A 236,027-nucleotide genomic window follows, 5' to 3' on the forward strand; every position below is an offset into this window, starting at 1 on the left:
CATTTTTAATACATTGCCAATTGACTTAACTATACGTTAACTTAGTTCAACAGAAAAATTAAAAAAAAACTACTACCTACATATTAATTGTAAATGTAAGTACTTAGGTACTTATTTTTAAAATGCAAGCTTAACCACCTTATCATCAGTAATTTGTTAGAAAACAAAACATTTGCTTGCCGTTTAGCTACAGTATGATGCAACGCTAACACTCGCTTGCATTATGGGTGGACTGTCGCTTAGAAAAAAAGAGTAAAGAGTGGGGAGAGTATCGTTTGGGGTGTAAATGTTACCCGTAAAGCTCACTAACACTAGCTTGCTATTGCTATTCAAAGTACCTTTTGAATAGAAAAAAGTTGCCTCTTGCAATATTAACCGTACACTAGTTAATTTAATTAATTGGAGACAGTTTTCGGTTTTTATATGAAATTTACGAATTTGAGGGGAGACCATGTATCGAAGGATTGAGCAAGTTATTAAACAAAAACGATTTCCAGCAAATTATCATAATTAAACACTGATGTAATTAATGTTCAGGAATGAATGTCCCTTTTGTGGGATGCATGTAATAACAAGGTAATAACATAAGTTGATTTCTTTGAATAAAGATAGAATAATCTATTCTATTCTATTCTACATGCACACATTTATAAGAAAATTACAAAAAGTGTCTTCAATTAATGCCACTAGTGCGATACTGTATTCTCGAAAATCGAGAATTAAACCAGGGTCTTACTAAGCAGTAAGCATTTTAGTCAGTGTACTTTCCTGGGCCTTTCACTCATTCGGTAGTCACCATCCTAGGGGTATTTTTAAACCTAACTACGTACCTAGATCATTTCTAGAAATAACGTCAGTCCAGTATGAGAAATAGGCCACAATCCTGATATAATACTTCCTTATCAATACTTGCTGTTATGGACAAACATATTTTACGTCACATGAATGTTTTTGTGATCCAGTTCACGATGGTTTAGTGAACTGTTTACGAAAATTTCCAATGTTTATTCTAGAATAATAAATCTAGATGCAGTACCCTTCTTTTTTAATCTAACAGCCACAAGACAGCTAGATATTATGTGATTCGTGTGTGGCGAAAGCCACCCTTGGTAGATTTAACCTTGGTAGTTTTAATGCAGTTTAGCTTGGCACACTTCGGATTAGGTATCCTAGTATCGGGTACTAGTTATTATTCTGTGATATTGGTAAGGTTAATCATCAGCCAAAATATATCCACAGGCCTGGGCTTAGTCTTCAAATGAGTCCTGCTCTCTAGGAACACCAAACTTATCAGTAGATTGATCGGTCTAGTCTCAAAATACTGTGTTTAAATAAAGATGAACATCAAAAACACTCTTTTTGTCAAATGAGTAACCTAACCAACAAACCTAGGAACAACCAGAACCTTCAGCAAAACTCCAATCCGTATCAGCAGTCTATTGGGTAGAATCATTGTCACCATTATTATTCTGTTTTTCATATTTCTGTTTTTTATTTTTTTGGAGTATTGTTTTTCTTTTTTCTTTTTTGTTTCTGTTTTTATTTTTCAGTGTGTCAAATAAATGTTTCTTTCATTCTTTCTTATTAAAAGTTAATAGGTGGTATTATCTTCATAGATAGTAAAGTAATTATTGTTTCTACTCGTATAATCGTATTTATTTAGAGCGCATCTAATTGGTTTTCACTGGTTATATGTGACTCGCTCATGTTTGGGTTATCAGTGGGCCCTCGAAGACGTACCAGGTTCGATTCCCGTCGTGACCCGATTATTGAGCATGCGCTGTAATTAATCTAGACAAGTGTTTCTGATAACAATTTTATAGCTCCGTTCCGCTTGATTTGATATTACTTAAGGGGATCCCTAAAGCTAAAATGCTAAAGTCGGCTTGATATACTTGATTAGATTGGAAAAACGGTGGCTTCTATCACATTGATAAAAATATATTTTGTAGCAGAGGGTATACTGAACATGTTAGTTGCTTATAAATTGGTGCAGGATTATAATAAGTATGTTAAAAAAAATTGCAAACACACCATGTCTTTTGCCATTTTTTGACTTATTATGAAAAAACCCTCGAAATCAGAGGGCCCATTTTCATGGAATCTTATATGTATGTGTAGGTAATTAAATTCTTAACAAAGTTACCTTAAAGAGTTGGATTTAATGGACCAGAAGTCAACTTTTTTTGCAAAAAACTAATAAATTCCGGTTTAAAAATGATGACACCGTGACAGATTTCAGATTTCTTCAGTCGTCGCCCTGGTGGCGGCCTGTTAGGAGCGATACCCACGCCATTTTATTTTTTATCAAATATTTCACAAAAACTGATTAAATCAACAAATTATGACTACAAGTATTATAATACATATGCATTTGCTATGGAAAATTAATTTTCTAATCATTTTAGATGCAGAAAAGCCGAAAATTCTTAGAAAACATTTCGCCTTTTCGATTTGTTTACATTTTTTACTATAGAGTTACAGATGCATAGATAAAGGTAAACATTGCACATAATGACACTTATTAGATTCTCCGAATAAGAACTATACGGTCAATGCAGTATGCCAAAGCGCGAGCCTGTTTATATTCTGAGGGGTAATTTATTTTATTTTAACGGTTGTGTATGGTAGGTAAGCTACACAATATACAGGGTGTTGAAAAGTAAGTTCATAATTTGTTTTATTTGAAACCAAAAACCGTAGTTAATTAAAGATATATATATATTTTAAGATGTGGTAGTCTGTACACTACAGGTTGTTAAAAATAAGTAAGTATTTTTAAAAATTGAAGATCTAAAATTTACATAATTTTTTAAATCTATTTAACAAGCTTTGCAAAAAAGCGGTTAAGTGCGACTGTATCTCGCCATGAAAAAAATGAAATGTTTACTGCAGCTATGAATTTTATGCGTTACAAGTGGAATAAAATACCGCATAATATTATGTACAACTATGTAAGAGCCTAGTTTTAAAAAAAAAACTCATAAGAAAATATTAAATACACAGGTTTTTTAACCCCTGAAGGAAATAGAGGGGTGTTATAAGTTTAAAGTAAGGGCTGAAATAAGTTCAAAGTTTTTTTCAAATAGATAAATGTTATACCATTTTTAAATTGCCATAAAATTACCTATGTAACGGGGTGGCTTCGGGAGCAATGAAAGACGGTGGATACGGATACTATGAACTATATTCAATTACTGAATGATAAGAGTATTGACAAAGTTATGACGCGGATACCTATTAGAACCGCCCAGAAGGGACCGCCGAGGCGATGCGCTCGTCTGTGCAAGTTAAGTTAGACTGCACTCTTGTATAGGTACCTGGCCCGAAAACGTTCCAACAGAGGAAGCAAATCCGTGCGCAAAATATCTATAGAGGAGTGAGTATCTAAGTGAAGCTCGATACAAACAAAATGTTCTTCGGCCCATATAAGTTAATTCACAAACGAAACCATACCGCGATGTAGAAACGTTACACCAGCGCCATCTAGTTTTCACTATGGGAACTAATCTTTTCGTTACAGGCTCCCCCTCTGTCCGGAAAATCGTCCCGATGCGCGGACAGTTTAGTTGGACGTGTTCTTTCTAGGTCTTCCCCGTCCTCGCTTCTGGGTTACATTTGCAGATGGTTCTGTTTGTTTCCTTGGTCTTCCGCGACTTCTTATGGGTTGGATAGGAGCAGGCAGCGATTCTCTTTCAGGTTCTCCTCTGAATGGTTTCAGTGCTGAGGCGTGATATACGCCAATGACTTTATCCGGGAAGGCTGGGTCTGCAATTTCGTATGAAGCAGGGCCGTGTCTTTTGAAAATTATGTATGGGCCATCTCGGCGTGGAGAAAATTTTGCCGAAATTCCACGAGCCGCTCTGCTGATTGGGTGAATAGTAGCTAGCACCATATCTCCTGGGTTGTAGGCTACACTCTCATCTCTGGTTTTGTCCGCATACTTCTTTCTAGAAATATCTTTGTGAGATCCTGAGAAATGTTTTCTCAACCCCATAGTGTCTGGCTCTTGCATCATCGTGATATGTGGCCAGAACATTGGCCCATTCGTGAGATGGCACGACAAGTAACGCATCATCGGCTTCCAAATATGGACAGTTTCGGTACAGTAACCCATTGTGCATGAGGTATCCTTTATTACTCCAGTACCGTGCGTTTTCATCGTCGTCGTTGGATTCCAGGACAGTTATGTTCTTAGCGACATCGGGGTCCTTTAGTTGCTCTAGTCGGATGTCGGCAGGGCTACGGGTAGGCATATCTACGCTCACCGTGCAAATACCGCATTCTGCAGTTGTATCAGGTGTGCAACAGGGTCGTGACAGCGTGTCAGCCACTACGTTAGTTCTGCCAGGTGTGTATTTTATGGTTATATCGAAAGCCTGTAGTTGTAATGCCCCTCGAGCAAGTCGGCCCGTCGGGGACTTTAAGTTCATCAACCATTTGAGGGCTTGGTGATCGGTTACCACTATAGTCGGTACTCCTTCTATGTAGCCGCGAAATTTGGAGATAGCCCAAATTACTGCCAATGCTTCTCGCTCGGTGGTAGTATAATTCCTTTCAGCAGACGTCAGTAATCGGCTCGCATACTCCACGGGGTGCTCGTCTTCACCCTCCCCCTGTACTAAAACTGCTCCGATGGCATAGGAACTAGCATCAGATTTTATGATGTAGGGTTTAGTTAGGTCGGCCTGCCTCAAAACAGGAGCGGAGGTTAGTCGGCGCTTCAATTCATTGAACGCATCGTTATCGGAGATGTTTTCTGTCTTCTTAAACACCTCGATCGCCGATATGAACGCCTCTACCCTTCCAGAGTCTCTACATCCGTTGAAGTTAGCTCTACATGTGTTGAAAGAGCCGTCTCTCTTCGATGCGAGAGTTGTTAACAGTTTCTCGAACTGCTCCGTGGATAGATTTACTGTGGCCATTTTTGTCGTCGTTCCACCGGTGGTCGCTACCCTTCCAGACTTCGTTACGTATGTTGCTTTTTCAGCCCCACGTTGGGCGCCAGTTTGTAACGGGGTGGCTTCGGGAGCAATGAAAGACGGTGGATACGGATACTATGAACTATATTCAATTACTGAATGATAAGAGTATTGACAAAGTTATGACGCGGATACCTATTAGAACCGCCCAGAAGGGACCGCCGAGGCGATGCGCTCGTCTGTGCAAGTTAGACTGCACTCTTGTATAGGTACCTGGCCCGAAAACGTTCCAACAGAGGAAGCAAATCCGTGCGCAAAATATCTATAGAGGAGTGAGTATCTAAGTGAAGCTCGATACAAACAAAATGTTCTTCGGCCCATATAAGTTAATTCGTAAACGAAACCATACCGCGATGTAGAAACGTTACACCAGCGCCATCTAGTTTTCACTATGGGAACTAATCTTTTCGTTACACCTATAGTTATAGTTATAGAAAAGGGCAGGGCTACCAGTGCCCATTCGCCACTGCAACCTAAAAGATCTATAAATTATCCCCATGCCGAGTCTCACTCTACAGGCCCAGGTCTTTTATAAACCTGATATTACCTATACAGGATGTTGCAAAAAGGGTATACTGTGCCGAAAGGGTTTGACTCAGGGGTTATTCTGAACAACTTTTGTTCTCCAACTTTTGGAAATTCTCGAAAAATAAATTCGGTCTCTATAGTAAAAAGTCACGTGATCGAATAAGTTTCTATGTAAAAGGTTTTGTTACGTGAATTTTCAAAATTGTAGAAGAAAAGTGGATCAGAATGGCACCTAAATCCACTTTTGGCTAAGCTTTATACCCTTTTTTCAATACCTTGTATAAAATATCGTCAGCGTCACCTTAGATCGTAATCATCGTAACTCCTCGTGACCAAATTTTAGAGGAGACAAAAATACTGTTTTATTTGTAGTTCTAGTTGGCATACTACCCACCTAAAGTTTTTTTTAACTAGCCTAAAAATGATTTGTTTAGACAGTCTATCTTCCTGTTCAACCGCAGCCTGAGTGCCTCAATGACTGAAAGGAGGCCATTAGTGCTCCTAAATAAATAAAGCAGGCCTGTAGATTATCTTTCAGTGTACCGACACATCTGATTGCTGTAAGAGCCTGATAAGCTCTTCGAACGAGTCATACCTCTGTGGTGGTACGGTTTCGACCTTTCGGACAGTCAGTTTGGCATCCGAAATGCGGATTCGAATAGTGGGTACAATACTTTGCGTTCGTTCACTGTCGGAGCAGGATAAGAACCACGGGCGAGTTGTTGCGCTGGCTGTTTGCTTAAAAATAGTAACCGCGTTCAACTCTATCCCCTAGAGGGCGAACCTTTAGGGCGGCTCTTGTATACCATCACTTGTCTTCTTATCTGCAGAAAATTGACAGAGGTCATACGTGTCTAACAAGTACATTAAGGATGCGAAAAGAGAGGGTTTGTTTTCACTGAAGAAGTTCAGTTGCGGAGTTCCACAGCGGTAGGTCTTGGACCCCTCTGCTGTGGAACTTGGCATACAACGCGGTCCTGCAAATCAAGCTCGCAAACGGCGTTAGCACAGTGCATTTTTCTAATGTCACACAGGTCGTGAGGTAGGCTGAGAGCCTCCTTCGGGGATGACATCCCAATGATTCATTACGAAAAAATTGCTGCAGCTGTGCTCGCCATGCAGTGCATGGGCTACTTCCGAATCTGGGGGGCTGTTGCAAAGGAGTCCGTTGCCTCTATACGGTACGGGTTCCGTGCGATCTATGATCCTTCCGGGAGCACCTGTCTTGTCAAGTCGAAGAGAATGGCTCGTATTCGACGCAACCTGCAGTACTGGTGGGATTGGTTGGAGGACAGGACAGCAAGAAGCTGCAGCAGCCGTCATGCTGTGATTCGACGCATAGATGCAAAAAAAAGTTGAAAGTAACTTCATGTTAATAAAATATTAGATCTTAATTTAACAACATAACATTGCAAAAAAAAATTAACATTGTTGAGTATGTTATTGTAATTTACTAAAGTAGTAATAAAAACAAAGGCTTATTGCATAGTTTTCGTTCACGTTCGCCTACATCGCACGTTGTATATGAGAATAAAGGGTATAATTACTAAGTTTTCTTGTTTAAAAATCACGGTTTGGGGTTTAGAGGAAAACAAATGGTAAAATGCGGAATACTGTTTTTTTTTTCGAATAAAGAGGAAAACATGTGAATTCAAAAAACGTTTCTATTGACACCAAAGAGTACTTTTCGCCGAGAAAAGTGGAGTTACAATGTTTGCGATCTAAAGTGATGATAGAACTAGAACTTATTTTTTCAGTTCACCTGCTGTTGAGTGAAATCGTAATTAGGTAAATGACTCCTTGACATGAAAATAACTTTTTTTTTATAATCGTTATAACAAAACCGTTTTTTTTAATACAGCAATATTTGTAGGTGTACTTACAGTGAGCAAAAGAGCGCAGCAAGGTGTAAATTTTTTGGTTTTTAAGAAACAAAAATATTATTTCTATCATATCCCATTATACACATAAGTACTTAAAAAAAAAATACACACTCTCGCCTTGTACTAATGTACTCCCTTGCGGGGGTACTTACATGTTATTATTTTTCTGGTGACCTCCCCATATCCCTTTGCCAGCTACGTAACCTTTTGTGACACCCTGTATATGCAGAGTTCTGCAAACTACTGTTCTGCTTTTGAAACACCAAAAAAAAACAGGTCGTCTAACTAAAAGGTCACGTGACCAAAAAAAAATTATATGAAGAAGCGTTTTTTTCATGAATATAAAAAATTACGTAGGATAAAAGTTTTTCAGAGTGACCCCTGAGTAACGCCCTTTCGGCTAACTATACTTTTTTTATTACACGGGGGCAGAGTTTAATACAACACCCTGAACTATTAAACTCTGATAATATTTTCGCGATTTTTTTACATTCTGATTTCATTTCCTGGCTTAGAAATTACATCAATAACATGCTGCACACGTAGGTTTCGGCATAGTATTAAACCCTTTTTGCAACAACCTGTATAAATATCGGCACGGGTACGACTTTATATATAATTAATTATTAAATATTAAAAATACTTTCAAATAAAAATAAATATTTTCGTATCACAAAACAATATTACTTACTTAGTATATTTTTAACAAAGTGGCATGTCTTCACTTTTATGTTTTCGAGTACTATGTTAAAATTTCATGTCATTGTCCGTAGAACGCCCCGCATACCTCAACCCCCCCTCACTAGATTTGACAGATTCTGATTTTCTTCCAGCTTTAGTGACAGCCTTAAGTCTCGAATATGTTACATTGCTATGCTGTAAAATTACTTCGGCGGCTCCAAAAATAAATGTCAGCCGCGCTGGCCCTAAATGAAACAAATTATGACCGATAAATGAGATTTTAGGGCCAGGGGGAGGGCATTCGTGTCATTTTCTTCAGCCATTGGACCTGCCCTCACGCTAATTATATAAAATTCAGTCTAAGTAGTTATTATATATGCATTCTCTCTGCACCTACCTATACAGACTTATAATATGTACTTTGAAATAAGTGCACAGTGATATAATTATAAGTAATCTACAAATAGAGTAGAATGTATACTTAAAGGTGAAAAATATAAATAACTACGTGTTTCGTAACCGAGTGGGTGCCGAGCGACAGACGCAGGCGCCCAGGTAGACCTAGGCGGAGATGGCGGGATGACCTGGGCAGATTTTTGTCGGATTGGCGTCAGGTGGTCGACAACAGAGACGTGTGGAGTAAACATGGGGAGGTCTTGCCCAGCAGTGACACTGAATTGGCTTCTTAAAAAAAATACCTATTTCGTACATAAAAGTTTGGAAATTGGATATGTGATGTTTGTCACATACCTATACTACTTATAGGTACGTAGTATATTTTATCACGAGATACAGATTACAGATAATTAAGTTTATTTATACTAAGTATATTTTATACTAAGTATTGTAGATAATATAGAAGTAGTAGTAGGTTTTGCTTAATTCATTTACAACTCTTGTGCCTTGTGTTTTCTATTCATTTTTAAAAGTAGGTTACATTACACCTCTTACCGTAAGTAAGTACATAATTCATCAAAGGATACAGATTGTTATTCAATTAGATATATATATATATATAAATGTTGGAATTTAATACAACTATTATTTATTTAATTACTGTGGTAAATACAGAGAAAACTCAATTAAACTTTTAATAGGTTATTTATTACGACCATTACTTGACGCAGAGAAAAATCAAGAGTGACAGTAGTGACATTGACGTGACAGCTGACATTGACATGACAGCTCATTGACGTTGACGTTTTGTTGACGTTTCATGATGAGTTGCGTTCCATTTTTCCATCATCCTCTCCTGAACGCAAACCCATGGCTTTACAGCAAAACTCATGCTTGGTTCGGTGAAGTCCTTTTGTGAGGACGTCAGCAGCCATCTCATCAGTACTTTTGTAGTGGACTTCGATCTTCCGACTGGATACCTTCTCTCGGATGAAGTGGTACCTCACGTCAATATGTTTACTGCGGGCATGGTAAACATCACTACCTGAAAGCTTAATTGTACTTTGATTATCACAATACATGATAAATGGCTGGTCCGTTTGTTCAGACCAGAGCTCACGGTGTAACTGGCCGAGCCACAGTGCCTCTTGTACTGCAGAAGTTAGAGACATGTATTCAGCCTCTGTGGACGATAGGGCCACGGTCAACTGCCTTTTAGAAGCCCAACTTATAGCAGCTCCCTGAAACAGAAAAACATGACCGGTGCACGAACGCCGCGCCGATCTTCTATATTCGATGCCCAGTCTGCATCACAGTAACCAACAACATTTTCTTCATTCTTCTTGTATGTTAGTTTCATGTTTGATGTTCCTTTTAGGTATCTGAGCACTCTTTTTAATGCTATCCAGTGTTCTTTAGTGGGCTTGCTATTGAAGCGGCTTTACATATTCACTGCATATGTTATATCTGGTCGTGTACCTTGAGACAGATATAAAAGACATCCAACTGCTTCATGATATGGTATGTCAGTCCTGACTTCATCATCACTCTTGGCCGGTATCAACTTCATGCTGACATCACAAGGTGTGTTGACTGCTTTGCTTTCTGCCATTCCAAAGCGTTGTAATATTTTCTCAATGTACAACGACTGATCTAATGAAATTTCATCTTCTTTTCTTGTTATTTTCAAACCAATACAAAATCTGGCTTCTCCTAGATCTTTCATTTTGAATTTTTGAGTTAATTTTTCTTTTACAGTATTTACAGTTCCTTCTCTGCTGTAAAAGAACAATAAATCATCGACATACAATGTTATGAACAGTATATCATTCTCGTTTATGCAATAATATATGCAGGGATCAACTCTACTCCGTGACAAGCCAATATCTTGAAGTGCAGCATTCAATTTTATATTCCACTGTCGGCTCGCTTGTTTCAGACCATAGATGGATTTCTTAAGGTGGCATACACTCTTGCTGTCCTTCTCATACAAGGGTGGCTGGGTCATGTAAAGTTCCTCCTCTACATCTCCTTGCAAAAATGCTGAAATGGCATCCATTTGATGAATTTTGAGATCATACTTAGCTGCTGTAGCTACTAGACATCTGAGGGAAGTGTAACGGACCACTGGGGCAAATACTTCTTGATAATCTATATCTTTTCTTTGCTTATACCCTTTTATTACTAGCCTGGCTTTATATTTTACAATCTCTCCATTTTCATTTCTCTTAGTTTTATACACCCACTTGCAGGGTATGGCTCTCTTTCCTTTAGGCAAGTCAGTGAGAATCCAAGTATCATTCTCTAACAGTGACTCATATTCTACATCCATGGCATCTCTCCATTGCTGAGCTAGTTCGCTTTTCAATGCTTCTTCAGTACTCTGAGGATCACAGTCCAGCACACTCATTGCGGATTCATTGCTTAAGCACATGTATGACACAGGATCTGATTGATCAGCTTGTTCTCTTAACTGTCTCCGTGTTCTTACTGTGACATTTGTTGATGGTGACAATGGTCTGCTTGGTACATAGTCTGTGTCTTCGAATTCATCTGATGAACTAGAAACTTCTATAGTTGCATCTGCGACTGAAACATTTAATGGGGCTCTATTATCATCATGGGTATGTACAATTTCAACTGCAGCTGGTTTACTCGGTGTACAAGTTGTATTTGACTGATATCTTTCATTAGTGCATGTTTTATCTTTCACGTTGTCTGTTTCTATGGAGATTTTCGTCTGTTGGACCGTATCTTCTAGAAATACAACGTCTCTGCTCATTATGACGCGCTTATTTTTCGGGTCTATGAACCTGTAGCCTTTTGTAGTATCACTGTACCCAACAAAAATTAACTCACGTGATTTGGGGTCCCATTTTTGCCTCCTTTCCTTGGGTACATGTACCATAGCTCGACAGCCAAATACCTTCATGTGACTGATGTTGGGCTTTGATCCGGTCCATACCTCATATGGAGTGGCATCTGACGACAGCCCCCGACAGGGACAGCGATTTACAATGTATGCAGCAGTCGATATGGCTTCTGCCCAGTATTCTTTCTGTAAACATGCATTAAAAATCATACATTTAGCCTTTTCTACAAGTGTACGGTTCATTCTTTCTGCTAGCCCATTCTGCTCCGGAGTGTATGGGTTTGAAGTTTGATGAATAATACCTGCAGATCTCAGAAAATTATGGAAACTGTGGTTAACATATTCTTTACCATTATCGGACCGAAGAATCTTTATCTTTCTGTTTAACTCATTTTCCACCTGATTTTTAAATTCCTTGAACTTTTCTAAGGCTTCACTTTTGTGGGTCAACATGTATACATACACTTTTCTGGAATAATCATCTATAAAGGTGAGAAAATACCTGGAACCTCCAATAGACTTGTTCTCCATCGGTCCACATACGTCTGAGTGGACTAGCTCTAGCAGTTCAGATGCCCGGGAGCCCCCATGGTTGAACGGTTGTCTGGTCTGTTTCCCTTCCAGACAGGAAGTGCATGCTGCGTCTTCTTTCTGCGTGGATAATTTCATACCCTCGGCACAGATCTGTAATTTATCTAGGTCATTGTAATTAATGTGGCCCATTCTTTGGTGCCACAAGAAGTTACTGTCCCCTTTTGTAGTTACTGATGATAGGGCTTGGTGTAGATTGGTGTTAAGTCGATATGTGCCATTTACACGATCAGCTGTTGCTGCAATCTCACCATTGCTATTCCTTATAATACAGCCTTTCTCATTAAACTTGACAGTACAGCCACTTTCAATAATTTTACTGACAGATAGCAAGTTTGTAGCTAAGTCCGGTACATAAAGAACATCTTTTACCTGTATGTTGTTGAGCGAACTGTTTGGGCCCTTCACCCCTATGATAATGTTCCCAGTTGATATAACTTTTAGCACCTTATCATCTGCCACTCGCACATGGGGTACCTTGGGTGCCGTCTCATTTTCCAGCCACACTCGATGTCTAGACATATGTGCAGATGCTCCAGAATCAATATACCAGTTGTTTTCATCGTTAACTGAAACAGCTGAAAAAGCAGCTACAAAACTGGTATTAGTATTTTGATTACCATTCTTTTTGTTCTTATTTCTACAAAACTTGCTATAGTGACCATATTTGTTGCAATTAAAACAGCGGGGACCTTTTGATTTTCCTCTAGAATTTTCTCCATATTTATGTACAATGAGTGCTGAATTCTCAGTCGGCTTAATGTTTACATCCTGTAAAATCTTAGTTTTGACCAAGTCTGCTGTTATGGAAGTGCCCGAGCTTTCTAATGCCATGAGCATAGGTTTATATGACTCCGGCAGCCCAGCTAGTAACAATGTACCCAGCCATTCATCATCCACTTTGAAGTTAATGTTACGGAGCTTGTGTGCAGTGGACATAATTTTATTTACGTAGTCCTCAACACTTGAACTGCTATCTAAAGTGGTTGTTATCAGAGATTTTAGTAAGCCAACCTTTCGTGTAAGACCTGAGTCGCTAAAAGCTTGTTGCAAATTGAGCCATACCTCTTTAGAAGTGGTGCATTCCTCGATGTGAACATAATTTATCGGGTCAACTAGCAGGATTATCTTCGACTTTGCCTTTTTGTCCTTCTTCTGGTCAACGTTGGTTCCTTCAACACACTCCCAGAGCTCTTCATGCTCTAAATATGTTTGTACTGCAAACTTCCAGGTCGAGTAGTTGTCACGGCCAATTAATTTGTCGATGCTGAATGCACTTGCATTTGACGACATGTCTTGATTGTATTACAACAAATAACTTAAATGTCCTGTTTGCTGAAATTTCGGCAATCAAGTTGTGCCGGCCGGCGGACAATAATGTTATCTCGTGATATTTTTGCAATCACGCACTTAATACCTGAAATTTGTTAAGAACCACGCTCTGCTACCATGTTGGAATTTAATACAACTATTATTTATTTAATTACTGTGGTAAATACAGAGAAAACTCAATTAAACTTTTAATAGGTTATTTATTACGACCATTACTTGACGCAGAGAAAAATCAAGAGTGACAGTAGTGACATTGACGTAAAGATGCGCGATTATCACTAACCATAATCGAATAATTCGATTATAGACTTCATTCAAATGATTTGAATAACCTTATCATTCATTCGATTATGAAAGAGTGAGAAGTAAATACAATAATGTAGAGCGTCGTCTCATTCTTCCCTATTCAAATGACTACTTAATATTCGATTATCAGTCTTTTCATCTTAAATAATACTCTATGCCTTATGAACAAAGTTCATTTTTGAGTGTCAAATTGAATAATTCAAACATCAGTTCATTCGATTATCAGTCTTGTCACCTAAAATAAAACTCTATGCCTTATAAACAAAACTCATTTTTGGATGACAACTTGAATCATTCAAACATCATTCGAATTGGAAAGAGCGAGATGTCAATATTGAATGTAGAGCGTCGTCTCATTCCTCCCTATTCAAATGACTACTTAATATTCGATTATCAGTCTTTTCATCTTTAATAATACTCTATGCCTTATGAACAAAGTTCATTTTTGAGTGTCAAATTGAATAATTCAAACATCAGTTCATTCGATTATCAGTCTTGACACCTAAAATATAACTCTATGCCTTATAAACAAAACTCATTTTTGAATGACAACTTGAATCATTCAAACATCATTCGAATTGGAAAGAGCGAGATGTCAATATTGAATGTATTGCGTTGTCTCTTTTCCTCTTATTCGAATAGTGTCATTCGAAGAAAAGTACATCATTCATCATTCATAATTCATTTCATCATTCGATTATGAAAATTAGTGGTTAGTGGTTTGCAAATTCGATTATTGACATTAGTGGTATCAAACCATTCGATTGTTGCTGTCATTCATAATCGCCCATCATTACATTGACGTGACAGCTGACATTGACATGACAGCTCATTGACGTTGACGTTTTGTTGACGTTTCATGATGAGTTGCGTTCCATTTTTCCATCAATAAATAGAATATTGTGGATTTGTTTTCCCGTGGGAATTCCGCGATAAAAAGAAGCCTATGTGTTAATCCAGGGTGTCAGCTAACTCCATATCAAATTTCATTAAAATCTTTCAGCCGTGTAACAAGTATACACGCACACACACACACAGAAACTTTCGCTTTTTATAATATTAGTAGGATAGGCGGGAGTCGATTGAATGACGCGTCACGCGACTCAACGTTGACGTCAAATTTGCGCCATCATCGCCAGTGCGACTATGTACCTAGTACTTATTACGTATAAGTACTTATTACTTCAATGGCATCATTATAATACGTATGGCTATTGTTAGAAGGAATTATTCACAACAGCTTTGTGGCCGCACTCTTATCTCGAGGAATAACACAGAATAGAAGAAAGTTGTCTATGACATGTCTTGTCTATGGACTGAGCGTTGTCGGACGTTTTCCGGCACCTTGTTGGCGAGCATGAATTACGCATGGTTCATTAATTAAAACCTAATCCTATATACTAAACTAATACAATAAATAAAAGTAGTGTGAGTTAATACTTCTATCTTTATTACTATATACAAAAATATTTTTGTAGGTGGCAATTACTGCTTTTTTTAAGATTGGCAACTCAAAATCCAATTGTTGCCAATCTTAATTTATCTGTTATAGTTACCTACTTATTATTTACCAAAGGGCTGATTTTTCAATGGTCAGATAAGTGTTATCTGAAGAAAAAAAATTGTTGCTGTCATTGTCTAATACAAACATTCAGATGTGACTGCAACAATTTTATTCCTCAGTTACCACTTATCTGACTATTGAAAAATCAGCCCTAAGTCAATAATCAGATAAGTTATCTGGGGAATATTTCTGTTGCTGTTCACAAATAATCTCAATTGATAGATAAGTATCTGTATCTATAATGAATAATGACAAATCAGAATTTATTTGAATACCAAGTCAGGTAATTTATCCAGTAATCCTGGCAACACTGGCGCCTGTATTTGAGTCTATGGTCAGGAATCCCCACCCAATCCGCGTCGTCGTCATGTGCGCTTGCGCAGATAATACACCCATAAGCTGTACTTTCATTGATAATTGTTCAGTAAGCAAGATACAACGTTTGCCAACTTCAATTCGGATCCATTGTTTATATTTTGGTGAGTAACGACTACCTTTATATAAATGTTGACTTACTTATTAGCACACAATAATAACTAGTAACTACTATTACCCAATCATAGCAAGTGTAGAGGCATGTATAAATGTCTATTTATAAAATAGAGGAAAGGTACAACTTACCTAAATTGAGTACAACTTGTCTTCATTATAATTTATGTGTCAATGATTTATTAGAAATTAGAATTAGTGCCTTTTGTTTTTGTTTAGCAATGTGGCACACCGTATAACATTAGCAATACGGTACTTTACTCACATGCTACTTACAATAAAAAATCACATACTTACCTTTTATTCCTTACTTACCTTTACGAGTACTTACTCACTTCCACTTACTCATATTCCTATTTCTATTTAAATTAAGAATACACTAATTAATAACTAAGAACCTAACATAAAATTAAAATGCTTTTGGTTTTTGAAAAGATGATTAAGTATGAAATGCAGCATGCATACCTACGAGTAGCATGCGACGCGAGAGGCGACAGCACAGCGAGCTCGACGGAAAACTCTAAAGCTTTGAATCTTTATGCTGTTTTTAGATTCAAAATGGCGGCCGACACAACAGGAATGCCTCAAGGGCTGCAGATGTCCGCGGTGGAGATACAGCAGGAGTTCTACGAAGCAATAGGAGACGCAGATTGGGAACTGTAATTATAATTAGATAATAATATTACTTAAAAAGTTGATTGACTGTTGAACAGGTGTTAATGGAATTTGACACATTAATAATTTACTTACCTGCCACCGTTGCATGGGTTTGGCCTCGAAAGCAAGCGTGACGGATCTTTTTCCACGTCTTGTCTTAGTGTCTAGTATACAGTACTATTTATTATGTTTCAGTTACGAAAGACAGGAGAGAAAATATTTACTTCAGAAAATCGGCATCGCTCTCTTTGGACCACCGAAAATTGAGGGCAACCTTACAGAAGGTGGCGATCAACTCAAACTGAAAGGATATGAAAAACGTGAAGAAGAACTAACCATGACTGTGTTCGAGAAAATATGTGAACAAGGTAAACCTGCCGCCGTCATGGCTTCTTAAGGTAAGCGTCCATCTATCGGTATCGTTCCTGAGTATCGGACCACACGGATTTACATTAATTAAATGTGTGGAGAAACAGCCAATGCCTATGAAGTTTGAATTTCTATACATAGTTCAGAATACTGCATGGGAAGTGTCCGTTGCGTACGACACCGAAAGATGGACGCTTATTATTAATACAGGTACACACACCCGAGTGCGCGTTGTTCTATGAGGTGCACTCCAATAATGTAGGTACTATTTTCTTGGTACTAACAACAATATTGCATAGCATACTCCATCGTCATCCCTTATGCCACGTTCACAATCAAAATTTCGCAACAAAAACAAAATAAAACACTCACGCAAACAGTTTTGTTTCAGCTAAATATTCCCACAACAACGTGAATATCCTCATATCAGTGATACGAGTGGTCTGCGTTTTCCCCAAGGAGGAAGTCCCGTTCTTCAAGCCCGAGCCAGAGGACTACTGGCTGGACCTTCATCAGAAAGCTGGTGATGGTGTTAGCATTTGTGTTTTCCACGTGTTCGCCATCCGCAAATGTGTTGCTTCCAAGGGTAAGTTAGACGAATTTGCTTTTACATTTCGATTTTCAAAGTCTTTCCGTGAGACTTTCGGAGTAATTTTTTTTTCACGTGTCTTTTTTATGTTTGGCGAGTAGGTATATTTATATTTTTTCATGATTTTCCAAGAGTTGTAGAAAAAACATAGGTATAACTTAAAAATATTATTAATTTGATAAACGAACACCTGTAGATCCAATGCATTGTTAACTCCACTACAGTAGGTATATTTATGTTGTTATTCTCAGAATTAATACAACACTAGACTTTCCATCCAAGAATCGCTTAGAACAACGCGGACTCGGGTAAGAAACGTCGCGTAGGCCAAATGGCGTCACATATTAATTCTTTTGATTATATTGTAGGAAAAACGTGTAGAATATTCATCGATCACGAAGGGCGCTTGTACAAGAATTGGGAGGCTTTTCTCACTGAGAACCACTTGCCGAAGAGTGTGATGGTGGTGCCTACTAATGGGGAATACAAAGCAATGATATTGCCGGTATGTATCTTTCATAAAGTTAAGTCAAAAAGTCTCGTCTCGCGCGTGACACAAAATTTTGTCTTAGTTAGCTTGTCATTTGCGCATTGCTATGCTTTAGGCGCGCCACCCACTGCACGAGAGTCGAGGCGGCGACAGCGTCGCGGCGGTGGCAACAAAGAGGAATGTCTTCTCTATTATTTTCTATATGCGAGCCTCGGTCGACGCTTACTGAAGAAGTCAGGGCGGAGTCGGTAGCAGTGAGCGGAGCACCATAGCCTATTACCTATTAGCTATACAATAGAATAACGAGTACGCTATACCTACTTACCTACAAACCTAGATATATATTAAAGAAAGTATATGTGTTAATTATGTGACAGGATGGCTCAATAGCGACAGTGGAAGATGACCCCCAAACGCCGAGAGTGAGCCTAACTGTGCTCGCATCACCCGCTTTGGGGATAAAAGCGCGGATTCTTAGCACAGCCGATACTATCAAGTAAGTACGTATGTTCAGTTTAACCTGTAGTTAAATAATAATAATTATGTGCCTCTGCGTACTTTATCTAGCAGTGTCTACCAGCTTTCATTGAATTTCAGATCGTTCTTGTGAGGTGGGGTAAGACAAACTTATAAAAAACATCGTGGGATGAGAACCTCTTATTCCACAATCATGATCTGTAGCGTATTAACTTGGTATTAACTAACCAATACTGACACTATTGCTCTCGTGCAGCCCTATCTATCTCTGATATTCAAAACGGGTCACTACCTATATTGGTTGTCATCTCTATGTGTGCTGATATTCAAAATGTGACCCACTATTGGTCCGTATGCGTGGTCACTGAACACATGAATTTTCTTACAATTTCTCTGATTGTCTTCTGTTTCCAGTACGGTGGCCAGTGTCAGCGCATTGCTCGGGGTGGGTGTTGGGGTGGCGACGCTGCCTCTGCTGCCGGTGGTGGCGCCAGTGGCCCTCGGGCTGGCAGGCGGCGTGGCGGCTGTCACTGGAGTGTACGGCATCTTCAGGTCTTCCTTGCATCTAGCTGACAGGGGGCAGCATGACCAGGTAAGAGAGAAGACGGCCGACTGGTGTAGTGGTATGAAAGCATCAGTGGCATTGTTTGGGAGAAGCTTGCGTCCAACAGTGGACTGCTATAGGCTGAAAAAGAAGTACCTAAGTTGCTACGGCACTGCCAGTGACCAATGAAAGCTTCAAACGTGTACATAACAGTAGTACATAATCGTAATGTGCCCGTTTTCAGCCAATTGGCCTGGACAACGCGGAGGCGCGAGGCAGCTGGCTGAACTTGACGCTGTCAACGGTGGGCTTGTCGTTCTCCGCAGCCGGCAAACTACTCTCCCTGGCCGCCGCCACCGGGACCGATGTCAAGGTAGCAACAACTAATTAATAATATTTTTAAATAATATTAATAGCAGTGGTCCCAAAATAGAACCTTGCGGGACTCCGGAAGTGGCATTATAATCATAATAATATGTGGATACATCTCACGCACGGCCATCCGACTCCAGCTAGACAGAGCCTGTAATATGAGTATCGGATAGCTGATATATCTACACAGATACATAAATAGATACATATAGGTATTGTAACGAACAGTCAGGTCAAGACCACTAACCATTACATCGACTCCGCTACTGAATTTCGAAGTACGAAATCCCGCTGATTGCGACCACTATTAGAAGTAGTTTTCTCCTAAGGAGTGCAGGTATATATATACTCTATGCTCGGTCTTCTTTATCTAAAATACTACCTCCACCACAAATCCTCATCTCTTCTATTCCTCATCCGAAATGTACTCTGATCAAAATTGTTTTCTGTTGTTCTTGCATTAATATCTGCTTCGATTCTCCTTTAAGTGGTTTATTTTATTTTTGTTTGCAGTTATTGATTAACGCGTTCCAGTTCCTTAAATACACAAACCTGGTGACTGGCTTCATTGGAGTGGCCAACAGTCTCGGCGATATGATTTACAAGGTAATGCTTAATCATATAATTCTGTTCACAATTATTTTCATTACCTACTTCATTATGTAATATATAATATGTAAGTTTATTATAGTTAAAGATATATATATATATATATTGTATTGTGTTGTTTTATTTATTTATATAGTATGTACAGTTTAAGTAGTATACCTTGCACCTCTACTCCCATTAATTATGTTAAAATTGTCTCTTCCATCCAAAGGTTGTCTGGTAGAGATTACTTTAAGCAATAAGGCCGCCTTTTTTGTACTATTTTATGTATATAAGTTGTGAATTGTAATGTGTCTTTAATGGTGCAAAATAAAGAGTATTCTATTCTATTCTATTCTATTCTATTCTATTTGGTTCCTTATACAGGGGTTGTAGATGCATGGTGTTAAAACTTTTTTCACGGCTTTCTGTCTCCCTCTCATTATGCGGCCATGAAAAGTGAGCATCATGTGAGCACTTCATTTTGATTTTGTCACGACTCACGTCTTGTCGTGCGTGCTGTGCCACTCCTAGTCCTAGTCCTATTTGTTTCATATTTAGCACAGGGCGCGAGTCGCACACGCCAAGACGTGACAAAAGTGTTCCGTCGCGCTCGCACTCGAGAACGCTCGATGTGAGCGAGTGCGACACTAAACTTTTACCACGGTTTTCTAGGTAAGTATAACGATATGATTTCAGTTTTACAAGTACGATGAGACTCCGACGAAGCTGGAGTTGTTCCAGTTCACAACGGCGGCGCTGTTCTTCGGGTTGGGCGCCATGTCCAACCAGACGGCGGAGGCCATCGTGCAGGACGCGCAGGCCAGGACCATCAACGAGCATCGCGACGGACTCTCTAGCAATGTCAAGAGGTAATAAAATACGCAGATGAGGTATCTCTTGTGTGTTGTGAAGCCTAGCAAGCGCGGAGATTGTGGCAATCTTTGAAGTCCCTGTCCTGCGGTGGACTATTTATGGGCTGTATTTTAATCTCATCAATAACTACTAATGCAAGTTAGTAAATGTTTTAAAGTAAGAACATACAACCTTATATATAATTATTATTGCAGGAAAATGTTCGACAAAGCAACAGCTGAGACCCGGAGGCTCAAAGGGACTGTGCAAGGCAATGCCGATATTATAAAAGCTTTAAATAAAATAGAAAACAAAGACGACTTCTTCGCCGCTCTCAACCGAGCTAACAAGGACATGAACAAGAATAAAGTGCGCGTTTCCTTGTCTCCCGACGGCAAAGCAATATTCAACAATGCCCACAAACTAGATGTTAACGAAATCGGGAACATGGGAAGGGCAGATCGTCAGCAATTGTTCTCTAAATATGGACCAGCGAAAGTGACCACAAAAAATGCGGCCACAAGGATATATGCATCAACTGTTTCTGGCCCTGGAACATCAAATGCAAGTACTACTGACTTCTCCATTTACATCAGACCGGAGGAAATATTAAAGATTGCTACAATGATGCTGAAACTCACGCAAATTGACCAAGAGTACCTCGCAGAGATACTGTCGCAACTGACTGCCGACGTTCATGAGGCCTTCTTGCTTATTTGTGCTGACCTGTTCCTCAATTTGGTGCCAGACGAACTACTCAAACTGACCGGGCTTGGCCAACACCAAGTGATCAGAGTCATCTATTTCGTGTTCAATCACATACAGTCCAAAATCCCTACAGGACTATACCATCACGAACACGATAATTCTCTGAGGACTATTGTGAATGAGTTCTTCCGTGACGGACGTATTAGTAAAGAGACACTGTTGCAGTTAAAGAAAAAGTTTATGCAATGGATTTCCCTCGGTGAAGTCAGTAATACGGTTATGATGGATGATTTAAGTAAATTTAAAACGTTGTTCGATGTGAAATACAGGGTGTTGGAGGCTGGAAAGGTGATGAAGATCGGTGAGCATGAGGTTCTGATAAAAGAGGCGACAGTGGCGCTGCTTTCGGAGCGGTTTGTCGAGGAATCACAGGAGAAATGTGACATGTTCGTTAACTTCTGCTTGAGTATCATTGCAGAGCTGTCTAAAGGAGAAGTGGCTAAGTTGTCTCTCTTAAACCCTGACGTGGATTTGCTCATGATCGTAGCCAAGTACTTGAAAGCCGAGTGTCCAGTTGTAGATGTTTACATTGGGGATTTTGTGGAGGATGGTGTCGTGAACACCTACGTGGTGAGATGTATGAAGAATGAATTACTGAAGTGGCTGGAGATAGTGAGCAAGAGGTTGAGACAACACAAGGTTTGCAAGCTGTGTCTCGGATTGTGCTATGCTTAGGCAATGGTGAAAAAATGCATGTATCAATTAGCAATACAATAGCAATAATATTAATGTTGTAGTTTAGAATCTGTAACCAGTTTCTATAGTATTTTATGGATATAACTACCTACTTACGTCATAATTAAGTAATTAAATTAGTTTGTTAAGTTTTTTCTACAACTTAATTACTAAGTTACTATTTATTATTATTATTATTAAATTGTGAGCAATATAATCTTAAAGTACCTACTTACTTACAAAACATAAATATTCTATGAAAAGCATGAAGTATTATTATTAATTATAAATATTACTTTTCACTTTAAAATTATCTTAATACTTACTTATGTAGTTCTAGAAGTTTCGTCGTTACTAGGTAGAATGTACAATAGAATACAATACAATATTGGTCACCACAAAAACATACAGACAATAATTATAAACTAGAGACAATGAACAATAGGCGGCCTTATCGCTAAGAGCGATCTCTTACAGGCAACTTTAAACATAAAGAAATAGAAATAAAGAACATTTGAGGGCGGTGTAGGTACCTACTACATAACTACTTATAATATAACTAAATAAACCGTACATACTATAGCTACATAAATACTGACATAATGTATTCGTTTCTCAGCGTTGCATTGTGATGACTTTAATATTATACCGGGTCCAGACATCGTATCCTTTGCCCTATCCTATCACCGTATCCGATCACCGTACCGTATCTGCGTATTGTATCAAGCGCCGTATCAAGCTGTGGACGCCTCCGATTCTCTCTATATTCGTATCTTCATAAAAGTCATAATCCCTTTGATGATCGAACAAAAATCGACACGACATAATGACGGGCCGTATCATGATCGCGTATCATTAACCGTCCACATATGCGATCTATGTGTGTTTCTATAAATTCTCTCACTCTATAGCCGAGTATAGCAGGCTTAAACATTGAGCAGTCTACATGGACGTAATAAGTACTTGTTCTTTATAAGTACTTATTATTTCCATGGCAGGCTACTAAATAATGTACTCTGAGCGAGCTAAAAGAAATATTCTACCTTTAATAAACCTCTGCCTGACCCATGTACTCTGTGCTACTAAAATTCTGTCATCTGCCATTTATAAGCAAGTCAAAAACAGCTGTAACTTAGGTATTATTTATTTTAACAAATAAAATAAAAACACCTGCAGAAAAGATACAAAATGATTCAATTTAAACGAACGCACAGCGAAAATGAAATTACCACTCAGTGAAATCTTTGGCCCTTTTTTAAAACCCCATTTTGGAAAAGCCAGGACTTACTGCAAGCATCCTCTGTTGGCTTATAGCAATATTTATGTTTATTGCTATGGACTGTTAGGACTCGTAAGTTTTTTACTGAATATTTTATCTTATATTCTATTCTATTCTCTGTAGGGGTGTCCCGGCACATGGCTCTCTCGAACAAAAACTTTGTGCATTTCCGCAAGGTCTAAAATGCCTTCCTAAGCTTGAACCATTTTCCACCACGCCGGTCCACTGCGGGTTGGTGGGTTCACATAGTGTTAAAAATGTAGATAGGTAAGTATGCAGGTTTTGTCGCGATGTTTTCCTTCATCGTAAGAGCGTTGGAACATTGTAAATTTCAAAGAACTAATTGCTAGGTACATGTCAGCGCCGGGATTCTAACACGCATCATCAACATCATCATCATAATATATAAAATATTATATTGGGTGTTGCAAAAAGTTGCCGAAACCAGCATGGAAAATGTTTTTTTTTTCATGAATTTTGAAATTTATTTATTTAGATTTCAGTTTCGGGCTTAGATATAACATGCTGCACATGCTTGTTTCGGCTTAGTATACCCTTTTTGCAACACCCTGTATATGGTCCCATTTTTTCAGTTAATAAGCTCATATCACTTGCGCCACACATTTGGCAAGTTTCCTCACAATGTTGGCTACAAGAGAATGGATGACGAACCCCAAGACTTCCACCATCAAGCCATGGTCGCCCACGACCTGAAGATCATAGCTACATCTATGAGCACTGTCCAGTACTTTTGCCTGATAATCGGATGTTTAACTGTAAGATAATTTTAATTCATAGTTTTTTCTAATAACCCCCAATGAAGAAGGGGTGTGTTATATGTTTAACGTAGCTCCCAAACGGCTTGACCGATAATGTTACCCCGAGTGTTTTTGATCATATTTTATCAAAATCGGCTTAGCCGTTCTGGAGTTATACCATGCTAGATTTTTTAAAATACCTCGGACAAAGAGATATGTAGGTTATAAAATACGGCTGCGGTGCCTCTACTAGCCTTAATCCATTACCAAAGGATAAATACTTCGGTTACTCCTGAACCTAAAGAAAGAAAGAAGATAAAAAAACATTATTTGACACACTGACAGCAACAATACAAAATACAGAAAATAATACAATAGAAAACACCAACACAAAATACAGACAACATAACACAAAACATATAATAACACAACAGATTGCTGTCCAGAGCGTCAAAAAGGCACCAGCTCAGCATGTTCTAAATAAGGCTAACCTCTGTTCTTGCAGGAGAACCCTTCACTATTCATCCCTCACCTTTGCGGGCAGCTGGCTGCCATCCTCATAAAACTGGTGAACGTGCTGCTCCTCATCCGAGGGTTGACAAGCATCTACACGCTCGCCCTGATGCTGCAGAAGGTCATAGTCATCGTAGTCATGGGCTTTAACTGGAGCCAAGAGTTCTGTGTCTTCAGACAGTGCCTCTGTATTTGCGATCTTTGAATAAAGCTGGGCATGTGTTGGGTTATGGTTTAAAAGTCTTTTATTATACAACTACAACCAATGGAGAACTTCTGTATGCATCCATATCAGCGTAGGTACTTACATTGTTTGGCAGAACACTAGACTACTCATTCAGCCTATTAGAACTCAGACCAGTATAGTATACAAAAGTCCAGGTGGGGGTCACGAGTGTGATTTGAAAATAAGGAAAATATTAGGTTAAAGAGGTTAAATACTGCCCATAAATAGGAATAAAAAGAAATAATCTGCAGAAAGCCGTCAAAGTTTGGTTGACATCATAAATATCAGTGTCAAAATGTAAATTTTATTGTTGATTGTTATGGTTTGATAAAATATCTCTTTTTATACCTAATTAATCCTCATAAAGTGTCAAATGTTGTGTATTTTCTCTTGCTTCAAGGAACAGCTTATGCATGGCTACTCCCTAAAGTACCTTATGAATACTGACAAGAACATGAATGCTGACAATATTTGGTGCCACCATGGATACTGAGAGCAGCGCGGTTATTGACCAGATTTTGAATAAACATGTAAAAAGTGTAAGTAGTAATCGTGGTATAATTAAATATTAAGGGCCTGTGTCACAATGTTTGGGTAATTGCTGAATACCCAAACATTGTGTAATAACTTTTGGCATGCGTTATTAGAGAGTGACAGCATGTCTTTTATCCAACAGGCGTCTAGCTAGACATTGTGAAACAGCCCCTGAGTAATTACCTAATGCACATTATCCTATAGTCAGCGTATGGGATTCGCTTACTTCTCTTCTCAGCTGCTGCTGATAGGTACATACATGAGGATCACTCTCATAAAAATAGACATATTTAGCGGCGCTCTATCTATATGTATCTAAATGTGCCGATTGAGTGACAAACTCTCACACACGAACTCACGCCTTGTACTAATGTACTCCCTTGCGGGGTAGGCAGAGGTGCATTGCTGCACCCACTTTTCACCAGAGTGTTATGTTAGTCCCAATGTAATAGGGGGCGGGCCTATTGCCATTTTACGGGCACATTCAAGACCCGAGAACGAATATCTGTGTTTAAACAAATATCTGCCCCATCCGGGAATCGAACCCGGGACCATCGGCTCAGTAGTCAGGGTCACTAACCACTACGCCATTCGGTCGTCACAAACTCTCGTTCGTTCGTTTGTCGAGTTAGGCTCCCCACGTCGGCAGACCACCAACGTACTAATATCTGAACGGCCGCGTTGCGTGGTTTGCCCCTAGCTAGTCGCTTAGCGTGTATCAACGCGGTCGTTCACAAAGATACTAGAACGTTAGTTTTACTTTTTACTGAGCTAGTCGCTTGGTGCAGTCTTGATTAGTAGTGTGAAGTATACAAAACAACTCTTGAAACAGATGATCCCCGCAGAAGCGCTCTGAAACTTGGTTTCCCCTGCAGACGCGGCGTCTCGCGTGCTGTACATTCTGCTTCCAATATGTAGCGTTCTAAAACTTGTTTTCCCCTTTAGCCTCGAAGCCGCGACGCGGAGGGCTCCCGCGTGCAATTGCGCGCGCTGCTGGTGGCGCTGCTGGGGGTGTCCATGTCGGCCTGCGCGCTCGCGTCGCAGCCAGTCGAGCTGGAGCTGGATGATGACGACGTGGCGCAGAAACTCGGCAATGTCAGCTTTGCCAGGAGGTAAAGGCGAGCACAGAGAAATTCGGACGTTGACCTTGGCTGCAGAGACAAATATAACAATGCAATGCCCGTTTTTCGCTGTGCTTAGCGACCGTGCTTTTGACGAATTAGATTTTTGGTTGCAACAGAAAATAATACATATACAATACGAAACTAAACTAGTCTAGAACCTAAAAAAGGCACCAGCTCAGCAGGAGCGTGTGGATAAATATATTTCAAATATGTTACTCACCCATACATAACCTACTTTTGCCTTATTATACATGGGTGCCCCATAAGTTAACGTCATCCCGATAGCATAGAATGACGATTTGTATCACCTCCTAACGGGATAATAACTTATGGGACACCCTGTATAAACTCCACCCGATGCCCATAGGTTGACGAAGCCGACGATCCGGTTCATCATGGGCTACGGCAAGCTGAGCGCCTTCGCCACCGCCGCCACGTCGCTGCTGCTGCTAGTCGCCGTCATGTCCAAGGTTGGTACGTACTGCGCTTTACTCAATGCCTCTAAAAACAACATAAATGTGTCTTTACGCGTCTGTCTTCTATTCTATTCTATTATATTCTCTGTGGGGGTGTAAGTACCTGCACCTGGCTCTCTCGAGTGGAACCTTTGTGCATATCCCCAGGGTCTAAACTGCCTTCCTAAGCTTGGACCATTTCCCACCACGCTGGTCCACTGCGGGTTGGTGGCTTCACATATCTAGATGTGCTAAATCTAGATATGCAGGTTTCCTTACGATGTTTTCCTTCACCGTATGAGCGATGGTATACATTGTACATACTTAAGTTAAAAGAACTCATTGGTACATGTCAGCGCCGGGATTCGAACCCGCATCTCTGGCGTGAGAAGCGGGCGCTTACCCGACTGAGCTACCACCACTCGCGCGCTCGCCACGCGTCTGTCTTAGCATGTCATCAAATATTGATGACTTTATTGACGGATATAGGTAATTGGATACAATTTTTTATGATGTTCATAATCTTGATCAGTATTTCATCCCTCTCGGTAAAGTTATAAACTAATAAAACGCATACAAATTCAAAAAAACTGCCTATCGAATTAAAAAGTCGACAATATTCGTGATTTGTTTTTAAAAGTACACAAAGGACTTAATTTTATTATTATTAGATAGAGTTAGAATATCTAGGTAGATTTATATTCACATTTTATCCCGGAATTCCCCCGGGAAAATCCAGTTCCGTCTATTTCATACCAAGAGAACATAAAAAGCCAGCAGCCTAACTTAACCCTCCGCCTGCAGCAGTCGTGGTGCCGCCGCGGGGCGCGGTGGCTGGCGGCGCCTGCGCTCCTGGTGGCTGCCCTGGAGGCGACCTCGGACGCTGGCGATGCGCTGCTGGCTGCCGCCCTGCGAGGCGCCGGCTGCCCCGCGCGCGCCGCGCTCCAGACCGCGGCCGCGGCAGTCATGATCACCGTTGAGATCCTCGTGTGGTTAGTTTTGGGGGCTTTTTGAGGACGCATGATTTTGGTTGTCGGGGCAGATCCTCGACAGCCAAGACTAATCCTTTTGTCACTATTTGTTAATTTTATTTTTTTATTATCAAAAGATTAAGATATACTCTATACTGCACACAGCCAGGATTCACATTACATATAATATAAAATAAATAGCACAATCGGCGCCCTAATTATTAGAAGTAATCTCTCCAGACAACCACATACTTGGATAAATTTGCATGCTTTGAATCGTTTTTGGATGATGGTGTTGATTTTTGTTAGTAATTAACGAAATATATTTTTGTCAACAGGTATTTTATAGCGAAGTTCTTTGAGTACAGCCCTCCGACTGACGGTGATGACTCGGACAAGGAAGACTGCAAGACTCTGCCTCTCGCTGAAAATTAGAAGTGATTTTGATAATTATGACTTCAGTGGTTTCTGGTGAAAGGATATAAAAGCAAGCTCGGATTCTCCTGGTTCCTTCTACAGACAGAAAATCTATAAAATAATAAATTTTAGGCTATACAATGAATTAAATTTAATTGTGGTTTCATCTCCTTGAACTCAATAAAATGCAGAAAATACAATAATGTTGTCTTCATTTCCTCGTTTATCTCGAAAACCGTAAGAGATATCGAAAAACTAATGAAAATTTGGTACCCCCACGAGGATACACCCCCGCAATAGGGGATTCCCTAAACGTTGGACCCATCTAAAAATGGTCAAGTCCGAATCTACACAAAAAGGAGGAAAAGCATGAAAAGTCATGGAGAATAATTGATCTATTTTGAATCGAATGACTTGTCCATATTGCCTCGTTTATATCGAAAACCGTAAGAGACATTGAAAAACTAATGAAAATTTGGTACCCCCTACGAGGACACACCCTCGCAATAGGGGATGCTCTAAACGTTGGACTTGTGTAAAAATGGTCAAGTTCGAATCTAACTAATGAACATGTGGTACCCCTTCAAGATGGATTGTCTAAATGCAACCATGTAATGGATGCATGGATCGATTACGAAAGACAATCGATTAATTTGTAAAAGTAGTTGGTGTTTATTGCGTTCATTTAAAAAAATCATTGGTATGCAGCGGTAATAAGTATTGTTTCCTTTAGATATTAAAATGTTGATAGAAAGCGCCTGGATATTATACAATAGCAATTTTATTCCCCACTATCATTTGCTAGTACAATTTAAATGTAAGATAAACAATCAAACGTTGCCACTGCCTCATAGAAAAGAGAGGATGACCTATTAGCTGGGTGGTTTAGCTACGGCCTTTCGTGTCGTTTGTATTATGTTGAGAGAATTCATACTCATGCAGCCTCTGCCAAGGAGCGACACAACACTCTGTTCCCGGCCTTCCTGATCACGCTAATCGGTACGTGTGAATTGACGCTTACTTAGTCAAAAATGGTGTAGTAAACTTCTTCCATTTCGATTTTTTGTTTTTCTATACTACAAGTAGGTATAATGTCTGGGGACGATAGAGATATAGTTATGTTCCTTTCAAGAAATTGAACACCTAATGGTTATGAAAATAGTTTTATGGATTAGATTAAAATATCAAAATAAAAGGTAGGTAATAAAAACAATGTTTTTGGTGTTTATGTTAAAACAAATTCAATTTTATTAAATACATTTATAAAAGAGCTTACAAAAATATAATTTAAGTATGTAAGAATACATTTTACTACAATCAAATTATATTTAATAATTAAAGAGTTTAATCTAGTCTCAACAACAACAGACGTACATAAACAGTAACATTTCAACAGTAGGTACAAAAACATAAATAACATAAAATATAACAAACGCACGGATAACATTACAAAGTAAACAAAACGTAAACAGTAAAGGGCCAGATAGACGTGCGAGTAAATAGCGTGCTTAAAGCTCGACGAACTTTTTTGTTTGTGAAGTACGCGAATTCGGTGACGAACGGGCGAAAAAAGCTCGTCTATCTGGCCCTTAAAAGCTACTTAAATAATGTGAATGGTTCCGCAAAAATCATCAGCATCGCCATATTGCATAGACCCGGAGCAGTGTTCGTGGATGACGGCTTCGATAGCAAACTTCGGACCCAGGTTGTAGTTGCCTGATAGTAGAACCTGCTCGAGCAAGGGATGGTAGCGGCCAGTAGCCACCACGAACTCGCCATATTGGTCCAGGCTGATGAAATTCTTATCGACGGCTTGGACAACTTGAGGATAGCGTCTGTTGTCGGCTGTATCTTGGACAACTTGAGGATAGCGTCTGTTGTCGTCTGTAGCTTGGACAACTTGAGGATAGCGTCTGTTCTCATCTGTAGCTTGGACAACTTGAGGATAGCGTCTGTTATCGTCTTTAGCTTGGACAACTTGAGGATAGCGTCTGTAGTCAGCTATAGGCGGCGAGTAGAGCCGTTCCTGTCTCGCCATGTCTCCGAAAGGGGATAAGAGGTACGGTGCCAGCTGGTTGGACCAGATCGCCAAGTCCGGGAATTCAGGTAGTCTCGCAGCCTGAAGACGGCACGTCGTTGTGGTGCAAGGTTTAGTGGTTATCGCTTGGATGCTTTTACTATTTTTTTCATCATTTATTTCTGTTATTTTAACAACATTTGTTTCTTTTGCTTTATCAGCATCGTTGGCTTTTGATTGCTTGTTTTCTTTATCCATGTTATCGATATACGAATCATTTACAATCCCTATGGCAATATTCGTTTCAGTGGTAATTATTTCGGTCGTTGAAGCATTTTGGGCGACATCTAAACTTTTCTCCTTGGTATCATTATGCTTACTGTCATTATATGTCTTTCCAGGTTTAATGGGTACTATTGAAAATGGAGAGGCACGCAATATTAGAGGTGCTCGCCTGCTTCTCTGTTTTGGAACTTGAGCATAGTTCGATGTTGGGCCATCAAACAGGAATGCTGGTAAGAAACGTGAATCAAAGAACGATTTGGCCTCATCCATCATGCTCGACAGTAGCACGAACAGCGACGATATGGTTTTATCATCAGCGTTATTCTGCAACGACTGGATCATCATCTCATACTCTTCCAGGGTATACCCGTTGTTATGAGTCTGCAGGATTACCGCTATTTGAGAGTTTATCTTCTGGTGTGTGGCGTACAGGTAATTGAAGGCGGCCAGGTCGAGGCCCGCGCCTCCGTGCAGGTACACAGATAACACCCGGATGTAAAACTCGAGGAAATCACGCGGCATCATGGTGTACTTGCTCTTCAAAGGAGTGCGCATCATGTAGTTGCTTAGCGTCATCACAATAATATTCACGTTGGGGTGGTATTTAATGAACTTCTTGATTCTGAGTTTGAGAGGTAGATCCATGTGATGAACCCACTTGGTGAAGGACATGCTGGTGGTCATTCTGGACCCGCGCTTGTACGATTCCAACGAGTCATCGAGTAAGAAGTAGACGGAGAACTTGAGGTTAGGGAACTCTCTTGACGTGACTGAGAGGAAGTCAGAGTAGATGTCGAAGGGCAGAACTCCTCCTCGTGGCACGATGTGGTGGAAGAACACCTCAGAGCCAACCCTGGACTCATTGTTCCAGGGCGAGCCAAAGAACAGGCTGTCTTTGCTGCCACCCAGATATCCAAGCCGAAGGTACACGTATATGTAAAACGATATAAACGTTATGGTAAAGGCGGCAAATGACATCCACAATGCAGTAAGGAATTCTGAAATTCAGAAAAAAACATGTTAAAATACCTGGCAAAAACTTTCGTGTTTTATATATCCATTGATACAGCTAAATACAAAACCATGATATTTATCGAAAGATGAAGACAAAAGCAAATAGATGAGAAACTTTAGGGGTCTAAACTTTTGCTACACATATACAGTACTATGATATGGACCACACATTTCTGTAGGTACACAAAGACTAACCTGGACAGTGGCTCCTCTTGTGACGTTTGCTGATGATGGTCAGTTGCTCGTCTATATAGTTCATGTCTACACTGTTGTTAGTCTTCACCGTCGGTGGGTCCGGGGGCGGGGGCGGCCTGGGGGGCAGGTCCCCGCCTCCCACCACCCCCTCAGGTCTCTCAGTAACCAATGGCTCGTTCTCAAGACTTGTCTTCAGGCCAACCATGTTTCTTCTCCCCAATTCTATGTTTACGGGTCTGTTTATTTGATTGAAAAAACTCTTGTAATTTTTACTTGTAAAAAATTTGACACGACAGAAGCAATAGGTTGACAAATGGCCAAAATATTCGAATTTTGAAATGTAGCTTGAGGTGGGGAGGTTTGTCTATGGGACAACATGAGTTTAGTTCTGTGGTGCAACCTTTTTACCTAAACTTACATAGACTATAGACTTTCATCTAGGAACTATAGGGTTCCTTTGGCCACTTGAACAAGAACATTTCTATCAACCTACAATACAATATCACAAAAAGAAAATATTACAGAAATGATTCCTAACTGAAATCGGAATGTGAAAATAGCGAAAACATGTACAGTTAATTATACTTGTTAGGTACTTTAACAATGTCTTGTGTGTTTTTCAGTTCACCTCCTAAACAAGTTGTATTCTACATGCATACATCATACACAATGCTCACGACTGTAATCCCCGAAGGCGTAGTCAGAGGTAAATCGCAACCGAGCCACCCAATTTACGCTGTACATTTTCTGAACTCACGTGATAGATCGCGAGCCGTATTGACGAAATATAAAATTATAATATCTCTATAAGAATTATCTCTAAGTATAGTGAATATTTTTAGGAAATCCAGCCACTATTACACTTTAATTCCGATGTTATTGTTATTAAACGTATTGCACCTTGACGCACCGCCACGCTGCGTCATCAGATTCGTCCGCAAACAATCGCGGATTGCTCCGATTATTCTCACGTCCGACGAGACGAAATGTTGAATCAACGGATTATGCGAAATGTACTGTCAGCTAAAGAGCTACATAGGCCTTCCCAGCGCAAACACATTCACACTATAAAAATAACATTATTTATAATGGTAATAATAATATGTGGGGACATCTCACACACGGCTGTCCGACCCCAAGCTAGGCAGAGCCTGTGTTATGTGTTTATTTAAAAACTTGAGACAGTTATAAAGCGTTTTACAATGGGCAGCCAACTGACAGCGTTTTGCATTTGTGTCTATGTTTTGATGGTAATGCATTTCAATTTTATAGTCCACTGAAGGATTATTTATACGTTACGTAGAGCGCTAAGCAGTAGTTCACTTGTAGAGAAATAGAGATTGTTTTTATGTATAGATAAAATATTATTTTATTAATCTATCTTACATCCATGAGTCACAGGATCAAACTGGTTTGCGCGGGGGTGGCATACATATTTCTTTTGTTGACTGTACCTTTTCAGTGACCTTTTCAAAATACCTACTGACAAATCTCACAACGTGCTTGACTTAGGACCTAATTCTTACTACGATATACACCTTCATGGATTGGTAGTTGTGTTCAGTGAAGATATTTATTTGGTTTTAATTGTTATTCTTTAATGGTGATAAGTTTTGGAGCAACTCTTACAAAGTAAGTAAGTATATGGCATACATAGGTATAATGTGTGGTTTATTACATTCACCCTATGCATTTTAAATGCATTTACATGCACCACTACGTACATCTAAAACGCCGTTATCAAGAGCTCTAGTATTGGGTCACCGACAAGCAATAAATAAGAAGTAGGTAGGTAGTTTTTCATTTAAGACATGATTTTACATAACCTATAAACAAAACCTTTCCTTATCTAGTAAGCAGAATTAAATAGGTAAGTATATTTTTTCAATAATAAAGGATTTAAGTAAATAATTCATTATGCGGAACCTGATAATATGTTTTACTCTATACAAAAGCCAAAATGATGACAAATGACAAAATATCGTCAATAACCTACCCAATTGACATTGACACTGATGAAATTTTGATTTGTGTGCGTTTTTAAATCAGTAATTTTATTGAAAATAACAAACAATCTTATAGTGAAAAAGCTTTCATCGTATTATTTTACCTATCTACATTGTTTTGTAACAGTTCAATTATACGTGTAGAAAATAGGTAAGTTTTGTTTAGAAATAATGAATTTCCCACTCACTAGGTATCGGAATAGTTTTACCAGCACTACTATTCTACTGTATGTTTGATTATAGGTACATATATATATATATATATACAACACAGGGTTGTGTATAATCCTCTAGCTAGGGTGTTGCAAAAAGGGTATACTAAGCCAAAAAGGGTCCACGCACCTTATCCCAGAAATAACGTTTTCGATGTAAAAAATTAGGCGCAAGATATTTTTATGATAATTATGTATAATGCCTGCAGGCCTATGGCTGCACCAGCCGGTCATGTAGCAAAAACTTACAATCTTAACAAGATCTTCACCCATTTTCCTCCTGTGTCCCCAGTGTCATGCCACAGTGATGAGTGAGTGCAGGGAGCACAAGCCGCTGCTGCGGGAGACGTGGAGCGACGAGGAGGTGCACGTGCACCCCCGTGACCCACGGAGGCACGCGGGGGCACGCGCCAGGGGCAGGGTCAAAGGGGCCGCAGCCATCATCGCGGGCTGGCCAGGTTAGTCAGTAGAGATAATAGTTGTATAATTCTCTTCAACACAAAAAAATATCAATATAACCAGCTATTAAGTATGGTCTATTGTTTATTTTGATACCCTGTATTAGATAATATGCTCGCGTGTTCACAAAATACCGCAACTTCTTCCGGTTTTGCGCAATACGTGACTTCATATTGGACCTCGCATTCCACACTCTGATACTTAGTTAGTGCCTATCGTCACATGGCAAAATAATAGAATGTACAGAATCTCACATGGCTACACTACTAATATCGCTACAATGGCTAAACTTAACTAAAAAACTAAATAACTTGTTACAGATCACTGGTCAACAATCTCCCACTGTTGGATAGCGCTGGGCGTTCTGTCATTGGTCACGATGCTCCTCTACAACGCCATCATCGCATTCGCTGTGTTCCCAGCCGCCTACTCCAGGATCAAAACCTATGCGAAATTTCAACAGTATGTAAACGCAGACAAACTCCCTGACATCACCATTCCCATCTTTGTCAATGACGATAGAGATCTATACTACCTTAAATACCTGCCATACATTGAAGTGATTGCAGAAAAATATACAGAATTCAAATTCAATGTATTATTAGTAAATGATAACAAGCATAATTCTAATAATAATAGTGAAAAATCTGCAAACGATGAAGCCATGGATGATATTTTAACCCAAAACAGCCATTACGATTATGTTCATGTGCAAAAAGTTTCACTTCATCAGTTGATGGATAATTCTCCATTAAACGAGACGTGGCATCTAATACATCCAAAGTTTTATCCCTTTTTTGTTAGAGCTCTCTCCATCTGGGAAACAGGTGGAATAGCATTTAACCCGATCATATTGACCCCGAACTCTCCCCGCTTAATTTATATAGACAAATTGCAAAACATATTTGAGAGATATTCTAAGAGAAATCATGGGCAAGAAAAGCAGGAAAGGAAAGCTAAATTTATTTCAAAGATGGCCAGCATTGGTATGACTACACCAAGACGACGAGTCAACAATATACGAGATGTTATAGAAGCTTTAGAAGATAATGATTCTATGAAGAGTAATTACTCGCAACATAACCTTACTGGAATGGAAAGTAAACTACTGGAGAAAATTTACAATGGCAGAAAACTTATGGCAGTTGAAGTAGTTAATTCAACTAAATCCATCCTTAGAACTTCAGCAACTGAAATTATGGATAGTGGAAATAATGAAAGAAACTCACCAGAGACAAGAAGTATTTCGACAAAGTCCAAAATATTGGATTCATTTAACCCACTTTTTGATTTATTTCATGAGATGATAAATTCAAACTATGCCAACAATAGTGTTATAGAACAACAAGATATGGATAAAAATGGCGCTGTCCGAAAGCCGATTGCTGACTATGATAGCAAGTTGAGTAAATTCGACTATGCAGTCGTGGATAAGATGTCTACTGAAAAAATCCTTACAATGCAAGATATGAACAGTTTGTTAACTATTGATTTAGAAGGAAACTTGTTGGCCACAAACATCCCATGTCATGCATTTCTCGGAACAATATTCAGTAACGTTAAGAATTATTATAAAGAACCAGTAACTGTTGCTGACTTTGTGGTAGCGGAGCTCTCTATCTTTTGTAAGGGAATTTTCTCCAGTTGTAAGGGACTAGACGTTATGTTTCTGTAATTGATTTTATTTGTTAGGGCAATTATCAATATTTTGTTATTCTATGTTTAGTTTTAAATACATAATAAGTTTTTTTGATAATGGTGCTTTATTTTTAATTGTATCATTCTACGGGAAGAAAATTAAATACGTTCTCATATAAGTTATCTTAATATTTTATTTTTAAGCTCGTAAGTGTCTTATCGTGGTCGAAATATTGTAGATTACAACATTTCGATCACAAGGAAATCTTTAACTTATTGATATAACTTATAGCTAACTTAGCTTAAACATTATCTTTTTACGTTATGGCAGCAATTATAAATTCCTAAGTGATAAGTATCTAAAGGAAATACTAAACACTTGGAACATTAATAATTAAGATGCGTTATCATTTTACTCGAGACTAGAATGTGAAATTCATGAATGCACATACAGATCTAGCATCATTTCACAATAACTTACTTATTGTAGCCAATTTCAACTTAACATAATCGTATAAATTTACTACATATTGCATGAAAAAATATTGCACCTTCAACGTTACTTTTATCGACCCCCTTCTAATACTCCCATACTATAAAAACATAAATTATTATATCAATGTAAGCCCCTGTAAATTTTAATATTCAGAATGCTTGGTCGAATAAAATAATTCCTTGGAATAAGTTTCTTAACGCAGTTGACCTAAATTACTAGAAATAAAACTTATGAAGCAATATTTTTCCTTTCAACTGGTATTTCATATCTTCCAGACCAATCATTGGCTGAATTTTTACAGTGTCTTATTTTATAGTTTTGTTCACATCTCCTGCTCACCGACCAATACATATAGTTATCAGGGCAACGGTAAACAAAACCTCTTAATTTTCCAGATTTAGTTTTGTTGCATTTGAGGAAAGATGGTGAGCATTCATCATCTTTGTCAAATGGGAAATGTCCCACTGCTGGGCAGTTCATCTTCTGTCTACTGCTAACTACCATCTGTAAAAAAAACGGTAATTTATATTCATGCTGAATCTCATATATAGATAAATAGGTTATTTATTTATTGTGACTCTTACCGGCTGTTTCATTTCTGCATCGAGCCTCTTGACTCTTCTTCGTTGTGCGATTTGACCATCACATTTCTCGTCTGCTTTACTCTCTTCTACACACTGAGTTTTACCGTCATCATAAATGGTATTGTTAGGACAGTTGAACGTTGCAATTTTAACTTCGTGGGTATCATCGTCTTCAGTACATTGGTAAAATAAGTTGCAATACTTAGGATGTCTTCTGAAGCTAGTTGGACAAACGTATAAATATTGATCATCCTCCGTTTCTGGACATTGTTTTTCGGATGATGTCTCGTTATTTTGTTGTGTTGTGCTTTCCGAACTTTCTGTGGTAGTGGTTTGATCTTGCTGTGTTGTTGTTTCTTGGTTAGATTCCGTTGTGGATTGCTCTGTTGTAGACTGTTGTGTAGTAGTTTCTTCATTGGATTGTGTTGTGGTTTGTTCAGTGGTAGATTGTTGACTAGTCGTTGATTCTTGTGTTGTAGTTTGTTCCGTAGTTTGTTGGCTTGTGGTCGATTCCTGGGTTGTTGTTTGTTCAGTAGCCTGCTCAGTTGTGGTTTGTTGAGTAGTGGTTGGTTGTTCTGTGGTTGTTTGTTCGCTAGTCGTAGACTGTTGCGTGGTTGTTTGTTCGCTAGTCGTAGACTGTTGTGTGGTCGTTTGTTCGCTAGTGGTTGACTGTTGCGTGGTCGTTTGTTCGCTAGTGGTAGACTGTTGTGTAGTGGTTTGTTCGCTAGTGGTAGACTGTTGTGTAGTTGTTTGTTCGCTAGTAGTTGTCTGTTGCGTTGTAGTTTGTTCGCTAGTTGTTGTTTCCTGTGTGGTGTTTTGTTCACTGGTTGCTGATTGAGTCGTTGATTCGGTAGTTTGCTCAGTTGTAGTTGATTTTTCCGTTGTTGAGGATTCACCTTGAGTGGTTGTTGTACTTTCTGTTGTAGTTGTATTTTCTTTATCCATATTTTCACCCTGACTTTGACCGCTACAATCCCGAGGTGGATAAACAGAATCTTCGTGATTACATGTATCGAGGCTTGGATCCCATATTGTACCCTCACCGCAGTCAAAGTGATAAACTGAGAATCTTTCGCCATTACCATCCCAGTCAACGCATCTATAAAATTTCTTACAGTCATCTGGGTCAGCATAGTATCCTTCTTTAGTGCAGTTCACATTTTTGTTAGCGGGTTTTTTGGTTGTGTTATCTTGTGAGCAATTTGATGAACCTTGATTGCTGCTTTCTGTAGTACTGAAGCCACCTCCTGATGTAGACTCAGTCGAGCTAGGGTCTTTAGACTCAGATGAAGAGCTGCTAGTGGTAGATGAAGATGAGGAACTACTATCTGCGCCGTCTTTACACGATGGGTTATTTACATCACGCGGATGATTGCAAGCCGTTATATCCTGATCCCATATTGTACCTTCACCACAGTCAAAATCATATTTTGTATAGCCTCCATTTCCGTTGTCTACACACCTGTAAAACTTAGTACAATCTTGGCTGTTCCCATAGTATCCTTCCTCTGTACATTTATCGTTATTGGCAGGCTTTGAGGATTGAGTGCTTGATTCCGTGCCTGAAGAAGTGGTTCCTTCCGATGCTTTCGAGCTCTCGGTACTAGACCCTGACGCTTTCGTAGTCGTTCCTTCTGATGTACTCGACATTTCGTCTTGCATAGCTGGCTGAGTTTGACTTTGCCCATTACATCCCTGAACTTCACTGATATGGTTACAGGTTTGAATATTTGAATCCCAAGCGGTTCCCTCTCCGCAGGTAAAGTCATATTTAGTATATCCTCCGTTTCCGTTGTCCACGCAGCGGTAAAACTTTGTGCAGTCACTTTCATTGCCATAAAATCCTTCAGACTGACATTCTCCTCCTGAGCTAGCAGGAGATTCACCTTGGTATTCATCAGCGTCCGGTTGAGCTATTGTTGTTGTAGAAGTGGATATAGTTGATGACTCAGATGTGTGCGGTTGACTTGTTGTACTACTAGAAATTTGGGTCTGGGTGGTAGTGCTCGTAGAGTCAGGCTGTGTAGAAACACTTTGTTCAGAGCAACTATTCACGTCGTTGTCATGGTCACAAGCTTGTATTTCCTGCACCCACATGGTACCTTCACCACATGCAAAGTCATATTTAGTATATCCTCCTTTTCCATCACTTACACAGCGGTAAAACTTCTTACAATCATTAGGGTTTGCGTAAAATCCATCAGATGTGCATGTGCCTCCATTGTTTGAAGTTGCGGAATCAGACTTTTCTGTAGTTGTAGTTGGTTTTCCTGATTCTGTAGTTTTTTCTGTTTCTGTAGTAGAGTCCGGCGTTTTCTGGGTTGTCTGGGTTTCAGTTGTTTCAGCCGGTGAATTTCGTTTGCATGTTTCAGTTTCATGATTACAACCCTGGATTTCTTGATCCCAAGCGGTACCATCACCACAAATAAAATTATATTTTGTATAACCTCCTTTACCATCGTCAACGCAACGGTAAAACTTCTTGCAATCATTGGGGTCTCCATAGAAACCTTCAGACTCACATATTCCACTTGAAGGTTTTGTAGCTGCTGGTTGTGGTTGTTCAGAAGAAGTAGTTTGGCTTGTCGAAGGTGCAGTTGTTGGTTTTAAAGTTGATTCTGTAGGCATTTCATCACTTTCTTTGCTGGGAATGTCTGTAGTTGTGGTAGAACTAACAGCCTGGGTGCTACTACAATTCCGATTTGAGGTTGGATGGTTACACCCTTGTATTTCTTGATCCCAAACAGTACCTTCTCCGCAAGTGAATTCATATTTGGTATATCCCCCATTACCATTATCTACACACCTATAAAACTTTTTACAGTCTGTTTGATCTCCATAGAATCCTTCTTGTTGGCAATCTTTGCTGGGAGATGGTTTCAATGTTGAGGTAGCTTCTTCTGGGGCCATCGTTCCTGAATCAACTTGGGCTGTAGTAGTTTCATGAGAAGTAGATGGATTATGATTTGGATTGTCAGTACTATGTGATGTAGATGTTTGTTGGTCAATTGGGGCTTCCGACGATTGCCCATCAATGTGACCACACGATTTCACCGCCCACGGATGGTTGCAACCCTCTATGCTTTGATCCCAAACAGTTCCTTCACCGCAAGCAAATTCGTAGCGAGTGTAACCACCTTTACCATCATCGACACATCTATAAAACTTTTTGCAATCGTTTTTGTCTCCCATAAATCCACTTGTTTCGCAATTATTACTTGCGTGAGTAGGAGTGTTTGACTGTTCTGTGGTTGTCGTTGTTGTTGTTGTAGTTGGAATTGCAGATGATGCAGTCGGTTCCGGTTGTCCATACCCAGTATCTTCATCATCATTTTGTGGCATGTGAGATTCAGTTCCTGAAGTTTCTTGGGGCACTGCTGTTGTCTGGGCTTTAGTAGTCATTTCGACTTTATTATCCGTAGTTGAAGATCCACCACATTTCTTAACCGCCCATGCATGATTGCATGATTCTATCTCAGGATCCCATACCGTACCTTCTCCACATGAAAATTCATATTTAGTGTATCCACCGTTACCATTATCCACACATCTGTAAAACTTTTTACAGTCTTGTTGATCGCCCATGAATCCATTACTTTGACATTCCGTTTTATCAGAGGTTTGACTATCTGTAGAAACTTGTGAATTCGTCGTTTGCACTTGTGTAGTAGTAGTAGTTGTAGATGGTCTGCTGGATGAAGTTGGCTCTGGGGTTTGATTTCCGTATCCTGTATCAGTATCATCACTATCGTCAGTAGTTTCTTGTTCCGGTGTCGTGTGAGGATGTTGGGTGGTTTGTGCAACTGTCGTTGAAGAGCTTGCAGGTGATGATGAGGGTGGAGCTGTTGCAGTTTCTGACTGTCCGCACTTTTTCACTGCCCAAGCATGGTTGCATCCTTCAATGCTTTGATCCCAAACAGTTCCTTCTCCACACGTAAACTCAAACTTTGTGTACCCGCCTTTACCATTATCGACGCATCTATAAAATTTCCTACAATCGTCAGGATCACTCATGAAACCACTGGATGTGCACTGCTTATTGCTACTGTTGCTTTGCGGTGATTGTGTAACATGCGTTTCTTTTCCATGGTCTTGACCATTACTACTATCATCTTCATCATCAGATCCATAACTTTGAGTTTGTGTCTGACTAACTTGTTTAGTATGATCAATTTGAGTTTGACTTTGTATCACGTTATTGCCATGATTTATTTGTGCTTGTACCTGACTGACTGCAGAACCATTGCTAATTAGTTTTTGACTTTGTTTGTTCCTGGATCCATAATTTTCTTGTTTTTGAGTTTGATTTACTTTGTCACCGTAATTTACTTGTGTTTGATTCTGGACAACACCATTGGTACCATTATTGATTTGTATCTGCAATTGAGATACTTTGGATCCATAAATTACTTGAAGTTGTTCCTGGATTACGGAAGGCTCAGAGGATTCTTTGGTAGATTGTGTTACTGGCATAGTTTCTGAACGTGGTGGTGTGGTAGCATCGTAATTGTCGTTTCCTCCACATCGGCTTCTTTTGACAGACGAAGGGTGATTACAGGTCTGAAGATCATCATCCCATACTGTAGTATCACTGCACGAAAATTCATATCTGATGTATCCCCCACGACCGTTTGCGACACATCGGTAAAATGTACGACAGTTTTGGCTATCACCCATGAATCCATCTGATATGCACGCATCACCACTCTGTGTTGATTTTTGAGTCACGTATTGAGGAGAGTTTGTAGTAGCCTGTGTAAATATCACTTGTGTACTCGACTTGGCAGGAGTCATCCAGGTATTAGCTGATGATGAAGTTGACTGTAGTCTTTGAGATTCGTAAGCAGGTAAATTGATTTTAATAGGTGATGGTAGTTCTTGAGAGTTAATAAATTCTATTTCGTTTTCTTCATTTGGCTTTGGCTCAGAAAGAGCATCTGGGGCACCGAAACATTCCGATCGTTTTGTGTTCTTCGGATGATTGCAAACAGTTGTTTCTGGGTCATAAATGGTTCCAGGTCCACATTGATACTGCAATAAATAAAATATAGTTAGGTAACTTTGTCATCATTATAAAATGTTACCATGCTACTTCATGCCTTATTTACTTCTTAAACTGATGCTGGTGATTTAATTTGCGTGATAAATAAGAATAATCAGAATTTAATAAGAAGGGGATAAGTAGCAGTGAATACAGCAGCTGTTTACCCTAAACACAGTATATTTCCCGTGAGCAGCCCGGACGCAGCGGTAGAAGACGGCGCAGTTGGCCGGGTCGGCTAGGAACCCCTCGTCCGAACAGACCACGGGGTCTGGTCGAGACCCGGAGTACAGCTTCACGATGCGGCCCGTCACGCGGGGGCCGCGGGCCTCCACAGTTCCTGGAAGTAGTGAGAGGATTTGTTAGAGTACTACCTTTTGAGTCTGCAAGGAAGCATTAGCACAATTGATTAGCCCCAAGGAGTCTTGGTGGCGTAACGAACAAGGCTCTCATTCGTGAGGGTTGGGTTCGAATCCTGCCATGTATCAACGAATTCTTTAGAAATAAGGAATTTAAGTACAAAAGTTTACCACATACTCTTACGGTGAAGAAAAACATTGTGAGGAAAATCTGCACGTCTAGATTTTAGATGTGTACCCAAACTTCATCGTATTTATTCAAAAACGGCGATACGGTTCGCGATCTATCAAGTGAGTACTGTATAGCGAAAAGTGGCTTTGACAACCCCTTCGGTGATTACAGTCGTGAACTAATGTAACGTATCTAAAATTGTCTATGTAAAATTAGTAAGTATATTATTGGTAGTCAAATTGCTTACCATTGTCACTGCAGTCGACGGCGACAGTCGTCAGAAGGAGAAGAGAGCACGCTAGCACGAGGAGACGCATGTTGACTGAGCTGCCTGCAGGTCTACCGCATAGCTATTGTGTTCTGGTGTCTGTGGAAGAATATAATTATGTTTTAGTTTGTAGCTTAAACACAAGCTTTAAAGCGATTTACACTTCAATAAGTACAGGAGGACTACTAGAAAGGAAAAGTTGAGAGCTTTCAAACAGTCGGTATGTTACATATTTTCATACAACGAGAGTCGTCAACGATACCCAGAGTCTTCGCTCGTAGTTAGTGCAAGAGCGCTCCGAAACAGCTTTAGCACGTATTAAGCATACTGTTAATGCTATGTTTTTATTTTTATGCTACCCACACAATAAATTATCTTATTTTTTAGGTACATTTGCTTAACCAAACAAATAAACAGGTTGTATCAAAATAATAAGTACTAGGATCACATAAATAACGAGTGTTCCTTGGCTAGGACAAGTCTTCCTAGTTATAAATCTGAGTGGTGGGTATATCTGATAAGGAGGTGGCGTGTTGTCTATTGTCTTGAGCGTGAGACCTCCACTCCTGACGGGAGGCTGTTCCTGTGAGGCCTTGAGAAATGGGCCCTCTCTTTCAGGACTGTGGATAGAATGGGGTTTTTAATATTGACCGGTATCAGCGTATGTTCTGTTAACCATGGTTGTGTAGGTATCATAATTTATCGGTTTTGGTGATAAGTTTGTTTTGAGAATGGCACGTTCTCGAAAGAGGGGCTTAAATTGGAAAATCTAGTTTTTCCGTTCGCTATTAAAATGAATGAAGAAAGTAATAGGTGAATAATTTCAATCTTCCAGAGATAAAAGTGACAATGTCCAATGGGAACATCGCCGTTTCTTTAGACTTCGCCTACTCCTGCTTCCTGGTTCTGCTTCCCTGGTACTTTGCAGAATCACGTCGAAACTCTGACGGCGAGGGGTTTAAATCTATTTAGTAAAGTCAGCAAAGAGACAAGTATCCACTTGTATGTTTTGGAGCTTGGATACATGTACTCGTAACCAGTTTAAAAAATGTAATGTGTGTAATCGTATCGCGATCACAATACGTAATGCCTATTACTTAGTTGTTATAGCAGGCAGTTAGTTTAGTTTATCTACATCCATTCCTAGAGAATTGTTATCAATCAGGTCATGGTTAAACCGTAGATGTTTTCCTACACAGTCAGTTAAGCAAAACCTTGCTAAAATCAAATCATTCTCTACTGAAACAGTAAAAAAAATGGGAATATTTAGGTTTTTTTTCACGCAATTTTAATAAAATTCTCATCCATAAAACATTAATATTTGACCGCAAATGTTCCACCAGGAGTACAATGGAACATAAAAGAGTAGAGAATAATTGAGGGCGTTGCAATCTAAGAAAGTGGCCACACTATTATAGTATAGAAAACGGACAAAAGTATCACGATACTTTAGCAGAAAAAATCAAAACGAGAAATGTTTCAAATATTTACTAATTATAAAATGCGACTTTTTGGGGAGGTTTATGTTAAGAGAAGAAATTAGTAGGGGAGAGGGGGGCAGTCTTGAATGAATTTCATTAAATCAAATCAACTGTAACTTTTATTTCATTGTGTATTTCATAATGTTTTTTTGCACTGAAACATGTGTTGGTTATCCCATTATGTAATTACTATAGGAGAAAAGTGATAGTATCACACATCGATATTTTATTACAGTTTTTTCTTGCTCAGGAAAAAGTTCAAATGTGCCCCGGCAATTCTTCTAAAACTGTGTTTACCGATTTTCCTGCAACAAATTATTTAATTGGTCAGAAAAGCAGTGACTTGCAAATTATTATGTCTGGAGAATTTATACCGACTCTTACACTGAGTTGCAGAAAGGATCTTTAAGTTAATGTCGGCATTAAATGTATTGTTGCCTTGCTTTGACAGTATACGGACAGAAAGAGACAGACATAGATTTAATGTCCACATTAGCTTAAAGTCCCTTGCTGCAACTCGGCATTACATATTCTTACACATATTTTTACAATAGGTACTCTACACGGAGAGACCGACACACATAGACACCTACAGCTGTAAAACTTATCGATACCCTTTTTGAGTCGGGGGTTAGTAAAAAAGTATCTAGACCTGATGTTTTGACAACATTAGCATCCAGACCCTGATGTCATGTAACGTTTGACACTAGTATTTTCTAACCTCTATAAGAATAACAAATACACATTGAAAGGCATTCTATGAGCCGTTTTCCTTGACAGCTGTCAGTTGAGCTTTTGGGTAAGCCGATAGATGGCGTGAAAACGCAGTGTACCAACTGTCAAAAATTACATAGAGAGCAAAGAGTACTAAACTCAGAATAAGAACTCACTAGTTGTGATTAAATGTCGGGTGGTAGCGCGAGCCATCCTTCCGAGGCTCAGACTGCATGTGGCTTGGGATAGTGCTAAGTATTCTGTGAATAGTTCTACCCGCGCCGTCAAGGGACCATGATCCATAGTCCTTAGGCATTATTACAGTATAGCAGTCACTATCACAAGAGTCACTATCTCACAAGAGTCACTATCTCAAAAGAGTCACTATCTCAAGTGCACTAACTCTACAGTATCAAGGGAGGAGGAGCAGATAGCTCAACTACAACTCAATTAATACAGGAGAAACACAAGGAAACTGAGAAAACTTGAAAAGAACGGCTGTACGCACAATCGCACTGAACGCTGAAGCAACAGTGACATCGACATCATAGAGAAAATAATACTACAATTCTACCTACCTACGTCACTTTCACATTTCGTACAGAATAACATATTGTGATCTGAGTGTGTTCTGAGGGTTTGAAAGTTGGTACAACCCCAGACAACGCCATCTATTTCTCCAAAAAGGAACTTTTTTTTTTTTTAACAAACGCCTCATTACATCAAAATAGTACTTTTTTACAAGAAATATAAGCAATGTATGTTAATGGTTAGAAATTAAGTACCTACTCACCAGTATAAAACGCTGCTCTTTCATAAACATCGTATATATTGACTAATACTTCTCCAGCCTCATTCTCCGCCAAACATCGTAGGTAAACGCTGTAAATCATCTGTCTAGCTTCGCTGCGAATGGTTTTATTCATTTTCACTTCGTGAACAAACTCAACAATCCACAAAACTCCAAAATTAAGCAAAATTCGATTTGTTTATACAGGAACAGGGCGAGTTTGACATTCAAACCATAGAAACAGACCACAAATCACAAGTTTTTTTTTTATTGCCAGGTTTAAATCTGTTTAGTTCCAAAAACATTAATCTCTACTCTTTTGTGTTCAGCTGTATAGTGCCACAATCTTATCTGTTCCGGTGGTCAAACTGTGTACTAACGAGACGTCATTGTCAAACGTAATTTCATACTCTGTGCGTTATTTGAGTTGTCAATTTGTTTTGTGATTTTCTGGGTGTAATAATGCCAATAGCGCTGAAAAGTGATGCAAAAAAAGTTATATTAGATATATTGGCTTTTATGCAAGAAGAATAACGTATTCAGGCGCCTTTAATTCCGTTTGAAAAATTGGAAGAATGAGTTGCAGCGGCTACAGGTTAGTGTTGCCAAATGTGACGAATAATTTTACCCATATACTCACATGTAATTTTATTAATATTTTCCCGAGAGTCCCGTACCCCAGCAGTGGGGACGGGATGGGTCGTGATGAAAGTATATAATCTTTATTTTTCTTTGATTACAGGTGTGAGTGAAGCTGCGAACCTATACCTTAGGCAGTATACCAAGAATAATTTCTCGCACCTGCAGTGATTTTAGACGAAATAATGATGATTAATGATCATCATCTTCTTCTTCCACTACGAGTATCAAGGGTTGGCTGGAAGAAATTGATTTTTGGCAATTAGCCTTTGTACGGTGGCCTGCGCCTAAAAGTACACAGTCGGAGTTTTTAAAATAGCGATCTCAAGCTCACATGCTGCTCAAGCACATCCACATAAACAACACTGCTACACACATCACGTCCCCGGATTTATAACAGATTTAGCTGGTCCCTTCATAATCAAGGATCACTATTTTAGGTACATTGTCTGAATTTCTTTTAATTTTATGCTCTTGTTTCTTGTTACTTTAGAAAATGAAAATAATAAAGTGTTCATAAATGAATAAATAATAATTAAGTACTTAATAGTTTCTTTTAAGTCTATCTATCTCGTTATTCCCACTACCCACAGATATTACCTATATCATTGTAAAATCTAGATTTAATGTCTTAAGTATATCAGAACATAATGAGAACTAATTTTGTTTCTGTTCGCCGTGGACAAATTTTTTATACAACAAATGTCGTTTGATATATTATATCCTCTTTCATTTAGAATCGACCCTATATTTTGATTTATCTATACTTATGAATGTACCTAATTATAAAAATAGGTAATAGCAGAAATGCATTGCCGTTTAAACCAGAAATAGGCAAAATTTAATCGATGGCGTCACTGGCTTCGGTCACAGCGACGTCGCCACCGGAACAGATAAGATTGTGGCACTATACCAGGACTCCATCACTCGGAGGAATGTATTTTTATAAACCACAATGAAAAAAAAGTTGATTGCGATGTTTGCGGCCAGTCGTAGATAAGTGGTTGTTTTTTGCCGCATGCATCCTCTTTGCTATTTACTCCTCTAGGAACGCATCTCGCCACTCAATCAGGGTAGCACCGCAGGAATGCTGTCCTCAGGGCATTGCCTCTTTGGTTAGGTTTAATAAAAGATAGTATGAATACATATTATTATAAATAGCTCTGAATCCTGAACCCGACACAAAAATAGTTTAAATAAATATATTTTTTGACGCATTGTATTGTGATGTGCAGCAGCACATAAAAATAAGTTTTTAAACATTAAACTGAGATTGTCGTAATTTTGCACGTGTTTACGATAAAGTCAATGACTCAAGCCATATAATGTTCTATGAATGAATGAATCGACAAACTAACTACGAAACATAAGTATTATTAGGATCGTAAATTCAATCAATAAATCAATCTTAATAGGAAAATATCTGATTCGTTTTAGAGGCTACAGTTACAACTATGCACGCTTATATGAATAATGTATTGTAGCCTGAACTAGTTATGCCAATGCCAGGTGCTGGTGCCAGATAGGCAGAACCCAGTCCAGTGTACTCCAGTCCTGCAGACCACAAGCCGTGGAAAGGGAATCTTCACAAACCAGTTCCACCATCACACTCTCGCTCGATGCAATCCATTTATTTGTGTATCGACGTCGGGGTGGCCAGGTGAAGATATTTCCCGAAATATAGGCAGTCTTCGGAACGCTCGATGAATTTGTTAGCAGCATGGTCTTGTAGTCTTCTACTTGAGGATTCTAGTGCCAAAGGTCCTGGATTGCCATAGTATCGCACAGATGTGGGTTTCTGGGTTCGGTAGGTATATTGGATGATAGAACATTTAGTTTACATCGCATTGTCTATGAAACCGTGTTACTTTACACCGTTTTTTTTATGTAGTCATTTCAGTGTCCCACTGCTGGTAAAAAATAAAAATACCTATTACTTAACTATATCACGGAGAACAAACAGATAAAACGTAGGTATAAATAAATGGCATGGCAACATTGGCAATACCACACTTACACAGGCAAGTCTAGGCGGGCGGGACAGGTTATGCAATTATGAAATAAATAAGTTATGCCTTCTGTATCTATTATTATTTGTGGTCAGATAAGACAGGGGTTGAGTTAAGATTGTAACTTATTTATGATTATTACACTCTGATGTGTTTACTAGTATCCAGTAAATTTTAAAGTTAATTATATGGCCAAATGTGTGTAGAGATATGGTATAAAAGTGAGAAGAATTACAAGGAATGTCTTAAAGATCATACATGCCACATTGGTACGTACACTACCTACTGGTTTTTAAATAAGATAGTTTAACCGACAGCTTCCATCTCATTGTGTAAGTCTTTAAAAAACTGGAATGTCTAGGCGAGATACTGTTGTTTTTTATTTATTTCTGGTGCCATCTTCAGCCATTGACGCCTGGGAAGACCATCACGATGCTATTGGAGTCTTCTGTGATCTGTCGAAGGCGTTTGATTGTGTGGACCATCAGACTTTAATTTCGAAACTGAGATACTATGGAATAGGAGGAAAGGCTTTAGATTTGATAGCTTCATATTTAGACAAGAGGCAACAAAGGGTCGATATTAATAATACTAAATCACAGGGGGCTCATGTAAAGATAGGCGTCCCTCAAGGATCTATTCTAGGACCATTTTTATTCCTCATTTATATTAATGACTTGCCTTTTATGGTTGAAAAATTGACTAATATAGTTTTATTTGCTGACGATACTTCTTTGCTTTTTAAAGTTAAAAGAAGTGAAAATATTTTTTATGAAATTAATTCTATTCTATCTGACATACACGATTGGTTTACCGTAAATAATCTTTTATTGAATTCTAAGAAAACGAAATGTATTAAATTTACACTGCCGAATGTTAGACAATGCGATACTAACATTATTCTAGATGGGAATAAATTGGACCTAGTTAATGATACTGTCTTTCTTGGTATGACTATAGATTCAAAGTTACAATGGGGACCTCACATTGCCAAATTGGCTGGAAGGTTGAGCTCGGCAGCTTTTGCTGTACGGAAAATTAGACAACTGACCGACGTTGAAACCGCCAGATTAGTTTACTTTAGTTATTTCCACAGCTTATTGTCGTATGGAATTTTGCTTTGGGGTAGAGCCGCTGATATTGAGACTATATTTGTATTACAGAAAAGAGCCATCCGCTCTATATACAAACTTGGTTCCAGGGATTCATTGAGAGAACTATTTAAAGAAATTAACATCCTTACAGTTCCATGTCAGTTCATTTTTTCCAATTTAATGTATGTACGAAAGAATATTTCAACTTTTGATACAATTGGCAGTAATCATGACATTAATACTAGGAACAAGCATAAGCTGGCTTTTCCAGCGATGCGTCTGGCGAAAGTTAATAAATCGTTTTTAGGGTACTGTATTAGATTTTATAATAAGCTTCCAGCAGAAGTTGCTCAAATGCCAGAGAATAAGTTTAAGTGTTACATTAAAGAGAAACTCAGTAAAAAAGCTTATTATAGAATTGATGATTACTTAGAGGACGTTAATGCATGGCTGTGATAAGTAGTTAGCTCTGCTCATATTATTATAATAATAATAATTAAGCTTATATGTATTGTATACCAACTAGTTTTAAGTCTTTTTTTGAAAAGATGGCTCAGGAGTTTCTTGCCTCCGTTCTTCTCCTTAGACAGAAAGAGCCCCCCCTTATCCGAACGGAGAGTAATTTGTAAAAATTGACGTTCATCAGAAAATTTTATATTTGTACGATGAATAAAAAATTTTGACTTTGACTTTGACTTTGACATTGCGCTTTTTATAAAAAAATAATATATGCGTTTTTTCTCTCCAGCCTGTAATTATTTGTGACTTGTACTCTGCCTCGCCTGTGGTTATTCACTTGTGACCTTTTAAAAAATGCGCGTGTTATAAAATAAAATAAATGGTTGGTGCATTTTCTGCAGCACGTCCGATAGTGTCTGATGTAATTATTTTTACTATAAAGCCATGGCTGAAACTGATTAATCCTTAAGCTATGTAACTAAGTTTGCTATAAGAATGATTTTAGATTAATAAACTTGATTACACTTTAAACATAATAAGCCAATAGTCATCCACTGCTGGACAAAAACCTTTCTCAAGGAACGCCATAACACGTACCTATGTATGTATTTTGCTTGTTAGCAATATCGGATAACACTCATATTAATTTTATTTTTGATGAATTACCTACATATTATAATTTTGTTCTAGGTTTGTGTCGTGCTTTCTGCTATAATCAGTTTTTTTATTTCATCAATAAAGTTTCATGATAAGCATATCTCTCGTGCATGAGAAAATTACCTTCTCCTTTGATTACCTTGACGACACAGTAGTACGGCCTGAGACTAGAAAATTGATCAGTTACCGTCATTACGTACTTTAGAGACCTTTTATCTGAAATCATCATTTTCAGAATGTAAAAATTTGTATCTTCAATGAAAAACAAGTAGAAAAAATTACCTTCTTTCTACTTCCATCATATCTAAAACTTATAACACCTATGAATTCCCTCAACGTCCTAAACATAAAAGCGCCGGTCGCAATACACGCAATGCACATGCCTAGTTGCCTACCCCGCAAGCGATTACATGGGTGTGATTGTTAATGTCATGTTGCATGCAGTAACCCCTGTTTCGGTTCGTTGGTATTTAGCCGGCTCTGTGCGGTAACATGCGGCCTTGTCCGTGAACTTGGACTACACTGCGCGCGCGCAGCCGGCGCGTGGGGCTATGAGATGTGCGATTTGAAGGTTAAGTTTTGAGAATAAAGACTCTCTAAGTAAACGAAATTAAAAAAAAAAGTAAGTAAAGTTTTTGATAGTTATTTTTTTCATCTAAAGGTCGGCCGGTAGAGATTGCTTTAAGGAAAAAGTTTCTAGAAACGCCAATAAAAACCGGTTTTTCCAAAAGTGACAGTGTAATGTGACGTTCGTCATTATAACTAAAATTTATAGAACCTACCTCTTAATACCTATAGTACCGAGATTATCTAAATGTCTGAAAGTCATTTCCGCCGGAAGCGGCCTTTTTTGAATGATTAGAACTTCCAGATTGTCAATGAATAAATTCCATAATTTTAAATTAAACCGTAATTCCCATTCTGGTATTCATGCCATGATTTTAACCCATAGCTACGGCCTCTTGAGTGAGAGGACAAGACGTTACGCCATTAACACTCAGAAGTTTTATCATGCTGATAATTTCCTGGCCCCAACCTCTAGTCAAGGTAAATACGCTGAACTGACTTTTCGTCAGAATGACTCACATCATAGAGGTAACATGTGATTGGTATGCGATCTAGATGTTTATTGCTAAGTAATAATTTTAAGTTCAAAGTATTTATTTGAAACAATGAAATCATTATGTAACTGCTTACTGCCTACTCGTACAATGATTATAATTTTTTATATTGTTGTTTATTGTTCATTTATTAAACGTACCAAGTAATCTATACGCACTTAATTAAATGCCTGTCCTATGAATCTCATCGGGTCTGGCCAAGAATTATTTTCATTATATCCCCCAATAATTATTAGATCGATCATCCGGATTCACATAATTGCTATATATTTTGAAAATAAAGGCTACTCTACGTTGCAAATGAGGCAATTACTTTTTTATCAAAATAAGTCTCTAATATCCTGAAATTGGCGTGGATGCCCTAACTTTTTTGGTTAATCTTGAATAACGTGACTTTATTATACCCTCCTAATGTTTATTAACTCAATTTTATATGCGCAATTTGTTCCGATGAGTTTTTCTGTATCAAACGTGCTTTATTTTTTTGGATTCTATAATTTTTCATAGAACACGATTTAAGTGAGGAAGCTATGGCTACAAATAAAGTTTTATGCATAAATTAATCATGTAAGGGGAACAATACAACATCTTTTGAAAAAAACATGTAGTTACTTAGGTAGTTAGTTAGGTACACACGGCAACGTTAAATGGTCGGCAGGGCACACTAACGTAGGTAGTGTATGTGTGTGTCGGCGACGTCGACGTAATTATTTAGTTCTGGGCAACCCACACATGGATATTGTAAGCATGTAGTTGTGCCAGTGACAATGATTCATTGTTTTTATGATATGAAGCAAAATTTTGCAAGGCATTGTAATAGATTGAATGGCTCAGTTGGTATGATACAAGACTTACAACTTTCGGTATGGTGGTTCAAATCCCACTGAACTTACAATATTCCTTTTTTGTTTTTTTTATAGATTTAATTAATTTTTTAAGATGGTTAATAATAGTATTGTAGTATATACGAATAAAAGCAACACAGTAAAGTAAATGAAACAAGTTATTAAGTGTTAAAATAACCAAATTTATTCTTGCCGTAACATAAACATTAAGGATGTTACGTTTTTGTTGTTTTTCGTTTTAAAACATAGTTGTAGTTTATATTAATAAGGAAAATTTTCAATTAGCAGTTTTAAATAATAATAAACATCAGAAAAGGATGGACTGGCTGTTTTACTAAAGTAAATAGGCAAGTCATTAGTTATATGAAACAACATGTTAATTAGCTAGAAATAAGATAACTTATTCCAACCTCAGTAACAATAACATCATTAACACATTGGCTTACCCATAATTGTAAATAATAATAAGTATTTAACCAAATAACTAAAGTCTTATACAAATGGAAAAATAAAAATTACTGAGCTAACCCCAATAACTATAATTTTCACCACTTTTTCGCCATAATATCTTACGTCCATCCTTGTCTGATTTAAAGGACTTTTCATCACTAAATATCACCACATTGTTGCACCAATCAAAGTTTAAAATAGTCAGTCGCAAAACGCACTCTGTTTCGACGATGCTGATCGGTTAGAGCAATTTTCTTCGTCGGCCTCCGGCACCGCAACCCAGCAGCACGCAAGTGAACCCGTACGGTTCGTAGGGATAGATTATGTGTTGTGGCCGTAGAACAGGTGCTGCAGAACGGATCAGCGCTATGTGCAGCTACGATTTCTCGATGGCGTGGTGATGCATCCGTATAGACGACTACTGTCTACATGTCCCAAATCTGCGTATCGGTGAACCCATAATTGAACAGTTCTCCTCTGCAAACAAAAAATACAAATACTTAGCATATACAAATACAAATATTCTAACGGTCAAATAAAATTATATTTGCAGTTCTATGTTACTTACCGATATCATTAAACGTCTTGCGATTTCACTAATTGTAATATTTTGTTCATATAATACAATTATCTCCGCCTTTTTGAACATGGTTAAATGACTTTCCATAGTGACTGCGAAGATAAATTAATTATAAATTGACAAATCACAAAGTGAATCACTATGCAGACGCAGAGGTGAATTGTCACTAAAACTAAAAACTTATTTCGTTTATTCATATTGTATGAGGGTAGAATGGTTTTACTTCTCAAATGAAGAACGAATCATATATTTTTTGCGAAGAGAAATAGTCGACAGCTATGCAGCTTGTAGTCATTTGTCAATTTCAAATAAATTTATTCTATACTCAACAGCGTTTAAATTAACGCTAAATTTAAATAAAGTAAAATAAATATACCCCATCAGTGGACTCGAACTCACGACCTATGTTTCATAAGTCTAACATACTACCAATGAGCTACGAAGAGTATAGCTACAAGTGAAATTTTGCTTCAAGTCAATTTTATAACTATTTGACTTACTCGACCGGTTGATATGTTTATGTCACAGCTGGTGTAAGGGCGTTTGCCTACGCGCAAACTCGTTTGTGCTGTTGTGTGTGTGTGTGTGTGGTTTGTTACTGGTGTATTTACCGATTTCTGCTTTATTGCACACATAGACCACGTTAGTGTGCACACATACACTACGTTTGTGTGCCCTGCTAACCATTTGGAGTTGCCGTGTGTACTACAATAGGAATTAATAGTCATGTACAAATTGCTTCAGGAAATTGATACTCTTTTTTTGCTATTGTTATTTATGAACTTTGTTATTTCTTTAGGTATTCTTCCTGCCAAAATATAGAGCATTTTATATCCTACAAGCCTAGTAAGCATGGGGTAAGCCATACAGAGGCTTTGTTCTAAATAGATGTTCGTGTTCATCCATATCCTTGACCTGACGAGTACCAGGATATTATCAGCGCGTGGAGCTCAATTACCCCGGCGATTTCCATGAGATGCCTGACGCCCGCCGTCATTACAACTCCAGGCATGACTTCATGCTGGTCAATCATTCAAATATTCAAACATCTAATTACACGCGAGGCATGCTATCCTAGTACCGGCTGCCTTTAAAAAGCATTGGAGTTATTATGGTTGATTGTAACGATCGATGATCAGTGTGGTTTGGTTTTTAGAAATATTATACCTAACTTAAATAATACCTGTGGTGAGCCTGCTCCTCAGTCTGGAAGCATTTATTTTTCATTTATTTATCCTAGAGGTATAACTCAAAACGATATAACAAGTTTTATAGGTATGTTAAAAAAGTTTAATATTCATATTAGCCCTTACCTAATTAAGGTACCTACTAGGTGCCCCATTTTATACTTATCATTTCGTGTTGTTTTAATCATTACGTTGCTAATTCAATCCATAATAAACAGCATTAATAACGACGTGAATCTTTTATTTCGCAAGAACATACGCCATTATAAATCGGCCTAATAAACGTGACTTAAATTGATCGAAAGTCGTAAAAAGCAAAGGATAAATAAATCTGGCTCCCCGAAATGGCTTTATTTAGCAACAGTGGTTACGGACGATGTACCAGGCCCTGTAGCACGGGGCGCTATTAAGACGTGACAAAAGTTCTCTGTCGCGCTCTCTCTTAAGGATGCGCGATATGAGTGACAGCGATACAAAACTTTTGTCACGTCTTAAATGCGCCCTGTACTAGCCCTTCAGGAGCGCAGAAGAATCAGATGGTATCGCGGTCATCCGGCGATTCTCCTATCGCTTATTGTGCAATGGTTCTATGCGTCTAGATGTTCGCTGCACTTTCTTTATTGTTTAGTCTTAATTATAGTTAGATGTAGTTCAATGCTGAAGGTTTAGTGTTTATTTGGATTTAGGTAAAATAGAAAAAAACTGGTGAGTTACCTGCTTGCGAAGATAAAACCAATGAAAAAGGATTTTTAGCATCAAATATGTTTTTACACGGTTTTGATAAAAATCTGTACTTGGGAGTTTTTTACTCTGTATATAAGTTTATATCTAATGAGCATGATTTCAGAAGTCTCCGTCCGAATATATCAACTTAACGCATCCTAATTTAGTTTTTCTTTGCATAAAATACATTATGATTATTATGAAGTCAGATGAACATCAAACTATCGTACCTAGTAATACTTAAGGGCCCGTACAGGGTGACGTGCCGCGCCAATTTTGGGTTTTCAATGTTCTTCACACAGCACACGCAGTGACACGCACACATGTAAGTTTGCACAGTGGGTCGATAAACTTTTACTCGCCAACTTTATTGACAATTAAGTTCAAGTACATTTTGGGTGATTTTAGGGTAAGTAAGTATAATTCTTACTTACACTGGTAGGCACCAGGAAAGAGTAGAAATTAATAGGGGTGCCACTTTACTCTATACTCGGAACCCGATTAGCTTTCTCAAACAAATGTGGTATTTACTTGTAGAAAGGTAACTAAAAGTATTAAAGTGTAGATAATAAGTTTCGGGCATCCTCCAGCCAACTGAACCCCGACGACAAAGCAAAGTAAATACATAGTGTCGCAAAAGGGCTATACTAAGCCAAAAGGGGATGACTCAAGGGGTCATTCTGAACAACTTTTGTTCTACGAGATTTGCAAATTCGCGAAAAAAAATATTCGTTTTCCATGGTAAAAAGTCACATGTCCAACAAAGTTTCTATGAAAAAGGTTTTTTTTGTTAATTTCCAAAACTCGTAGAGCAAAAGTTCAGAATGACCCCCTGTCTTACTCCTTTTTACCCGACTGCCGAAGGAGGAGGGTAATGTTTTTTGATTGTATGTATGTATATATGTATGTTTGTCTGTTTCTTTGTTGGTGGTGGCTTGATAGATTTTGATGTAAGAGGTATTGTTAGAAGCGTATTGATGGCGCGATGGCTATAGGCTATGTGACGTTCCATTAAAATGTACATAGCGCCCTCTTGAGGACATAACGTGATGATCGAAAAAATAATAATTCAACTTTGCCGTGTAAGGTATCAAATGAAAGGACTTGATTTTCACATTACAAAAATATGCATATTGAAGGTATTTAAATAACAACACCAAAATTATTGAAATAAAAAATGATCATGAACTACCTACCGACGTAAAATTTCATAAAATAAAAACAACTAAAAAGTTATAAATAAAAAAATACAATTATAAAAAACTAAAAACCTGACTGTACGCTAAAAACATGAAAACGAGTCCCAATGTTAATGGAAAGTATCGCAGGCGGGGACCAACTTGACCGCCACTCAAGGCCGTTTTCTAAGTAACATTCAGCTAAATGATGAACCCTCTGCTGGTATAATTTGTTTATATACCGCTTTTTCAATACCTGTAAGTATATTTTTTGGCAGCATAATATTTTTACTTAATTTTAGGGTTTCGAACGTCAAAAGAAAAAAAGCAACCGTTATAGGATCTCTTTGTTGTCCGTCTGTCTGACTGACTGTCTGTCACCGCCCTTTTTCTCAGAAACGGGTAAAGATATCAAGCTTATATTTCGCATAGATGGGGAGTACCCCAAAAAAAATATTATGGTACTCCCTGTCCCACACAAGTAAATTGGGGCTTATATTTTTTCCAGTTATTTTGATGTGTATCCTTTTTTTAGGGTTCCGTAGCCAAAATGGCAAAAACGGAACCCTTATAGTTTCGTCATGTCCGTCTGTCCGTCTGTCCGTCTGTCCGTCTGTCACAGCCGATTTACTCGGAAACTATAAGTACTACAGTGATGAAATTTGATGGGAATATGTGTTGTATGAACCGCTACAAAAATATGACACTAAATAGTAAAAAAAAGAATTGGGGGTGGGGCCCCCCATACATGTAACTGAGGGATGAAATTTTTTTTTTCGATGTACATACCCGTGTGGGGTATCAATGGAAAGGTCTTTTAAAATGATATAAAGTTTTCTAAAAAACATTTTTCTTAAAGTGAACGGTTTTTGAGATATCAGCTCTCAAAGTCGTAAAAAGTATGTCCCCCCCCCCTCTATTTTTATAACTACGGGGTATAAAATTCTAAAAAAAATTGAGGTGATGCATGCTAATTAACTCTTTCAACGATTTTTGGTTTGATCAAAGTATCTCTTATAGTTTTTGAGATAGGTTGATTTAATTTCTGCTACGGAACCCTTTGTGCGCGAGCCCGACTCGCACTTGGCCGGTTTTTTTCTTTGTTGTTTTGTATAAGTATGTGTTTCTTTTCTTTAAATCTGTATTTTTTTTGTTGTTGCTGTCTATGTGTCGAAAAAATGTATCTTTATCTTCAAATCACGCCATCTATCGTTTGTTTTTTTTGTGGCTACTGTCTATAGAAGAAATTTCGTCATTGACAATTTTACGTTACGAATTTATTTTTATTTATTTTATTTTTATTTTTACATTTTCGTGGAGAATCAACAGCATTTTGTTAATAAATAATTATTACTTATGAACACATAACAACTTGATGCCATTAACAGAATGAACTTAGTAAACCCAGTAAACCTAACACATCCAGAGGAAAAACAAAATCTCTTTCTCTCTCTCTGAAAAACATACTTAATAGCCCAAACTCGATGCTTTTAGCTATTAACATCTTTGAAATAAAATTGAACCACCACCGTGTTACTGCCCTCATCAGATCCTCACGAGACCATACCTCAACCAGCACCAAGAGACTGTATTTTTGATCCCTAACCTAATGTTCGTGCGTATTGTCATCACTTAGATCCATTCGCTATATTCCTGCTCCTCATCAGACCTTTACGAGACTGTAATATCACGAGAATATTGCACACTATCTAATTTAATTTAATGTATTGAATATACTGGAAGAATTATGCTTCCTCAATTTCAAATCAAATTATGTTGGTGTCATAAAAGTTGAAAAAGTGCAATGACAACCAATGTGCAGTGATTTTGTATCTGTACACGATAAGATCGCGAGCTGTCAGTGCTGCCTAAACCGACGTGACCCTTCTTTGGAGGCCAGCGGCCAACTGAGTCAAACGTCGCTTGTGTTTATGATTTTATAACACAGAAAGCCGCCATAGATATTTGTATGAAGATTTGAGGGAAAAAAATTGCTCAAGTTTGGGATTAATTTACACAAAATAAGTGTGTGTTTATTAAAAAACAAGGTATTTAGCGCCTAGTCCAAGCCTTTAACTTTATAATATGATAAAAATCATATGAACATTCTTAATAATTACGACACAGTTGTTACAATACGGGAGTGTGATTGACTGTTTTTTCTTGATATTCTGAAATTAATTTACAGTTATCCATAATCATTTACTTAAATTCGAATGATTCAGCACCTAGCTAGACTCTTCAACTACCTGTGTGATTTTTTTCAAGGCTGTAGAGCATCATTTACTACATAATTCTATGACAATGCCAACCCTCGATTCCCTATTGCAGACCCTTAAATCAAATAAAATGTTGTTCCTTATTACTCAAATTAGGAACATTAATAATATAAAAAAGAGTAGATACTTAGTTACATAAAGTTATGCAAGTTGCATGCTGAATGATGAACTCGAGTGTATAGTTTGTACATATCTAAGCGTAGAAACTGAGTATTTTTTCTCTAAACTTGGTTTTACCTAAAGGCGTCACAAAGGATAAATAGCGCCGCCAATATAAAAATAAATCACAGCTTCTGTTTAAAATCGCATTTTCCAACACTGCTAGGTAGGAAACTTTATTTGGCCAAATTTTTTTTTTTAGAACAGTAGAAGTTATAAGTAGTTTAAAAAAAGCCCAAAGGCTTCCGTAAAGGTTTCATCAATCATTACCACGTTGGCAGACTCCAGCTGCCTGATCAGGTGGATCACGCCTCGACCGCTCCTCACAACTGGTCACTGTTCGCAGTAAGCCGATTTCATTAAGATTGTCATCGTGGGAACTGGAGCTTACCATCAACCTCCAAATAGCATTCATCCACTTTGGAATGGATGCTTTGAGCACCCGATCCCAAATGGGTCATCCGAGCTTAGGGTGTTTTGCTTTTTTTACCACACACTCTTCAGTTGCACTTCAGAAAATTTGAGGAATATAGGCGTTCATGTTTAAGTTTTAAAGTCTATAGTCCACATCGACCATCAGTTTTAGTTTAGCAACTTGTCATTAAAGTGATCCCTTTGGCACGATTTCTGCAAAGCTTCATTAGCCGAGGAGCGATGGAACCATTGTATTTTAAACACCTTGTTGTACCGTTCATACAACTGTTACTTTGTTCCTTTGACGATGGATATGACAAGGTTGTTATGGATGTGTCATCGTATTGATTTGATCTATTCGTTTATAATTGGCCATATTTGGTTGATGTTTTTATAAACAGATTATAACTGTTTGCAGTGTTGGGTGTGTTCGTAGTGAGTATTGTTCCATTATTTAGAAGTACAGTTAGAAATACATCTATCATTTTATTTAACATGGCAGTTAGATGCTACGTAGGTACTTACTTACTAATAATCTTAATTAGATAGATTGATGTACCTACTTCTACTAACTTACATAGTTATATTATTAATCATAATTATAATATTAATGCATAAACAATTAAAGTTCGGACCTACGCTCAAACCAAATAATTCATCTCTGAAGCATAACTAATAATTTATATGAGGACAGTAGTACTAACCTTGCTCAGTCATACCGATCGAGGTAAACGAAATGCATTCAGTCCCCCCCGTGATGTGAATAATCCAGTATTTCGCCCATAATTCGTAAAGAAATTGAAATTTCTTGGCATTGGCCATGAAACGGGGAGCCTACTTGGCGCTTCCCCAATCTACAGACATTCCGATCGCACGTTGTCAATACGTACTCGATACGCACTCGATACTGTTAACTGAGTAAATTTGGCCGAATGTGGAAAGTGGTCATATTTGGACTTCAGCCAATGAGGCGTTGCCGATTTGGGTGACATCCTAATCTGGATTGATATTTTTTCCACTTACCCCTCTCTCCCAATATGTTTTATCTATAGTAATATTTAGTCAGAACCCTTTTTAACTTTTGGAGTAATGTGTTGCTATGTTAGTGGAACTTATTATTATTTACATACCTGGTGAAGAACTCGCATGATCTAATTTCCGTTAAAGTTATGGTGTTACAAAAACTCTACATCAATAAAACAATAGTATGAATGGAACAAAAAACGGAGCTATATTTTAATTGCCTTGAAAAAAGACCATTATTACTATCGTATAACAATTGATTGATCATAATAAATGTGTTGGTAGAAGATGGTTCGGTTCAAAATATTTATGTAAGTACTTATGGATATTTTTTTTAATTTTCTTATTATTTTGAGTTAAAATACGAATGAAAATCCCTAAGTAAAATTTAAGTAAAGCTCTAAGACCCTAAACCTCTACTATCTTACTATCCTAATATAGGAGGCATCTGAACAGAAAACCGCAGAAGTTTTATTGAAAATCATCAAAATTGTCCTTACAAAATAGAAAATACAAATATACATTACAACTTGAGGTTTCTTGTAGTGTTTCTAAACATGGATACTCGGCTCTTCTCTGAGCAATTTCATACACTCTTGAGCTCAATTTCCTCGCCGCAATAGCGACTATTACGTACCCAAGGTACAAGTTCATTCGCTATATTACTCATGGCAACAGTGCCATTCTGTATGTAAGTATACCTGTGCACATTTATAATAGTATAATAATAATATGTGGGGATATCTCACACACGGCAATCCGACCCCAAGCTAGGCAGAGCCTGTTATATGGGTATCGGACAGCTGATATATCTACACAAATACATAGATAGATACATATTAAATATAAATATCAACACTCAAGACCCGAATACAAATATTTGTCTTTAAACAAATATCTGCCCCAGCCGGGAATCGAACCCGGGACCTTCGGCATAGCAGTCAGGGCAACTAGCCACTACACCAGACGGCCGAGCCGTCAAACCGATTTATCCCTTCTATGTCGCTAAATTCAACGATGATGAGACGAGTACTAGCGTATCTTTACGAAAACTCTACTGTATAGTGTGTGTAGAGTACCATAAATTTTTATTCAAATTTCAATAAACTCAAAATCGGCTTCCTGTAGTGAGGCACTTCAAAGGTAGAATCACACTCGGCATTTCCTGTGAGATGAGGCTATCATCAACAAACTCACACAAACTAGCCACCCGCCCACTGACAACATGAAAATACATAATGCTTATCTGTACATAGTAATTTAGATCGCAATAGCAAATACTGTGTATCTGTATTTGCATATACTGTGGCAAAAACCGAGACTCGGTCGATCTGATTGTATCGCTAAGGTTTGTATTTGTATAGAAGTTTAGGAGTACAATGAACTTTGTCAGCTGAGTCTTGGCTGACACAAATAAATAAAGACAACATCGATAGTAGATATAATTATGTACTTGTTAATAGACTAGAAAACGAAATAAATTCTGCAAATTTAATTTCGTCACGTTTATTGCCAGCATTTGTAAACAAAGGGTTTTGATGGCGGAACGAAATAAATATCCGAGGCACTATGCTGCATTCGTTCATAAATACGTAAAGACACAATATTTTTTTAATCTTTTATGCCAATTATGAAGAAATGCAGTTTCTAAATTTATAGTTTGGTCCATAAAGCATCGTTTACAAGTATGCTCTGTCCTAGTCCTCTTGAATGTGATTACTTAAATGTATATTGATGATGACTTAAATGTATGTTCCGATTCCGCTGATTGGCTATCGTTGTCTCAACTAGGACATTGCAAGTAGCATCCGAATATAGCACTCGATCCGAGCGTACTTTTATCGTGTTTATAAATGACGTGTATGTGCCTAAAGATATGAAAATGTATTTTGAAAATACAGTCGTCTTAAATCTTTGTCGCACTAAACCCATTTGTTCCATTTTCCTAAGGATCTTTCGCATGGCCCATGACGCTCTGTTAAATCTAGAGCCGTCATTGGAATAATAAAATTAATTGGACCGAACGAAAGCTTAGTGATATTAAATTTATTATTCCTCGATTATCCTGCACTTGTAAGTTCAACGACGCCGCGTGAGTCATGTCGCCATCAGTATTAAAGAGTAATAAATAAATCTGGAAAAGCTAGTTGTAAAAATATCCAATTAAAAGCTATGTGGGAATGTCGTTAATTTGGTTTTACATGGTACAGGGTTTGGCAAAAAAGTTCTGTAGTGGTTAAAAAATCATAATTCGTTAGTAAAAAATATTTGTTTTACAAAATTCGCTTTATGTAGTTACTAAGGTCCAAAGAATCATTTAATTTTCCATATAAGTTGTGCATTAAACGAGAGTAGTTGTTGTGTTGTTATAACAAGTTGTATTCGATTATGCCTATTCTTATTTTAATCGGGCGAGCTCGCAGAATGTTTCAAGCGTGTACTCAGAATAGTGAAGATAACTCTTGAAAACAGGACTCGAGAGCAAAAAGAAACATTACGCATTATTATCGACATACCTGTATTTATGCTAACCTGGTACCGACGGCAAAAATAATTTACATCTTAAATAGAAAATTATACAACAATACATATACAAAAATATATATGGGTCAAAATCAGAGAGGTGTGCATTTTAGGTTTTCAAATATCTGAGAAATTAAGTTTTATTTTGAAGAAAACTAACAAGTGGAGTATCTTGTGGCATTTGTCATGAACCTATCCTGTGATGAGGCACGCACAAAATTATATATTTTAGAAATTATACCTGTTAATAAGAATAATGACAGGGTCAAGAGTCATTTCGGGAACACTTTTAATTATTTTTTAAATAATAATATAACGAACACGTTTAAGAATCCCCTTCATGAAATTGTAATTAACCTTTTCCTAAATCAGAAAATATAATTATTTTGATTTTTTTCATAATGAAAACACTTATTTTTCAAATTACTCTTCATAAATTTCCAATTTGTGCAAATTTCGTTCCATAATTTCAATTTATTGTATACATTTTTGCACTACATTATATATTAATAATATAAATACAAAGGTTTCAAGGTAATTTAATGCTGTATATGTAAGATTTAATTATAGCATTACATAATAGTGACTTATTTGCCGTTTTTGCGATGTTCCCGAAAATGATGGGAGTGTTCCCAAAATGACAACGAAGTTCCCTAAATGACGTTGACCTTCCCTAAAGAACGCAAAGCTAGGTTTTTGGGTACATTTGGTGTATGAAAATAATATAATCATCATCATCATCATCTCAGCCATAGGACGTGCACTGCTGAACATAGGCCTCCCCCAATGATTTACACCTTGTCCGATCGGAGGCGGCCCGCATCCAGTGCTTCCCCGCGGACTTGACTATATCGTCCGTCCATCTCGCGGGGGCCGCCCAACTGTGCACTTGCCAGTACGTGGTCTCCACTCGAGGACTCTTCTTCTCCACCGACCATCAGTCCATCGAGCAATGTGTCCGGCCCACTGCCACTTCAGCTTACTGACTCGATAAGCTATGTCGGTTACTTTGGTTCTTCTACGGATCTCTTCATTTCTGATTCGATCACGTAGAGACACGCCGAGCATAGCCCTTTCCATAGCTCGCTTGGTGACTCCGAGCCTATTCAAGAGGCCTAAAGTTAGAGACCACGTCTCAGCACCGTAGGTCATCACTGGCAATACGCACTGTTCGAACACTTTCTTCTTGAGGCACTGGTGAATTTCGGACGTGAAGACGCTTCGTAACTTCCCAAACGCTGCCCATCCAAGTTGGATTCGCCGAGTGACCTCTTTCTCGAAGTTGGATCTTCCTAGTTGGACTGTTTGTCCAAGGTAGACGTAATTTTCCACCACTTCAAGAATCGAGTTCCCTAGAGATATTGAGGTGGGCGCTATCTGAGAATTGGCCATGACTTTCAACTTGTCCATATTCATCTTGAGGCCTACCTGTTGGGAAACCCGATTGAGGTCAGCATTTTGCTGAGGTCTTCCAACGATTCTGCCATAACCACGATATCGTCGGCAAACCGAAGGTGAGAGATGTATACGCCATTGATTGCCGAGTTCTTCCCAGTCTAGGAGCTTGAAGACATGTTCCATCGCATTAGTGAAGAGCTTCGGAGATACTTATAACATCTCCTTGTCTCACAACTCTCTGCAATGGAATTGCTTCCGTAGTCTGGTCCTGTACTCAAACTGACATGGTGGCGTTTCTACACAATCACTTCAACACTTCAATATACCCGTAGTCAATGTGACACCGTTGTAAGGCCTTGTTGTCTCGGTCGAATCAAAGGCCTTCTGATAGTCCACAAACGCTAAGGTTCTATTATATTCTCTGTGGGGGTGCAAGTACCTGCACCTGGCTCTCTCGAGTGGAACCTTTGCGCATATCTCCAAGGTCTAAACTGCCTTCATAAGCTTGGACCATTTTCCACCGCGCTGGTCCACTGCGGGTTTTTGGGTTCACATATCTAGATGTGCTAAATCTAGATATGCAGGTTTCCTCACGATGTTTTCCTTCACCGTAAGAGCGATGGTATACATTGTACTTAAGTTAAAATAACTCATTGGTACATGTCAGCGCCAAGATTTGAACCCGCATCTCTTGCGCGTGAAGCGGGAGCTTGCCCGACTGAGCTACCAACGCTAAGGTTTTTTCGGATGCCTTTTTTGACTTCCTTTTCTCTTCATTTTCATCGTTCTCCATCTTACTCGTACTAAATGGATACCTAAAACCAACATTTTGCATGTTTATGGTTTTATAAGGATTAAAGCAATGACGCTTGCCCAAATAAATGGCATTTCAGGAACGTAGGCGTCATTTCGGAAACATCTGTCATATACCAGAACGTTCCCGAAATGACCGTTCCCGAAATGATTATTCGTTAAATATTTTCATGTCTCGCTTGACGCCGCCATGTTAAATATTGGTTTTAGAGATTATGAACAAGTGAGCAACAATATTTATAAGAATTTTGCTAAAAGTACGCAAATTTTCGAAAAACTACTTACTAAAGAGCGTTCCCGTAGTGACAGGGAATTAAAGTACGCTTCACACATATTAAATTAAAAGGTACTTACCAACAAAATCTAATATATTTTTTTCGAAAACACAACACACGCCTTTTGCTTTGAATTGTGAACTTTACACTGCTGCTCGCTAACGCCACCTGGCGTGTGTTGTTTTATTTACATCGACCGATATCCACCACGTTCACGGAATGATTTGATAAACGACGGACAGCATTTGAATAGCCAAAATATGAAGAAGTGTTACTTGTAATAATGTAATTTATACGTATATTCTTAATTTAATGATACTAAAAGCTAATATTAAAATATGACAGTTTTAAGTGGTAATATTAAAAATATTTGACTTGTCTGAACTATGAAACATGGTATAAGGACGCATTCCCGGAATGACGATTTAGACCTTTTTTGTTTAAAATCAAATAAAACTTACCATAGCGAAATAAATATGCTGAGTGTGCTGTAATTATATGCACAGAACCTTTATTTTGAAATAAGTATTTTAGTAATATCATGTAATAAAATGAGGAAAAACTTTGTCGGAAGCATAATGCTCACCTCTCTGATTTTGACCCATATACATATATTGTACCTACATTAAACTTATATAGAAAACTTATTAAACCAGATTTTTTGTAACAATACAGTATGTTCTTAGGATTTGTTACTTACCATTTACTAAAATATGGTAGAGTCTATTAAAAAATTACAGGAGTCAACAGTACAGAATTTTTAAGAAATGTAATCATAGCTCTTAATATTGTACAATCTAAAACGAAATTTTGAATAAACAACGCGTGAGCTACCTCCTTTTGCTAGCGCTACCCGTGTACTATGTCATCGACTGCAATTGTTTTTTTCTCTTTAATAGAAGAAGAGTCCAGCCGTGAGATCATCTGATGTGATATTACTTACGTTTTAAAATAGCTATGTCTTTAAATTAAGTTTTTAATAAGGGCTTTGAGTTACAGGTTTTACTTTATATGTACTTATTCACCTTAGGTCGTTGGCTGTTCGGCCTGTATGGTAAACAGAGTAAGCTGTTATTAAGATCTTATTCAATTCTTGTAATGATAAGGTGTTCTTTAACGCAAGAAGTACAAAAGAGGGGTTTAATAAGTTTAGTGATTGTGCCTGAGTGATGTATACCTACAATCTACATATTATCTGGTTTTCAACAGACTTGAAATTGTTCATAAGTATTAGAATGCAGGCATATTGTCGTATTTTATATGAGTAGGTAAAAAAATATCTCCATAGTAAAAAGTCACGTGGCCAACTAAGTTTCTATCGAAAATGATTTTTTTTCACGAATTTTGAAATTCTGATTTCAGTTTCGGGCTTAGATATAACATGCTGCACATGCTGGTTTCGGCTTAGTATAGCCTTTTTGCAACATCCTGTATATTTCAAATTTCAAAACAATGATATCCAATATGATATGGCCATACTGCGATTGTGCAGTTTGGCTTTAGTTCTCCAACTTATTTATATAAAAAAATATTATTAGATTTAATTTAATTACATACAAGAAATCAATAAAGTTCATCACATGATACGCATGAGTTGTTATTTCATTGAAAATATATGATAATCTTAATGCTCATGCTGCAATAATTACTTATTATATTATTGAAAAACCTTGAATTACCTTTGATTGGCGAGTAGAACCTATTTAAGATGAATCTATATTACACACACATGATTAACCCTGTTTAGCACTTATTATTGTCTATATTTTTTTATAATTCCACTGTAAGCATACATTATATTACAATACAAATATTTTTTTATCTACTATGATAGGTAGGTATAGTTTTATAATATTTTTATATTTATGGGTACTATTTTAGTTTAGGTTAATTAGTCGTAGATCACATTTTATTCGAATTACTGTTTTATTTAATAAATAAACTTGGAAATATGTAGGTATAATGTTTTGCAATAAAACAAAATTAGATATTCCCCGATATTTTACTCTTAACAAAACGATGACAACGGCTCACAACCTTTCGCGTAAGTAAAAATTCACGAAAAGTGACCCCCTGACTAATCCTTCGGGGACTATAGTCATCAGCACATATTAATATTATATGTATTATAATTATGCATAATGTTAATGCTCCGATACGATTCCCGGCCTCGGCAAATTTTTTGTGACACCAATGCACAGCTGCCTACCCCGCAAAGACTACACGGCGTTATTGCTTGTATGTTGGTCTTACATAGTACATATACTCTCTGTAAATTGACTGTAATCTTTTTTATTACTATTATTACATTGGGACTAACATAAACACCGGCGAAAAGTGGGTGCAGCAATGCACCTCTGCCTACCCCGCAAGGGAGTATATTAGTTTTTTTTATTTTTTGTAAGTTTTTTTCTTTAATATTTATCGTACAAGGTCTAACAATAGCCACCAACATAGGCGATGCCCTGATAGGACCTAGCTCATGCAAATTTCACCGATAGTGGCGACACTTCGACATTTCGATCAAACGCCGGCCGGGACCTAGTAGGGACTTGCGGGGAATTCTTCTATTAGATCGAATTGTAAATCCATGTTATACTGCAATCTAACAGCCTCGGTAGAGCTGTACGGAATGTATAATAGGGGACCTTACTTAAAGTAAGCAACCTTAGCACCATAGCGCTCCTTAAGTTATACTATAGGGGCATAACTAAAAAACGTTGACAAAATCAACGCTTCTAGAACTTGGAAAATACATTCTAGCGAGTGAGTGAGCATTGAAAAGGTTCCAGAAATATAGCAACAAATTAATCCTAAACGGAAAAAGGCTAGCTTCGTGCCGCTGCTAATGTTGCAATATTTGAAGCACATTTTAATTTAACAGCGGCACCGGCAGCGCATCTGAATATTTCCAAAAAGGTTTTTTTAATTAATAAAGCTAGGTTTTATGTCTTAGGATATAATAAGGTATTTTTTGGCATTTTGTAGGCGGGACTTATTCATTGCTCGCGAGTTTATAAAAGAAAATGCAAATAATAAATGATACTTATCTGCCAAATAGTTTTCCCATACAAAAGACATCAACGGGCGCGCTGAACGTAAGTTCAAAATTGGACGAGGCAGCGATTTTACAAAATATTTAAGAAATACATTCAGGAATCATTTTATTACGTTTGTGATTTGATTAAAATACGTAATGAAAGCAAAGTTTCAAAATGAGTACTAAGTTTTATGAATAATTTTGTTCTAACTATAAATTTACCTGAATAGTCATATAAAGATTATTCAGCGTAAGCTATTTCATATTTTTTTTCAAATAAACATCGTTTTTGTATTTTATTCGTAACCTAAATTATAAAAATTATTATTAAAAAACATAGAAAAACTTACCTATAAATCGGATCGCCCAATTTTCCGGGCACCACCGGTCACTTAAATATTAAAAAAACTACTCCTGGCTGACCTTATTTTAGTCAAACCCTTAACCACTGGCCACCATAGCTGACATAAAATAAAAGAAAAAAGAAAATTTCGTGTTCGATTTTCAAACCGATGTTTCCCGCGCTCGCGTCGGTTGAGAAATGGCGGGCGATTTTAGTGTATAGGGGCGCGCGTCCTTGCGCGGCGGCCAAGGTCCCGAGGAGGCTACTTGTGGACTCGCGCCTAAGCCTCTGTCCCTCTTATACTGCTACTAAGTATTTTAGCAGATGCTCTGACGGACTTCGACCTCTTTGGTACTGGCTGGCTGGAAACATAGACTCGATAGGAAAAGATTAGCTGTAATAGGCGGCGCGAAAATGCCTGAGTAGATTCGTTGGCCGTGTTTTTTCTTCTGCAAATTTTTTGCGTTTGACGTTCGTGTTGTGATGTAACGACTTTGTCTTTTATGACGATGAGATTACGTTGATTTGATAGATAATAATTGACAATTAATAGTGGCGAGTTTGAGTTTTCATAGGTTCATTGAACCTTGGAGATCATAGTTTGGACATGTTATTAACACAATAATTGATACATCCTTTTAAGATCCAGTCAACTTAAAGGTGAAGCCAAAACGTACCTATTCTTTGATAACATGATACAGACAGATCTATGGTAATTTACCGATTTTTTAAATTTTTATAATTAGTACTTAATACCTACATGTGTTAAAGAAATTAATCAGGATATATGTTTTTTGTTATTATTATTATGCATTATCAGGTGACCTAATTCTTTGCAATGTATAAGTAAGTACAAAGAAAAAATTTAATGGGTCACTTAAATATTTTAATGAAATATTACGTTAATATATTGATCCTTGCCAAGAACCGTTATTTTGTTTTTGAAATGCTTTTATTTAAAGCAAGTGATTTGTATGAAACATGATACCTATTGAGCCTTTGGTATCATTGTATCCTTTGATAAAACTGAAGCTTTTATACGTGGTGTTATCTATTAAGGATGATCACTGCTAGCCCCGTGATTTCGGAGTCCTTAGGTTCCCTTTTGTAACTTGGTCGGTTTGTCGGGTAATTGGATTCCCGAATATTGAGTTGGATTCCCGAATACAAAAAAAATTTAAACAACGCAATATTATTTTGATGTGGTCATCCATGGCGAACGCATCACATAGCTTGTGATTAACGCATGTAAACAGGTGGAATTTTATCAGTGACATACCCATTGACCGGTGCATTATACAGGGTGTTGCAAAAAGGGTATACTAAGCCGAAACCTACATGTGCAGCATGGTATATGCCCGAAACTGAAATCAGAATTTGAAAATTCGCGAAAAAAAACATACTCCATAGTAAAAAGTCACGTGACCAACAGGTTTCGGCTTAGTATACCCTTTTTGCAACACCCTTTATAATGCACCGGTCAATGGGAATGTCACTGAAAAAATTCCACCTGTTTACATGCGTTAATCACAAGCTATGTGATGCGTTCGCCATGGATGACCACATCAAAATAATATTGCGTTGTTTTAATTTTTTTGTATTCGGGAATCCAACTCACGACTTCCGACTTGAAAACGTTTGATGATACATTATTATTATAACTTACATTTTATGTGTAAATAGATTAATTAAAATGTACTCACATATTATTATGATGGGTAAGTGTTATGCTCGTGATTCTGATTACTATACTTTATTAACACCGCCGTAAACAAGGAACAAAGTGTCATAAATCAATGCCTGATCGTTAGTGTATTTTTTATGTTTTTGAAGAAAAAATAATTCTACAATTAGAAGCGGCCTACTGGGTGCACTACCTGTCTTGATGATGCTGTTATAAAATAGGTCTCCGTCATTTTAAGACATATTAACCTAGGGCGTCTTGCACAACAAAGTTAATCAAAATTAAATTGTTTATCTCTTGCTCTGACAGTATTATGTCAAAGAAGAAGGTCATAGATTTAATTTTGATTATCTTTGTTGTGCAAGCCAACCCTAATATTTTTTAATAAATAAAAAACAACAACACAAGTCAAATATGCAAACAGGGAAAAATGTTGACAAGTAAACCGAATTACATATTTTATAATTCGAACCTATCGCGAACTTCGTTTTGACTTCGTGGTAGGGCCCCTGTCTGTAATATAGAGATAATGTAGATTTCCAGTCTTTAATTGGACATTTAGCTATTGTATAGATAGAATATTATTTATTTGTATATATACAAACAGAAAGGATATTACAGAACTTATACATATACTAACACATATGTACAAAAATGGCGGTTTTTATCGCTTAAAGCGATTTTTTCAAGACAACCTTTGGGTGGAAGGACATTTAGTTTAATGGATAAAGCGAATGTACCTCTGTAGCTAGCCTCCCAGATATCCAGCCACAGCCGTGTAGTATGCACCAGGATTCCGGTTCTAGCTTCCATTACCTGCACGTCTTCATAAATAATGCACCGGCTTGGACACATTGAAACAAGATTCTTGTACCGACAAAGGATTGTACGTACTTGCAAAGAAACAGTTGCACTTAGAAAATGCTGACACCAAATAATTCATATTTTTTTTAGTATTTTTAAGAATTTGATCAAAGTATTCCAATTCTGATGCGCCATTCAATATTGCAGAAGGTGTAACTAAAATTGATTTTTCCGTTTACTCCTAATGGGTGCTTTCCTAACTGGAACTTTTTCATTGTCTGTGAGTCTAATACACTCACTTAGTACATTTGAGCGATAACGTTTAAATGTGACGTACCGTTCTTAACTTGTGAGTAATAGGAGTCAAATTTAAACCTTACCTCAAACAAATACCTCTTTTTATATCGAATGTACACAAAGATACCTCTAAGAGCGATATTGAAGAGTATTTGTTGGCTAAAACAAAGGAGAAGGTATTCCTACAGAAAATAAAAATGAAAACAGAGAAGAATTATAACGCATATAAACTAATGGTTACCAACCAGAAGTTGAGTGTGTTTCTAAATGACGAACTCTGGCCAGGTGATATAACATGTCGGCGGTTTGTGCGCTACCTAAATCCTGAGCAGAGCAGTGAACAGAACCATACTACCTAGCTATGTATAATACAACTATAGCTACATATAATTGTAAGAACGTGAAACGTTCTGTTACAGAAATTAAGGAATTATGCAATATCTCAGACATAATAACACTTCAGGAGACATGGTTGCTGCCATGCGAGCTGCCCTACCTCGCAACTATCCACGAAGAGTTCGGGAGCACCGGGACGTCGGCGGTGGATACCTCCGCGGGCATTCTAAAGGGAAGGCCTCACGGTGGTGTCGCAATTTTGTGGCGTAAATCGGTGTTTCCGTGTGTGTCTGTGATACAGTGTGCGAATCCGCGAATCGCGGCGATTAGGGTAACCACAAACGATCAACCAGTATTAATTCTAACAGTGTATATGCCTACAGATTGTGCTGAGAATCTGGCAGAGTTTACAGACTGCTTAAGTGCAATAAGTGCTATAATAGAGGAAAGTAATGTTGCAACAGCTTTTGTCCTTGGAGATTTTAATGCACATCCGGGTGAGTGTTTTTATAATGAACTCATAGACTTTTCAGTGGAACAAGACTGGACTTGTGCGGACATAAATAAATTACCACCAGGAACTTATACATATATTAGCGAGGCACACGGTTGCAGGCGGTGGCTGGATCATTGTATCGTAACAGGGGCGGCCTGGCAGTGTGTCACTGATATGTATGTAAAATATGACGTGTACTGGTCTGACCATTACCCGCTAATAACAAAGTGTAACCTAAGTGTAATTAGGCAGAAAGTCCCCGTTAATGATTTTGTGCGTAATAAAATCCATTGGGGGGAAAGGAACTGTAAGCAGACTCACACTTATCACACTTTATGTAATAATAAGTTAAAAGGCATCGATTTCCCGTCAGAATGTCAAAATTGTTGTCAGAATAATTGTAAAAATGAGAGTCATAAAATTATTATAAATAGAATATACTTTGTTGTAGTAACCACACTGTCTGTAGCTGCATGTAAATCATTCGAAGATAAGCATGTTAAGAGCAAGAAATATAAAATGTTAACCGGCTGGAATAGACACGTAAGCGAGGCTCATTTGAATGCTAGGTCTAGTTTTAATACCTGGGTGATGTATGGTAGACCAAATGCAGGCCCTATTTACACGGACATGATTCAGTCACGTAAAGTGTTTAAAAGTAAGCTCAAATGGTGCCAAAATCACCAAGATCAAATTAAAATGGACATGATCGCATCTCATCATGCTAACTCCAATTTCAAGGGTTTCTGGAAGTGTACGAACAGACTTAATGCGAAGCCCAGCGTTCCTGTGAGTGTCGAAGGCGTGTCTAGCCCAGAGGAGATAGCTGAGCTATTTAAGAACCATTTCTCGGTGCAGTCTCCATTAGGGTCCCCTTGTAGGCAGTTCGAGGCTGGGTTCGCTCATGGCAACATTTCAACAGTAATCCTTGCAAAAGATGTTAGACTAGCTATAACAAAAATGACTAGAGGCAAATCGCCGGGCCATGACGGGCTCAGTATCGAGCACCTGCAGCATGCTGGCTACCACCTGCCTCGAGTGCTTGCGATGCTTTTCAACCTATGTTTGAGTCATTCATACCTACCACCTGACTTGGTAAGGACTCTGGTAGTGCCTATAGTAAAAAGTAAAACCGGTGACGTATCAGACAAGTCAAATTACAGGCCTATTTCCCTAGCTACCATAGTAGCTAAAGTGCTTGATAGTGTGCTGAATTCGTATTTGAATAAGAGTATAAAACTGCACGATGCCCAGTTCGGATTCCGGGCTGGGTTATCTACAGAATCTGCTATTCTCAGTGTGAAGCACACTATCAGGTACTACACTGACAGACGGACACCAGTATACGGATGTTTTATGGACCTTTCAAAGGCTTTTGACCTTGTCTCATACGACATCCTATGGCGGAAGCTGGAGGAAGTGGGTCTGCCACCGGAGTTGATATCTCTCTTTAGGTACTGGTACCTCAATCAAGAGAATCGAGTCAGGTGGTTAGGTAAATTTTCAGAGCCGTGTAAGCCTGAGTGTGGGGTGAGACAGGGGGGGTTGAGCTCTCCCATACTTTTTAGTTTATATATAAACGCACTGATAGAGGGGCTCAGCAGCATGCATATTGGCTGCTATATCGATGGTGTGTGTATGAACAACTTCAGCTACGCTGATGATATGGTGCTGCTGGCCCCCTCTGTCAGTGCACTCAACGAGCTGCTTGCAGTGTGTGAGTCCTACGCAAAATCTCATGGACTTAACTACAATACCAAAAAGACGGAATTTATGGTTTTTAAGTCAGGTACCAAGGTCCCAACTTTTGTTCCGCCCATCAGGCTCAACGGTGTTGCTCTTAGAAGAGCTCATTAGTTTAAATATCTTGGGCACGTGTTGACCGAGGACCTGAATGATGACGCGGACATGGAGAGGGAACGCAGAGCATTATCAGTCAGGGCGAATATGCTGGCCCGCAGATTTTCCCGATGTACACCTGCAGTCAAAATTGCGCTTTTTAAAGCATACTGCACTTCTTTGTACTCGGGAAGTTTGTGGGTAAGATATACCCAAAAGGCATATAATGCTCTGCGTATCCAATTCAATAATGCATTTAGGGCACTGTTGCGGCTACCCCGCTTCTGCAGTGCCTCAGCAATGTTCGCCGAGGCACGCACAGACGGCTTCAATGCAATCTGGCGCAAGAAGTCGGCCTCTCTTTTGGGCAGAGTGCGGGGGAGCGGTAACAGTATCCTAAGTGCTATAGCAGAAAGAAATGACAGTCCACTTGTCTGGCAACTAGTCATAAGAACAAAATCTGTTTTAGTTATTAAGTAGTGTTAAGTAGATATTAGAATTTAAGTTTTGTAAATGTGTGTTTTTATATGGACAAATTGTCTGAAATAAATAAATTATTATTATATTAAAAACATAGACAGTATTTAACAGGTGTTTAGCGCTGTCAAACGCCTACAAAATCTGTCAAATTCGGTTTTAAACTCTTGTTAAACAGTGTTTAAAGTTTTTTGTGGTAGTAGAGCTAGTTTTGTATTCCTTTCTGAAACCACTTACATTTAATAATTACTATACATATAGCTACATATTTTGCGTTCGTACGTCAATTCTAGGTTTGTGGTCGGGGCTTATAAAGAGTTGTGTAAAGATCAGCTACACTTCAGATGCAGAGGTCTATTTCGGCTTTCAATTGAGTAATAAAATAATACTAAGTAAAGTACATATTATTACTAAAAATAACATAATAATTACCTACAGATTCAGTTATCCTAAAGGCTTGTTCATATTTCATAAGTCTTTCATACACCCAAAGGTTGCCTGGAAGTGATCGCTTTTAGCGATATAGCCGCCTACTGTGCTTACTCTTACTTTGTAATAATGTAATTTTATGTTATGCGTGTTTCAATAAAGTTATAATATTGTATTGTATTTTATTGTATTGCAAGCCAAGTATTTACAGAAAGTGGTGAATCAAAAGTCGTACTGACGAAACCATACGTCAAATTATAAGGTTAATATGTCTCACAGGCTCACGCTACACATAGTAATCTGTACTTTATCCTTGACTTGATGTTATTACTAAAACTTATCGAGGTGAATGAATCCGTGTTTAGAGACATTAATTGGGAGGATAATGTTTGGGGATGTATTGGTATTTGTTCCAAATCTAAATAGTTTAGGAAATGCCTTGGAAAGGTCTATGACATACGTGTCTGTGGCCTATCGGATAAGACCTCGTCGTGTCATTTTAGAGGCAGTGGGTTCAAATCCTGGTGAGTATGTTGTAATGTTTTTTTTTTCAAATAAGGAATTTAAGTCAATTTTACTATATGCTTAGGTAGGTACTTATATGGTAAATTTTCTTTCTTCATAGTTAGGAAGCCTGCATGGTGAACCAGTGGTGGAAAATGGTCCAAGCAAAGACGTAGTTCTGAGTCACCCACTTATGCTTACCTAGTACCCTTTTTTTAAGACTTACCTAGTATTATTTTTGTACCTTAAATGAACTACAAAAAACTGTTGATTTCGATCCATTCTCCATACCGATGAAATCATACGTCCAGTAGGTAAAGCATGAGGGCGTAGTATTTAATTGACCTACAATTAATATTGTATCACGACTGTATGAAGATATAGGTACCATGCATGACGCAGTACACGGAAATTGATTTTTTTGTAAATATGTAACAGATTTGATGTTTTTTTTTATGAAATTGCCAAGTAACACCAAGTTTCAGGCACGTTTTGGCAAAATCGTAGATGAACAATATACGAACAAGATGATAGATACAAAAACAAATAAAAAAACTGTCCGCATCTTTTTTAATGACAACCATTGTACTTATTAAGGAACAAAGACTCAAATCTAATAACCGAAGTAATTAAAAAGAAGAGCTCAGTCAGTGGTGTGTTATTTGTTTGTAATTCTTTTGGACTGACACTCTATCTTGTTTTCATATTGTGAATCTAAGGGGCAATTAAATAAAGGTTTAGCATGTGGCGCGGTCATACAGGATAAGTGTGATTCATCATCAATCTATTACACTTTATGTTTTAGGTGAGTAAATATTACAGGATATTGGGGTACTTACCAACATGATGTCATGAAGAGTCATGACTCATGATGTTTAAACCGAAGTTCCACCGCCGCTGGCTAATCTCAGTCCGTTTTAGCTTTTCATACATGTCAACCAGGTTTCCATACATCTGAAAATAAAAAAAAACACATTGAAACGTCTACAGTAGTGTTTTTCAACCGTTTTTGTTTTTCAAGTGGTTAATTTAGTTGGAGACCATAAATAATAATACCTTAACATACTCATTCATAGATCATAAAACAACCGAAGGATCAAAGGGGACGCGGAATATTTTTTTATACCAAGGGGGACGCAGCATGAAAAAGGTTGAAAAACACTGGTCTACAGCATTGGTGCAGTGGTCAGTAACTACTGTTGTGCCGAGGGTGCTGGGTTCAATCGCCAGCCGGGGCAGATTTGTTCAAACGCAGATATTTTTTCGCGGGTCTCGCATGTTCAATGTTTGTGTTGTATGATATCACCAACTCACATGCCAAGCGAGGAGATTATGGAAAAAGTGACCGTTTACTAATGGAAGATCCCCATGTCCAGCAATGGAATATTTACGGGTTGTATTGTAGACAAAGGCATAGACTTTCTTCTGTCTTTGGCAAAGAGCTAAGAAGTCGCCCTCCAAGCCGCTGGAGCAACGATCTTGGATGGTAGTGGCAGGGTGAGGAAGGCCGAGGACTGTGTTGTGGCTTTAGAGATTAAAAGACATGGTACTCCATACAGGGTGAGTCTTTCATAGGTGCATATCCGGAAGTATGTTACAGAGCTCTTCATTCTGAACAACTTTTGTTATAATGACCTTGGGATGTTACGAAAAAAGAAGATGCTTCCCCATACAAAAATTGGTTGTTTTCGTGATACTGTGTATGGGGAGTAGGGACTCATTCTGTTTTATTAAGTATCTGATTCAACTACAGAATACTGCCTTAGTTTATTTTTACTCTCTCACGAGTTGATATTTACCGGAGTGGCGGAGGCGAGTGCTTTTAAGGTAGGTACAGTTACAGTTACAGGTAAAATGTCACTTGCGTATCTGTAATAATTTCAGTTACGTAATAACTCATGTTGTATGTTGGACATACGGGATCGTGCGTGATCGTGACCGTTTCTTAATGTAGATACTTACTTTTAAGGTAAGCATAATATAAAAGGTAAGTAAGTGTAGGTATTATCTCTTTATACGGGACCTAGGTACTAGTGTTTTAATTAACCCTTAATGGGTTTCTGCTGCTTGTATCAGGCATATTGTATTTTTTTGTGTAATTTCTTATTTAATAAATAAATTAATGAACGAAATTCTCTAATGTCTCTTCTTTACTGTTGTAAGCATACGTACTCATAATAGTAATAATTTACTCACGAGCAATGAAAAAGTAGTACCTGACATTGCCGTTTCATACTAATATATACTACCTACTATAGGAGTCTTCCGTAAGTGCACATCCGCAATTCTGAACAACTTTTATTCTAATAAACTTGAGATATTCGCGAAAATAAAAACTACTAGGTACCCTTACTTGTGTATGGGTTGGTCCTATGTTCATAACTACACCAGTAGCTGTATCATTCTAAGCTTTATTTTTTGCGTAAATTGTCCTTGCAGTAAACGTATTTAAATACCAAGATTAGAATAATCACATCCTTTTGTCGCTCTCATATTAAATGTAGGTATTTTTATTTTCTCAACCCTGTTTGCATCTTTGCACAGTTTTAAATAATGATTGCAGGTGTAAAGGGACCGCTTTGCAGGGCCGTAGCCAGTATGTAAGTAATACCAGACACATCTATTAACTCTAGCAAGAGCTATCTAGGTATCTTAATCATCAATAACCTAACCTAATCGAACCAACGTTAAAAATCCTCCGAAATTCAACACTAAAAGTCGCATTACTTTTGAACGGCTATGCTGATTTTGATAAAATATGGCTTAGAACACCTATGACCAAAAAACTAATCTAAAATCGGTTCAGCTGTTTGGGAGCTACCATACCACAGACATATACAAACACACGTTAACATTATATTTTTTATCGGTGGTTAATTATTTTTTTCCATCAGGCAGTACAAACCAAACATGTGCAGATAATAGACTTGTCCCAAAGTACATCTCTGTATAAATAAGAAAAATATCTAGTTTATACTAAAGGACCTAAGGGACTGGTCAGTAATAACTTGCAAGAAGCACCTGGTCTATTTATGTCCTAGCTGGCTTCAGACCAGTTCGAGTTGTTATGACTCTCGGTTTTGTTTGCCAAGTAGGTAACTTTAACGTAATTATTATGGGATGTTTTGCTTACGAAGAATTATGTCAAGTGACCACAATTACCTACAGTGCAACTATTAATTCCTGATAATAAAGACTGCGATTTTGCTAAGACTTTTTAACAATTTCAGTTATTTACTTATATATGTAGGTACTAACATTTTAAAAATAAAATATCTACCGATTGATTATGGATTTACGCTTAAATAAATATAAGTAAATTGATCGATTAAATAACCCGTATTTAACCATTAACTAGGATCCACTTCAGTTTTCAGGACTTAGCACTGGAAGTTTGTAAGTACTAAGTCCTGAAAACAAGTACGTACCTAATTAGGTGCTTCAAGCTATTTGGGGCTGTGAAAAAGTTTATACCTTGGTACCTGTCTACACTTTATGGTCAGAGTCTGAGGTATTTACTATAAAAATAAATTTAGGTATGGATAGTTATTCGTGAAGGTACCGAATGCAGCATGCAGCAGGTAGACAAAATGGTTTCGGTAATCAAATCGTTACGGGCAATACTGTACCATTATCTACAGAAAGCAAAAGTGGTAAGTATTTGAGTTAGTAAGCCGAAAGTTAGTAAAAATATAGGTACTTAAGTACTTGCCGCAGTCTTACTAGCGTTCTAGCGCATTGAAAGCGTTTTTCCCATAACTTCCACATTTCAAGGCCTCTTCAAGTCTTCATGCCAAATGCTAATTCAAATTTTTAGAACCTACCTCCCAATACCCAATACCTACTTAGATTGAAAAAGTCTGCTTTAGTCAATTTCAGCCAGAAACCAGAAACGACCATATTTTGCGGGTTTTAGTTGTTAGACTTCTACATTGATAACAGAAAATGACAATAGGTAAGTTTATTCACTCAAGATCTTGTAAATAAATCAATCGAATTCTTTTCTCAACAAATTATGAAAATGGTATTCCAGAAAACTCAACAAACGGTGGGTTATTATTCTAAAGTATCATGGATGACTTCGTCTGTGTAAGACCATAGACTAGTAAACCAGCCGCCATGCCATAATTTTATTCTGTGAATCACATCCGTCGAAAAATCAAAACGTCACGTCAGTTCTAAATTCGTCAATTTTGTTTCTTCCACACCAGCAAATACATTCTTATAATCTTTGTTCGGTGTTATTCTATTAGCGCATAATCGGAATTTACAGATTTTCTCCTTTTACCGTACAGTTCTCCCTATTTCAAGATGCCGCGTGGTAAGTTTGTTCATACAATGATAGTTTTTTTTCAATGTCATACAATGTTATGAAAATGTGCTTTTTTTCGTGGCTTGTTGCCCTGTAACCTTCCCTTGTAAAGCAATTACTTTGTTGCAGGAAAGTACACGAATCACAAGGGCCGTAACCGTAAATTCACGAGTCCTGAAGAATTAGAGGAGCAACGCAAACAGGAGGAATTAAAACAAAAGTAAGAAAGAAATGCTGGGCAAAATTTTACTCTAAATTTTGAATTGTAAAGTGTACCTTGGATATATAGCTAGATCATTGTAGGTAGGTAACTAGATGACGAAAGCAGGAATTTAGTTTTTGATGGTACCAACTCCTACGAAAATACTACAATTCAGTTAGAAATGCTAGCTGATGATAGTTGTATTACTTATTGCATCAACTTTTAAGGTTCTGGACAGACAAATTACATTTCTACTCCAATTTAACTGCAAATTGCAGTACAGATGCTGTTTGAGTGTTGAATGGATTACAATAGAAATGCAAACCCAACACACAGTCCAATTGCATTAAAGCACACTCCATTTGTGCTCAAATGTACAGGTATCTCAAAGACTATGATGGTGATTTACAGATGGAGAAAGGAGCATGGTGATGTCAGTTCGAGTGAAGAGGAAGAGGCAGCGAAGTCCGGCTCTGGAGACAGTAGCGAGGAGAGTGACTCCGATGAAGATGTAAGTTGCTCTTTAGTCAATTTAATATGGCGCATTTTTGATGGATGTCATTATTATTTGTCTCTTACACTGATTCCTGTATGAAATAACATTGTGGGAAATTAGAGGCAATAATTTTTTTTATAGGTAATTATGAAACTATTACTGTAGATGATGTCTCAACACTACAAAATGTTATATGCTGTGTATTTGTGTTTGTTTCCAAACAGAAAAATCTGTAAAACTACTATAATTTTCTGAACTATCCCTTTCAGCACCCTACCAAGGCAAAGGGAGTGTCCGGACTGATAGAAGTAGAAAACCCCAACCGAGTAGTGAAGAAAAATAAGAAATTATCTAGTCTAAATACACTCACGGCCGGCGAGCCCGAGAAGCCACAGCTTTCCAGGTAAAAAAACATAGTAAAATTATTGTACAGTCTAACACAACCAGACCTAACCCATTTCACATAGCATTGTCACACTGTCAGGGGTCAGGTAAAGTCAGATTTCTTTGCCTCTGACTACAAACTTAGGAAAAAGCTGATTCTTCATTAAAAAGCTGATTCTTCATTGTCATAGTTAGGGTTTCTGCTCGAGATTTCTCGAGCTCGAGAAGATTCGAGAAATTCGGCTTGGTTCGAGACGAGAAAAAAATCTGAAGACTCGAGAATCTCTCGAGCCTTGAGATAAAAATTAAGAATATTCAATTCGATTTTTCCTGCGCCGCTTAACAACACACACGCATACCATTCGCGTGTATATTATGTCTCACTCAATTTAAGCTAGTGCTGTACTGATATCAATTAATGATTAAAAGATAACGTAGTAGTTAATAGTTACGTACTGTTTCTTAGTTCAGGTGGACCAAAGAAGTCATCCGATGTTGTTTGGCTCTCATTTTTTTCTAAATGAAAAACTTCGATTATGTTTTTTGATTATGTTTATTTGAAACATAACAATTTTATTGGTAAAGTCGAGAAGATGATATCGGCCAAATGGGCGCCGTCACAATTGATTGCCATACGGGTTTGTTTTATGGCATTTCTCATCACTTCAGCGAAAACTTCGGGCGAGAGATTCTCGCAATCGTGTCGAATGTTGTCCTTAAAGGCTTCCAGAGACACGAGTTTATTCAAATAAACACGGGACTTAAAAAAAACCCCACAAAAACTGTCTGAAACGGTTAAATCGGGCGATATTGCAGGGAAAAATTACAGATAAAACGAAAAAAAGGTGACCCGTAAACTGAATAAACACAATTATTCCGCGTTCTTAGGGAGTAATAGCATTCCACGGCTTCTGAACTTGTATTCTGCATTTGTCTAGTCCACCAATATCAAAACTGACTTGAAATTGGCGGCCATTTTCACAAATGAGAGCAACTTCCAATAGGGTGATTACTTTTGGCCCACCTTGTACTAGTAATAAGTAGTAGCTAGACAGCTAATTATGAGTATTAGTAGAGCATTTTCTTTGTCATTAAGTTGACAAAGTAAAAAAAGGAGATTTTGCGTTTTTTTATTTTAATTAAGCCTTTTTCTAAAGGTCTTTTTAGAAAGGCTCGAGACTCGAGAAGACTCGAGAATTCTCGAAGCTCGAGAACGAAAACAGGTCGAGAAATCAGAAACCCTAGTCATAGTAAACAATGTAAAAATATCCACTGTCAACTAAGCCAGACCGCTGTACTTTAGAAAAGTATCTGATTGTTGCTGAATGAAATGAGAAAGGCAACTAGCCTTGGGAGAAGTACATTCAGCAATGCATAAATAGACTTTCTGACAGCTGTCTATGTTGAGGAGCTCCTAAAAAATATACTAATTCGGAGTTGCAGAAACGAACATTAAATCTATCTCTGTCACTGTCCGTATACTGCCTCAGCAAGGCAGACATCTTAAAATCCCTTTGTGCAGCTCAGTGTATATCACAGACGCTCACAAAGCGTTCAAACCACAGTCACGCCATCTTTTTCCATCCATAACAAACTTCCAAACCTCCTCCACAGACGCGAGCGCGAAGAGATCGAACGCCAGCGCGCGGCGGCGGCCTACCAGAAGGCGCACGCTGAAGGCAAGACAGACCAGGCTCGTGCGGACCTGGCGCGGCTCGCCATCATCCGGCAGCAGCGCGAGGAGGCCGCCAAGCGCAGGGAACAGGAGAAGAAGCAGAAGGAGGAGTCTACCACTAAGAAGAGGTCAGTAGAGTGCTTTTGTTTTCTGGAAAGCTGCGGTGTACAACCAATTCTTAGGCCGCCCGGAGGGATTTGGGATCCATATGGCCGTAAATATAGCTCCAGTATCCAGTATTCCTGGCCTTGCGGCACGATTCAATCGCAGCGCCAAATTTATGGCGAAGCGCGATATGTAGTGATTTTATCTACATCGATAACGGACCCGTGTTGCAGGGAATGTATCTTGGGCTGGTTTTCTTAGACCGGATAGTTTTGGAATCAGTATTCGGCATTCCTGGCCCGGCGGCACGGTTCCGTTATCCCCGTCGTATTTATGGCGAATCGCGATAAAGTAACGTTTCTCTACATCGATAACGGACTCATGTAGCGGGGACTGCATAAGTCTAAAATACAGCAGTTAAAACTGCTCGCTATCATCTTCTAAATACCAGGCGTGGGTATTGGTTACAGTATCAGGTATGTAGATATAGTGTATAAAGCGTTCGCTGAGGGCGCGACGGAGCAGGCGCGCGGGGCTGGCGCGGCTCGCCGTCACCCGGCAGCAGCGCGAGGAGGCCGCCAAGCGCCGCCAGCACGAGGAGAAGAAGCAGAAGGAGTAGTCCACCACCAAGAAGAGGTCAGTAGAGTGCTTTTGTTTTCATGAAAGCTGCGGCATATGAAGCGATTTGGGATTCATATGGCCGTAAATACAGCTCCAGTATTCAGTATTACTGGTTCTGCGGCACGGGTCAGTCACAGGGCTGTATTTATGGTGAATCGCGGTATAGGGACGTTTCTCTATGTCGATAACCGACCCGTGTAGCGGGAACAGTAGGTATCTGTAAGAATATAAGCTGTCAGTTATGATGAATCGCGATATAGCAATGTTTATTTAACGGATCCATGCAGCGGACTGTATGTGTAAGAACAAGAGATATCTAAAATACAGCAGTCAAATCTGCTGCCCATCTACTTTAAAACACCACTGCTTTGAACACACTGGGTACAGGTTACAGTATCTTATAGATAAAGTGTATAAGGCGCACGCTCAGGGCGCGACGGAGCAGGCGCGCGGAGCTGGCGCGGCTCGCCATCATCCGGCGGCAGCGTGAGGAGAAGCAGAAGGAGGAGTCTACCACCAAGAAGAGGTCAGTAGAGTGCTTTTGTTTTCAGGATAGCTGCGGCATCATTTTCAACTAGGCCGAAGGGATATGGGATCCATATAGACGTAAATACAGCTCCAGTATCCAGCATTCGGTATTCCTGACCCTGCAGCACGGGTGAATCACAGCGCTGTATGTATGGCAAATCGAGATAGTGACTTGTTTCTATATCTATAACGGAATCATTTAGCGGGGACTGTATTAGTACTCGGTATTATTGGCTCCGCGGCACGGGTCAATCACAGTGCTGTATTTATGGTGAATCGCGATATAGGGACGTTTCTCTATGTCGATAACCGACCCGTGCTGCGGGATTTGGGTATTTGTAAGAATGGCTCGCCATCATCCGGCAGCAGAAGGATTTGGGATCCATACAGCACAAGTATCCAGTATTCGGTAATCCTGGCCCCGCGCCACGAGTCTGTTATTTACGCAGACCAATAATAGCGCCGTATTTATGATGAATCGCGATATATAGTGTCTTTTTTCTATATTCATAACGGACTGACTCATGTAGCGGGGACTGCATCTGTAAGAAAGTGGACGGCCTCACATACACCTGTTAAATCTGCTGGCAAAATATACTTAAAGATGTCATACACAGTCATGGAAAGATACCACTGCACATCGGGTACCGGTTACAGCATCTTGTAGATGACTGTCAGCCGGTTTCAGAATAGAGCATTCAGTGTCTGGTATAAATGGTTCTGAGGTGTTTATGAAAGATGTATACTGTTTGGAATAGACAATCAGTTTCTGACACTTCTGGTAGGCAATATACAACCAAATGTCAACCTAAATGAGCTTGAACGGCCTGACAAAAAAACCCTGCTGTATTATCCATATTTACGTAAGCAATGAGTTTTTAATCTTAGATCTTAATATTTATATCACTTTTTCTGTTAATTTCAGGTAGACAATGAATGAACGTAAGGCTGCTACGGATTGTTATCTCACCAGTGAAGTTATACCAGCTGGGGGTGTTCAAAATAAACAGGAATTCAACTCGATAATTATGTAACAAAGTGTATATTTTATGTTAGTTGATTGATATCAAAATTGGCCAGAACCATTTTACCGTAGGGTTGATTTTTCAATGGTATAATTTCGACCTGTCGCTGTCGCAATACACGACAGCATCAGAATCATGCCATTGAAAAATGAGCCCTGATTTAAAATGGAGTTGAACGATTTTGATACTAAACAACTTTAATAAGATTCTCAATAAATTGCAATATAAATTCACACTCAAGATATAAAAGCACGATATTTTAAACATTAAAAATCTATGACTCTTGTCTAGCTATATCCGAAAACTCAGTTGGTATAATCTTGGTATACATGGGCTGCTGACGATGATGATAAAACAATCAATTTGTACATCTCACCATAAAGACTTCACTACAGATATACTTACACTTGTCCAAAATTAATAATGCACATGTAGATCTTCACACCCGAATCATTAAATCGTAAGAGCCTTAAAAAAACACTTGCATTTTGCACCTTGTTCGAAAGAAATAGGAGCCAATATCATGTGTCACAGAATAGAAAACAACCGATCTGTGAAAGATATCTATGCGCATTATCAACTTTGGAGCACTGTACCTATTTATATATTATTATTAAATAATATTTACATTTGAATATTTTAACTGAAGCATAATAAAAGTTCTGGTTTTGAATAGCCTTATCTGCTACTTGCTTGTGGGTGCAAATAATTTGTTCTTTGCCAGTGATTATTTGTGTTCTATGTATCAATTAAATTGAGCTTGTTTTTAATAGTCTTTACTCCATGTCCTATGAATTTAAACCAATACTTTATGTTTCAATGTTTTTTTTACAGTAAGTGTGTTAAATCTTGTGTCGACTTATTTTTACTGATGTGTTCATAGTGTAATGATATAATATTATTATTATCATTATTTCGTTCTTTGGGCACAAAATATTAATAACGTGTTATTCAAAAAACATGGTACAAAACGAACACTGGTAAATTATACGATAATCCCAATCATTACATAAATTTAATACCTACCTTTGCAAAATCAAAAGCTTGTGAGCGCTATTTGTGTATTCTTAAATAATTTTGTATTTTTTAATTTTGTCACTGTACAGCGATCCACCGACATAAACTTTAACGACTTTAACTTATAACTTGTGAGTTACATTAAGTATTTGAATGTTTTAATATTGTGTCATTAATAGTTAGTATTTTCAAGGATTGAATATAATTATAATGATTAATTAATCAGTAAAATTTGAGGCAAATTCTTATATCCCTATATTGCAAAATTATTTTGAATGGAATGCATGACTCTCGAGGTTGAAGCTGTGTATAAATTGTTCAAGTTTTGTTAGATAGCCTCACTAGACAATTTTATATACGAATATGTATCATAAAAAATAAATAAATTTAACTACGTATTTGTTTTGTTTTTTATGCCAATTAGTGTTAAGACTAAACAGACTTGCTAGAAAGAAGCTAACGTTTTAGTTGTAGGTAACAGAAAAAATAAGTGTCAACACCCAAAAATGTTTATTATAGATTCTGACCGTATTCTTTCATTTAGGCAAGACTTAAATTAGTAGAAGAAATAGAACTCCCATCTTTGACCCGTAGCAAAGTGGTGAGCATTATTGGACTCTACCTAGGTAGGTACAGTAAGGGGCAGTAAACCTGACCCCCCTCAGAAGCATTGTTAGTGTGAGAGGGGGGTCAGGTTTCTTTGCACCTGACCGTACCTACACTAATCTAATATTAAACACCTATTAAGTTATAATTTTAGGATTTCAAACACTTCTTTATAGTACTTACCAACCTACGATTTTCATCCTTAAAAAGATTTTTAGTTGACGCATCATTAGCTGTAACTGATCTCGCCTGCACTTACATTATGAGGGTAATCTTCCGTCGCACACATTAGATGTTATGCGCATATTTAAGAGCGCATATTTTATGCTAATCCACCCTGATTTCGAGTATGTTTTTTGCGAAGTAAGGTTAAGGGATGGATGGTGCTTGTGAATCTTGGGATAGGACGAAATGTTAAATTACTTATTAACGAAAGTTCATACCTACTCGTACTTCAATGAAATCACACTAACATGAACTATGGAATGGAGCACTGTAGTTTAGGTACGTTTAGTTAAGGCGGTCGAATGGCATAGTGGTTAGTGGCCCTGACTGCTAAGCCGAAGGTCTCGGGTTCGATTCCCGGCTGGGGCAGATATTTTTGTTTAAAGACAGATATTTGTACTCGGATCTTGGGTGTTGATATTTATATTTAATATGTATTTATCTATGTATTTGTGTAGATATATCAGTTGTCCGATATATACCCATAACACAGGCTCACTAGCTTGGGGTCGTATGGCCGTGTGTGAGCTGTCCCCCACATATTTTTTATTATTATTATATTTTAATTTAAAATTCCAACTTTAAAATTATTTAATATTACCTAGGTACAACAACAAAGACAAACTTGTAAAGCTGGAGCTAAATCCTTACATCAGGGCCACAAATCGGCACCCTCGATAGCGAATAGATCGATGTACGTAGATAGTCGCCTAGACGAGGGTACACTTTGTACATACATAGGTTTATAGGTACATAGGTACGTACATACGTCCGTAAACGGTATCCGCAAGTGAGATGTTATCTCCCACTGCCACTTGTACAGGGTATAGTACAATATAGTGGTGACAACGATTATAAGTAATCAAAGCAATTTTCAGTGTGAAATCATAAGTTTTTAATTAAAGTAAGTAGTAATGAAGCTGACCGTAGGTACACTCAAAACAATCAAATGTACCTATTCTAACAAGAATAGCTTTGCCTGTCATAAGTAGGTATATTTTTTTTATTGCCCATATTATATTTTTATATAGTGCCACAAACTTATCTGTTCCGGTGACAGCTCACGTAAATGTGTAATATTTCTTCATTCTATAAGATTTTAAGTTTGCCAGTAGTGATAATTCGCTCTTGTGGTTTTAATTAACCCATCTAATCTATATTAATATATAATTCATTAGTAAATAATAAGATATGGATCAATTTAGTTCGCTCTCACCGGAACAGATAAGTTTGTGGCACTGTAGAGACGGTGGAAAAAGTCCTGAAGTGCCGTCATTTCCATGAGCGTTGTTTTTTTCGGACATAGACCATTGCTACCATCAGAAGGATCAAGAGGATGCTTCCCCGTATCAATAACACAGCGTTATTAGAGAGCTTATTACAGTACAGAACAGGATTTCATTGCTCGTGTAGTTAGTGAAAATACAGTGTAGGTATTTTTTTTCCATGGAAAACCATATTTTTTTTCGCGAATTTTGGTATTTGTATACTGCATTTAAAATTTATGTATATGGCCAATAGCAGATAAGTACTCTACGTCGCCATCCCTTCTCGGCAGCCGCTAAACGTCGGTTGCTATCGCGGGCAAATCCATGTGATTCCCCGAAGACAGAGTGATCTAACCCGACTGATGCGGCCAGCTCAACTAAACGCGCAGACATTGTGGGAAACTGGCGAAAACATGTCACTTTAGCGGGGTGTGTTTTGGAAAAAAATACAAACTAACTAATAAGTAAATGTTTTGAGATAGGTACTTAACTAATGGAATTTAAATTTTGAAAAGATATTTACTAAAAATTACATTACCTAGTTAACTAGTTTTGTCAGAGACCTTCTTAATAATAATATAAACCTTTTCTGAGTTTTTAGGTGTATAAACCTCCCCAATAAAATAATGCTTACTTTATACCTACCTGTTAAGAACTTACCTACCTTTCCTAGGCACTCATAAAATTCAAAACCTATTATATTAAAAACTTGCTAATACAAATCACAAACAACCTGCTGATACATATTTTACACACTTTCAGCTTCCAGACTTCGGAATAAGTTTCATAGGCGTGTGATTAGTAAGATTTCGGCTAAATATAATATGCTATTAAATAAAAATGAAAAAATATTTATTTAAACTAAAGATTATGAAAGTTACAAAAAAATTGCCTCTTATAGTGAGGTATCAAGTTATTAACACTATTAACCTGTAACTAGGTGCTTTGTATAAGTACCACATAAGTACCTACGTCCAGCGTACCCTGAGCAACGAATGCCGCTATTCTGAATGTCAAACCACATAGCGAACCCTTAGGCCGAGTTTTTTGATCCGTGGTCAACTTTAACCATTAGTCAAGTCACTTGTCAAACATGACAGCTGCATACGAATTTTGTTGGATTTTAACTAATGGTAGCCATTTTTGACCAATGGTTGAGTTAACTAGGGATCAAAAAACTGGCCCTTAGTCGCGTTCTAGTGGTTGTCAGGTTGTCACAGACATGCTAGTAGAAACTATGAAACTATAATAAATCCACTACTGATTAAGAAATTTAAGTGTTTGCGCTGGGGTGGCATTAATATCTTTTTGGCGGACTGTATTATCCTACTGTATGTATATGTACAATTCGGCTACATGTACGAAAGCCGAAACTTTTTCACCCTACACTAGCTGGTCTGCAAGGTGCCCTGTTCGACTTCGTGCGCGTTAAAAATGTAAACGGTACAGCTTTATTGGTGCCATTCGTGATTCTAGTGGCACTAAAGCATTTCTGACCCACGGGACTGAAATATTTCGATCTTACGTGAGTTTTTCGGGGAGCAAACACGACAATATGAAGATTGCAGGTATGTAACTAGGAAGTTACAGTTTAAGATACGGAGCCGACTCAGTTATGTTTTGGCAGATCCTGCTGCTACATTCACGTAAATAGGTAAACTGATACTAACGAGTAAGTTGTGTAAGTACTAACTTATTATGTATGTATATTTATACTGCATTTATAATATAAGGTACCTATCTAAAACTATCTGACACTAGACCAATAAAATATAATGTAACATAACAGCACTTAGGTACTACTTTATAGAAATAAAAGCTTATTCAGCGGCCATTACCGCCGCCAGACTGCTCTGTCAATAGTTCACGCCGCGTCGACATTTTGTCTTCTCTATTGAGCAGTGAACGCGAATTTGCTTACGTTAGCCAAGAAGGGTTACTCTATACTGACGAAAAACGAACGAACGAGACTGTCGTGCAATCGGCACGTTTAATGCAACGAGATAGAGTCGTGGCTCGCGCAGCAGCGCTCCGAAACGTAGTTTTTCGTGTTAGAGAGTGACCCCCAAGCTTATATCGTATTCGGTTTGATGGCTTGCGAATCGGACGTTTAATCCCTGATCAAAAAATAATGGTGCTATAGTTTGACGTGTGTACAATGTGTATCAGTCTATGACTAGGCTCTACAGAGCGGATAGTAAATCTGACTGGTGTGTGGAAAGGTAGGATACCCTTCGGGGCAGATATTAAAAAATATGTTATATTACTGGTTGTGTTCTACCCTATATGAAATATGTAAGTATATTGCCCAAGTAAGTTATTTATTACCTTTAGATTTCGTTTTCACAAATTTATTTTATACTAGCTGTGCCCGCGCGTTTCGCTTCGCCTTAAAAAGTTTTCCCGTGGGAATTCCGGGATAAAAAGTAGCCTATGTTCTTTCCCAGGGTCTACACCGTATGTATACCAAATTTCATTCAAATCCGTTCAGTAGTTTTGGCGTGAAAGAGTAACAGACAGACAGACAGACAGACAGAAAGACAGACAGACACAGTTACTTTCGCATTTATAATATTAGTTAGGATTCCTCATCATCATCACGACCGATTATTATATTCCTACGAACAATTAAAAATAACACTAAGGCCCTGTTTCACAATGTCTGGTTAGTGGCTACCTGTGAGATAAAATACATGCTGTCACTGTCAAAAAAATTATAACAGAGAGTGACAGCATGTATTTTATCTCACAGGTAGCCACTAACCAGATATTATAAATGCGAAAGTAACTGTGTCTGTCTGTCTGTCTGTCTGTATGTCTGTTACTCTTTCACGCCAAAACTTCTGAACGGATTTGAATGAAATTTGGTATACATGCGGTCTAGACCCTGGGAAAGAACATAGGCTAATTTTTATCCCGGAATTCCCACGGGAAAACTTTTTAAGGCGAAGCGAAACGCGCGGGAACAGCTAGTAATTTAATATACTGTAGGTATATTAAACATTATTACTTGTTTTTGTATGTATAACTATTTATATATTGATGCATTTTTAACATAGGTAGGCCTGAATGAATATTACGATGCGAGTTTATTTTAAAAGACATGTGAAAGAAAGGCATATCACTGAACAGATTCAATTATTTGATAAAACTGCATGCAGGGTAGGGGGTGGACGTTCCAACAAAATGCTCTTTTTTACAAACTTACATTTTGTATTTCGGAACACTGATAAGTATCGATAACTGATTAAAAAACCTTCTGATTATTTAAAAGCGTTTCAATCCAACGCAGGGTATGCCAATTCCCATTTAATTTTTAAGAACCAACTCCCTTATACTTAACCATCAGTCTAAAATGCCAAAAACTGTCGATTCTGGCAGAACAACCCTAGCAAACAGTGTTAAATAAACAGTAACTTAAATAAAATATATTTTATTTTTATACCTATGAACCTTGCTGATGCTGAGTAGTTAAGTTACTTTTAAGTTGAACTCTAAACACGTCCCAGGTTGCATAATCCCAACTTTACTTTTCCACTATGTCCTCCCTTAAGACAACTTAAAAACACGAATGTTCAAACTTAATCTAAATTGCTCAATAAACCCATGCAAACTCGACTAAACTTATATAAAATCTATTTCGCATCCAGACGCGGTAAGCTGAATATTTCCGCGGCCAATTCTAGTAAACCAGTAATAAACCAGGTAGGTTCAGGGCTACAGAACATCCATTAACTCCCAAATTGATAAGGCTGACAAAGCTTGATTGCCATGACCACGTAATCTAGTTAAGAATAAAACGGCCAATATTAATTAGATACATTAAACTATGGGTTGCCCACTTACCCGACACATCTCTCAGCACAAGCTTGTGTTGGGGTACACCAACCTGCACTAGGCCAGCGTGGTGGACTAGGCCTAAAAAAACCTTCCTTCATTGGAAGGAGACCCGTGCCGCAGCAGTAAGGACGTGATGGGTCCTGATGAACATTAAACTATAATAGGTATAATATAGATATAAGTACTTACTTGAGGACATCGTAGCTGCGGACTGACTTGTCTTTGCTCAACGACACCACAACAATTCTTTCTAAATTCACTTCTAAACAGAACCCTAAATCACAGCTGAAAAATCACATCCTCACTTTGCGACTAAAACTGTCGCCCGGAATCTTTGTAACTGTTTTTTTTTTGTCTGTAACTAATTTGTTTATGCCATGGACCGCACACTATCCGAAACACCTTTGTTATTCACTTTGCACAACCTTAACTTGGGGTGACTTCCACTGTACTGAATTTACGTAAGTAATACTGAAACTTCATGAACTACAATTTTTCTAACTACCCACTTTGAACAATGAACCTAAATGCATAAAATAATTGCTCAGGCGGAAGCTGTTAAATTTTAAATTAAAACGTAGGTAATAAATCATGATATCCTAACTATTAATATTATAAATGCGAAAGTAACTGTGTCCGTGTGTCTATCTGTCTGTCTGTTACTCTTTCACGCCAAAACTACTGAACGGATTTGAATGAAATTTGGTATAGTCTAGACCCAGAGAAGAACATAGGCTACTTTTTATCGCGGTATTCCCACGGGAAAACTTTTTAAGGCAAAGCGAAGCTCGCGGGAACAGCTAGTAGTTCATAATGATCTAAGTTTATGAACATGAATAGTAGACTCAGCTCCTGCGGGCAGGTAGGTAAATTGGTTTATGCAAATTGAAAACTTGGGGATTTCCCATTTTCCTTCAATTAATCTTGTGGTTCAAATGCTCGTTCAGCTATAATTGGCTGCTTTGAAAATACTTCGCTACGATTTCTGAACCTTTAAATCGATTAGGTTTGCGAGCTGCCCTCAGTCTGTACGTAATAATCATCTCGGATATTTTTATACTACTGATAAAGTAAACGTACATACTAATATAGATAGAGAGAGTCTGTGATATAAATATTGTTTAAAATTTTATATTGTTATAAAAAATCTATGGAAAACCAATTATTTAAGAAAAGTTTTCCATTAAGTTTCCCTGACTTGTGGTAACATCCTGTTATACTCTGTTTAGTTTGATAGCCAAATTCCGGATTGCGCAGTGAACCAACCCTAATATTGACTGTCGATACCCGGCTGGGGTAGATATTTATTAATGAATAGATCTCATTATGTCAATGCAGTTCTGCCTACCTTACAAGAGAGCACAGTGGCCTAAGGTGTGTTGGTATGAAAATAAAATAGTGTTCAAAGATTTCACTAAAGTTCTTTATTTACTCCTTAAAATTAAAAGTAACGTTATATACATTATCTTACCTATATTGTTACAATTTCTTAAATAGGTAATCTTAGCTTTATAACAATATATGGTACATTATAACTTCATAAGGCTTATACATACAGGATGTTATAAAGAGAAATCAAGTAAGGCCAACAAAAGTTGATGAAATGACGTTTTGTGTCTGACTAAACTTTTAAGAAACTTTTGTAAGCCCGTAAAAACGAGTATGCTTTACACAGCTGCTATGTGTTATAAAATAAAATATAATAATTACGTTGAGAGTGGGAAATGGTCCCCGGTTAAAAGTAAGGATTTAGTATTTGATGTCCCTTCAGTTAAATAACCTTCATAGCAACATCCTGCAATTTATTTGCTTTCCAAAAAAACAAAAAGGTTTCGGTAAAATTGCTAAGTTTCATTTACAGGAGGTTTGATTTTTTTATAATAGTTTTAAGTTTAGATTGTAATGATAGCATGAAACATAGAGATCTAAGGAACAATCAAAATAACTGTGCCCAAAACTGTTTTTTAAGCACTGATATTTTAAGAATACAACTTATGCTTGTAAGTAATTTAAATAAATAATCATTGATCGTTTAAATAAATGTCTCGTCTCTATTAAAATAGCACTTTTAGGGATTAAAATAATAAAAAGTACCTACTTACTGGGTAGTTTACTGATTAATGAGAGGTAAGATAAATTGGTGCAATCTGATAAATTTATATTCGTTTCAAGATACCTATATCATGAATGTACCTATATTAATATAGAAATAAAATAAGATATTCATGTAAGTATTTAGATCTTCTTATATGGTGACTGATGGATTTGGCTGTATGAATATGAAATCAAAGCTGGTTTGATAACAGCAAGCTACCAAAAATCGATTCAAATACCTAAGCCACATGCATAATCAGATTATACTTATGTATGTAGGTACATGCGTATCTAATAAATATTACTATACTTTAAAGATTTAGTTAACACAAAAAATCTTAGGTAAAGTAAATAAAAAAAACAACCATTGGCACTAAAATTGGAAATAATTATGTAAGTATATAAGTTGTACATTACGGTAAAGGATTTGGTCTAAAAAGTTTAATAATCGAGTCTGATTAGTTAAACATTTATTACACTAGTATAATTTGTATCATTCGTTTTATATACACGGCACAACTTTTGTAATTCTAATAAGCATAACCTCAGTGCTTTTGTATTTACACAAACTTACTTATCTATAAACGTATAAGGTACATATTCATTCGCAAGGATACTAACCAACTTTACTTGAGAAAAGCTAAATTTCTCTGCCAGTTCTAGTTAAAAAACTACCAGAATATCACGCCGCATCGTTACACATCACAACCCTGCAATCTTAACCTTGACACGGCCGTTCTTAATTTGAAAACGGCCCCGATTCAGTTCCCATCCACAACGCGGGTTATAAGTGCGCGAGTATATCTATCTCTGTCTGTTGCGGGTGCGTCTCGTTTTCGCTGAGGCTGCCCGACACGGTGACTATCACTGGCTGCGCGTCTGTGTGGACGATGGTCACGAGATGCTCGTCGGGGTCTTTCTCCTCCTGCTTGGGGAGGGCCTCGAGGGAATCCTCGGCGTACTTGAGGTCGAGGGGGGTGAGGGGGGGGAGGGAGTCGGTCACCGTGATCGTGGTCTCGTTCCGCGGTGCCCGGTAGGACGGCGGTCCGCTGTACTCCGAGCCGCACCACGCTGCTCCCGTTGTTCCTCTGTGGAAGATTGATATAAAATATTTACATTATGGAATTTGGAAATATAGTGAGCACGAGGATAGCAATAGCAACATCACTCGACTGACTCAAGTTGTTACGGAGTTCACGATGCAATTTAGTCCAAACTACTACAAAACATTATATATGTTAGAAGTGACAATAGATCCAGATAAAATAGGAAAAATTGTCTGTTTACGGTGATAAGTAATTAAATAGAGATTATTGAAGATGACATTATGAAAGAGAAGGAATATCGAATTCAGTTTTTATCATAAGAAGAAAAGTATTGAATCAGGGCGCTCTACACCAGAAACCTTTCATGAGCGTAAATATTGGCGACGTCCACTAAAGATTACATTCCCTTGGCGTTAAGATGTTGACACCGTAGTGTGGGGATTTGGTATCGATGTTGTTCATGGCGGCATGTCTATAAGCTTTCATTACATACTAATATGGCACTAAAGACTTTTGTAGACCAGAAGGGAAGGTCATAGACAGAATATGATTGTATACTTTTATGAATATCTTCAGCACAGGATTAGTCTAGTGTACCTACGGCTCAATATTCTGGTAATTATACGCAAGCGAAAGTTCATGCACTTGGGGCATCTCTGCTATACATATATACAGGCTGTCCCAAGAGTAAACATCATGCCTTGGAGGGCTGATTGCTAGCTCAGGAGTGACCAGAATATTGAAATATGACGTTAGTCAAAAATCGATAGTTTTTGAGATATTGGCATGACGCTGACTTTTGGGACACCCTGTATATGATTTCATTATGCATGATAATGATAAATAGTTGTTTACCTGACTAGAGTGGCTGAGTTGGACCTGTAGGTAGGCGGCGGCGACACGGCGTTCGCCGGGGCGCTTCTGTCTAGGAGAAGCAGCCTGCAACAATTCATTAATTTAATTAATTAATTGCAAAGTAAATTTAAAAAAAAATGCTATTTAGTAGCGCGTAGCGAGCGCATAGAGCGATAGAAAGTATGGAAATTTTAAAAAGTAAGTTTACCGCTTAAGTTAAGCTTCCTTCTATCGGTACTGTACGTATCAGAGCAAACGGATTTTCATAAATGTATGATGCAGTGGCGTCGGCTATGCCGATGAAGTGGACGCACTTTTGTGAATTGCTATACGAAGAATACTAAATGCGATGCGTACGATACCGAAAGGTGGACGCTTACCTATAGTAGCATCTTGCTACTGGCCTGCTAGCAAACAGAACCACGTGTATTTGACAAATAGTGCCGGAGGATATTGCTGTCTTCGCCGCGTTACCTTCAGTCAATACGGGAGACAACCGACTTGTGGTTCCGTGATGTATGTGCATTGTCACAGCTGCTATGTTTAATTAGGGGAATGGGTTTTGTAGTAAACTTATTGACCAAATGTTTCCAAATACCTAATCATTTTATTATCCGTTTTTGAGCGACGTCAAGCTATATTAACTCCTTCTTTCCACTCTTCTGCCGAATATAGAAAGAAAGCTGTCTATAGCTGCAGCCGGTGCCGAACTGTCCGTTTCATACTATTTCCGAACCAACGATTATAAGCGCTTACCCCAGTAGCCAGCTTTCTTTCTGTATAGGGCCTTTGTTAGTGCACCTATTTCGGCAACTATTTGGCTTATTATTTTAGTCATTTAGTTAATGTATATCCTAACTTTAATGATATTCCCCACCAATACCTGAGCCTATACTCCTGCATGGACGCCTGGTACGTGGGCGGGGGCGGGCGGTAGTGGAACTCGGGGTACAACATCGCCGCGTACGGGTGGTGAGGTCGCGCGTAGCTCGGCGGCAGGCGAGGCACGAAGCGGCGGCACGAGGCGCGCCGGAGCCCCAGCAGAGCGCAGGGGGCGTCCCGCGCCCCGAGCCGCCATGCCAGCCCGGCTGCTGTGACGAGGAGTATGCCAATGCCTGGAATTTAGGAGGTGTTGGGTTAATGTTTTGTTCGGTTGGCTGGTCGTCTTGACGGGGTGTTCGAAAAGGGTGGCATAAAGTTAGGTTCTGAAAAAGATTGTGGTACAAAGTTACGAAATTCAGGAATAGAATATTGAAATCCGCATACAATTAATCTAGGTATTTACCTATATCACCAAATTTTTAATAAAGAACAACAATAAGGTAGTCTTGTAATTTTTTTTATGTTTTAACTTTAAGCATAGTTTCATACACTATCTTAAACAAATCGTGTAAAACGGTACCTTCCGGTACCTGCCTGACCCATATTCCCCGCATCGATTAGGCCAAAGCCAAAGCCAAAAACACGCCATTCATATAAAACTAAATATCAACCTACACCTCGATGCACTATGGAGTTGGAAATCCTAAATGTTTTGGATTCAGATTGAGGTCATCGTCACAAACCATCACGTCCTTACTGCTGGGGCACCGGTCTCCTTCCAATGAAGGAAGGTTTTTAGGTGTAGTCCCCCACGCTAGTCTAGTGCGCGTTACAGGCAAGCTAGCTTGTGCTGAGAGAGTTTTTGAGTAAGTGGTCCACCCGACTGTCTGATGTTTTCACAATTCACTATTATTATTATAATTTTTTGTGACTTCCGGCTACATACATTCTGTTCAGATTAGGTACCTATATTGTTTATAAATTAAATATACTTAATGATGTTATTTTACCGTCACGCTGCAGAGATATCAGCCAATACCATACAATTAATTCCAGTACCGAAGAGGTACGTATATGTATACAACTATACATACGTAACCTCACCACATCCTAAATGTTATCACACTAACCCTCTATTAAACTAAATCACAAATGGACCCTCCTAACCTCAGAGGACTCACAATATTATACATATTTGTATAATATCGTGGGTATAACTATAACTAGTTATCGGGTCTTATGGCGTTACTATAATATTAATGCCTCGTGCTTATGCTGATTATATAGAACAACGCGAAATCGGGTTCAACTTATTTCAGTCAAATTTCAATTATTTTAATACTGAAAAAGAGGATTTTTTAAAACCACACCACCCGCTAGATGTCACTATTTACCATGAACAAGTACCTACCTATTATTTTATAACTGGGTACATTTTATATACAAAAACATTCCATATGTGCAGAAATGTGCTTCATAATACTATGCCCATAATTAGTTCCGAGTCAAAACAGCGCAGTGACAATGACAAAATATACGTACCTAATAGGTGGGGGCCGATTCCGCATCACGCCCGACAACGGCTGTTCAACAACAGTTGTTAATTAGCGGCCAATATGTTTCAGCAATACCAGAATGGCTATGATTCCATATTGGGCCGGATGTAGATAGTCATAGGGGATATTTTCGCGCAATACGCTTGGATAGCCGGCATATGGTTCAGCCTAATCGCATTTGGCAGACATTCGCATAGAACGAAATTTAATTAATGGAACACGATCATAATTTTCAATACTGTTTGGTTATGAAACTGCACAATTCTCGGTATGTTAGATACGAGAATGTACCTATACCTAAAATGGATGCATTGTACTGAAATCAGTCTGCGACTGACGCTAATCTCACTCGACTATTATTGGAATAGCGTTTCACAACAGTTTTCGGGTATTGTATTCGTCAATCATCAACACACCAATAAAAAGAACTGAAATCAAATAAACTCACACCATTGGCAAACCCATTGTTATAAAGGAATCTTAAATCTAGATTGTATACTATCAAATCAAGACAGCAAAATATTTAATCTCGATTCAATGTTTGGTGGAAGCTATCCTAAAAAGGCATTCATTTACATGCCTGCAGACGAGTAAAGTTTCACTATACTAGCTGCACTAGTTACAAAACTTTCATCGGGCTATACCTCGCCACCTGTAATTGACAACAGATGTCGCTACGGAGTGACGTTCACAAATTGCCCGTCGACGCAACAATGGCGTGTCTGGCGCACTACAACATCATTTCCAAACGCTAATGAAAATCCAATTAATTCCACTCGGAAACTCATTTGAAGTTTAATTGAAAACTCCGTCAGATAAAGGGCGGGTTTTGGACCGGTCGGGCGAAAAAGTTTGGCCTAAAGACCCGTGTGGCTGGGCCGTGTCCAGAGTTGTAACGGTCGGCCTAATGGATTCGTTGTAGGATAAAGCTTATTGATTGGGTTGCGGTGAATTGCTCTGTTTTAAGGGATTTGGTGGTTTTGACCTAAAATTTATCGACCTATAGATACCCAGGTATATGGACGTGATTAAGCTCAAATAGTGCAATCAACACTAACGTACTCCAGTCACGCTTAGACCTAGTCTGAATACAAAACATAACAATAAATATCAACAACTGAATACAATTAATAATTTGCTTAATTATTTTGGTATACCTATTACCTACCTACGTATATTATAAGTAATGCATTAAATTCCATAAATATTGATCTACGAAAAACTACGATAAGGATCTACGAAAAACTAACGCTACGCATCTTCTCGAATATGATAATTTCAGGTAATATAATTTCACTACCTACAAGGAAATAAATACTTACATTTCAAATAATACTTTTTACACATGTAGGCACATCATCTGGGTTAAAAGTTTTCGGGGCTTTCAAAGTTAAAAGCGCACTGAAATTCAGTCGAATCCTGTAAAAAAGTTCACGAGCACTGATGCAATTTTCATCTACATTTATTATATTTGACTGTCCACTGGTCCGTAACATTCTGTTCAATCTGAGTATATTCAATAGGGTGTCATTTAAACGATCGCCAATTAAATCCGTTTTGAATTTGCTAAATAATAGGTTTGAAGGCAAAATAGTAGATTTGCCAGCAAATTTTTGCCCCCAAACAATTTTAAATCAATTCAACAATTAATCACTTAAAATTGCCGGGATTTATGATCAAGTGGCAAGTTAACATTTATGTATATATTTTAATAGGTATGTCCACATAACTCGATGTTATGTTTAATATTTAAATGAAACAAAAAATTAAGTTTAAATCATCAATATTCTTAATTAAAAACAACATAAACAACCTTCTTCTAATTATAACTTAAACCTTAATCTTCTTCTAATCAAAAGCAATCTTATTGTAATTAAAACTTAAACTTCCTCTTTACATCATCATCATCATCAGCCAATAATCATCCACTGGTGGAGATAGATCCGCTCCCAAGGAGTGCCACAACATTCGGTCCTCTGCCTTCCTCATCCAACCACTACCGGCTATCCGCCTAAGATCGTCAGTCCAGCGGGCAGGAGGGCGTCCCACGCTCCGTTTGCCTGTTCGTGGTCTCGACTCGAGAACTCGTCTACCCCAACGGTTATCGGTTCTTCGGCAGATATGACCAGCCCACTGCCTCTTCAGCTTGCATATTTTGACAGCTAAGTATGTCGGTAACCTTGGTCCTCTGACGGATAATCTCATTTCTGATACGATCCATCAGAGAAACTCCAAGCATAGCTCTCTCCATAGCACCGTCTCCGCTAATTTGTAAACTCATGTATTAAATTGCTAACGAATTATAATGTTTTAATAACTGGACCAATCATAATGTAACTACTGCAATGCTGATAAAATATGAATTAAAAAGAAATCGCAACATGCGACCTAGAGTCAATATATTTGCTGGCAAATCTACTATTCTGCGGGCGCAGTTATTATTTGAGGAGCAAAAATAATATTCTGCATACAAAGTTTTTATTTATGTAATGAACTCAAATTTTTTGGCAATCCATCTATTATTTTAGATTTTTGTATTGATATTATTTGCTGATTCATACCAGAGGACACTTTTTATTTATTTGAGGACAAAAATATATTGTTGCGGTTGATCTATTAATTTGCTGATACAAGTTGATGACAAAAATAAACTTTGCTGGCAAGAAATATAGTTCCCTATTCAATATATAAAATAAGTCGCAGAGCCATCAAATTGGGTGTGAAATAAGTTGCCAACTTTTTAACTGATGGAATCTTCGGCTCAAATCGAGGCGGCTATTTTTTTCTTTTTCGTCGTAAACAAGCGAGAACTGGGTCAGGTTATGAGTTTGCCAATAAATCCTTGCTTTAGCATTTCAAAAGGCTTTATTAAACTCTCCTCTGAATGTGCTGCGTTATTTTTCACGGGGGAAAGGTAGTTTTTGTTTTAATGCCTCTGCAGTCTACGGGAGTGGTGATAATGAGGTGCTTATCGAAATTTATAACTGTAGGTAATTAATAAAATATTACATACTATACTTAACTGATTTTCATCCCTGAATTTTAATTAACATGTAGCTAAATACATAAATATTATTTGAGTAAATATTGGTTTCGTATAATGGACGGGCGTTATGTTAAAACATAATTTATTATAGCATCTCTCATTTTTCAGACATTTTATTAGCGCTACATTACCCTGATACACGGATTAGGGTGGTGACAAGTGATTGATTACCTAGTATTTTTATCTCTTCACACATATTATATGGAGATATTTCTGTTAAATTTAAACTTTATTTACATTTAGGTATATTATTATATATCTAAGTATATTTTTTATATGAACAAAACCCTTCTAGGTAATTATTAATTAGAGGCACCCAGAATATCTTTGAATACGCAATGAATTTTGTAGCTATGTATTTACATATAGGTAATTTCAATTCAAGTCAGCCAGGTACAGGTAAAGAACCATCTTCCTCCACCACCAGAAAGGCTATATCACCAACACACACTCACCTATCATAAGCAACAGCAGCGTGAGCGGCGCCCGCGGGTGCGGCCTCAGCGCGCCCAGCACCGCCCCGGCGGCCACCAGGCAGGCGCCCACGACGCCTAGGAACAGCACGCATAGGCGCAGCGGGGGGCGCCCACAGCAGGACTTAGGCGCGTTGCCGTCGCCCTCGGAGCAGGCGTAGGCGGCGCCGCGGCCCGATCTGCGGGAGAAGAGATTGGAGTCAGATGGGGTGAAAACATAAAAATGAAAAGTCAGGGTCAATTAATTTCTTCTTCTTCTTCTTCTTCTAGTGCCTCTCCACTACTGGAGGTTGGCGGTCAGCTCTGCATACTCCTGTCTATTCTTCGCCAAGCGCATCAGCTGTTCCATGCTGGCCACTCCCGTCCATTCTCTTGTTTAGAAAAAATGTTACCCCGTTGCCAAGACAAAGTTCTAAATAAAGGTCGGAGGTAGACGAAGATGATTGTAGATAGGTTGATGGTGATGATAAATAAATAAGGTCTAAGCTAAGCTCTACAGTAGTTATGCGAGGTTAGACGGTGGCGGGTTGTAGTGATCCTGAAAATAGGCTTTCAACTAGTCAAACCTTGTTGGCTAGTAGGTACTATTACAAACGATCCAGTTAAATAGTGAGTTTAGATGACATCCACTAATGGCCGCTGCATCCCAAATTAAACATCAGCCGGTCGTTTTGCCAGAACACAGATAACCGCGGAACACGCGCCTAAAACAGCCCATTAATGCAACGGTGTGTTAAATACCTGCGCCGGCGTACAGTGCAAATGGTGTAGTGCGGACAGTCTTCTAGTAGATGGGTGTATTTTTTTTAGTTTTAAATTATAACAACACAGTATATATTTTTTTACCTTTACCTAGTAAAATATCTTTCACGTGGGAATTCCGGGATAAAAAGACCTACCTGCGAGTAACTGTAGATACAGAGATATTCTGCTCTTATAAGTGCTTACGCTTCATTCAAGCACTTACATTAGTATCAACAAAGCACGACAGGATTTATCATGTTACAAATACAATATAATCTACATAATTATAGTTAAATACTTACTCACAAAAAATATATAGGTACTTATTTCATTTTCACTATCGTTACTTTGTCTATAAGTGAACATGATCAAGCGACTAGTTATAAAATAGGCGTAATAGTGACCATAGACAACTATTTCTACTTCGTAGTTTCGTTACTACCACAGGCTGTGTTAAAGTTGAGTGTGTCGGATACTATACGGGGCCACGAGACCAGCGGAGCGGGGCGCGGGCAATGACTGTGGTTCCTTCCCGGGGATTCTAAGGTCTTTTAGGGTGGTTGAGTGGCTGTTTATGTTTAGAAATAATATTATGAGAGGGAGTTTATTGACAAGTAGGTAGGTTTTTATCTAATAACTATTCTCGCTTAATTTATCTCTTGTTCAGGTTATCGTATAGGCTAATCGCCTACAGAATTTTAGATTATACTTAGATACTAAGGTAGATTTACACAAGTGAAAAACTAAGCCGTAAAAAAAACTAAAACTAAGAGATAGATAATCTCTCCAAAATTGCCATAGTTACAGACAGATCATTTATATATTTTTAATTGGACACAAAAGCAAAGCTTGGTTATGCTCGGTGGAAGGTAAATAAAAGGCTTTTCAAAGCCCGAGCATAACGGTTCCAAACGAGCGCAGAATGAGCTTATTTACCGTTCGTAGCTTTATCAGCTAGTTACCTAACCGTGGGCTAGGTACCTATACTCACTGAAATACCACCTAATGCAGTGATATTATACAGTATTCATTTATTTATTTATTAAGGTTTATCCACAGATAGTGTATTAGGTACATTCACACATACTTTTAAATAATAGGGCTAAATACACTACCTACTTAATCATTAAACTACAAAATGCAGTGATATATTGTTGCAAAAGTGGTATACTAAGCCGAAAGAGGTAGACTCTGAGGGCCATTGTAAACAACTTTTGGAAAAATATAGGTAAGTAGCTTCTTCATAGAAACTTTATTGGTGACTTTACTATAGGCAGCTATTTTTTTCCTTCAAATAACACGTTAAAGCATTCTTATATATTACAACTGCAACAACAGCAAGCATGGCGGGCTATTCTGCGGTCCTATAATCACAGCTTTGTCAGCACAGTTTCACGGGTCATCACGTCTCCACCACAGTGTCCCACTAACCCTGAGGTCACCGTCATTACAGCACGGCGAAGAAAATATCAGACACCTAACTCTAAAATTTTCCGTACCGCAAAATCATAAGAACTGAAATTCAGTGGAAATGAGGAAAAAAAGACATCCTACATTTAAAGGCTTTTGCCTTTTTTTCCTTAATAGGGCATGACTACTAAATTTTTCATTGGTTTTTGTCCTAATGCGAAAGCGTTTAAAACGATGTAGGACCCATAACGATTTTGCCCATTTAAGGGGTAAAAAAAGGGTAAAATAATATATTTTATATCATGTTTATTTACTCATCCTATCACCCACTAAATACCATAAATTTAGTTTACATTGTGGCCAGGCTGCATCTACAAAGGGAGTACAAAATACGGGTACTTATTCATCGCAAGGCTCATTTTAATGATCCATAAGCTCTTTTAACTGTTATCGTTGTGAGAGCTTATCTGCAAGCTGCGCATTGCACTTTAAGTATTTTGTGAAAAAATATTTAGCTCTCTATAGAAACTTTGTTGGTCACGTGAATTTGTACTATGAAGAGTTTTCACGAATTTCCAAAAGTCGTAGAACTAAAAATAGGACTGCCTTATCAAATATATTAGATACGCACGCAGTACTCTAACTGAGCTTAGATTAAGAATAATTACCTATTAATAGTACAGATAACAAATTTAATCGACATTTACCTAACTTCAATCTAGTGAAAGTTCTCCTGCAAATCTTCGCCCATTTCCTCGAGCACACAGTAAAGACGTCATTGTTTTAGCGGCGCTACGCCTAAGCGGTTCAGCAGTGAACTAGATCATCTCCTCTGCATAATGCATGCGCTAAGAGTGCAGACGTGTGCCCGCAAGATATGCGGCTTAGCTGTCTAAGCCCTGGGCTTGCTGGGTCAAAACGAATGGATTTAGGGGGTTAGAGCCTGTAGACCTATTAGAAGTGACACTTTTTGGATACAAAATAAGTTAAGTATAAATTATTGACTACATTGAATGGATGTGAAGGTTAATATTTTTTTAATAAAAGCAGCACTGAAAAAACTCCGGTGAAAAACCTTTCATTGGTTTCATATTCAAATGGAGCTCAGGCTTGATAATTTAAGGATGACCCGTACTTATTGAAATATCTGTAAAAAGCAATTATCCGCTCGTAATTGCCCTGATAAAAAAATAAGACATAATTCCTAAAAAGCGTATAATTATACAGATAGAATATGTTTTTATATTATGTTTGCTTGTGTAATCTTGTGTATATGTCGCAGCCGGATCGTATAATCCGCCGTATTACATTATGGCTAGCCACATTACAAGACAGGGCCTCTTTGTAATGCGGCGGATCAACCTTTAGCCGTATTGAATACGGCTGAATAAAAATGCGCCGGATTGTATTCGAAATCATACGTCATTTAATATGGCTGGCCGTTATGTAATACGGCGAGAGATTAGCCGCCGCATCAAAAGATTTTAGTTTCGTTTTTTAACACTCGTAGCGCTGCTTGACATAACAACAATAATGGCGTTGGATACAGATATTTTATGATGATTAAAACAAAGAAATCGTGTTAAATATGTTAGTAAACAGTGACTTCAAGAAGAATTTTCACGTGAAATTAAATAATATCTATTCCGATCAATGCTGAACAGTGTAAAACGTACAAAAGTTATAACGCACATCAAACAGCTAAAGTGACCATGGATTCTGCTGGTCGGCGGATTTCCACACAGTATTACTGGGTCAAAAAATATAATTGTGGCCGGCAAAGATTATTTGATCTGGAAGAGACTGCGACTAGGCAAACGTAGTGTGGGACGCCCTCCGGCTAGATGAAATGACGACTTACGAAAGGTGGTTGGTTATGATTGGATGTGGAAAGCTATAGATCGCATCCAGTGGTGTGCTTTGGGAGAGGCCTACGTCCAGAAGTGATGATGATAATGAAGAATAATAATTTCGAAGATCCTACAATCCGAGTAGTGCCCATGCCCAGTATTTTGATACTTTAACGGAAGTCCATATGATAGCATTTACTCTATTATGATTACAAAATGTTTGTCAAACTACCGAAACCGTAAAATTCCTTCAGCAGTAATGTCATGCTTAGTATGGACATGGTCACCCTACAATTCAGTAGTAGTACGATGCGGCTAAACGTGGGCCGCCGTAATGAAGAACGTATCGAAATGACAATCCGGCTAAACGTTGATACGCCGTATTACAAAGCGGCCCTGTTTTGTAATGCGGCCAGCTGTAATGTAATACGGCGGATTATACGATCCGGCTGCGACATATACAGGGTTATTTGCAAGTAGACCTGATCCTTTCAGGAGGTGATAGAGGAAGGCTTTTCCAGTCAATTGAACCCTATAATGCATTATCCGAAACTTCTATTTCTAAGATCTTCTTCTATCGTGTAAAATGCACTAAGCTAGCTTCCTCCAGTGTTTTGCTACTCTTATTGCGAGATCATTGGCCTTCATCAGGTCTCCTTGACTGCATTTTGGGGCATTAGGACACTCTATAAGGTGTGACGTTGTCTGGAGGCTTCCGCAACTGCATAGAGTGCTGGCATTGGCTGGGAGCATATCCCATCGCCTTAAATTGTCCTTCGTCCGGGCAACGCCAGCCCGGAGGCGGTTTAGAGTTTTCCATACAGACCACTCTTCACCCCCTCCAGCAGGCAGCTCCTCGGCTGGCTGGACAAACTGACGCAAGTGGGAAGTATCGGCTCTCCAGCGGCTCAACCTGAACTCCTGCGCTGTCTCGTTAGTCAGCGGTTCGGTTGTGACGAAGCTTCTGCGTGATTTAAGGCGCTGCTGCACTGGAACATGACCATACAGAGGATGGCGCAAGTCGTTCAATTGTTTCCAGCGCTCTTTGGCCGCAGCGGCCTGTCTGCGAACCGCTGGCGGTGCTATTCCAGCGAGCAGGTATAGCTTATCAGTCGGAGTTGGTTTTAAGCAGCCTGTAACCAGCCGACAGGTCTCATTAAGCGCGATGTCCACCTTCCCAGCGTGAGCCGAGTTGTTCCATACTGGGCATGCGTATTCTGCCGCGGAGTAACTTAAGGCTAGGGCTGAGGTTCGTAGGACATGCGGGTGAGCCCCCCAAGTTCTACCGGTCAGGCGACGAAGAATGTTGTTTCTTGCGGCCACTTTCATCTTTGTGTTGGTGCAATGGGCTTTGTAGGTCAAGGATCGATCCAAGGTAATGCCAAGGTATTTAGGGTTCGGGCAGTTCTCGAGCCATTGACTCTCCCATTGCACGTGAAGTGGGCGCGTCGCCTCGCGATTCTTCAGGTGAAAAGCACATAGCTTCGTCTTGCTGGGGTTAGGACGCAATTGGTTGGCCTCATAGTAGGCAGACAGCTCCGCCAGTGCAGATGTCAACCCCTGCTCTACATGACAATGCGAGGTCATCTGCGAACAGTATATGCTTCATACCTGAGATAATCGGCTGGTCGTTGGTGTAGATGTTAAATAAAAGAGGGGCCAGAACGCTACCCTGTGGTAGCCCATTTTTTTGACGTCGCCATCTACTGTCCTTTCCCTGATGAGTTACGTAAAACCTTCGATTACTCAGCATCTGTTCTATGACACGAGTAAGGTCAAGGTGGTAGTCTTTTGTCAGGTTGTAGATTTTTGTGATCAAGCGGCGATGGCTGACTGTGTCGTATGCTGCCGACAGGTCCACGAGAGCAACCCCTGTGACTTTACCTTCCTCGTAACCGTCTTCTATATACTGGGTTAATGATAACGCCTGGCTTGTACACGATTTTCCAGGGCGAAACCCAGCCTGTTGAGGGATTAACTTATCATCCAAGGTTCTAGTCATTCTGTTCAGAATAAGTCGCTCAAAGATCTTGAACAGGTGGCACAACAGTGATATCGGTCGATAGTTCTTTGGGTCGTCTGGTGTTTTTCCCGGCTTAAGAAGAGCTATAACGTGTGATTTTCTCCAAGCTTTAGGAATGGACTTATTAGCAACACAGTTGTTGAGCAGCGACAGAAACCAGCTTCTTGCCCCGGGGCCAAAGTTTTTGACCTGCTCCGTGAAAAGATTGTCTATTCCGGCTGCTTTACCATTTTTTAGGTGGCATAGTGCTGTTTGGAGCTCCCTTCCAGTGAACGGCTCAGAAAGAAATTCAACTTCATCCTCTTGTCGGGAGATTTTGAGTGGTGGGCTTCTGGATGTTGATTTCCCATTCAGTAGTAGCTGGTGAGCTATCTGGTTTGCCGTAACATTGCTGTGCAAGTTGGCTACCGTTGGGTCACTGTCCAACCTCTTTATGAACTTCCAGGCTTTCTTGCTATTGTGCGTCATGTCAACGGTTTCAAGCATCTTGCACCACTTTTGCTGGTTGTTCTCGGCGATAGCAAGTAGCAAATCATTCCCAAGGTCTATCGTCATTTGGGAGAATGGATCACTCTCATAAGAAGTGCGGTATTCCTCCATGATTGTTATGAGGTCCTTAGTCATTCCGGGGATGTAACTTGTTCGACAGCCACGTGGTATGTGGCGCCTCGATGCGAGTTTCACTTTATTGATAAAGGTGTCATAGTTCTCCAGTGATGGCTCAAGGTTCTCGATGAGTGAGTCCAGTTCCTTGGAAAAGTCTTCCCAGTTTGCTTTTGAAAAATTATACCGCCTTTTAAAGGGTACCACTTGAGGCTTAACTGATGCAAAAACCTGGCACATTATGGGTCTATGTTGCGTCCGTGGGATGGGGTCAAGGACAGTTTTAGTGCACCGGTCTGACACTGTTTTGCTAGCGAAGATCAGATCCGGATTGTATCCTCTCTTCCAGCGGCCACTGTTGAAGGATGGGGGTAGCTTTGGGTCGTGTATCAATGCAAGGTTGCAAACTTCAGCCCATGCTTCGACCAAATCGCCGTTAGCATCGCGTGTTTGGTATCCCCACGTTTCGCTGTGGCTATTAAAGTCTCCCAGTATAAACTTTACCTTATCGGCCGCTGTAGGATTACTTTCCTCAAACTGAAATTTTGCCAGAGGTGGTTTATAGAGGTTAATCACCTTACAGTTGCAGAGGTCTAAGGTTATTATCTCAATGTTGTTGGCAGAGTCACAGTGTACAGATGTTACTTCTAGGCTATGTTTAGTAAACACTGCGCTACCGTACTGACGATGTGGGATTTCTGCAACTAGTTTCATGCCTGCAATGTTTGGGCGCCAGTTGTTCTTCGCCCTGTGCGTTTCCTGCAGGCAGAGTATATCACAGTCGTGAGATTTGCACAGGTCGCTGAGAAGATCTTGTTTTTCAGTCGATAAGCCTTCAATGTTGCAAGAAATCATCGTCAATGACGGTCTTTTTAAGGTAACGTCCATGGTAGCTATGCTTAGTACTTTCGGTTTGCAGCAATTGGTTTCACGGTTCCGGTTTGTTTACCGTTACTCACGGGGAGGGCCCGAGCACTGAGAGGCAATGCGTGAGTGCTCTTCGGGAAGGCTTGCTGCGTCCACCCCTATATTTCTAAGATATTTAATATTTAAGTTTTTTTTTAATTTTTGCCAAAATTTTATGTTTAAAACCGAAAATTAAAAAAACTAGCCATATTTCAATATGTTTTTTGGTTGTTTTAGGTACCTACTACAAAATATTTCTGAAATGTCGGCTTTAACCCGGGATCTCCACAGATTATTTTAATAGGGTTGCCACGTATAACCGGAATGTCCGAACAATTAGTGGACTCAGTCTCGGGGCTCGTGTATGCTTTTAAAAAGGCTAATGGCCTTTCTGTGTTTTCAGTCGCGGTCACCCCTAAATCCTGATTTTTCTGATTTCTGACATTCTGTTTTCAGCAACCTTAGGTACCTTCCTAAAGGGTATTTTGGTTCTTTCATAACGGTTAGATTCGCTAGTCTGTGTGATATTATCTAGATCCACAAAAGTTACAATACCAAATCGAATACCTCATTATGGCGGTGTAATCGCTGTTCAAACTCAAAATGTAGGTACAAAAGGTATGGAAATTATTTCAGACTTTAACAAACCATTTGGGGATATAAATAAATTGCTGCCCGTTCTTAAATAATGTTCATAGATTATCTCAAACCGTTTCTAAGACTCACGACGTCGAAACCCGCCTAACAAACAGTTTGTATGGTCTCTTATTCATTTCGGCCGGTTGAATAGCTGCCAAATAAAAGTTCCATGTTTATAATGGCCTCGATACAATATAGCTAAGCGTTGATCGTTAGACGTTCAAAGTCGATGCGCCTGAGTTTGTTGACCCCTTCACGTGACTCTATGACCCCAGAGGAAGAGGGCCCTTACTGTTAATACTTAATGATCTATATCAGGGCACACACGGTCGGACAAAATACACGGCCCTTTATCTCTGTCACGCTCAGAGTGTTCGTCTAGCCCACTCATTGTCCCGCATTTATGAATATCCGACTTTTAAAAATGATAAATTTATGTCTATGGTTATGTTAGGTATCCGTATACAGAAGCCGCTGTATATAAAAGATTCTATTTAGAGACCTCATGAAAAGATTCACCGGCAATCCTATGCAATGTCACAGCCTCACAGAGTTATTTTTTTTATCTCGTTCTAATATTTCTAATAGATCCGTATCTAAAGCCATAAAACAGTCGAGAACAGTTTGAATGCTCGTGTAAAGAGGCGGCACTGCTTAGAACCTCAGACATTTTGATAAATGACTATCGGCATAATAACATTCGTTTCGTTGCCGGGTTGGCTCCTCTTCAGTTTTTAATTTGACAAGTCATCACTACGGCTTGCGGGAAATTCGAAAATGGAGTGCTTTTTTCTTTTGTACAAAGTGTAATTACCTACCTACCTATAGGTAATAGTTTCGTAACTTCAACGTCAAGCAACGAGTTCAAAATAAAATAGTTATTATAGGAAATGAAGGTTTAATTAAGATTTATATTTATTAAAGTATAGTACCAAATTTATATTCATTTTATTGTAATGATACTCTAAAATACAAACTTAATAGACCATTAAGTTTCTCTCCACAACTACCTACCTCACATGGGTTTAGTTCAATTATAAAACAATACCTTAGTACTTATTATTCCAATGTACCAACTATACGGTCTACAATGCAAACATCTGATCGCGAACCAAAAGAAAATTGAGGATTCAGATACCTGCGTGGCAGAATGAACCTACTAAGTACAGTAACTTTACTTACATCACAAAGCAATTTAAGTAAAGCCATTAGTTCAATTTTACGGTACAATTAGTGCATTACTATGACGCCATGTGCGCCCCACCGATCTCCCGATAACGCACTTCGGGATGACTCATTCGATTTTATGTACTCCTGGTAATGGCCCCGCGCACGCTATACGGGATTCTGGGGGGATTTTATTATCTGTACACAATTTAATCAATTCGTTTGTTCGATTCGATTGTATACATCAATGTTATTTACTAAAGTCTAGGTTATGTACCTATAATGTACATACCTAGGTGCATTACTTCGGATCGAGCCAAAAAATACTCTTTTTAAAACAATACCTAACCTAACCATAGATATCTTTAAATTCCCGTGTATTTTTTTTTGCAAAAGTTCCAAAAAGGTCTGGAGTAGTGGCTGGCAAACTGCAAAAAGGTTATGACCAGCCGAAACCAGCAGACCAAAATATTATGATGTTGTTCCGCCGACAGACTGGCTGAATGCTGAGTGTTCCATTGCCATTTGTGAAAAAAAACTATGCAACAAGGCGGCCACAGCGGGATCCCATTTCACGCCTCGAAAAATTTCCCTCCGTTGCTTGCAAACAGTGTTTACCTCTGCTGACAATTTCACCGGATAGCGACACTGTTTAGTGCACTACAGTCGCACACGTCAGCGACATACAAAGGAGTCAGCGTCAGACAAAAGAGGTGCAGATTAAACTCTGCTATTTACACCTGAGACTTGGCTTTACCTTTAGTGTTTGGAAATTTTAACCTTAGTACCTATCAGTCTTCGATGAATCTTCAGATCTTCAGTATCGCTTGCGAGCAAATAAGTTAAGCTTTGGTGTATCTCACTGAACTGTTACCAAATGAAAACGTTATAGGCACTTTGATTTGAAAAAAGAGTTGTTATACTACGTTTAATACAACGAAATAGAGTCATAATGGGAGATTTTCAACCATAGACAAACAACCATAGATTATAGATGACTTCATACTCAACAGAACTGCATTTTTTTAGATGCCGCCTAAAAAAAAATGCAGTGCTGTTGAGTAGGAATCTATGGTTGTTTGTCTATGGTTGAAAATCTCCCATTAGCAGAACAGTGCTCCAGTGCTCAGTGAGATGAATCTTCATTTTGCGGAAGCTAGAGTGACCGTTGTCGCTGCGTCAGTGACGCCGTGGACACTATAGTAGGATAAGTGCCAATTTCTCCATAGTCGGTTAGAGCATAACCATTGAGTAGTGGTTGACTTTAGACACATCTGTCATGAATTTTATATGGAGATGACTTTTGTTTATAAATCAATCCCTGTCGGTTAGATAACCGACTATGGAGAAATTGGAACTAAGCCTTCAAGTCCTGTAAATGCTAATCACACATAAAAAAATACATTAACTTATCCCCACCCTTTTTTATAAACGAGATCTTAGTAACCATTCGCGTGCCCTTACCGTCTCAAGCGCACTCCGCGACTCCGTGTGATACGAAGCGTAAAATTTACGTCATTAATACGGGCTCTAAGGGTTAATTACACGATTTATGTGGCCATATTCAGGGGTGCAGATTATGGCCCTCTGCCATTGACAGTTTAATGTTGGCTACTGACTTGGTGTAGCGCTATAGTGTAGACACATCATAGCAAGAGTTGGGGTGAATTTTATTGTCACTAACATGATAAGCACATAGTTAGAGATGATTATTAAGTTTTGCAATATTTAGAGGTATTTAGGTTATTACCATAAATATGTGAATTGTGATCTAGGGTCCTAATTCTAAGTTTTCTTAATTAAAAGTTTATTTGCATAATAAGCATGAACTCAGGTCCTACTCGACGACAATAAATTAAGTCAATGGAGTACTGTATTCCAAACTCAAGTTATCGGGTATGAAACTGACAGTTAGAGGACAAATCATAAGCATATTTATAGTTTTTTTGCAATGATAATATGACACATTGTGGATGCAGAGTGAAGCACAGATTGAGTACTTACCTCAAATTTCACAACCCACAAACATTACTGTTTTGGCCCACATAAAGAAGTATTTTAACAATAGCACGTAAACCGCATAATAAAAACCACATTAACCTACAAAAACAACAACTTAACACCCTGAAGCTTTCAGGGCATGCCGTTTCAAACTGTAACTTTTAACTGCGTCACAAAATCTCAATAAATTGCCGACGAATCAAACTTGTGCTTTTTGCACACAGGGCTGTCAGTTTTATTTAAGGCTTTTGAGTATTTTTGTAATAGATACTTAATTTGGATAGTAATACTTTGAAGCTACACCGAAGTTATCTATCCTTCTTCAAATTATTTTTCTATTTTGTCTGTCAACCATGTTTGCAAAGCCATATCGCTAATGCTTTTACTAATTATGAAAGTACCTGAAAGAAATGAAAATATATATTATTAATTTTCATGAAATATCCCACATCTATCATTAGACATTACACTTCAAACCTCTCCTCCCCTAGTACCGTCGCTCGGACAGTCACGTCCATAAAGTATTAAGGCCGACGTCCGAAGTGGATCGTCCGTCACAAAACGCGTAATAGCACGTGTCACAAATGCCGTGTGTCATAAAATGGCGATCTGGCGCGGGCGAGCGTGACACCCCTTGTCACGCGCCGGTGCCGACCGCGTGAATTACTTATTTCCAGCCAAGCCTGTGGTGTATGCGAGTACCTAAGTATTTTTGCAATCTAAATAAAATAGGGAATCATTATGATGAGGATGAGTTTATGAGGAATGATATAATTATGCCATTGCCATAGGTGTCTATTTTATGAACTTGTGCTTGAGCTTTCAATAAGAATTCATCATCATCATCAGCCTTCTATCGCCCGCTGTTTGATGACGGCATTTTGTCTATGCTAAATTTTGAAGAAGAATTTTAATTCTGAAAAGAAAAGATATTTAAAGTAGAGTATCCGAATGCCGGGATAAGAAGTGCATAAACTGGCACAGCTGTTGGATTGGTGGAACTATAAAAAAATACGAGACAAAGATCACACTGTCGAATGCAGAACAGAGTTTAATTTCCTGCTCAAGACAACCGTACCCCGTACTTATGTGCTGAAGTCATAGTAGGAACCTGCTTCTATTCTGTGAACTTACATAGCTTCTCTATCATCAGCAGATAGGTAAGAGGGATATGAAAAGTTTGATCTGTGTAAAGAGATTTATATAATATTGTCGGACATTCATAAATAACTTACTATCAAATTTCAATCATTTAAAAGTAATGTAAAATTAAATATGTAAATTTCTGTGCCTTTCTCCACGTAGGCAATAGGATGAAAGATAAGTTATTTCCTACGGAACTGATATATTTACGTCACTTGGGTAGGTGCCTTTGACCCCAACTTAGAAATAATAATTATGTTTCACAGCCATTACTGAAATATTTGGTTAAATAAGCTTCTCGCTAAAACGCCAACAGTGAAATAAAATTCATCAAAGGTTTATCCAAATTCATGTAAATAAAATGAATTTCTGGATAACTTTACTACTGTAACAAACATAATATAATAAACAAACCTACTACACTTAACCTCCCACTTAATAAAGACAACAATACGGCTTTCGAAATCAACGATGTTATTTTAAAGTGTTATTCCTGCCGCAAAATTAATTATGGCAGATGGAAAACGACGCCTCGCCATTTCTCGCAATAAAACTGTTTTCCCGACTCTTACTCAGCCGAAAACATTTGAAAGTAAATAATACCCGTATGCGCCGTTTTGCAAGTTGCTATTTATTTTAATTTTCGTTTTCTCGTGTTTATTTGACGTCTCACTTTCGGGAACTTTGTGCTACATTATTTATGTATTCTGTAAACGAAGCGAGCTTGGTGAAACAGTGAATGTTACTGAATGTACCTATAAAAGCCAGATTCTTCTCTTCATTGCATTGATTGCAGTTGTGTGTTTCTTAGGAACTCGCTTATTTATATAATTGTATGATGAACTTATATGAAAGTAGTACATTTTGTCTCATTCGACATTATTTTCGAAGACTTCTTCTTGAGTGTCGGCAACATACCACCATATAACCACCCGAGTCCGTGTTGTTCTATGAAGTGAACTAGCATTTTTACACCATATTATCGGATGCCACTTTCTAACACAATTCTTAATCTCTCTAATTCTTTCAAACGTGACAGAAAAATAAAATAAAGAAATACATAAATCTCATTATGCGAATTTCACCAACTCACCAGTCCACCAACCCGCACTAGGCCAGCGTGGTGGACTAGGCCTAAACCCTTCCTTCATTGGAAGGAGACCCGTGCCCCAGCAGAGGGGACATGCATGTTGGGTCGTGATGCGAATTTAATTTACATATTTTTCTAGTCTCCTATAGATTATGACAGCTAGCTAGCTTGGAGATAGTGGAAAGGCAATCACCAGCGGATCCTTTGTGAGTTAACAGGATGCATGTGCATGGGCCTTTACGATAATGTGGGCACTTCCTAATCGACCATACAAAGTTGTAAGAAAATATACCACTTATTTGGTACTAAAAACACAAATGAAAGAATTAACATAAATAACGAGATATTTTTATTTAATGCCTTTTAAATTGAGATGCTTAAAATAATCTACAAGTTATTTAATTCTTGCCTAAAGTAGCCGTTTGTTGTAGTCGCTTGTTTGCAGGCATGACGAATAAGTATACATAGTATACCTAGACACGTAATCGGTATCCTAATAGTCAAAACGTTTTTTAAACAGAAGTTTAGCTTTTGTTATCTACTGAAAGAGACCGGAATAGGGTACAGTATAGGTACTTATTAAAAGCATACCTAAAGCTTTATCCCTTCAGGAGGATAAAATTTACAAATACATAATATGTACGGTCAGCTTCATAAGTACCTATCCACTTTTGTAACTTCTCAAGCTACCTACATAACAAACCGTCAATGTCAAACTTGTTCAGGGGGCTTAGGTTGTTCACATACCAAAAGTCCTGACTCCTAGGTAATGAGCGGGGGGGAGGAGGGGGGGATAAAGGTACTATTTTTTGGTTTTTAGCTTATATCTCGAAAACGGTACATTGGAGAGAAATATTTTCTACTAATGAAATGGAGTTTTTAAAATTATCTAAAACTTTTATATCATATGTTTTTTTCTAGTTCCTAACCGTTTTCGAGCTATACCCTCGGAAAAAGTTAAAATTTACAAGAAAAATTGATTCGTGTCAAAACATTCAGAAACATTGCATCATATTGTCTAAATCTATTCATAAATTAAAAAAATGAATAGAAAAGAAGTTGTACCTTTTTTTATTCCCTTTTAGAATATATATAAATATGCTGTTTAATGTCCAACCTACCTAAAGTTACAGCTATTTTACTTACACTTAAGCTTACTAACTCGGTGAGCTATGTCAGTGACTTTAGCAAAATTCAAGTTTAAAATAGCTGTAACTTTAGGTGGGTTGGACATTGACCAGCATATATATGTATATTCTAAAAGGGAATTAAAAAATCCACAACTTCTTTTCTCTTAATTTTTTTCGTTTATCAATAGGTTTAGACAATATGATGCAATATTTATTAATGTTTCGACATGAATTAATTTTTCTTGTAAATTTCAACTCGATAGCTCGAAAACGGTTAGGAATTTGAAAAAAACATATGATATAAAAGTTTTAGATAATTTTAAGAGCTCCATTTTATTAGTTTATAACATTTCTCTCCGATGCACCGTTTATGAGATATAAGCAAAAAAACAAAAATTCGTACCTTTACCCCCCCCCTCCTCCCCCCAGCTCATCACCTAGGAGTCAGGACTTTTGGTATGTTAACAACCTAAGCCCCCTGAACAAGTTTCTGAAGAAATCGCTTAGTTACCTGCTCACGCACTCTACACCTCATTCCTTGACTGGACTATATAGCTACTTGTGAAGCTGACTGTACAAATACAATCTTAGATACTGAATAACAATCTTGGAACATAATAAAGGAAGTTTGCTTCAATAGTTCTGAGGGGCGATCAGTCTGGGACTTGGGCTTGGTTTGTAATGACGGCTTTAGGGTGCTTTTCCACCAGAGATTTACGTGGCTATGGAAGCGTTTGATTTCTACTGATAATAATTATTGATTCGTTCACATAGCCAAGCACTGGTTGGAACGGATTTCTTTCACATTAACACAGTATTTATGCATAGCATAGCACATCTCTGGTGGAAAGGCACCCTTATTCTGATGTTTTGCCAACTCTATCGCTATCATTTTGAAGCGGTCATGATCTCATGATTCGCAATTGATTCAATACAATAATTTAGTAAACAGGTACCCAACATTAGGTACAAATAAAATTGGATACCTAACTAACAAATACTCGTATAGTGACAATGGAATAAAACAAGCGGTGCATGCCTCGAGGTTCTCTACAGGGTCTCGCAAAGTCTCCCCCTTTCGGCCTACTATACCAATTTTGCAACACCCTGTACATAAGTACGCTTAGTCGAGCCGTGGCTATCGGTGAACGCCTCGGTGAACGCTTCGGTGAACGCTATTCCATCGATGTGGACGATGGTAGCTCGAGGCATTTGCTAGGAAACCCGAAGGCATGTTTCGAAGATTCGGCATTATTGCGTGAATAGCTGCGTCCCATACGGTCGGGTTTCTAATTTAGTTAACCAATGCTCGGTCTGTATGGTCATCCCTGCGGGCAAGTCAGTATAGACCACGCATTGGATCGCGTTCTAGAAAATCCGAGGTATGCCTCGCCGAGCCGTGCGACTGGTGGGTACCTATACGTGGCTAATAATTATTTTACTTTATAAACTGTTGCGTCTTGCCAGTGATGACGTATGGTGCAGAGACGTGGACACTGACGGTAGGACTGGTCCACCGATTTAAAGTCGCTCAGCGTGCTATGGAGAGAGCTATGCTTGGGGTTTCTCTGATGGATCGTATCAGAAATGAGGTTATCCGTCAGAGGACTAAGGTTACCGACATAGCTGTCAAAATATGCAAGCTGAAGTGGCAGTGGGCTGGTCATATCTGCCGAAGAACCGATAACCGTTGGGGTAGACGAGTTCTCGAGTGGAGACCACGAACAGGCAAACGCAGCGTGGGACGCCCTCCTGCCCGCTGGACTGACGACCTTAGGCGGGTGGCGGGTAGTGGTTGGATGAGGAAGGCCGAGGACCGAGTGTTGTGGCGCTCCTTGGGAGAGGCCTATGTCCAGCAGTGGATGATTATTGGCTGATGATGATAAACTGTTAAGTGCGAGGCATCCGTAAGCTTTAGTGGAAGTATATTGCTGGGTTTGTTGTTTTATATTTGCCTAACTTTTAACCTATCATAATACACCGCAACGTATGTCTACTCATCGCTCACCCTATTCTCTATTCACAGTTTACACCATTCAATAATAATTATAATCTTTACAAATCCAGCTTATTAACGATAATGAAGAGGCGAGGACCACCACGTATGCATACAGAATAACCGTTAGTTATTCACAGAGCAATTATAACTTTGAACTATGTTCCGTGTGCACCTAACTTTACCCTCTGTATGCGTGTTGCATGCATTTAGCGAATTAAGCAATTTAAGCATTGTTCTGTAGATTATCTATGTGCAGTCCAATGTATTATGTTATGTGTATTAATTAATACATACAATTATTGCGTTGGGAACATAATATCTATGCCGGGGGTTAAACTTTGGATCAATGCATGCGTGTGCATTGTCAATGCAATCAGTTAATAATCAAATCATCGATATTTGGTGAATATGTGAGAAAGTGCTAAATTATTATCAGAATTTTAATTATGTTATTTGATATAATATTATTGACTTTAATTGAATAAATTCAACTTTTGAGAATCGTGGTAGTAGGTATAATTAAAATATATATGTGCAAGCAAAATACATGTTCAGTGCTGAAATTAATATCTTTCAATATTGAAATTTGAATAACTTCGGCTTTAATATTTAGCGGAGCATTTGTTTATTTAAACATTCCGTTGAAATGTAAATGTAAACCAATATTAAATACAGTTTTAAAAGCTTTCTTACTCCTGTTTACTGGTATAAAATGATTTAAGTACTATGCACAACGTTTTGCTTGCTATGTCGAACGAAAATGAGTACAAAAAAAATCGGTTGTTTAGGTAGGTATCTATCTAAGGTATCTATTTAGCTAATCTACATTATGGCCTTGAAATATTGTATCTTACAAGCTTACAAGTTACACCTGTGCGGTGGGCGTGGCCATTGGACGAGGAAGCGGAACCAGCGCCATAGAGCATCGACCATAGACACGAGTGTGGGACCTCAGAATAATAACTTAGCGCTTGTGTGGGAAGAGGTTCGAACGCGTGCGCGAACCATTAGCAACGGCTAAGAAAGACTCATTGTACCTGGTCTGTATCGTTCTAAAGGCTTGTTCACACTAGCCTAATAAGTTAGTCAAGTAGTGAGTGATTTAGTGACTAAATCACTTGCTATGGTTACAGACACGTTTAGTTACTAAATTAATAATAATATAATAAAAACATTTATTTCAGCAAAAGCCAAATTAGCCAATAGGAATTTATTAAGTCACTATATTACTCTCTACAGGACTAAATTATTAGCCTAGTGCAAACAAGCCTTTAGAGATGATTGCGCTCTATGGGACGCAGCTGCCATGCCACCATCTTTTAAAGCGATGTTACACTGTGTGAAATATTAGAGACTCCATATTTTTCCAGATAATAAGCTCGTTTGTCATAAGAACATTGTATTGCCTCAGTATGATCATTTAAATATATATTTTTTTAATTTTCATTTTCGCTATCCCAACAGACTTTAAAACAGAATGGCCAAATCTGACCCGCAGGAGAAAAAATAATTAAAAATATCTGAACCACTTTTAAAAATAACACTTAGTTCGAGGGAAACATCTAGTACAGTCCGAAGACGTGATCTTTCAGCACCTATATCTTCGTTCTCTCATGCCTCATAATAATAAAGTTTACATCAGGATATACTGTAGTCATGGTCTACACATCAGTATATGTTTCATCAATGGCTGCTCTGGCGGGTCATGGCACCATAGAGATTTTGCCATTCTCCTTTACGTAATTTACATTCTTAAACTTACATACAACACACGAGTAATCAATCTCCTAGCCACTGAAACAAGGACGAGCATATAAGCAGATTAGTTTTCTCAACAGTGCCGCAGTATGTGGCCACAGTCCCGAGCGACGCCGCGCGCCACCGCTAGCTTAATTGCTGGACTTTGACAGTTCTCCGGTGACGGACAGACACACACGCAGTTAATGATATGTGCATAGTTGATGCCGAACTTTTCACATTCATACTTAGATTAAAAATATAGGAACAAGATGGTGGGTCACATACAAAAACAAAGCCAAAAAAAACTCTCCGCATTTGGTTTGGTTCCACCTAATAACAAACATTTTACTAATGAATAAAGTCACAAATCTTCTAAGGGCTGATTACACAATAGTCAGATAAAAAACAGCTCAGTAGTAGAAGTGGTGTGTTAATAATTGTGGAGAAGTTTCTTTTTCACTGACGCTCTATCTTGTACGTATATTTTTAATCTAAGTAACTGGCTCATTGCGGTTAGGGCCTGTGTTTAATTTTGTAATTTGATAATGATCAAAGTTGTTCAGCTTTAAGTGATTAGGTATGGTTCACGTGTTTTTTTTACGTTAAAGGTAGTAGTCAGCTTCACAAGTAGCTATACACTTTAGGACCTTGTCAAAACGACTTGAATGAATTATATTTCATTGACGGTTTGTTAATTTGACAATAGAAAAATCTATGACTACTTATGAATCTGACCGTACGTTAATTTTAAGCAGGCCGGTGATGATACCTACCTATCATTTCAAAGCAGGTAAAAGTACGCATTTTTCTTAACAAAGCATAAACCGTCGACCCATATCAAATTCTATATTTTGGGCCGAACGCCCAGAGCATCCTATCTATGTCAAAATCATGCGTGATCCTTAAAATATATTGCTTTTGTGCGCGGAATTATCACTAATGTCGATGGAATTAGAGTCGAATGTAATAAAATCTGTCCGCGAGGCGAGAAGTCCCTTTGGCTAGAGATGTTTCGGATAAGGGTTTGAAAAATGTTAGTAAAGAGTTCCACTAGAATGTCATGACCGAAATATTTTAGAGAAACGACTCTTTATAAGTAGGAATATGGTATGTGACTCTTTGTTTATTCATATTTTTGTGATTGTAAAGTGAATTTGTTTTTAAATTTCCCTTGCTACGTCATTGCTACGCCGTAGCTCGTAGCTCGTAGCGCTAAGAAATTAATTTATTATTTTACACAATTTATCAATACTGACAAACTGTACAAAATACAGAATTATGGGTAGAAAATACCTAATGTATAATAATATATGATAAAGTAGGTATATTAAAAATCTTGTATCAATTCTTATAATACAAAACCTGTTTAGAAAATAAGCTATACTTAGTTATAGTGTGTGTGAACTATGTGCCTACGGTGTACATTCGCATTGAAGTTAAATGAATACTCCATGACTTCCATAACTAGGTTAATTAGAATTCCTTGTTTTCCATCAGTAAACAAAACCTGAGCGAGCATAATAGAAAACAGTATCGCAGAAAGGATATTGTTCGTTATTTATTCACAGAGTGTGCCAAGAGCACGGGAAATGACAAATATGTCCGGAACGGGCACCTATCCGTTATATTGATGCTAATATTTACATTTTCTGCAAACCTGCGCGACTTATTCTTATTTTGAACTCCGATCTATTGTTTCCTTCAATTATGTTGTTCTTCTAGAGCTGTGGGGTTATCGTGAAATCAAAACATTAAAAATTTACGAAGTAATTAGTGTCAAATTTGTTAATTAAGAAGTATGCGATATCTAGGTTGGACTAAGGTTTGTCGCCGCGGTGAGAGGTTCGCCAATCAGATCAGTTGTCGATCACTGACTGTCCAGGGTGGTTCCACTTACGGACGTAATTTAAGTATTTATAGTACAGTGAATACGTCACTCAGATTTGCCCCCATCTTGCACCACAGTATTAATTTTAATAAAATAGAATATAACACCAAAGTCTCCCAAGTATCACTTTCTTAACCTACTAATTTATTTATATTTAATCATTTCCCCTTCCATGGCACCTGAAATTGAATTTGGCATCAAACCATCAGCAAAGGGTAAATTGAGAAAGCCCATCCTTTGTCACGTGGTTTATGAATATTAAATTGTTTTTATCTCTACGCCATGACAGGAAATCCCTGGTGTTTATTCTATTTCAAAGTTTCAAAACGAATTCTGACAAATATGTTTTTACCTGTTGGCTAAAAATAATGTCGTCTCGTGTGTATCCTCAATGCCTGTGAGCAATAATTGTAACATTTTAGTAATGTACTACAAGCAACGTCCTCTTTATTTTTTGCCAACATTTGCTTAGCTAATAGAAACTCGATGTGAAACATAGACTCGATAAAAACCCGATTTAGTTTCCGAAACCTTATCTACGCAGCAAATAAATGACCAGGATCGCAGAACCCCTATGGGGTAACAGTAATTACCTGTCTGCGGCTAGCTTTCTCAATCAGGCGTATCGGAGCTCCTCGCATCGCGTTAGGATCAGGGAGATGAGGGTCGACGCAATTTGTCGACGTTTATGCGATCCTTCCCAGTCTTGCCACCCTAGTACCCAATTTACTCGCTGATATCTCCATCTCGTTTGTTATTACGTAGATACGGGAAAACAAAAAGAAAATGCAATGCTTGTGAACTGCTAATAGAGAGCTGTTTTTATTTACTTTATTATTTTATTGATTTACCTTCCATAAAACATAAGATAATTTGTAGCAATTTTCAAGGCACACATTTTTATTTTAGCACTATCAAAACTTACTTTTGGAATGTGGATTATGAAATATATACAGCTATTGCAAAAGTTAAATTAGTTTAACGTTATGACATTCCTAAATTTAAGATTGGTGCCTTCAGAAACGCTGCCATTTTAAATTCTAAAATCAATTTTTAAGCCCACTTATTCTTCACACTTTTACATGAAAGAGGCAGAAAATAATTGCCCACAAAGTGTGCCTCCGATAATCCGCGGCTTACAGCGGTCCGGGGTGTCAATTCCTATCTCTGATGATTAATAGCATCTCGATAATCTGCAGGAGATGGTTCGCTATGAGCAATGTGGTTTTGACGTATTAAAGACGTAATTTTAATGTAAGTACTTATTCCTTATAAGCATACTCGTTCATTTGTGGTTGGCCGAAGTAGTTGTACCTATATGTTGTATTGTTTGTTAAGGTTCCTGAGTATTGTCAATTGGCAATAGGCCTATTCTTATAGTCATATCAGTATTATAGCATAATCCTATATACCTATATGCAAATAACTTGCTGGTAGTGTTTGTATGCTATATTTATTAGCGAGAGAAAACTACAAAGCAATATCAGAAGTACTTACCTAAGTAAATAACAACAAAAGCAGTGAACAAATGAGTAAGGACGTGCATGGGAAATCTCTCTTATCCCTAGGAATTGTTATTTTGAATATTTATTACTGAACTGAATAATTAACTTCAACGAAAAGCTGGTAGAGCTAAGCAATTTTGCATTTAAATAAGTGTGGAATAAAAAATCATGTCTAGCAGCGTTTTTGCTGACAAAACACCTCTTTTAAGTTAAAGCAAGCATTGCAAAACTGTGGCACCATTTAGCCGCTAGATTCCCAACATTCCGCTTAAGTAAAGGGGGAGTCGGAATGTGATAGCTTTGCCGCCTTTTTGTCTTCTAATTGAGTCGTTCGTGACAAAGCTCTACTGGGGGGTCACTCCACATGATGGAAAACGAAGTTCACAGCGCTGCTGCGCGAGCCACAACTCATACTCGTCGTATTAAACGTGCTCACACGACAGCTCAGGTTCGTTAGTTTTTCGTCAGTATAGAGTAACCCTCCTGCAATCTGTGAACGGTGTCAGCCAATTAGTCTGTCGTCTTCTCTCCTAGCACTCTGTCCTGCTCTCTCTCTCACTGAGCTCTTTGTGGCTTCACAGATTATGTCTTTTCCGCTCATTTGTTTCAACGATACGTCTTTATTTTGAACGCGTCGTTAATCATTTCCCCTTATAATCTGTGTACTAAGTCTTTCTTGTAATATTAAAGTAGCTATAGCTTTATATAAGTAGCTGTTCTTTTTTGCACCTTTCTATTTGTTTTCTTGTACCTCCTGTAGGTTGGCTGGTAGAAAATGCTTTCAGCATTAAATCCACCTTTTGTAAATAATAATATGATAATATTACATTTCAAGTTTCAGGAAAATACGGCTAAATCGAGATATGGACATAAATGTAGTAGGTGTGTAGGTATATCGTACACGAAACCACACATTGAGCTTTTGTTTCTCTTTGTCGAATATAACCTACGGCTTTATCGAGAATCAGGTCGTTCAAAGGGATTGTGTTATTGTTATTTTATAGAAATATCCAAAGGTTACAAATGTTATCGTTATTGTTATATCCAATGCTAAAATAAGTGTCAACCCAAACAAAACCATAGAACTAAAACATAAAATACATTTTAGAATTACATAGGTCGGACAGTAAATAGGTACCCATTATATGATAATTATTAAGCTTATAATATGAGTATTTCCAAAATTTATTATCTTTATAAATGATGCATGCATATGAAACTAATTTTACACAGTTATTTGATACGTCTCTATTTCCAATATTGGTGCCATGTTGGGAGTGAATAGGCCCCTCGGGCAATTTCTGTAGCCTAGCTATAGCTAGCATAAACACAGACGTATTTAGGTAAATGAAATCCTAACTAATCCTAACTAATATTATAAATGCGAAAGTAACTGTGTCTGTCTGTTACTCTTTCACGCCAAAACTACTAAACGGATTTGAATGAAATTTGGTATACATATGGTCTAGACCCCGAGAAAGAAAATAGGCTACTTTTTATCCCGGAATTCCCACGGAAAACTTATTAAAGCGAAGCGAAGCTCGCGGGGACAGCTAGTAATTAATAAAATATAATGAAAAAGTTTCAGTAACAACATCAGCAAATAAGAACAGCGCATATTACCAACTAAAAACGTAAACACGCAATAATATAATAATACCAATCACAACGCCGTATTGATGACAAATCGCGATATAGTGACGTTTAACTACGGTGATAACGAACCCGTGTAGCGGCAGCAGCCTCTACTATGAAGCCGTACTAAATGTTTTTGAAATAAGAATGTTCATTTTAAATGCCCCCATTACACACATTACTCGGACATTTGAAAAAGATTTAACAAAACTAAAGGGTAGCCCATTAGGTGCAGTAATAAAACGAGTTAGGATATCCCAAACAACATTAGTGAACCCACAATGTGTCGGGATGGAGAGCAATAAAGATAATTGTTATAAAATTACAATTAAAATAGTTAGAGTAGGTGATTGTGTAGAAATTTGAAAATAGGTAGCTTTCCTTATTTAGGGAAAAGTTTACCGAAAGCTCCAACGCTTTAGAAGTGAGGCTGAGTAAAAATATGGAATAATTCTACAGATAAGCCTACAAATTAGGCATAGCTACTATAATACCTCAGCAGAAATCATTTACCTAACAAACACACAAACTATGTAGTAACCTCAAACATCTCAAAACTTTCTCTATCCCATATAAGCATTATATTATAATAAACAAAAGAATACTTATTACATATTCCTGCATCGTTGTACAAAAAACGATAAAACATGCAAATATAGAGTAGTTTTATCGCGTAGGTATCCAAGTTTCCCCACTTTGTGTGCTATAAAAGGCTAACTATGTGGATCGTCTTAGTTTTATTGAACACTTGGAAAGTGCACTGTGTGTTTGAACTTCGCCTCTTGTAGATAAGATTTCCGTTTTGTCGGAAATGGTTAATCCCTGTTTACTTAGCTTTTTATGCAAAGGAAGTTGCAAAATGGCCAACTTTTGTGATTAATTATTATGACCATTTTGAAGAAAAACAAACCATGTTTGATTTTCTAGAAATAGGCCATTAGGTCTAGTCTAGTATAATAGCTAACCTAGCACATATTCTCATACACCACAGAGGTACATACGAGTATGTACGCTTCCACAACTGAAAACAATCTGTGATTGGATCTCAGTTTTTTTAATGGTATAAATATACCTGGATCTTTAATTCGACGTAATTCTGACATTTCAAAAGTGATGCTACTTAAAAAGCTCTTAACCGAAAAAAGGAAAAATTTTCTTCTTCATTTCTGGGCAATAAAAAAATAAAATGACAGATAATCTATCGAATACATATTAATTACTTTATTTTATTCTTTAGCTGGCATCACTTGCTACTAAATTCAGGGATAGTAAACCTTTTTAATCGATTTCAAAAAAAGATTCTCTATTCGCTACATAATATGTACTTATGTAAGATTATTGGAACTGCACAACAAACAAATATACCTACTTGCAAAATTTTATAGATGTATGTATGTTTATAATGTTTGTCCACGCATATCTCCAAAACGATTGAACCGAATGCCACTATTATTTTATAATGGCTTACATTGAGCAGTCTAAGTTTCATCATAATCGGTTAGTATTAATAATGATTAGATATTCTATTCTATTCTCTTTGGAACCTTCGTGCATATCCCCAAGGTCTTAACTGCCTTCCTAAGCTTGGACCATTTCCCACCACGCTGGTCCACTGCGGGTTGGTGGGTTCACATATCTAGATGTGCTAAATCTAGATATGCAGGTTTCCTCACGATGTTTTCCTTCACCGTAAGAGCGATGGTATACATTGTACTTAAGTTAAAAGAACTCATTGGTACATGTCAGCGCCGGGATTCGAACCCACATCTCTTGCGTGAGAAGCGGGCGCTTACCCGACTGAGCTACCACTGCTCTTATTAATATTTAATAATCGATTAGATAAGTAATCAATTATATTTTTTCTTTATTTATTAATTTATACTTTAATTAAGTATATTATTTTTGTGATGTAAAGGGACGTAATTATTACTCACCGTAGGTAAATCCCCTTTTAATTTGGAGCGCCGCACTTAATAAAATGGATACATTCACTAACAAATAAAATGTATAGAGTAGTTTAGACTTAGATGTTCAGGGGGGTCACTCTCTAAATCGACGAACGAGCGAACAAGAATTGTCACGCAATCGGCACGCTTAATACAACGAGATAGAGCCGAGCTCTTGTTCGTTCGTTCATTTGATTTTGGTAGTGGCCCTCCAGACTCGTATTGAAAAAAGGGCTCAGCCAAAAAAGGTTTGTGATCTCTGACATGTCAAAACTAGATAACTGTCAGAATTCCGCCGAATTAAAGATCAAGGTATAGATTGAAACGCTGTCATTTCTATAATATTTTTTAAATTAAGAATAAAATGGGCCATACACAATAGATGCAATAACTTATATGTATCCATCATACGCCACAAAACGTATCACATTGCGTAAAAATTACATCACTAAATGTAGACCAAAATATTAAATCACATTTACAATCGCTACTCATAGTAGCTACTGAAAGTGGTAGCAAAAACGCCTTTATGTCTTTTACAATAATGGTCACGAGACTCTGAGGTTTTTCGTAGCAAAGAAAAGAATGACTCTCCGCTTTCATTCTTGCATCATAATAATTGTTAATGCTACCAAAGTTAGATAATAATGGTAATAAAACACAAAAGACGAATGTTACGAGTTGTAATGGTGTGTTTTTTATAATATGACTCATCTAAGTCACGCTTTTGCGCTTTGCGAGCTTATGGACCAATGAACGCGGCTTATTAAAAGAACACTTATTATGTCAGGTACGTTGACCTTCAATAGGAAAATTCTCTCATAAAACATCTTCCTTGAACCCTGTATTTTATAGCTAGTCAAAAAACTTAGTACCTATAAGTATATAATTAATAATCTGTACTTGAAGCATGTTGAAAACCCCGACATTCAACACTGAAAGTCACATAATAACTTTGAAACGGCCGAACCGATTTGTTATGAAATATGGCTAAGAACACTCAGGGTAATATTACCTATGAACCGGTGAAGTTTGTAAGAATCATTGCCCACTTCTCATTTATCAATCGAATCTCCGTAACGTAACCCCCAATCTTTTGTTGAATAAGTTTACCGTGACAAGGTTCCCAAAAGTACGTAAATCCGTTGTGTTCAGAACCATGGTCGAGTGATCGAGGGCACTGCTTCCCGCCATCTGCTCAAGACGGAACTGCGACCTCAATACTATTATAAGTATTAAGTATAAATATTTTTTCTGGCTATTTTCGTATAATTTTTTCAAGTGCAAGGTAAAATGTTTTGTTGGTTATTTTGTGGTTCTAACTTTTTCACACACACTTCTGCTTTTCCATCAGATAATAATTTATAATAGTGCTATTGTGGTTTCTAACTTATCCAACGTTCATTTTATTCAAAATTCACTTTACAAGCTAAAAATGTACATTGAACTGGTACGAACGTTTACAACTTGTTACAGTATAGAGGTGGCAAGTTGTAAGTGTAGTCCTGTCTATTGGATTTCCTGTAATTATCTCTGGTAACGTTTACAAACGCTGGAATTTCCTGTGAAAACTCTATTATAGGTATTAGCAAGTATTCCCATCGGAAAAATTTAAATCTTAAAGGGCTGGTCTACTTAAATCCTATACAAACATTCCTAATTATATGCCTTTTACATTATTATTAGTAAGTAATCCGGTTGCGTTTGAGTGATGTTTTTCTAACATGGCCGCCATTTGTATTGTATTTTTTACATTGTGTACAGACACGGCAGAGAATAAGTATGGGAATGGGAAAAAAGAATCTTACATAAGTACTCGTAAGTACATAATAGGTATGTGATAGAACCCTTCATTCCAATGACAAAGTGTTGTAGCTGTTGTTGCATTTTGGTCTGATGAGTTATAATTTATTTTATTTTTATTTTATTCTTTATTGTACAAATATTACAAATAAAAGTACAAAGGATGGACTTAATACTAAAAGCATTTTTGCCAGTCAACCAATCATCATCATCAGCCAATAATCATCCACTGCTGGACATAGGCCTCTCCCAAGGAGCCTCACAACACTCGGTCCTCGGCCTTTCTCATCCAGCTACTACTAGCAACCCGCCTAAGGTTGTCGGTCCAGCGGGCAGGACGGCGTTCCACGTTGCGTTAGCCTGTTCGTGGTCTCCACTCGATGAGTTAGTTTAGAGATTTTCTCTGCTGACTGTAGATACTACTAGCTGACTAGCAGAGTTAGGTACCCTGGCAGTTGCCTAGAGCGTAGTGCATAGCGCAGGCCCTCAATGGGTAACAAAGACATGGCCACGTCTTCGATCTTGACACAATTCCGCTATTGTTCTCCGAACTATGTATCGGTATTGTTGTCCATTGGTTTATGGTTTGAAGCCGGATCGAATCAGAGCTTGTATGCATAGATCATGTTAAAGCTAACCGTCAACCTTTCGGCATCATACGCAACGGATGCATCGTATTCAGTATTCTTTGTATAGAAATTCACACAAATACGTCCATTTCATCGGCATTGTCAACGCCGTTTCTCCATTTTATGACAATCCCTTTGGTCCGATACGAACAGTACCGATACATGGATGCTCAACTTTAAGGTGCAGATTGGTAGCTGGCTACATGTCGTGATGTTGCAGAAGGTGGCGGCATGTCGCAACGTCACTGCCGCCGCTACATGGGCTCGTTATCGACGTCGATAAACTCGTTTAATGTGATCGACCATCACAGCGCCGTATATTTATGGAGAATCCCGATAATAGTGTAGCGGCAGGTGGTTTCTATTAGATTCATTTGGCAGCTGCCGACATGTTGCTATTATGTCGCGCCCATGTCGGGCCATAGGGCGAGAAACTCATTATTAACTAATTTTAGGTCATAATTTTAATGAATACCTGACTTACTTATAATTATTTCTTGCCAGTAAAAGCCAGGCATTCCAGATTTTGTAGGGAAAAACTTACCGATATAATTTGTTCAATTGAAACTTTAATAAACTTTGTCTTCACACGGTTAGTACCTGTAACAAAAAAACAATAGAATTAAGACCAGAAATGAAATTAAAATTAGATCATAAAATAACAGCAGACTCCAAGATCATTTTTTATTCGCATATTTTATTAACGTGCGACAAAAAACATTACCTTTATGTTTTTATGCATCATTTTGCAAGGGCGTGGGCACTTGTCAACTTCATTTGTTTATAGCAGGAAAATAGTTATTTAACTATGTACAGTACATGATACTAAACATCTCTGACCATGAATGACCGCACTCACGGTCAGAGCTGTTATACGATTGCTTTGTAAGCAATAATTGTTGAGCAATCTTATGGTGTGTATTTGTACACGTCTAACCCATTATGAAGGCCGGGACTTTGAAGTTGTGTGATGTTTTAGCGAGTAGCTAATTAGGAAGGTAGACTGTAGATCTAAAGAATCCGAAGTAACGTACCTACCCTGATTTAAAACCATAAGGCTTTGTACGTGTGAGAAATGATTCTCATTTATACAGAAACTGCTGCATAGGCTGCCTAAAGGACCCATCTTTTTATAAGACGTTTCACACGACAAACTTTTCTTAATACTTGGCCATGGCTACCCATGCAGCTTTACCTTAGAAGTAAATAGAGCTACCAGCCCAAAAAATATCCTTTTTAACACTAACTTGCCAGGCTATTATCCGAAATATATTGTGAATAAATTCTGTCCCTGTACAATCTTGGCCGTGTGAGCCACTGTGAGGTCTGTGAGTTGTCGAACTATAACACTAGGTACAGTTATGTTGTGCGTCTGTGTATCTGTGTGTGAGACGGCTGGCTGCGTGGGAACAACGCGACCTTGTCGGCACACGCGAAGCCATGGGGACTACCTAGGTAGATGGAGAAGATAATATAACTTTATTGAACACCCCACATGTAGATTAAACAAACAAAAATATACTTTCAGATTGTGGATTTATCACTGAAATTCCCGGCAGGTCAATGAACCAGAAATATCGAATAACTTTAGCAATAGCGAATATAACTTCCACCCTGCAGGCGGAAAATTTGTATAGTGTCAGAGAATAATTGCTGTTACATATAACAATCATGTACTCGTAACTAAGGTATATAGGTACTTTACTAAATTACACAGTCATGGTTACTACGTACAAAAAATACTTATTCATACAAAAACTGCGCATTTGTTAAAATACATACCTACCGGGAAACATAATGCAATAATTACTTGTTAAATTATTATCTAACTGCTAAAGTTAAGGTTTATTCAAATATGTACGTATGTACTAACGATCTACCTACCTGAAGTAATTGTTTTACTCCAAAATTAAACAAAGAAACATACGTCGAACTAATCCAAGAGTTAATTGTAACAATTATGCAGATTAGATGTGCATAATACTGAGCTAAAAATTATGTTTAATGGTACTATATGATGGGTTTCATTTGCATGAAGGATTCATACAATCACGCCAGTTTAACTCATCATTATTAGTAGTAGGTACATACTTAAAAAGTCTATATAATTATCTCATATCTATACACCTTCCTAGTTAAAAGTAGCACATTAAACTAACTAATGGTATTTATTTAAAAATGTAGTACTGCTCTCGCCCGAATTCATACTGTGCTACCACAAAAAACTTTAAACACTGTTTAACTAGTGTTTAAAACGAAATTTGACAGATTTTGTAGGCGTTTGACAGCGCTAAACATATTTATAGTGCCACAAACTTATCTGTTCCGGTGAGAGCGAACTAAATTGGTCCATACCTCATTACTTACTAATGAATTGCATATTGACATGACATAGATTATATGGACCAATTTAGTTCGCTCTCACCGGAACAGATAAGTTTGTGGCACTATATGTTAAATTGTGGTAAAGCCCATAGAGCTTAATGACACTTTAAAATAGGTTTACCGTTGTGACTAACTTATTTGTCACAGAACAGATTACCTAGCAAAATATGTATGTACAACTAAAAATGGCGATAAAATTGCCAAATTTACGAGTCTGGATAAAGCCATTAACTGCACCCTTGTCCAGAGAAAATAAAATGACTACATAAAATTCGATTTAAGGTCGGTTTTTCACATTATTATACTGGAAATGGTGGCTCTCTCTTTCAGGTCAGCCTAAAAATATGTAAGAAAGTAAGAGATAGCAATAACACATGCGCTGCGTTTTACAGCCATACAATGATCGTTGGCAGTTTAAATTTTTCATGACTTTCGTTATGGCTCCATGAATGTATTAGATTTCTAGAACGCTATGATTTCCTGTTAGGTTTATTTCTACAGTGAAACCGGGATAACTGGGGCCTGCATAAGTTTGACACCTCGACATCTGGGACTCATGCTGAGGTGAGATGCACATTTAGCACTAGATTACCTCTGTTAATGGGAGAAAAGGCAAACCTCTGAATCTGGGATTAGTTCTTACCATTTAATAGCTACGTTATCTCTATTCTACACAAAATCAACTCCTTCCCTCCTAGTAAAAAACTAAGATGACCAACCAAGTTTCTATGAAAAAGCTTTTTCTTTCTTTTAATACTTGTATATCTTGCCTTAGTACTTCTACAGGGTCTATATTATGTCTAAGTACTATAAGGCAATGTTACCCAACACTCCCTACGTCCATGTAGCGGTTAGGCCGACCCGGCCGATTGCGAGACTGTACGAATAAGCGCATTGCTTGCCACACACCAGCTGTAGTCGTGTCTCGACTATTACTCTGGTCTAGTATTGTTTTGTGAGTTTGGTAGGCAGTTTGTTAAAGAATATTCGATCCTTTAAATTTTATAGGTTTAGTTTTTGGCCAGTTCACCCCGTCTGTTTTCTAAGACAGGGTCTGAGTAACCAAACATTACGTATGTTTACAGATTTTCCGGTAAACACTATCCAAATTATTTATTATAAAAAAGTTATTGAACGTTAGCAGCTATTGTGTCTTATTGTAACTTATTGTTCTTTGCCAGATAGTGACAGTTCAATGGCTAAAACGTCCAATAACTTTTTTTCTGAATAACAGGGTAAGTAAATATCGAACGGTTTTTATATGATAAAAAAAGATAAACACTTATTTATTTATAAAACTTGAAATGCTTTCCAAAATGAAACACTCTATTGGTATTGGTATATCTATTATCTACCCAAACATAATACAAATAAATCTAAACATTTAGGCATATTTTAGACAAACTGTGTCGACGAGAAAGCTTATAAAGTTGCACCACTTGCACCTAAGTGTTACCTAGTCTTAGGGCGTCTTGCACAACAAAATTAATCAAAATTAAATCTATGACCTCTTGCTCTGACAGTATAATGTCAGAGCAAGAGGCAAACTATTTAATTTTATTTAACTTCGTTGTGCAAGACGCCCTTAGTGTTTACACTACAGATAGGAAGTAGGTAGTCAACTTTACCTGTTGTACTAAAAAGGATTGTATTTCGTGATCAACCCCGTATGCACATCACAGTCTCTTGTCATTTGAGAGCAATGTCTTGCTATTTTAAACTTGGATGTTATTTAAAACTAAGAACCCTTGCTCTAAATATAGCTAACCGTTCAAACTGGGATGACTACAGATGGTAACAGATGAACGGTCTTAGAAACTCTCAATTGAAAGTCAATTGCGTAAGTATTTTCAAATAATAAAAGTCTTTCTAAATCGTTATATACCTACTACTTATCATTGCCTTATACCTATTAGAATAAGGATATTCAAAGAAACTCAATTAATCGTGAATAGAAACAGGTCTAGAATTGGCCTTACTTTGATACCTATACTATAATACCTATCGGCCGAAACCCGACAGTAGGCGATAGACGGCTTGTGATCGTAAATAATCAATTACAATAATTCCTTGATACGAAACCACTAACTACAATGATTGAATGAATACGCAAGCTTATACACTCGCGAGTAATCATAAGATTCCACTTTCAAAATGCCAACAAAAAAGGGCCTCGAATAAAAAAAAAGTTTTATAGTAGTAATTTGGTCTCTGGAACTTTTTCATTGCTTGCTAGTGTAGAAGTACCGTGGTGGGTACTGAGCATGAGTACGAGTACCTACCTCGTTACAGGTAATAATGTTGCTTAAAACTAACATAGGATTGTAGATGCGCTGATCCATCACCATATAGTATAGACAACAAAACACACGCACTCACGCCTTGTACTAATGTACTCCCTTGCGGGGTAGGCAGAGTTGCATTGCTGCATCCACTTTTCGCCAGAGTGTTATGTTAGTCCCAATGTAATAGGGGGCGGGCCTATTGCCATTTTACGGGCACATTCAAGACCTGAGAACAAATATCTGTGTTTAAACAAATATCGGCCCCAGCCGGGGATCGAACCCGGGGCCATCGGCTCAGTAGTCAGAGTCACTAACCACTACGCCATTCGGTCGTCCCATATAGTATAGAGTACGTACAGAATAGATATAGGCCGTATTCATTAAAAGAAGACCTTAACCCATTGCATCGAGCTCAATGCGCAGTGTCCTCTCAGCCATATTTAGAATGAAACATTACTTGAATTATAATTGTGACCAATACTACGGGGAGTCGGGGACACGCTGTTGAGGTTGTGTTACAAAATACAATACGACACTTATTACTACGTGACACAAGAAGTTATTAATCCCTATAGGCGCAATATAACGTAGGCCTCATTTTAAGTTTAACAACACGCTAAAATATGTAGTTATTAACATCCTTTTTTTGAAAAAATGAAAACGGATCGTTCAATCTATAAGAAATGAGGCTCGCCTGTCAAACATCTGTCAGATCCATACAAGTAACGTAAAATTTGACAGGCGATTGACGCCGCTAGTGAGGATTATTAATTGCTAATGTTCGGTAAGGTAACGTTTTCAATTTAAGGAGTACTTATAGGTGTATGCAGATTAAAGTGCTCAAATGTGTGCTCAGTAAACAAACCCTCTGTTCAATCACTACTTTAATCATAAATTACAAACAATATAGCTGATCTATTGATCTTATGGTTATCTATTTGGGTATTGGTACGTAAGGTTATAGACATATATTTTTTGTATCATACACCTGAAAAGAACTACCTAACCAATAAAATACCGATAAATTGGCGTACTTAATCAAACTCGTTTATAATTATGGTACCGATGGTACCATCCATCCTGGGGTGCTACTCCGGTAACAAAATGGTATGATTTTAATTATTCCATTCTGGGATGACATAAAGCATAGCAGCTTTGTTCATATTAGATCATCCAGCAAAGAAAAATAATTTAGTTTAAGTCCATGAGAAAATGCGCCTGGCTAGATTCAATAATTAATAGATATTGTAGTCAATCATTTTATTATTAAGTATTGAATTATTTATTGTACAAAGTAATTTGATACAAAGGCGAACTTAACGCTTGAAGCATTCTCTACCAGTTAATCTTTGGTGATGATGAAAAAGTGATTGGTAGTTCACTAGGCTTAAACGATAGAAGTTTTTAAAAGTTATCTGGGAAATAATTCTGATGCTGTCGCGTCTGAATGTTTGTATCAGATAGTGACAGCAACAATTTTATTCCTCGAATAACAATTATCTGACGATTAAAAAATCAGCAAAGTATTTTTTATTCATTTTCATCATCATCACCACGACCCATCACGTCCCCACTGCTGGGGCACGGGTCTCCTTTCAATGAAGGAAGGGTATAGGCCTAGTCCTCCACGCTGGCCTAGTGTGGTTTATTCTATTATATTCCGTAGTAGCCCCCCAGCCTTGTGTCTATTGGTCGGTTGTCAGTAGCGGCGCGTGCGCGTCCTCCCGGACGCGTTGCGAAATCTAATTGAAGATTAGCCACTGATTGTCAATGCAGACATTAATCATTGTTGTAAAGCTAAAAGTACTTTGTGAAATATACCTAGAGACGTATAGTGCCACAATCTTATCTGTTCCGGTGGCGACATCGCTGTGATCGAATCCAGTGTTGCTTTCGATTAAATTTTGCCTATTTCTGGTTTAAACGACAATGCATTTCTGCTATTACCTATTGTAATAATTAGGTACATTCAAAAGTATAGTACTATAGATAAATCAAAATATAGGGTCGATAGTAAATGAAAGTGGATATAATAATAATATATCAAACGACATTTGTTTCAGTGTAGTTCTGATTATGTTCTGCTTCTGATATAGGAGATTAAATCTAGATTATAATGGTATAGGTAATATATGTGGGTCGTGGGAATAACGAGATAGATAGATTTAAAAAAAACAATTAATTAAGTATTATTATTATTATTATTATTTTTGAACACTTTATTTTACATTTTCTAAAGTAACAAGAAACAATAGCATATAATTAAAATTAATTCAGACAGTGTGCAAAGGCTAATACATCATCATCATCTTGACCCATCACGTCCCCACTGCTGGGGCACGGGTCTCCTTCCAAAGGCTAATTGCCAAAAAGCAATTTCTTTCAGCCAACTCTTGATTGGTTGGGAAAACAATGACATGTCATAAATCATCATTATTTCGTCTAAAATCGCTGCAGGTGCGCGAAATTCTTCTTGGTATACTGCCTAAGATTTAAAATATCATGTCATGTCATCACACCTGTAATCAAATAAAAATAAAGATTATATACTTTTCATCACGAGTATCATCACGACTCATCCCGTCCCCACTGCTGGGGCACGGGCCTCTCTGGAAAATATTATATAAAATTACATGGAGTTATATGGGTGAAATTATTCGTCATATTTGGCAACACTAACCTGTAGCCGCTGCAACTCGTTCTTCCAATTTTTCAAACGGAATTAAAGGCGCCTGAATACGTTATTCTTCCTGCATAAAAGCCAATATATATAGTACTACTTTTCTTGCATTACATTACAGCGCTTTTGGCAGTATTTCACCCAGAAAATCACAAAACAAATTAAATAACAACAATTGAAATTGACAACTCAAATAACGCACAGAGTATGAAATTATGACGTTTGACAATGACGTTTCGTTAGTTGCACATTTTGACCACCGGAACAGATAAGATTGTGGCACTATATGGAGTTTGATTGACTATGGTCTGGTAAATAAAGAGGGAAAACCATGGAAGTAACAAGTACTTTATTATTTCCATGGGGAAAACTAACAAATGATAAATACATTGATTTGACAGCTGTCACAGAACTCGTATGTTTTACAAAGTATAGTAATACTAGCAGATCCGTGATACACTAGCGATTTATTGATGCCTTTATAAAAATACTTGAAATAGAATTTAATATAGACCGACCGACGAGATGGTTGCGTTTCCTAAATCGAGATCACGGTGAAGGAATGCATTAAATTAAAGATTAATTCATATTCATACTACAATTAACATAATTACATATACTTATGTAGGAGCGGTGGTAGCTCAGTCAGTTTTAATCAACTTACAATCGGTTTACAAGAGGTTTACCAGCAGCCAACATGATACATGAATTTCGACTTTTTGTGTGACAAAAACTCGGGGTTTTCTATCCCATTTACCTTTTTAGAAGTAGCTCGCAACACACCAACATTATGATCAGGTCAAACTTATAACCCGCCTCTTTTCTTCGGCAGTTAAACAACATTGACCTAAATTCGTGATGGCGGGTTCACATGCTGCGTGTACGAACGACTGTTTATTATTTTTCAGCAAATGTACATTTCATTATACGGAAAGCGCACGAAAATGCAAATATATTTCCAACTGGGTCAAGTTTCATTTTGTGATAAATGAAATTCATACTCGCACATATTCGGGTTAGGACTCGCGTGCTAGATAGACTCGTTATTTTAAATGGTTTGCCCTTTACATGGCCAGAGAATAAGTCAATGTGCATCAACTAAGTACCTAATTAAACTTAAATACCTCACCAGCCTCTTTTCTAATATTTGGTAGGTATAATGGTTTTTAAAATATAGCTTTAGCCATTTAACTCCGTAATGGAAAATATTTAATTTATTGCAGCATTCATAAAGTACCCTTTACGATATGTAAAAAGATATATGTACACGTACAACTACCTTCAGTTCTTTAATATAAGTTCTATTAAAAGTACATACAATTTTCATAGTCGCAATTAATAATATTATTATAAATAGGATGTTCATGAAATTTTTATTCCCATAAAAAATATAATATTTATAACTCTCCAGCTTTGGAAAGCGACAATAGTAAGTTCGAGAATAAAACAAAAGGTGAGTCAGTTTAAAAGAAAAATCTCCAACTTCAACTAAACTAGCATATTTTTCGCAAGTAAAATCTTTTCACGAATCAGGTTTTTTTCCAGAAAACTTTATAAAGTTTCATGATGAATAGCTAAATTATAAGAGTAGTTACATAGATAAGAAAAGTTTTTTCATGAAGTACCTAGATTTATTTAATACATTTCATTCAATATTCGTAGTACGCCGTTATATGTGGACCATGAAAAAATAACAAGAATCCTTAGACCCCAATCCGAAAATAAATCAATCTTGGATTTTGACTAAGCCATCAATTGAACAGGCCCGAATACCAATCCACAAACACATTGTAGGGCCATTGAAATTCAAATGCTATTTCAACTTCGACCAATGTCAGTGTGTAAGCTGTATTGATTTTAGATGTATATTTGTAATGTTTGCATGGGATGGCCCAGGGAAGAGGGTCAGACGTGCAAACGAGCTGTCTGGAAGGATCAATGGGTATGATCCAACACATGTGATGTGACTTACACTGTACTATAGCTAGGCGAATGCTGATGTTCCTTTTAGATTGCGACAGCGCCAACTTTGCAATAGAAAAAAGTTCCAACAGTAATTTCTGACTTTAACGTGTTAGGTAGGTATCTTCTTCGTTCATTTAGGGGTAGGTACTGGAAAAAAACATATCTGCCCGTTGCTAAGTTAGCGATTTCGGTATCTAGGTATACTTGGCTATTATTAGGTAGGCTAGGTATTACCCTGAAAGAGAAGGGACTCCACTATGTGACGTCACTTTTATGACCCACTTTATGCACTGGTATCACAACGTACTATTTATACATGCACCTGCACATGTTTGACCCATTAGCACACAACTACACATCCCCATATATCGACCACAGGTGACCAATCATGTCAGACCAGATGCAAACCAAAAATAGTAGAACCACAGTCGTGCGAGACCTAAAAGGATACGAATGCTGTTCATAGATAACGATCATTTACTTCTGTAAATGGAACTAGTGCACCTAGTTTAGGTCTGAAGTCTAGTGTTCACTGACAGGTGTTGTGATCACTGTTTTAGATGGGTTTCAAATCCGCTAAATCTAATCATTATGGATTGGATGATGGATAAATAGCAGGAAATTCAATATTAGACAATAAAGTTGTGCATATTATACTGAATAGAAGTTAGCTTTTCTTATTTATTGGAAAACCGCATATTTTAATACCACTAAAGCTAAAGTGGGTTTTCACCGGGATTTTTCTGGAGAAATCGTAACTCTCGGTAGATACAATAAACTTTTAGCAACCTCCTTAATCTTTCAGTCGCAACGATAAAGGAAAGATTTATCCGTCAATAACTATTTGGAATCGATCGATTTGTATCCTTATTCTTATCCAACATATTATTATACATACTTATCCACTACAAGACGTAGTCCTAAAATGGTACTAAGAAAATACTTACAGCCCCGGTGTGCATTTTAGCGCTGTTTTCACTCCTATAGTGAAATTACCTGAAAAATAAATCATTATTAAATCTATCTCTCTAAGAAGACTTAAAGAGGGTGTGATTTTAACATCTCCTCAACATAAATTATATTAACATACTTAAATGTCCAATTAAAAGATCAAAGGACCACCTTTCTCTAAACATAATATTTATTAATCATAACAGATGTCGCTTGGCTTTCAAGTTTTATAAGAGTCATAAACAAGCCCTTATGTTATTGTTTGCTACTTGTTTTGGACTGAAAACGTGTGCTAAAGTTATGTGTAGTACCCAAGTTCTGTAGCAACGTAGTTATAGAGTCTACAGACTTTATAGAACCTTTTGGGATTGACTTCAATTTCACGTTCAAGGATTTACTCGTGTTCATTTGAGATTACTATTTGTTCATTCGTCTACGGATCCCAATAATCATACCATAGCTTCGAAGCTTGCGATGAGAGAAAAACATTCATGATTATTATGTACCGAACTTTTGAAATACATACCTAGTTGTAGCCACATATCAATTCAAAATTTTACTGCTTTTATCAAATAGAAATATTCAAATAAACAACCCTTTACTCATCTCTCCAAACAACATCACAGATCTAAGAAGTTAAGACGCCACATTTAACCGAAGCATTCTTATTCTTAATACTTACAAACTGTTTACACAAGCTTAGTCCAAAGCAAACACTCCTAAGTCTATGTTAACATAAGCGTTAATACCTATCCCGAACTAAGAGCGGGTTTAATTTTAAACCCAGTTTAACTGCGTAAAATTGTTTGCATCTTGTTATGGCTTTGAACGCAACAGCTACTTCTTGTTGTAATGTTTACGTATCATGGTGTGTAGTCATAGAGCTTTCAGTGAAACTTTATCTAAGTACCTAATACTAGTTTTATCCACGAGCTACCATAAGTATGGTTGGAAATGTTTTTCCGTGGAAATTTCAGGGTGTTATCTCCCTAGGTACATATGCCATAATTCATGAAAATTAGTAAGTAAATTTCCCGTAACATACAACCATTCATATTTTAATTTTTTTGTTGTTTATATTAGTATCAGTTGAATTTTAGATGATCCGATCAGTAAACAATTGTTTATTTAATTATAAATAATGGAATACATACTTATTTTATTTATTTATTTTATTTAATCCTTTATTGCACAAATATAAAAATAAGTGTACAAAGGGTGGACTTAATGCTAAAAGCATTTTCTACCAGTCAACCCACAGGAGGTGCAAGAAAATTACTAGAGGAAAGAGACTACAATCCGAAGGTATCTTTGTATGCTTAAAAAGGTCCGTCCTAGATATTTAATTTAAATAAAAAGTTTACAATGTTAAATTTGTAAAGAAAAGCGTTGCTATAAAAAAACGATTTAACCAACAGCTGAACCGCCTCATTAAAACCAAACTTAATCAAGTTACAGAAATAAACTGGGATTAATATAAAACAACATAAAACTGAGCCACTAAACTAGGGTGTACATAAATTACGGAAACGGACGGTTAAGTTTTAGTTTTTCTTTTTACTGGCATTTTAATGGCGTCACCCTAAAATAAACGACGGGCTTAACAAATTGTTTTGGAGGAATGAATTTTTCTGTAAGGCACCTACTATGTTAGGAAAATGGATGTAAGCTACTGGATTTGGAAGGTTTTTACACGGATTTGGTCACTTTTCGCAAATTGCTTGCACGTCTCTATATTACAAAAGTAAAATTGTATGCTTTATATGTTTCCACCAACCCGCACTAGGCGTGGTGGACTAGGCCTAAAACCCTTCCTTCATTGGAAGGAGACCCGTGCCCCAGCAGTGGGGACGTAATGGGTCGTGATGATATGTGTACAAGTTTCTACGTACTGGATCAAACAATTTGCTACAATTAATTAACGAAAAAACTTCAACAGGTTGTATGCACGTTTCATTTCCTCGTCTATTGGTATGTCGAAAAAACGTGAGAGCTCCGGGCAGTCAATAAAAAACGCCATTCGGGAATTTCGATTGAAAATACGAACCATTCCAAAAGGCAGGTTCGTACCGTAACTAAGTACTCATGCTAGCTAGTCGTGTAGGAGGATTCGGTTTGGATGTTTTTTTTTATTTTTCGTGTAACATCTCCACTAATCGAGCTTGGTCTGAGCAAAGCCTTTTTTTGATTTTTTGTTGTTGTTGTGAGTAGAGCGGCCAGTACGCCTTGATGGGCACTTTTGGTGTTTTGCGATAGCTTTTATGTATTAAAACGGACTGTTATCATTGATCTTCAAAGTATGTTATGAAATAAATAAATAATGAGTATTATAAGTTTTATAGAGTATATATATATTGGACGGTCGAATGGCGTAGTGGTTAGTGGCCCTGACTGCTATGCCGAAGGTCCCGGGTTCGATTCCCGGCTGGGGCAGATATTTGTTTAAAGACAAATATTTGTACTCGGGTCTTGGGTGTTGATATTTATATTTAATATATATCTATCTATGTATTTGTGTAGATATATCAGCTGTCCGACACCCATAACACAGGCTTTGCCTAGCTTGGGGTCGGATGGCCGTGTGTGAGATGTCCCCACATATTATTATTATTATTACATATTATTATATCTGATAAATCTAGTTTATTTTCTTTCGCCCAATTATAATTAGTAGTTATTTTCCTATTGTTACTTTCTTAGCTGTCGAACACTATAGAGCTGCTCTAGGGTTTATCATTGAGGTGATAGAAGTAACCAGTCGGATCAGTTGTCCTACGAGACTCCTTTCATTCACCCTGTCCCGGCTGCATGGCACCGTTATCGGCGTAGATAAACGTCATACTATGTGATACGTGGAACGTGCATCGATACTTTTCGATACTCTCACTAGTGGAGACCGGCCCTAAATTGCGTAACCGCAGTCGAGTCCCTGCCTTTTTGTTAGAACCTTTTTTGACTCTGTGGTTTGTTAGTTTGGTAGTTTTCTAGCCTATTTTTTTCTAAACTGACGTGCAACAGTTTAGTTAGGCTTACAGTGCCACAAACTTATCTGTTCCGGTGAGAGCGAACTAAATTGATCCATATCTCATTATTTACTAATGAATTATGTATTGATATAGATAAGATGGGCTTATTGAAACTACAAGAGCGAATTACCACTACTGGCAAACTTAAAATCTAATAGAATGGAGAAATATTACACATTTACGTGAGCTGTCACCGGAACAGATAAGTTTGTGGCACTGTACGTGGCTTTACTCTGTGGATACGATGGAATTGAAAAAATCAGGGAACTTTCAAATACGTAGACTTATCTACAAACATTTTAATGGTATAGTACCTATATACCTGAGTACTTCCTAATCCTACTCACCACAGATCACAAGCCCACATACTGATATTCTTTTAGACAATGAGGCGGCTGAAAGGTTAATAAAGCAGAAAGCAGCACTGTAGCATCCCTTTGTGCTGAAAGCTAAATATTATAGAGACCGCTCTCAGCCGCAATGTACTTAGCGCAATGGAGATGCTTCGGGCACAGAGTATGCTACGAGCAGTGAGGAAACTAAACCAACTCAAGCCGATTCTGACACAGTTTTTTTTTTTGTGACATACTGATTAGTAAAAATGGCCGGCAAACATGAAAATTTGGTCACAAATAGTTCAAACCTAGGTACATGTTGGAGTTATTCTACATTCAAATACGAGTAGATTATTAAAATTGGCTATACCTACTAGACACAAAAAGATCAAGCAACGTGTTAGTTAGAACAGTATTTATGCAAGGAAAGATAACTACACGTCCGCTGTTTCTCCTCAGAAAATTTTACCAGCGCTGTGATAATTTAGTAATAATCATAGCATTATGCTGAGCCAGAACCCTTTTGCTGATATATGGTGCTTATTTATATTTTAGCGTCTTTCTGTCTGTCTGTTTTTCGTATTGAGAAAAGCAAATGAATAATTTATCTATCTATCTATCAGATACGTAGGTTACCCGGCACGTGACTAAGGCATTGTGAAACCTGCACTAAGCGCTGCACTGTGCGGCGTCAGAAGTGGGACATCGCACAGTCGAGTGCGCGCCATTAAAACCACATGTGATAGACGTCACCTCGCGTCTCAGCTACCCCGGCTCTCAAACTTTCACGAGAAAACTTTCATCACTTTACAGTCGAAATGTACTAAAAAGGTTGTCTGGAAGAAATCACTTTAAGCGATATCACCGCCATTTGCGCATTTGTGTTAGATCAAGAGTTTTGTAATTTTGACCGTATTTTTTGTGTATAAATAAAGAATATCTTATCTTATCATTTTAAAAAAAGACTAGGTTATAGTCTAGCTAGACTCTAGAATATTATAACTGGACTAGGTAACCTTTTTTAAACTTATTCTATATCAAAGACAAAACTTTATTCTTATTATAAATTCTAGAAGGATTCGAAGTTTAAATAATAACTGTGATTTTTAAACCAACAGAGATAATATTGAAAGGTTGGAGAAGCACAGGAGTGATAATTTGTTTGCTTTGAGAGGAGCATCCTGTAGTTCGCTCTCTCAAGTTTGTGCAGAGACTGGTAATATTACCACTTATGAGTTCCATACTTATCTTTGAAGTAAGCACTAGGAATACTTATACTATTTTAGCCAAAAGTAGCAAGTCAAGTACTTATTCTTCTGTAGTGTAGGTTTTTTAATATAGGTAAGTAGGTATTTCATGTTTTAGCCAATTTATCGGTAGAAAAGAAACTTGGAATAGGACATCAGGTCAGTTTAGGACGAGACAAGCTAAGAATACAATACAATATAACTTTATTGAAAAAACACACAACATACATTAAATAACAAAATAAGGAGTAAGCTCAATAGACGGCCTTATCGCTAAAAGCGATCTCTTCCGGGCAACCTTTGGGTGAATGAAAGACTCACATCCATACCGGAAAACAGACAACCGCCTTTTAGCTTCACCGCAGTTGCGTAATTCCCTAATTTGTTTAAAGTAACCCACAAAAAGACCATAAAACATTTAAGGGCATGGCCCGCAAACATCAAAACAAGACAAATAACCAATTTAGGTTAACGGGCCCATAACGAGTTTTATATAAATTAAGCCATTAAAATTCTAATGAAATAGGAAACTTGAGAAAAGCCATTTGGCTAAAGAAATACTGAAACGACAGCACTTCCCGTTACTTGCTTTATTATTATGCTTTCATAAAATATGAATATTGTAATATGTTTGGTTACAGATAGAACAGACATAAAGGCGTTTATTACAGGAGTTAAATAATAATTTAAATATAAAATCTGTCAATAATGACTACACGTTACATGGTAAGTCAATTCAAAACAAGTAACCAGAAGGATTACTGGGAAAGTTAAATTAAGGAACTAAAAAACAGTGGCGAAAAGTACCTACCTAGGTGACAACAATGCACTTCTTCCAACGCAGTACGTAAGTAAGTAGGTACATTGTTGTCAATACATTCAATCATGTGTTCAAAGTGTGATAATATTTTGTTGATCCTTGAAAACATTCAAAATTGCCCAAATTTCATCAAGCGTGTCCCGGGCAAAGATTTGTATAAGCCAGTATGAAAGGCATAAAGTTGAGCGGGATTTTCCAAGGAAAATATATTATGTACCTTGGAAAATTCCGCAAGTAATATTCGTGTAAATATTTCTATACATTTGTGAGTTTGCTAGTTTTACCCAATATGCGAGTGAAGCTACTACCCTGAAGGGATGAAAGGGACCAGAGAACTAATTTTTTTTTTATATTAGGTAGGTATTTGTCCAAATTATAAATAACTAGCTGTTCACGCGCGCTTCGCTTCGCCTTAAAAAGTTTTCCCGTGGGAATTCCGGGATAAACAGTAGCCTATGTTCTTTCCCAGGGTCTAGACCGTATGTATACCAAATTTCATTCAAATCCGTTCAGTAGTTTTGGCGTGAAAGAGTAACAGCCAGACAAACAGACAGACAGACAGACAGACACAGTTACTTTCGCATTTATAATATTAGTTAGGATTAGGATTACAACCACGGTATCCAGTAATTCTCTAATTTTCATTATAATATTCTTGATTCTATCTTTTGCAATGTGGCTCAGCCTAAAACAAATACATATTTGTAGGGCTCAGCCCGCTGCTTCGGCCCTGCAATATGCGTGACGCATTACAAAACGTCATTTGTATTTGTCTACGATGCGGTAGTTAATAAAACTTGAGAAGTTTCATGCTCACTCACTAAACTGACCAATCTTTTTAAAATAGTTTGTACGAATCCTGAACTTAACTTAAAGTTCAAATTTAACCATAAAAATGCACGAATTAAGAGTTAAAATTGAGCTAAACAATTTAGTCAATAATGATGAAGAGAACACATGAATCAATAATCGAGACACAAAAGATTATGACCATGAGCGTAACAGATGTCAACCTTGCCTATTCAACAATGAACCTTAAAGATTTTTTGCCCTAAAAGTGACATTCAAAGATAGATCGCTCTTGCCTATTGACAACAAAAAGGTCTTCTATTCAGATTTTTTTACAATATTTTTTACTTTTTTTTTGCAATTTCTGAATGAAAAGGGGCATTGATGATTGCGATGTTTCAGCTTTGCGTGTCAGTTTGGCATAAATTATTTATTTTAGGTATCATCTTAATATACCATGTCTAACAGACTTTTAAAGTGTAGTTCTATTGCCTTAAGTTTACATTTTGTATCGTCCGTTACTTTAATATCGACGCAAAATGCTTACTGTATTCTTAAAAAATAATTATATTAACTGTTAGTATATGGTACCTAATCCGTCACAGTATAATCGATTACAGTAGAATAACTTGTTGCTGGCACAGAATAGATTGGGCAAGACGCTATCACGGTACAGTGTGATTCATAAGAAGCTATAGACTTCTGTATTAGTAAAATTCACCAACCGTCTATTCATTCATTCAAACATTTTCTATTTGAGAAGGAATTTAGATAACTGTAGGTATACTTAGGTACTTATGGAGCTTCTGCACATATGTATCTAATGTTAAATTTTATTGATAAAATTATTACAAGGATCAATTTCGCGTCGAAAAACTAATTGGAAGCCCTGTATATTAATAACAGACCTCAGGCATGCCAACGTTAAACAGTAAACGTGCTGCTTCCGTTGTTTTAATATTGCATCTGGCAGGCGTGCCAACCTCAGGAAAACGAATAATACATTAAAAACGTTCCGTAAACAATCATTCAAAATGTTGTAGAAAAAACTGTTAGCAGCCATTAGCAGGGTGTTATGATAAAATAATAGGACTGTATATTATTTTAGTGTTGAATTTTACATGATGAAACAGCCCGTGCTATAAATCTGATATCTTTGATCAAAATTCGGCTTGCTGATCATAATGCTCCCATTATGGCGGCGGGCGGCGGATGCTTCTATATTTTGTAACGCATTATTTTGAAATTGGAACATTTGAAACACGATCGCTTTTGTTTTAATAAAAAGGATTACTACGAGGGCTGTCAATTATGTCCATTATTAGGAACATCAACAACTACATATTAAAAAGAATATCGTATTTATTAGGTAACCATTATTCATGGTGATCAAACCTTTGGAATTTCTTTTCCCATCGGCCACGCAGCTCCAGGATTGGTTAGGTATAGGTACAGCTGTCAGGAACAACTCCCACTAATTAAATAACAAGAATAACATAAATTATTGACACACCATCCATGGCAGACTAGAGGTATAGTTGAACAAAGAGTCATCATATCAATCAACAAGGCAATTTTATCTGCTAACAGTAGGCTTTCCGGTGCAGCGATTGTTCAACTTACAAGTCCTTTACATCTGTTCCTCGTGAACCTTAGTGCTCTGGAATAGAGGCTAATTTGATGGTTGTTATGGTGGTTGGTGGAGACAAGGTACAGTGAATGGTGTAACATCTGTCGAGTTGAAACCCATTACTGTGTTTGTAAAGCGCGGCCGTGACAATCACAGCTTTTAGTACAGCTGTGCCGTGTTGTAAATAAAATATTATGTTTTTTTATACAATCCTGCACTTTTATTATAATTACTTGTACAGATTACGGCAAAAAAACAAGCTAAATATACAGCCAAATTCCTACGAAGAGGTTGCTAGTGGTCATGTTTTATTTTTGCTTAAGCTGGAGTCCAAAACTTTTACTAAAATTTAATTTTAACCATAAGTTTCGTGTTGTAACTGTTGTACAATAGATATTCTACACGGTCAACGATTTACTATATGTATAACTTTTTATAACACTCACACTGCTGAAACTATTTTCAACCACACGCTTCTGAAGGTCTTAAATATTTTCAGCAGAAGAAAATTGCGCCGCAAGAAATGGAATCGGCTAACTTACTAGAGGAGGACTACTCCAGAATCACGGCTGCATAATTTCTTAAAGCTTCTGTCTTAGCAATTCTTCCTATTTGTTTCAGAATATATGTAGTAATGCTGATTTACCTTCTTTCAGCTTAATTTATCGCTTTTGCAACACAATATAACACCGCTCTGTCGCTATGTATAATATCGTATTCACATCAAAGCGAGACCCCTGAAACTTGTACGTAATTCGCAAACCCGTAGTAAGTCACTCTGTGTAGGGATGGAAAAAAGTAAAGTTATTTACCGGGGAAGCTGGTAATTTTTGCAAGTCTCTCGCGCCACCAATTCAAGAGAAAGGTTTCCCCAATCCGGGGTAAGTTAGGTAAATTTTGAGGGACGTAAAACCGTGTAAGTAGGTGCTTTGGTCGGGTTAGGGTTCTCCAAACATTGAGGTTGAAAGATGTAAGACGCATATGCTCTATTTAAACTTCACTAGTAGTTATCGTGTCAGTAGCTACTCTGTTGATCTTTGGTAATTTAAGTACCTAGTATGGATGGCTAGACAATAATAGATGAACAACAATGCAAGCGTTAAAAGAAGTTTTAATTTTTCGTGCCGTTTTCATCATCCAGGTTTTTGTAGATCATTCAGGTTTATTACACAGATTATTAGTCCGATTATTACATTTTTATTGAACGACGAAACTAAAATATTTATAAAATAATAGGGTCAACATAATAGAAGATGGTATAAAATTCTGCAGACGTCAAAAGGCCGTCAGCAGCCCCTCAGGGCTCAAAGTCCCATTCCTAAGTCCATCCCTGCGAACAGGGTAAATTAGATCCCTCAGGACTACCCGAAGTGTCGGTGCGAACACTCTCTACTCCGCATGCGTCCCTGGTGTCAAATATTCAACACCAGCCTGGCCGCATTGCTTCCGCATATTTCGGACGAATTGACTCGCAATAGTGATGACTATGTGAAATGTTCGTCGTAAATCTCTTCGAGCTTCTTGATGCCCTGGTGTTGTGTGTGAGTTTGATGCGTTAATTATTCAGTTGTTTTCGAAGCTGAGAGATTAGAGTAGCCTGTAGAGAGAGAGAGAGAGAGAGAGATTAGAGTAAGTCACTTAGAGATAAGTGGCGTTATCCATAAAGTTAATATAATTATGTAAGTAGTTTTATTACTTCTATAGTTTTATAACTTCTACTACTGATATAAAATGATCTAATTAGGCAACAAAAAAATATTTTAATACACCTAATATACCAGATACGGAACATTAACATGAAATAAGTTTGTATTCTACTAGCGAGACAAAGAAAGGTAATTATTATTTCAAGCGCCGTAGACTGCGCTGGCGTAGACTAAGAAACTGCAATGAGAAGTCAATAAAACTGCAAATTAAGACTTACTTCTTCCTCCGTAAAGGGTTCACAGAAGATTTATTGCAAGCAATACTACAACTCGGTAAAACGTGGTAGAACTAACTGGTCTTAATACTACTACACAAGAGAGAGAGAGAGCAGAGAAGGTGCTCGATACTCATGTTATTTTATAATCAAAGTAACCGAGATTGCTATATATTGTGTTCTAAAGGGCCAGCAATTTGTAATGCAGGGTGTTAAAAGGTTACACTAAGCCAAAGGTATATACTTTTTCACTTTGGAAAAGTATAAATCTTCCGTCTTCATAGTAATATTTTTCGTATTATCTACCTAAATACATATTTTAGGCATAGTTCTAACAGACCCAATGTCACCATTACACATCACTCCCCGACCATACAAATTTTAATCTAAGCTGCTGTACTGTGATGCTCAAGTCATCCTTTCACCACAGATCGTTGAGTAAGGAAGCGCTATAATTGTTGCCAAGTCGGTCCCTGGAGTCCTGGTAGGAACTGCTTACTGGACCGAAGCCCGAAGCCCGAGGCCCGCAATCAGACATTACTGCCGGCGTTCTGAGATTTTTACAAGTTCTGCTGCTATTTAATTTATTATTTTATTAATAAGTGTGTTTATTAAGCATAATAACATGTTTAGAATGTGTGTTAATAGAAATGTATGTATAAGAAATGTATATAGGTACAGTTTGTATGGATTTTATTGAAATAACTTAGTAATTATCAGCATTGATAAGAATTCATAATTTAATTAGGTAATAAAATAGATCAATACACAAGCATACTGTTAGTTTCGTCAAAACGGCTCATTGCAATAACCTTATATTATATTAGGTTGAAATGAAAGCCTCAATAAAGTCTACCCACTCATAATAGGACACATCTTTTGAAGTTCCAGTTCAATGATGAAGAAGTATAAGAGTATATTTAGTGAAGAAAAGCGGTCGCAGGTAGATCGATCCCAGGAGAGTCGGTAATTGGCTGCAAGCCCCACCCCGCTTAGGGCCCATCTCAGACCCAAATATTATGTGCCCACGTGCCCAGCCAGGACTTTGCAATTGATCCAGATTGATAAATTTTTTTTCTCATTGTAAGTAAGCGTTATTGTTTAGTTAATTTGTGAGATGAGAGCTTTGTAACCTTTTTGTTGACTCTTGTCTAGTCATGTTCATACTAACCAGACATTACAAAGTTGCTATACTATATCCCATTTAACGACTTCGCTGAATAACGTTCAGTCAAGACGTTGGACGTTACAGTTAACCACTTGACGAGTTGTTCTTTAGTCATTCAACTGAGTAGCGTCATCCAATGAACGGGCTAGCGGTTCAATCAAACAGGAGATTAAACCAGATGTCAGATGGTTAGTGACCCTGACTACTGAGCCGATGGTCCCGGGTTCGATTCCCGGCTGGGGCAGATATTTGTTTAAACACAGATATTTGTTCTCGGGTCTTGGATGTGCCCGTATAATGGCAATAGGCCCGCCCCTTATTACATTGGGACTAACATACACTCTGGAGAAAAGTGGGTGCAGCAATGCACCTCTGCCTACCCCGCAAGGGAGTACATTAGTACAAGGCGTGAGTGCGTGTTTTTTTTTTTTTTTTTTTTAAACCAGATGCCTGCGACATACATACTTATGTTGAACTTAATTTAAATAGGTAGTTCAGCACACTTATTTAATCAAGCAAGCTTATTTATAATTGCATATACTGAAAAATTACCAATAAACTTTAATCCCCTGGGGCCATAAAATAATACTAACGGGTCTAAATCGAGAGAGGGCCTAATGGCTTACATGTGGAGTATTTTTTGTGCCTACCCAATGACTAGGCACCGCAGAAAAATAAAGGATTCTTTTTTCAAAAACAAAAACGTCAGTTTAACGGTTTTATTTCGAAATCTCTCTTCTGAATTCCAAATCCTTGTGTCAATAGATAACAAGAGTAGTTATGTTACTTTTATTTTGTAACACATGTGCGGAATATAGTGGAAATTCGGTATTTCTGCGTTGTTTCAAAGCTTTGTGTGTTTGTTGTATGTGTAGTTATTTTGGTGCAGAATATTATACAAGGGGCATGCGAAACGAACTGTGAAGCACGTTCCAGATCTGGGAATATAAATACAACATAACGTACGCCTGATGCTAATGTGTACTGTATTACCTTGTAGGTACTTATGTAAAGGTTTCTGTACAGGAATTCACCATCATCCCATAGCTGTCCACTGCTGGAGTAGGGCTCTCCCAAAGCACGACTCTCGATGCGATCTAGCTTTCCGCATCCAATCCGCACAGGAATTACTGCACAGTAAACCAATTCGAACAATACGAAATATTCCAAAGACATACACGTCTTATAATAAGCAGAACAGAACAGACGCATCCCTACATCGATACACACACATATAACATTGAAAATGTTACAAAAATATGATTTCTTGATAAAAATCGCGAGTTCAGCGTCATTATAAAGGAAAAAGCTTTGTCCCAGTAAAGGCGGGTTCACAAGCACGCACAATTGGTTAGGAATACGTGTTTTATTATTTATTCACTTGATGACGAGAGGAGAAGTGAACCGTCACCCGCACGTGACTCCCTTGTCTTTGACATTATAGATACAGAGTGGGCGAAATATAGTGGCTATAGAAGAGCTTCCATGTATGAGCTGTAGCCAAAAGCGTAAGCGTAAAAATGTAAACAAAATACTTATGAGCTTTTTGTGGACATTTGATATAGAAAAGTAAATATGTACCAACCTAACGCGTAGGTACCTAAGTGCCTGATATTCATAATAATATTACTTTATAATTAATAGTCTCCAAGATTGCTTTAAGTCAAGCGTAATATGCAGGGTTATACCCCGGGCAGGGATTCGTACCCGGGCTACTATCGGCGCTTTAGGCGTTTCACCATTGTACAATTAAGGCTTAAAATAGATGATTTATTCTTGGATTAGCCTTATTCTTCAATGGTGAAATGTGAATAGTGCAGTCTTACATTATTTAACAAGACCCTGTTAAATAATGTAAGACTGCACTATTCGCGCGTCTAGAATAGAATAGAATACTACTTTATTGACTAAACAGAACACCAATAACACTGATACAGTGGAGTTAAAGCAATAGGCGGCCTTATCGCTAAAAGCGATCTCTTCGAGGCTAGTACATGTTATCTGTAAGCCACTGTTTTACCGTATTCTGTGCAGCCGGTAAGTACTTGCATTGAATAGCGGTTTTCTGCTTTCTTCTCGGCGCGATTGAGATCGGTTTCTTTGTGACGTAACATTCCTAATCTTTTGAATACAGTTTCAACTCATTTCACAATGTTCCTATTTTTGTCATTTATAAGCTCCACAGTTTGGCCTTAGCACTGAGATAACATTTGTGCCTATTTGCTGTCACTTGATCTGAAATTAGTTGAAGAAGAATTCTGAAATTATTAGTTAAGGCTGTAAACTCAGGAAATCCGCCCAAAATGAAGTAAATATTGAAAAATATTTTTGCAAGTAATAAATTAAGGCCGTCCTCACAATAATGCATGGCTGTGGCTGTGCGTGTTTTCTTTACAATCGGACACGCATTCTCACAACTTGCTTGATGCGTGGTAGTGTGAAAATCGCCTGTCGGTGTTATAAGTATCGCACCAAACGGATTTTCATAAATGTATGGAGAAACAGCGTCGGTGATGCCGATGAAGTGGACGCACTTGTGAATTTCTACACAAATAATACTGGATGCTATGCGTCCGTACACTCACGGGCGATGAAAATCCACTGAGAAAATCACCATATTACTTCTAAATAAGGCTAGCTTAATGACGCCTTCTAAAACATTGAAGAACTTACATTTAACAGAGCATCTGGATATTAAAACGGTAATATTTTGTTCAAATGTTAAATTGAAAAAAATGGGTTTGTTTGGTGTCGACCTCTTGTGAGTGGAACTTTGTCATTATACCCGTGAGTGTATAAGTTCTTAATTTATTGAGTCATACGAATTCCAGACAAACTTTTATCATAACTTCTTAATGTAGACAGTAATCGCTCAAATATACACGAGACGGGAACTCTAAAATAAACACCACAATCCATTTGATTGTTATGCAGATTCGTCATTCATTATAACATTAATAACATAACATTAACACTCCGCATAATTGTTACACTCCGGTAACAACCAACAAGTTACGCACAGTTTTGTAACGAGAAGTTCGTGTGTATTTGCTCGTGTGTGTTTCCTCTTCCTACTTTAAAACTGTAGACAACGATGATTTAGTACGAACTAGATGGAGTGTCAGCGGAAAAAAACGTCTCGACAAAAATGACACCCCACTCCAACACTGAGATCTTATCGTTCTGTTAGGAGATTTGTGGCTTTATTCATTGATACAATGGTTGTCATTAGGTAGAACTTATAACAGTTTGACAGTGTTTTTGTATGTGAGTCACTATCTATTTCGTATATTGTTAATCTAAGACTATAGACAAATTATTATATTATATTATTATGTATGTAGGTACTTTGATTTATTTCGCGGCCAAGGGGAAATAATTAGCACTACTGCTCAGTAATTCCGACAGAGATAGGCAATATTATTCATGAAACATTAGCTAAGAACACTCGAGGTAACATTATCTACAACACAAAAAAAACAACATGTGACAGCCGTTTGGATGTCACGCCTACTCTATGTGTCTGTTACATTAAAGTTATACGACCCCTCTTTTTACGTCTGGGTAAAAAAAATGCTTTTTAAGTTAAATTATGTGTGTGTATTTGTTTATTTCCCTGTTAAAGAAACGGATACGCTGATTGCAATATTTGCTCTCACATATTGCCTATTTCAGATTAACCCCACATAATGGGGTCGAATGGCGTAGTGGTTAGTGGCCCTGACTGCTATGCCGAAGGTCCCGGGTTCGATTCCCGGCTGGGGCAGATATTTGTTTTAAGACAGATATTTGTACTCGGGTCTTGGGTGTTGATATTTATATTAGTATCTATCTATCTATGTATTTGTGTAGATATATCAGCTGTCCGACACCCATAACACAGGTTCTGCCTAGCTTGGGGTCGGATGGCCGTGTGTGAGATGTCCCCAAATATTTATATTATATTACATACAAAATTCTGCGTAGCCTTTTTAGTTACCCTTCAAGAGGATTACTCTAGCTTAACAAAAAGAGAACGAAAGAAAACTGTCATGCAATCTGTATATTTAACACACAGTCGTCGAAATATAACAGGCCCGTTTGGACAGCTCCAAAATGTATGGGATGACAGTTGGTGTCAAACCTAAATCATAAAAAATCTAAACAATAAGTAACTTTTGGTGCTTTAAAAGTTCTTTTTTCTTTCGGCCGTTAAATAATAAGCCAGATTATGTGTCTTTTTATGTATTTCATCAAGTAAATCAAGAGTAAATTGCAAATTTGTGTAGCTGTCCAAACGGACCTATTATATTTCGACGACTGTAGAGTCATGGTTAGCGAAGCAGCGCTCCGTACCTTAGTTTTTCGGTAGCTAGAGTGACCCCCTGAGCTAGCACTGAGCGTAATATAATAACCTAATAACGCGCACGCGGCACATGTTATAATTTAAGGATTAATTAAACTGTTACGAAGCGAGCACAGCGTTTTAAGTGTCAAAGAAAACCCAGTAATTTCAGCTTCCAGGGAGATGTTAAAGACAGAAAATGTAGGTAGGTACAAGTCTAAATTTGTTATGAACTTCTTAAATGGGATTTAGAATTTAAATACCTGACTAGGGTAAAAAGTTTTGCGAACAACAAGTAGCTTTGTGTTAACTTGAATTAGTTACTTATTACTTAATTCATTTAAGTAAGATTGCTAAAACACGTCGAAATGAATTATACACACACAGTAACTATATCAGAGAAAGTAAAGAAAAGTATCGCATTTTTGCCTAAAATCGAAATATAATTGACAGCTATCAGATATAATATATTATAGGTAATTTTAACACGACATGTACTTATACTAGTACCTATGTGTACACAAACATGTAGCTTCCATTAACTAATGTCAAATAGTCCATTTGGATATCGAGGACATACTGAGAAAAGGCACGCCATTAGGTGAAATTTTGGTTTACCAGTAAACTCGCCACAAATTGTAATTCTAGGCGAATACACCCAACTTGGAAATAAAATTAAACAGCTTTTTGCCCTTTGCTGTCGAAGCAGCAGGTTCCTGGGGAACAGAGGCGTTATGCTTCATCAGAGAGCTTGGCAAGCGCCTGAAGGAAAAAGGTCATGATGCTCGCTCTGGGTCGTTCCTGGTTCAGCGCATTTCGTTGGCGATACAGCGCGGTAATGCGGCTGGCTTGTTGGGCACTTTCGAGCCAGGAACGATACGAGGCGGCATCTTTGACTAGTTAGACTAAGTTTGAGGCGAATACTTTGAATTTTTAAAATTTTATCTTTTAGTTCAGTTTTCATAATTTTATTTACAATTAGGTTAGGCTTCATTAGTTAAATGTTAATTTATATTATAACCTTGAATAAATAAATACACAACCTTAAACTTTTAATTAGGTAGTAACTGTATTTGGACAAGTAAGTAGACAAATTAAAACATCTTGAATCTGGCAACCCAGTGGAGCGAGATAAAGGACAGGGGGGTCAGTATAGAAATGGAACGATCCAGACCTGTCATACAATTGGTAAGCTTAATAACTACAATGAGTAAGGTCGTGCGTGGTTACCACCGCGCTCAGAAGTTTAGGAGCAAACCACCGCTCTATTTCATTGCATTAAACGTGCGGATTCCGTGTCAAGACTCGTTCGTTATTTTTGTCATATTCTGTAGTGACCCCCCTGTGAGTGTGGCTGGCAGGAAACGATTTCCTACGAATTATAACTTCATTTCAGTTAATAAGGCTGGAGTCGGCTGGACTTGCGGCGTTTGTTTCATGGAAATATTTGTGTTTGGTGGAAATAGGAATAGTTTTCGGGCATTGTTTTGGGTATGTAATATTCCGTGCCGACATTTTTGTAGCAATTAATCCATTGGAAACGAGCTTTATTTGGTAAATATGTGCTTTATTTATCTATCTCCCCTCGACTATAGAATAATTTCTTGAACTGTAAAAAATGGTTAAAAGCATCAAAGTAACGTATACGTCTGGGTAAAATCTGTGATAATAAAGCGACTTAAAAGGGAATCTGCAGGAAAAAACCGTACAAAAAGGAGTCCATGAATCATGGGCGACCTTATTTGTAGGTTTACATACAAAGTGAGCTTGAAATGCTCATTTGAGCGAAATATCGCAGAGTAAGGTCTTTGTAGTGCACGAGGCGAATACTCCGCATTACAATGTACTGTACAGTACAGTACAGTACAATATGTAGGTACAGGGTACAGGCGAGCGCAGCGGTGACCGGCTTTGAGAGAAAATGTGAGACGCAGAACTCAGGTCACTCTATACTGACGAAAAACGAACGAACGAGAGCTGTCGTGCAATCGGCACGTTTAATACAACGATAGAGAGTCGTGGCTCGCGCAGCAGCGCTGCGAAACATAGTTTTTCGTCATATAGAGTGAGGCACCAGGTAACGGCTCGACCGTGCCACTATTTTGCTATTCCGCTAAAACTCTCAAACCAATACCGCTTATTTAAATTGAACAAGGGTTTCACGATAAAAAATACTTACAAAAGATGTGATGGGTAAATGCGAGTTTCCAAGTACCAACCTGAAACAAAACAAAATTAACAGATTAGCTTTTATTCCGTAATTACGCTTAAATACTTAAATAATAGCATTGTCCTACACGCGGCTGGTAATATCCACGAAATATGTGCGGGGCCGCGCCGCCGGCACTATCAAATTACACCCAAGTCTTAAAAACGTGAGCTCCAAAAGCGGAATTTTAAGCTTGCACGTAACAAGTGGGCAATTTATGAAAATTTGTGGGAATATAAAGGGGGCAAAGAATGCTCTCACTTTTAGCTTCTGTTCTGTCTCGTGAATGAGTTCTCACGGTCTCAGTGCGTCGAGTCGCTCCAAGTTCCCGATATGGCAATTTGCGATATGATCGGTACCCGGAAAGTGGACAGAAATGATTTGAAATCAATAGCGAGTCGAGAGGAAACCACATCTCATTACGATGCCGGCACCGTGACCATTAGACGAACAGAACCACGGAACAACGCGACTACAAAGACTCACTCCGGAATATCGAACAGCAAACGAAAAATAAGCAAAAGAGAGAATGTGGAATACAAGAAGCGGTTTGCAATGCGATGGCCGCCGCCGATAAATCAATAACATCATTTATTGCAACGCTTAATGAGCTACCGAGAAAGCTTTTACGGTCTCCGAAATTGCGGCCGTTAACTCTTTTAAAAACTTACTACTGACTCTAAATCATTATATAATATTTAACCTTAATTAGGTTAATAATGCAATCGATAAAAAGTTATCTGCGTAATTAGAGACTGCAGTTGGGTGCACTAATTTAAAACATCCGTCAGTGTGGTGGTACTGTCACCAGCAGATTCAGTTGACAGATCGGGGCGACATCTGGCGCGGTGCATCGACCTCGAGTACCGGTTCAGTTCTACCTGGCCCCTGCACACCTTCACTCCCGTAACACACTTGTCTCACCGACTGTACTCTTTGTTCTATCTAGACTGGCTGGTTACAAAATCGATGCAGGACCATGTAGGTCCGGTTACCTACTGTTTTTAGTTTTTTACTTTTAAATTCCGGTTAATTATAGCGGTGTTCATCATTGCAAAGGTAAGCTTGGCATGCGGCCAGCAATAACTTGTATTTACAGAGTTTATTTATAATTCTGGCTGTTGTTTCTGAAAATGAAAAATAAACGAACGTTCTTATTTCAAAGTCAATGTTTTAAGCTGCGTGGTACGAAATAGAAGAAATTGCTCATGCAGCGTCATCATTAAATGCTTTTGAATCATAGAGCGTAACAAAAATGTGACCCAATTAATTTTGCGAAACGAAATAAATGTATTTGGACGGGCGCTGTGCAGTAACTAAAAGGCTTTGTTGAAATTGTGAAAAATTCTGATGTTATTCAAATGAATGTGGAATTTCACTGCCGGAAGCGCGTGATATTTTTTGTTTACACATTTAATTAAAAATTATATTATTTGGTTCAATTACATAGGGTAAATCGTGGTATAACTGGCATGTGTCAGTAACTGGCACTTTGACTATAAAACTAAATATATTAAGCTTTTGGATATAGTAAGACCATCTTTGATATCTTTACAGCAATCTCCAATTATTCATTGATATTATAGTTTAATTTTACGCCGCTAGGTGGGTATTTTCCGGCGCTGGAAATTATCTCAGTCAAAGCGGCGAATATCGCCAAAAAAATGCATGTGCGTTAAGTTTTTCTTAAGGAGACACCAAAATTTGTATGGCCTGTTTTCGCGAAAATAAATAAGTTTTTGATAGTGTGACAATAACAAGGAAGTAGGGGAAGGTCTAAACAATATCATAATAGCCCGATTCACTGTGATTTTAGTTGCTTTTGAGTTATATTTGAGGGTGCTAGTTACTGAAATGTAATTCATATCTTCACTTAGTAACTGGCACCCCCCTGCCAGTTACTAATATTTTGGGTTTTGTAATTTTAAGCTATTTTATACCTTCTATCGACAGAAAATACGATTTAAAGTGCACTGTAAAAACCCCCAGTGTCTAGGAAGCTTTGTTTCAATAACTGGCACGGGGCTGCCAGTTACTAATCTGCATACATTTTTTTTACGCACCAATAACTGGCACTTACTGGTGCGGTAAACATTTCTTTCATGTTTCTTTTCAGAAAAATGACTAAAATCAAGGCAATCTACAGTAGTCTGTAATTGTCCACTGCTGGACCTCTCACCAGCAGTGACACTGCACTCTGTTCTCGACCTTCCTCATCCAGCCACTACCGGTCAGCTTTATAAGGTCGTTGGTCCAGCTGGCCCGAAGGTATCCGCCGCTACCCTTGCCTGTTCGTGGTCTCCACTCTAGAGCGCGTTTGCCCCACTGGTCATCGGTTCTTCGGCAGCTATGGCCGGCCTAATGCTACTTAAGCATACATAATTTAAGAGCTATATCGGTTACTCAAGTTCTCTTACGGATTACCTTATTTCTGATATGGTCCTTCAAAGAACCACCAATCTTTCCAATGCCCGCTGATCGATTTTGAATCGGTGGACCAGTCCAACCGTCAGTGTCCACGTCTATGATCCATACGTCATCACCAGTAAGACGCATTGACTGAAGACCTTTGCCTTCAGGCATTTATGTGAAAATTTGTCAAATCTTCCCTTATGCAGTCCAATCCAGTAATACATTTTTTGTTTTATGCACCTTACAGCTTCGTTTTCGAAGTTCCTTCTGCCTAGTCGAATAGACTGTCCAAGGTAGACATAATATACTGTTGCTGCATTAAGGCCGCTATGCATGTTACAACGAGGGAATTCCAGAACTGCCCAGGTCTAAATGGAATCAAAGGCTTTCTTATAGTCCTTGAAGAACTTGATAGAAACACGGTTCGTGATGACCTTAGAAAACAGCTTGAAAACATGACTTATAAACAAAATTGGTTAAAGAGCTTCTGAAGCTGTTCGAGGATAGTAAAAGCTTTCAGATGAGCTGTACTAATTCTGTCTATACCCAGAGCATATGAAGCTGAAAGCCGTAGAAACCTTCAATTTCCGCAAGAAATTTCAGCTTAGAGGCAACTATACTACCGTCAGCAGTCTTCAACTTAGCCAGGTCACTTCTCCCAAGCTGCTGAATGAATACATCAAGGTCCACAAGCATTTGCTTTCTCCATTTCCGTTAACAAATCCAAGGGTTTCTCGATTTATTGCATTCATATGGACCCACGATTCGTCGCATACTTGTACTGTCATTTTGTCCTAGATGTCGACCATTACAACGGTGATTTTGAGTCTAACCGGTACAGAACCTAGACACGTAATTGTACATTACCTAATATCAAATATATTATTGATTTTAGAGTACTTATTGCCTACCTACGACCTAATTGCATGATTTTTTAAAAGGTGCCAGTTACTGAAACATCATGTGACAGTTACTAATTTTTACTGCCAGTTACTAGGTTTTTTGGGGGTAGTGGATATAAACTTCATTAAAATCGAATATTAATCATATATCTTTACCATTTATGCCTATAATTGTTCGTCATCTTATTGCCAGTAATTCAAGCCTACCAGTGCTTAAATCAGGCCAATACTTTATTTTTAATATATTTTTTTGTGTTGCTAGTCGCTTAAACTGCCAGTTACTAGTACTTTTACCCTACTTATGTTGTGTAGTATTCACTTTTTATACCAATAAAATATCATATAACCTTCATATAACTTACAAACATGCGAGATTTCTAATGATCCAAAACGAACGATTCAAAAATATTCCAAATTCAAATCCGCCCCGCACGCGTGCAACATTCCCAAAGCAAACCTAACAATAGTAAGTTCAAAATAAAAACAACTTTTACTTCCTTCTTATAAGAGTTATAACAACAACTTCGATGAAGATAAAGTGGTAGGAGATGGGTATCCACGCGTGAAGGTTCCATAGCTTGGGTTTCAACTATTCGATGCCGAGCTATTACAGAATCAGCTGAGAGTGCCCTTATATAACCGATTTAAACCAGCAAGATTTTTTTTTTAAACAAGGAAACCATACATTCAGAATATAGCAAAGTAAAATAAATGAAATGTGCAGGAAAGGAAATAGACGGATTATATCCGTTAGAATTCAAGTTCAAGAACTTATCATCTAAATTAGCCTATTGTTTGACTTTCAATGTTACGCTACAATGAACTTCAAACAAATGAAAGTCTAATCTCATGCGACGCTTTATTATGTTTGTAAATACAATACAATACATGTGGGTATGGAAATAAGTAATTTACGTACTGTATAATAATATTAAGATGATGGTCGAAACAAAGGCCAATCAGAATCGGACAGTACATGTGAAAGGAAGGACAAAGTTCCAACTCATCGGTTCCCACGAATCTATAAACGCATCAGCCATCCTTTTCGCACTCACACCAAATTGTAGATGTAGAGAGTACTAAATCGAAGCGAGAAAATGAAAGGCAAATGGAACAGGTTTAATGCTGAGGTGTAAAATAAAATGGGAATGAACATCGATTGTCAGTTGTTAGGTCAATTACTTCTGGAATGAAACGACTGGTTTTGAATTCAGAGTTTCAGTTCACTTTTTCTTAGTTACTACGAGTACTTTGGCGTCGACGGTTTTCACTGCACAAAAAATGACCCTTTAAAATCAAAAAGCAGTAAAAACTAAAAAAAATGTGTTTTTTTATATTTCACTTCTAAAAATGAGAAGTTTTAAAGTGTCATATTGGTTCGATACAATATGGAGCGTGACACATGTCGTGTGTGACACACAGGCGAATGTACTGTCTTATGCAATGTGTCTTCAATGTCGTGTGCGGCTGTAATGTGATTCGTGTTTGTTTCGTTTTGCTTATACATTCTCAAGTGTGTTATTAACTTGTTACGTTTCGTTTGCAAACAATTAAAATGTTTACATGGCCACGACGGTTTGTATTTCTATGCAACGATATTTTCGAGTCTTACATTATGGGAAATTGCGCTTACAGTTGTATTATTAGGGATTTTAACATTATTAGCATTTGATGTTCATACCACTACTGTAGTAGTGGAAACAACAATATATACATATATTTATTCATTTTTATACAATAAAGTCTATCTAAAAGCTTCAAAGACGCCAATATTATTTTTAAAGCTTGAGAAAACGGGATTGAGTCCCACAATCTTGACTGTAGTAGGTACATTACCATCCATGCATAAGTAGAGTGTTTATCAAAATGATGGGAATGCGACCACATTAGCTCCATCAGTTCACAGGTACAGTGACATAAAACTTCAAACACTAGCAGTGAAACTGTAGCTCTTTGCCGCAGACATTAAGAACGGTATCACAAAGCCCATCGTTATTACGCTTAGAAATTTACCTACCCTACTGTACAATGTACGTAGGCTGGCACATATTACTAACATCGACGAAGCAAAATCACTTACATTGTTTGTTGAGGAAGAACTTTGAATAGCAGGTAGAAACCATTGTTGGTGCACAAAGCGCCGGGTTTAGTCTCAATAGCTGGATGGTAGATAACGCAACCTATACAAATCGGATCCCTTAGGGTTTCGGGTAAACTAGGTGTAACAATATCGGGAATTCTATTCTTAGTAGTAAGTAAATTGTTATCTGCTGCCACCACATTCACAATAGACACAACTAGTACGCCTAAACTACCTTCCATAAATTTTACGTCGGGAGTCGGGCGATCGAATAATTTGGTAAATTCAGTAAATTCCGTCGGTGCCATTATTTTGTAATGGTAAAACACCTTCATTTTAAATTATTGGTATGTACATTAAACAATATTATGTTGTCAAATATTTACAAGATAAATTAGAAACTTGATTTCCTCAATGCTATAAAAAATTTATATAAAGCCAAACAAAAATTCTATGACAGACTTATATTGAAAAACATGGTATTGAAAGCATCTATAAATATGTGTACCAGGAGAGCAGGGGATAGGGGCAGTCATTCGAGAGCAGGTAGACCACCCTACTCAACCTCGCAGTGGGCACACGTGTTCCGAGTCTCTAACTCGGTAAATCAATGCCTTTAGATACGAACCCACTATAATAATCTATAGATTATAGAGAGGTTTACAATTACAATATATCTAGGAAGAAAATTAAACCAACACAGTTGTGGCTTCTAGGAAACAGATACTTTAGTAAGTAATAGTTTGCAGAGTATTTATAGTCGAAGCAGCGTTACCTTCCTATCCTACGCTGTCTAGTTTATATATTATAGAAAATATAATAATCTGTATGTAATTGGGTATATAATTAAAAAACCGGCCAAGTGCGAGTCGGGCTCGCGCACAAAGGGTTCCGTAGCAGCAAAATTACAGTTAAATCAACCTATCTCAAAAACTATAAGAGATACTTTGATCAAACCAAAAATCGTTGAAAGAGTTAATTAGCATGCATCACCTCTATTTTTTTTAGAATTTTATACCCCGTAGTTATAAAAATAGAGGGGGGGGACATACTTTTTACGACTTTGAGAGCTGATATCTCAAAAACCGTTCACTTTAAGAAAAATGGTTTTTAGAAAACTTTATATCATTTTAAAAGACCTTTCCATTGATACCCCACACGGGTATGTACATCGAAAAAAAAAATTTCATCCCTCAGTTACATGTATGGGGGGCCCCACCCCCAATTCTTTTTTTTACTATTTAGTGTCATATTTTTGTAGCGGTTCATACAACACATATTCCCATCAAATTTCATCACTGTAGTACTTATAGTTTCCGAGTAAATCGGCTGTGACAGACGGACAGACGGACAGACGGACAGACGGACATGACGAAACTATAAGGGTTCCGTTTTTGCCATTTTGGCTACGGAACCCTAAAAAGTCAAAGTCGCATCACAAACCTCTTGACCCAGAATGGAAAGTCATAAATCAATTGGAAACAAACAGAGCCATAAAACTCAAGAGAAAGTTGGTGACCTTGCAAAAGTACGAGACGAGCCATGCGGTTCAGTAAATTAGAGATAAGCTTTTATTGTTTCTTCACCAAGCACAAATCATATCAATTAATGTTAATATCTGAACTAAACCTGACGCTCCATCCCTGAGTCATAATTCCCTTCGAACGAAACCAGTTCTCGAAAAAAAAAGGCAATGCACCGAGCTTTGGTATACGCTGACCTGCAAGCCTACTTGTATGGGTGTTAGTGCTTATGTATGTGTGGATCTCTTGTGGAGTGTAGAGACAGTAACTTGTGCAGATGTGTGCGTGGAACCAGTTGTAACCTGTTTTACTATAGTTGAATGAGACGGCGCTCGTTCCCGTATTGCGAATACTTTCTACTGGTCCTAGACCACGTGATCTTTGCAACATTTACAAGTTTTATCCGAAAAAGGAAAAGCTTTTAATGAGAGTCGGTATTTTGTAACGGATATTTTCAAGGCTTTGTGTTGTATCTCAATTTGGTTTAGTCGTGAACAATAAAATATTGATGGTATCTTTTTAATTACAGTAATTATCAAGTTATCGATTTATGTAGGTACGGTACTGTCAGAAACGAGTTTATTTGGCGTACTTTTATTCAGATACACAGGGTCTTAAGATTGGGTTTTCATTCTTAATAGTAGGTACGTTATTTCAGGTTAAACGATTCTATGTTATTCTACCCGACATGACATAAAATAAGTTTCAATTTCCACAACGGCAAATAAACTTAATTTTGTTTGAAGAATTGAATAGAATTTGCATTTTCGCCAGTACGTATTCACTCAACACCAATCTAGAGAGTTCGTCGACACCCTTTCAGGAAGGTAAATAGATTATGCTGTACTTCCCAAGTCGGAAATTTGGGCCCTTGTGAGGGTAACCGGATTGGGTCGGATCCAAACCGGAAAAATGCTGTTTGGACCCAATTCTGACAGGTTACAAGTTCGTCGCGTCTAATGGATTCTATTTAGCTTTGAATGTTGCAAGGGTTGCTGAGGTAGAGGGGTTCGTGGATGAACTAAGCTGATTTATACCAGTTAAATACTATGGAGTTTCAATAATGTTTAAAATGTGAAGAGTATTAGCACTTCTACTAAAGTCAGGTTTTGAAATTATTGTGACCACTAGCGGCTGGGTGAAAAAGGCCTGGGTTGCGCTTTAGGGAGAGATATTTATGCCCAGTAAAGGATCTTGCTACTACACCAGACGACGACGCAAAAGAAAATACAGGATTGGCTGCATCAGGTGGAACTTCAGGGTAAGTACGCTGACATTTCCTCATCTCCACTGATATTGTTAGGAATTTGTACAGATTGCCAAATGACGTCGTCGTTTGTTGCAAGAGCCAAGTTTCCATATTGTTGGACAGGTGGATCCAATGTGCAGAATGTGTAGGTCTAACTAAATCCAAGCACATTATTATATCATTGATCGTTTTTCCGTTTATTATCTGTAAAAAACTGATGATATCTACAAAAAAAATACTGAATCAGGGCCTTTGACCTGGTAATTGAATTCTAAGTCAAACCCGGTGACCGGGCAGTGCGTACTACTCCGGTTATATATTTTAAAAACACTTTATTTCAGCAATTTATTATAACAATTTGGTTTCAGTTATGACTTCCGAACTAGGATTTATTACCTTTATGTCAGAAGATATAATATCAGATTCGTAGCTCTTCTTGTCGACATCAATAGCCCTGCTAGATTAGTCCAATGTCCCTCGATTCACGTAACAAAGCGTCACCAAGATTACAGTAAGTAGAATCACAGAATAATAACTAGTGGTAGTATTTATGAAGGCTTATTGTATCCTCAAGCTTGTTATTCCATAAGTGATTATAATTTGGTTGTTATACAGATTGAATAAATGCTTAATAGAGAATGAATCCACGATTCCACTGTTATTACCTTGCCATATTATCAGGGGTAATGTAGTAAAATGTAATTCGGAGTACACCTTCTGCATTGGCGTCCGGAAAAGTTAATTATTTTCTGCAACTCTGTGCGGTTGGAATAAAAACGGCATTGGGTGGACTGTACTGTAGTATTAGCTGTGCTCAGCTGTTAGTATGTAGGTAGGTGTCTACGTGTCTAGTCAGGTAGTATACATTAGTCTTTTTTGCTTACTTATTAAGTTATGTAAATTTATTTTATGTGTGTGAAAAAATAAGATTATCTATCTATCTAATAGCTAATAATGATTTTTATTAACTTATTTAAGTACTTATAGTGTTATGGTTATTATAACATTATACTCACCAACAACTTTAATCTAGTGGTAGTGAAACAGGCACAAAATGATTATTTAACAACATATTTAAAAAAAAATACCTCGTAACTCATAAGTATGATGACAGATGACTAAAATATGCTATCTATGATATTAAAAGTAATTTTCAAATCCCAGGCCTATCGGATTCTCCCTATCACAGATAGTATAAGTAATTCAAGTTCCCATAGTCATAAAACACTATCGTATCGGCGACTATAACTTCGACACACGTATTCAATGTCGTACCAACCCCAAAGTTATTGTAGCGGGATAGGGTCGTTAGAAGACAATAGATATAAATTGAAAATCCTGCGCCCCATCGCTTAAATTAATGTGGACCCCCGCAATTATTATACGCATTTATCATTTTGTGACCGTTGGTTGGTGGTCATGTCTTTTATTTTGTACAATGTGTTACTGAAGTACCTAGTTATGATAGTTATTTGCTAGGAGTGTGACAGGGTAAATGTTTTTTTGTCGAAACCGTGAGAATTATGGTAATTTATTGAATTGCAGCTCCTGATTTAATATTGTCGCACATTTTAAATATAACTTAAATAATAGTTAAGTAGGTAATTGAATGTACTCAGTTTTTAATAAGTAGGTTCAGCAATGAAGCATGAATTCTACTAAAACTGATGATTCAATTCGATTATTACCTAAACAAATAAAAAAATAAAATAATAAGTTGTATACCTTTACCTAGCTTTCAGCAAAATGATTCCAAATTCAAAATACCTAGGTTGCCAGCATCAACCCACTCGCTGCGATTCGAAATTTGAAAGTGCTCGACGCCAGACCACAAAACGTTGAGCGTTTTCTCCTCACTTCACTCGAGACTTCGCGATCGAAACGTCACTCAGCTGACTGAATCGAGTTGGGAAGATCAAGAGAGTACACGCTGCCGTCATGATTTGTTTTGGAGAAATGTTAGTACTAAACTAGTAGGTACATTTAATAATTAATATGGTGTATACTCGTACATAATGCAATAAGACGACGTATCGAAGCAGTAATCCTTATTTTTTATACATTTATTAACGTATAGGACAATAGCGCTAAGTACACAAGTAAGTAGAGAATAATCGAAAGTCTTCGAAAGTACAGTAGTAAGTGCACAATAATCGTAACGAAAACCTACTTAATTTCATAAACAAAATACAAAAGTTGATAACACAATAGTTAAAGAAAACAAACACAATATAAATTTTAAGTAAGTATGAATAAAAGAATAAAACACAAAGAAAAACATACCTAATATATGCTTGCTGTCAAATGTAAAAAAGTGTCCACTCAGCTTGTGCAGTAGTGTCTTTGAAGAGCAAAATCCTATACGAAGCCAGTGGCGCCAACGCCAAGAAACTTTTTTTAGCATCTCTACACCGGCAAAGCTCCGTTGGATAGCGAAATCACAAATAAAAGTCGCATAAAAATCAACGATTGCATTTCCCGCGGCCCGCTTACTTTGTTATAACTTTTAACATTTTGCATAACAATGAAAATTGAACCGATTTTTGCATCGCAATAATTGCAGCTTGCAGGTTATGGTTTGCTGATGTTTTGTGTTTTGTTTTTTTGTGATTGTGCATCATTTTGAATGCATAATGTTTTTAAATCAAATAAAGAATATATAAAATAGATATTTAAAATATTATTAAAATATTTTTTAAATTCTTTATAGCAATGATGCCTATCGAAAACAATGATTCAAAGGCAGCAAAGGCTGTTGCCTTCTATTACAGGCAGTCCTTATATTAATTAGATTACACGAGTACTCATTATATGTAAAATGTAACACAAACTAGATACAAGTACCAGGAGATTAGAAACATGACTCTGTTAATAACAAGGTTTCTCGGATCGATGAAGGCCTAGTACTAGCCTTGCCCATTTCATCACGGACCTCACAAATATAGATATGAGGTGTGCCTATAGGCTTGCAAACCAATATTACAACAACGATCAGGGAACTCCATCCTTAAAACAATATAAATAAGAGTGTTTGATTGCATCGATTTAGGTCGTGAATTTGTACGTACTGTTAGAAGGGGTCAGTTAATAAAAGGCGAACTAAATGTCAGACACCGGATAAGTTCTTTAGCAACACTATTAGGTAGATTAAGTGGTAGGTAAAGTCACGCTTAAATCTATTCTTAGTTTTAAGCAGGCTGACTGAAAAAAACTAACTGGCGCCTCTTTTTATAGAAGTTGGTATGTTTCAGTCTTTTAGAACGAAAAAATCAGTTTATTTTATGACAAAAAGTGTTGAAAACAACTAGATATGCAATTTCATGTCATTTCAATCACTGAAAGTATTCTTTAATAAGTGAATGTCAACGAAAAAGGTAAAAGTTTGTTATTACGAATGTTACGTTGCATAAAACATAATAAAAATAATAGCTATATGCATGCGATCATGTGAGAGGTCACAAAGCGATCAAATTCACCTAATAATATTCATCCTCTAGTTTATTTTATTGTCCGACGCGCCATTAAAATAATTATGGCGTGTAAATGACAAAGAAAAAACCGTCCATTATACATCTTTCGACAATAGCCAAAATTACCTTGCAAGGCAGTCGAGGGTTTATGGACTTTAGACTTTGATGATCATGTGTAAGAGATGATATTGTATTGCATTGACTTTAAGGTGGCTTCTACGACACATAAGAAAAATAACCAAGTTAATACAGATATCAATATTAAATTTACACCGTATAACGCCGGATTTAAGGTTGAAAATCAAACCTGAAGTATCATCAAGAATTACTTAGTAATACCTAGTTGAATGCAGTACTGACGAAGAAAGAAGACAAAGTGATTGTTCCATAAAACTATTAGGTTTCGTAACACTTTGACACCACATAATCTAAGTGTTGTAGCAACTTATGTTACAATCACTCGAAAAATATTCATGTCACAATCTTCCGTAGGTTTTCTTTAAAAATGAACCACTCACATTGAAGGAAAGTGTCTTGCACAATTGATAATGGCTTTAGTGTGGTCTGTAATGTGAATAGTTATCCATTGACACGGTGTGAAATGTAACTACTTAGGTACTATACATAATATCATTATCAAAATGAATAATGTTTCTAGCTACGAAGATTTTATTATAGCAAAATAACATTAATTTTTGAAGGTGGAAAACACCATAAATGTGACAATAGCATTAGTAAAAACTTGTTCACTAACTCTAAGCTAGAAATAAGCAATGTATATAGGTACAGTGTGCATTTATTGAGACCCTGATAATAAAGTAATATACTGGAATTGCTATAATCAATATGAAATAATACTCGGTTAAGTAAGTAGGTATATGTTCAGATATTTGCTCTTAAAGTGCCTGCTTTTACGTCCTTTGATCAGCGCGCATCCCATTGCCCAACTCTAAAGCCTACTTGAAATTTAAATCCGAGAGACATTGACAAAATATCGTTCATTTCCGTTTTTAAAACGCAAATTCTTTGTGTTCCATTTACAACAAAGGCTGGATCATTATACAGTATCTGTCCCGTCAAGCTACCATTTTGAACGACAGTTCAGCGGAATGATTGTTTTCATGTAAATTGTTGTTTTGCGTGCGCCCGCTATCGCCAGACAACGTAGGATTCTCCAATTAACTGTATATTGTATTCCGCATCGGGGCATTTTCGCCTCTAACACCCTGTGAATAGACTATACAGGCAGAAACAAACAGGTAAGATAGCACGGTGCATATGCTTCTGGCTATTTTTATGCGTGTTCTAAAACGATTAGTGTAACTTTTAGCGCACTATGCTCAGAAGTAACGTTCCACGATATTATAGTCGGTTAAATAATAAAGATAAAGCAACCGGGTCCGATGGTCAAAAATGCCGCAACATTATCGGATAGGCTCAAAACAAAAGAACATTTAAATTTCATAAATAGAATCATTTCTTTTTTAACAAAACCATAGAGGCAAGAAAATGCCCAAACAAAATTTGTGTTCGATATTTGAATGAGGATTTGGTATTGTTTCATAATTTTCGTCCAGATAGTCATCTGGGTGGCCAGTGTGGCTTTCTGTGTTCATCCGAGTATGAAGTTAGTTCTGTTCTGTTGAGTTTTCATTGATTTCACAGTTGGCATAACTGGTTTTAGCTGCTGAAACTAAGCTAAAGTAGCACTTTGAGTAACAATGTTACGGGAGTCTGATATTCAACTTGTATTTAATTAATGTGAGTGTTGAAGCTGCGACTAAAATATATTTTTTATTCCTGACATAGGTAAATCATAGTAATAAGTTGCCACATTACATAACTTATACATATATTTTTTTGTTACTCATACTAAAATAAAACTGAGCTGAAAGTAGACTTAAATCGAATATTATAAATAAGTTACATCATAATGAAGTTAGTAACAGATGAGCTTGAGTGGCCATAGACCAGATAGACCCTGGCCATTGACATTTTGCGCGTTTGTAGAAAACTTTCACTCACTTTATAGACATCGATTTTCTTCATACTTGCTTTCTATTTTATTATGCTATTGCAATTATAGAGCTAACCCACAGTCTGTACAATTTCATGTAATATACTAACTGAATTGTACCACAGTTATTAGGTTACCTATTATGTTAATATTAATTATAACATAAGTTTAAATAATAATATGAAATATTAAAAAATATATAAGCAGGTACTTATATTTCAAACTTTTATATTTTAAACTTTTATTTCTTACATACGTTAACAGCTACAAATCTCTAATAAATACAAAACATATGGTAATAAATAATTAAACCACAAATCGTTTACCTCATTTGCTATTATAATTTAGCTCAAATATTTAGGTCAACTCTAATAGGTATCTATTACATCACAAAATAATGACATAATTCGTATGATAATTAAGAAACTGTCACGGATAGGTATATGTATCTACGTTCTAATCCGAATACTTACAAGAATTGATAAATCCTAATCCTAACTAATATTATAAATGCGAAAGTAACTGTGTCTGTCTGTATGTCTATCTGTTACTCTTTCACGCCAAAACTACTGAACGGATTTGAATGAAATTTGGTATACATACGGTCTAGACCCTGGAAAAGAACATAGGCTACTTTTTATCTCTAAATTCCCACGGGAAAACAGCTATGTGGTGGAACTTTTTCACTGATCGCGAATGTACCTGAAGTACTTACAAAAAGTTTTTAAACGGTATTTCATCTTTTCGTACTTATGCTATTGTTTATTACAAAGAAAGTATTTTTGGAGTTACCTAACCCAGTAGTCCTTTTGTTACAAAAATAAACAAACACTATAACAGGTAGATCAAGTTTGGACGCACCAACTAAGGGTGTCCTACTAAAACCGGGTTTTAAGCTAAAAGTGAAATCTTTGTCATTTCTGTCTTTTTCGCTCCTTTACAGTTTTATGACCTTGCAACAACATTTCATTTTCACTATCATAATGTATCTACCTATACGTGGACTAGAGACCTAACTTACTCTTTTGTTGAATGTTCAGTGAATTTGACCCTCAGAGTAACTTACAGAGGCGCCCATACACCCCTAAAACTGCCCTAAAACACGTCTTTGTTCTATGTGTTCCTTGTTGTAATTAATTATAGCCAAATTTATTTTTGTGGGTGTAAAGTCAGGAAAAAAAAAACACACACACACGCACTCACGCCTTGTACTAATGTACTCCCTTGCGGGGTAGGCAGAGGTGCATTTCGCCAGAGTGTTATGTTAGTCCCAATGTAATAGGGGGCGGGCCTATTGCCATTTTACGAGCACATCCAAGACCCGAGAACAAATATCTGTGTTTAAACAAATATCTGCCCTAGCCGGGAATCGAACCCGGGACCATCGGCTCAGTAGTCAGGTCACTAACCACTACGCCATTCGGTCGTCAGGAGTGAACCAAAATACTATGGTACCTAGATACTGTCAAACAGTCACTGCACTTCGTAAAGCTGCAGCTACACGGGCTCGTTATCGACGTCGATAAACTATTTTAATGCGCGTTCCACCAAACACAGCGTCGTATTTATGACGAATCGCGATATAGTGACGTTAATCTACGTCGATAATCAAGCCATACAGCGGCAGCAGATACAGAGAAACAATCCAGCACAGCGGGGACGGTCTCAAATCGAGTTCAGGCTCCTAATTGGCTCTTCGGATCTTACTTGAGAACCGCAAGCCACTCTGACCTGCATTTTGAAGACCTAAGTACACCTAGACGTTTTGTTGGACGCTGGTTATTAGGGTATCCGAGTTTTTAACGGATTTAATAAAACAGTCGTTCTGTGTTTCGTTAGTTGTGTTTTTAATGTTTAAAGACAAAATCTAGGTGAGATAAATAATAATACCTATTATTATTTGTCATTCGTAGTCTTGATTTTCTGATTGAATTTAATATACCTAAACATGCATAGTATGAGTAATTTAATCGAGGATTCAGAATAAATCCCCAAAAATTACCAAACACATTATGAAAATGCATTGGAATCACTAAAACGTTGTTTTTAAATAATTATGTAAGCAAGGATTATGCCATATTACTCGTATGCCATATTATCGCTTGCACCCAAATCCCACCAGCCAATTAGACAAAGAATGCGTTTGCTATTTGAAAATCGAACGTTTGCATTCTAAAACCGTTGCTGGTCGCCATTAGGGTTGCCCGGTCTGAATCGATCTTCTGGAAGATCGATTCACGACAATACGATCTACCGATTTTTTGAATAGATTCAATGGAATGCAATCTTTTGGCAGATCGAATCGTATGCAGAGAAAATCGTTTGAAAAAATCGTATCATCAGGAAATTAAACTCTTCAGTTTTTATTGCTTGGTTCTGTCGCCATTTTGTTGTTTTGGGAGTTTCGTTTTCTGATGATACGATTTTTTGCGTGCTTACTATCTCTTTTGTTTATTTTTAATCTTCCGAGTTCGATTCAAAGTCATACGATTTATATTAAGAATTACCTAAAATATATTTTTTTATTGATACAATATTCCAAGATCGATTAAATTGATTCAAAGTCATACGATTTAGATCGAGAATCGATTCACGGATTTCCGATCTACAAGATCGATTCAAGCCAGAAAATCGGGCATCTCTAGTCGCCATTACAGCGCTCAATCGGTTTGAGAGCTTCTCCGTTCTATCCGATTGTTGTTCCGAGTCGAGCGAGATCAAACCCGGCGATTTAATCCATTTTTAGTTTCCAATATAGTATAGAAATTTTCTATCGGCTTGGCTGAAGCTGAGCCATTAGGGTGTTGGAGTGCAGCCAACATCTCATGCATGTTTATTTGTAAACTAAACTCCAGATTCCTGGAAGCGTGGAGTCTTCCGCGTCCTATCGCGGTGTATAAATTCTATGGTGCAAAATGATAGGGCGGCGTCGAGAGACGTTTCAGAGTGGTTAGAGTTAATGTTTAAGAGTTTCATTCCTTAGAAGAATACACGGTAAAGTTATAGAGGTGTAGTTGCAAAAGGGGCAGGTGTGGTGCACCGTTATGATTCAAGCACCATAGATTGCAGTTTAATCGAACTATGATATTGACTGAAAGTGTGAACTTGATAACGTCAAGTTGAATTTGAGTAAAATGCTTTGTGAGTTGTGATGCATGCTTATTAAATGCTTATGTAGATTAACTTAACTCGTGATACTGGGCCTTACTCAACTGAAAAACTCTGCAGTCTTTTAATTTTTAATAAAATCATTCATTCCATTTTCTAGACACATATTACAATGCCCGATAAGTCTGTATCACGTGTATTTAAATAAGTTTTATCGTTAGTTATTCAGATATTGGCCTGTATCGGGCACGTTTCTAGACAAATTCAAGTGTTGTCTAGTCGGATTGCCCAATATTTCCTACGTTCTTTGTTAACGTGTAATTGTAAGTATGTTTTGGTAAACACCTGCTGGACGCGATTGTATGAATAATCATTATCAAAACACAACTTCAACTATTCAACTGGTACTTGTACTATGTTGTTCAAACTTTTTATTGCTACGACTGATTCTAAATATGTAGTTACATTCAAAATATGAACTAATTGTAATAGAAAAAGAAAAATAAACTATAATATTCCGTCTTTCTTTTATCTTTGCGCTTTTTATTATATTTTTAATTACTTAACTCATTATTCAGATCATACGGCCACATTAAATTGAACAGAAAATTTAGTGCGGATTCATTCACAACAATCGCCTGAGTAGGACCTTACTACCCTCAAGGCCACTGTAAAACTGACATCATTATTGTAATGTTTTCGGTTTTTATGCCTAGATAGAACATCGATACATTATTATACAGAGGACTCAGAGGACTAACCAATGAACACGACATTACTATAGATAGGGCTAACCAACGAACACGACTTCTAGAAGCTTCTGTCATAGTCTCCTAGTATTCATAGTCACGTCGGCGTCGGCGGTGGTCGGATAGTGCAGTGGTTGCGGTCGCTTCCGCGTCTCACGGTCCGTTTCTTCCGATCCCGGCTGGGACGGAAGTTAGTTAACAATCGTTTGTTTTTTCCTGTTCAATATAATGTTACTTATAATCATTCAAATTACTATGTGTTGAAATTTATATTTAAAAGAACTACTTAACACTACAATACACAAGAGTATCAATACGTCTTAGTGTATGTAATATTATAACAATACAGTTCTTCAACTTTCAATTCAAAATTGCGAATAAAAATGACCTCCCACCAGACAAAGGCTTACACAACCAACCATAGAGTAATTTGCTTTTGACCGGCGAATAACCATTAACTGCAAATAGGAATAGTTTTAGTGGAGATTGGTACTCAGTACCTACGCATAGACTAATAATAGGTAATAGGTAGGTATAGGTAGTCTATGTCAGTATCAGTAGACATATCATGAATAACTACTCACTTGAAATCGATTAGTTCTCATTGTACCTATATAAACACTTAACAGCTGCTCAGGGTGATAAAAGTGAAACATAGTAAATACATAATCGTTATGTATCTCTTAGATAGCGCCCCTAAGTAAAAACTAATCAAGCTATAAGCTCGCTTGCATAATCTAGTTATATTTCATCCTCGACTAGATAAATGTTACAATAGTCCTCTACCCAAATGTTGCCTAGAAAATATCGTTGTTAGCTAAAACGCTGTCTATTTTATTGTTTCCACTGTTTAAAATAGTGATATCGTGCGTCCTCTTAAAAAGTATATACATCATTATATTAAATTTACTTTTGTTCACGTTTTTATATCTGTGCAATATATTCTTCCGTGCTACGACAGCCAAGCCTTCAGAATACGGCGCATATGCGCAGTTAACGTCTAAAAGATGCGCATGATTCTTACAAACCTACTTCTCGAGTGTGCGCAAGAGTTTTGCAAGCGCGCGCTATTGACCGACAAACCCTCAAGGATAACACTGTTTACTGATTCGAGCTGTGTTCTATCCATTAAGACGTCCCTGTTTAGATTACTAATTCTTGATTTAGATTTCAGAAAACATCTCGATTTTTTCAGTACTTTTCTCCAATCCAGTTCATATGTGTGTGATCAAATAAATATGTGATTATGTGTATACACTGGGTGGTTTTGTAAAAACAATTCTTCATAAAAACCACCTTATTTACTCGACTACAGCAATAAGAAGTGTTCTATTTTATTATCTGTAAGCAAAACACTTGTACCTGGCTCTCAAGATTAGAACCTTTTTGTATATCCCCTTAAGGTCCATACTCCCTTCCTAAGCTTGGTCCATTTCCCAGCACGCTGGGCCACTACGGGTTAGTTGGTTCACACATCTAGATGTGCTTGTTCTAGATGTGTAAGTATCCTCAGGATGTTTTGCTTCCCCGTAAGTGAAATGGTAAACACTGTTCATAAATTTCAAATGAATTCATTGGTACATGTCTGATTCTGGAATCGAACCTGAATCTATTCTCTGTAGTGCGAAGCGAGCGATTACTCGACTGAGCTCCCTAAGAAAAATAAGATGTGATAATCGTATTTGCTTCTATCAAAGTATCTGCAAATAATGTTATTAAAAATCGATTGAACAGCCGGCCAATTCCAATTACGGATCGACTAATTACAGACTCACGCTACAGCTACAAGAAATGAGTTTAAAAAGTTTCTTCAGAAAAACTTGTTACGCAGACAATGAGTGAACGTGTTGACAACTCGCCCCATTACCACTGCTAACTCGATCAACGCGTTCTAGGCTTTAACTCTTGGGAATAAGGGTTAGTGGGAGGCAAAGTTATGTTGGTTTATTTTGTAATTGGAACAACAAATCCGGTGTGGCATCGACACACTTGGTCGAGAAGTCGGATAATAGCCGGGTACTCGATCTATGGTATTGCATCGCTTGGCGCGGCTTCGATTAAGAAAAGTTTTATAAAAGCGCCGTTTAAACTCCCGAGGGGCATTTGCGGGGATCCGACTATTGTGGTTTCTGGTACAGTCTACAAGACTACTAGATCAGAATAGCGTCTAGTACATAAAACTCTGAAGTCTTATGTCGTAAGGTTTAAATTGGAACTGCAACCTTTGTTATGAAGACGCTTCGAATGTTCTTGAGCATGCATGCATGTTACGATAAAAGGCACTGTTTGAATGAGATTTTGTTAAAGTTTTGATCGAGTATATTAAATCTCTACTCTTTACGGAAATGGTGCAAAACTTTGCATTATTTTAGAATAATTATCTAGGTACCTACTTACTTAAGAATTAGGAAATAATGTAATTTAGAGCATGCTCCGTTGAATCCTTGTATATATAGTATTTTTGCCTAACACAGGATGCTACTAAACGTTAAAAATAAATTGTAAGTACTTACAGAGTTAAAATATTTAGTAAATTGGTATTTAAATAATAAAAATTTTAATAATGTGAAAACCTTATATTTACTTTGTGTATCAACACTATAAATGACGAAACTATACTTAACTTACTTCTTTCTGCAAGTGCAAAAAGTGTCTGAAACAACACTTGAAAAATTTTAATTTTGGAATCATATATTTGTAACGTTTTTCTTGTTTTTAAATTTAAATAGCGAACAATGTTAGTCGTGTAGTGCACATAACCTACATTCTCTATGACTTTCCAACTGCCATATGGCCGCCGCTTAGAAACAGGTTCCAGAGACAAGCGTAGACCTCGTGTAGACCGCAGCTAGGAATATTTTAATATTTAATCGTGTTTATAAAGTTACTAATGCAAACATTGCTACTTACTGCGCTGCTCTTAGGCCGGGGTCTCCTATTTACGCTGAAGGGCGCGTCCAGCGTCACGCCGAAGGCCGTGTCACGATGCTCACTATAGAAATGTACTGATGCGGTCTCCCTCACACGCCGACGTTGGCGCGTAGATGTAGTGACAATCGTGACGCGGCCTACGGCGGTGACACTTGACGCGACCTACGGAGTAAATAGGAGACCCCGGCCTTAACTTTGCATCATGTTTTGACGTTTGGTTTAGTGTTTACGTTATAACCGTGAAAAATACGAATAAAATTCATTGAATATACCTATAAATATTGCTGACGGTACCATGCAGAATGTAGATATTCAATTTGATGACTACTTTGAAATCAGATACTACCGTGGCGCTAGACTTGAGGTAGTTAACTATATCCTTACTAACTGTGTCTGTCTGTCTGTGTGTCTGTCTGTCTGTTACTCTTTCACGCCAAAACTACTGAACGTATTTGAATGAAATTTAGTATACACATGGTCTAGACCCTGAGAAAGAACATAGGCTACTTTTTATCTCGGAATTCCCACGGAAAAACTTTTAAGGCAAAACGAAGCGCGCGGGAACAGCTAGTACTTTATAATTATTATCATAAATCAGCGCGGGAATCATAATTAACCCCGGGATTCCTTTAATAAGGAAGTGCTGACAGGTATATCTTGAACTATATCTGTATCGATTGAGTTGAAAGTGTTACTCGCATCCGCTCACGATATCTTAAGACATCCTGTGTGTTGTGTGTCCAAGAATACGCGAGCTTCTTACTGACTATGAAGGACAGGATTATTATTTTATAATTTATGAATTAATAGTATAAAAGAAAAGGAATTCACTGTAAATATATTTTTATTTTGTGTTTTAAATGTACCTATAGATAGGTATATTAAACCTGAACATGCAACAATTGTATATAGGTATAACTAATCGCTCATATTTTAATTTAAACTGTAAGGGTGGGTTGCATCAACATCCCGGTTATCGTAATAGTTAAGGTTAAACTTAGCAATGACAGAGTCGTTACAGTCAACATTTTACTGCAACGTGTTGCACCATCAAATCGTCGGTCATTGTTAATGTTATTAGGGTTGCTATTCGTTTGAGACATAATTATCCCCAAAGTTATTGTGGGAAACGTTTTTATGTAAGGCAATACCAAATCTAGCTGTCGGACTGAAGCCGTCACAGAGTACATTGTAGCCGTCATTCTCTGTCAAAGCACTCAAAGTCAACATGTCATAGGAACTAAGTCTGTTGTTCCTCCAAATATTGACCAAAAGATTATCATCAATAAAACCCGCGACAAAGTAGACTCTAATAAGCCTTTATTAAGAGCGGTGGTAGCTCAGTCGGGTAAGCGCCCGCTTCTCACGCCAGAGATGCGGGTCCAATCCCGGCGCTGACATGTACCAATGAGTTCTTTTAACATAAGTACAATGTATACCATCGCTCTTACGGTGAGGAAAACATCGTAAGGAAACCTGCATATCTAGATTTAGCACATCTAGATATGTGAACCCACCAACCCGCAGTGTACCAGCGTGGTGGAGAAATGGTCCAAGCTTTGGTTCCATTCGAGAGAGCCAGGTGCAGGTACTTACACCCCCAGAGAATAGAATAGAATAGAAGCCTTTATTATTAATTATCTTATTAATTAATTCTTAACAAGTTGAAATAAAAACTAACGATGTAATCTATTAAAATAATTATTTATTGACATCCTTCGATTATGCTCATCATTCCTGTTAACTGCATAGACAGGTTCCTCTTCATCAGATGATGAATCATCATAAAAAACCTAGCTGGTGGTGGCTGGTGGTGGTAGCACAGGGTCTCTATTTTGTTTACATAATATATTATGCAGCTATGCCGTAGCCACAATAATGGGCTGCACTCTTCTTAGTTCTGTCCTTATTTTCATTGATATGTTTCTGTATTTGAGTGATTGCAAAAATTCTGAAAACAAGGTTATTCAATTAAAGAGTTACGTAGGTTACTTTGATATTAGATTGCTGCGCTGGACCGGCAACCGGCAGGTAGCCGGTAGTGGCTGGATAAGGAAGGCCGAGGGCACAGTGTTGTTTCGCTCCTTGGAAGAGCCCATGGCTAGAAGTGGACGCTTATTTGGTGGTGAAGATGATCATTACACCTACAACATAATAATAGGTGCACTTACTTCGTCGTTGGAGGCAGTAAGAAAGGTTCTAGTTTTAAAGCCAACACACGAGCCACATTTTTGAGACCTGGAACCTGCGAATCTATCAATCCTCTGAAAGTACACCTTTCTCTTCATATTTCGTAAGTTCCGTACTTACTCCACCTCAATCTCAATTTCTGAGGAACTTGTTTCAAGCACTATTTCACGTAGAAGCGACATGATAAGAATTATTGAATATTAATATTTGTACGTAATACTGTTACTTTGAGGTTATACAACGGGTTTGACAGCTACCTGACTTTAACTTTAACAGTAACCGGCCAACATGGGGTGGTTATGGTTATCGTTAAAGTTATGACGTCATTTTAACCATAGTTGAATGGTGCAACCAATTTTTCGCTTAACCGATGCTTTGACAGACGATGTGACGTTTGTAATAGTTAAAGTTAAATGGTGCAACGCACCCTAAGTAATTATAACCACTGCAATTTAACCAAATATTAATAATCTATCGTTCATATTGAAATTATTAAATAATTGCTGTTACTGCGCAAAATTAACAAACACGTCGAAATCCATTAACAAATTACTAACAGTAAACATGCTTGACTAATATCGCAAATCTGTTTATAAATAATTGAAACGCATCAAGCGTTAATATGTTATCAAAATAATGTACATAATAGTGAATTGATCAGTAATAATATGAGTATGTAGGTATTATGTAAGTACAATTTATGTACTGTAATGAGTCTGTATTTATGTACTTACAAAAGAACTGCATTTGCAAAAGAAGAATCAAAAGGGAAATAGTTATTGTTTGGCAATGGCAACTGATGATGGGGGCAAATCTTAATACATATTTTATTATATTTAATGCAAATAATTATGTACCTAAAGCTTACGAAACTCGTGTTGAGAGGATCGTGAAGAGGTGGAAAAAGAATTTGTTGGAAGTTACTGTCCAACAATTTCGTTTTCCACCTCTTCACGATCCTCTCAACACAACGGAGCAAACCATAGACTTACCAAAACAGAATAAAACGTAGATGAAGTCTAAATAAATATCAGAGAGCAACACGATATGAATAAACAATCTATTAACTACTACAGGAAAACGATCAAGAAAGGTTACAAACAACTAAAACACATTAAAACGATCTAAAAGAGGTCATTAACGAAATAGCAACTAGCATCTTACTTAACGCCAATACGAGTAAGAAACATAACAGCGTAAACTTTGCGAGCAATTGTTCTCATTACAAAACCGTTTAATACGTAAAACCTCAGTTTTATGGATCAAATATTGTATTATGAAGATTTTAATTAAATTTGGGGTTTCATCCGTAACCTTGCGGTGCAGTATGTGAACAATCTCCAGGTCTCGAGGTCACGAGTCACGAGCTAAACAATCGCCCAACTCATTAATTTATCATAATTTTCCCCTTATGCATTCATTAAGTATATTCCGTGTGGCAATGTGCTGTGAAGAATGTGCTTTTATTTGCCGGTTTAACTGTTCCTTTTTGGTTTATAAACGCTGTGAGCTTTGATTTTTGTGCCACTAATATTGGTTTTACGTTTCTCATAGTCATCGCGTTTCGTGAAACGATTTTTGTGGCATGTCATGCTTTACTCGGCCTCTATCCAGCATTAGGTTTTGTGTGTTTTCCTTTTATATTATTTCATTTCTTTTGATTTTCACATAAAAATACAGATTTTTCATACTAAGCACAGGCATGTCATAATTACTCATGACGTTAATTGTTTAGTTTAGGAAACATAACTATGTACTTGGAAAATAAGAGGATGGCAATAGATACAATATAAATCAATGTAGTAATAATCTAACAACAAACAAAACAATATGGCACACATCCATGAATGAGGACTACGTAACTACAGATAGAATGACAACAATGGAATCTTACAAGACAATAAACTAATGATAGTAGGTCATCAAAGCAGATTATACGCTAACAACCACTGACACGCACTCTGCATGCGTGATTTTAACGAAACAACGTAACGTAAACGTAGATAAACACTTCTTTGTTCCTAAAGTTTATATTTAACAAGATATAAATATGGAATTAATGAAGTTTAATAAAGTTGATAATCCCGAGATAAATGGTTATTTCGCTGAGGGACATCTTAGACAAAAGTATGTAGAATAAGTAGGCGCTATGGACAAACTACGAGAAGACCCAAATTTCCAAAACCGGTGACCTTATATGTACGAAGAGACGTAGAATGGAGGAAGCGAAATAGAGTAGGGTATATTATATACCTATGTCTAGATCGAGGCACTAGGAGCTTAAAGTACCTAGCTATGATTTAGATCGAGGCACGTGGAGGTCCGTAGTTTCTACATTTATTGCATTGATTCATCCTCGGAATAGGGGAGACACGAGAATAGTAAGAATCGATAAAGCATCGAAAATGATACCGAATAGGTAATTCAATCCAGCTGTAAATGTTTCCAGTATCGTACACCTTCACTTTACAATGGTCGACGGCAGAAGTTTGCAAAAGGAGAACTGGCTAAACTTTCGATACCAAGGCCGAGTCGGATCGCGACTTCGTTCACAATACTTGGACTACTTTTCACTTACGTTTGTTTGTAGTTCCTTGCATACTTTTTGTACATTATTCGTTCTAATGTTTTGTTTATGTACCTACTTAGTTACAGTAGTGCAGTAGGTATGATATTATAGGAAAGGAATTAAGTAAAATTTTGTTTAGATAAATAATTGACCAGTGCTCATTTGATCATGAACAACAAGGCTAAAACATTATTTAGTTTGATGTTATTACCATGATCATAAGATTCATGAGGAGGATGTAGTAGGTTGGTGCACCTACTTACCTAATTACATTTATAAATAATACCTATGTACCTAACGCAATCATCATTGGCCACAGCACAGCATCTGTTGTAGATGGTAGTTGCAGCACTCGTAGGTTTATGGGTTGCCACATCGCCGTTGATGGCTGTACAACCCTATAGAGGCACGGCATTTCTTTCCGCATCAAATTTAACGCAATAAGAAATCGGAAACGTTAAGTTATGTTTTTAAATAGGTACCTACTTAAGAGCTTACTTATTAATTATTATTACGTTTACGACAAAATTCCTATATTTTAATGGGGAAAGTCCTGTTTTCCAACAGAATTGAGTGTAAGACAATGCATTCAAGTAGGCATGTGATGTAAGAATACCGTTGAAAGCGGATCTCGGCCGCGCTGCCTGCGCGCAACCTCCGAACAAAAGACATCAACGCGTAGCCCAAAGAAAGCGCCTCCTACGAGCTCGCGTAAAGCGAACACACTCAGCACTATCCGCGAGCGCTATTTATGTCGCATTGAACTGTCAGCGAGATTTTATGCAGATACGAGCTACTCGTACAATCTCTAATTGGCACCAGACTTTCTATAGGTATCTGTTGGTACCTGAGTGGGATCGGCTGAAAGGGGAACCGATGCGCTGCGGGCAGCGGCGCGATAACGGGCGCGGCGGGGTGCAGCGGGGGCAGCGGCGGCTGCGGGGGCGGGGGCGGCAGCGGCAGCGTGCTGTAGGGCGGCGGCGGCACGTCCAGCGGGGGCTGCCGCCGCGCCCGGCGCGCGCGCCGCCGCCACGGCCGCTCCTCCGTCTGACACTCGGCACTGACCACACTGCGCTGTTGCGTCTGCACGGCACTATCACTCGCATCCTGTACTTGCACTATGTGGACACTGGAGACGTTGGGCGCGGGCTCGCCGGGCACTCGGACGCACACCGAGTCGGCTTTGGGCGCCGGCACGGGGAGGCGCATGGTGGCTGTGAGAGACGCGCGCGCACGTCGGGCGCCGCGGGGCGACTGGCGCGGGGGCGGCGCATGGCGCGGGGGAGGGGGGGAGCGGCAGTCGTAGGGCTGCCACAGCAGGCCCGACAGCGCCTCGGCGGCGGATGGCGGCGGCGGCGGCGGCCCGGCCACGCTCATCGAGCCACGCGCCGTCTGATCGTCTTCCGCGCATGATCCTTTAGCATTCTACCTGGAACAAATATGAGTTTTTGATTATTCTTCCCTTTCCTGGTTCATCGCTAGTCCCTTGGAACTTTAGTGAAGCTGTGGGTTCCACCGGCGATACTTATTGCAAAGTTCAGTATCGTGATCACTGCACAGGGTTATAGATTTACCCTGGGTGGTGTGAACTGTTTAGTGACTGGATGTGATCATGTTGTCAACTTTAGCACTCCTTGACGGAACAATGCCAAGAATGGAAATCAAATCAAATATCATGATGTATCGCGTATTAATGTATCGCAGCATTTTTACAGCTTTATGCTATTATATTTTAGAGTTTTAGGTGTTTATTAATCTACTAATGTCTTTATGATGACGATAGAATAAAACATGAATAACAATAACAACATTGTTCTGTATTCTGATGTAAAATGTAGAAAGTAAGACCTTAAAGTTTTATGTGATCACAAAACAGAGAGAGATTATAATTTTCCATAACAACACCATAGACCAGTAAAACGCGATTAGCATACGAGTACAACATGAATAAGCAGAGATCACAGCTACAGGGTGTTAAACCTATCGATGTGTCGATAACCGTCAAATTCAAAATCAAGAGCTACTTCAGTAGCCCAAAATAGCTCCCCTTCATTTCTCATACATATATCTGTCAAGTACAACGAAGCACACAACCCATATACCTCCTTCATAGAAGGTCTGTACAGTCGAATACACAAAGCTATAAATCCGTCATCAGTCATCGTATCGTCGACGTTGAGGTGAGTTTAGGGCAAAGGGGTCAGTCTAGCTTAAGGGAAAGTTTCGGAGTACTGCTGCCAGGGGTCTATAGATTTTGTATTAAGCGTGCCGATTGCATGACAATTCTTGTTCGTTCTTTCGTCGATTTAGTGCCAATTTCTCCATAGTCGGTTAGAACCATGAAGTAGTGGTTGACTTTTGTCATTTTTCTGTCATGAATTTTATATGGACATGACGTTTAATGACGTTTAATTTATAAATCAATCCCCGTCGGTTAGATAACCGACTATGGAGAAATTGGCACTTAGAGTGTGATCCCTTTGGTGCTTTCGTTCGTTCGATGCCAAGCTAAAGTAACCCTCCTGAGGCTGCACAATGTTAGTGCCTGTACATTGTGTCAACACTCTGTATCCTGCTGTACCTGGCTTGGGCTGAGGGGGACCTATTGATTTGATTTAGAATGCAAATTGAGCGATTAATATGTATGCGGAAGTATGTAGCTCACGTGTGACAATTAATGGTATTGAATTTTTAAAGCTTAGGTTAGGAAATAGCGATTCATGTTCCCGACCGAAATATTAGCATGTAGTAAGTCTGATGTATGTCAAAAAAATTGTTAGAGTTTCTGCTGAACCCTGAAGTGGACTGGAGTACCTAATACTTTTTTTTTATTGCTTTGAATTGAATTTATATTTTATCAACGTGATAATAATAATAATATACCTATAGATACTCGTTAAGCTAATAAGAAAATTCATAAATTTTCTTGTCCTAATTACCAAGGAATAAATAAAAAACATGTTTTTGTTATAATCCCTATAGTTTTCAATAAAAAGAAATATATATTATAGAAGATTAAGTTTACGTAGCTGCCTCACATTGCTCCAAGTCTGAAAAGATGAAATTTTCTCTCAACAAAACTTAATATCACGACAAAGCTCTTGTGTAAGTAAGCTCCTAGAACTTTATGAAATTTTAAAACCTGTTGGAAACTGAGATTAACTTAATCAGTCAGCTTTCCGGGAGCTTTTAAAGCTTCAAAATTGATACACAAAAGTTCAGTTGTACTTTGAGATACACACTGACAATTTCGGCACTGCAAATATTACTCTTGAAAAAGTTGGTTCTTGAGAATCTTGCGATAGGAAACTTTTAGCAAACGAAACTGTATCTAACTTTACCTATCTTTTGAGCTTGAAACACAAGGTAAGGAAGATTTTTAGACAGTCATAAGAGCCGTAGACATAACCACTAATCGGATATACCTACTTAAATAAATATTGAAAACAGATAAATAATATATAATATTTGATGTTTATTCAAATCGTGTCAGCGGGCTAAGCTTTTAAACCGAGTAGGTACCGACATTTGCGTAACTGGGTAATTCTATGTTAAGTACTTACCTCAATTTAGTACAATTCTGAACAAAAAAATTAATCCCCTACCTAAATAAAAGCGGTTTGATAATGTGTAGTGACGACCATCAACCACTGCTTATAACCGACATCACAGTTCACTCATCCCAAACAACACGCAACCAAATAGAAACCAAGGTATTACCAGAGCATTATCCGGACCACAGATAAAGGAAAATCTTAATCCACCTCCGTACAGCAGCGAAATCTGCCAGCGAGATTGGCTGTCCAAATTCAAAACCTAGTAAAAGATAATTTAAAAAAAGTTACAAAACTACGAGCGTTGAAAAAGGTCCAACAAAATGCGCACACAAAAAGACCTCAATTTACTGAAACATTTCATTAAAAATTAACTATACTTAATATTTACGTTTTTACTTAGTAATACTCTGATGTACTCTACTGTAAAATGTTCAATAATTAAATATTGCAGACGGCGTCATTAAGCTAGCCTTTACCATGTGATTTTATCACTGAAACTTTTTCATTACTATATTTATGGAAAACAACTATGAAATATTACGCAGCACGGCGACGCACCGCAGCAATGGGGCTCTGCCCTTAAAGGCTGACCCGTTTATGACTGTCCTGAACATTTACGTTTTTGAACGAGTTACTAAGTTTTGTTTCTAAGCAGCCGAGATCTCAGGAGAAACGCACACAGAGCAACATCGCTACACTTTCACCTCACAGGCAAATCGACTCCGCGGCGCCGGCCAAACAAACTTGCCAACACACACTCACAACCAAATACCACTCTTAAACACAAACGCAAAAGCCCCATTATAACCGCGACGGTTAAAGTTGTAGGACATTAAACACCGCTGACATATGAACGAAACAAACAAATACACGGATATGATAACTGTTATATCATAAAGCTCGTTGATGATAGTGTTTTTGATGTTACTTTCATTTCTTTCTTTGTAGTTGAAGTTACAATTCGTCACGGGTTAGCTAAGAATAGTGTCAGAGGTTAATTCAACTCAAAAAGAGGTAGTGCAGCAGGGTTTCTAATTTCTAAACATGATACTTAAACCCTGATTACAAAGTGGCGATATTACTACTAGAAATTGAACGACTGCTCGGCCGAGGATACTGTCTCGCCACTCTATTCGGTAGGTGTAATCAAGGTACTATTGGGATTGTGAGTGAATGTGTCGTTAGAATTAAATTGAACTGTATGCATTTACAGTATTTGTAGATACCTATTTATTTGCCGAAAATCTATTCTAATTCAGCAATTTCAGCATACCTAAATATTTCCACTCAATAACCATAACCTGTACAACTAATTCATCAGTTATCACATCACACTTAGGCCCTGTTTCACAATGTCTGGTTAGTGGCTACCTGTGAGATAAAATACATGCTGTCACTGTCAAAAAAATATAACAGAGAGTGACAGCATGTATTTTATCTTACAGGTAGCCACTAACCAGACATTGTGAAACTTTTAATAGTACCTACACCTAACATCATGGGAAATTCAAAGAATAAAATCTCCACCTGGCCTAAGAATTCGTAAAAATATAATCTTGCAAATCATGGAAGGGATCACTTAGAAAGCTTTCTCCGCCACCTATAGCAGCAATCTATCCTCATAAAGATCAAACATCTATCATGGGAGCGGTCCACAAATGGATGCCATTTTTTATACAAAAAAACGTGGCTATTAAGTAAACGATAAATGGCCCACCGACGCCGCTCATCCATCAGAAACCTATCACTTGCGATTGATAACATCATTTGCTATCGATAATATCGTTATCAGCTTAAGGGCCCGTACAGGGTGACGTGCCCCGCCAAATTTGGGTTTTCAATGCTCTTCACACAGCACACGCAGTGACACGCACACATGTAAGTTTGCACAGTGGGTCGACAAACTTTTACTCGCCAACTTTATTGACAATTATTTTCAAGTAGTGATTTGAGGGTAAGTATAATTTTTAATTACACTGGTAAGCACCAGGAAAGAGTAGAAATTAATAGGGGTGCCACTTTTCTCCATACTCGGAACCCGATTCGCTTTCTAAACAAATTTGGTATTTACTTACTTGTAGAAAGGTAACTACAGGTATTAAAGTGTAGATACTAAGGGTATACTAAGCCGAAAGGGGATGACTCAAGGGGTCATTCTGAACAACTTTTGGTCTACGAGTTTTGCAAATTCGCGAAAAAAAATCGTTTTCCATGGTAGCAAGTCACGTGTCATCTAAGTTTCTATGAAAAAGGTTTTTTTTTTGTTAATTTTTAAAACTCGTAGAATAAAAGTTCAGAATGTCCCCCTGACTCACTTGTTTTTACCCGACTGCCGAAGGAGGAGGGTAATATTTTTCGATTGTATGTATCTAACTATGTATATTTTTTGGTAGCAGAATAATAATTTTTCTTATTTTTAGGGTTTCGTACCTCAAAAGGAAAAAAAGCAACCGTTATAAGATCTCTTGGTTGTCCGTCTGTCTGACTGACTGTCTGTCACCGCCTTTTTTCTCAGAAACGGGTAAAGATATCAAGCTGATATTTCGCATAGATATGGGGAGTACCCCAAAAAAATATTGGGGTACTCCCTCTCCCATACAAGTAAATTGGGGCTGATATATCCGGTTATTTTGATGGTGTAGGTAGGGTATCGTTGAATAGGTCTTTTAATATAATAGGTATAAAAAAGGTTAAAATATAATTATTTTGCTTTTACCCTTAAATTTGGGGACCACAACATAGACAAATCCTAATTAAAAAATGGTTTCAATAGATGGCGTGATTTTATGTTGGGTAACTCACACTGAGTTGCAGAAAGGAACTTTAAGTTAATGTCGGCATTAAATGTATTGTTGCCTTGCTTTGATAGTATACGGACAGAAAGAGACAGACATAGATTTAATGTCGACATTAGCTTAAAGTCCCTTTCTGCAACTCGGCATCAGAATAAGAAGTGATGATATCTCAGAATAATAATGGTTAATGGTGCTATTCCGCTGAGCACCGAAACCGATGGAACACAAGTGAAAAGTGGTCATGGAAACGCACTAGGATAGACCCTGCTCCTAGAACAAGGCATGAGTTTGTGATTTGTGTGCGTGAAAAGCGAGGATGGAAACTTTGAATATTTTCTTGATTTTTTTTATTATTGTTGCAATAACATATAGTATTTTTTCTGAGTTACCAACCGAAGTCACCCTGTGACAGGGTGACTAGATAGGTACTTCTGCATATCCGCCGTCTATCGTTGGTTTTTTTAGTAACTACTGTCTATAGAAGAAATTCCTTCATTGTCAATTTTACGTTACGAATGAATTTGGTAAAACCTAACTAATCCAGAGGAAACCTAAAATATCTTTCTGTCTCTCTGAAAAACATACTTAATATCCCAAACTCGATGCTTTTAGCTATTAACATCTTTGAAATAAAATTCAGTCACCACCTTGTTCCTGCCCTCATCAGATCCTCACGAGACCATACCTCAACCAGCACCATGAGACTGTGTTTTTGAATCCTAACCTATTGTTCCTACGTATTGTCATCACTTAGATCCATTCGCTATATTCCTGCTCCTCATCAGACCTTTACGAGACTGTAATGCCAAGCGAGAACATTGCCCACTATCTAATTTAATTTAATGTATATTGAATACCCAAGTAACATTTCATTCGAGCTTAGGTTGTAAGAAATGCCTTTAGGTTTTATAAGGGTTGTGAAAAGGTTAATGCTTTGCTATCTGGTCATATTGAGTACTTGAGAATGATTACTAAGTCCTAAAACTAATTGTTTATTAATACAACCTTGTAGCTGCTGTAGGATGCTTTATTTATTTATTATTTATAGAAAAGCTAGCATTAATGCTAAAGTGAGAGCTTAAGGTTAAATTTTTAACCTTGTTACAACCATAAAGTTATGGAATATTTAAATTACTTATAAGTATTTTTTAAAACCTATCTTAAACCTTTAGGTTGATAAGAGTTGTCTAGGCAAACAAATTAGGACTACTTGGTGAAAACCAAAAGCATTAAGCACTGGCTATGAGCTAAAGGCATGATTTAAGTCCTACAAGAATATTTTAAAGCTTTAGAGGCATCCTCAAAATATGTTTAATGCTTTTTAGTAATTTCCTAACGGCCGCCATATTTTTTCAATGAAATAAAAAAAAAACTTACCAAAAAGATACATTTTAATTAATAAGGGAAAATTCAGTAGCGTTTCCTATACTATTCCAAATATATGTTTTTTTTATATAGACAGTACTTTTATTTCTAATATAAATTTACACCAAACATAAAATTTTATCTATTTTTTTTAATTAAAATATCTTCAAATTTATCATTTACAAAAGGCCCGTCACTTATACAGAACTATTATCCGAAAGTATCACAATAAAGTGCTAGTCGTACAAGGTTTTCATATTTCCTGACTTCAGCCTAACTACTTACTATATTTTGTATTAATACAACACTTACAAGTTAGCCATTTTGAGTCTTGGAAAGTGTCAGGTAATGGCGCCATTTATTATAATTATTATAAAATCTTACACAGAAACATTTTAAGACCCGAGAGTCCTGGGAAGGCATTACAAATATCCATCAAATGTGTTTCAAGTTATAGTAGAGTTACATCCAGGACTAATTTAGAACTTAAAAGCTGTCTTCCAAGGTTATGTTAACGTTAAATTAAGGTTGTGAAGGTTTTATTTAGGTTCTGTGTAAGTTGTTCAAAAGGTTCTGGGTTTGAGCTATAGGTTTTGCTGTAGCTCTCAGAAAGGTTCTAAAACGTGGGCCCTTTTTGCACTCAGGAGGTTAATATAAGGTTAATATAAGGTTATCGAGCCTTCTAAGTCTCACGAGTTGATTTCCATACAAAGGTTCTAGAACCTTTTCAAAACCTTTTTAAAACCAAAAATGTTACTTGGGTATTAAGAATTATGCTTCATCAATTTCAAATCAAATTATGTTGGTGTCATAAAAGTTGAAAAAGTGCAATGACAACCAATGTGCAGTGATTTTGTGTCTGTACACAATTAGATCGCGAGCTGTCAGTGCCGCCTAAACCGACGTGACCCTTCTTTGGAGGCCACCGGCCAACTGAGTCAAACGTCGCTTGTGTTTATGATTTTATAACACAGAAAGCCGCCATAGATATTTGTATGAAGATTTGAGGGAAAAAAATTGCTCAAGTTTGGGATTAATTTACACAAAATAGGTGTGTGTTTATTTAAAAAAACCGGCCAAGTGCGAGTCGGGCTCGCGCACAAAGGGTTCCGTAGCAGCAAATATAATATTACAGTTAAATCAACCTATCTCAAAAACTATAAGAGATACTTTGATCAAACCAAAAATCGTTGAAAGAGTTAATTAGCATGCATCACCTCTATTTTTTTTAGAATTTTATACCCCGTAGTTATAAAAATAGAGGGGGGGGGACATACTTTTTACGACTTTGAGAGCTGATATCTCAAAAACCGTTCACTTTAAGAAAAATGTTTTTTAGAAAACTTTATATCATTTTAAAAGACCTTTCCATTGATACCCCACACGGGTATGTACATCGAAAAAAAAAATTTCATCCCTCAGTTACATGTATGGGGGGCCCCACCCCCAATTCTTTTTTTTACTATTTAGTGTCATATTTTTGTAGCGGTTCATACAACACATATTCCCATCAAATTTCATCACTGTAGTACTTATAGTTTCCGAGTAAATCGGCTGTGACAGACGGACAGACGGACAGACGGACAGACGGACATGACGAAACTATAAGGGTTCCGTTTTTGCCATTTTGGCTACGGAACCCTAAAAACAAGGTATTTAGCGCCTAGTCCAAGCATTTATCTTTATAATTTGATAAGAATCATATGGAAATTCTTGATAATTACGACACAGTTGTTACAATACGGGAGTGTGATATCCTGGTTTTTCGTGATATTCTGAAATTAATTTACAGTTATCCATAATCATTTACTTAAATTCGAATGATTCAGCACCTAGCTAGACTCTTTAACTACCTGTGTGATTTTTTTCAAGGCTGTAGAGCATCATTTACTACATAATTCTATGACAATGCCAACCCTCGATTCCCTATTGCAGACCCTTAAATTAGTTTATGGTCCAAAAAGATGATCCACTGTCATCTTTTACCCATAGGCATACCAAAAATATTGATATTGTGGGTAATTTAGTCTTCTTGTGCCTGGAAGCAGTCGTTCTGAGCGATAAGACCGGAAGTACATTCTACTGAAGATGATAATAAAATTAAGAATAAGACACTAATAACTATAGGTAGGTACACACATCTAGTGGCAATCCGTTTACCTAATAAGATACAAATGCCTTTCATACAGTTACAGAAGGTGAGCCAGTATCAGTACCAGTCAAAACAATGTTATTATGTTTAGTCCCTTCATAGTTCATAGGTCTGTAGTAGTCCGTAGGTACTTCGGCAACTTCTCAGAATCTTGCAACCATAGACAATGGAAAACGTAGACAGAAAAGAAAAATTCGTATTCTATTTTCAAACGTCGCATTGCAAATCAAACAGTAGTACCAAAGAGGCGCACTTATTTAATACTCCAAAGAGTTCCGAGCTGCTAACAACGCAAAGAAAAATAATAGTGCGTTCCTTTGTCATTCTCCAAGTCAACAATGGTGAAGACGGAAATTGGAATAAGAATGAAAGTGGATTGCAGCTTATTTTTGTAAGCCGGCAATCTTGGACTTGAATTACCTTACTATGGTACTATGTAGGTGTTTATATGGAACCGTATTGTAGGCATGGTCCACTTGTGATTTTGTATACCAATCAGTATAAACATAAACATGTATCGCTATGATAACAATTTGCAGTTCATGGGTGCGATGCGATGTGGTGATAAATTAGTGTAATTATAATAATTAAATTGATCATAAATTACGATAACCGCAATGCTATGATGCATCATCAAATAAGATAAAATAACATTAGACTATAGTAGGTGAATAGGTCCCTATAATTATGTTAGAGATGTCTATGGATGAAAAATTTACAGATTTTTAATTTTCATCTGAAATAAGAACATACGGGCTTTCTAGATCCCGGGACAGAGAAGATGTTTCCTGGTACCTACATATTAAGGTTTTTAAGATCTAATAATTAGTAAAACGGGCTAAATATACATGGTGTTAGAAAAAAGGTACCTATAGTAATAAGTAGGTTATAAACTTTTCATGGAGAAACAAATTTTAAAAAAATATCCTGAAATTCTTGGAACATAAGTTATTCAGAATTACCCCCTATATATCACTCACCATTTCAGCTTACTACACCATTTTGCAACACTCTGTATGTATTTTAATAGCATAATATAAAACCCTATATACATGTTAATAATCTGAATAATAAAACATTTAATTACTAAACAGATTTCGATAATCAGTGGATGAATGCTGCGCAGGCCTCACCAGTTTCAATCACACTCAAATTGATTACCATCTGTCCGACGCACACATCGTATGCATGCGTAAATTGCTTAGATTGGGTCAAGCGAAATGATGGGATCCTCAGCTTAATGTATGTATCGTGTTTATTAGTAGGAACAGACGATATTCGGAGTGTCTGTCTGTACATGACATGTTTATAGAGTGACGGAATATTGATTCGAGTTTAGATTTATTATTTATTTATGTAATTGTATCTACCTCCGTCCTATTAAATTATTAGATTTTCTATCTACTATCCTTTTCATCCGCGTTGTTGTATTTTCTTAAATTTCTCTTTTGTTTTCTTAAATTTTTCCGATATCTAATGTGGCATGATGGTAGTGGTTGATTTTGTTTTTAAGTCTAAAGTTTAGCATATTAGCCGGAGCTTGATTGATATGCTACACACAACGTAACGTTGGTTTATACATTTATTTCTGTAATCCTACACAATTTACAGGGGTATGTTAGTCAGAAACTGAATTTAAAAGATATTTACCCACTCTTTACTTCACTCTGTTGGTAAGTAGACTTCCCCAAACGCGTTCAATATTGTACCAACAAATCTAAGTTACCTGTGCACAAAGCCTTTCAATAAAAGTTTCGGTCAGGGCGGCCATCGCGGCGGGATGCATAAATAAATAAATAATTTTGTCGGCAGCGACGGCGACACAGCGGCATAAAGGACAGTGGAGGTTCCACAAATCCACAGTCGGAATTTCAAGTAAAATCAATACTGATGGAAAATGGAAAACACACCGTATGTAGGTTAGTCAGCGTGTTAGTATTTAAAACTACAGTATGTACTACAAAAGCTAGACTAATGGAATCATACTAGCCACACACTGAAGATGTATGAAAATGGATATGCATACCTAGCACGGGATGCAAGACACTGGCACAGACACTGACAAGTGGCAAGATTAGCGTCGCGCCCGCTCATATCGCGCGAACGCAAAGACGAGCAAGACGGAAAACTATTGCCACGTCTTGTCGTCCGCGTCCAGCGCCTCGTGCAAGGTAAACTTTAGGTGTAAAAATATACCACTACCTTCGATTCTGCACACGTGTATGACTGCGCCGAGTCGTCTGTTTGCATAGGGATTATCATATTAAACGCGGAGCAGGGTGGCTGGCCCGCGATACAGCGGGGCGGATATCGGAAGATATCAGTTCTACGTACGCACAACGCAGATTTCAAGTTTGCTTTTGATAATGAGGTGATAACAAAGTTTGTATTTGCCAGAGCATAAAAGCGTAAAAGTAAATATCAAAGTGGACATCTCACATTCAAAATAATATTATAAGTAAATACCGACTACATACTTATAAAGGTCAAAGCTCCCTGACACCCTAGAAAATATCTTGAAAAACCTGCGGGTGAAGCGAAGCTTTCGAGATAAATCATTAGCGTTTAGTTTACAACGATATTCTAAAACCTAACATGAAGTTCTTGTAAATACATAAATATTGACAAATTTCAGAGAACTCGTTGACCTCAGATAGCACAAGTGACCTATCGGAAAAATGTTTCCCCGCGGAAGTCCACATTCCTTCAAAAGCTTTCATTTAATTTTCCTAAGTAAAATCCCCGGGTTTCTTTCCAACCGCTACTCTATTTATGGCGAAGGAAATACAGTTTTGAACTTAATATAAAATGAAATAGGAAAATCTGCTTAAAATTTGTATGCAGCTGAAAAAAATTGGCGATTTACTTATTTTGCAAAGATTTTTTATCAACAAATAATTATCCACTGTTAGAATGACTTCTCCACAGCAGCAGTGCCATAAAAAAACGTACTTACTTTTATCACCACCACCTCTTGTCGTACGCGTCTTGCGCCCCGTGCTAGGTAATGCTGTTGTCATCGACGAAAAAAAAAACATTTATAGGTACCAGTATAGTGCTCGAAGAGTTTCTTTCACCATTTCTTCTCCTCTCCTGTGACTGACTCTTTGACAATCAACAAACTAATAGTACAATTTTATAAAAGTTTTATGTTTCTTTCTGTATAAAATTATATTCTATTATATTTAATACAACTTCATACCAAGTCGATATCCTGACCCCGCTGCCCGGAGGTGGAATAACTTCACTCGAGCCCATTAGCCGCTGCACCTGGGAGCAGGATGCAAGGGAAACTTCCACTGATTGCATTCAACCTACCAACTTACCGTTGTACAAAATTAGACTTTGTCACCAAGTTTAAAGATTCATTTGGGTGAAAGTTAGCGGATGTATTAGCTAGGGTTGTGCTTGTGTTGCGGGTTTTAACCCCTTATTCTCGTTATAATTGTGTGAAAATGATACTCAAATAAGCTGAAAATATCAATTGTGTCTGGCTGAATTGGATAATTACACAAAAGTTTAAATACGTTTATAGGACTTACTGTAAGTACGCATATTAAGGGCAATATTAAGGACCAGGGTACGCCAACGTCTGAAAACCGACACAATAATATACGATACTTTAAAAAGTGTAAATCAATGTGAATCAAAAGCCAAAGTATTATGAAGTTTTGTATATTTACTTCGTAGATTTTTTTTTCTGATAGATCATCATAATCATTATCATAGACAGGTGGCCGGCAGTGGCTGAATGAGGGAGGCCGAGGAAAAAGTATTGTAGCGCTGCTTGGGAGAGCCATATGTCCGTGGACGACTACGGGTTGATGATTATGATCATGACTTCCATTAAATTTAATACAAATAACAAAGCAACCCTATCAGAGGTGATCTGTAGTCGCAGTTCTTTCCGCTTCAGTAGTTTCAGCACCTGACTGGACTCGCTCGCTGTATTTGGCACGGTTTAAACTTGCCAACTCCGAGTTCGGCGCCTGAATTAATGATAGCGGCAAAAGATATATTTTGTGCAAAGACGCGGGGCTAAGGCGCTTCGATTGAATTTGTTGTGGAACTGGCTGCACTAAAGTTTTCACTCGGGACATCTAGTTGCCTTGTACTTTTTATTCTACTTTGGTTTACCGCGATACAAACTTATTTTATCAGGTAGGTTCGTACCTATACACTATAGTAATATTGCGAAGCCTGCCTATTGCCTAATTGCCTATACCTATTGTAACTACTTAAGTTTGTAATTTCATCTTTGAACTTTTATTAACTCTAAAAACTATGGTTTCTCTCTACCATACACACATCGAGTCTGAATGTGTAATTTTATATATTTTTTGTTCATTGTTCATTTATTTATAATATTTCTTAATAATTAGATTTTAGATACTTTTTTCTACACTAAGCATAATCAATTAGCTGCTACTAATTAGATTAGCACCAAATTTTACGCAAATGTTTAAAATATCCGTAGCAATCCAACCAGGATCCCATGAATAGTGCGGCAGTGTATTTACAACGCTGAAATCGTAGCCGACGGAAATTCGATCACAAATCAGATGACATCGGGCCGGGAACAAGAGCGTTCAGAAACGCTTTGAATCGAACATAGGACGCCCCGTTTGCGGCTCCAATGGAGAGTATTCTCAATTGGGCTAGTTCGGAATTTTCGAATATTCTAGAATTCCCCAGAGTATAGGCGACTTAGTCGGGGATGTGCGAGGCTTTCAGAGACGGCTGGCTGACCTGGTTCGAGATTGAAGTAGAGTTTACTACTGTAGAGTTCTTTAAAGCTGGCATTGTTTAAACCAACGCATAATATATAGTCTTACCTACTATGTAATATGAAAATAGTACACTTCAAGACACGGCTTTCCTCCAAGACTGCAGGGTTTTAGCGGGTTGGACATTAGAGTATGTTCAGCCCTAGCCTGCTCGTATGAAAGATATGCTCGTATGATCTGATTCGGTTGTTGTGGTACGAGAGTTACCTATTTGGTCACTTGTTTGCACATAACAACTGCCAACAGTCACTAAGTCCTTGCGAACCCTTGTAAACACCGCTTTAGGAAACACTTACATTCTGTGCTCGTATAAAATGAACCCTTTACTTTAGTAGCTGCCCCCAATACCGTCCCGTTGGCAAGATAGTTCGGGAGTTCGCCCATTACTGATAGCAGTTCAGAACTAGTCGCAGACATCTCGTAGAAACTTGCGCTGGAGTCTGTGACCGACCGTTTTAGCTTATTGGACTTGTCAACAAAACTGTACTTTATCGTCTAAAACCATTGAGTGAGAAACGAAGACACGATCCAGTATTGTTCTATGTCAACACTGAAACGCTTCTTCATAATATTAAAAAAGGTGAACAAAGTTAAAAAATCTTTAACACCTTATTTCCCATGAAAAGCAGAACCTTTTCTTTTACAACCGAAAACTTAAAATGAATCCCTTTGATGTGTAAATTTGCTCGTAAATTCACTTTGACAATTACATAAAAATAAAGTTTAGCAATTAAAAAGTTTAATTAGTATCAAGGGACAGAAAATTTCAATAATTTCCTTTTGCGGTACAAGCCTGTTGGCAGAGTTGTTAATAATGTTTGTGTTCCTTTAATCTAATTCAAAGTTAAATTATACAAAGGTGAGCACGATGTTTTACAATTCCACTATTTATTTTATTTTACAAGTATTGCAAGTAGGAACCTAAATATAAAATTAACATATTCTACAAAATCCAGGTTCACTATTTCTTATATCGACTGAACAATACTAGCTAATTTCTGCAATCCATTACAGTAGCATTAAATTTAAAATCGCACAGAGCCAAGATAAGCCGGGTCTCCAATATCGCGACAGGACAATTTAGCTAATTTATTCAAGTACTTAGTGGAGCAAAAACTTTCTCTCTGTAAGTTCGGCAACAACAGTTGTAAATCACACGGCTTGAGAGCAGCTCCACGATCACTATCTGCTAAATAAGTGGGGGCATTCGAAGATACAGGGATACATTTTGGGTACAGGGGCCCTATCGCGAAGTCAAAAAGAAGTAATTCACGAAGTCATTAGTGTCAAATTCAATACAAATGGAATCCGAAAATCTTTGTCAAAACAAGTTTTCAAGGAGAAAGAGGGACTACTCGTACCTTCTAAGTTTCAGGCCTCTAAAAATATACAGGATGTTGCATAAACGGTATAACTAGTAAGACGAAATGGATGACTCAGGGGGTCACGGTCTATTCTATTCTCTGTGCGGGTGTAAGTACCTGCACCTGGCTCTCTCGAATGGAACTTTTGTGCATATCCCCAATGTCTAAACTGCCTTCCTAAGCTTGGACTTTTTGCCAACAACGCTAGTCCACTGCGGGTTGGATTTAAATACGTTTAGCGTTTGGTAACACTGACCTTAGTATTAGGTATTAGAATGTATGCTTATGAAAAATGCGTGCCAAAAGTGGAACATACTTATGAATATGAATGATTCATTTTGTATGTTTGAACAGGGTCCGGTGAATAGAATATATAAATTAGGGTACACAATCATTTAGCTGTATGATGGATGCTTGATCACGAAGATGCCGGGGCTACTCTTCCTTGGCGGAATCGGTACGTTTAATGAATTGACATTAATATCGTTTTCGTAAAGGTAGAGTGACCTTCCCGTAGCGTAAACACAACACACTCACTTAATAAAGTATCATTGAAATAAATACCTTCGCTATTTTGTGCTTCAAAGACGATTTAATTTCATTCTGTCTATTTCCTATCAATGTGATTGTCTGGAAGAGATTACTTTTAGCAATAAGGCCGCCGATTGTGCTATTTATTTTCTTTTCATGTTTGTAATACTGTTTTTGTTTGTGTGCAATAAAGAGAATTTTATATTTTATCTTTATCTTTAATTACTGTCTATTGTTATAATAAATGCAAGTTATTTAAAATGAAATAAATCTGCTATATTTGAGAGAATAAAAGCATGTACTACCTACAGAACCCCGTTTTTAGCGTTATTCCCTTTATACAGCCTCCTCCAGTGGCAACAAATGGGGAAAACTCCTGATATTTTTTTGTGTAACTTGTGGACTTTTCTTTTATAGGGCTTTATTTCTCAGGTCGGATTGTCAAATAAAGTAGCTAAAGGAAGGTCAGCTGGATAAGGTTGCTTCATAAAATTTCAGGTTTTGTTTTGTACGAGTGAGCACATTGTAATTGAATTGGCGCAATTTTTTGTTTTATTTTTTGTATCATTTTACTTTTTATTTTTTTTATATTAGAAATTTTATTTGATACCTACTTAAGTATTTATTTACGGCAGACTTTTTAATGATCGTATAAAAGTTACCTGAATTATTATCCTGTTACTGTCATGTATGTAGGTACTATGTACTAGTAACAATAATCTGAATAAGTCGGTAGGTATTGTAAAATCAGCATTTATGTAAACATCGTATGAGTCAGTAAAAATGAACTTTTCATTAAATAAACCTACCTGTGTATTCATGTTTAAAAATATCAACAAAAAAAAATCTTACTGAAATGCAAAATTCAAATTTCTACAACTTTTCATTGGTAGGGTCAAACATGTAAGTTGCGAACCTTTGTGTAGATACTGAATGACCCAACTGCTGTTAACTGTAGCAAAACTTTATCTATCAGCAAATGAAGCATGAAAGTTGTATAAAAGACATGTCCCCTTTGCATTCCGGATGAAAGCAATACTCTGTGCTGATTAGTTCCATTCATTAGTTGCCAACTGGTTCACGGACTTTCAATGAACGTAACATGTGCGGGGTTAATGTTATACTTATATAAAAAAATATCTTTCGACCTTATTTATTTAAACCATACCAATCATATCTTCAAAAAACTTATTTATATTCCTTTTTCACTGTGTGAATTGTAATTTATTCATTCAATCTAAAAAGTAATAGTGAAGGTGGGTTAATCCGAATTTCGGATAGTTCCGATTTTGCCGACTTCTTCCAAACGCAGCCATACCTTGAACCGTGGAACAACCCAAGCAAGGTATAAGATTAAGTTGTCATCAAGGTGAATGGTTCCTCGGTTCAAAGTATGGGTGCGTTTGGAAGAAATTGGCAAAAATCTGAAATACCCGAAATTCGGAATAACCCACCTGCTATATTCTATTCTATTTTATTCCATGAATAGAAGATTTTCGTAAAGTATACCAATAAAACCCTACCTCAAAAATTCTTCCACTTTATGTTTCTTTCTAGTGCCTCCAACAAATCAAGGCAAATATTTTTTATTAAATCCGAAATTCAGCAAACAAAAAGTTCTACAAAAGTCTCTGGACCCGCCACTCGAAATGTTGGGCTGAAGTTTCAGAAGCCACCGTCTGAAATGAGAAGTTACAGAACCTACCTGCCTGAGAGGCACTTTATACTAATAACCTATTTGTTAAGATAATATTAATTATAGTTGCCTTAATCCATTATTATATATACTTAAGTATGGATATTTTTAGGTATAGTTTGTGTAACTTCTAATTGTAAAGTCATCGTCATAAAACAGTAAATACACTCAAGGGCACTAAATGACCCCATTATTTACAACATTTAATTTAAAATTGAATAAAATATTATTGTTTTTAATTGGTAATATCCTAATGGTCTGTTAAATGTACTTCAATGTTGCAGAAGGCGACATTAAAGCTAGCCTTTTCCGTTAAGGATTAATTTGGTGCTTTTCTCAGTGGAACCTTTTCATTGCCCGTAAGTGTAGTTCAATATTCTGGTTCGGCGGAAAATAAGTAAATCAGTAGAAAATTTATTATAATTGATGAGAGAATGAATCGTCCGTAGTCGAGCTGGCTTCAGTGATCACTGAGGTTAAGCAATTCATGGCACGGTTAGCCATTGGATGGGTGAACGATTTCAAGTGGTGCATTGTATTTACGTATACTAGCTAAGAAAAAAAATCTATGTACATGTACGGTGTACGCACCGACCGAATAGGAGTGTTAAGAAAATTGAATTAATTAGCTAAGAAAATCCGTGACAGAGGCAACCGATACCTTGATTGATGTTCTGAACTGATAGATTGAGAAAATTGTGTCTTACCAACCATCGTATAGTCTTCACCTCGCTACTCAATAACAACCTTTACAATCTCTACCTAAGAGTGATTTCAGCCTGGACTTCGGAAACCAACTTAATCCTGCTACTGTTTCACGGGAATACAGTATCTATTCCTTGGTAGTTAAGTGCTACAGCGCGGATGAATGTTTAAAAGAATATTCATTTACAACCTGTCTTTAGAGTGGGACTGCGTTATTTATTCTAGAGCGAAGTGTTTCAGCACTTTCAATTACTAGGGCTTTAATTTAAAACAACAGAAACAGTACGTGATAGGGAATTTAAAGAGGTTTGTTTAAATAAGGTAACATCGACATGAATGTAGGAGTAGGAACATAGAGTTGGTAATAGAAGTAGGTATTGACTATGGTCTGTTTCTTTTTATGAATGGTTCTCTTGAAAAATGGCGTTTAGCACGAAATGTTGTTCTATCGATCTTGGGTGTAAATAAATTAAATAACGACTGTTCAAGTGCACCTGCGGTTTCATTTTCATCCCACAACTTTTGGGGGCTCGTCCGGGATGGGAATAAGCCAAAGGTGCTGAAGATGGTGTACATAAGGTGTAAATAGTTGTAAATAAGGGGTCGTGTTGCGTGAAGGAGTTCGCACACGGCAAAGATGGCGGCATGGTGGCGTATTGAAATATAATTAATTATGGTGAAAATTCAAAATTATAAAAGGTGGAAAAATTTAACATGAACGATTGAAGGTGATATATTTTATACGGATTTTTATTAATAAGGTGAAGGTGAAAATGAATGACTACATGATGATGACGGCGGCGACAATCCCGACGTTTTCGGGAGCGGACCCGGCGTACCCGGCGGCAAGGTGGGTGGAGGACTTCAGCAACAATGCGGAAGTGTGCGGCTGGTCACCTCCACAAAAACTGCTGATAGCGCGACGTGTTCTGACGGGTGTGGCAGGTCTGTGGCTCCGCACGGAGAATAAATTCATGAGCTTTGAGGAACTGCAGCGGGCACTGCTGGAGGAATTTCCTGACAAGGTTGATACGAAGAACATTCACGAGCTGATGACGGATCGTAAAAAGAAGATTACAGCATCAGCTAAGGAGACGAGAGAGACTGATGTGTCGGTAAAGCAGGTACCTGATCAGCGACAGAGCAGCGGATACAGATGTCAGTCGAAGATGTCGGCAAAGCAGACTTCGATTATGTTCGAAATCAGGACGGACGAGGCGAACGATTATTCGAAGGAAAAGGAAGTGACATCCATAAATAAGGAGAATGAATACGAGAAATGTCAACGTCAACGTCAGACGGAAGTTGTTGTTTTACAGAATAAAAAGGAGGAACTATTCAAAGAGGCGCCAGTCGAGCTGAATAGTATTAAAGAGATTTTTGAACCAAAAGTTGAAGAGGTAAAGAGTCAGATAAAGATTGTGGAAGAAAAAGGTGAAAAGGTGGTTGAAAAAGAGCATTTATCAGGCGAGGTTCTTTGTGTGTTGAAGAAGAAAGATGGCCCTAAAAGGAGAAAAGTCGATAAGAGGGTACTTAATAAGAAGGTGTATGAAAAAAGATGTTTAGAAGAATGTAGACAGAATCAAGATAGAGAATCAAATATCTTACAAAGGAAATGAGGAGAACATTAAGAAGAAAGAAATCGCGAAGAGGGTACAAGAGAGTTTTAATTTCTCTGATAGGATTATGAAAGACGCAATGGAAAAAGACTATCACATTTTACGCTAAATACTTACATGAAGCCATTGCCTAGATTTATAGGACTCTGAAGAAGGTCTAGGTGATTTCTATGTTTTTAATTGATGATTATGATGAATGTGTGACGGAGAATGAGTGTGTTTTAATTACGGTGGCATTTTTATTTCAATAGGTAGGAGTTAAGTTGGTTGTTTATATCTGTTTGTTATGTGGAGTTTATATTGTAGTTTTACTGTGTTACTAAATGATGTTTTAAGGCAGAGGCAGTAAAGTTTTATTTTATTTGTGTTTCATAGTCTGAGGGCAGACTATCTGCAGGATGGCCGGGTTGTAGGAGTAGGAACATAGAGTTGGTAATAGAAGTAGGTATTGACTATGGTCTGTTTCTTTTTATGAATGGTTCTCTTGAAAAATGGCGTTTAGCACGAAATGTTGTTCTATCGATCTTGGGTGTAAATAAATTAAATAACGACTGTTCAAGTGCACCTGCGGTTTCATTTTCATCCCACATGAATATGTAAAAAGTGTGAAACTGAGTGAGATTGATTCGTAAAATTATAAAAAATATATAATAAAATAACGACATTCACGTGCAATGATAAAGTCAGCCAGTGTCAATAGTACCATATTACTCCTAAACGAAAAGGCGAGCTTAATGACAGCGTCTGCAATCTTGAAATACAGTAAATTTATAGCGAATCAGAATATTTCCTACTAAGAAAGTAAATAATATTTTGTTCAAATAAATGAAAATGTTTTAAAAGCTTGTAGTTACTATTACTACTAGGTACCATATAATATATTCTATGCTACTACTTTTTGCAACACCCTGTATATTTACAAAAAAAATGTAAAATCCGTAAGGATACGCCTCAAGAAACCTCCCAGGAATAAATGGGATAGGTACATAAAAGAGACTGTAATGTGAATTTGATTACCAACAAGAATTGCCAATAAAAATATATTTGTGCGGAAAAAAGTCCAGAGGGTGTAAAAAAATGTCGCGTTATTTTACATTTGACGTTATATTATTATTATTATACACAACGTAGCGTGAATTCATGTTTCCAAGATACGAGAGTAGGTACAGTAAAGGGCAGAAATACCTGACCCCTCTCAGAAACATTGTTACTATGAGGTCAGGTTTATCTGCACTTGACCGTACCTACATATTTTTTTTTTTATGTGCATTGTTAGTTCAATACTTATAGGTTATTAGTTTTTAATGTTTTGATTTATTATATTTCCTCAGAAACTAGTCAAAACGTTTCTGAAGTTACATTTAAAAAATACACTTACAACATACTCTAAGGTGGAATTTCACCAAACGCTAAATATATTTAGTAGCCTGTGAAACGTTTGTCAGTTGGTACAAAATATATTTAAAATTTGACTTAAATACAATTTTAAATACGTTTAGCGTTTGGTAAAAGTGACCATAAGACTCACAAGCAAAAGTTCCTATGACGTATGGAACGCCAAAATGACACATGTGTTTGCCCTTTCTTTTTACACGTGCTCATGGAAGTAATAATACAACAGGAATGCGCACTGCACCGAAAAAACGAGCCGACAGAGATAGTCAGCACGGAGCCCTCCATCTCTTTCTATTTTTGGTGACCATAATTTTAGGTAATTCATGAGACATCACTTCCAATCTATCATGTCGCGAATAGGTGTCGATGGTCTCAAAATCACCTATTATTCGAATAATTCGATTGCAATGTAGGTACGAATGCATTTTGGTGATATGACAATGACAATTGAGTAAACAAATGGGGTGAAGGTAAAATTTGTATTGATATGTTTTTTTTCCATATCAATTAGATATTCCCAAGGTTTGAACTAACAACAATCTGTCTTTTTACCAAATTCTACTAAGATGGATTGGTTTTAATTAGAGAGTTAGGATTGACGTAAGTAATTAGATGAGCGAAATCAAACAACACACATTTTTATAATAAGTATAATACAAGTAAATAAAATGAAGTTGGGTGTAGTGTTGACAAGAAAGTGTCAAAACAGGTTAACATTAAACGCAACTATGTTATGTACCTAAAACGTGTTTACTCTGTGGGTGTTCCGTTTACATAGTCTAGTTGATGAAAACCATAAGATTTCAAAAAAAATATCTCAACCTAAGTGCTTCCGCCGGTTTTAAGCTTGATAAATTATCTTATAATACTCATATCTATCACCAACAAAATCAACAGCTCATAACTCTTTACCAGCCTTATAAGATAACAGCCAAAATAATACCTAATGATACTTAGGTATAAAATAAAATAAAAGAATGAAACAGGTCCTAATTAATGATTCAAAAGTGCGAATGAATGGTCACCCTAACCATAACGTCTCTCACAACAGTATAAACGTCATCCGTCATCTTGACAACTTCGGTCTTGTCGTAAAGTATTTAGAAAAACTACCTACCAATATTTTTTATGAAATTATTATTCATACAAATACTAAATATTTCATTAAAATTACATGCTTATAATGATTTATTACAAATTTGTTTTTGAAAATGATATGATATACAGTGGTCTATGAGTTAATATAATATATTTTTTGCATAGCTCTCTTCCAATTTCCTACCACCATTTCACAAAGGCCCCGTCATTGAGAAGGAAAGAAATGGCGTCATTGAGAAAGAAATTCAATCAATGACAGGTGTAACTTTTTCATTGCTCATGAGTGTACTTATTTAGTATGCAGAATGTAATACAAAACACAATACGCAGCGGCACGTTATGCAATAGTTGTACAACGCAGCTCTAAATAAAATTACCTTCGGTTTGGTAGAAGTTACGTCGCATGCATAGTTTTGGAAACAACACGAGAATTAAAACGGTAGCACAATTTATGTTGCACCGCGCACCGAACCAGCGACTCTCAAAATGTTCTGGCAGATTGTGGCGGTTCTCAAACTGCGTGAAGTCTGTATTTTACGAACGCACTTAAATGCGTTTTCTATTTGGGTAGATCGCAATATGCAGCCTAATAATATTTTTTTTAACTAAAAGACCTGTAAAAACAGTCGTACTGTGGTGTTAGCGGTCTGCCTTTGACCTTGGTCAATCAGTTTCATTTCATCGTTTTAAATATCCTGCAATGTTCGTTATGCCCGCTTACTGACTTGACCACCTTTATGTACTAGTAATATTGCTATATCCATTATTTACCTCCAATTTATAAATACGTACCTTTAATTATCTACCTTCCTTCTATTTTGGTCAAGGATGAAAATAATAATATCTTGCCCAAACTTACATGATACAAAAAGTTAGATCGTATTCTCATTTTAACTCGCCTACTCGCTTTCCAATGTTGCCAACATTAAAATTAAATAAAGGTTAAAGTTTGTCGTTCCCTGTGGCGAAGTAAACGGCGTGTATGTAGGCACAAGTTTTCCAATAAAAGTTGTCTCGCTATACAGGGTGATGTGGAAAATGCACGGCGGCGGCGGCTGCCAGCGACTGTCAAACTGTAATTTTTTTATATCTTTTTTATTGTTTTCCCAAAGTTTACTTATTGTTTTCAGGTCCTTCCCCCTATATAATATTGAAAAAAAATAACCTTTAATCTTTGAGGATAATTTAAGGAAAACAATTTTATTTACCTGGAATAAGGATTTGTCTATCAAACGTCATAGGGTTCATGTTATATTACAAAATATACCTAAGTACAACATAAATAGAATAACCATCAACATAGGTCAATATTTGTTTTCCAGCCAGCATCAAATCCCAAACACAAAAAAGGAAATCAAACCCCACGTTTCCCGAATTTCGCGTTCGGAAACCTATCCATTTCGCTGGCACAAAGAGAATAAACACTCAGGTACATTAATAACATCTGTTTTTGAACGCACCAACGAATAAAAAGGAACTATCTAATCGAGCGAAGCGCGAAGAAAAAACAAAGCACTTGGCGAGGCCGACCGACGGAGGATACACTTCAGCGGGCAAGTCCCGCGCGGACGCCATCAGTTGCCCTTATTTATGAATTTTCTTGACGTTACCAATTCAGTCAACTTATGTCTATGTTGGATTTCATAAAAATATTAAGTAGTGTTTATGTTATCTTAATAACCTAACCAACGCTAAAAACGCTTGACATTAAACAGGAAAGTCATCCGATTCCGAACAGGAGGGTGATTCGTGTCACAAAAAACAACTTCGTTTTCATCTCGTTTTCAGATTTTTACGAACGAGCTATGAAATTGCGATTCACATGGCACTAAAAACAAGCTACATAGTAAGATCGTTTCGAGATCGCAAAATGAATGAACGGAATGGAGAATGGCGCGATTCATGTCATTTTTGTTGAACTTTTTGATATCGCTTATCTGTCATATTTTGACGTTTTAGCGATTTTAAACTTTCGAAGAAAAGGGTGAAATTGTTAGATCGTTTTCAGAAAATACTGCTAAAAGTGAAATTGACCTTGTACGCATCTCTCCAAGATCTTCAAGCCATTTTTCAGCCGGACAGCCGTCCCTACGAGATATGTTTCCATCTTTACCGAATTCGTAATTTTCCTTTATAGTAAGCTTGTATTAGTGATATTTATTTGATTGGTGTGGGTTTTGGCCTGAGGCCCTCGCAGAATGAGGAAGAATATTTTAACCGAAAGCATACACATTCCCTCAGTGTGCAAATTGTAAGTTAATGAATTAAACACATTGTAATGCATGTATATTTTATTTATTGATAGAACTAATAAATTCTATGAATTATCACAAATACCTACTAAAAAAATATAGGTAGTAATTAGGTCCCTTTACCACTTAATAAAGGTACAGATAATGGCAATCAAAGATTAAAGTCTTATTATTTTTCTCATATTCTCTCCTATAGGTTGGCTGGTACAAAATGCTTTTAGCCTTTTGTATAAGTAATTATTAATACTTATATATACAATATTTTGTTAACAATTATTAAACTATTATTGTATATAGGAACTTAGGTAATCAGTAATCACAGGTGCTCCTCTGTTTGAATTGACGCATGAAGAAGAGGAAGAAGAGAGGCGTGAGGTCATTGAAGGCCAGGCGCATGCGCAGGGACGGGATCCTCCCGCGCAGCAGCCGCAGCAGCGCCGCGCTGACCGCGCGCTCCACGCCGGTCGCGGAGCCAGAGCTTCACTGGTCGCGCAACTGCGTCGCCGCTAAAATCTGTGGATTTTCAATTTATAGTTAAAACATATACCTACAAAAATATTTTGTACTTATTCCGATATAAATTATGTATACGTATTATTTTACTTTAAGTCTGGTCTTGATTGTTCCTTTCATTAGCCTAGAAAAGACAAAATGAAAAGTTCAGTATGATATTGTTCTAAAAAATTACAGACAGATACTAAACAAAACTACGCTGTAACATAAATATTCAACACCAGTTTTCCTAAGACATTATTGGGGTAACAATGAAGTTAAATTCTATTCTATTATTTAGCCAAACATTTAGGAATAACCTACGATTTCCATATGAGGAACACCTCCTCAAGAAGCCTCTCATTGACTGCAGCCTGTCTGTTCATTACTTCAGCTAATCAGCTATCATTGTGAGGGCTGAAGCCGTGGCCCTCTCACAACGCAGTTGCTCCTTCTGCTACTCAAGCACATCGGCTGCTGCTTGTGTTTCTAAAACAATTCAAAACAGAAATTGGATACATCGTAAATTACAATACCTTCTTGACTACAACCGGTAACATTTATATTTCAAAAAAATAGGTTAATACATTGATACTTACATGTCTCAGTCGTATTTCTCTAAGTAAGTTAAACTTCATTTCTTCTTATTTTCCAAAAAAACTACGTTGACACGAAAATGAGCAAAGAAAATCAATGTATTTATGGAGAAAACATGGCGGCTGTCAAAATTGCCACAGGTTATGAATTTCTTCAACGTTGAATTAAAAAGCTGTTTCTTGATACTTGCTATCGACACTAATTCCAACAAAATATATTGTAGGAACAAAATTATTTAAAACAATTAGTGGTAGTATTTATAATTTTTGCATGGCAATTAAAAAAAATATAGTTTCATTCATTTCACTCAAGCCATCCAAATACGAACTAGCGATATGAAAACGAGATCAAAGTATGTGTGCTATGAATCGCGTTTTTAAACATTGCGGATTTCATCTCGTAACTCGTTCGTATCGCTTTACAAATATTTCGGTTGAGATGTGAATCGCGCCCCAGCTCAGACGGTTTTGTTAAAGAATTGCTAAGTACAATCGGGGTACATTAAAACGCGGTAAAAAATGCTACATTTAGTTAGGCAAGGGATTTCATTCCTAAACCTGGCTGACCGAGTAACTTTCGCCGCATTCGAGATAAAATTGGCGATGTGTCATTGTATCAGTATAAAATTTACCTAAGTGGAAAAAACGGAAAAAAGTTTTAGGAAAAAATAAGCCATTTCTAAAAGCACAAAGGCCCAATTTCGACCTCCGCTTGGCCCAATCCGCCGTAGCCCATCCAGAGGGTACTTCCCCGCCATTCTGCAGAATGAAGGATAGAGGCCGAATTAAGCTCATCCTGTTTGCACGTACGAACTACACTGAGCGATCTTTTAAATAACATCGCTTTTTTCCACGAGATAAAGTGAAAATGTTACGGTTAAATAAACTTGTAGGTTTTGTGTTTTTTTATAGTATCGTAAGGCTGGGGATAGACAACCAATAGTGTCAGCATTTTTTTGATACTTACCTAAGCATATTTTTCACAAAATTCTGTATGCTATTGAGATTTAGAAATGTATGATATAAAAAAGACTATAAGATTATAACTATCCCTTGCTGCCACACCCCACGGTTATGATACCTTGCTGCCCTATCTATTTGATCCACCCTGTATAGTAAATATTAACGACAGTTGTAAATTTCCACACTCCACAAAATATATTATGAAAGAGGAAATCATTATTTATATTGTTGGAAAACGTGAATATTTTTTTTAATCTAGGATAATGTGCACTATAATTTTAAATTATGTACTAACAATACAAGGCGTATTATTAACTTTAGTTGCTAGTAGCTGATAAACCTAAGAGATAATCATATTATTCCGTACTCAAGCTTTAACTAACAGAAGAAAGGTAAATAAGATCTATCGTCGCGATTCTTAACTCAATTTAAATCCAATTCTATTTCTAATTTTCTCTTTTCTACTTCCAAGATGGAACTGCAAAGCTCACGCGCTGGCTGCGAAGGAAAAGCTCAAATGATTCAATTTTATTAATGTCTTGATTTGTTCGATTGTTTATTATTAAAGAACCTATATAAAAGCAATGAAAGTCGCGTTATCTATACAGGCTATGTAATAAAAAAATATTCAGATTATAAGCAATTGCTTTGACAACAACAATAAACATAATATATGATAATATTATTATTATACTGTCACATTCTATTTCATCGAACTAAAAGCATAACTACTCATAAATAGAGTGTTATACAGTGTCGAATAGCTTAATGGTTCTGTAGTGATTAATACAAGTCAACGTCACTCACCGCGATCTAAATCGCTTCCTTTCAAAGACGGTTCGCCGACGAATTTAATTAAACACGCTTCCAAGCCACCCTGTAGGTACATTGTTTGAACCAGGGAGGCTTACTATGAAAGATTATGACTGCGCCAGAAGGTGTGTACTGTCAAACTATAAAGTTCTGACATCAAAGAGTGCGATTTTGCTAAGACTTTTTATGATCATCAGTTATTTACTTACTTTTACATACATTTTAAAAATAAAAAACCGATGATTTTTTACGGATTGGTCCTTTAATAAATTTAACAGATCGATTAAATACGGTCTTAAACAATTAGTTAGGATCCACTTCCGTTTTCATGACTTTACAGTTGGACTGTAGATGAGGAATGGTAATCATGTGCATTAACGTGCGAGCTTTTGTATATACCTTGTGAAAAAAAAGGCATTATGTCTTCTCAAGAATTTTTAGTATGACTACTTTAGAATGCAGCAATGCACCTCTACCTACCCCGCAAGGGAGTACATTAGTACAAGGTGTGCGTGTTTGTTGTTATTGTTGTTGTTGACTATTTTAGAAAGTGTCAAGGAGTTTATGGGAGCCGAGACTATATTTATTTTTAGATTATTTTTTTTTCCTTTTTTATACAACTATAGCAATAATACTATTGTCAAACGAATATTTTATCCAGAACTTACGGTTAAGTTACAGTGGCACAAAAGAATTCATAACTCATTTTCGCGGCCCCAAACTCTGTGTATATTTGACACAGTTATGTTGTATTATGAAATATGTCGAAAAGTTATTTAATATTTTCCCAGTGGGGGCAAACGGCGTAAATTTCAGCCCCATACAGGGTGCTGCGTTTGATGAATCGCCGAATAAAAGACCCCACGTTAATCTCTGTCCGAACCAACTTTTGTGGTTTAATGATCCTTGAAATTTCAGTTTTCAGCCTTACAGATGGAAAGATTTTCAAAATGCATTCATACATTTCAAAATGTCTTTAAAGTTTAACTACAAGTAGGTATCTTATTTATTTTTGATCTTTATGACATAATTATTTATGGTACTATATTCTTCATTCCTAGTACACTTAACCCTTTGCATCGAAATATTCTTCCACCCAAAGGTTGCCTGGAAGAAATCGCTTTAAGCGATAAGGCATATGTACGGTGGCCTGCGCCTAAAAGTATACAGGCGGAGTTTTTAAAATAGCGATCTCAAGCTCACATGCTGCTCAAGCACATCCACATAAAAACCACTGCTACACACATCACACACAACACGTCCCCTGATTTATAACAGATGTAGCTGGTCGCTTCATCATCAGGGATCGCTATTTTAAAAACTCCGCCTGTATACTTTTAGGCGCAGGCCACCGTACATATGCGTTAGATGAAGTTTTTTGTAATTTTTGTCCATGTTTTGTGTACAAATAAGGCATATCTATTCTATTCTAAATATGGATAGTCAGCGATAATTACAATTCGACCTCTTGTCTAGACCGACAGGGTAGGTAAGGAAATATTTATAAATAGGGTAGGTTCAAAATTGCTTAGGTCAAATGAGGTATTGCGTAGAGACTATTTCTATTAACTTACTTTCGCGTATGTTACTAAGTCTAAGTTATATAAAATTCAACTATGTACTTTCAAACTTCGCTCCATGTAAACAATATAAAAACCGTTATTATGAATAAAGTAAAACAAAATCTGCACCATTATTTCCTCAGTAAAAGAACATTTAAAAAACCAGCAAGGAACTAAACAGACGAATCGTTTCAATAAGCATTTTAATTTGTTTTCTTTCGTGCCACAGCATTTTCATTTTGTATTTTTGATCGTCAATTCAACAAAGTCCGAGCGTCTCGAGATCGTTTCCGTTTCCGGTTGATTTCCAACAAGAACAAAACAATTTTACTCCCTGGACTGTCATAATATAATCCGGAGAAGCTATTAAAAGTTTCCAAACAATTTTAAATATAATACTTAAGTCTTTGATAAACAATACGTACTAGATGTTGTGTAGTGTCATTGTCACATACAAAAACAAAGCTAAATACTCTCCACATTTTGTTAACCGAGATAAACGTTTTATGTTCAACCTACTATTGTACCAATGAATAAAGTCACAAATCTTCTAACTGAACTTATTCAAACAAAGATCTCACTTGGAAAGTGAGGTGTTATTTGTTAAGACGTTCCTTTTGCACCACACTTCATGTAGTTCGTATTGTTTACCAAAGTAATAAGTATACTTAACTGGAGAGTCCCAAACCCTGTAATGTACCACTTGTTTTTGTGAATAAAGAATTTATTTATTTATTTATTTATTTAATAAGTTTACTATGGAACAGTGTAGTATGTAATTTACGTTAATACGCACACGATTCCATCAATAATTACAAACAAACACGTTTATAATATTACATCGCACATGACAATCCGAACCGTCATATCTTGAAAAATCGCAAATTTTTTTTATTACATTTTTGCATTCTACAGATCATGCTCTACAATCTGGTATAACAGTCATATCTGTAGCTCATTTCTGGGCCGAGATATGGACCTATACGACTGTCTTGCCTGTTGTGATGCACACGCATTGTCGATGGACAAACAGTCATATTTTAGTTTAATACGCTGACCATGTCTGAAGCGCGGGCTCCAGTCGTTTTATCTTAAGTTAAGACAAGTGTAGTTACGAAATACGCAAAATGTGATGAATCAAAACGTATTATAAAGTAAATAATACTATTTTGCTTGTTTCGCACGTAGAATTTTTATTGTATTATTTCTAGATAATACTATCTTGCCTGTTTTATTATTGAATTTTTACTAATTTGATTGTTGTATGTTTTTATGTGACGGTTTAGCTATGGGATTCGTCAAGATAATACTGTTTGTACAGTTTAATCAATATTTTTTCTATGTCATAAGATAAATAATACGGTTTGTACGGTTTTTAATGTAATTATTCATGGAATATTTGAGTTGTAGTAACATCATGAAGCTACATAAACGTGCTGCTAAACTAGTTTTGACGGCAATTCCTCCGAAGAAAAGGCTTGGAACCTGAAGGGTATTGCAGCTAAGGAACCTAAGACTCCAGACAAAGACTTTGACGATGATTTGGTTGACCCTACTCACGTATAAACCCGTCGAAGAAATAGTGACTCTGTCCAAGTTCTCCGAATCTTCCAGAGCAACAACAGCAACATTGCGAGCACGCCCATAGCAGTTCTGAAGTCTGATGTTTGCTTTAAATGTTTGGCCCACTGGCATTTCAGCTTGAGGTAGATTTTAAAAGCTTGGTTGATATCTCTTACGAATTACCTTATTTCTGATGTAGTTCTTCAGAGAAACGCCGAGCATAGCTGTTATTGCTCGATAGGCGACTTTAATCCGTTGGAGGAGTCCAACAGTCACAGCCGTTTCTGAACCAGACGTCATCACTGGCAGGGTTGATCTTTGGCTTCCCATGCAACTACCACTGGATTTCTGATTGACTGACTGACTGGTTTAATGTAAGCATTCAATTAAATAAGACTTATTTCTTAAATACATATGCACTGTAGTGCACTTCTGTTCAGTTTTGGCAACATTAAATCCCTCTGTGGAACTACTCTTTGCAATTCAGTCTTGATTTGTGGTCCTAGACAAGCACACAGTCGATGCTATGCCAGTAGCGGCGTGTTACAGATACCTCAACACATCGATATAGCGACATTCAATTTGACATCTCTGCAAGGTTTCCAGAAGTGTCTACGTCTCGATGAAATATCCAAAGCTTTTGGTCAACCAAGGCCAGTAATCTTTGGTCTTCTATATAATCTGCCTGAGGTTGGAAATAGTGTTTAACCGACGGTACGTCCTGACCGTACCATCTGAATGTCAGCGCTTACCGTCGCGTCGGTTGCAAAATGCATTCAGTGCTTCGCTGACGGCAAACTGCGATACGTGTTGAATCCATGCGGTCGGTCACGCGGTCGGTCGCTCCGTCAGCGAAGCACTGAAAGCGTCCCTACAAGCTCATAGCTCATCGGCGACCGACGTACGCTGACCGACGAGCCCGACCGACGGCTGCACCGACGTGACGTGTCACATGAAATCACGCGCGTACCGTCAGCGTAGCTGCACTCATAGACTTGCATAGATATAGCTACGTCAAGCGACGGTCAGCGCTGACCATCGGTCGAGCACTATTTCTAGCCTTACTGTTAGTTGATCTATGGTGATTAAGAATTCGGCAAACTAATTAGTGAAACGGTTCAAAATGATCCTTGAGAACGTACATAAATCTCACTTATATGGCCTCGGTCTATAGAACGGTTTTTATTTAAAGTTCCTTAGAACGGTTACTATTGTTGAAAAAATACCACGACACTCTCGTACGATGCCTCCGGTGTTATACCAGTACAAGCAACCGACTTGCACTACATCTTGAGCTGTCCGAGGCTTCGAGACTAGTAATACCTCCAGGTTTCAGAAGCTATGAGGCTGTCTGCACCAGGATTATTTTTGATTTATAGCTGCTCAAGGGCTATTCAAATCTTGTCCTCAGTTTTCAACTTCGTCTGGTGGTTCTCCCATGCTTCTTCTTCTTCTTCAATCCCGCTACTCCTCCGAGGAGTCTGGGGCTGACACCAGGCGCTTCTATCCTTCTCTGTCGTGGGCCAGCAAGTTGAGCTCTGGCCACGACTTCCCTTTCTCTTGGGCCTCGCTGAATATGGACCGCTTCCAGGTATGAGCTGGTCGACCGGGTCGCCTTGAACCACCCTGGGGTTTCCATTGGAGGGCCACTATCGGGATATGATCATCAGGTCTATTCAGTGTGTGGCCCAGCCATCGCCATTTTCGCTCTTGGACGTCTATGTCTATAGGCTTTTGGTTTGTAACCTTCCATAGCTCGATATTGGTGATGGTGTTCGGTCAGTGTCTTTGTATGATACTTCGTAGATGGTTGTTGACGATCTCCCATGCTGCTGAACGAATACTTTCACCCGCGATTTAGCTCTATAGTCTATAGCTGCTTCTATAACTAGTGTATTGTAGCAACGAAGGTCTTTTCGTATCAGCTTCTTTATACGCTTGGTGAGGGCCTGTTATTCTGACGAAATGTTTCTCACAATTTGCTCTCATAGTTTGTAATTATCTATTATGGAAAGCAATAAATAATAAAATTGTTTTGTATCATTCTTCGCTACGGCTTAAGAAACTATGCACTCTACTAAGTTCCTAATAATTTCATTGAAAAAGTACATAGTATTTAGATAATCAAAGGTTTAAATTCTGTTTTTTTTTTGTAATTAAGTCTAAAAATATTAAATATTGTTCTAAAAATGAGATTTCTTGTTTTTAAAATTCGTGTTTAATCAATAAAAGGACCGATTTTCCATAGAAAAAATATACCAAACGCTTTGTATTATTTAATTTTCCCTAAAAGAAGATAAAACGTATGTATTATCTCGACATATGACAAATTACCAGCAAGTATGTAAACAAAAAAACGGGCTATACAGTCATAAATATGAAAATCGAAAATTTTGACAGAAAAACACTTGTAGATATAAAATGAAATGACTTAGGCTCAATTGAATTATATGTTTTTATTGGCAAAGAGTTAATCTACCTATCACAAAAGAAATATATTTATTTTATTTATTATTCTTTAAATTATGAGACACCAAACTTTCAAAACGCGATATCTCGAAACTACGTTTTTCAAGATATGACGGTTCGGATTGTCATGTGCGACATATCTACTCGTACTGTAAAGTGAAGGATGGTATTCCTATACAACATAGAGAGAGAATACTTATAAAGTTCCCACAAAATGATAAAATATTCATAAGACTAAGCTAAAAGTTAGAGGAAGATCCAAACTTCTACCGGATATCCGCTACAAATGATTACCTCATCGATTTCTGTCACAAACTTAGGACGCGCTATCAAGTTTTTAATAGTTTATGAAGCTCTAAACAGCTTCTCTTAGTACTTAAAAAGTTCAAGCTTTCACAGACGAAAATAAATATATTTCTTCTTATTAAGTAAGTATATTCAGTCTGAAAACAGAAATATAGAGGTAAATATTGAAAAATATATTTTAGTGGCTTTAATATTCATCTAGCTAAAATAAACATAAATACTGAATTTCTAAGTATCGTGGCCACTGTGTACATATATGTACATAAACATGTTACATTTATGTACATAGTGACCCCAATAGCGAGCGTAATATAGTATAGTACGCCCACGGCTACATAAATAACTAACCTAAAACTTTTTGTCCGCACAAAGAAACTCTCCCCTACATACATACATACATACATACATACATAAGTACGTAAGTCCATATACGAATTCCACTCGCTATTCGATTACTGAAGTAATGAAGCTAATTCTGAAAACGACGGAGTTTTCGTCAAAACGATCGCACCCGCTCGCCTTCTGAATCGCGCAGAAAATATTGCCAGCAATTATTTTAAAAAATCACGGTGGGTCGGTTTGTTTCAGACATTATCAGTTTAATTGTTTATTTAGTTTAAGGAAAAATTACAGCACAATTTTATAACATAACAATACTTAACATAACATAACCATACAATGACTTGCAAAAGGCATTTTACAAGTTTCCACTGATACTTACCATCAAATTAATTCATCATTTACTTGAGTAGCCAAGTACCTTGCGCATTTAACGGAATATCCAATTTCGGGTTAAATATCCGGGGTCTTTAGGTTTATTATTATATTATGATTATAATATTATTATGTGCTCAAACCGCTATAAATGATTGCCCGGCGATGATGGCAAGTAAATAGCCCTTTTTACGGGAAATTTCTTCTACATGGCAACACTGATTCGGGGAAAAGTATAAAATAGAGGGTAATTCGTTAACCCGCATTTTCCCCGCGTGTGATTTGATCAAATTTGCGCGATACTGGCGCTGGGAAGTTACCAAACAAATTAGGAGGGACGAAATTTTCCCTTAACTTTAATTAAACTGATACCTTCACTGAATTCGGTAGCAGACGATTTATTTCATGTGTCAACATTATAATATTTATTTGTATAATTAATCATCCAACATTCGATTAATCAAATCCAACTTCAGATTCTCTTCTCGGTGTAAATTGCCGTACCTGTTTCTGATACTTATCCGTGATAAATATAATTTATATTAACTAATAGCTGCAACACCATATTTTATCTTGCAAATACCTACTGATCATTGATATTAAGCAACACATGGCACGGTCATCTATAGGATTCGATTATGATGAACAATACGGAACCTTAATAAAACTCGTTCTATACGACGATGAAAAATTTACCTCAGTACTTACTCATTCAAGTTTACCATAAAACAGTTTAAAACACCCCAAGCGAGAGTAAGCTGTTCCAATTAATTCAATATACAGGGTGGCCCGAGTGGGGAGAGGGCTAGTTTGTGCCAGCGGGCACGTCACATCTTCATTAGCATACGCGGCTACATTTTGCATAATAATTCTATTTACGTACACTCGTTTTATCTGGCCACCCCGCGCGCTTGGCGCTGCTTATGCGTTTCCTCAGGATGCGTTGTTTTTAACGTTACGTGATTTGTGACTGTCCGAAGTTTGGTTTTGTTATTAATATTCGTATACTCGATGTCTTACATTATTATATTTTTTATTGCTTACTTAAGTTATTTATAAGATTTCATTAATAAATCATTTTTGTTAACATTCATAATTATAAACACAGTCAGGCGTTTTTTAAAACTCGCCATATTTTCACAGTTACGTTGGAAAACTAGCAGTTTCAACTTTATAAGTGCAGAGTTGATCATCATCTAGGATTTCATTTCCAAGGTTCAGTTTTTTTTAATATTTTTTATATCCTTACGTACCTAATTATGATGAGCAATGAAAATAGCAACCAATAAATTTGGATTAGCACATCCTATATATATTTCCCCTTCGCACGGCCACGTCTAAAGTCCTTGGTAACTGGTAGTTTTAACGTGATCTATAAAAGAGGGTGCTATATCTATTCCAACTGAGGAGGAGAGGAGATAAAACATTTAATTTACAATTCATGATTTCCACTCGTAAACTACACTCACGACACGAGACACCCGAGTCTCTAGTCACGAGCAATGACAAAGTTCCAGTGACATAAAAAAAGATCCCGACGAATTGAGAACCTCCTACTTTTTTTGAAGTCAGTTAATAATTATGGAACGATAATGATAGCTCATTGCTCACGAGTGTACCTACTTATTTACCATACGAATGGAGTCTAGAGATACACAATACAACCATATAACATACCATTCAATACCCGAGAACCAATACCAATCTTAAAAATATCCTCTTTGGCTGGAAACCAAACCCAGAACCCCCACAACAGAGTTACTACCCAATGCGCCATTCCGTGGCAAAGTTTACAACTCAAATGAGACCATTTTAAATTGATTTCTGAAGTCCCTCTGCTGCATAAAAGTAAGTTATGGATATATTCTCACCACTGCGGGTCAGCGTGATATAAATACTGACTTCAAAGTGATATTAAGTAATAAATTCAGAGGAGCGGTGGGGCTAAACGCTTTCGAATTTCCAGACGGCGTAATGGCCGAATTTAATATTCACGAAAGGATCAGGAGGGTTACTCTATACTGACGAAAAACGAACGAACGAGAGCAGTCGTGTAGTCGGCACGTTTATAGAGTCGAGATCACAGACCTGTATTTGAGTAGACAACGCAAGTGCATGTACTTCGCGTGTAAAAAAGGAGTGAAATTATCTTCCTTTAGCGCAGTGTCATTAGGGACGTTCCTAAACTAAATCGTTCAAGTGACGTGACTGACGATGACGTGACAGTAGGTATAAAAATAATGGCACGCTTGGTTTCTATACAAGGAATGAGACAAGCGTTGTCTATTCAAATACAGGTCTGTGGTCGAGATAGAGTCGTTGCTCGCGCAGTTTCGCTCTGAAACTTAGTTTTTCATCATATAGAGTGACCCCCCAGACTGCGGCCCGCCGGTGGAACTAGTGCAGTTTGTGGGCTCGAGAGATAGCGCTATATACATGGTGTTGCAAAAGTGGTAAACCATAAGGGGTGATACTTAACACGATGAATAATTTATTGAGGTCCTATGTCTGGTAAGGGACAATCGTTGGCTGAAGATTATGAAGATTAAAAATCTTTCGTGGTATGTAGATAATACAGTATAAAATGTACGAGATTAAATTAATGTTGCCAAGTTGATAATATTTTGCAACTATTTTAGTATTAATGATAACATAAATTATTCTATAAAATACGTACTTAGCGCCTATTATTTACTCCGTTTATCTCAGTTTCCGACATACTTAGATACTTACTTAAATTTCCAATAATAAAACAAATTCATACTTTATTAAATTATGCATACCAAATTCAATTTGAGACAAGAATAGTAAAAAATATGTGCACTGAGCACACAAAATGATAAAATACATTGATAAACGTGTGTCCGGCGTCCGGTCGCCGGAATCAATTTATATCCGGACCGGACCGGCCTGTCCGGGAATAATCCCTCAGGATGGATCGTGCTCAGTTACATTACCAACAAAAACTATACAAATTAATGTTATGTTATGAAAATATAGGTAGGTATAGTACTTTATAAGTGTGCATAAAAGTAACATAGTTTAATTTTCTTCTTCTGATATTGTTTGTACATTCATCACACGTTATTTACTTACTGTATAATATTTATACTTACTTAAGGCCATATACCTACAATCTGATAGCCCATGAAATTCTAAATATTCAAATAAATACAACCCCAACGCTTTCGTAGCAATCTCGTAGCACCGACGGGCTACGGCGCCGCCGCTACGAGAGTGCTACGAAAGCGTTTGGGGCGATGTAAACGATAAGAGGATTTTTTTCAGGTATTTCACATTTAGTTATCCTCATTATATTAACATTTCAATAATAATAATAGTTTACCAACAAAAAACTTTCTTTGACGTACTCGTATGTTGACAATAAAAAAAACTTTAAATTTCCAGATTTGAGCTTTGCCAAACGTTCGACCAAAAACTCGCTATACAATTCTTACCCGTAAGTAAATACACTATTTTTCCGTCGCATTCAAGCGGTCTGAATTCATTGCTATCGTTTCGTCCGTTAGTTGCAAAAAGACAAGTATCGTTGGGAACAGAGAGGCTTATAGAACCATGAAACAAAAGAAGATCGATGCAATATCGCCCGATTGATGGGAAACAGGCATTGCATGGGGGATTCATTCAGATTGTGGCGTGCTACATAAATCGAAGACTGCACTACAAAAGTGTGAAACTGCGAATAGAAAAATCGTTGAAATGGCGAAGGGCAAAAGCGATTTTCATGAAAACCGGAAACACAGTGCTTTCTAAATTATATATTAAAATATGAATACTAATTAAATGTTAATGAATATTTGTTATTCAACAAGCGCTGTTTCCTGTTAATTTTGCCGGACAAGAGGTCATTGTCAGAATTAGCCAGTTTTTGTGGTTTGTCACCGCATTTGTATAATGATCGGATCAGATTAAAATAAAATGAAAAGGAATTCATCAGAATTAACGCCTCTTAATACTTTAACTGAAAGAAAAAGAGAATATATAAGTATGTATATTTTATCTGAAAAACTTGTCTAAAAATTATACCGAAACTTTTTTTAAGTCTTTTATTACTGAACCAATATCAATAATTTTACCATTGTAGATAATGTTAAGAGCTTGTATTTTTTTGTCCTGGAATTTCCATAAATATCACTTCAAAATCGATGTGAACCTATACCTATAAATATGTAGTACATAATAATACGTATAGATAGTATAGGTACATACATCAGAGTAGAATTATTGGAAAGTTGGCTCCATATAGAAAGATGTCGGGTACATTGTCCTTACAACCTTACTGATAAAATACCTGCATGAGTAGCAATCAAATAAACGCATAGTAAATGTGTTTCGTTATTGTTGATTCGTGCCTGAAAATTCATTCTCCAATATCATGTAATGTACCGCGGTAATGGACCTGTAATCAATTTACCATAATGAGTCAGGAGGTTCGGATAAATACAATGTTTGGTTCGACAAAAACGATACGATATTATGTACTTAGTGACTTTTCAGACCCTCTAGTACGGGTTTTGCTATTAAAATGAAAACGAAAAAAGGTAACGTTTTCTCCTGTTATCTGCATGCATTATTTGTCAAAAGTTTAATTATAGTTTCCATTAGAGACGCCACTTAGTATGCGAGAAAACGTAAACTTTTATAGTTTTCGCCAAGCTGTGCTAGACCTGCAGTAGCGGACTAACTACGCTAATCTTTCAACTAAGCTAAACATAAAGGACGAATCTAAATCCTGATACCGATTCTGCAATCTGAAATCTATTCGTTCAAAAACGTAGCCCGTAAACCAGGATCACGTTCCGAAACTACAAACGTCATAATATATTACCTCGTTCGGGAAGGCCAATCTAGCTTTACAAAATACGAAGTTTCGATATGCTATAGTCCTTAGTCCTAATATTATAAATACGAAAGTAACTGTGTCTGTCTGTCTGTTACTCTTTCACGCCAAAACTAGTGAACGGATTTGAATGAACTTTGGTATACACATGGTCTAGACCCTGAGAAAGAACATAGGCTACTTTTTATCCCGGAATTCCCACGGGAAAACTTTTTAAGGCGAAGCGAAGCTCGTGGGAACAGCTAGTTGGTATATAAAATGTGTGGACATCTCTCACACGACCATCCTACCCCAAGCTATGAGTAGGCAGATCCTGCATAAGGTTGTCGGACAGCTGACACATCTACACAGATAAAGTCATCCTGTTTTATAAAACGTACTGTTAGCATGACGGATTTCCGATACTTTGTTTTTATTAACCTGGAGTGACCCCTGTTCCGTTTGCCGAAGTAAATGTCTTACTAGTTGTTCTGGCCATTTTGCTAGTAAATCTATTTAATTGTTCCCCAACTTGAAGACCCTTTCGACTAGCGCTGAGTGGAGGGTAGGTACTTAAAATGTAGTACACGAGGGGCCTAATTTACTGCGGTGCTTATAGGTACAGCTTGTAACTTTCGTTTTTTTTTTCGGAAAATGTTTTAACTATAAATAGTCTTCGCCTTATAGTGTTGGTGACAAAATAAACTGCTAGACTAGACATCCGTGGGGAAATGGTTGACCATTTGTTATGTCCATCCATACCTGAAAGTAATTCCATATTTATGTGTGTTAATGTGTTTTACTCTTACTTATTTTAATTTACTATACAATACATAATGTGTCGAATTGGTCCCACAATGAACAATGCACACTACGACTTCGATAGGCAGAATCACCTACTGACAGGAATATCATTAATAAAATTCTACCCTATACGTACTATCGTCAAATAGGTTTAAAGGTTAACTTTGCATTATTGATGGCGTCCCTCCGCCACCATTATGTAAGCTGGTCTCAAACAGGAAATTTGGCATGAGCTTAATATTATCGATTAAGGATCTCCTTTGAGAAAGGTTCGTATTATTACAAAGTTTACCTACTTATTCATATTTTTATTAACAATAAAATATTAATAACATGACTGCTATAAAATATACACTTAAATATGATTCTTAGAACAGGGAAATACAGGGTTTCATAGGCATATCCGGCTATGGAATCTAGACGTACTTAGACATATATTTTTTTTCGAAAGACTACCTCTGTGTAAAATAAATGCCCAAGTAGAGCTAAGCCTTCATAAATAAATTGAGCAAGTTATTATTATACTTAACTAACTTTTTCAGAATTCCATCATATTGCTAAAAGTTTCAAAGGTTTTTGTAAAATCACGACAAAAAGTTGCTAGCATAAAAGTACCTACATATTTTTATCATTTACACACAACAAGTGACGAACAATTTCAGTGACAACAGATTTATAACGACGAGTTTTGAAGCACGATTCGTAGGTCAGGGTAGTCAGGCAGGCTAGTCGCCACTAGTCACATAAGATGTAAGTAAGTAATTATTTAGTCACAAACTGAAATATTTAATCATAAGGTACCAAAAAACTATTGTGTACCTACTTACCTATACTTAGGTTCATATTTCTAAACATTTGCTATAATGTTCTTTATAATCTGACTAATATAATATATCCGTTCTTTCTTTCTTACTAATTTAAGTCCATCGCGGGTTATAATTTCTGAAATTATTACCTATGTCCTAAAATTAATCTTTAAATTTTATGATATCTAAATACACTTCTAATTACGAAATTAAGAGGAGCTTTCATCATGAAAATTTATGTACTTAATTAGATAAAGCTTCACGTTAATGAGGCACCCCTCCTAATTAACATTCACCTTGTTAAAATTTCTAATAATATATCTCACAAAACATAAGTACATAATAAAAACTGATTACTTACCAATAAAGAGTGATTACATCCAAATATCATAACTGCCACATTTTCTGCACAAACAAATAAGTAAAAGGAAACTTTTTGGCGCCGATTCTCCTATAAACTTCAGCCTTTCACTGTTCACCGGGCACTAGCACTGAAGCCGCCACATTTATGTTTTCCGTCAATAATTCTACCGGCGTTAATGTTCACTGAAGTAAGTAAATGGATTTGAGCGGTAACAGCCGAAACGTTTCGCGTGAGGTTAGGATTTCGGGAAAAACAAAATGGCGGCGTGTTTTCCCACCGACGCGCGGAGGCCAACTGCCGGAGGAGGTTGCACACTTGACGGAACTACCCCGAGTGTCGGTCGAGAGTGTGAAACCTTCACACGGTGACTCAGTGCCATACAAACTCGGTTCGTGCTCCGTTTTTACCGCACGGGGTGCATTTTGCGGTGAGGAGTTTGGTAAATGTTTTTAATAGCGCTTTTTTTTAAGTAGAGGGTTTTGGAGGGTTGAAATTCAGGAATCAGTACGATATAGGCATATCAATACTCACGACACAACTACATATAATCCCCCAAGTGGTAGTTACAGTTTGGAATGAGTACAATGCGCTTAGGGTATACACACAATTAGAATCTAGATGTGTATTGTGTAAGCTTCCTGACAATGTTTTCCTTCAATGTAGGTAGGTAGATTTTTATTTATATTCCTTATTGAAAAGAGTTCATTGATATGATTTATCATTGACTATTGTATGGTCTATATGACATGATTTGAAGTCACGGCCGTGGCCTCTCGAATGAGAGGACGAGGCTTAACCGTTACGCCACCATGGATTCAATATATCATCATCATCATCAGCCCTTAGTCGTCATAATTAGCCCGTCATCAACCTGAAATAGCAATCTCAATTAATATCACACTATTCGACACTTATACCTAATTTGACTGTTATTATTACTTACCATTATAATAATAAAATTACGGATACAAGCTCTTACAGAAAAAAGCTTCGTTACTGGTTAGTGAAAGTGTAATTCAGCTAATGCAAAAACGATGTTGAAACAAAATGGAGGCCTCTGTGGTGGGCGGAAGTGGTCCCTGGAGCCTTCAACTTAAAACATTATGAAATGAGCAAATGGCAGTCCTAAAAATGGGTAGGTAGTTTTTGAATATAAGTAGATGCCACGATATTTTTTAAAATCGTTATCGATAGGCTATCGGGCGGCAACACTTCTCTCGGGAAAATCATAGATCTAAAAATGACTAACCGAAATTTGAACCTTTTCCCGTTATAATACTTAGTAGTTTCGTTACAAATAATGGTTCATCTACATACTTATTATTATTATATTATGCCTAATCGCACTTTTCTTAAATTCCCCTGAATCGCTTTAAGCAATAATGTTCTCACCTAAACTCAGACAGTGTTCATCAGCTGTTTTAAATGCCATTCTTAACACCCAATAAACACTGTGTTTTTTTTTGTAACTACCGAATACCACAGCTTATACAGCTTTTAAGACCCAGTGGTCTAGCCATTTTCTTGCTTCTATTTAGTAATTCTCGAGACCTAGTTCGTGCCCTATAGCCTATTCTTGGACAGTTTTCCAAGTCTTGTCCGCCTATAGAGAGAGAAACGTGTCTTATCTCGCTAGTTCTTTCCTCCCTCCATATTTGCTCGATGACCTTTCACTTTTTGCTCTACTTAAAATTTTTGAGGAGATAATTGTTTTTTTCCGCAACTTTTGTTTATAACATCATGGACTGGATTTAGGTGGGTTAACATCGATGTTATCTTTATTTTCAAAAATAGAGGATTTTCTTCTTTGTAACAATTTCTATATACATTATTAAAGTACTTTCCCTTCAGGTGACTATTACACTTTTTCACTCTGTGTAGGTATATATTTAAATAAATAACCTAAAGCTAACGTAAACACCACACTGCCGACATTCAACACTAAAAGTCGCATATGCGATTATAACTTTTGAAAGGCAATTTTGATAAAATATGGCGAAGAACTCTGAGTGTGACATTACCTTTGAGTCCTGTGACCCAAAAAATGCAAGTTATTTATTTATCGAATTATAGGACGGTAATTAACACATAAATAAGAAGTCGAAATTTGGTTCAGCCGTTTGCTACACGCTACTACAGACGTTATATAAACATATAACACCCGTCCTGTTCGTCGGGGGTTAAAAAAGGCTTTATAGATACCATGTCTGTCCGTGACTGTGTCTCTGATTTCTTACAAAACGCTTATTCATAGTCAGCATTCTTACGCACATTACTTAAACCAAATATAACATGCTGCCAAAACTCCTCGTTACGCCATAATGGCGTCACTACATAACGTATTCAGTTAGGTCATTAATCACAAGAACACAAAGAAAACTTGGATAGCGCAGTATTACTCAGACATAAGTACATACATCAAATGGGACTCTTGGACCGTGTCGAAACTTCTACCAGAATGACAGTATGCGCAGAGGATTTTGTAAAACTCCCCACAAATAAGGGAGTTATACCTACTACTAAGATGCCGAAAGGTGGACCCTTACCTTAAGTTTATCAGATATACCTATACATAGTGTAACAGTTACTCTCATACTAGGCTGTCATATTTACAGGACATCGCAAAAATTACCTATAGCATAGGTAAGGTCAATATGTCAATACCTAACCCTTTAACCTGTGAGCTCCCGAAGACAATAGATTTTTATTGTGTCAGATTTCACGGGATTCCACCGGTTAAATTGGTCACATTTGAAAATATCATACAGAAAAAGTCTCATTTTTGTGTGAAACTTTTTACAGATACGTCCTGCCTGCTCTGCATGGCTATTCTTGCACAGTTGAATAGGTTTTTCACAGTGCAATTAATTAAACTAAAAGGCAGCACAAACAGTCAGCACAGTTAAAGCGTGGATTCTAGAATCCTTCAACGCTAACTTTGTGACAACACCAAATTTAAAATTATAATGCATTGCAATTTCTGATACCGTTTAAAAAATCTACTATCTTATTAACCCATTGCAAACATAGTAGCAATTCTGATGGCGTAGATTTTCTTTTTAGTGTATCCAAAATCTTAAATTGGGAATATACATAGCTATATAATACATTTTAAAGTAGTTATCATAAACGACCGAATGGCGTAGTTGTTAGTGACCCTGACTACTGAGCCGATGGTCCCGGGTTCGATTCCCGGCTGGGGCAGATATTTGTTTAAACACAGATATTTGTTCTCGGGTCTTGGATGTGCCCGTTAAATGGCAATAGGCCCGCCCCCTATTACATTGGGACTAACATAACACTCTGGCGAAAAGTGGGTGCAGCAATGCACCTCTGCCTACCCCGCAAGGGAGTACATTAGTACAAGGCGTGAGTGCGTGTTTTTTTTTATCATAAAATTGAAATTTAAACTTTTGACTGACATTGCCGGAATTAAAATTGGTACCTTCAAAATAGCAACCTGACTAATAGTTCATATATCATCGCCGCCGCGCCGCCGCCCGCCCTGCCGCCGCCGCGCCGCCCGCCCCGCCGCCGCCCGCCCTCGCTGGACAGGCAAACTGCGGGCTCGCGGTGTCAACTCGTATATATTTATGACCGCATCGAGACAAATTTACAGGAAGGGCTTTATTTTTAGCTGATTGTGATTTTTCAGCAACAAACATTACGTGATGTGATTTCATGTTTGTTTAAACATTTGTTTTCCCCACATTATATGATTAATTAGAAAGTGATCATAACTATACCTACTTACCTACTGATTTAATGCAGTTTATAATTTAAAGCCTAATTTAAGCGGAATGAAAGGAAAGTACCTACTTTATATTTTCGTACAGTAGACATCATCGCTGTTGGACTTCCTACATTTATCTTATGTAAGTAGTTTTTATTAAAATGTTTTTATTAAATGGTACTGCAGTAAAGCAAGAAAAAGTTCATTGGCTTTGCCGTTCCATATGTTCCATTGTCGTTCATATATATACTAATGCAGTACACAAACACAGGTAATTACTGTGTTGAGTAACAATATTTATGTAAAAAAATATTATTTATGAAGATATCAATTCATTTATAATTTAAATAAACTGGTGGACGTGATACTTCACCAAAGGGCTTATCCACAAGCTCAGAGTTGCTCAGCGTGCTATGGAAAGGGCTATGTTAGGCGTGTCCCTGCGAGATAGGATTCGTAATGAAGAAATCCGCAGGAGAACTAAAGTTACCGACATAGCCAAATGGATTAGCACGCTGAAGTGGCAATGGGCTGGCCACGTAGCCCGCAGAGCCGACGACCGCTGGAGTACAAAGGTTCTGGAGTGGAGACCCCGTGTCGGCAAACGGCGTATCGGTCGCCCCCCAACCCGTTGGTCTGATGATCTGCGGAAGGTAGCGGGAAGCCGCTGGATGCAGATGGCGGGTGACCGTTTGGGGTGGCGATCGTTAGGAGAGGCCTATGTCCAACAGTGGACTACAGAAGGCTGAGAGAGAGAGAGAGAGAATATTAAAAAAAATACTTACAACAAATAATTGAAACGGTAATCACCATTCATTACCCACCAAGTACGACGTAAAAGCTTTATTAGTACGCAACGGGCCACTCAGTAGCGCCTACTTCACAGTTCAACTCTTCAATTTAGCCAAGTTTGTAAAGAGGCCCTTAATACACCCCTGTGTTGAAGTTAAATGTGTCGACAGGGCCGAACTAAGGCCTCGCTGCGCCCCATTAAACAAAGATTGTGCTCTACGAAATCCGCCCCTCACTGCCCTCACACCACTCGCATTCAAATCTCCGTATTAAAATATTACTTTAACAATTCATGCTAAGTGTTGCGGTAATTGAAAATAATGAACGAAGTTTGTTCGACTTTATTAAGATTTGTCCGAGTGCTTGAGCTACTTAGTTGTTAAACTGTTGAAGTTAAGTTTAATGCTTTTTAATCCGGATAGAAGGGTTCTATACATTTACGCAATTTCTACGATGTATCTAAAACTTGACTACATTATTTGGTTAGACACACTATTGATTACGAATCTGATGACGTAGAGACTCACCTATAATATTACAGTGCAACAAACTTATCTTTTCCGGTGAGAGCGAACTAAATTGATCCATATCACATTACTTACTAATGAATTATATATTGATATAAATATGATTTTGATTGGTTAGTTAAAACCGCAAGGGCGAATTACCACTACGGGCAAATTTAAAATCTTATAGAGAGATACTCACTGTATCTATGTATATATTATGGTTAGGTTATTTAAGTAGGTATATTAGTTGTAAGATTTGCTAAAACAAATGTTAAGAGCGCGTCACGCCAACAAACTGTTGTACAGTTTGGCGTTTTTGTTTTTTGTTAAGTGTGTTTATTTCTACTGAATAAATAACTATTTAAAAAAAAAAATGAAAAATATTAGACATTACGTGAGCTCTCATCGGAACAGATAAGTTTGTGGCAGTAATCGATTATTTATCTACAGCATATAAATTTAAATAAATACCTATCTCTACAACATAATAGCGTTTCTCACATTATTATACATCGTACGCACAGTGCACACTCACTATTACAAATATGTTACTACCTACTGGCTAGTTTTTTTCCGGAACTTCCGGAGCTAGGAAACATAAATATAATAAAATATATTTTATTCCTATCAGCGGTGTACCTACAACACCATGGAACCATCATTGTCAGTTGCAGTAATCCAATACTGCTTGTTTAACCATCGTTTAAAACTGGCACAGAGTGCGCACTTTGACCAACAAAAACAAAAGCTAAATCTAAATTCAAATCTCCTGCCAACCGGAAACCGCCATTTTGAAAACAGCTTTGTTTCCGGTAGCCAAGTTCGAAATTCAATTGTTTCCGTTATTCGCTTGCAAAATGGCCGCTAGAAAACAATAACACGGTCGAGTAGTCTTTGATAAATCTAGCATCGAGATTGCTCGATGACCTACAGATGAGACGATACGTCTAGGTCTAAACATAGATTGAAGCAGGTAGGGAATGTCAGTTTATCTGAAAATTATAAAAGAACTTTTAAAAGTTTCATCACAATACTTTCATAGACCTCGGCATTCCTTATCCTGCCACTATCGGCCTCCTGTCTGATGTCATCTATCCAGCCTCTCACCTCTACCTGTTTTAAGTCTCCTCGACTCCTAACCAGAAATTGCATTCTTCGGCAGATTGATAGGCCCACTACTCATCTAGCTTAGAGATTTTAATAGATATACGGTTACCTGCTTAGTCTTCTGACGAATAAAACTACAGGAGTAAAATGAAGTATAGGTATTACCTAATGACATGAGAGCTTACTATAGTTACTACACCTCCGGATCCGGATAGTCCCTACCTAACCGATCTTTGTACCAAAAGGTAAAGCTCGATCGATAAAGCTTAATTACTATTATTACTCGTACTAACTCTTACCCTCAAATACTTACATAGACCGTATTAAAAATTAAAAATAAATTAATTTACTTTTAAACACACAAGTTTTGACTCGGTCAAAAAGAAAAAAATCGTTTTTGCTACGTCAATTATTTTAAACCTGTAAAACATTCGGGAATTACTTCATAATTAATTATCCTTGAATACTTCGTACTACAATTTGTGATTGTTCGAGTGTTATTTCTAACGTAAAGAATCGCTAGGTTCCAGTAAAGATGAACCCAGATGAAGTTTGCATAAACGCATATAAATTGTCAGGAAAATAGCCGAAGAATTCAACAAAACCGTTGCACAGAAAAGATACAAATACAACGTACAGCTGCACCTGGAGACCAGGTCTGGGAAAAAGGAGGATAAATAAACATTTCCACAGGGTTTTGTATGTAAAACATTGTGTGAACATGACTGTACACTTTCGGGAAAACGATATCTTTAAAAGAGTTTAGTCGAGATAAGTAAGTACAAACTTATACATATAATTTTAGGTTGTTGTGCTTTTATTTCAGTGTAAAGTCGTCTCAATAAGTTGGTGAACCCTACAATAGTCGGAATTTGGCTACTTATTGTATGGAAATCAAAATAATATAATATACTAGTACTTTGGTGTGAGTAACCAGGGTTTATTGATTTTGTAAGATGATATACTTTTTTTTTTTTTTTTTAAGAAATTGTTATCACTCCACAGACTTTATGTCCGTGCCTTTTGAAGAGTGGTAATTTTTATGAGATAGTTTTTAATTCTTTTATCTACTTTCTACTCGGTAAGGAAGTTTCATTTATATATATATATATATATATATATATATATATATATTGTTCTTTTTTTTTTCTTTTTCTTTTTTCCCTTTTTTTTTCCACTGCTGGGGGAAAATCCACATGGACACCTGGGAAGAGGACCCAGGTAGTGTCGGGCGTTAACCGACTAAAAACCCCCAGCCGTGTATCTCATTATACAAGATTTTTTTTTTTTCTTTTTTTTTTTTTCCTTTTTTTTAAATTAATGGTTTTCAGAGTCACACTTACATTAGTAATGGCAACAAACTTAACAAGGACAGGGCCAATGCCAGCTGTCTTCGGAGAACTTAGTAGACACCTGGCAATGGCTCGGCCCCTCAGTCGTTATAGGTCATGTTTTGCCTGATGTTAGTGTGTGACTCTGTTCTTAAAGATAACTTATTTTAATTGTTAGTTATGATATAATAATCAATAGGTTAGTTATATAAATTATTTTCCCAATTTGACCTATATTTTGCGCTCTTAAACAAAATTATATTTTATGATGTGATTATAAGATGATATACTTTATTACGAGTTGTTCAACTCGTTGAGTGCCGTTGTACTAAATAATTTTACCAGGGTTGCATAGGATAAATAAAACTGTTTTTTTTTATTTACATTGCATCCTGGCGTTCAGGGATAAAAAAAGTAAAACAGTTTCCGTATAATGTTGCACTGCTCACCTCCTACTCAACACCCTGTCTACATAATACAATTTCGCATTTTGCGTATCAGGGCATGATAATTAACATGACTGAAATTAAGAGGAGCAGGCGCGCAATTTATTCCGATCTCTGCATTAATGGTTAAATAGATTAAGCGAAATTTACCGTTCATCAATGTAAAATTACTCTGTAATATTATGGATTGCATATTGATTGATCATTTTTTTTTAATGTAAGGACAATTAGGAATTTTAGTTGTTACACATGGGTATTTATTATTTGTAAGTTTTAAGTCCGGCTTTTGTAAAATACAACTCTGAATTCGGCCAAAAAAAAAATTATTTTCAGAGTTGGTCCCATACTGAAAATTGGTTAGTAGTACTCTGTCTGTCCTTACGTACAGTCAGTTAAAGAGATATGAATGCCATGATTCAAACCTTCCACGATTTTTCATAAATCCTAACTATTATTATTATTATAAATGCGAAAGTAACTGTGTCTGTCTGTCTGTCTGTCTGTTACTCTTTCACGCCAAAACTACTGAACGGATTTGAATGAAATTTGGTATACATATGGTCTAGACCCTGGGAAAGAACATAGGCTACTTTTTATCCCGGTATTCCCACGGGAAAACTTTTTAAGGCGAAGCGAAGCGCGCGGGAACTGCTAGTACAAAATATATGTAAGTAATTCAAAATCAAAATTAATCAAACTGTCCCGTTTTTTTGTAGAGAACTCCCAATACATTTTTTTATTTCACAAAGCGTATGTTGTTATGAAATAAATAAAGGATTAGAGCTGGAACTGGCACACGGCACACGAAAATGACCCTAAAATGCAGGTGCACCCAATAAAGCAAGTGCAATCGCTTGCGAAACTAAAGGTGTATTTATGGTAACTACACTCACGTGCAAAGAAATTGTTCCACTCACAAATTTCCGATTCTGAATGGCTTCAATTTTTTAAACGTTTAATAGGAAATTTGAACAAAATGTTTTAGTTGGTAATATCCTAATGCTCTGTAAAATTGCAGAAAGCGTCATTAAGCTAGCCTTTTCCGTTTAGAAGTAATTTGGTGTTTTTCTCAGTGGAACCTTTTCATTGCCCTATTTGCGATGACGATCTAACGCCTATTTTTGTAAATAAATCTACTAAAATAGTGTAGCTTCCCTTGTATAAATCTCCCCTACATAGAAATCGTATTAATTAAGAGCCTAGCAAAACACCTGTGAACCTAACGCAAGCCTGTTTTGTCAACGATTTTCGGATTCAAAATTTATTGAATTTGACACTAAATACTTCTTAAATGTTATTTCGTTTTCACTTCGCGATAGGGCCCCACACGTGCCTTTCCTAGTTCAATTAACACTTTAATTATTACTGTACCTACTCGTATTTAAATTGCATTCATCTTAAGTCAGCCCAGTGGCTCCCCAAACTCCCTCAGCAGATTGTAACTAACTTAATTTCGTTTATACAATAAACAGATACTTAAGTAGTTAATTTCATGTATGAATTAACGTATCTATTTATTGCATACATGAGAATTCAGAATTTGCCACGTGGGGCAAGTGTGCACGCGGCCTTACAGAGTCGAAGCACATTTCATAAGGTTTTGCACAAAGGCCAATTACGGGTTAGATTTAGGAAGGAGCGGGCGGCGAAGTCTGGGGCTGCCATGTCTAAACATTATTATTATTTGTTTTTAATTAGACAAGCCAAGTAGGTATGTAAGGTAGTCTGACTCGCGCACAAAAGGCTTGGTAACATTTAGGGAAGACCTAAAAATTTCGTATAGGCATTAACTTTTATTAGAATTTTAGAATACTTACGGTATTTAATGACATTTACGAAATATTGCAATACTTACCGTTTTTTTTAAATACTTACCGAGTTATTATAATCACGAAAAATTCAACTCCCGATCGAAAAAATATTTTAATTATTCCTGATTGTCAAAAAATACATAAACGCCTTATTTAAAACAGTTAAAACTTTTAACTAATTTACAAAGGTAGAGGAGAAATTAGCGAGGCAGCATCTGGCAACACCGCCGGGGTTGGCGGGAGATTTACCGCGTCAGCGATACGGCAACGAACGGCCCGGACCGGGGCCGGACGGCGTAAAGTATACCGTATCTGTGTCTGTGCCCTAATTAATTACTAGTTACAGCAAATGCTGATCAAACAGTGCATTTCTAAACGTATCTTTCTCTAATGCTGTTAGGGTGGCTTTTATCAAACTCTAAGGTGAATTTTCATCAAACGCTAAACGTATTTAGCCGCCTGTCAAACGTCTGTCAGTTAGTACAAAATGTATTTAAATTTGATTTAAATATACAATTTTAAATACATTTCGTACTTACTAACTGACAAACGTTTGACAGGCTACTAAACACGTTTAGCGTTTGGGCAAATTCCACTAAGGGCACCAAAAAGTTAATAAAAATTAAAACTAACTATGACCTCTTGCTCTGAAACTATACTGTCAAACAGAAATAATCTTGAAACATACGTAAGTATATACGGTTCTACGTATAGCTACTTGTTTTTATTCACTGTTGGAAAGTTTATATCTTCGGTTAGGTGCGGTTGTTTTAGTTTTCATATGCAAGGTGCAGGCACGCGCGGTTTATACCTGACGTTGTCGGAAGCTGCATTTCCTCATAGATATTCAAAGGCACTCCTACCCTCCGTTCTGACGATGTTTATGTTTGAGTAAAAACCTATATTCAAACCTATATAACATTTAAAAATAAATAAAAAATAACCACGGAGTGGTATCGAGAAGTCAAACCAAAGTAACATTTACGAAGTAATGAGTGTCAAATTCAATACTTTGAATACGAAAATCGTTGTCAAAACAATTTTGCGATACGCAGTCAGGACGAAATTTGACAAAGATGTTTGAGAGTCATTTTTGACATAGCTAAGGTAGCCCTTTATATTTACGGGTCTAATTTTCTAACTAAATCGACAACTTAGTTAAGCATTATTATTAAGTTAATTAAAACTTTATATAGGTATAGCTATAGTTTTAGAAGTCCAAATCCCAAGGGATGAATAATGTGCCGAGTGTAGCAGGACACACAAATAGGATAATAGAGATCTGATTGGCTCTCCAGAACTTAGATAGCCTTCTGATAGGTTGGTTTAACTTGAAGCAGCATTAATGACTTGAGTTCAAGTTGGAGATTCCAACTTTGTGTTGATGTTGATTCGCATGATTACTTGTTCAATGAAATACTACCTATATACCTATGTGTTATTTATTAGATGATGATGAAACTGTACCTCAATTTATTACAACATTTTTCACCATTTTACTGTTAAAATGATTGATTGTCCAATGTTTGTAAAATCTTAATATTTAATAACTTTGTAATTCTCTTCACTGTCATAAGGGTTTTTTTCGTCTAACGGAGGTTCTCTCTTCGAATAATA

The 236,027-nt window shown here is 37.4% G+C and overlaps 8 protein-coding genes and 1 long non-coding RNA gene across 16 annotated transcripts; 4 read left to right on the plus strand and 5 right to left on the minus strand.

Annotated features, from left to right (window-relative positions):
* The first annotated feature begins 15,462 nt into the window (after nucleotides 1-15,462).
* On the plus strand, nucleotides 15,463-24,793 carry LOC105384324. Of its 2 annotated transcripts, XM_048626726.1 has the most exons (13): nucleotides 15,463-15,614; nucleotides 16,176-16,283; nucleotides 16,477-16,649; nucleotides 17,042-17,236; nucleotides 17,608-17,744; nucleotides 18,107-18,225; nucleotides 18,621-18,798; nucleotides 18,995-19,123; nucleotides 19,636-19,728; nucleotides 20,410-20,582; nucleotides 20,781-23,359; nucleotides 23,881-24,063; nucleotides 24,551-24,793. In XM_048626726.1, exons 2-11 carry the CDS (start codon nucleotides 16,183-16,185, stop codon nucleotides 22,006-22,008), a joined length of 2,526 nt encoding a protein of 841 aa, XP_048482683.1. In that variant the 5' UTR covers nucleotides 15,463-15,614; nucleotides 16,176-16,182; the 3' UTR covers nucleotides 22,009-23,359; nucleotides 23,881-24,063; nucleotides 24,551-24,793. The 2 variants fall into 2 exon arrangements, with proteins under 2 accessions (XP_048482683.1, XP_037965158.2); XM_038109230.2 differs by lacking the exon at nucleotides 19,636-19,728.
* A 73-nt stretch (nucleotides 24,794-24,866) lies between these two features.
* On the plus strand, nucleotides 24,867-28,485 carry LOC105384320. 2 transcript variants are annotated; one of them, XM_038109232.2, is made up of 6 exons: nucleotides 24,867-25,081; nucleotides 25,185-25,323; nucleotides 26,264-26,430; nucleotides 26,810-26,912; nucleotides 27,702-27,889; nucleotides 28,207-28,485. In XM_038109232.2, the coding sequence occupies exons 2-6, from the start codon at nucleotides 25,243-25,245 to the stop codon at nucleotides 28,301-28,303; spliced, it is 636 nt and encodes a 211-aa protein (XP_037965160.1). In that variant the 5' UTR covers nucleotides 24,867-25,081; nucleotides 25,185-25,242; the 3' UTR covers nucleotides 28,304-28,485. The 2 variants fall into 2 exon arrangements, with proteins under 2 accessions (XP_037965160.1, XP_048482684.1); XM_048626727.1 differs by having other exon boundaries at nucleotides 24,867-25,323.
* A 1,015-nt stretch (nucleotides 28,486-29,500) lies between these two features.
* On the minus strand, nucleotides 29,501-32,120 carry LOC105385457. Of its 3 annotated transcripts, none has more exons than XM_048626963.1 (3): nucleotides 31,797-32,119; nucleotides 30,263-31,585; nucleotides 29,501-30,223 (listed from the first exon to the last, which is right to left on the minus strand). In XM_048626963.1, the coding sequence occupies exons 1-3, from the start codon at nucleotides 31,999-32,001 to the stop codon at nucleotides 29,886-29,888; spliced, it is 1,866 nt and encodes a 621-aa protein (XP_048482920.1). In that variant the 5' UTR covers nucleotides 32,002-32,119; the 3' UTR covers nucleotides 29,501-29,885. The 3 variants fall into 3 exon arrangements, with proteins under 3 accessions (XP_048482920.1, XP_037964765.2, XP_048482922.1); XM_048626965.1 differs by having other exon boundaries at nucleotides 29,639-30,097; nucleotides 30,137-31,585; nucleotides 31,797-32,120; XM_038108837.2 differs by having other exon boundaries at nucleotides 29,501-31,585; nucleotides 31,797-32,118.
* Nucleotides 32,121-33,299: 1,179 nt separating this feature from the next.
* On the plus strand, nucleotides 33,300-36,294 carry LOC105384319. Of its 2 annotated transcripts, none has more exons than XM_048626749.1 (3): nucleotides 33,300-33,428; nucleotides 34,307-34,472; nucleotides 34,794-36,294. In XM_048626749.1, the coding sequence occupies exons 2-3, from the start codon at nucleotides 34,322-34,324 to the stop codon at nucleotides 36,146-36,148; spliced, it is 1,506 nt and encodes a 501-aa protein (XP_048482706.1). In that variant the 5' UTR covers nucleotides 33,300-33,428; nucleotides 34,307-34,321; the 3' UTR covers nucleotides 36,149-36,294. The 2 variants fall into 2 exon arrangements, with proteins under 2 accessions (XP_048482706.1, XP_011552836.3); XM_011554534.3 differs by lacking the exon at nucleotides 33,300-33,428 and adding an exon at nucleotides 33,808-33,953.
* LOC105385442 (serine-rich adhesin for platelets) lies at nucleotides 36,286-41,684 on the minus strand. The gene is made up of 2 exons (XM_048626748.1): nucleotides 37,192-41,684; nucleotides 36,286-37,111 (listed from the first exon to the last, which is right to left on the minus strand). The coding sequence occupies exons 1-2, from the start codon at nucleotides 41,662-41,664 to the stop codon at nucleotides 36,836-36,838; spliced, it is 4,749 nt and encodes a 1,582-aa protein (XP_048482705.1). The 5' UTR covers nucleotides 41,665-41,684; the 3' UTR covers nucleotides 36,286-36,835.
* Nucleotides 41,677-69,885, minus strand: LOC125488500 (the record flags this gene model as incomplete). Its single annotated transcript, XM_038108835.2, has 4 exons — nucleotides 69,233-69,885; nucleotides 43,011-43,130; nucleotides 42,400-42,572; nucleotides 41,677-42,222 (listed from the first exon to the last, which is right to left on the minus strand). Coding segments are annotated over exons 2-4 (789 nt in total), but the record flags the coding sequence as incomplete, so codon positions are not given.
* Nucleotides 69,886-80,229: 10,344 nt separating this feature from the next.
* LOC105384317 (28 kDa heat- and acid-stable phosphoprotein) lies at nucleotides 80,230-85,446 on the plus strand. The gene is made up of 6 exons (XM_011554531.3): nucleotides 80,230-80,412; nucleotides 80,533-80,623; nucleotides 81,017-81,116; nucleotides 81,371-81,504; nucleotides 83,100-83,288; nucleotides 85,340-85,446. The coding sequence occupies exons 1-6, from the start codon at nucleotides 80,403-80,405 to the stop codon at nucleotides 85,341-85,343; spliced, it is 528 nt and encodes a 175-aa protein (XP_011552833.1). The 5' UTR covers nucleotides 80,230-80,402; the 3' UTR covers nucleotides 85,344-85,446.
* An 8,350-nt stretch (nucleotides 85,447-93,796) lies between these two features.
* Nucleotides 93,797-224,962, minus strand: LOC125489755 (WAS/WASL-interacting protein family member 3). 2 transcript variants are annotated; one of them, XM_048626684.1, is made up of 6 exons: nucleotides 224,679-224,962; nucleotides 183,921-184,498; nucleotides 102,270-102,466; nucleotides 97,274-97,505; nucleotides 96,391-96,474; nucleotides 93,797-95,577 (listed from the first exon to the last, which is right to left on the minus strand). In XM_048626684.1, the coding sequence occupies exons 1-6, from the start codon at nucleotides 224,706-224,708 to the stop codon at nucleotides 95,274-95,276; spliced, it is 1,425 nt and encodes a 474-aa protein (XP_048482641.1). In that variant the 5' UTR covers nucleotides 224,709-224,962; the 3' UTR covers nucleotides 93,797-95,273. The 2 variants fall into 2 exon arrangements, with proteins under 2 accessions (XP_048482641.1, XP_048482642.1); XM_048626685.1 differs by having other exon boundaries at nucleotides 183,921-184,502.
* LOC125489756 lies at nucleotides 208,674-209,935 on the minus strand. Of its 2 annotated transcripts, XR_007267218.1 has the most exons (3): nucleotides 209,481-209,935; nucleotides 209,206-209,370; nucleotides 208,674-208,902 (listed from the first exon to the last, which is right to left on the minus strand). It is a non-coding gene; the product is annotated as an uncharacterized LOC125489756 (long non-coding RNA). The 2 variants fall into 2 exon arrangements; XR_007267217.1 differs by having other exon boundaries at nucleotides 208,674-209,370.
* Nucleotides 224,963-236,027: the final 11,065 nt, after the last annotated feature.

The sequence above is a fragment of the Plutella xylostella genome, chromosome 17 (assembly GCF_932276165.1).
Source record: "Plutella xylostella chromosome 17, ilPluXylo3.1, whole genome shotgun sequence".
NCBI lineage: Eukaryota > Metazoa > Arthropoda > Insecta > Lepidoptera > Plutellidae > Plutella > Plutella xylostella.

Excerpts from the sequence above, each read along its gene's own strand:
- LOC125489755 (XM_048626684.1), bottom strand. The coding sequence starts at position 224,708 with ATGATATTTGGATGTAATCACTCTTTATTG. Across the intron at positions 96,475-97,273 it reads ATGCAGGAGTATAGGCTCAG|GCTGCTTCTCCTAGACAGAA; the intron begins GTATTGGTGGGG and ends GAATTGTTGCAG. Across the intron at positions 95,578-96,390 it reads AACTCAGCCACTCTAGTCAG|AGGAACAACGGGAGCAGCGT; the intron begins GTAAACAACTAT and ends AATCTTCCACAG.
- LOC105384319 (XM_048626749.1), top strand. The coding sequence starts at position 34,322 with ATGAGTGAGTGCAGGGAGCACAAGCCGCTGCTGCGGGAGACGTGGAGC. Across the intron at positions 34,473-34,793 it reads CATCATCGCGGGCTGGCCAG|ATCACTGGTCAACAATCTCC; the intron begins GTTAGTCAGTAG and ends AACTTGTTACAG.
- LOC105385442 (XM_048626748.1), bottom strand. The coding sequence starts at position 41,664 with ATGCCAGTAACACAATCTACCAAAGAATCCTCTGAGCCTTCCGTAATC. Across the intron at positions 37,112-37,191 it reads ATGCAGAAATGAAACAGCCG|ATGGTAGTTAGCAGTAGACA; the intron begins GTAAGAGTCACA and ends TTTTTTTTACAG.
- LOC105384317 (XM_011554531.3), top strand. Across the intron at positions 80,624-81,016 it reads CAGGAGGAATTAAAACAAAA|ATGGAGAAAGGAGCATGGTG; the intron begins GTAAGAAAGAAA and ends GGTGATTTACAG. Across the intron at positions 81,117-81,370 it reads AGAGTGACTCCGATGAAGAT|CACCCTACCAAGGCAAAGGG; the intron begins GTAAGTTGCTCT and ends TATCCCTTTCAG.
- LOC105385457 (XM_038108837.2), bottom strand. The coding sequence starts at position 32,001 with ATGGTTGGCCTGAAGACAAGTCTTGAGAACGAGCCATTGGTTACTGAG. Across the intron at positions 31,586-31,796 it reads CAAGAGGAGCCACTGTCCAG|AATTCCTTACTGCATTGTGG; the intron begins GTTAGTCTTTGT and ends TCTGAATTTCAG.
- LOC105384324 (XM_048626726.1), top strand. The coding sequence starts at position 16,183 with ATGGCGGCCGACACAACAGGAATGCCTCAAGGGCTGCAGATGTCCGCG. Across the intron at positions 16,650-17,041 it reads CGAGAAAATATGTGAACAAG|CTAAATATTCCCACAACAAC; the intron begins GTAAACCTGCCG and ends GTTTTGTTTCAG. Across the intron at positions 18,226-18,620 it reads AGCACAGCCGATACTATCAA|TACGGTGGCCAGTGTCAGCG; the intron begins GTAAGTACGTAT and ends TTCTGTTTCCAG.
- LOC105384320 (XM_048626727.1), top strand. The coding sequence starts at position 25,243 with ATGCTGACAATATTTGGTGCCACCATGGATACTGAGAGCAGCGCGGTT. Across the intron at positions 26,913-27,701 it reads TAGTCGCCGTCATGTCCAAG|CAGTCGTGGTGCCGCCGCGG; the intron begins GTTGGTACGTAC and ends CTCCGCCTGCAG. Across the intron at positions 27,890-28,206 it reads ACCGTTGAGATCCTCGTGTG|GTATTTTATAGCGAAGTTCT; the intron begins GTTAGTTTTGGG and ends TTTTGTCAACAG.